Source organism: Microtus oregoni, unplaced genomic scaffold, assembly GCF_018167655.1.
Source record: "Microtus oregoni isolate MIOR12 unplaced genomic scaffold, Mior012 000000F_ref0000247, whole genome shotgun sequence".
NCBI classification, from domain to species: domain Eukaryota; kingdom Metazoa; phylum Chordata; class Mammalia; order Rodentia; family Cricetidae; genus Microtus; species Microtus oregoni.
The window spans coordinates 69,567,711-69,793,821 of record NW_024543059.1 but is presented as its reverse complement, the minus strand read 5'-3'; the positions used below and the strand labels follow the sequence as shown (position 1 = coordinate 69,793,821).

General features: G+C 43.7%; 1 protein-coding gene across 2 annotated transcripts; it reads right to left on the bottom strand.

The window, feature by feature from the left end:
- Positions 1–12,871: 12,871 nt before the first annotated feature.
- Nfkb1 (nuclear factor kappa B subunit 1) lies at positions 12,872–129,826 on the bottom strand. Of its 2 annotated transcripts, XM_041655084.1 has the most exons (26): positions 129,422–129,826; positions 102,643–102,713; positions 101,459–101,498; positions 97,282–97,360; positions 91,941–91,978; positions 89,141–89,239; positions 58,522–58,670; positions 49,986–50,149; positions 46,405–46,563; positions 45,135–45,239; positions 42,236–42,327; positions 40,794–40,932; positions 35,533–35,679; positions 33,976–34,065; positions 32,361–32,549; positions 31,831–31,884; positions 31,209–31,350; positions 29,045–29,159; positions 24,362–24,563; positions 23,533–23,702; positions 23,149–23,251; positions 20,916–21,040; positions 19,922–19,988; positions 19,431–19,603; positions 18,531–18,708; positions 12,872–13,708 (listed from the first exon to the last, which is right to left on the bottom strand). In XM_041655084.1, the coding sequence occupies exons 3-26, from the start codon at positions 101,489–101,491 to the stop codon at positions 13,548–13,550; spliced, it is 2,973 nt and encodes a 990-aa protein (XP_041511018.1). In that variant the 5' UTR covers positions 101,492–101,498; positions 102,643–102,713; positions 129,422–129,826; the 3' UTR covers positions 12,872–13,547. The 2 variants fall into 2 exon arrangements, with proteins under 2 accessions (XP_041511018.1, XP_041511026.1); XM_041655092.1 differs by lacking the exon at positions 31,831–31,884 and having other exon boundaries at positions 129,422–129,825.
- Between the last annotated feature and the right edge of the window lie 96,285 nt (positions 129,827–226,111).

The window sequence follows — 226,111 nt, the reverse complement described above, 5'->3', positions numbered from 1 at the left end:
CCTCAGTACTACAGGTTCTTCAATCCTTTTCTTCAGTACCCAAGACTTTTCTCATTTTACAGACACAGAAAAAAGAACACAGACTCTCTCTCTCTCTCTCTCTCTCTCTCTCTCTCTCTCTCTCTCACACACACAAACACACACACACACACACACACACACACACACACACGCTGCTCAGGGACTGCCCCTTGCTGAGGGCAGCAGAGACCCTTACTCTTCCATAACTGGGGGGCGGGGGTTCCTTGTGAGAAGCCTGTGAAGTGGGCTTGGAAGTTGATAGACTGATTAGCATCCATACCCAGTCTGCGTACCATAGGAGAACAAGTATGAAATGGCTTAATTTTAAATGTGTGGCACCAAATGTGGAGGTTCTGAGGCAATAGCATGGGAGATGCTACCTACCAAAGATGAAGTGTGTCACCCCAGGGGACTCGAGAGCTCCTGTTTCCTCTGACAATAATAACCAGGACTAGAGAGATGGCTTGAATGTTAAGAGCCCTTGCTGCTCTTCCAGAGGACCAGAGTTAAGTTCCCAGCACTCTTGCTAGACCTCGCTCGACTGTACCTTCAGGTCAAAGGGGTCTGATACCCTTTCTGGCCTCTGTAGACATCTGCACGCATATGGCATGCATGACCAAACATTCATGCACACATATACATGCACTTATTTTTAAAAAGTACGAGGCTTTTTCAGGGGAACTTATTGCATGATTCTCTAGTGTGAATTTTGCAGACGATAGCATCGTGTCACCATGTTGGCCACGCTTCGTAATGTTTACATTGGGTTGATACCCAGATGAATTCTGCAACCTGAATGAAATGACGTAACTTCCGTCTTCTCTATTCTTGTAGTAAAATGGGATCAGTAGTCCTTCTTATTTTTGCACAATAAGTGAATCAATTTCACTCAAAGCTGTGGCTTCAGAGACAGCAGGACTGCTAGCCACACTTCTCATGCTCAAATCCACATTCCAAGGCTTTTTAACTGGAGGACTGTGGGCAGTAGCTTTAGTTCTCTTTGGCTGAACACAGTATGGACGCTGTTAGGGGATGGCAGTAGCCAGCTATTCTTCCAGACAGCCTGGGCATGGCTTAGATAGGTTTTTTGTCACAGTTGCTGTAGTGGAGTCTAATATGGTCACTCTTGGGTTTGGGTTTCTGAGTTCGCTTGCTGTCCTTGGTCTTCATGGAAACAGTAGACAAAGGCAGAAAAGAGCAGGGTCAGGTCTCGCTGACCCAACCTCGCCAAGTCCATTCCAGGTCAGCCTGCGCAGGGGTGGCTCCTCCCATCCCCAGACACAGAACTATAAAGGAGTAACTTTCTCCTTTGCTTTCACTGTGGTTCTTTTTCCTCTCTGCCTTCCTGCTGGACTTTTTATTGTGGGACTTTGTTACACCAGGAAAGTCACTTACAAATCAAGCAGTATGATCTTCTCTATTGGAATGAAGGTGACCTGGAGGAACAAAGGGATGTTTTCCAAATTCTTAAAGTGATAAAGACCTGAAACAGGACAGTTGTCTCCCCCACCCCCCCACTCCCACATACCCCTGTTTAACTCTGCTATGCTGCCCAGGTGAAGGGCAGGATCCACTTTCCCAAGTGCTGCAGCTGGTGAGGGGGAGGGGCCAGTTCCCTCGCCCACAGGAGACAGGGCAATGGGGAGGCATTGTCCCCTGGTCCTCACCACCCCACCACTTGGCAGACGAGGGGTGTGGCCAGCTCTTCCACTCTCACACCCTCAGGGACAGCTCACTCACACCTTCACCAACAGAGTCAGCTCCACTGTGCTACCCAGGTGAGGTGCAAGGCCTGTTTTACTGATTGCTACAGCTGGTGAGGGGTGGGGCTGGCTCCCTTGGCTATCACAGGCAGCAAGGGGCAAGGGGTAAATTAATCAATATTCTAATAACTTTCTTACCCAAAAGGATAATCTGCCTCAGTGTCCCTTTTGAGTCCCATACTCAAAATCTTTCAGGAAGGCCATCTTAATCAGCTATTTAGGAAAGCTGCTTTTGGAAAACTCACGATAAAAGTGAAAACAATTCAAATGGGTCTCTAAAGTCTTTCTTTGTCATTAATGCGTAAGGAAGAACACGAGCTCATCTGGCCAGCTAGGCCAGGCTCTGCTGTAAAAACAGAGGGTTGACTAACCTGCCAAGACGTCTTTGAGACCTTGTACAGGAGCCAAACAAAAATTGGCTTTGCAGAAATAATGCCATTGGGTCGTTCGTTGTCTCATGTTTGAGAAATATCTGTCCTTGTGTTTGTAGACAAGGGCCACCAAATTATTATTGCCGTAAAGGGTGCAATAATAATGTAGTTGGATTCTTTAGCCCATTAGCAAGGTTTAGCATGCTCCCTTGTGCCGTCTCCTGCTGTGCAGTGGGCAAGATTCCGAGTGATCTTGCACACGTTACCCAGAGCTCTCAGGAACAGGGACATTTCTGTTTGAAAACTGGCATGCGTTGTTGCCTCTGACATATTGGGAAGCACCCTCGTATTATTCTGTTATCATTGCTTATCGTGGCCTTGGCAAAACTGGGTGCTGAGAAACACTGCATACATTCCTAGGGGTTGGAGCAGTTATTACTGACTGGCCAGCCAAGAGCCAGACAGTCTGCTCTGTGGAGGAGGCTGTGTCTAGCTCCGGGGAGTGAATCATACTTTGTTATAGCAAAGCTATTCCATTTTGTTAGTGGATGGTGTCTGGTCAAGCATGTGACATAGGTTGTATGATAGGAGCTTCCCTGTCTAGTAAGAGAGATACTGGAGGGGCTGGAGAGATGGCTCCATTGATTGAGAGCACTTGCTGCTCTTCCAGAAGACTTGGGTTTTGCTTCCCAGCACCCATGAGATGGCTCAAAGTCATCTGTCATGGTAACTGCCAAGGATCAGACACCCTCTTCTGACCTTGGGCACCAGGCATGCATGCAGGTGGTTCAGTCATACTGGCAGGTGAAACAGTCATACATATAAAATAGCTTTTTACAGAGAGGTACTGGAAGTGGATCTCGCTCCTGGGTGTAACTGAGAAGCATCTGTTTGAGAATTTGACACCTAAGAACTGTTGATGAAAGAGTATTGACAGGGACAGCAATGGTGTAGAGCTGCTAAATTAGCCCTCCATCCCTGAACTCAGGTCTTAGAGTACCAAAAGTTCTCATTTGTTTAATCGACTTGCAGGCAAGCCTTCTGATTTGACAACCACAATTGTATCCTAATTGATACAATTAAAGGGATGAGCTTTGACATTAGGCATACTTGGTACTTAAGTTTGAATACTGGTCCAATACTAGCAGGGTTTGTGTCCTTTTGTGCCTTAATTTCTATATTTTTTATTTGGGTGTGTGGTATATGTATATGTTTGCTACCATGCAGGTGTGTGGAGGCCAAAGGTCAATGTTGGATGTCTTCCTTGACTTCTCTCTACTTTATTTTTTTTTAAAAAATGTTTTCTTTATTATTTATTATCGATACAGTATTCCGCCTGCATGTACACCTGCAGACCAGAAGAGGGCATCAGATCTCATTACAGATGGTTGTGAGCCACTATGTGCTTGTTGGGAATTGAACTCAGGACCTTTGGAAGAACAGTCAGTGATCTTAACCTCTGAGCCATCTCTCCAGCCCTCTACCTAATTTTTTTTAAGACAGGGTCTGTCTCTGACCTGCAGCTCACTGATTCAGCAAAGCTGGCTGGCCAATGAGCTCTCAGATCTGCCTGCCTCTGCTCTTCCTGCTCTGAGGTTAAAGGTGTGTCCCGCCACCCTTTGCTTTTATGGGATGGCGGAGGGCCAAATGCAGATGCTCATGCTTCAGCAGCTGGCGCTTTACCAGCTGAGCCATCTTCCCAGCCCTTCTCTGCCTTTGCTTTATATATAGAATATATATGTATGACTTAACCCACCTCATACGTCAATTGTGAGAACTAAATGAGATGATGGGTAGATAACGATAGCACAGATGCAGCAAATGTGAGCTATTATGCTTATTGCCTCTATACGGAGGCAGCAGGACAGGTCTAGGGAGGTACGTATATTTGCATCTGGGCCGGAGTCTGTAGCTGGGAACAGTGCCCCCTGGAGACCCAGGGATAAGGAGTGGAGAGGAGCAGCAAGCACCCCATTATCCTACCCTGACTGGCTGTCCGAAGATGCACCTATAGGAAATTTGGATAAAGTCACAGAGCCCATTTGGCTGGCAGACGGGGGTCCAAAAGTGCTCTAGAAATTTGAATGACCTATTAACATTTAATAAGGGAAAGTTCATGCCAAATAATGGTTTTACCTGTCTCTATAAGAAAAAAAAAAAAACAAACGCAAAGCCTGTAATCGCTGAATTCGCTCATAGTCAGGCAATCTCATCTTATAATCAATCAAAATCACCTCCACAAAATTACCTAGGCTTTGAGGTCCCACACATAGGCTTTGGAGAGTGTAGGGTGGGCACATGGGCTTCCGCTCAACCCTGGGATGCTGGCTCACTCATTCCCGGTGCCTGGATGCAACTTTGTTTAACTCCACCACATGTTAATCTTGAATCAGTCACAGAACATCCAAGCTTTAATTTCCTTCTCTTGTAGACATGGTCAATAATAACAAGTATTTCATAGAATCACCGTGAATTAAATGGGATCAGTCTGTCCAGTGCCAGCAGGGATAAGCTCACGGTAAATTCTGCCTTATGGTTACCGTTCCACAAAAGATCGTGGGAGCCATCAGGCCTAGGGAGTCTCTTGACCAAAGTGAAAGAAATATTTAAAGCTTTAACACTATAGGTTGGGGGTGTGGATGGTCCCAGGCTCTATGACCTAATTTGAAGAAGCAGAAAGATGACTATATTTCAGATCCACCCTCCTCCTTTTTCAATATGGCTTGGTCCAGTTTTATCAAATCAAAAACAAAAGAGCTGTGAGAGGCGGGGCCCCTGCTGGGTGACTGTGCAGGGGGCTCTGCAGCTGCCACAGAGGCTACTTATCTCCTGTGCTGGGAGGCAGCTGGCCAATGTCTGGCCAAGCCTGACTTTTCAGCGAGCTCGTGTGTGTGTGTGTGTGTGTGTGTGTGTGTGTGTGTGTGTGTGTTCCTGCCCCTGTTACTCTAAGATAGGAGGGGAGGGTGAGGAAGAACCTGTGGGAGCTGACTGCCACTACCCTGGAGTGCATCTGTGGGCCACTGTTAGGGAGGAGGATGAGTGAAAGAAGGGGGCGGGGAGAGGGCAGTTGATAGGAAGGGAAAGAGTGAAAGAGAAAGGGAGGGAAAAGGAGAGAGAGAGAATGAGAGACAGGAAGAGGGAAGGAGAGAAAGGCAGAAAGAATGTGATAGAGAAAGGAAGAATGAGAAGGGGAAAGAAGGAAGGGATGGGGGAGAAGGTGGGGTTTGGGGAGGACGAAGTCAGGGGACTACAGCTCTTTTGGCTGAGCTCTGGCTTCTTTCCAGGCTCCTGGCAGAGACCAACAACAGCAACAACAGCAGGGCTGGGTCACCAGGTTCCATTCCAGGAGCCGCTTCCTGCTCTGCTTTTCATTCAACTTCATTTCTATCCATCCTGCTACCCTGGCAAAAAGTAGCTGCGGAGTCATTATTGAGAGAGAAAGAGAGAGAGAAAGAGAGAGAGAGAGAGAGAGAGAGAGAGAGAGTGTTTGTGTTTGCGTTTGTGCTTTTGTGTGTGTTGTAGTGTGTTTTGTGGAATCAGTCTCAGCTTCCACCTTTCCATGGCTTCTGGCGATCCGACTCAGGCTGCCAGACGCGTGCAGTGCTCACCTTTTACAAGCTGTGCCACCACTCCAGCCCTGAGTGGCTTCTCACTGAAATTTAATTACTGGGACTCTATGGAAACTTGACACTAAGCCTCTGGAATAGACGAGGGAGGAGTTAGAGGAGCTACAAAAGAAAGAAGAAAGGCTGTGGCCATCAGCCGCTGCATGGCAGGCAGCGTGCGTGCGACCTGGCCTGTGGAAAGGGATGGGCATCCCACTTCCCATCTCTGCAGCCTTCAGGAGACTCTGTGCCCTTCAGAGCCAGGAAGGCGGCTGGCTCGCAGGCTGTGCACATTAAGCTGCTTCCTAATCACTACAGGCTTTGGCTGGATGGCGTGGGAAGGCAGAGCCAAATGATGACTCTGACCTTCAAGGGGTCAACTGGGAGGGCTTGTAGAGATGCTTCTGCCTGCATAGGTCTGAGGGGTTCACACAAATACTTTGTGAGCCCACATTGTTCTCACTCCTGAGGAGACGGTGGTGCTACTGTGCCCCAGGCAGTGATGGATGGCAAGGTGCAGGGGCTGTAGAAAGGGCCATTAACTAGCTTCGGTGTCAAGACCTGAGTGGGAGGCTGCAGTACTTCACAGGTGTCCTGTCTCACAGATGTGTCCTTTTGGCCTCTCTGTGTCTGCCTGTGCTTCTGTTGGGAGGCAGAATTCTGTATTTGTGTGGGTGGAGCATGGGCGGAGTATGGGTGGGTTTTGGAGGGCTAGTTACTTGTTGAGGGAAGGGGATGTACCCCAGGAAGCAAGCAAGGCTAGACTGTGTTGAGAAACGAGCATCTGGGGGCTCCCAAGCCAGGGAAAGGGGCCGGAAGGAGAATGGGTAAAGGAAAAAAGACCTGCAAGCACATTTTTGTTATTGTTGTTTCTTTCTTTCTTTCTTTTCTTCCTTCCCTCCCTCCCTCCCTCCCTCCCTTCTTTCTTTCTTTCTTTTTTTTCTTGAGACAGGGTTTCTCTATGTAGCCCTGGCTGTCCTGGAACTCACCTTGTAGACCAGGCTGGCCTCAAGCTCACAGAGATTCACCTGCGTCTGACTCCCGAGTGCTGGGGTTAAAGGTGTGCCACCCTCACTTGGCCCAGCAAAGCACTCTTGAGGCCCGTCCTGTCCTGTCCTGGGAGTTCTCTCTGATTTTAGTGTTCTTAGCTGAGTTAATTTGGTGGATTGCTGTCTTCCAGCTGTTTGGCCAGCTGTAAGTAGTCCTTCAGTGCTCCTGACTGGCAGGCTGCTCCTTCTGGTATAACAATGTGGTTGATTTGTCCTTCAAGGCGCCATGCACTTTGTGACTGGCTAAAGAGTGAAGCTGAGAACCAAACAGTGTAGGCTGAAGACCAAGTGTTGGTCCAGCTCTTCTCTCTCTTCACAGACGGGCACGTATGTCCTGTGGGCCATGGCGTGAAGAGTAACCCCTCCATTTACCTCAGAGTGTTGCAGAAATAAATATTTGGAATTTTTTTTTTTGAGTGGAAGCACTCACACATAAAGATATTTGCTTAGTTTTTTTTTTTTAAAGAAAGTTGTTTCCAAATCACAAAAAGAAATTTATTTCAAATGCATAAGGAATATGCACATTTGGTCAGGAGATAAACAGGTGTCCGCAGGACAAAATCCCCCATGCTATGGAAGTGTCCCCTTCAAATCTTTGAGTTATACTGTCCCTTAGGTCGTACCCTGTTGCTTTGGGGAAAGGGAAGGTGAACTTCAAAATCATCATCATCATCGTCGTTTGCTTTGGAGACAGGGTCTCACGATACAGTCTAGGTTGGCCTCAGATAGTCATCCTCCTGTCTCAGTCTCCTGAACATTGGGAATACAGACATGCACCACAAGCCTGGCTATACAAAACAGCTTCGAAATGCAAAAAATGTCTCTTTCCCTGTAGTACAGAGCTAACAACCTTGGGACTTAGTATCCAACATCAAGGTCCAGGCTTTCCCAGTGGGAGGTGTTTCTTGCTATTTCGGGCTTTGTGTTTCCAGCCCTAACTCTGCTTCTGGGTACTGATGGAACCTGGAGAAGGGACTCCTGCTTTGTCTGCTAGGCTTCTGGCCTGGAGAGAATAAATAGACTCTCCGAGAAGCAATCACTGCTTCTCTCCCGTGGCCGTCAAGGTCGTGCCAACTGTCTGCAGAAAGCGTGTGATTGACTGACCAACTTGCCCCTCCCCTTTGGCTGGGATCCCAATGGACCATAGCTTCCTGAAGAAATCAGTCTATAAGGTCTGCCAGTCTGCCAGCCTGAGATCTTTCACACAGCATTGGAGGAACAGCTCTAAACTCGGCTACACCCCAGCGTCTGAATAGGTAACCTTCAAGATATCTCCCAGCCCTAAGTTCTGTGATAGTGAAAGAAATGTATATATATATGGTTTCACCCTGTTTTGACTCCTGTGTCTCTTCACATCCATTACCAGGGGAAGTATAAGTCAGAAAGAAAAATTTCCTGGAAAGCACAAAATAGGAAGAAGAAAGGCACAGCGACCTCTAGCCCATGAATAATTCATGTGTGCGCATCCTAGCTTGTTGGTGATGGTTTTAAGCAAGCAATATGTCTTTTTAGTGATATTCTCGGCTCACATTGCACATGGGTCGATCCATCATGGCTCCATCTTTGCACAGAGCTGCACACATTTTTATTAAAAACAAGCTAGTTTTTCATCAACGACTTCAGACATCCACAAAGATAGCCTTTGGAGTTGGTCCGACCGGGATTTGAATCTGGGATGGGCCCAAATTAGGCCTTGTTTCTGTATTGGAAACTGGGGGTGAATACCCACTCATCGCTGTCTGGAGAATTATTAGTGATCCTTGATTGAAAGGGGCTGGTGTGGCTCCTCCCCCTTCACTTTTCTCTGCTAAGACTTGGCAGGCTTTGGGTCTGACTCTGTGTTGCAGAGAGCTGCCGCAGGGGACCCCGTGGGTATATGAACAGCAGCAGGGCTCCTTCTGCTGAAGACGAAAGGCTGCGGAGCCTGGGAAGATCTGGGTTATGCCTGCAGAGTTCAGGAACCTCAAAAGATGACTGAAGTTCTGAGGAAGCTATTTTCGAGTGGCGGCCTGCTGGGAGACAGCTCTCAGGGCAAGCTTATGTCTGGCCCATTGTAGCTTCCCACCCAGCCACCTGCACTGCCTCTGCTGTTTGTCCCCATCTGCTGGTACAGAGGTGGATGGATGCTCCTTCCTTAGAGAGGCAGGCAGTGTTGCCACCTTCCTGTGGACTAGCATAGAGACCAGTCTAAGAAGGGGAAGTTTCTGGAACAAAGGAGAGCCTAGATTGCTTATTAAAGAGTAGACATGCTATTTTCTATATTGGCCCGTGGGTAGTCTGGTTGGCGTTCCTCATGTCAGTATTTTCTTATTTACTTTTGCTTTTTGAGACAGGGTTTCTCTGTGTAGCCCTGGCTGCATGGGATTCGCTTTGCTTACCAGGTTGGCCTCCAACTCAGAGATCTGCCTTCCTCTGCTACTGAGTGTTGGGATTAAGGCGCATACAACTATTGCCTGTTTTAAGTCAATATGTTTTTACGCGGAACTTCTGGCAGGGGAACTGTCTCACGTCTCATCAGAAACCTGGGCTTAAAACCCTCACTAACATTTCATTTGCTTTCAAATCTGTCATTTGAGCAGAACAGCAAAACAGCCTGTCTCTATTATGGGCCGCATCTGCTGAGGCAGCCCAAAGGCCAGGTGAGGTCACCAGCAGCTGGCAGGTTGGCTTGGCTGGCATTGGCTAGGATCTTGCTTAAGGCTGTTGGCTGACCACCGGAGCTGGGCTTCTCTACGTGGTTGCTCGACTCCCTCTGAACCTGGTAACTGAGTTCCAGGAGAATGCCCAGGAGGGCTGGCAGAAGTTAGGATCTAAGTTTGGAAGTCCCTTTGCATCTTTTCTGCCCTGCCGCAGGTGGCCTAGACTCAGCAAGACATTCGTCTCTCTCTCTCTCTCTCTCTCTCTCTCTCTCTCTCTCTCTCGGTAGGGTGGGTGTTAACATCATGTTGCAAGGCACAGCCACTGACAGCCATAGAGAGGACCGGGCTGAAGTTGTTCCAAGAAGTATTAAGGAACACCAGAAAATCACCTTTTCATTTTATAGGTTTCAAAACTCAGAATAACAAGGGCGTGTCAGGGCAGAGAAATGGTAATATAATAGAATATAGAACTTTTTTCTTTTTTAGCTTTCCCTTAATATTTAAAGAATTTTCTTTTTAACAATGTTCTATTTATTCGTGATACACTTCTAAGTTGGAGAACCCAGTCTGTTTTTACACTCCAGGATGACGTCTTCCTTAAAGGGCCTTTTGACTTCAAGATTATTTATCCATGATTGGTACTATGTCTAATATTCTTATGGTTTAAAATTTCATACATCTGGAAATTTTGATAGAGAAGGACTCAGACTAATTGACTTAATTGGTGATTAAGCCGCTTGGGATATCGGTTTATTAAATAGTCATCTTTTAGACTAGATATCAAGGAGGGCCCAAAGGAGGACACATGCATTTCCCTGGGAAGGGGAAACAGAAGAGATCTCCTGGGTAAACTGGGGGCAGGCGGGGATGGGAACATGAAGGATCAGGTTGAGGAATAGATGGCAGGGGAGAATAATGAAAGATATGACTTGAGGGGGAGGCAGTTCTGTAAGGAAGACCCCAGCTAAGACTCGTAGCAGTAGTGGCTAGGTAACCTGAATTGGCCATCTTTGTTGTCAGATTGGTGACAACCCCATTGTCATGAGAGAGCCTTCATCCAGTAAATGGTGGAAACAGACACAGAGATCCACAGTCAAGCACTGGAATTCTGTTGAGGAGAAGGAGGAAGGGGGTGGGGGAGTGGGGGGAGTCAGAGTCATCACAAGTGGACCCATAGAAACATCTGGTTTGCTCATGGAGCTCACAGACTATGGGCCAATGGCTAGGGAGCCCACATGATACCAGCCTAGTCCCTCTGCATATGTGTGATGGTGATGTGACTTGATCTACTTGTGGGACTCCTGGCAGTGGGAATGGGGCCTGTCCCTAATGCTTTGATTGGCTTTCAGGAACCTAGTTCTCATACTGGGTTGCATTGCCCAGCCTTACTATGAGGGGAGGCGCTTAGTCCTACCTCAACTTGACATGCCATGCTGTGTTGGCACCCATGGGAGACCTGCCCCTTTCTGAACAGAGGTGGAGGAGGTGTGGATTAGGAAGGGGTGACGGAGAGGAGGGGAGGGGAGGAAATAGGAGAAGGGGGAGAAAAGCTGTGGATGAGATGTAAAATAATTAAAAATTTTTAGTTAATAAAAAATTGAAAACAACAAAAAATAATCTCTTGATCACTGACATTTTATTTAATCTTATACCTAATCCCTATCGATAGGCTCAGTCATTCTACATCTTCTCGTACAATCATGCTCACCAGCCTAGGAGCTAAATATATGGTTAAAAACTCAGCAACATTTGAGCTACCACCAACTTGAGCTCTCTAGACCTCAACTTTCTTCTCGGTGAGTTGGGAATATTTTGTCTCCCTGCCCCCCAATTTGGGTTACTTTTACGACCAGCATCTGTGTAGCTGGTGTTCTCTGGGATACCAACCCTCATGTGGACACTGGCATACAAGGTATCTATTTGGGGAACCTAAAGCTTGAGATCTGTGAGAGGGTGAACAGAGGGAGACGGACCCAGTACCACCTTAGCCTGCCTCCCGGGGATCTGTATGTCACAGAGCTGGGACAGGCATTCCTGCGCCGCCGAGTGGTGGAGGCAGTTCCTAAAGGTGCCCACCAGTTCCAGCATCTTGAATGGCTCAGTGGTAGGACACTTGCTTAGCATGGGCAAGACTTTAGATTTTTTTTTTCTTTAATTTATGTGTGCATGGTGTTTTGCCTACATGTCTGTCAGTGCACCGTGTACATATCTGGTGTCCACAGAAGCCAAAAGAGGGCATCAGATCCCTTGGGATTCGAGTTACACATGGTTTTGAGCTTCCGTGCTGGTTCTGGGAATTGAATCCACTGGCTAGTCCTCTGGGAGACCATCTAGTGCTCTTAACAGCTGGGCCCAAAGGTGTTGGATCTGATTTCTACACCACAAGCCAAATGACCTTGTTTGCATACTGGCGCCCAGCACGGGGCCTGTTTAAAGCTATTCATTAATCTTTCTTTTTTCTAATTTCAACTGCAAGTGAAGAGTCACTAAGCTTCATTCCGGAAGGCCTTTTAGGTATGGTAAAATTTAGTTTTTAATTTATATATATATATATATCTTTACAATCTGTAACATGATTACAATGTAGTGCAATCAGCCACACACCCCCATGCCCTCTCTTATTTTCCTACTCCCACTGTAACCCCTTTGCTTTCATTCTTTTATGTTTAACTGGGTTTAATTAGGGCTATTTGCATGAGGATGGGTAGAGCGCTATTTACTGGAGCATGGGCAGTTTACCAGGGGCTACACCATTGAAGAAATGGTGCCTCACTTCCCTAGCAACCATGGCCAGTTGTGTGTGTGTGTGTATGTGTGTGTGACACACAAGTCCCTCCCCATATGGGTTTTTTTTCCCCATGGTTCATACTTTTATTGAGCTCATGTTGAATTTATAAGGCGACTCAAGGCTTGGCATGTTTATGAGAAGGGCCAGGTTTTGTGCAGTCAGCTGTAATTACTGTGTGTTCATGAAGGCAATGGCCATGACGTATCCTGAAGGTGGTATGTTTCAATATGTTAACATCACAGAGGCAGAAAGAATACACGGGGAAGGGATAATGTATAGAATGGAAAATGTTGGTGCCATGTATCCAGATGAGGTTTCCTGGGCCAGAATTTGCCAAACTCAACTTCAGTCTTGAACACTTTTCTTTCCATATTTGTCTTTTTGCACATTTCTACCTTTAAAAATGTGTCTAAAGGAGAATGAGAATGTGATACACAGGCTGTGGACTGACCCAGTTAGGGGAGAACGTGGATGTGTAAACAGGCTGTGGACTGACCCAGTTAGGGGAGAACGTGGATGTGTAAACAGGCTGTGGACTGGTCCAGTTAGGGGAGAACGTGGATGTGTAAACAGGCTGTGGATTGACCCAGTTACGGGGACTCCTCTGAAAAAGTATTTGCAGAGATCAGACAAGATGAGGTCAACAATGAGCTTGTCCTTTTATTATAAAAGTAAAATAAAAAATAGCATTTATAAATCCAACATTTTTTCTTTTAAAGTATTTGATTTAGAAAACATATTTACAATAGTAAAATGCAGAAAAGGGGGGAAAATACTATTTTCAGCATTGATTGTAGCAGGTTTTAAATATTGTTAAGTTCATGTTTTTTTTTTCAAATCACAGATAAACCACGTTAGAAAAAGCAATGTCTTTTTTTTATTACTCATCACGTTACTCATTTAAAAATATCTTTCCTTAATCTTAATTTGAATGCACAATTGTACTGTAGATGGCTAGAAAGGACACCAGGTGGAGACAGTGACACCTTTTAATGACAGCAGGAACCCAGCAGAGGGACAGCAGCAATGACACAAAGCGAGTGAAATCCAGTAGCAGCTGGAAAAGCTCAAGCCACCATACCCCAGCCACAGCCGAGTGCTGTGATCTCTAGATACCATCTGCTTGGGACAACTCAGTCATTTCAGAACCAAGAAAGGAAGCCGAATTCAGGAGGCCTTGGACGAAATCAGGAACGGCCCGGCAGGCCGGTCACCCTCCAGCACCTGTGGACTCACTCTGCCTTCCTCCTTTGGATGGATGCAATGGAATTTCAGGCTTTGGTTTACACAGTGTGGGAAACTGCCAGCAGGCTAAATTTTGCCTTCTATAGGTCCTTCCTGCCCGTAATTGTGGGGCATTTTGTTCAGAGATAGCACTGAGCTGTCTCCAGGTAAAGACTCTGTAAAGCTGAGTTTGTGGAAGGACGTCTCCACACCACTGTCACAGATACTGTCGTTGTCCCGGAGCTCATCTGTGGAGAAAGCACAAACTCATTAGGCTTTGGCTAGGCCAAGGCGATGCCTTTGTTCTGCCCCGCTGTCCTAGCCATCCTCAACCGCCAGCTTCGCATAGCTAGACTCACCGGAGAAGAGTCTCAACCTAGGGACTGCCCAGAAGGCATTGCTCTGTGGGCATGTCTGGCGGGGACTGTCTTCGCTGTTAACTGAGGTAGGATGGCCTGGCCCACTATAGACAGCATCGCTCCCTGAGAGGTAGTCCTGGGCTGTGTGAGACAGTCGCTAAGCATGGGCCTGCGAGGCAGCAGGCAGCAGTCCTCAAGGGTTTCTGATTTGGAGTTCCTGCCCTGACTTCCCTCAGTGACGGGTGGTAACCTGTAAGCTGACACAAACCCTTTCCTCCCCTAAGGTACTTTTGGTTAGGCATCATAGAAAAACAAAAACCCCACCTTTCACAGCAGCAGGCCTCCCTTCCCTGACCAGCCATGGACCACTGTATAGACCGATGTCCACCGGCCACCACATGCCACCTGGCCACCCATGCTCATCAGCTTTGCTCACAGTGGCGTGAAGACAGCAAATGACAGAATACTGCTGTGATTGGAGTTGGCCAAGAGTACATCTTTCTCTTGATATCTTGTCTCTGTTGGAATCCTTTCTGATTTCTCTTGAATTAGAATATACATATTTTCCCCTTAGGAATGAGGCATATTTTTCTAACTGCCCTATTACTTTTTACAGCCAGGAAAACTGCTGAACATATGACAAAATAAATTCATAACAGAAGTAGGAACTAAAAGAATGAGATCTCTCTTTGTGCTGTATGAGCTACTAAATAATACACATTGCCTAGAAAAATTTTTGGTGCACGAAAATGAGGATGTTTTGTAAAAATGTGTCTATACTAAAAACTTAAATTCTATTTGTTGGGAAGCATTCTTGGGGATCTAACCAGAGGAGATTATTCTCTGTACAGAGTGACTAAGAAAACAGAAGCCTAATATACACTAAACAAATGCTTGACTCTCCATGCTTTGGCTCCTGGGATGGCAGGAATTTCCCACCCCCTGGCTTTTCCAAAGACACAGGAGGAAACAGTCTGGCTCACAAAGTGCCATCTTTCTAGCTGCTGAGTACTGACTTTTTAATTATTATAGGAGACATGTGAACGCCTTGTGACAGCATTGTGGTGCAGAGAACAGACGTGGAGGTCAGCAAAGAAACAGTCCCTGTTGGAGTTCAGCAAGAAATGAGGCTGGCTGGACTGGACTGGAGTCAAGGAGAGAAGGCAATCTGCTAGGTTGAACATGAGGCGCTGAGTGCCAGAAAATGTTCATGACAGCTCTTAGAATATTGTCTTTGTCTGGAAGAGGGCTATACTTTTGATGGATGTAGCCAATATGAGTTTGTGGAAGGGTGAAGAGCTGTGTGCAGATAACAGGATTTATTCAGATACCAAGAAAGGTGAAATTTCAGGGGAATTGATGGAACTGAAAAATACTAGTCAAGACAATCCAGAGGGAAAAAGACTGCATGTCCTCTCTTCCGTGTGGATCCTAGCGTCCAATAGTCACATATGTGTGCTTATGTGGGGTACATGTGGGGAGCAGCCAGGAAACTAGAAAGGGGCACTGAGTGGGGGAGGAGGGGTTTTCAGAGGGGAAGGGTAGGGGGTGCAAGTGAGGATGCGGGGTGGGACTGGGGGTGAGAAGAAGAGGGAGTGGAGAGGAGGAAAAACCAGAACTAAGCTCACAGCAATGCCATAAGGAAACCAAGTGCACACACACGAACACACACACACCTCACACGTGCACGGACACACACACGCCGCAGAGAAGGGAGCTTAGGATTGGGCTAGCTATAGAAAACAGTGAGGAGGAGGGAGCAAGGTGGATGTGAGGCCCTGAGTATGGGCTACCAGCTATGACAGATGCATCAGGGACATGAGCAGGGAGGTGGCTGGTGAGGCCATGTGAGTGGAGCAGGCCTAGGAGCGGTGGGGACAGAAGCAGATGCAAAGGGCTGAGGTGACAGGACGGGCAACACGTTTAAAACTGTTCTTCCGAGAAGCCTGACCCAGCTAAGGAATGCCAGAGGAAGTCACGCATTGTTTTCTCTGAGTTTATGTTTTAAGGACGAGGAAATGACGGCCTGATAACTAGGTAGCTATCCACAGCAGGTGGGGAAGCAACCGATAAAACAGAACAGAGGCAAGAATCAGGCAGGGACCTGCTGAAGGTAAAAGGGATGTCCCCTAGGGGGAAGACTGCCCCAGGCAGAGGGCACACAACCTACCGAGCCCAGAGGGAAGACCTCCCACACAATACTGGCCTGGTCAAACACAAGAGACTGCTAATTGTTTCTGTTTTCAATGGGGTTTTGTGGCAAAGGTACAAGCTGAGCAAGAAGAAAAGGGTGTTTGTTGGGTTTAGAGAAAGCATGGCATGGTTTGAATAAGGCAGAATAACGAGACTGTAAGAAGTACAGTGTTCATGGTCTGTACTGAGATCCATTCCTACAATTGTATGCTTTAGGGGAATGACAGGTGAGACTGTTAATATGGGAAAACAAGGCAGGACACGAGTGTGGATGGGAGCTGAAGGGAGGGGGTGGCTGGTGGGGGGACGTGGAGGACCTGAGGGAGAAGGTGGAGGACCTGAGGGAGGAGGTGGAGGACCTGAGGGAGGAGGTGGAGGACCTGAGGGAGGAGGTGGAGGACCTGAGGGAGGAGGTGGAGGACCTGAGGGAGGAGGTGGAGGACCTGAGGGAGGAGGTAGAGGACCTGAGGGAGGAGGTGGAGAACTGAGGAAGGAGGTGGAGGACCTGAGGGAGGAGGTGGAGGACCTGAGGGAGGAGGTGGAGGACCTGAGGGAGGAGGTGGAGAACTGAGGAAGGAGGTGGAGAACTGAGGGAGGACGTGGAGGACCTGAGGGAGGAGGTGGAGGACCTGAGGGAGGAGGTGGAGGACCTGAAGGAGGAGGTGGAGAACTGAAGGAGGAGGTGGAGGACCTGAGGGAGGAGGTGGAGGACCTGAGGGAGGAGGTGGAGAACTGAGGGAGGAGGTGGAGGACCTGAGGGAGGAGGTGGAGGACCTGAGGGAGGAGGTGGAGGACCTGAGGGAGGAGGTGGAGGACCTGAGGGAGGAGGTGGAGGACCTGAGGGAGGAGGTGGAGAACTGAGGGAGGAGGTGGAGGACCTGAGGGAGGAGGTGGAGAACTGAGGGAGGAGGTGGAGGACCTGAGGGAGGAGGTGGAGAACTGAAGGAGGAGGTGGAGGACCTGAGGGAGGAGGTGGAGAACTGAGGGAGGACATGGAGGACCTGAGGGAGGAGGTGGAGAACTGAAGGAGGAGGTGGAGGACCTGAGGGAGGAGGTGGAGAACTGAGGGAGGAGGTGGAGAACTGAGGGAGGACATGGAGGACCTGAGGGAGGAGGTAGAGGACCTGAGGGAGGAGGTGGAGAACTGAAGGAGGAGGTGGAGGACCTGAGGGAGGAGGTGGAGGACCTGAGGGAGGAGGTGGAGAACTGAGGAAGGAGGTGGAGAACTGAGGGAGGACATGGAGGACCTGAGGGAGGAGGTGGAGAACTGAAGGAGGAGGTGGAGGACCTGAGAGAGGAGGTGGAGAACTGAGGAAGGAGGTGGAGAACTGAGGGAGGACATGGAGGACCTGAGGGAGGAGGTGGAGGACCTGAGGGAGGAGGTGGAGAACTGAGGGAGGAGGTGGAGGACCTGAGAGAGGAGGTGGAGAACTGAGGAAGGAGGTGGAGAACTGAGGGAGGACATGGAGGACCTGAGGGAGGAGGTGGAGAACTGAAGGAGGAGGTGGAGGACCTGAGAGAGGAGGTGGAGAACTGAGGAAGGAGGTGGAGAACTGAGGGAGGACATGGAGGACCTGAGGGAGGAGGTGGAGGACCTGAGGGAGGAGGTGGAGAACTGAGGAAGGAGGTGGAGAACTGAGGGAGGACATGGAGGACCTGAGGGAGGAGGTGGAGAACTGAAGGAGGAGGTGGAGGACCTGAGAGAGGAGGTGGAGAACTGAGGAAGGAGGTGGAGAACTGAGGGAGGACATGGAGGACCTGAGGGAGGAGGTGGAGGACCTGAGGGAGGAGGTGGAGGACCTGAGAGAGGAGGTGGAGAACTGAGGAAGGAGGTGGAGAACTGAGGGAGGACATGGAGGACCTGAGGGAGGAGGTGGAGAACTGAAGGAGGAGGTGGAGGACCTGAGAGAGGAGGTGGAGAACTGAGGAAGGAGGTGGAGAACTGAGGGAGGACATGGAGGACCTGAGGGAGGAGGTGGAGGACCTGAGGGAGGAGGTGGAGAACTGAGGGAGGAGGTGGAGGACCTGAGGGAGGAGGTGGAGAACTGAGGGAGGAGGTGGAGGACCTGAGAGAGGAGGTGGAGAACTGAGGGAGGACATGGAGGACCTGAGGAAGGAGGTGGAGAACTGAGGGAGGACATGGAGGACCTGAGAGAGGAGGTAGAGGACCTAAGGCAGGTGGCATGGAAGGAAGGGTCATACATTATGTCTGCTATTGTCTGGTTGCTGCTCCTTGTCTTGTGAACCCAGGGTTATTAATCTTTCTTAGAACCTCTCCTTAAATTGAACAAATATGTGAGATAGTGTTTCTTTAACCCCCGTAACCAATGTTTACTGAGAATGTAAGTGACCCATGTGCCAATGTGAGTGTCTGTAGGAATTGCCCCTTCATGTATATGGGAGCATGGTAGGGAGTGGGGAGTGTGTGCCATAGGAAGACATATCCTGTAGAAAAGACTGGGAAAGGGAACTGCAGTGCCGTATCACAGAGCAAAAGGAGATTTCTCAGCCTCTTTACCTAGGTGCTGCCTTGTAGAGGAAGATGAGAGAGGCGGTTCGGGGGCCCGAGCAGTGGTCACGGGGCTGGAGGCTGTGGTTTCCGGGGTGCAGAAGGCTGACTGGATCACTTCAATGGCCTCTGTGTAGCCCATCTGCCGCAGGGCCTCCATCAGCTCTTTGATGGTGCCCCCAGAGACCTGGTAGGAAAAGGGAGAGTGTGTTCCAGCCCCTGTGCAGACTGCAAACATCAACACCTATCCCTTCTTCCCTGTGTCTGCTCCAGAGAGCCGGGAGTCTGGGGAGGGCAGCGGGAGGAGTCCCTGAGGAAACAGGGATCAAACATCACTCAGGAAATCACAGGAGAGATGGAGAGGGAGAGGATGAGGGTGATGGAGAGGATGAGGGACAGGGAAAGAAAGCAGAGGGGAGGGAGAGAGAGAAGCTTGTGAGCTCACTGAGCAGGGAAGCTGCTGGCAGCGACATCTGTGCCCAGAGATGATCAGAATGAGAAAAGACAGCATCTAACAAGGACGGCCTCACACGCTACCATCTCCCCATGCTTCCTACTTTTTGGCTTGGAACTGTTCCAGCAGGAGTCACCTCACAGAACAGGGAACCCATGACCCTGGGTTCCTCTTGGAAACGGGTTGTGCAAACTGATCATAGCTTAGAGCAGCCCACCGGTGTGGTGAGCAGCACTTTTTGCAGGGAGACTCTGTGAGTCTGCAAACAGGAATGTCTAGAGGCAGGCAATGGGTCTTCTCAGGAAGACAGGCTTCCATCCTGCCTGGGTCCCTTAGCCTCTCAGTGCTCTAGGCAATGGCTAGTTTTCATCTACAAAATTATGACATATCGGAGGGGATTGTGCCCTGGCCAGTGGTGTTAACAGTCAACTACAAACAGCAAGGTGGCGCCTTACCTCATAGTTGTCCATGAAGGTTTTAGAAGGAGCAGGGCTCAGCCGGAAGGCACTGTTAAGTATCCCCAGACCTAACTTCTGTGCCAGAGTGGCCCAGTTTTTGTCTGGATCAGGGAGCTCCAGCAGCTTGTGGAGCTGTAGTCTGGTGTCTTCGGGAAGCTGTTTCATGTCTCCTGAGGAAGAAACACGGCTGCTTTAACTGTCCAGGGACAATCAATCTGAGAAGATCCATCATTATCATTTTGCTTCCCCAACTTCTGATGGAAGCAGTGAAGCTTCTAGAAAGTCCAGAGTCCCAGCTAAGCAGCAGTGGCCTATGCTTTTATCAATTGGATCAGGACCAAGCTTCCCCCTTTTCACAACCCCAGTGCTCTTTGTTTCTGAACTAAGAACTGGGCCTCTGGCAGCACAGCCTGAAGCAGGGCTTTCCTCTCCTCCCATAAACCACAGCAGGGGTTTACTCTGAGAGAATCAGCTCTGGCACAGCTCACCTTGTGGTAGAATATCATCTGATGTGAACACACGCTCATATGGCTTCCCATTTAGTATGTCAAACACCTGTTGGACAGAAAATCATAAGAGATACTCATGGAAACAAGCTTTTATTTTTTGTTTTTTGTTTTCGAGACAGAGTTTCTCTGTAGCTTTGGAGCCTGTCCTGGAACTAGCTCTTGTAGACCAGGCTGGCCTCAAACTCACAGAGATCCACCTGCCTCTGCCTCCTGAGTGCTGGGATTAAAGGCCTGCGCCACCACCACTGCCCAACTTGGAAATGGACTTTTAAAAGTCCTAACTACAGAGGTTTTCCTGGTGTTTTCTCTAGTTCCCTTGCTGACGGTGCACAGGTTATGAAGGTCAGGGGTCTCTGCAGTGGGTCAGTATTATGTGTACCCTGGAGGGACACCCAGCCCAGCAAACGGGCCCCCAGGAAGTGCCCAGATGGTGTAGATAAGGAGCTGCTGCATCCCTGCAAGCCTGACTGTCTCAGGTACTTACACTGCCCACTCTGCCCTCTGGCCCTTTCCCTTGGTTCACTTACCTAGTGACTGCCTCCCCCTTTAAGTCTAACTCAGCTGAGTTTTAAGAAAGGCTTTTAACATGTTTATAGAAATCCACAAGCGAATTCCTAGTTTATTGTTGTGTTCAGAAACCTGCACCTGAGTTCTGAGCAGACTAGCTTCTGACAAGAGCTGACAAGGTTCCGGTCACATGCACCGAAGGGTGACTCTTCTGTGGATTCTGGGCTCTTTGAACTTCTCACATCTCCACTGTGATCTGAGGAAGCAAGCAGCTTCACTCTCAGGGCTCAGCTGACCTAGATCTTTCAGGGATAGGCATCTCAAGATAAATACGCCTCTTGCTCAGCAGACTTCACACAAAGGCACGCTCTTCAGGGAGAAGAGTGCCAAGAAGGCCATCTGTTTTAACCATTCCCGAGCCACTGACTCCCCTCAAGCACCATGAGATGGACTGGGCAGGGCTCACCTGCCAGTTGGTAGCCACGTCTAGGGGTGTGATGCCTGGTACCACTCCCTCGTCTTCTCCATCCTTCTCCCAGGACTCGTCCAGGTCATAGAGAGGCTCAAAGTTCTCCACCAGGGGGTCTGCTCCTGCAGAGTCAGGCAGGACAGTGTTAGGTAAGCTGCAAAGCTCATCAACTTCTAACAGCACACAGGGGTCACGTGTCTAAGGGCAATTTCCTTATTAAAGGCTAATGTGTTTTTTTTTTGTTTTGTTTTGTTTTTTTGTTTTTCGAGACAGGGTTTCTCTGTGGTTTTGGAGCCTGTCCTGGAACTAGCTCTTGTAGACCAGGCTGGTCTCGAACTCACAGAGATCCGCCTGCCTCTGCCTCCCGAGTGCTGGGATTAAAGGCGTGTGCCACCACCGCCCGGCTTAAAGGCTAATGTTTATGACTAGGAAAATTTAAAACAACTTCTTTTACTGAAAAGCTATCAAAGGATGCCCTCTACAGCCAAGGACACTATTACAAACAAAAGACTTCAAACACTCCGACCTGCAACTCTGCAGGATGTATCTCACTGAATGATGCATTTTAATCTAAGACATCAGCGGCAATTTACAGGGACCAGCATGCACATTCAGGGGTGAGCCTTGAATCTTCGCTTTCCACCCACCAGTGCACACACCTCACTCTCTTTTCTTGCTTGCTCAAAACAGCCTGATGTCTACTGCAGCATGGCCAGTTTTATCCATGGCTGCAACACTTTCAGGCCCCTAACTCTTAAGCAACAGGAAAATAAACACCAAAAGAACCCTGTGCCAGGTAGGATGTATTGTTACAGAAAAAAATGTGCTAACAAATCTTGGGAATCTAGCCTGTTCTTCAGCTTCCAGCAAGGAAACACAAAAAGTAATTCAAATGTTAGTGCGGGCTACCTCTTGGAGTCTTCCTGGCTATTCTGCCAGTGTTCAGCTCGATATTTAACAAACAGAGGCTCAGGACAGCTTTTTGGGATGAAGACTTTGCCTCAGTTCTGCTGGCAGAACATCTGAACTGGGCCAGCACTGTGCTATCTCGCTGCCCTCTGCAGCCTGGCATGCTCTATTATGATGGCAGCACAGCATGGCCAGGAGCATGATGGAGAAACGGTTTGCAGCCCCGAGGGCTCCGCATGTCCTGAAGAGTCATGTGACCTTCCCGATGCTGAGGATGCCCTGCTAGGCTTTTTGTACGATTTTCTTTGTACCATGTACCACACAAGCTATTGTTTGCTACATTTTCAGGGCAAATTCAAATGAATAACTTTCACATTTCTCAATTATGTTTTTATTTCTGAGGCAGTATTTATCTTTGGTTGGCCCAGAACTATGCAGACCAAACTGGCCTAAACTTGAGGCAGTGCCCTTGCCTCAGTCTCCTGGGTGCTGGGATTACAGGTGTGCACCACTGCGTCTGGTCAGAGCCAACACTGTTTTTCAATATAATCAGTGGCTTCCAAAATGATTCCCGCATCGCAGCTGGGGCCTCTCAGAGAGAACACAGTTCACTTCAACTAAGGAGGAGAGAAAGGCTGTTGCTTCTTTTCTTCTGCTCTCCTACCCTTTCCACACAGTCCATACAGAATCCAGTCTGCTTGAGTCGATGGAGAATGTGCCTTCCACAGTTTTTTTCCGAAACAACTTCTGAAGTAAACTAAATGCCAATCTCATCAGCCACTGGAGACATGAGATGAGCTGGGATATTGTGCTTTGAGGGACTGGAGAACTGACTAGAACACTACCTGAGAATCCAAGAAAAGTAGGAAGACACATGGTGCAGAGGATAAGAGTCTGCAGGTCCCGGCTGTGGGGGTGACACACAGCTGTCTAGGACACTGGAGTGGGGCCTGCCTGTCTTTCTAGTCTGTCTGCTTGGTGATAAAACAAGGTTGATAACAACAGTGCTGATCTCCAGCAGCCCCCGTGGATTAAATACAGTAAAGGATAGTGGATGTGGGATGCCAGCACGGTGCCTGAACATAGCACAAGCAGTGGATGCCAGCGAGCTTTAGTGTTTCATGACATGACCATCAAGGTAAACACAGGATCACCAGGCCGAACAGAGCCTCTGTGTTAACTGAAGCATGACCAGCCATGTCTCCTTCCCTTACCCACTTCCCAGGAGCTGAACCGCAGCTTCAGGAGGAAGTTTTGCACTCCCAGGCAGAGTTTGCATGGCTGATGCCCAAGCCCATCAGTGACCGGCAGGCCATCTTACCTGCAGCTTTGAGAAGAGCTGCCAGTCTGGTGGACCCTCTTCCGGCTGCTATGTGTAGAGGTGTAGTCCCATCGTAGGTGGTGCTGTCCACATCGGCATCGCCCTAAATCCGCCCACAAAGAAAGTTAGCAGAGGCTCTTCCCCACTAGTCTCTATCCCCTCTCTGCATGGCCTCTCAGTTGCTGTATTAGGCTGGCCCTTTCACTGAGGAAGCCCCCAGTCGGAGAGCGGGGCTGGAGCTGGGGATGCAGGAAGTGTGTCCTGAACTCATGTGCAGATGCTATGCAGGGATGGATGCACAGCAGGCACTGGCATCATTCTTTGAAACGACTTCCCTAAAATTCCCTTGGGGATGTAATTCAAGAGCACAAGCATGTCCTTTACCTCCAGAAGCAGGCAGCCAGCCAGCGAGATGTTGTCGTATTCCATGGCCAGGTGCAGTGCCGTGCGCCCAGACTTCTGTTCCTGAGCATTGACTTCTGCCCCCGCAGCCACAAGCAGCAGCAGACATGGCAGGCTATTGCTCATCACAGCTATGTGGATGGCATTGAGACCTGAGACCAAGCAAAGACACAGATGTGGGCGGGACTGGCGAAACAGGGCTGTGGGAAGGAGGGAGGCCACTAGCTTGCAGCACTTCTGGTTTCTGCTCGGGACATGCTTCAAAGGCTCTGAAGGGCCACTGTTCTCCCTTTAGAAGCCACAAGCTCCTATTATGATCACGGGAGACACCAAGTTACTAAATAAACATTCTCCATATAACTGATGCTTTATGTAGTATAAGATCACTGTTTGCTAAGGCCTGCTTTTTCAAAAAACACTAAGTGACGCTCCCAAATTACTTTTTTTTTTTTAAATTTATTTATTTATTATGTATACAATATTCTGTCTGTGTGTATGCCTGAAGGCCAGAAGAGGGCACCACACCTCTTTACAGATGGTTGTGAACCACCATGTGGTTGCTGGGAATTGAACTCAGGACCTTTGGAAGAGCAGCCAATGCTCTTAGCCACTGAGCCATCTCTCCAGCCCCCCAAATTACTTTTAAAGGAGTTTGTTGTGGTAAACAGCTGAAATAACCACAAGACAACATAATCTCCAGTTGGCCGAGAGACCATCTGTGGGTCAAAGTCAAGGCACACACATTTATCAAGTGCCAAGCAATTCTGGAGAAGCTGAGAGAAGGTTCTGCGGCCGTGCGACTGCCCCTTACCTTCCCCGTTGGGGTGGTCAATAAGGGGCGCTGCTTTCTTGTTCTTCAGAAGGACACTGAGGATCTTATCGTGCCCTTCTCTGGCAGCCATGTGCAGAACGGAGTTGCCCCAGCGGTCCAGAAGGCTCAGGTCAGCCCCAACCCTCAGCAAGTCCTCCACCACATCTTCCTGCTTGGTGATTACGGCCAAGTGCAGAGGTGTCTAGGGAGAAGGGGGCAGGAGAGTCAGTGGTTGGTTGGGAACATCTGTAGCGCCTGGCTTCAGAGCCACCACTGCAGTATGGAGTCATACTCAGGGCCATTTGTCACGCCCAGAGTAACCCTCAACTCTGTCAGGAGCTTCCTGTCTCACATGGTATATACGCTCAAAGGCCTAATGCATGAACCAGCATGCAACAGTCAGGGTTATAGGATAAATTTAAAATGCTTTTGTCACAGTTCAACTGTTGACATTTTAACTCACCTAAATAAATGTTAGTGGTTTTTTTTTTTTTGAGTTTATGATAGGTAATTCTGTACATTAGCAAATCCAACCAAAGTTGTGGTTTTAATAAAGAAATGTAAATAGACTATCAAAAAAAAAACAACCAAAGACAAAACAAAAAACAATCAACAAAGGTACCATTCTTCTACAGTGGCATGGAAATACATTTGTTAAATTAGAACACACTGCTGCAGGCTGGCTTCAAGAGGTCTACTGTTACAAGCTAGACCCAATGTCATCAAAGGTGCTACTGGATTCTAATTGGCATAGTTAGGACAATACAACAGTCTCCAAAGAAAGCTTAGGCAAAAACCATCCCAGTTATTGTACATGATAGGTCATGAAAGGTCATTCTGACCACAAAGTTGTGCTTCCATGAATGCAAGGGGGATGCTTGGAAACCAGTTTTCAGAAATGAGCAAGACGAACACTCACACTCACGACAGTGTGTCGATAAGAACAGAGGTCACAGATAGAGCGCGGTACTTTCTTGGCACAAGTCCTCCTTCACAATGACATCAGCTGTGCAGTGAGAACTTGCCCAACCTCCCAGTCCAGGAAAAGCTCCTGGCTGCAGAAGCAGTGGCAGGTGGGCTACCAATACGCAGGTTGCCATGGTGATAACTTAGGCGTCTGGATCTTAACCCCTAGGATTATATCTTAAACAGCTGTAAAGCGTGGGGCTCTCATAATCCTTAGGATCTGTCTGTGGCGCTCAGTGCTCATGCCACCCTAATCGTCCAACTTCTGACACAAAGGGACAGTGGGAGTGATGCAGACACTGGAGTGCTGTGTACCAGGGGGCACTAGAGCACTCTCTTGGGATCGGTGGCAACAAACCAGCTGGACATGGAACTGTAGCACGGGTAAATGCTGTAAGGCCAAGACTAGGCTGCTTACACACTTACAAGTGTGCTCACAACTATTTATGTATGCATCCCCTCTTCTCAGAGACAGAGTCTTGTCACCAGGCTGCATCTGTGTATCTATGCACAAGGACTCCTCCTGCCTCAGCCTCCTGAACACTAGGAACCACCACACTTGGCTTGGGAAAAAACCTACAGAGTCATCCATATGTACATGCATGCAAAGTGAGTAAAATCTGTTCAGATATGTGCACTGTACCTGTTGCAATTCCCTAACTGTGATATTGTGTTAAGCAGGACATAGTTGCTGGGGGAAACTAAGTAAAAGATCTTCCAGCTTACTCTTGGAAAATATATAGGTCCTTAGTTTAATCTTTCAATAACTATGAATAATCTGTAAATTATTTTATTTTGAAAATAGAAAGGCTAGTGCAAGGTACGAAATATATGCATAAAATACTGTGGATTATATGTGAGTATACATGTATTCTTTAATACATGTCATTCAAGTACACATGGATGTAGCCAGCACCCAGGCAAGGACAACGTAATAGTTACATTTGGGAATAGGGACCTGCCAGATTCTAGGCAAAGTAATTCTGAGTTCTTAAAATATATCATTTTATGGTATTTAAAAAATTGTGCGTATATTGAATTTACAATAATTAAGAACATACGACAAAAATAAGTGCATGCAAAATGCCCCATAACAGTTTATGGGAACTTATGTAAATAAACAAACCCATGCCAAATACTGGGAGAATGCAAGAAGAGAAGATAGTTTAAACAACAATGATTGTGCCCAGAGAGTGGTGGGGATGGGGTTTGATCGTGAGAGGAATGCGCTGTGATTGGTGGAAGATTTGGAGCGAATGTTTAAGATAATTTACCAATAATCCAAATTACTTGGAGAACTGTACAGTTTTCTGTCGAGAATGGTTATTAACTGGGGTGTGGTAGCGCCTGTCTATAATTTCAGCTCTGGGGAGGTGGAGGCAGAAGGATTACCATGAGTGTGGGGCCATTCTGGACTATACAGTGCGTTCCAGTATCTTGTCTAAACAAATGAATAAACAAACAAACAACCCAAAATAACCAAAGAAAACAGTTAACAAGCTGGGTGTGGGGCACACATTTGTAACCCCAGAAGCCATGGAAAAGACTCAGGAGGACTGTCAGTTACATGCCAACCTAGGCTACCTATCAGGTTCCAGGCTAGCCCAGAACACAGGAATACCCTCTCTCAAAAACAAAACAAGTCCACAAAGCCAACAACATGCAACAGTTACCAGAGAAGTTACCCGTTAGTCAGTATGCACTCAAGGCTAAGAATCCCGGGGCACGGCAGGGAACACAGAGGTTTTGCTCACTAAGCAGTGCCAAAGTGGGAAAAATGGGGTGTGGGGCTCCAAATCTGAGAGGCTCCGCACATGCAAGCTGGAGCAGAGCCCAGCTTCTAACCTCACTGTGCCTGCTTATGCAGATCCTATCTGCCAACAAGGGCTTCCTGGAACCCAGACTCCAGGGAGCAGAGGGAGCGGCCCTTGAAAGGAGGGCTGGGGAGCCACAACATCCTCTTCCTAGGTTTATTCTTATCCTTGTGACGCATAACAATGCAACCAGTCAAAAGTTTGGAAAATTAAACTTTCGGGGCCAAATGGCTTTACCCCCAGATGCTGTGGAAGATGGAGGAACACAGTTCTTGATGTACACATCTGAAATCACGCTTTATCCCAGCTATTTCATGGTGCAGTGAAAAGCCTTGCGCTCTCCCGGATAACAGTCACGGTCACAGGAAGTGTGGTGCACTGTGTGTAAAGTGGTTCTGCTCCTCTAAGAGGAAACACTGCTCAGAGAAAGACCCCTGACAGCTACAGGCTGGTGTTTAGTTAAAAACTGTATCACAAATCTTCTCCCAGCCTCCAATTTAGAATCCACAAAGTAATTTTAAAATGATGAATTAAAAATAAGTAAGTTAATGATTTCTTTTTAGAAGAAAATACATTTTTAGACTTTTTGGTGTGTGTGTGCGTGTGCACACAGTTAATTTTGTGTGTGTGTGGGGGGGTGCAGGCACAGGTGTGCCACAGGGTGCATGTGGAGGTCAGAGAATAACTGTGGGGATTGGTCCTTGTCTTCCACCTTGCTTTGAGGTCTCTAGTTCCTTGTTGCATAGACTCTTCCTTCCTGCCATAACAGGGGAGTGCTACTGAACCTGGCTCTGTGAGATTCAGGGGAACTGAACGCTGGTCCTCACACCTGCATACACTAAGACAGCTCCCCAATTCTTTTACAGTAATGAATGGGTTTTTTGTTTGTTTTGTTTTTTTTCTTTAAAATGAAATCAGATGACAGGAACTTTGGTCCATGCCTGCTCATCCTACCTGAGGGAGGATACTGATAGTTCAGTGCTATCCTGGACTACAAGCTGTGGCAGGGCAGAGGTGGGGGAGAGGGAGGGAGACAGGAAGAGACAGACAGAGAAAAACAGAAAGAGGAAGGAGGGACAGAGTGAGACACACACACACACACAGACAGAGAGAGAGAAGGGGGATATGAAGAAATGAAAATAATTTCTTTTAAAAACAGAGTGCCGTGGTTGTGGTTTGGCAGCAGGGTAAGCAGGGTACGCTCTCAGCTCTGGGGGTGATTGCCCAGCCATGGGTGTTCAGAAAGACATTCTGGTCAAGCGAGTGCAAAGAAAACTGTCAAAGCTAACGAGAGGGCAAGAGCGGCAGATCCAGAGATATGAGACCTGCTGGGTAGAAAAGGGCATGGGCTGGAGACAATGAAGAGAGTGAGGAGCAGGGGGTGAGGGGGGTCCTTGGCTCTGGCCTGGGCTCCTAGCATCCCATACCTACACTGTGGTTCTCCCTGTGGGGTTTCTAAATTTTGCTTAACCCAAACTTTCTTCCTGGCCTCAGCTGCTAATGCTGTCTCCAGCAGTCCTCCTAAGTCTCCTCAAACCCAAGCTGGACAGAATGCTGGTTCTCAAAGAACTCCTTACTGAGGGCCATCTTTCTCCATTGCTTTGTGCTCTGGTTTCAAAACTTTTACTTGATACACACTTGATATAATTGTTCAAGCACCTCTCAGCAGGCTCTGAATTCTTATAAAGTACTGGTTTTTCAACTTGATTTTCTTCATAGTTATGACCTTTTTGCTAGGTTCTCCCTCCAAACAGTATCAGCTCTGAGTTTTAGAGCTTAGAGTTTGTCTTGTCTAGAGGGGTGCTGAATTTCAGCGTGGGGTTGTGGCTCTCAAACCCATGATCCAAAACTTCGCATGTATAAATTACATTCCCAACTAAAGACACTTTCAATTTCTGCCTACCTGATACAGATCATTTCTCATGTTGATGATGTCATTGGAGATCAAACCGGATGTGACTTCCAGTAGATCCTTCACAAGCTGAGCATGAAGGTGGATGATGGCTAAGTGTAAGACACTGGAATGAAACACAGCGGCGTAGATAATTAGGGGTTAGTAAATGACAAAAATTTCAAGGAATGATTAGAACTGAGGACTGAGTCAGTTATTATGCAGGGCTTCCTTTGGCCCCACTATGTTTTAAATCTGCAAAATGTGCTGATCTAGGCTTTCTCACTGCTTATCCCAGGCTCTGACACTCACTGATGGTGCCCACCTGACTCTGGGAATGTTGATGTCTGATGAAACACACAAGGTGCAAAGGCACCCACTCTGGCTGGAGATCAAATGGCCCTAGCTCCAGGCCAGCTCTCTCTGTGCCCCTAACCCAGGCAATTCTCCCCTATCTCTCCCTCATGTACAGACATTGAGCAAAAGTCAATGCCCAGGCTTAGGAACAGCTCAGAAAATTCAGCTGCCCAGATCTCTTCCTCCAAAACAATGTGAAGTGATTTTTATTTTTAAACAAGGTCTTGTCATTTTGCCCCGAAGTCATTCATTTAGAAATACCTCTTTGTGAAGACCACAACGTACTTTTTAGACTCCCCTATGCCAACATTAACCCCAAGAGATTCATGCACACTTTGATGAGAAATAACCCAGCCTGATGGAATGCTGGTAGAAAGCTTTTAAGACGTGACATAGACATGACATTCACACAGTAGAGGGCATGCTTCAGAAGAGGCCTAAACATTTCCATGTGCAGCTCAGCATTTCAGCAAAGTGCACCCCCCTGGGAATTCCCCCCAGACCAGAGGGTTCTATATATTTTCTTTATTGCATTTTCTGTGATGATTAATAGCTACGGGGCTCAGCTACCAGGCAAACAGGACAAGCTGAGAGACAATGAGAGTCCAGAGTGTTCCCCTGTCTATTCTCCTAAGTGGGCTCCTCTGTGTCTTCCAGGTCTTGCTCCCCCAGTCTCTTCAGGAGCCTGCTTGTGTAAGTCTTGCGGGGGCTCTGTGTCTGTACCCTGCATGGACAAGGGAGGCCACTGTCTCAGCTGCTCCATGAATGTCCAGGGTCCACACCCTTGCTTTCTTCTCCACACGCCTGCTGGATCGCTTGTGCCTGGCACCCTTCCCACGATCCTTCCTTTACAACAGCAGCATCCCCCTTCTTCACAGGCAGGTGCTCATCAAACTCACTGATTCGGTGGGTCCTTAAAGATGTCACTTGGGGCACCCGTGTCCTGCCTTGGTTAGCTGCCCTGCTCTGTGGTTATTAGCTATCGAATGGTAATTGGATGCTTTTCCCCTAAAGACACCTTCTGCTAGTCAAGGCTGTACACAGGGAAGATAGTCTGGGTTCTTCTTGTACTGCAGAACAAGGCCAGTGGTTATACCACATCCTTGGTTACGCCACAAGCTACGAGGACAAAGGTCTCTGTATGAAACTCCTGAGGTTGGCACTCTCCTAACGCCTTTTGTTTTTAAACTGAGACTTAACCCACAGCACTCCGGAACGTTTCCACAGAAAAGGACTTTCAGTGTTGATGCTATTTTAGGATCATTTGATAAAGCACTTGAGTCTCAAGACTGCTGTCTCTGGCTATTTTTATAGGCCTTCAAGTCATTTCAAAAGTCTCAATGAAAGGATTAGAGAACTGCTTTAAAGGGAGCCAGGTGGCTCTGCAAACAGAACTCAGGGACAGACAGCAGGCGTGGTGTGAGGTGAGGCAGGCAGGGCCTGGTCCACTCTCATACTAGTGAACATGGACAGAGACCACAGAGGAGTGAGGAACTAGGAAGGAGTGGCATTTCCTCTTAAATATTGGACTGATACTGTTGCCATTACCTGGCACTTCCTTGCGTACATCAGACAATGCTTTAGGGACTTGGCAGAACTATCAATAATGCTCTCAATTACTTAAATAAGGAAAGCAAGGGTTTAGAACTTAACACGCCATCCACACATCTGAACCATCTTGCAGAGGGAGGTGCCACACTGCAGGGCTCTCGGAGGAATCCCCCCAGAGCCATCCCTGTCTGGCCAGTGTGCATCAGGCCTGTTCCTCTTCCTCATACCCAGACAGTGCTCGCTATGCAGCAGTCCGCACTGAACCCACCTGTCTCCGTTCTCATCCTGCACCACGGTGAGATGGCGCTGCACAGCCAGCAACATCTTCACGTCTCCCGTCACCGCGTAGTCGAAAAGGGCATTGGCATGCCGCTTGGCCAGCTGCAGAGCCTTCTCAAGAAAGAGGTTATCTGCAAGGCAATGTCCACAACCACAGCTGAGTCTCGCTCGCCTCCCCTACACGCATGGCAGGGCACATCATTTTAGTTGAAAATGCTCCTTTTGGTGCTTCTGGATTGGGGAGACTAGAAAAAGCACAATTGGGCATTGTCTCACTGACAGATAATACAGCCAAGAGATTGATTTTAGAGTGTCTGTGGGCCATGAGGAACAACTGAAAAATATCTGTTATTTTAAGGAGAATAGTCAGTGTCTCTGATTTAAGGGGAGTAATCAATCTCAGGGAAATTGGATTTTGCCATGATTTTAAATAATCAATTGTTTATTATAATAAGCTAATCACTTCTGGAATCCAGTCTGAGTCACACTGAAGAAACATGCCCTCTGATCCAGACATCATCTCGGAGAGTCACCAGAATCTTTGGAAAATTCATTCTCTTAAGGTCAAAGGACAACAATCTGTGACCTCAACACAAAAGGGCACATCTCACCGGTTTTGTAGACATACACAATACATAGATACATGGAGCATCTCAAAGAGGCAACTGAAAAACGGAAAAAAGAAAATACTTGATGGTAACCATATGTGGCTCCCATGTCCTTCTGAGTGATGTCCAGAGTTAAGCACACACGCTAGTGTGCCTGTTCAAAAGGGACATTTCCTTTCAATTCGGCTGCTTCAGAGAACAGAAATAAAAGCCACATATTCAGGCAAACTTCTTCAATATAGCAGCTGAGCTGGCTGCTGGGAGGGATGAGTGATGGATGTGGAAACTTCTGTGTTACCTGGGCCAGGGACAAAGTGCATTGCCCCTTTATTACCCAGAACTGCACATGGCTGGGTGAACACACCCAAGTCTCTGCATAAAGATGATTCTTGGAAGGCACACGGCACCTTGCAGGGCACTCAAACAAGGTGCTGACCCATCATTTTGAGATGAACAGGAAGGAAACCTTCCTGTCCCTAGAACTGCACCCTCCCCAGCTGCCCGTGGAAACCCTTGTGGGCATGCTCACCTACCCTGAAACCCGGCACCCCATTCCTTGTCTTCCACGGTGGACGCCAGTGCGACTGCATCGGTCTTCACGCTGGACATGCCAGACTCCTTATCCTGTGCGGCTGGTTCCTTCTCAGAGAGATTCCCAATCTCTCGGTCACCACTCTCGTCACAGTCTTTAGGGTTATTTTTCAAATCTGTATTTGTAGTTCCTAGGATAAATGCAAAAATGCCATCTTTTTCTCAATAAAATCTATTAATGAAACTATAACTCACAACTTCAACATAGGGCAGACAGAAAAAAGAAAGAAGGCAGGTTAGTTGAAAATGGAAAAACATGAATCTTCATTACAAATAATAAGTTCTAGATTTAGTTTATATTTATTTCTTTATTTACTTTTGGAGACAGTGTCTTGCTGTGTAGGTCTGGTGCAGAACTCACTATGTAGACCAGGCTGGCCTCACACTCACAGACATCTGCCTGTCTCTGCCTCCCAAGTGCTGGGATTAAAGGTGCACACCACAATACCTGGCATGCTTTGGAAATATTTTAACTCACAAATATTTTATTCAGAAGCATTTAAAAACTCATCTCCCCAAAGCTCCCATCTCATTGGCATCGGCTGTGTCTACTCACAACCATACCCTTCTCACCTGCTCCTGGAAGGCAGAAGCAGGAGAAACACAAAGTCAAGGCTACACAGTGACATTCTCAAACACAACCCAACGCAAACAGCGAGTGAATCTCATCTTGTTTATTTGTGAAGGAGAGAAAGGAGATAAAGTTCTGCATGCTGAAAGTTAGCTGAAAAAATGTGAAGTTCTTGAAAGTAGTTATTTTGCTTTCCTAGCGTGAGTAACAAGGAAAAGTGTGCAGAGCTCATCTCTACCCACAGTCTGGCCAAGTGTGGCTCCAAGACTCCACGTCTGATCACGCTGTTGTTGGAACCACGTTATGTGACTCGTACAACAAGGGTACCTAAGATCCTTGGGCAGATCTGGTATGAAACCCGATTCTGCCACCACCAGCGCGGTGTCTTCAAAAGAGTAAATAAAAGTTTCTGAACTCCACGTTCTGTCCAGACTGTCAAGACTAGTGTTCTCCTTGCACAGGGATCATGAGGTCACGGTTAATGGAAAAGGTAGTTCTATTGTATTCGATGCACTGTTACCTGATTACACAATAAACTATAATGTCAGGTAAGATCTCCAAAAAAGGTTACAGTGATATATGCACCTGGCATGAACAGGTAGCATATATGAAGAGACTGTATAGAATAATTTTGCGCATGCCAAACTCTGAGCAGACTGTAGGCACAGCACTGAGAGGGTGCATGTGAGCGGAAAGGGCCAAGCCTACAAAATGAAAAATGATTTCAAAAGCAGAGCATTTGAGCGAAAAGGCAGAAAAGGTGATACTTTTGTGTCTCGGTAGTCAAGTCTATAATTTTTGCGTTGTGCCTCTGCCTTACTTTCATTCATGCAATGTAATGAGGAAATAGGTAAGTGTCAGGAATATTCCTTATGCTGGCCTAGAATGTTAAAACTATGAATTTACTGGGAAGTTATCTTCTAAAGCTTTGAAGATGACACTGTTGTCCATGCATTTTTCTTTCTTGGTATCCGAGCGGGACTTACCATGGGTGATCCCAGCGTTGGATTTAGTGACTCCAGGATGGAATGTAATCCCACTGTAAGTAGGAAATCCATAGTGCGGGAAGCCATACCCTGAGGCAGCAAGGAGACAAAGGGGACATGAGAAGACTGTTAGCCGACTGTGCACATGCTCAGGGCAGTACCAGTTTACAGGGCTTTGCCCGAGAGTCACCGAAGGAAAGACGGTTGAATTCCACTGTGGCAACACAGGACTGCCCAGGCTGAGAAGGGCCTTACTTCCCAGATGAAGGGGAAAAAGTACTTACACCAAGACTTAGAGGTCCATTAAAATAACTAAACAAGATGACCCCTGATGAGAAAAACCCAAATACAATAATATACTGATGGAAAAAAAGGCCTCCACTTTCTTTTTCATTATTTTTGGTGGAAGAACGGACTGATAAGGCTTTTCAGAGGAGCAGCCAGCACTCGGCACCACACACTCTGACGGGACAGTTGAAAGCAATTACAAGTTATCTGGAATAAAGGGAAAGCCATGCTGCACAGCTGAGCAGAAGCACAGCAGAGCTCAGCACAGCACATTACCCAGAAAACAGGAAGCAGCACTCAGGTCAGTTATGCTATAGGGTCGGTTTTCACTCCTCCAGTACGAGTCATTAAACTTGCTACTTGGTTATACTTCCACAAGAACTGCATCAGCACGAGGAAATGCTCGAGCTAACATCAGGAACAGAGCAGCCGCCATTCTACATTCACAATCATGGTGTAATGATAATAAAAATCTAGTATCAATAGATGGCTGGAGCTCATAGATATTTACTGGAATATGTGCAGGGCAAAGCTAGAGGCAGGGCATCCACATACCGTCACTGCGCCTTTCTGCTAACTCTCCAGTGGGGGCTTTTCTGACTCAATGTTTTACAATGTAGTGTCTACAGTCTGCAGTATCGTGTGGAGTTTATAATACACATCGTCCCGGTAATAGGTATGACAGACATCTTGATGTTTCCCACAACAGCAGAACAGCCCCTCTAAAAAAGGGGAAGGGGAAATACTCAAAACTTATTTGAGAAAGCTATCTTCTAGATGAATGCTTCAGCTGACTGACCCTTCTTACAGGTTTGGGGGCTATCCATGGATTGTGCTGAGATCCATGGTCCAAGACTCTAGAACTACAGATGCACACAGACCTATGGTAAAGCTTGCAGTGTAAAAGTCAGGAGACGACCGACAACAGCTCACAGTAACGGGGCAGTTAGAACAATAGGCTGTAGTAACAGTTTGGGGCATGTGGTCTTTCTTGTCAAGACAATGGTAATATTTTTAGACTAAAGCTGACCGCGGATAACTGAAACCACAAAAAGTGAAACTGGATGGGGGAGTAGCTACTGTACTGTAAGATAAACACCGATTTCTTTGTCAAAATTTTACATTTGTAGGAAAATCTCCATTAATTTGAAATCTCATAATTAGCAACATCACCATCACTCAAGCAGCAGACATGCTTGGAAACCTGGGAAAGAAAACTGTCGCTCACCAACATGAAAGAACTTTAGACAGAAGAGCCTTTTCTCGTACCTGGGCCGGGATTTCCGGTACTCCCTCCGCCACCACCACTGCCGAACATGCCACCACCGCCCGCTCCGGCTCCACTGCCACCACCGCCGAAACTGTCCGAGAAGTTGGGCATGAGCTTCTGGCGCTTCCTCTGCACTTCCTCTTTGTCTATATTTACAGGAAGGGAAACCAGAGGGGAAAGATGGATCAGGTTCCACCACCAGCCACAGAGAGACTATTGATTCTCATGATATTTTTAAATGCCTTACAGGGAAATGGAAGGCACCCAAGGAGGAAGCATGGTATTTACTCCAATGGGCATGAAGACCAAGAGCGAGCCTCGGCAACCGCAGCACAGCACACACCCAACCTCACTGTGCAACATCTCCCGAGTTCCCAGTGTTAGCAAGTGGGTGAAAGATCCAATTGATCTTCAAAATTTAGATAACCTGAAGATGCACACTCTTCAAAGAGTACTTTTATTTATTTATACTGAGACAGGATCTCACCATATAGCCCTAGCTGCCTGGATCTCACTATGTAGACCAGGCTGGCCTCAAACAAACAAAGACTCAACTGCCTCTGTCTCTTGAGTGCTAGGATTAGAGGTGTGCACCGCCATATGCAGCTGACATCCTCAACAGTTGTTCTTGCTCACCTAAGACAATGACGACCCAGCTAACGTGCATGATGGATTACACTGAATTAGGTGCTGGGATCAGGGGCACAGCAGGGCGTCTTTGCTGTCGAGGACCCTCTATCTCAATTTGAAGGCAGAGAGATTTAGTGGGCACTGTGATGGTATGCACGTAAAAACACAGTGGTCTGCCAAACGTCTGTAAAGACCAAGGACCTGATGTCAGAAGAACAGGGGGTATTCTTTCACAATAGTGAGAGAGAGATGGGGTAGAGCCCGAAACACAGAGAAGGGTACAGGTTCTGGAGGTGACTGATGGTTTGGGCCCTAGAGTCTCAGACTCAAACACAGAGATTGCCTCTGGAATAGAGGCCTGTCCAGGTCTAGATGCCTTGAGGCTTTGGTTTGCTGCTCTGCATGGGGTTCTCTATTTCTTGTTTCTCACTGCCTGTGCTCCTCATGAGCACAGACGTCCTCCATAATTCTGTTACTGCCATGTGACCACCATCTGCGATGCCCTCCGTTCCATCATGGCCTGTGTGGCCATCAGCGCTTCGCTTTCAGCCCTGCCACTGTGTGGGGTCTGCTGCCGTGTCACTGTGTGTGTGTGTGTGGGATCTGCCACGGTGTCACTGTGTGTGGGGTCTGCCGCCGTGTCACTGTGTGTGTGTGTGTGTGTGGGATCTGCCACGGTGTCACTGTGTGTGGAGGGGACCTGCCACGGTGTCACTGTGTGGGATCTGCCACGGTGTCACTGTGTGTGGGGTCTGCCGCCGTGTCACTGTGTGTGTGTGGGATCTGCCGTGGTGTCACTGTGTGTGGAGGGGACCTGCCACGGTGTCACTGTGTGTGGGACTGCTGCAGTGTCACTGTGTGTGGGATCTGCCGCCATGCCACTGTGCTCCTGTTCCTTTGCAGTCCGCCAGTTTCCTAGCAGACACTCCTTTGTTTCCTTTGTCTTGGGGGCTGAGAAGTGAAGGTGGCTTTTTGTTTACATTAAACAGTCCCTGTGGTTTTCTCTATCCAGTGAACAGGCCAATTGTAACAATTGTCCTGTGTCGGACTTTTCAATGCCAGTTTTCATGACGGTTTATGTTAAGAAAGATCTTCACTTTTCTAGTTCCATGGCTGTTTCCATCACCCATGATGAGGCACAAGGTTGGTGCTTCTGGACTATTAGGGGGAAAGCAGAGTAGCATGGTGGACTGCTAGTCCCTTTAAAGTCAGAGCTGGGCACACCAGGATGGTTATGAAGAAAACCATAGCTTTCTAGCTATGAAAGGAGTGAGCTTGAAGGAAGACACTCTGGCTACTTCCAAACTAAAGATTTGTAGAAAGATTCATAAAGTTTCCCCCCCAGTTACACCATAACTAACACCTAAATTCACTTAGCCTATAAACTGTTGCTCTTACATGGAATATTAGTCCACTGTAGGAACATGAAACACAATGGGTAACTTACTCATTTTTAGAAATGCTATTTTTAATAAGACACCCCAGCCCATGTGTGAGGGGGCGTGGTTCGCCCACAGCATGCATGTGGAGGTCAGCAGTGAACCTTGGGTGCTGGTCCTCGCCTCCCACCTTGCTTGAGACCAGCTCTCTTTGCTGCTGTGCATCCCAGACTAGCTAGCTGCTGAGCGTCTGAAGATTCTCCTGCATCCATTTTCCATCTTCCTGTGGGGACACTGGGGTTACTGTCACTCACGCTATGTGTCTGGCTTCTGAGCTCAGGTCCCAGTGCTTGTATGGCAAATGTTCTACCCATTGAGCTGTCTTCCCAGCCCAAATGTTGTTTGCTGATATGGTTCAAGCTAAGAGGTTTCACATTTACTGTGTACTCCCTTTTGAAGTAGAGATGCCTTACTTTTCACCATGAAATCAAAGTTTTTAAATGTTTGTTTTTGTTTATGTGTCCGTGAGTGTAAGCCGCAAGTAAGCAGGTACCTGTTTAAGCCAGAAGAGGGTGCTGTCTCCCACAGCTAGAGTTACAAGCAGCTGTGAACTGGTACATGTGGGTGCTGGAGACAGATTTCATGTCCTCTGAAAGCAATGAGCATTCTCAACTGCTCAACCATTTCTCTAGCCTCCAAATTCAAATTTTTAAGAGATAATTTTCAAAATATAAGCTATACCATTGCCAGGATTATTTCAGTGACAAGACCCTAATTTAGAAAATGCTGCAGGACGACCTTCACAAATGAGCCTTCACATCTTAGGTTTCAAATCCCCCCCCCCCCCCATGCTTCACTCAGTCTCTCGGCTGCTTTCCCGGGTGCTTCACAGGGCATACCGCTAGTGCACGCTCTAGAAGGAAGCTCAGGCCACGTCTGCAGAATCTTCTCCCACAGAGAAGGAAGCTGAAGCTGGGGTGGCTAAGTGACTTTCTCATCATAGGGCCGAGAGGTCAGACCCAGGGTCTGGTGACTTTTCATCACAGCAGACTCCTGCTTTGTGGGCAACACTTCAAAACAGTGTTGCTCATAACACCTCATTAAGACTGACTGTAGAGAAGAGCTGGTGATGTTGCAGTACAGAGAGAGAAGTCCAGCCTCTGCCAGCCTTTCCTGCACGTGCACCTTGAAATCACCCCAGTCTCAGTTTCCAGTGTCTCTGGAAAATGCCTGTATTTAGCTTGATCATGTCATTCATAGCTTTAAACGTGACTGTTCTCCATCCCAACTTCCAGTTTCTCCTACTGAACACTCAGTGCAGAAGGTCCTTGAGCATCTTCTCACCCCATAATCACCTCTCGCTTGGTTATTTTGTCTCCCTGATCTCGCTGTCCCCAAGAAGTGTTTGTAAGATGAGGTATCAATAAATGACTCCAAAGGACACAGAGTTCAGGGTGGCAACGGGAGGGCAATGTTTCGTATACTTCTAATGCCTTAATTCATGGATCTAATGTATTGTTAGCCTTCTTCGTTATATTTGTACCCACATGGTAACTCTGAAACCTCAATTCCAGGGTTCTGAAACCCCTTTCTAGCTTCCTCAGGCCCCAGGCATGGGTGTGGTGCACAGATACACAAACAGGCAATGGTGCCTATACATCAGAAAGAAAAAATATTAAAAAAACAAAACAAGGAAATCTATAATCTCCAATTAAGAGTTCTAATATAATAACTTGATCGTAATACATGCACGGCAGCCATTCTCTCTTTGGAGTTGTGACCACTTCTATTTCTCCAGATAATTCTTATATTGTTTGCTTCCTATGGAGCTGTATCTGTATTCGTGAGGGCCTAGATGGTGTGTGTTGGAAGTCTGTCGATGACACTGGATCTTCAGAGAACCCCGTCCTCTAAGCCAGGCAGTAGAGAGCCCCTGCTCTGCTGAGGTGGAGTGCTGAGGAAGCTGGGCCTCCGCTAGTGCACTCTGCTGATGCAGACACTGCCAGAAAAGGCAGTCCGGGAGTCAAGCCTGGGACATCCCTAGGCTCACGTCCTGTGTGGCTAACCCGTGCTTTCTTTTCTTGTTCTCATCATTCTGCATCAGCAAAGATAACATTATTTTGAAGGCATATTTCACAAGGTGAATTCTACTTTTTTCTCCTATTTTCAGAGGGCAGGGCCTCAGGTACAGCATGGGTTTTCATATTGCCTTGTGTGGGCAGAAGGATCTAGAAGACTTCAGACCAGGAAGGAAGTAGGCCAGCCACGGAATGTACCATACATCTGACCCAGCAGCAGCCGGTCATACCTCAGAAAGAAATATGAACTTCACAAATGCTTTCGAAATGGTTCTGCCACAGAGGTTCTTGAATACCACCATGCTTTGCCCTCAGGGAAGCAACTCCGGGGGTCCCCAGTGTGGCTGCCCCTCTGGACCCAATCTCAGCCAGAACCCTGCATCTGGGGACAGTCATGTTGCTGACCTAACCGACACTGGGATCTGGCCTCTGATTGGCCTCCCTACACTTGGCCTGAACTGAAACATGTTTACACAGAGCTTCTCTTTCACCCTCACATTTTTCTCTCTTGATCCTCCTATCCACTTAGCCACACTGTAAGTTCCCACCTGAGACTCTGAGCCTCTCTTTCACTTCCTGCACCCGAGGTCCGGGTCTCCAGAGCACCTTCACGGCAGTGTCTGCTGGATGCTCACTCCCAGGCACTGGGACCTGTCTGAACACTTCCGAAGCACCACTGGATTCTTGCATCCTTCTGCCTGTGCCATCCCAGACAGCACGCGGGCAGGCCTAGCCATCACTCTAGTGTCCATGTAGAACCCTTCAGACTACACACACTCCAGCGCCGGGGGCTGACCTCCCTCACCTGCCTCAGCTTCCTTCATCTCAGCACTCAGATCATCTCTCCCAGGACAAACAAGGTGCCACACTCCTGCTCTGATCATCTATTTTATAAAGCCAGGGAGCCTTGATTTTATTCATCCTCAATAATATCCCAAATGCTTCTGACTGAAGAAGACGATTTTGGAGGTGCCTTTAGACCATGGGATCCAGGGCTGTCTCCACAACATCATATGGTTTGTGGATGCTTCTGCTTTGGGCACTTACTATAAATGGAGAACTGGGGTTACAGCTCAATGGTAGAGGTCATTCCATGACCTCAGTACATTATCCTCTGGTCTCTAAAAATAAACCCTTCACCCCCATACAGCAGAGTCTAAACAACCCAGGTACCTTTGATTTCAGGGTAGTAGAGGAAGGGTTTTGGTTCACTCGTTTCCAAGTCCGATTTCCTCCGAAGCTGAACAAATACAGAAGCTGGTTTTGTAATGTTGACATCCTTATACTTTGGAGTTTTGAAGACAATGGCAAACTGTAGAGTACAAAAAAACCCAAACATTGGTGTAGGGTATTTGTTATCTGGTGGTGGTGAGCACCAGGCACGTTCTGTATGCATACATTTATACTCTAGGCTTAAATAAAGTGTGATGAAATCCAGCACCTGGACAAAGTTCCAGCCAGTATGCTATACCCATCCTTCCTATCTATCTATCTATCTATCTATCTATCATTTATTTATTTGAGATAATGTTTTTCTGTGTAACAGTCCTGGCTGTCCTAGAACTTGTTCTGTAAACCAGGTAGTCCTTGAACTCACAGAGATCTGCTTGCCTCTGCCTCCCAAGTGTTGGGATTAAAGGCCTGCACTACCACAGCCCAGCATACGTTTTTATTATATTGCCCCCGTGAAAGTAAAACCCAACAGTATGCTGGTTAATTATCCTAATTACTTCATCTTAGTTATTTCTCTTTCAAATTGCATTAAACACCTCCAAGACCATACAGGGCAGCACTGAAGGACTGGGTGTGGAAGCAGATGGAATCAGGGCCGCCACTGTCAGCCTGCGGCCAGACACGCCACGGGAAGTAACGCTGGGCTGGAGGCGTCATGTGCTAATCTGAGGTCGTACTCAAACAGTCAGGCACTGGACATACTCAGTTTCGTCTTTTCTATGTTTATATTCACAACAGCAAGGTCTCATAAAATATAGGAGAAGCACAGTGGCACACACAGATAACTCTCACATTCAGGCACCTCTTCAGTGCAGATTCCTGGAGGGAGCTGCTGTCATTTTCTCAGGCTTCCTGGGCATGTGAACACTGAACTGTTTTTATATACAGCATGTCCTCAATCAATGACCTCATAAGTCTTAGCACTGTTTCAGGTCTCTGTTTGGGCACAGACTCCCCTTTTCTAGTAACTGCATGATATTCCATCACATCGACAGAGGTCATTCTTCACCATGGTCATCTAAGCAGCTGGAGACCCCGGCTCCTCAGGATGGCATCCGTCTCAGCCTCCTTCCCTCAGGCTTTGCCGTAATGGTGAATATTGAGACATTTTCAAGGGAGGAGCTGAGGGCCACTGCCTTCAGCACCTGGACAGCAGACACCCACGAGGCGCCATGCCAGGCTCTCTGAGCCAATGTTCTAGCAGCACCTTGCCCATAGCTCTATGTTTGGGCACTTCTCTGAAAGAGCCATAAAAATAGCCCGCTGTATGGATGCTAAAGAGACTTATGACGGTCTCTTTTTCAGTATGTAGAAACAGAGCACTGAATTTCACCGAGGCAGAACATGTATTAAAATAAAACCCGCAGTATCGACCCACCTACCTGCCTATGAACATCCGTGGGGGAAAAGTCTCCAAATCCTTCCCAAATTCCACCATTTTCTTCCTCTTCATAAAACCGAATCTGGATGTCATCTGCAAATGGTCACATGCAGGCATATGACTGCAATGGGTGTAGCAATGTTGACGAGCATGCTAACAAATGCAGCTGGCACATAACTCTACCTCACGCAAATGTAAATGCTTTGAAAAGAATGAGTAGCAGGAGATTTGCACCATTTAAAGTCTTCACAGATCACTGACTCCACTAAATACACACTATTTACTCTGGGAATGGGATCTACTATTTATTCACAGTGGCAGAGTATTAGATTTGCCCAATCCATTAAGCTCTGTCTTAGTCAACATATGAACCTTCTATTTCTCCACCCTTAAACTATCTCATTTCTGGGAAACTTGAAGGATGGAAGATTATCAGAACCCATAGGTGTGACTCAGCCCGGTATGGAGATGTACGCTGTAACACTTGACATAAATGAAGCTTCCCATGTGGCAGACGCTGTCCTCAGTGCTTTACATGTAAATATGAACTCACCTAGTCCTCAAATCAGTCCTGGGATGTAGGTGTACTAGTGCTGTCCTCATTTGCAGAAAGAATCTGTGGTCTATTGGTGTGTGCATATGCGTGGGAGTACACGTGTATGTTACAAGCACATCCAGAGCTCAGGGGGTAACTTATGGAAGGTGGTCCACTCCTTCCACCATGGCGATCCCAGGGGTTGCACTCAGGTTGTCAGGCCTGACAGCAAGTGCCCTTACTTCTGTGCTACCTTGCCAGCCTCAGATCGTGTCTTAAGTTACCCAAGAAGGAATGGCTGAGAAGTGAGGGAGTCAGGATGTAAGCATCACAGAGGCAGGGCCCCAGCTCTTACAGTCTCTGCTGTCCTACCGCCACATACGACTTCCTGACTCCCTACTAAGCAACTGGTTTAAATACCACGATGGCCATGTCCTCTTGTGAGGAAACCAGGATTTGTTTTTAACCCTCTAGTCACAGACTCTAGTTCAACAGAACCAGGACATGCAATTCAGGCTGGCAACTCTCTGACTATACTTCTCAGTTCTTATGCAGGACCACACTACTGACTGGTGAAAATTGGTATGTCTATGTTAATATAATTTTAGATATATTAGGATTGAATAAACCATCTCACTGTTTTCTGATCCAGTTCTTTGCCTTTGAATAGGTCTATCCCAGACTTAGTAGAGTAGGACATCTGTCATTTTCATAGTCTGTCTGTCTGTCTGTCTCTGTTTATCCTACCTCCAACCCTTTGTTTTCCATTTTACGTATGTATGTGATAGGGAACTGCACCTGTATTACAATACTAACATTCAATTTGTCATGTTTTTATTCTAGTTGTTCAGTGCACAGCGAGCTCTCTTCTGTCCTTTGGAGGCACCTCTGCACAGCTGAACCCCTCCGTGGCTTAGCTGCCTCCTTTAGACAGAGGGACCTAACACACTGAGACCTTAGAGCCAGGACCATGGTTTGGTGACAAGACCGGCCCTGGGAATGCCACATCATATCTCTTCAAGGCGTGGTTTGTTGTTTCTAGTGGTTTCTCCCAGGGCAGGGTTGGCAGAGCAGGGACTGGTACCCAAGAGTAGGTTCTGAGCCCACCTTCTTAACTAGGCCACACACTTGCTAGCATGGGTCCCCAGACCCTCAGGTACCCCCATCTCCAGGTGCATTATGGGCAGTATTGAGAATAGTATGGTCAAGCCATTGTATCAATATGATATAGATGGTCTTCTAAGGCCTCTGATGATGAGACATTTCAGTTTAATAATAAATATTAAGAATTAAATATAAACAATTTTGCCCATGGCACATACAGCCAAGGGTCTGGAAATGAACATGACTTTGGTTCAGTGGGTTGGGTGTAGACTGATACCAGCCATGCTGGGATTAGTTTCATTGGCAACTTGATACAAGCCAGAGTCGTTTGGGAAGAGGGAACTTCAGCTGAGGAAAATGTCCCCACCAGACTGGCCTGTGGTGTACTTGGTTTTGGCTGATAATGTGGGAAGGCCCGGCTCACTGTGGACAGTGCCATCCCTGGGCAGGTGGGTCTGGGTTTTAAAGCAGGCAGAGCAAGCTATGAGGACCAATCCAGGGGCGGTGTCCCTCCATAGCCTCTGCATCAGATCCTGCCTCCAGGCTCCACTTCTGAGCTCTGCCTTGTCTTCCCTGGATGATGGACTACGAACTGAGAGCTAAAATAGATTCTCTCCACCCTCAAGCTGGTTTTGATCATGACATGAGGTTTGACACAGCAGTAGAAACCCTGAGACACCAGGCTAAACAAACTTGTTTTACAATAGAACATTTATTTGTAATTTTATTTAAAATGAAGTTTGGGAAAGTAACTACCCCTTCAGCTTTTACTAATTTCCCAATCTTGCTATAGCTAATGACAGCAAACATCAGGAACTTCTCAGAATGCACACCGAGGGAAATGTGCTGAGGAACCTGTGTGCGTCACCCTTCTCTTTCCCCACTGGCATCAGAGGGACACGTGGAAGGGACTGGGGAGCTCCCCCAAATTACAACACAGCACAGAAATAGAAGCAGGGTCTGTAATTTTATGTTATGTAAAACTCAGATAATAACAGTTACTTTAGTTTAACTGAGTACCAGGAACAAAGTTTATTAAGTGTTAGCATGCTGAGCGGCTCTATGTATAATCACTATCCTTTTACTTCGGTGGGAAATTGAACTATAAACTCAGGTTTTACAAAAACAACACATTATACATTTGAAAATGTTTCTGAGAGATCCCACAGGAAAAGGGAGAACACCCCTGGTCTACTGTGAGCAGCTCCCAGAGGAACCTGACAACTACATTTCACGTCTGGAGCCTGGGGTGTACACATACCTTTCTGAACCTTGTCACAGAGAAGGTAGATTTCTTCTCCTCCTGTTACACACCCTGCTGTTCTGTCCATCCTTACGATTTTCAGGTTAGATGCATTGGGGGCCTCTGTCCGCAGGGAGAAAACAATGCACACCCTAGGTTAGCCCTGGTTTCACAAAGTTCGACAGATGAGCTCACTCCTACTGCTTTTACAAAGACACAAACAGAGCAGGAAGAGCTGCCAGTGTCCTTGAAGCACTTCCTGGGCCTGGGCCACTCACTATCCCCAAGCAGGTGAGGAGTGGATGGTGGCATTTGCTTCCCTGGATGATGGTGTTTGGTTCCCCTAACACACAGGCTGATATGGAAGGAAGGTTTCCTGAGGTTTTCAGAACTGCCAGGCCAGTGGCTTGCTTCATGCTAATTTTATGCCACTTACAAAAGTCCTAAAAGTTTTAAGAAAAGTACAGTTTTTAGGCTACCTTATTTTTTATTCTACAAAGAAAAATGAAGATGTTCTGTTTCCTTTCCCCATACTAAATTAGCATTCTGTGTGGTTTGGGGCAAAGCTGTGTGTACTAGCAAGCAATATGAAGCTTCCCCTTTAAAAACTCCAACAGCTGCGTTTTAAGGTTCTCCGTTGAGTAAGAATCTTTTTTATTTGATAAACTTTTCACTTCCCGTTACACTTGTTTAAATCAGACAAATCATCTAGCTGATGCATGTGGAACACGAGCTTTTCTTGTACATCATATTCTATAACCTATATTCTATGAGACTTCTGAGCTTGCAGGCTTCCTGAGGCAGCTGCTTATCAAGCCCAATGCATGGCAAACAACAGTTACATAGTAAGTGCTAAAGGCATGGAAAGCCCTCCATGTTCTAGTATCTACAGACCAGAAGAAATGAGTTACCTCGAAGTTCTTGTCTTAATGAATGTATTACCAAGTGGGGACAAGGGCAGATAAAAATAATAATTGTCTTTTATTAATTTCTCTTTATAGCTGCCAGGGGCAAAAAAAAAAAAATAAGGTTACTTTAAAGAGCACCAGCCATCTATCTTACAGTCTCGTGTCCAGAAGTAAGAAATCGGTGTTACACATCAAGACATAATGCACTTTCAGAAGAAAGAACATTACAGTGGGTGTGGCCTAAGATGGACACCAACCCTCTTCCCTAGACTGCAGTGGTCACACTTTGTAGACAATAAACTAGCACTCAAGGTGACTGTAGGCCTCACGCTTTAGTAAGCAGTGAGGTGACGCTGCCCTGCCTCAGGACGGCTACTCACTGCTGTCGTAGATGGCGTCCGACACCACGGGCTCCAGCCTCCGGGTGAAGCTGCCGGTGCTGTCGGGAAGGAAGGCTGTGAACATGAGGCGCACCACACTCAGGTCCATCTCCTTGGTTTGCTGCAGAGCCGCCTGGCGGATGATTTCTTTCTCCCTGTCTAGGGTCACACAGTACAGTCTGTTCAGGCCCGGGCAGGTGAGAGTGGGAACATTTAACACAGTGTATTTTCAGAAGCCCACACAAAGACCATCTGAAACACCAACTATTTTCCTCTAGAATCACTTCCTTAAAGGTTTTTACTGGCATAGTGACAGGCTTCAGAGAGATGTCTTCATCCCAGCAGACCAAGCCCTCAGTCCCACAGCCTCCTGGCTCCCCTCCCATACCCACTATTTCCCTTCTACGAACAGAATACCTTCCTCTCACTTTCACGTCCTACACACGTATGTGCAAATAATCTTAACACATTTATATGAAAGGGGAGAGACAGCATGTGATGTTTTGAGTCTGGCTTATTGCAGTTGACATGGTCAGTTCCAGCTGCATAGACTACCCTGGGTATGCCTGTTTTAGTGGCTGAATAAAACTCCATTATGCATATATATCATACTTCCTTTATCCATCACCTGTTGATGGAGAGCTAGGACTCTTTAACTTGACTCATGAATATGGCTGCAACAAACATGTATGTGCAAGTCGACATGTCTGTGTAGTATGTTGACTTAGAGTTTTGCAAGTATACACATGGCAGCTCTACTTTTGAGAACTCTCCATGCTGATTTTCTCATTTATTTATCTATTGTCGTTTGCTGGCCGCAGTGCCTATGTGTAGGTCAGAGGGCAACCCGAGGAAAGTGGTTCTCTCCTTCCGCCAAGTGCTCACAGGGACCGAGTTCAGGCCCGCAGAGTTTGTGAAAAGAACCTGCTGAACGACAGCAATATACAGCCGAGGGTGACCGTGCAGTTCAGCTCCTCCTGACGCCATCTCCCAAGCGCTGGGATCGTGTGCTACCCTATCTGTTTCCATACAGTGCTGGGAATCAAACCCAGAACTGCCTACACTAGGCAAGCCCTAGGCCGCTGGGGCCCATGCCAGGCTGCAGCTGCTTGTTATCTTAATGACTGCCGTTCTAATTGGGGTGAGATGGAATTCTGAAGCAACTTTACTGGTGAGGGGTGTAAAGCATTTCCTCACACTTGCTGGCTGTTTGCACTTCATCATTTGAGAGCCCTGCCCTTGTTACTTAGCCCACTCATTGACCGCATTGCTTGCTTTCCTGGAATTTAATTTTTTCAGTTTTTGATATAACCAGATATTAATATGTCAGATACATGGCCACCAGAAACTCTTTCCCATATTGGAGGCAATTTCCTTTGTTTCACAGAAGCTTTCTAATTTCATTTGTTAGTGGTTGATTTTATTTCCTGAGTAGCTGGAATGCCTTCCAGAAAGCCCTTGCCTACCCGCCTCACGGAGCACTTTCTGTATGTTTCGGACGATCGACTCTTATGCTGAGACCTCTGATCCATGCTGAATGGATTTGGTACTGGATGAGGCGGGATCTAGTTCCCTTCTTTATGTGTGGCTATCCATTTCCCCGGCGTCACTTGTTGAACAGGCTCTTTTCTCTAATGCATATTTTGGCATCTTTCTCAAGTATCAGGTGGCTATAATTGTATTTATTGCTTAATTTTCTATTCCACTGATTTATATGTCTGTTTTGATGCCAGTTCCATGTTGTTTTTGTTACCATGGGTCTACAGTGTAACTTGAAAGCAGCAATTGTGATACCTCTAGCAATACCCTTTTTACTTCCCTATGGCTTTGGCTACCTGAGGCCTTTTGCTTCTATATGAATTTTAGGATACTTGTCCTCTATTTCCATGAAGGATGCCATTGAGATTTTGATGTAGATTGCATTCAATCTATAGACCACCCTTGGTAACATTTTTGTGATATTAATTATGTAGACTCTGGAGCATGGCGGTCTTCCCATCTATGGTTCCCTGTTTCTTTCTTCAGTGTCTTAAAGTTTTCATTGCAAAGGCCTTTTCATATGTTAGCTTATTGCCAGGAATCTGGTTTGCTTATTTTGAAGCTATTGGCATGGCTATCACTAGACACGGTTGATATGTCTGCTGATTTCTTCTTGGCATGTTTAATACTGGTATATAGGAAAGTCACTGAGTTTTGCATGTTGAATCTGTACCCTGACACTTCATCAGACCTAAGCTTTTCCAGTGGACTCTTGAGGCTTTCTTGTATATAGGATTATATTGTCTGCAAATAGAGATATTTTGACCTCTTCCTTCCCCGTTTGTATCCTTTTATTTAATTCTCTTTCCTTATTGCTGCTTTTAAGCACTATGTTGAGTGAGAGTGGAGAAAGGTGATACCTTATCTTATTCCTGCTTTCAAGGGAACTGCATTCATTTTCCCTTCAGTACAAATACTATTGGCTATATGTCTATTGTATATAGCCTTTAGTATGCTGAAGTATAGTTCTCTTATTACTATTCTTTTGAAGATCATAAAGGAATGTTGTGCTTTGTCCAAAGTTTTCAGCATCTATTTAGATGACCTGCAGTTTCTGTTCTCAAGTCCATTTATGCCTTACATTGATTAGTCTTCATATGCCGAACCATTCTCTGTTCTAAGAATGAAGCCAACTTGATCATGGTCAATAATCTTTATAGTGTGTTGATGAATTGGGTTTGTATCATTTTATTAAGAACTTAATAATCCATGTTCATAATTGGATTCTTTTCTCTTTTTTCTGTTATGCTTTTATCTGGGTCTGGTATAAAGATTATACTGGCTTCAGAAGATTAATTCAGTAATGTTCCTTCCCTTTCTATTTTATGAAACAGTTTAAGGATAATTTATGTTAATTCTTCTTCAAAGATCTGGTAGAGTTTCGCTGTGATTCCATCTGGGACTGGGCCTTTTTTAGTTGGAAGGCATTTTTATTACTGTTTCAATTTCATTGCTTGTTTTAGGTCTGTTTAAGTTATTTATATCTTCTTAGTTTAATATTGACATACCAAATATATCTGAATTTGCCAGTTTTTGTAAGATTTTCTAGTTTTTGGAATATATGTTTTCAAGGCATGCCATAATGATCCTATGAATGTCACCTGAATCTCTGGTAATGATTCCCCATTTTTCATCTTTAATTTAATCATTTAGGTCTTCTTTTTCCTTTTGGTTAATTTGGCTTGAAATTCTGACCGTTAGAAAAATTTTATATAACAGCCCCCATTAAATTGTTCAAAATTAAAGCCATCAACGGAAACCTGCATTTTCTCTGAGTACTGTAACAACTGTCTTATGCCATCCACTCCCTGTCCTGCCTTTCTACTTTGGTTCAGAGTTTAAGGCACACACAGTATGTGAGAGAGTAGAGTGAAAAATGCCGGCTACAGCACCGGCTGCACGGAGAAGGGAAATCAGTGTGTAAAGGCTTTGTGCATGAGGGAGGTGTCTAGTGCAGAACAACTCAATTGCACTAGCCCCTTGCCCTCATGGGCTGACAGGCTGATGGACAGAGTCATTCTTTTGAGACATAGTAGCCTTACCTGTGAGCTGCCGGTCTCCTCCACCTTCTGCTTGTAGATAGGCAAGGTCAGAATGCACCAAGAGTCCAGGATTATAGCCCCTTATACACGCCTCTGTCATCCGTGCTTCTAGGGTTTCAAACACCTTTTTCTTGGTTACATGAAGTATGCCCAGGTTTGCAAAGCTGGAGAAATGCACGAAGATGATCAGCAAAAAGAACCAAAAGTTAAGTAGGCTGTGAGAGGAGTGGGCTTTAGTTCAGCAAAGCACACTCTGAAAAAACATAGAAGCCCTCAGGTCTTACGCCACTCTGAGTTAGGCGAACATCGGAATTTGGGATTTTTACATTATGAAGGTAATATATGGCATATACCGTATAACACACTAAACTGTTGCCAGGGCTGGGGTGTACAGTGTAATCTCTGCAGAGGGCACTATAACCAGTCTCACCACATGTGAGTCAGGCCAGGGCAAACTGGGTGACTGATGAGCTAGTGGACTTCACATTTTCTCCACGGTGCATGCCTACGTGTAACCTGACTTCACATCTGAAGACGGCCATCACCCTTACTTACTATGTCAGCCACGAAGGAAGGATTTAGCCTAGTAAACAATACACACATTGATGTTTTGCCACAGTCCACAGTGGGGTGAGGAACTGGGAACAGGGGACACAGAACAGCGATCCTCAAGAAAAGAGATAAATAAAGTGTCTCTTACAATTACCTGGCTTAATAAGCAGGCTGCAGGATGGGAGCCCAGTGCTTTGCAGTTGCAGACAGGTAGACTTAAGGCAAACAGAGACTAGGATTGATACAGTAACACTGGGGATACCTTTAGCTGCCAGTGATGTTGGAGAAAGAGCCCTCAAAGGCTGGGGAAAGCTGCCATTCTCCTAGACCCATAGGGCTGGACCACTTCAAGAAGCCTCAAAATACATTAAGCATCAGATTGAATATTTAGAGGGTACTTTAGTAATGGTGCCAACTTGTCCCTAGTCTGAGAGAGATGGGAGAGAAAACAGAAGAGGAAGTGGGGAGGTCACAGACAGAGAAGCAGTGAACAGAAAATTTAACAGTTGGAAAGTTTATAGATTTAATAAAAAATCCAGAGATCTAGGAATCCTAAGAAGCTCAAGTTTATGAAGAAAACTATACCTCAGTCCTTCAAAGCTGTCATGGCTCACAACTACGGATAGAGAGGAGTCAGAAACACCGTTAGACAGATTTCATACAGCAGACCCGGGCAAGATGCACAGAGCAGCTCTTGTTGGAAACAGGTCAAGCCCTCAGATGGTGAATCAACATAAAACCAGGACATGAAAGAACACATTGTCAACCTAGGATCCTCTGCTCTTCAAAAAACACCTTTGAACAGCAGAGATGAAGAGAAGACTTTAGGCAGCAGACCGAAACGAGCCCATCAGCACCAGGTCAGCAGTAACGAGGAAAGGTAAAGGAAGTGATGCTGGCGGGGGATGGCCAGCCAGAAACCCTGACCTATAAAGCAGGATGAAGAGCAATGGAGATGCGAATGTGTGTCAGTTAATACAAGCTCATGGCCCTCATTTATTCAACTAACTGAAAAATTACTATTCTGTTTATGGCAAACAAACAGACAAACCGCACAAAACAAATGTATTGTGGAACTTATAACGCATGTCTACATACGTAAAATACATGACATGACAGCCCAAGGCCCAGAGCAAGAAGTCAAAGTGTGCTGCCCTTAGGTTCACATACATACAACATGCAGTGAGATCATGCTAAGTATAGTCTTATCAGTCAAGGTGGATATTTAGAGCAAATGACATTACCAAGGATGAAAGGAGATGAAAATATCAACTAACCAAGAGAGAGTAAGAATCCTAAATATTTATACATCTGATATAAGGAAGAGCCACATTAAGGGAGGTAAAAATCTTATAACAACAAAAGGAAGACAGACATATCTATAAATGTGATTTCAACATTCCTCTCTTGGTAACTGATAGAACTAATAGACAAAAAGCCATTAGGATACAAGGCTAGAATAACACTTGAACATCCGGACCCAACTGATGTAGTGATATTTCATTTGTATTTTAATAAATAAAGCTTGCCTGAAGATCAGAAAAGCAAAATAGCCAGCCATGGGCTACCTCAGTCCAAAATGGTGATCCTGCTTCCTGAATCCTCAGAATGAGACTGTGTCTGAGAGCTGTCTCCTCACGTCTTATACTCCTCTCTAGGACTGGAATTTAAAGTGTGCACCACTACTGCCCAGTTACTTTAATCCCTAGAGTGGCTACTGGGATTAAAGGTGTGTATCATCACTGCCTGGTCTGTAAGGCTGAGCAGTGGGCTGTTTTAAAAACTCACTATAATCTGATATTTATAGAGCATCTCCTAGACAAGAGTGAGCACGTTTTTGAAGTAACAGTGGTTGTTATCTTAGCCATAACATAGGCAGCAGTACATTTAAAATGATACAAATTATATAAAATATCCTCCTACCACAGTAAAATTAGGTATTAATAGCCAGAAGATATTCAAGTAAGAATGTATTTAATCAAGTTTGGGAGTGCAATAATTAATTGTTGATGCTGGTAAGGGCACAATAGGTGCTTATTACAATAACTTTTACTTCAAAAATGCTTGAAAAACTTTACAATAAAATGTCAAAGAAAACAAGAATAGACTTTATTAGTATATCACAAATATGAGCACCTAAGGAATAATACAAGGAAGGCTTCAGCCACTTTAGAAAACGACTTGGCCCTTTCTTGTGAACATCGCTCTAGTAGCCTGTGTCCTTGTCATTCTGTCCCCGAATATTTACCCAAGAGAAAGGAAAACTATGCTCACACACAGAGACCCTTATCTCAAAGCCCTGGGAAAAAAACAAGTGTGCTTGGTCGTAGGCCCCAGTCCCTAAATGCATTACCACAGAGTAACTGAAAGGAAGCAAGGGCAGACACATGGAGCAGCATGGAGGGCTTCAGTGCACGGCGCCAAGTGAAAGGAGGCAGGCTTTGGAAGGCTGTGTGCTGTATGACTCTGCGGCATGTAATTCTGAAAAGGCAAACTGTATATAAAGGAAACTTGTCAGTATTTTCAAGGCCTCTAGTGGAGGAAGGGTTGACTGCTGAGAGGTGTGCGGAGATTCTGGGGTTGGCAGCAGTGCACACTTGATGTTCGTAGCCATGTGGTTATCAAAATCCACAGAAATGAACACTTGAAAGGGTTTCTACTGCAGCAATGACATTTTAAAAACAGAAAGGCCACACCTGCTAATAAAAGGGCTGGCAGCACAACCTTGCTTCTTACTCTTGTTTTCATAACACGGGAGTCTTTAGACCAGCAACATCAACATTATTTTAGAACATACTGAAAATTTGGGGGTTTGATCTAAACCTATTGAACAAACAAAGTGTTTTAACCAACCCTTCAGTTAATTCTGAGCAATGCTGAGGCTGGAGAACCTTTACAGTGGCTTTACACTGCTCTGCGAAATCACTCTCCTGGATGGAGGCTGGCATCAGTCTTAAAAAGAAGACCCAGGCTGACGCGACCCTGTAGCCACCAATAACCACGAAGCAGTAAGACAGATGTTTTCATCTTCGTTGTCATCTGTTTCTGAAGTCGTGATGTGTCTGAATCCTTTGGGATTCAGTTTGGGGCTCACATGTGGCCCCTCTTTGGCATTTGTTGTTTCAAGACTTAGTCCTTGATTTCACAGGCTTCAAACGCAGTCCCTGACCACAGTGCACACCCCAACTTGGAATGGCACACTTCGAGCCTAGGTCCACATTTGGCCAATCTTCTCCAGTCAGGGCCTCTTCTGTCTGGTCACACAGAATGACCAACCTCAATTAGTTTGGATCTCTAAAATAGGGATTTAATAACGCAGCAGTTCCACTGAGTGAGGCCAAAGGTTCACCTTTGTGCTTTATATTTATACAGCCCGCAGAGCAGTGATTCTTAACCTTCCTAATGCTGAGACCTGTTAATACGTTTCTCATGTTGCCGTGACCCCCAATCATACAATTATTTTTGTTGCTACTAATAACTGTAATTTTGTTATGAACTGTAACGTAAATATCTGAGTTTTCAGATAGTCCTAGGGGTCACGACCTACAGGCTGAGAACCACTGCTTTAGTGATATATGCTCTATAAATTAGTTGTGAAAAATAAAGAACTGCACAACTCTTTCAACCCAGGTTGCCAGGAAACAAACAGGGTGTGGTGGCTGTTGGTGAATGTGGCCTACACAAAGCAGAAAAGCACAGACATTTTCCACTGAATGAAAAGTTTCAAAGAACTAGAATGTTGGCGAAAAATTAACATTCTAGGTCAAAATAAAATACCAAACAGGATTTTTTTAATCAAGAAAGGTGGTAAAATTTAAATAAATGAATAAGAAATGAGAGGACTTATGAAAGCTAACTAAAATTTTAAAAGAATAACCCTATATTAAAATCATTAAATCCATAATCAAAACTTAAAGAGATGAATGTTTTAATATTGATAAAATAATCTTGAAAACAGTAATTAAACTTATTGAAAACTCAAACTGAGAAGGTGTGGGAGACACCGTAAATAAAGTGTGTGGGATCCTTCTGGTTTTGATGCCTGCAAAGCTGCGAGTCTTCTTGGTGTCTTTTTACATATCTTAATGTTTTGGACTGGTGCCTTGCTTGTGAATCTATACTCAGTGTAATATGTATTATTGAAAACAGGTTATCTGCGTTCTATTTCCAGTATTGACAAGCCTAAGAAATGACTTTGGCTGCCTTCCCAAATTTCTTGCCTACAAGTCAGAACTAAATAAACTAATCGATGTCATACCATAGAAAGACAGTGGCAAGTTTGCTCTTGCTATTTTATAGCATTAGCTAACATTGGCTTGGTCTAAAATGTTGAAGATACAAAGTGCTCGGAGATAGTATGTCTTCCTGGTTTTGTAAAAAAAGAAATTCAAGTCTCCAAAGTCATGCAACTTGCCCTCATTTCTGTTCTGGCTCCCAGGCAACTAGCATGCTGTTTTAACATCCACAAAAAAAAAAAAAAAAAAAAAAATAAGATACAGGTCACAGAGATGAATGAATCATGAAAGAAATGGTGTCTTTTGGGAAATACTGTGGGCAGAATTTTCTCTGTTAAATACCAGATGTAAAGTGAGTACAGCCACTCTAAGGACCCCAGTGAGAAAAGCTGCTGTGGCTAGCTACTATAACTCAGGTGGCATCTCCTTGATGACATCTCTCGAAGCTTTCTAACATTAGAAAGTCCCACTCAGCAAAAACTAAATCAAACCCCAGGGAGCAAACTCGGGAATTAGATGGTGAAATGCTTACTAAATGAACGGTGAGCACTCTCAACTCCAGAACCACACCCTCCACTGCACTACAAGACACTGAAGACCTCCTCCCTCTGCTTACAGATGCACAATCTATTGCATTATTGCTACGTGCAGGTTAGAGTAAATAACCATTGGTTCTTTTTATTGATGCTGCTGCTGGGGATCATCCCAGGGCCTGTGCACGCCACGCAGGCCCCTCCCACTGAGCTACAGAGACAGCCACCAGTAGTTTCTTCTAAAATCACTGAAGATTATTAAACCAACACAGAGAAACAACAGTATGCATACTACATACTGGAAGTTTTATAATAATAAATATTACTAATAGAGAATTCCATGTATAATTTCCTCAAAAGTATGCAATTGGAAGATGGATTAAACAAGACCAAAAGACTACAAATGCTTTAAAGGGATGGGCACTGCTGTGGTAAAATCAGCAGAAACCATAACGGATCAACTGTCTGAAAGTGACGAGAACCCTGCATTCGCCTCTCACAAGCCAGGCAGGAGCTGGAAGGGACCCAAATGTGACAGACCAAGAAGAGGACCGCCCTTTCAGGAGACGCTGAGACAAGTTAAAAGTACACAAGAATCACCTTAAGCTTCTTCCTTCCATTTAGATACATTCCTTCAACATCAAAAGCATCAGATTTTAGAGTCTTAAAGAAAAGCTCCTCTCTCTAGGCTTTTCCCACTTGAACATCTTCATAGTCAAACAAAGAAATGCCCAGGAACACGAAAGCTGTCTGTGCCTCCCAAGAACAAGGGACTCGAGACAACGGAATCCAGACTTCACCACAGGTGATTAAGCAGTTTCTTTCTTTGCATAAAAAGCCCACATTTGCTGGGATTTTAGCAGACACCACTTAAACTAAGAATGATGTTAGAAACTTAGGAAACTCTGAATGATGTTATACATAATTAATCAAATTAACAAAAAGTCTATCCACAAGCACAGACGCCACAGGGTGATGGCAGGAAAATTTCCTCAGTCACTTCTCCACCTCATTTTTGGAGCAGGGTTACTCCCTGGGCCTAGTGCTCACTAACTGGCTAGACTAGCTGGCTGTCTTCGGTCCCCCGCCACACTACAACAGGGCCCCAGGTGCACCACCACCACATCTGGCTTTTTTTTTGGAGTGGGTGTGTGAGACAGAGTCTCTCTGTGTAGTCCTGGCTGTTCTGGAACTTGCTTTGTAGACCAGGCTAGCCTCAAACTCAGAGATCCTGCCTCTATCTCTTGAGTGCTGGGACTAAAGGCATGTGCCACCATGCCCAGTCTTTCCCTATTTTTACTTTATTTATTTTCTTGGTTTTCTACACCTGACTTTTTATGTGGATGCTAGAGATCTAAACTTAGGTCCTGAAGTTTGTACAGCAAAAACTTAACACATGGATCCATCTCCCTAGCTCTTATCTTTTGTTTTTAAAACTTATTTTAATTAGCTATTGTGGTGATTTGATAAAAAAAAAAATGGGTCCCAAAGGGAGTTTCACTATTAAAAGGTGTAGCTTTGTTGGAATATGTACGGCCTTGTTGGGGGAAGTGTGTCACTGTGGGGGTGGGCTTTGAGGTCTCCTATGCTCAAGCTAAGTCCAGTGACATAGTTCACTTCCTTGTCTATAAGTCAAGATGTAGAACTCTCAGCTCCTTCTTCAGCACCATGTCTGCCTGTGTGTCACCACACTTCCTGCCATGATAATAGACTAAACATCTCAAACTGTAAGCCACGCAAATTACATGTTTTCCTTTATAACAGTTGCTGTGGTGGTGGTGTTTCTTCAAAGCAATTAAAAGCCTAAGACAACTACTATTTTTATTTTAAAATTTTATTCCGTTTTACTTATTTTTGTGTGTGCTGCATGCATAACCCTTTGCTACATGTGGAAGTCAGAGTCGGTTCTCCATTCACGTGGGATATAGGAGTTAAATTCAGGTTTCAGACTTGGTGGAAAGTGTGCTTTCTGAGCTACTGGATTGGCCCTCATATGTGGTTTTTAAGGATCCCCAAAGTAAGAGTAATCTGTTTCTGAAATGAATGAATGCTTACATCAATTTTCACTCTGGGTTAAGTTACTACATTGTCTGCTAGTTTACTGTTTCAGGATAATGAAACAAACAAACAAAAACCTTAGAATAACGAATATCTATTTTATGTGTGCACACATTTGTGTGTGTATGCAGAGGTCATAGGACAACTTCAGGTTTGACACTGAGTCCACTGTTTGTCTGCTACATGGGATTCCAGAGAGTCTCCCATTTCTGCCTCCCATCATCCCCACGGGAGCTGGGATTACACATCCCCATGCTCTGCAATGGGCTTTTCTGTGCAGCCAGGGGATCTGAACCTGGGTCATCACACTTGCTTAACAAGCATTTTTACCTTCAGGGCATAATTATATCTATTATTTTTTGATTCTTTAGAAATGAAATAATTTTCATAAAGTTTCATTCATTAAAAATTGTTTTATTTGACTGACTTTGAATGAATACACTAATCTCTATCTACTGTTAAGATCGAATGCATGCTCAAACCAACTTGCATTTCTTGGTTACTTAGTCTGCATACTTCTTAAGTAGCATCGAGTTGGAACAATATATATTTATCTCCTTCATGTCTCAAATGTTCCCACTAGGAATCTATTAAGGGAATCACAAATAGATAAACTCAGAGCTGGCTGTGGTGGTGCGTGACTCCAATCTCAGCACCTAAACACTCAGGAGGCAGAAGGACAGTTGTTAGTTCATGTTAACCTTAGACTACAAGTGAAGACCCTGCTCCAAAGAAGCAAAAAGCATCTATAAGGTAACCATTTCTGTATAGTTAAGGAGGTGGCATTTTGTTTTTGCTTTTGTCTTTATCTTTATGTCCAGGAGACAAAAAACACCATTGAAAATGGCACAAAGATAAATTGAAAATGGCTCTTAGGTCAGGTCCTATAAATATAACGTCACTCAACTGAACCGCACACCTGTGGGAGGCCAAGAGTATAAACGCTAGGATTGTCTCAGGCAGTCACATATCTGATCACTGTTTTTTTCCTTAGGGTTCAAAGGCAATCACACACATTCCCTAGGTTTGTATGTGTGGGTGTTTTCAGACCCTCTCAGGCCTCGCACAGGTCGGTGATGAAGGGCTTATTGATTTCCCACCCATGCGCTTCATGTGCTACCGTTCCCATCTCCCGCCGCACCGTGTGCCCCCACTTACCCAACCACCATGTCCTTGGGGCCGGCTACCACAGTGCAGATCCCGTCTTCACAGTGTTTGCCCACCAGGCTGTGGGCATGCAGGTGGATATTTTTCCCATTTGTGACCAACTGAACAATAACCTTTGCAGGTCCCACATAGTTGCAAATCTATATGAGAAGCACATTGTTAACAGTTAGTATATTTGACCTTATTGTAAAGTGGAATCAGTGAGCATAAACACAATATAAAAATTTGCAAATGTATACATGTGACTATAGCTTAACTTAAAAATGTATGATGAACACATGACAGGATGGGAATAAATCGAAATGTTAGTGGGGATTGCTTTATGTGGTGAGCCTGAATATCCTGGAAGCAAGACAGTAAAACAGAGTACGCATCGTTAGTGTGAACTAACACTCGCGTCCCTAAGTAATCCTCCTTACTAACGAAACTGTTTTATTCTCTGTATCCTTGTCACAGTTTTGGGAGACAAAAACTGGGAAAACCATGCATGAGGAGAGAATGGATGACTGATGTAGTAAAGGCACGAAAAAAAGAATGTACCCTAATGCCGTGCCCTGTAACTTGGCTCCGAATGCTGGTTTCAACAGTGCAAGCCCATGGCGTGGCCCACTGTCACTTACTACGACACCCGCCTATTTTCAGTAGTTTCCTCCGCCTTGGACTCTGACACTTACAATGCACATGTCAGGCGCCTCTTAAGTTTCTTAAATAACAGAGCAAACTCCCTGAATGGAAATTCTTAGGTTTCACCTCTGGTTATTTGGCTCTTCTTTTATGCAGTTAAGTTTCCATGTGAGGTAATTTTTATGTGTATATCACTAACACGATGGGAGCAGCAATAAAGAGGAAAAAACAGAAGAGACCAGGTTTTCTTTCTTGTCTAGTTGACCATCCTGACTTCTACAGCATAGGACCTGTCCCCCATGAAGACCAAAAATCACACCAAAAGCTCAGTGCCATCATTTTCCCCTTTGAATCTCTTAAGTCAGAACCTGTCATAGATCTCACCTATTGCTGAAATGCATTGCATCTCTGGAAGCCCTTCTGATAATAAACACGAAGCACCTGCATTTGCTAATAAAGCGTCTTGTGAAGACACGGCCTTCCTCAGCCAGCTTGCTTCTAATACCATCCCCTTCAACTGTCAAGACTCCACTGAGGCAGGGCTCTGTAGAATTTTTCTTAATATGGATTTCCCAAAATGGAACCTTTGTCAGAGCTTGATCACTTCTGGTACTACTCCCTAGAGGCTATGGAGAAGAGCTACTGTGGCCATGAACACTGGCCTGTCCTCCAACCAGCTGGGTAGACTCCTCAAGGGCCTCCCTGACTGAGCCCCGATGCAGCATTGTAACGGTTTGCTTCTGAACCCTGCCAAAAACTCATGAAATGTTTTCAGCCTGTACTGGAAGTGGATCTGTAGGAGGTAAAGTCAAATATGCCATAAGGGTCAGTCCCTTATCCAATGGAGCTGTGCCTTTACACAAAGAGGAAGAGATACTTAAGCCAGGATGGCCTATCTTGTTATGTAATTTCCTGTCTTGTCCTCAGACTGCAGAGTTCCCACCAGATGTGGCTGCCGAATCTGAAGCCTCCCAGCCTTTGAACTGCTGGCCAAATGAACTTTAACTCTGTGTAAACTACTCATCAGCTATCATAACAGAAAATGGACCAAGACTTACTCCTTACTGCCTTCCCACAGTGGGGAACAAGCCAATGCAAAGGAAGGCTTTGCATTAACTTTAACCCTTACTATCCCAAAGCATGAATATTTCTTAGACACAGCACTTCAAGCTCTCTCTGGTATTAAAATGAAGTGACTTTAGCAAGCGGCCTTTCCATTTAAGTGTAGGACAAAGAATAAAAAGTTCTTGAATGACTGATGCCCCAGCTCTGGGTGATGAGATCTGAGATCAGTCTGTCAAGGATCAGCAGGGGCACCAAGCCAAACAAGTGATGCCCTTGTAACTGATAGGGTGCACAGGAACGCAGCAGAGTAAGTGCGAGGAAGCGCTTCACTTGGGTGAAATCAGGCTAGCTTTCCACTTAAGCAGAAAGAACTCAGTGAGGAAGGCCAGTCACTCTGGAATCTGAGCCCTCTGACGCTCCTGTTAGTCACTGGTGCTGGAGAAGAGAGGTGGGAGGTGTGTTCACTTGTTTTTCTTACTACTAACTTCATGGTTGACGGGTGGCAAGAATGAGGAACTGGGACGACTCTGAGGTAAAGAACCTGAAAGATTTGCCAGTGACTAATGCGCTGTTTGATCCCTCTGAGAGTCCAAGTCAGGATGGCATCATCTGGTTTTTACACAGACCACAGAATAAAAACTGGGAGGGCCCTGGACTTTCTGTACTTTCCAAGATACCGTCAGAAAGAGAGAGGGGTGGGGAGGAGAGAGGGGGTGAGAACCTGAGTGTGAGGGCAGCTGTATGGCACAGGCAACCCTTGACAGAGAGAGAGGGAGGGGGAGGTGGAGGGGGAGGTGGAAAGGGAGGGGGAGGGAGAGGGAGAGAAGGAGAGGGAGAGAGGGAGAGGGAGAGGGAGAGGGAGAGAGAGGAGACACAGCTGTATGTCACAGGCAACCCTTGACAGAGAGAGAGGGAGGGGGAGGGGGAGAGAGAGAGAGAGAGAGAGAGAGGGAGAGGGAGAGAGGGAGAGGGAGAGGGAGAGAGAGAGGGAGAGGGAGAGAGAGAGAGGAGACACAGCTGTATGTCACAGGCAACCCTTGACAGAGAGAGAGGGAGGGAGAGGGAGAGGGAGGGGAGGGGGAGAGGGACAGGGAGAGAGAGAGAGAGGAGACACAGCTGTATGGCACAGGCAACCCTTGACAGAGAGAGAGGGAGAGGGAGGGGGAGGGGGAGGGGGAGGAGGAGAGAGGGAGAGGGAGAGGGAGAGGGAGAGGGAGAGGGAGAGGGAGAGGGAGAGAGAGGGAGGAGACACAGCTATATGTCACAGGCAACCCTTGACAGAGAGAGAGGGAGGGAGAGGGAGAGGGAGGGGGAGAGAGGGAGAGGGAGGGGGAGGGGGAGAGAGGGAGAGGGAGGGGGAGGGGGAGGAGGAGGGGGAGAGGGAGAGAGAGAGAGGAGACACAGCTGTATGGCACAGGCAAACCTTGACATGATAACTTGGGGAACCATCATCTAGGATGCCACGGAAACCAAAGGGTATTTGCTACCAATTTAGAAATTTATTCTATGAAGTTAATGGAAATATTAACTTCTCCACAGAACAGTCTCTTGAAAACAAAGTTTACGGAGGGCAACTGTGTCTGTTAGTAAGGTCTTTCTAAGAGTCTGACCATATTCTTGAGTACATGATGGGTGTCCAGCCACAGGCGGGGAGACAAGGTGCTACCCTGTGTAGTCAGCTGCTCAGGAGAGGGAAAGAGCATGGACAGCAAGGACAGTCCACACTCGAGGCTGGTGACTTGGTCTCCGTAACTGTTCAATGACTAGTAATGCTCAAGGGGTTGTGGTGAGAGCACACATTAGAGCTTGTAAGTCCTCACGGAGGGCACAGCAGACCACAGAACATTACGTCAGCTATGCCTCCCACTCACGGGGCCTGCAGTATCACAGCTGCCCGGGTGATCTTTCAAACGTCTGTGAGGCGACTGGCTGGAAGACACTTGGCCCACTTCTATTCCTAGGAGAAGTCATTTTCCACATTGCTGTGTTTTACTTTTCTTGAAAATACTATGTTATTCTAGTGGCAGCTGCCATTCCTGGGGACAACCAGACTTTGCTGGCCTCCCAGACAAAACGCAAGACTCTTCTAGAAGTTCTGTGTCCACAAGCCAGAACTGCTTTTGGAACTAGAAGCCCATCTTAGTCAACCATATACTTCTACCTAAAAAACCCGCCCCACCGTGGAAAGCACATGCTGCTTCTTCAATGGGGTTAGAAGAGGCAAGTGGTCTAGAATCTTCTTAGAATCAGAGTTTTAAAAGTCCAGGTTGCTGTCTGGATAAATTTGGCTAAGTACTTTGACAGGAAGTAGAAGCAGCAGAAATGTACGACATCAGACATAAAACCATACTTTTTGGCTTACGTTTTCTTTCGGAGTGATGGATACGAAGGGAACAGAAATGTTCCCAGTGTCCAAATAGAACCTAAGACAAGCTCTGCTTGGGAGCCCACTCTGCTTGGAAGCCTGACTCCACTCTACCACACGAAGCAGCATGGCTAGGTTCAGAGCTCTCCCAGTCAGGTTCAAATCCCCCAGCTGCTAGGGAGGGACACTTAATAGTCCCACATGCCAGCTTCTCCACCTTGAAAATCCAACCAGTAACACATGATCACAGGACTGCTTTAAGATTAAATGAGATAACACAACACTTGCTCCCTGAGGGGAATCGATAATCCCAGATATTAACTGTCTCCTGTCTAGTCTATCACCTCACCGAGAATGTTTGTAAAGCCCCTAATATCAGGGAGTGCGGGCTGCACTTTGCTCAGAACAAGCCCCATCTGCTCTCACAGGAATTAAACACTGGGACAGATACTAATCAGATAATTTCAACAATACATGTAAAACCTAACTGGAGAACTTGTCAGAAGGACTTATTATTAGGGTATAGACATGGCCAGGAAGCTTCCAGTAAAACTAACGAAGACTGAGATTTGAAGGGAGAGGGTAGTAGGAGGGGCAGGTGGAGAGCATGCAGAGTGCTCTCGCAGTCCTCCTGACCCCTGCCTGGCCTTGCTCAGGAACACCCCACAGGCATTTCTCCACAGTTCCACCAACAGCCATGGTCTCTTCTCTTCCCCACTGAGAATGGTACCCATTCTTCAAGAGAAGACCTAAACCCGAGTCTTCCATGACACCTTCCTCATGAGGCCAGCCTATGAAGGTTCCACTACTGTCCTTGTATGGACAATGACTGGGGGAATTATATGTAGCTGACCAGCAAGGGTTAACAACGTCTTACTTGGCTTGTTTGCTCATTTCTCAGAGCATGTGTCTACTTCTTAACCGCTACCTATGGAAGGCGAGGGAGCAATCCCCACAACAGCCATGTGGGGTCAGTAGTGGTTCCCCATTCCCCTGGGGAAGAAGCCAAAGTGCACTGCCTGGTTCCTGTGACTGCAGTGACTTGGCAGGTCCCTGGAACTCCGGTCTCCCCCACCCCAAAGCCCAGTCATGATTTCACTGCACCATGTCACCACTTGGCTCAGCCCTTTTTCTCCGTGCCAAGCTCGCTCCAGAGCTCTATGGCTCTGCTCTGCCCATCTGAGCACAGGAACACGGTGGTCACAGAAACGCCTGCTCGTTGGCACTGATGTGTATTGTGAGAAAGGCCTCAGAGCCAGGTGTGAGAAGGATCCAAGTTCTCTTGTCTCCCTGAGTCTCTTCCATTTAAAGAAAAAAAAAATACTACAGCTAATCTTAAACCATGACACTTACTCTTCTCCATGGAAGTCAAATTACAAAGAGGGAGAGCAGGAAGGAGAAGGGGAATGAGGGGCAGGAGAGAGACTAGGAGATTATTTTAATAATATATACCCTCTCAAGGAGGACAGGCAGTCACTTTACTGTTCTCAATTATTTATTTGTGCAACCAGGAAGCAGAGATCAAAGCTTGCTACACGAGATCACCCCTACTGGCATAGAAAGTGCTGAATTGGTCTCTTCTCACTGAGACAGGGGATTCTGAGTGGATCTAAGCCAGAATCAAAGCCCCAACTCTGCCTTCACCCAGCTCTGCAATCTTACGTGAGTGGGTAACTTCTGAACCTCACGCTTTGTGTCTACATTGGTTGTAGCTTCTTGTGAGGCCTGCATAGTGTCTGGCACCAAGCAGCTTCTTTCTTTCCTTCCTTCTTATCTGTGGAGATCATCTGGGCCTTCTGATGACCCTGAGATAGGCAGGGTTGGCACTAGTACCCCCATCTTGCAGATAAAAAAAAACCAAGTTTAGACAGACTGAGCAACAAGTGATGTAACCTTCTGAGGACAGCCAAGATGCAGAACACTGTGGAATTCACTCCTCATCCTCTGAGCACTGCTGCGCTATTGCAAGCAGGGGATGGGACACATGGAAACCCCTTCAAGTCATTCACTACTAATGGCACACTTGTTTTCCCAGCAGGGTTCATGGATTTGCAGTATTCCTGGCACTCCCTACTAGAGTGGCCAACAGCACATGGAGCTCGAGACTCAGGCTGGGACTATAGTGCAAACCACCTCTCAGATAGGAGGGTCTGCCCAGAGCAGGCAAAAACCCTCTACCTGCACACAGCCCTGCTGTGAGGGTGGGGGACCCCTCTACCTGCACACAGCCCTGCTGTGAGGGTGGGGGACCCCTCTACCTGCACACAGCCCTGCTGTGAGGGTGGGGGACCCCTCTACCTGCACACAGCCCTGCTGTGAGGGTGGGGGACCCCTCTACCTGCACACAGCGCTGCTCTGAAAGTTTCATATCATCATACCTTGACCTGGGCCTTCTGTTTTTCTTTGTGCTTTTCCCTTTAATTTTTAATTTTATCACATAAAACATAAATGTCTAGAGGTGAGGCTTCCCTGAGAACCTCAGGTGCAGGGAAGTCCTGAGCTTTGCTAACGTGACAAATCCCCACCTTTTGTGGCTTTAATAATCCACGACCGTAAAAGAATGTACGGATGCAGTGTGTAATTGGTGGACAAACAATGTCAGAAGCACTCACCTCAGCCAGCCTCTTGCCAGAGGGAGCATTTTAAATAGAAAATTAAGTGTATAATAGTGTTCTCTGGCATTGTTTCTTTTTATTGTTTTACTCTTTTTACTCTACTACATGCTTTGTCAAGAAATTAGAAAATAATATCAAGTGAGACGGTCAAAAGCAGCCCAGGATCCAATCACCCTCAGCATCTCTGGGGCCACTCTGGCTGGGAGCCGATCCCCTCGGGATCTGTGCCGAGGGATTTTGTTCAAGTCAGGTCCTGCTAAGTCTCATCATTCCTCTGCTCAAAATTCCAAAAGTGAAGATGGTTGAAATTGAGTGATTAGCACAGGGGCTCATTATGTAATTCCATGTACGCATGCTTACAATTCTCACGTAAAACCAAGACAAACAAAAGCAGCTGGATGTCTCTCTATTCTCAAAAAGCCTTTACAACAGTTGAAGAGGCCCCAGGGCTGGGGAATCTGATCCCCACTTCCTCTTGGACCCTGTTTCTTCTATTTCCAATGCAGCCACACCAGACTCTGCTGTTCTGGAACTTTCCAGGTGAGCTCTCAGTAGAGAGCTTCTGGCCTCATGTGGTCTGCTGAGACACTCTGCTACCTCCTGCTACCTGCAGACTTTGAGCACTCTTTCCTTGGGCGAGTGTTCCTTGGGACTTCCTCTACCTAAACTCTTCTCACTCCACCTGCTGCTCTTCTCCCTACTTCACCCTCTGTCTGTTTACTCATGTATACGGATGTTTTGTCTTCATATACACCTGCACACCAGAAAAGGGCATCAGATCCATGGGACTATAGTTCAGGTTGTGAACTACCTGAGCTGAACTCTGGACCTCTGGAAGAGCAGCAATGCTCTTAACTGCTGAGTCATCTCTCCTAAATACCATCATGTTTCCTATATTAATAATGTCCTGTCTTCTCCATTAGAAAGACAGTGGTGCTGCTAGGCATTGGTAGCACACGCCTGTAATCCTAGCACTCAGGAGGCAGAGGCAGGTGGATCTCTGAGTCTGCAGCCACTCTGGTCTACAGAGAGAGTTCCAGGTCAGGCAGGGACTACAGAGGGAAATCTGTCTTGAAATCCCTTCACCCCTTCAAAAGAATGGTAAACTACAGGAACGGAAGCATTTTTTTTTCTTTTATCCTTTCTACTCCCTAGTGTCTGGAATAATTCCTATTATATTATCTTGTTACTATGTATATAACTAACAATTGAGATAGTATTAAAATGCTATTTAGCGAAGAGAAATTACTAAAATATTAAGACTTGTATTAGGTGGGAAGAAATTAAAGTGCTAATTTTTCTTTTGCCTTTAACAATGCCTGGACCCTAATACACGCTCTCAAGAAGCTTCTTGAGCTAGAATGTGATCATTACATACCAGAGTACAACATTAGCCTGGGTCTAGCCAGGGACTCTGGTCTTGTTACTAGACTGGAAGTTGGTACTGAAACCTCTAGGAATCCCAGCAGCAGTGGGAAATTGACTGTTCAGTCATCATCACTGGGAAAATCAAGGCAGGGCGAGTGCTTCCCTTAAGACCAGGCTAGCCCTTTGCTCCCCAACCCCCGTCAGCAGCCTGCTGCAGGCCCGAGGCCTCCTCTCCCCTGCACCTGCCTCATATGTCTCCTTCTGCTGATTTTCTTATTTCCCTCACACTTGCAGGGTCCCCATTGTTGTTCCACCCCAATTCCTCAGCCTCACAACTCCTCAGACTAGAGGATCCTTCTCTGGTGGATGGATGAACCTCCCCCAAAAGATCTCATCCTGATGTGACACAGGGCTGTACCGCCAAGACCTCAAACTAGTGGGATCTCATGCAGCAAAAACACAGGCATTGGGGGCAGACTGGCTGGCTCGGAATCGTAGACCCTCCATTACCAGCTGATACCAGACCCTGGGAAAGTTAGTAACTTTTGACTTCTTTTCATATGAAAAACGCGAACATGAGAACATAGTCTCTGGGTTTTCACAAGTATTAAAAGGAGACAGATCACTTAAGTTGCTTGGTATAGTTCTTGAGGCAGAATAATCGTCCTTTATCTCCCCTTGCCCTCACAGATAGCTGCTGCTGGGGTTTCCTGGGCTCTAATGCGAAGTCTCTGCATGTAAGCTTTCCCACAAATGCCTTTTCCTTTCTGTCACTGACGCTCAGGGCTCTTGTCACCAATTCAGAGAACTGTGTCTGTTCCTTTTTCCAGGAACAGTGATCTTGTTTTTACGCTCAATGTTTATTCTAGATCTCTCTGAAATACTCCCTACCCCAGGAAGGATCTGAAGGACCTTTCCCTTAGTTACAGACACACGCCCTCTTCTTCCTTATTCTAAAGACAGCAGCCCTTTCTTGATGACGTTAAGTACAAAGACCATCACTTATTCAAATACATGGGGTCTTGTGCTACTCCAAGAAAACAGAACCATTTTTTTTCATTTGATGTTTTCTATAAGCCAGCGAGAAAGGTTAAGGCACTTCTCACACTAGCTCATATCCCATTCTCTACCAACCATTCAAGAACATCTCTAGTTATCAAGAAGAACCTCAAATTGAAGCTGTCTGAAACCTAACTAATTCTATTAGTCTTCAAATGAAACCTGCTTAAAGGCTGTGACTGACTTCAAGTTTCCAGACCTATTAGTCACTTATTATTACCCCACTGACGACCTTGGAAGCTCAGCCCCTCTTCTGACCTGACCTCTCTTCTCCTACACCACTGGCTGCTTGCCCTTCCCACCCACTCACCCCCCACCCCAGGAGCAGTCTTAACAAGCACTGGTTCTTGGTTCTTAGTCTCTGGTCTCTTTTTGATATTCATCCACTATGGTTTGAATTATCGACTCCATATGATACTAAATTAATATCTATGGGTTGGAGAGATGGCTCAGTGGTTAAGAGCACAGACTACTCTTGCAAAAGATCTGAATTTGGTTCTTAGTGCCATGTTGGTTTGAGAGGCTCACAACCACCTGTAATTCTGGCCCCAGTGTGATCTGGTCTCCTTGGACCCCTGTATTCATGCACAAGTGTGCAGAGGCACGCACACACACCCTAAACAAAAAACACCCCCATAAAGCCAAAACCAAAACCAATGTTCTCACCACCCTCATGAGCATGTCTGACATTTCCAGCTATCAGCAGGTTTACCAACCAACGTGCCCCAGGCTGGACCTTTCTTCCCAAACCTACTTTGCCTCCTGTTAAACAGAGCGGCTGTACCAAAACCTTCTTACCATGTGGGAGTGCTCTGCTTCTCATTTCGTCTCCTATGATATCTTAACTGCCAAATTTCAGAGCAAGGGCACCGCCCCCTCCCCCTGCACTCCCCCCTTTCCTCTGTTCTCACTGCCTTAGTTTACCCATCTTAGCTTAAAACCTAAGTCTAACTCATGAGGAAGCACAAAATTCTTCTAACTGCCATCCCTGGGCCTTTCCATCCTGGGACCCTTTTGCAACAGTGACTAGGTTTATGCACCTGAAACACAAGACATAATAGTATGTGTTTCTATTTTCTTAAATAAAATACAGTCTAGCTTCTTACACAACTTGTCTCTATTGTTTCATTCTAAAAATATTTTTACTTGTCCTTAAAAAATATTTTAAGGACACTTTGCTGTAGTGAATTGCTCACTATTCCTGTCCAACCTGTGAGATTTCTGTTTCTGAGCCTGTTGATTTTTTGGCAGGTTCTGTTTTCTTGAGCTAGATGGATGCTTTCAAATGCCTACCGTTCTTTAAGATAGCACCCCAATCCTGGACAGGAATCCTCCTGTAGATACTCTGAATGGCAGCTCACATGGACCTACCTTACTTTAGAGCCATAAGATCACGTCTGCATTTAGTAAAAACCAAAACAAAATGGTTGCACTGAGGCCTTTCTCATGCAGCAGCCAGCCAGCACAGAGCAGCAAGGACAACACTCGGGAGATGCAGCACCAGTGGCTTCTGGAAATGTTGTTAAAAGATCTGAGGGATGAGTAAGGCAGGAGGGAGTGGATGCTGACAGCGGTTCCTAGGATCCCTGACTATGGCTGCTGGAAGGGGCCCTCTAGGCAGCCTCATCTCATTAATCTGATTCGCAGGATCTGAAAAGTGCTAGCAAAGGTGAGAGCACAAAGCCAACAGCTTGGGAAACCGTTCTCACTCTTTGGCTGGAAACTGAAATTAAGAACACCAACTTGGCACTGAAATTCCAAAGAGGATTTTTTTTTAAACTCTTGTACTCCCTTAGGGCGTTCTACTTGCAGATGTAACTCATTTATGGGGAGACTAGCAGCAGAGATGCTCAAGCATCTTCAAGTCTCACAAATTCACCCCTGGGAAACAACATCCTGATTGTGCTAGGGCCTGGTCAAAGTGGCATCTGGGTGGGACGTGATTAGAGCAGGTTCCAGATAAAACAGAAGTGAGACTGGGTGGAGGGCCACAGGCCTGTCACTTGGAGGCAGCTCACAGTCAGCACAGGAGGCAGGCTTCCCTTGCTCCGGACGCAGGAGCCATCCTCCCACCCGAGGCCACCCCAGCTTCACACGATCCTTTGTTTCCAACTCAAAGAAAAACATCTAGGAGTACAAAATTAGGAAGCTTTGCCCTGCTTTAAACTGTGATTTCAGGACTGAAGAAAACAACAGGGGTGTTTATAAAAAGTCTGAACTGTCGTTCTCAAACTTACAGAATGCTATAAAATCTCCATTTGGTACAAAGGGAGAACTAGTCTGTCTACGGCAGATGCACTTTGTGTTTCCTGCCAGGAGAAGCTTACCAAAGCTTACCTGCCTCAAAAATATTTAACTCTCCACTCTGACCACACACACACACACACACACACACACACACACACACACAATTAGGAAGCTTTACTTAGTTTTAAGTAAAAAATATATACACATACACATGTATATGTATAGATATATGTACATATATACACTATATACATATATGTCTATATAAATACACACACATATAGTTTTTTTTAAAGGTCTGGCTAGGAATCTGCAAATTTTCAGGTAAGAACATTTAGATTAATTCAGTGACTTGTGGAGGTCTACATCCCTAGTTACTGCTGTAATTTTGTTTGAATCACCAATCACTTTGGTCTCTGAACGCTTCCTTTGTAAAATTTCTAGGCCACAGTCAACACAGCTTTAGCTTTAAAATGCTATGGCTCCCTAAACTATATATGTAAGACATATAGGACAATGGTCACCAGTCACAAATCTAAAACAGAAGGGAAAAAAAAGGTCTGACAACACAGAATTTGAGTTGGAAAAAACCCTGACCACGCAAACAGCTTTAAAACTGACTGTTTTAAATACATTTAACCACAATTACAAACCGAAAAAACAAACAATCAACACTCAAATTACCTGTGTCAAGGGGGCCTCTGATAGCATGGAAAATCAAAATTTAGAGACAAAGAAAAACCTTTATGTTAGGCAATGATTTCAACGTTTTCCATCAAGGCTGAGACTAGGTACTCAATGTGTTTATTCTCCATGACTCTGCTGAAGGTTCTCCCTTGGGTAGCTCAGAACTGACAATACTGGGGATGTCACCAATGTGATCATAGGGGTGGGGAACACAACAAGCAAATAAAATAATATAAAGCTATTTTAAACAAATTTTTTAAAAAATCTGTATAAACTTAAAAATTAAGCAGTCTAAAACACATTGGGTAAAGTAAGTCCAAAACAAAAATTTAATTCACTGACCTGTTTATTTCCTGAAAACAGAGATGATTCATGAAAAATTTCTAGCATTATCTTAAAATGATAGTTTAAAATTTATTTTAGTTTTATGTATATAAGTATTTCCCCTGGATATATGTGTACCATACATGTGCCTGGTGCTCGCAGAGGCCAGAAGAGGGTATCAGATCTCCTGGAGTTACAAATGGTTGTGAGCCGTCATGTCAGTTCTGGGAGCTGAACTTGGGTCCTCTGCAAGAGCAGTCAAGAGCTCTTAGCCACTGAACCATCTCTCCAGACATCCCTTAAAATGATTTTGATCCCAACTTAAATTGAGATAATTAGGAATATTTTTGATTCTATAATGTCCAAATTTATTTGTTATTAAATATCACTGATTTATTTATTTTTTCTTAGAGGCATATAATCACTCTCTGGGTATATATCTCTTAATATATTAAGATTTTATTTTAAATTATGTATATACGTGTGACTGTGGTGAGTATGTGCACAATTGTGCAACTACCCACAGAGGCCAGAAGAGTATGTTGGATCCCTTGGTGCTGGAGTTACAGGTAGTTGTGAGCTGCCTGATGTGGGTGCTGGGAACTGAACCTGGGCCCTCAAGAGCAGTGTGTACTCTTAACTGTGGAGCCATCTCTCTAGCCCCTGTCTGGATGTTTTCTTAGTTAGAAAACCAACCCTACCACCACCATAGAAGTCCACTATAGAGAAGCAACCAGGCTTTAACTGACAGCCAGAAGTCAGGGCCCAGATCTGAGTAGAATTTGGTTTGTTCCATGGTAAATAGGGCCGCAATATGAGGGACAGGAGGGCACTGGGGAAGAAGAAAAGTGGGAGGAAAGTACACAAGACAAAGCGCACTGCAATACTTGGCCACTTCCTGTGGAAAACCCCTACGAAAGAAGGAGAATTACAAGCAAGTAGACCTGGGAAATTTTGCTTTGTTTCTTGGCGACACTCCATGGGCCGTGTTACGCCCCCAGACGGGAGCGTGGCAAAAGAGAAATGACAACCAGTGTCAGACTGAGGTTAACCAAAGCAGTGCGTGCTCTGCACAGCATGATGTAAACAAAACAGGAGGGGAAACACCAAACTTCTATTGATTTCGAGGAGAATGTCAGCAGGTGATTCACAAAAACGGCATCACGCTATACCTGGTCTTTCTGGACCAAACCAAACCAAGCCCGTTCATGTTGTACCTAAACTGTTCAGCAGTTGTTAATAAACTGACACACAGTGTAAGAAGTAAGCCATGCCCTTTGAGCCTTGGAGACAATGGCCAACAAGATACCAGCATCTATGGTTTTTGCTTATCTATCAGAAAAGTATAACTTCCTGTAATCTTGATTAGCCAAATCTTGCTTTAAAGTTATGATTTATTAAGGAAAAATCTTTCTAGAGGTATATATATATTTTCCAACTGTAGAGCTCAGGTCCGCCCAGCCTTCCTTCCTTCTGTAGTCTTTCAGGACAGTTCTGAGCCACTGCGGTGACAGCAAGTTCACTCTGTCCTGGGTGAGCTGTGACTCCCATGAAACCCGTGTCTTCTGGGACTTCAGCTCATCGTGGCGACAGGGCACGTCCTATCTTCTCCCATGACAACTATTCAAGTACTTGAGGGCAACAAGACTATCCTGTAAGCCGGAAATACCCCAGGCTCTGCAATTGCTTCTCACACGAGGAAGGCTCGAGCGCAGCCTGACCTGAATCCACTCAGCTGATGGCTACGCTCTGCTCAGCACGTTACACGCATATCAGATCTTTCACCAGCGTAGGTGGGAGACCACCACGTCTTGGGGCTTATACACTATGTTTCCACTAATGTCGCCTGATGAGGAGTGACTTGTTTGGCAGCTGCAGCCCTTGCAGGAACATGCTGAGTGTATCAACAACATGCTCTCTGCATGTTCTGCTGCTGATCCACCCTTCTGCTCTGTGTGTCTCTGTTCAACATCAAGGCTTAAGAATTTGGCAGTTTGCTCCAGCTTTCAAAATTAATTTGAATCTAAAGAATTTGTTATCTATCACTTCTTATCAAAAAATTGATAAGAACCTTAAAGACATCGAGGCTAAGCATATATTGAAATGGTTAGGAACAATGCCTGGGGCTGATCTCTCCACAATGACATCACCAGCTCAGAAGATGCTGCTAGCCTCTGAAGGGCCAAAGCAGGCACCGCCAGTCTCTTTCCATCATCTCAGCATGCTAGGCGTCTTATGCAGAGGCAGTGAGGCAGACACGGTGTGATGAGCCTACCTCTCTGACATCCAACATGAAAAGCACACCATTCGGTGTGCCTCTGGCATTCCATCATTAGAGATGCAGAATGACTATAGAGCTGAGTGCATTCCAGTAAGGGGACCTCCATCCACCCCAGGCACACACATACACATATGCACCGACTACAGAGCATCCTCCGAAAATTCCCAGGAAACACCCCAATACCATCTCATACATATCTGCTGCTTGTCTATTCCCTGTGATCCTAGGACAGAGGAATAATCTCATTCATGTGTGTGACAGCAGAGCCAGCACCACACCTAGCAAGTGATTTATGTATGTACTTCATGAATGTGAGGAAGAACATGGGGGTCACTGAAACGGAGCACAGTGAGTTTACTGGGTTAGGATTCTAAAATAACCAATTAGTCAAGACTCTGATTAAAGGATAACAAAACCAACTGATTTTACAATAATTTTTAAAGGGTCCAGTTTGTCTTCTGCACATGAAATGGTATGAGAGGCTAATAAATACCACCATTCAAAAATAAAGTCAGTAGGAATAGGAAGGTTCCTAAAATTCAACATAAACAAAAGAATCTAACCCTACAACTTAAGGGAAAAATGTAACCACAGAAAGTACTATTCCAGTTGATGATTCTAGACCATGCCTGGAACGTTCACAGTGGATAGAGCCATGTCTAAAGGACATGAGAGCGGGCATTCAAGACTTCCACTGGTGGTGACTAGTACAATTTTAATATCACAATAAATAATGGCAGAAATGGTACATGGTGCCCGGAATGACACAAAAAGCCAGAACTGTATTTATCTGATGTGCTTAGATCAAACACGCTTCAGATTTTGAAACTTTTCAATTTTGAAATATTTGTATCAACTTTATAGTTTGGGTGTTTCTAAAAATCTGAACTCCCATCTTTTTTGACACAGGTCTGTCTGTCTGTTTCTGTCTTTCTCTCCTCCCAACCCCTACATGGGCTAGCTGGCCTATGAGTTCCCAGGGACTCTCCTGTGCCCACCTCCCATCTCTCTGTAGGAGCACTGGAATGATAGCCACGCACTACTGTTCTGCATCCAGCTGTAAAGTGGGATCTGGGGATTTGAACTTGGGTCTTCAGGCCTGTATGATGAGTGCTTTACCCCATTGAGCCATTTCTCTCTGGCCCTTTCAGAGCATTTTTGATTTTGTATTTTCGAATTAGGAATGTTTAAACTGTATTAAAAATATTGAGTATGAAGAGAAAACTAATTTGAAAACTGGAAAAGTTAAGTGCCAACTAACAAAAAATATAAAATAATCGGCAGAAATAGAAAACCCCAAATTTGTAATCAATTAGTAATATTTGATTGAGAAAAGACTCACCCATGGATACTGAAACCATTAGAAGGCAGATGGTGGTTGGTTTATGCCAGGGCTTAAGGAGTGGAGGTGGAAACAAGTGGATTCAAAACAGTTTGAAGGTATAGCCAGTAGGACAGATTTTAAATGGAGCTCAGGAGAGAAGGGTTAAGAACAACTCCAAGACCTTTTGGTCTGAGAAACTGGGGGAATTCCACTTCTAAGAATGGAAGACTTCAAGTGGGGAATTAAGAATTCACCTTTGAACCTGGTAAATCTACCAGATATCCAAATGATGAAGTCAACCAAGTAGCTGAACCTGAAGTCTAGGGTGGAGAAAGTAATCAGAAGATACAGAAAGCCAGGAGAGGCGAGGCAGAAAGACAAGCTGGTTTTGTCCAAGTGTTCATCAAACCCGACGAAAAACTGGGATAATAACACTTTCCTGGCAGAGCTCAAAAAGGTTTTGCAACAGGAGCTCAGTAAGACTGTGTGTCTTCTTACATCCATTACCAATCGAGTATTTCGATTACTAACTGGAGCAATAACTGAGTATTCAAAGAATGAAAAGAAATTTAATTTAGCAAAATATTTCCTGTAGGAAAACTAGTAAGACATGGGTCTTGTCCTCAAGAAGTAAGGCCTAGAGACGAGGAGATGAGGAAGTGAATCAGTATGGCAGACATGCCACCGGGCAGGCGCCCATGAGGAAGGAACCTAAGAACTCACCCAAGTGAGCTGGTGGACGGGAACAATCAGGGAAGACTTCCTGAAGGCGTCACCACATTGAAAACTATATCATCAAACAGGCAAGAAATAAATGACCCAACAGAGAGTGAAAATAAAGCCATGTTAAAAAAAAATCAGAATTCAGGGCCGCAGTGAGGCTCACCGGTAAAAAGCACTATCTGTGCACACCTGGTAACGTGGGTGTGGTCCCTGGAACCCAGGTAGAAACTCTGAGCGGTGGTGCACATCTGCAATGCAGCACACCTGCAGAGAGAGGCAGGCAGAGGGCTGGCGAGGCTGGAGTACTCACCACAGTGGTAACCAAGAGAGACTCTGCAAAGCCATCCTCTGACCTCCCAATGCATGGAATGCCAGTTATGAAAAAAATATGTGAATGACATCCATGAGTACTTGGGCTGCTCGAATTGGACATGCTGGGTCAAAATAGAGAAAGAAAAGAAAATGGGAGGGGGTGAGGAGGTGGAGGGTGGATCTGGGGAAGTTAGGGAGTATGAAGGAGTGAATATAATCACAATATACTTTATGAATTTCTAAGGAATACAAATAGTATAATAGAAAAGGACTGAGCATGGTGGCACATACAATTTAATCTCATTTAAATCTCAGCACTTGGGAGGCAGAAGAAGGCAAACACCTGTGAGTTCAAGTTCACCATTATCTATATAGTGAGTTCACGGCCAGTTAGGGCTACATAGTAAGACCCTGTCTCAAAAAAATATGCATTTTTTTTTAAATCTTATATCTGGGCTGAAGAAATGGCTCAGTGGTTAAAAACATTCACTGGTGTTATAACAAACCTACGTGGCTGCTCACAGCCAACTGTTTCAACTCCAGTTTCAGGGGTCCCAACACTCTCTTCTGGCCTCCATGGGCACTGCACACATATGAGGCACATACATGTAGGCAAAACACTCATACACATAAATAAGGATACATAAATCTTTTTTCAAACACTATCCCAATGATGTAACATTTCAAAGCAGCAGAGACCTTAGGATAAGTCAGAACTTACTGTCAGTCAGGATTACTGAGAAGGCAGACTGGGACATAAAAAAGACGGCATGTCCCAAACGGCTAGGAGAAGCTGCCTGTGAGCCACGGAAAGCCACACAGCCTTGACGGAGTAGAATGATATGAAAACCCATCAGAGCACTTCCCTGGGCAGACACGGCCCTTCACAACACTAATTCATTTAATATTCCCAACAGCATTCTGAGGTATGGAGCGGTTCTTATGCTAGTCCTACAGGGGCACAGAGAAGGCAGCTCACGGTTACACAGTTAAGAGGACGGGTCTGCATCTGCATCTGGCTGTGCTGCTATTCGTGCAGTCTTACTTTCTGAGAGGTCTTTGGGGGATACTGCAGAATGTTTAAGATCAGCAATGGATGTTTTTATAGACGAGCAGAACACGTGTGCACGCATGAGCTTTGTGCTCACGCCTACATGCATTGGATGTGCAGTGAAAGTGCTGCCAGCCATAAGGACACAGGGTGAACTGTAAATGCAGGGGAGGTTTGGGGGCGCACTCAAGAAGTTCCTAACAGTCTTCTCCCCAGGGAAGAAAGGAATCTTGGACAGAGGGGCACTTACTCTTCATTGCACATTTGTTTTGTGAGATTTTATTAAATGCAAGTGATATTTGTAAATAACAATTAATTTTTTGGTTTATTTTTAAACAAAAGTTTCACACTGGGAGTGACATGGAGCAGCCATTCTTCAAAAGAACAACCCAGGATTGCACAACTTTAGGAATTAAGAGTTGAGAGATTTTAGGCTGATCATAGACTAGAATAGAAGTGTCCATTAACAGAAGAGTTAATTGACACTGTGTCTTTGGATTCTCTATACTTTACTAGTACACAGATCTTTGCTTGGTGATCCACAAATTCAATTTCTTCCACATGGTCATTGTCAGCGGCTGACCCCACCTCCGGGATCAGGGCCGGAGTGTGGCAATGGCTGTAGCACCCCACTCTCAGTCACAGTCACTGCTACCTGTAGGACAGGTGGTTCTAAACTCAGTCAGCAGTGGCCTAGGGATGGCCAGGTGGGGAACGTAAGCGTTGATGTCAGCTTTTGGGGAAACTCGGGCTCCTCTCAGTGAGCCTTGGCTGTGCTGGTCTTTAGAGGAGAGCTGGGCGATGCAGAAAAGCCCAATGGGAGCTTTTCTACGAGTACAGTAGAGTTTGGTGCTTACTAATTCTTCCCTTAGAATTAAGAGTTTTTAAAATAATGACCATTTTGCTTAAACCTTTCTAGTATTCTTTTTTAAATTGTATCTTGCAATTGGAAGATTCAAATGGGCTTAGAAACTGAGGCAGAAAAGCCAGTTTTAACCAGTAAAAGGTTGGTGCCATGCCTAAGATTGGGTGTCTAGCCAAGACTAGGGGTGGCTGTCCTGGCTGCAGAGGAGTAGGCTGGGGAGGAGCAAGCAGGAGTGGACACGCGTGCAGTCCAGTGCAGTCCAGTGCCTCCGTTAGCTCCACCATGGAGGAACAGTGCTCCCTTAGACGATTCTCCCTGCACACTGACCACTTGGTCGCTGTACACGTAACCGCTGGCAGCCGGTTACAAGCCTTTAATCCCAGCACTTGGGAGACAAAGGCAGGCGGAACTCTGTGAGTTCAGGGCCAGCCTGGTCTACAAGAGCTAGTTCCAGGACAGGCTCCAAGGCTACAGAGAAACCCAGTCTCGAAAAACGAAAAACAAACAAACAAAAAAAAAAAAAAAACCTGCTGGCTACCTTCTACACACGGAAATCATTCTAGTGTTAACTTCTCTTAAGGAAATAACAGGCACCTTCATAGCTTTTTATTAAGCCTACACACTTGTCCCAAATGAGGATTTAAAGCCACACATGTGCCAGGGACAATGCCAGCTTGTTGGTTTTTCATTTAATTGCACACAACTCCTGCAAAGTAGTTGTTTCTATTTTCATCTCATAAACAAAGTCTGAAGAGCTTCAGCAACTGCCCCACTGCAAGTGGCACAACAGGGAATAAGGTGGAGGCTTTGCTTTCAAACACGGCCTTCCTCCACTAAACCACAGCCCTCCTCAGCTGTCATAAGACGAAGTCGCCACTGTAGCACATAGCGGGTTTACTCAGATCCTGCAAATCTTTGGGAACGACATTGTGTAACACATGCATATAGAACCCACTTCCTATGGGAAAAAAAATGTATCACCTTCTCTGCATCCAACTATTGTTCACTGGATTCACACCCAAGATGTAATTTTGTAAATTAGAATGGTTTAATGAAATCTTGAAGTAGTATGTTGGGAATGGGTTGACTAGCTCACAGAGTTGATGGTTAAATTCTTACTTTTGCAAGCCAGTTGACTTCATACTAGTACCTTGAAATTTACTGTGGGAAGAAAACTGACAGATGAGCTACAACCAAGGGCCTGCTGCCAAACATTTATTACATACCCTTCATCCACTCAATAAAGAAATGCCGCAGGAATTCAGATATGCCTAGAAAACAATATTTAAAACACCAGTACGTGGGCAAATCCCTCAGACCCGAAAGGTTTTCCAGCACAACCTAACTATGTAACAAAGGGGCACGTGAGTTGCTTTCTCAATGCTGCATGGAATGGCATGGCCTCTAGCAATACCCTCAGAAGCATAGCTTCACCAGTGCGATGGTGCTTACAGCCAATGAGAGGAAGAACGCCTCCCGAATCCATGCCCACTCCGGAGCTCACAACATGATGTCACTTAATATAGACGCTCTACTGAAGTCAAGAGGAGGTCCCTTATACAATATGGCGGTCTCTAACCACACTGGCTGGTGTCTTGATGAGAGACAGGAGGGGGAAGTTTAGGTACAAAGTCAGGAAGAACAGCCGTGTGAAGAGAAGCCGAGATCAGAGAGGCAGCTGTACGCTGGGGCGTGCTAAGGACAGCCAGCAGCCACCCAGAACTCAGAACAGGCATGAACTGATTCTTCCCTGAAACCTCCGGAGGGAATATGACCCCACTGGCAGCTTCACTGTAGATCTGGAGCCTCCAGAACTTTGGAAGAATAAACTCGTGTTGTTTAAAATGACCCAGATTGCAGTTACTTGTTATGTAGCCTAGGAATGAATCTAATAGTTGTACAAATGAGATGTACAGGGCCTGCCAGGATGCAGGGAGGGGGCCTAAGAAACTAACAATTCCTTCTGCCCTCTTGTTTCCTGTGAGCTTCCTACAACATCAGGTGTTACCTCTAGACACAAGCTTTTGGAATAGTTGTCAATTTCATGAATTTTTAAACTAAACAGAAGTAATTACGTTTTAATGCTGACTGAAAATGAAATTTACCCACATATTCTATAGATTTGGTTCTCTATGCCAGTTTCATAGATGAAGAAGTTGAGGCTTAGCTACGCTGAATAACACCGCTAATAAACGCAAATCTAGAGAGCAACCTTACACACCTGGCGCTGGAGGCCACATCTCAGCTGGTGCTAAAAACCCTGACTAGGCTGTCACAAAACTGAGCACTGCACGCCAAGCCTGGACCCAGGGAGGAGAAGCACACATTTGCTGCAGAGCTCCCTCAGATACACGCCTGCTGCTCTTCACCCCAGCCACCATGTCTCTCTCTTCCACCTTGAGAAACCTCACTATCCACTTCCCATCCGATAACTATTTTTCCAATGTCTAGACTATTTCAGTGATAGATGATTTGAAAAACATGTACTTGGCCTTCATTCTTCCTGGCCTGGTTACAATTCCCAAATCTTCTCAAGTATAAGCTAACTTATTTTGTACTTACGTATCAAACAGCTGATAACGCAGGTATCTAAAGATCCTGGGGATTTATTCCTACTTTTCACTGGTCTGCAGATGAAAATACTGACTTGCTTGCATATAGTTTTTATTTGTGATCTAGTCCACACTCAGTTATATGTTGTCTCTCCCTGCCCGGGATGGAGGGCATCCCCAGACCTGGACTCACTCTATTCATTTCTAGACTTGGGGTTTCTAGAGCATAAACTTGAGCTCTGTGTCTGCAGGAGCCAGAACTGACTCTCTAGAGACATCACACCTTTCGATTCGTCAGGGTCCAGGCTGGAACCTGCCCCTTCACTATCGCTCTGAAGGTCACCGGCTAACAGAAACTGAAACTCCTGACTTCAGGGGGGACTCAGTTCCAGTACCTCAGACAGGAAAGGCCCAAACCTTATCTTTTATTTCTGTGAGGCAATTAGAAACCACGCCTCTGAATGACTCGGGTCGGTAGTTAGTTCTAGGGCAGGGAGACTCCAGAGTGCACGAAGAGCTCCCATGCCTTCTACACCCCCACCGTTTCAATGGCATCTGAGTCCTCTCTCCTTCTGTCTCCCCATGTATGTGTCTGTGTGTGCACTCTGAAAACTGCACACAAAAACATGTTTCATTGTGACATATTCATATACGCTCCCTGCTGATCTTTCTCCCCTACCTCTCCCTTCCTCAAGTAACCTACATCTTCATACTTTTTTTTTAAATGTTTATTTATTTTTTATGTATACAATATTCTGTCTATGTGTATGTCTGCAGGCCAGAAGAGGACACCAGACCTCATTACATATGGTTGTGAGCCACCATGTGGTTGCTGGGAATTGAACTTAGAACCTTTGGAAGAGCAGGCAATGCTCTTAACCACTGAGCCATCTCTCCAGCCCCATCTTCATACTTTTTTACAAGTCTAATTATACATTATGGAAAAGGTTTGCTGTGTCTCTGGTACAGGGGAGGGATTTCTGTAGGAGGCACATCTCTTGGTGTTTTATTCTGTTAGAATTACCCGCTCCACTCGCAAGGCTTTGGGAACTGAACAAGGCCAACACTTTCAAGAAGTTGAGAGGAACGCTTTCTGTCGAGTGAAGCCTGGGAGCCATCCTGGCTTGTCCCCATGGGCTTATGAGGAAATCAGTGTGTGCGCTGTGTGTCTTTATGCTTCCTGCCTGCAGCTAACACCTGCTGGAGCTGCTAGCTGAGTCTGACTCAGTACTGCACGTACTGGCTTTGTGGGAGCCTAGGCAGTTTGGATGCTCACCTTACAACACCTGGATGGAGGTGGGTGGTCCTTGGACTTCCCACAGGGCAGGGAACCCTGATTGCTCTTTGGGCTGACGAGGAAGGGGGACTTGACGGGGGGGGGGGGGGGGGGAATGGGAGGCGGTGGCGGGAGGAGGCAGAAATCTTTAATAAATAACTAATAAATTAATAAATTAAAAAAAACAAAAAAAAACAAAGTCCAGCCGCTCAAGCAGGAGTCCAGACTCAACCAGTTCAGTTTCTTTCATGGGTAAATAAAGCTGAAGCGTGCACACTTGCCTCAGTCTAGGCTGCACAGAGGCTAACAGCTGAATTATTGGAAGGGGTAATTTAGAATTCTGTTTGTCTTTCTTATTCCATTTATTTATTACTTAGTGTTGGCTTTGGGGGTAGCACACACTGTACAAGTGGGGATTTGAGGGCGACTCTCAGAGTCCGTTTTCCCTTCACCACGTGGATCGTTGGTATCAGTGGCAAACGCCTTTCCGGCTGAGCCACCTCACAGGTCTTAATACCCTATCGTAAGCAGTTTTTCAGGTCACACAGATTTTCAATTATCATTTAAAAACACAGTGATATAATATTCTGTTCCTTGAAGATACAGGACTTCTTTTCAGCCATGCTAGCATGTATCATCATTATAAAATACAGACATCCTCAGGAAATGACCACAGAAACCCGGCCCATTAGATAGCACGCCGTGTTTTACATATGCGAGCTGGGCCCTACATATCACTGTAGTTGGACATTTTTGAATAGGCACACCTATGGTTCAGAACTACAGGTCTAAGGACACTCTAAGTAGAGAGAAATACTGAGTATTGTAATTAGCAGTATTCTATGTGCTGAAGAGTTCTAGCCATCTGTGTGGTAGATTCAAATTATAATAGCTGAGTGACTTTTGAGCTTTTAACAATAAATCATTGAAATTTTTCATTGTTTTATAGCGAATCATTTACTTATATAATGTATATAGAAGTACAATCTTTACCAACTGTTATTGAGAAATAATAGTAACAACACATTTAAACCCGAGGAAATGGCAATTTTTATCTTGTTTGTACAACTGCTAGTTAGGCCGATGGCAACCCTAGTTTGGTGATATGTTTAATAAGAGCCTTCTTATTTAAGAAGCGTGGGATTACACATTACACTGCTCACACAAGAATCCTGGGCCTCATCCCTGAAAGGCAGGGTGTCTCAGCTTTTTCTACACTTCCCCTTCGTCATGGACAATGAGAGGATTGGAGACCTTACTTCTGTTGCTGTGATAACCGAAGAAGTATAAATGAGCACAGCCAGCTACCCTGCTGTCCTGAGCACAGCCAGCTACCCTGAGATCCCTCTGTTCAGCGCACCAGAGTCAAAGGTGACAGTGAAATTCTGCATGTGTCCTCCAGCCAACTTCCACTAGACCTCAAGAACACGTTCCAAACGTTCACGGACATCATTTGGAAGCCTCTGACCTGGAGTCCACCTAGGGGAAGGATGGGGACTCTGGGAGAGTCAGCAGCATCCCTGCCAAAGACTGAGGGCTCTCTGACTATGGAGAAGGTACTTAGAGGCATCTGAGGACCACGAGGCTTCCAGTTGTTCACTTTGCCTCATCATGTGGCTTCCTGAAATGAATGGTGGATACACTAATCTTCTTCAAGCAGAGACCACTTCAATCAAAGATGACTCTAAGAATAGTCATGCTGAGAACACATATGTATGCAGAGAAACATGGGATGGGAGAGGAAAGGCCTCCATGCCAGGCCTAGAAATTCAGACAACCTGCAAACCCAAGAAGCCTGACCTAGCTAATTCTCAGGATTAATTTTCACTGCTCTGATTTATGTCAAAAGGTTCCTTCAACCATTCTCCAACTTCTAATGTAATACTGATTTAAAGGCTATTTTTAAAAATCCCCTAAGTCAATATTATTCTGGGAGTCAAATGTAAAACTTCTAGGTGACTTAGAAAAAAAAATTATATAGATGGTTATACAGAGGACACCACCTGTTTGTAGTGCAGGATCTGCCATGATGCTAAGAGAATATTACTGAAATAATTTTCTTTTCTTTTCTGGTTTTAACCACAAATGGCTTCATATTTAATCAGTATCAAAGAAAGGTGTGAGTTGGGGGAGAGGGGAAGGGAGGAGCGGGAAGGAAGACGGGGAGAGAGACAGACAGAGAGACAGACAGACTGGTGGAGACAGATGACTAACTGAGACTTCCCCTTTTCTGGCAGTTGGCACTAAATCTCACATCTTTTCCATTGACTGGAAAACTGACGGGCACCTGCCTTAAATTACGTGTTGAGAAACACAGAGTGCTTCAATTTATCTAAAGTGGGCAAAAATGTAAATATATAGTTTAGAAATGAAAGAAGAAAGAAGGAAGACAGTCAAGGTTACTGCACACCTGGGATTCCTCAGTACTCTGGAGGCAGAGGTGGGGTGGTGAGTTCAAGGCCAGCCTACACTACGTGGTAAGATCCTAGAGAAAGAGAAAGAGAAAGAGAGAGAGAGAAAGAAATCAGTGACCAGTTTAATTAGCTGCTGTCAAAAAGTCAGTACCTGTGGTGATATTTTGTTTATGCTTTAACAAATAAAGCTTTCCTGAAGATCAAAGTGCAGAGCCAGCCACAGTAGTTAGGCCATGGTGGCAATGGTGGCTCACACCTTTAATCCCAGCCCTAGGGAGGTAGAGATGGGAAGTGATGTGGCTGGTTGGAGAAAGGAACATAAGGTGGGAAGAGACAGGAATTCAGGATTCAGTCTGAGGATTCGTGGAGCCAGAATCTTGCCCATTTTGGTCTGAGGATTTGGTAGACGGAAAAGATCTTTCTAGTAGCTGGCTGCTTTACTTCTCTGATTTTTCAGCATTTACCCCTATATCTGACTCAGGGCTTTTATGATTAAAACCAATTAGAATTCGTGCTACAAATACCTTCAGCATTATTCTTATACATATCCAAGGTTTTAAAAATCTACATGAATTTACATAAAATTCTATGTGTAAACTCACAAGTCCCAAACCTTTCCAAAACCATGAAAGGATCCATGGACCTTGAGTTATAAAGAAAGCCCTTGTTTCAATAAAGTTTGTGTGTGTGTGTTACAAAGCACAGGGTGCATATCTCTAGGAATGTGACTCTTTTCTTTGAGCACAGCAAACAAATCAGGAGTGCCAATGGACACCCTAAAAAAATGCTACGACCTAGGTTCTGAATGCATGCCCATCGGTTATAGTGATCTTTCCCCCTGGCAGGTTAGGTAACTGTATCAGACTAAATTATTCAAAATTAGTATTCCAGCTAGATCTTTAGGATGGCAAGCCTCCGGATTCAGACATGCCTGTGCAAAGAAAAGGAGCTTATGCAAAGACATGTGATATCCTAAAGCACACTGCAGATCCCCAGGCTGTATTAATCTTGACAGAAACTTAACATTAAGGATTCTGAAGTGAGAGGCACTTAAGAGAGCAGACTTTACAGTGGGGGGAGGAAGGGGCCAAAGCTGTTGTTAACCGAAACATTCCTGGACACCCTTTCCCTGCACAGAAAACCCCAGAAGGAAGGGCAGTGGAGTAGCTGCCCAAAAGGGGATGGCAACAGTCATACTGGCACCGCGATGTTTCAAGCTCTGGTGTTTGATGATTACAAATAGATCGTAGTCTACAAAGGAAGGACACTGATGCCGATGTGCAATCTGCACAGGGTGGCCAGCGCAGAAGGACCCAGAGCCACTGCTGGTGGGCCGCAGCAGCGCTCCCGAGGCCGCCTGTAGCTGCTTCTCTTGGCCTTGTTCCATCTGCTCGAGGAAGGCACTTTGATTTAAAATTTTTCTGCAGCACTTTCGGGAAAAGGATGGCAGTGAGCCTTCCCTGGCACTCCTTGCTGAGTCAGGAACAGGCAGTGACAGGCTTGGTCCAGAAGAAGCTCTGCTGCCTCCCCTGCTCTGCTGCCTCTCAGGAGCCGCCAATGAAATCAGAGCCCAGCAAACTCCCAAGGCAGGGCTTTAGGACAGACAATGGATTACTCAGTCTTTAAAAAGCAGAAAACTTCCTTAAACTTTGCATATTTATTTTCCCTAGCTTTCCCCCTGAATATGATTTTTTTCTTTTCTTTTCTTTTTTGCTTTGAGGCTCAGTGTAAATTCTGTACTGTTTTTGAAGACATTTTTATTCAGACTTTGGTAAAAAGGAACAGACAGGATCAAAGTGATCAGTGTTAATCTTCAGGCAGGTCAGTCTTAACCCTTGTTTAGTTTGAAAAGGAGGAGCCATCATATATAATAAAAACTTTGGGTTAAAGCTAGTAAAAAGTAGTTTTCTTGAAAGTGATTTTAGTTATGAATGTATACCTATGTGGTAAAATATAAAGCCGTCTCAGAGAAAGGCCATGCGGAAGAATGGTTTCTCTATGTGGACGGCAGGAGGACAAAGCAGTGACTGGGCGGGGCTTCTACCATAGCTACGCTGCAGTTCACAGAGAGAGGGAGAAAGAGACCCAGAGAAAGGCATACGCAAACAGCAAATAGGCAAAATAGTACTATCTTTTACATTTATGTTTTGGTATATGGTATTTGCTACATAACATTTTAAATTTTGTATGCTTGAAACATTTTGTAACGTGAAGTAATTGGCTTAAAAAAAAAAAGAATATTCCCCAATCCAACCCAGCGCTACCACAGGTGGTGAAAGGAATGCTTCAGTCTGGAGAGAAAGCTAACCACAGCCATGAGGACGCAGGAGTAAGTAATCCCAGAGCAGCTCATCAAGAGCGGAAAAGGCACGTGAAGACTGCGCCACAGTGAGAGGCGTCTGAGCCCAGCTTGCACCCCAGTCATCTGCCACAGTTCTAAGCTCTTCTAACAGGACGCGCTTTGGGAGCGCCCTCGAGTTAGTGTGAAAGCCAACGGGAGGCTCCAATCTGAACAGTCAACAAGATGGGCCTTTACAAGCTCCATAAGAACAGCCGGATTCCCGGAGTCCCAAGTCATGACCAGTCCCCAAAGCTTTCAATAGCCCTTAAACCCTCACTGCCATCTTCACAGCACATCAACCGCCAGCCTTCCAGGGACAGCAGGGTGGGGGTGCTGGAAGAGGCAGGGCAACAGGGCCTGAGTTCAGAGACAGAGGCTGGGGATGAGGGTGAGGAAAGAGCTGAGCCCAGCCACCTTACTCGTAAGCCTGAACAAATGTACGTCCTACAGATCACAGACCTTGCACTGCAAGGCTACGGAAGCGTCATTTCTCTCAGTGAGTGCAGGCGTCCACCTCGGGGGACGGATGATGGGAGGGATGTGAGGTAACAGTATGATCCTACCCGGCAGCGTTCTACAGATGCTCCCGTTTTCACGATAGTGGGCCCCAAAATTCCAGCCCCACTCAAGTAAAGAGTACACGAGAGGATCACAACTTACACTTCTTTCATAGGGCCCACACAGAACCCCTAAAGTTTCTTCTAACCTTAGTTCTTTAGTGGTCATCATCAGCGTCAGTGCTGACAAGTGACGCTCAGTTACCTGTCGCAAACACGGACACATAAATGTGTACAATATTCACATATGACACACAGAGACAGGTGGAAAGTCCAAGATCTGACTTCAGATTCCCTCTGCCTGTTTCTTCTTTGCTGTCCAGAATTCTCATCCTCCCTGACTTAGTTTACCACACTTCTCTAGGTCTTGTCGGTAAGCTCCTGCCCCCCCCCCCCCCCCCGCAACGCATACTCGCTGCAGGGAAAGAGGCCCTAGCCCTAACTCTGAGCTCCAGTTTTTCAGCGCTAATAAATATCACAAGAGTATGTAATAGATGAAAACACATGCTAAATCACTAATGTTGAAGAAAGCATTGATTCTCTTTCCTGGTGATCTGTTCTGCTTTCCTCGCCCAGCTCCTAAAGGACTGGAAGCCACAGACTGTCCTCAGGGATAACTGTAGATGTGAGTCAACTACAGAGGACAATGTAGAAGCTGGAAAAGCATTTTCCTGCCCTGGCGTCTGCACATTTCCAGAGGAGACTGGCAAGTGTGCTGGACTGAGGAAGGAAGATCTACCCTCTCTGTGGACAGACGCATCCAGTCAGGGAGAAACCCCTTAAAAGGAAAAGCCAGGGAGAATAGTTTCTCCATTCCTCTTCCTCCTCCTTCCTCTGCCCCAGTAGAATGTGGGGCACTCCCCATTTTTGCCCCCTGCACTCCCAGGGTATCAGAACTCCAGGCTTCCCTACACTGCCAGGCTTACCCTAGCATTAGCACTCCCAGGATCTTAGGCCGCTGGTCCTACACTCAGAGTCCCAGCAGCCACCTGGTGCTCAGACTTCTGTGCTTGAAATATTACCAGCATTCTGGGGTACATATTAGAGGCACCCCACAGTAGGACTTCTTATCTTTCATGATAGAACAGCCGATTCTATCATCTATCTACCTTCCTATCAATCAATCAATCAATCAATCATCTATCCACTCACCTCTATCCTATTGGTTCTATTTCTCTAAAAAAAAAAAACACTGTCTAATATAACTGTGGCCTTTGCAAACTAAAAACATTGCACTTCTATATCCAATTACCTTTACTAAGAAAAATACCTTTCATTCCCCAACTACAGCCAAGAGTCTTAAAATGAAAACGTGACTCATAGAATCCAGGCTAGGAGTTGAGCTTCAAAGGAAAGATAAAAAATGAGGTGGCTCTTTATTTTAGACACACAGTAAGAGACTAGGAAAGTCTGGGCTGGGAAGCAGGGTATGAAAAGGAGGAACAAACTATTAGGGTGGCAAAATCAAAGATCAATTTCCCAGTGTCAGAAACTGAGTTTACAAATGCTAGCAGGTAGCCAGAGGCTGAAGTGGCAACTCTTACTTCTGGTAACTGTGAGTCTAAGCTTGAATTACTGAATAAATGACTAATTGACTCAATTGCAATTTTTTGTTTCCCCGCAAAAGCATTACCAGTCTCTGAAATATGGCAATGAATTAGTAAAATAAAAAACTCATCCAAAGCTACACAGAGAAACCCTGTCTCGAAAAACAAAACAATTCAGAACTAGAGAAAAATATTCTCAATTATATCACCAATGTAAGAAGCTAAAGACTGAGAAATTGCATCTAACCTCACCCCCATTCCACATGCTACAGAACTCCTTCTGAGTGGCTGCACAGGGTCCCTGTCAGGATCTCTATGGTGTACCTAAGCATAGTTCCTCATTTAAACTCTAAAACACCTCATGAGCTCTATACTAGCAGTATTCAGGCATTTATGTCGGGCAGTTGGAAGTTTGTTTGAAACCCATTCAGCTCATCACTTAGGGTCTGGATTTATGACCTAAAATAATATACTCTATGACTATATAGTCTGTCAACTGTTTTGTCATGAAATCTTTATAAACCCAGCATTTGGAACTTGTTGTGAAGACATTTTGTTTGTTTGGTTTTCTTAAAGACACGGTCTCACATAGGCCAGGTTGACCTCAAACTTTCTAGCTGAGATTGGCCTTGAACACCTGCTACTCCAGCCCCTTCCATCCCAGGTCCTAGGACTGACTACTGGTACACACCATGGCACCTGGCTCAAAGTTTTACTAAAGCATCACAGAGGGTATAGAATTTAAAGACTTCAAGATTTGAAAAGGCAGCTTTAAGATCGCTGGAGAGGCAGTGAGTTTTCCTTAGTTGATGTTGGCGCCATTTCAATTAAATGGAGATGTTAATGGTGATTGAAAGTTTGTCATTTCCATGAGATGAATTTCTATTTAAAAATTCTAATAACCACGTAAACACTTCTGCTTAGGGCAAACGAGCATCCTATTCATTCACACTTATTTGCAGCATTCCCTGGCTCTGCCCCTAGGCAGTCAGAGTGGTGGACTCCAGACTTACTTTGACCTGAGGGTAGGATTTCTTGTTCTTCTCACTAGAGGCACCAGGGAGCCCGCCATGTGATGGGCCTTCACACACATAGCGGAATCGAAATCCCCTCTGTGGAGGTGAACACAAGCAGGAATTACTAAAAACAACGACAACATTACACACACGATTCTAAACATGTAATTATAGAAGACCACTATGAAGATGAAAGCTACTCTCCAGAAGCTATTATGAACATGATGCCAGCTGGTGTTTGTGTACTAAGCTGGGTTGGAGAAGCCAGGCACCCATCTTCAGCACCATCTTCTGCGGAGACGGGGTGATGGAGAGTTTAAGGCTGTGGACACAATGTGCTGCTACTCTTGTCTCAAAGCAGCCTTCTCAGCTCAAACTGCCACTGCCAAGCTCTCCACTCCACCTTTAGTCAGTAACAGCTATGCTAATTACTTGAAGTAGTTCCTTTATCTGCTCAATTACAGCAGAACTGGGGCAGGCTGCAGGCGTGGCTTTTAAAACAAAGTGCTTCGGAGTAACACATGGCCCGTGGGCTACAACATTGTCAATGGGACAGTCTTCTCAGACTTGGAAGAAAAAGATGATTAGTTTTGTGAATATTAATGTCATTGGGATCCAGCATGGATAACACTTGAACTTAATGACTCTAAACTAGACAGGGGCGTGTGTAACTGCTGGCTCCTGGCTACTGCAAACTGGCCAACCCTAAGATGGAGACCCACTAACTGAGAGAATCCAAACACACCTCCAGTTTAAAATTCTACTAGGTAGTACACATCTTTAAGCCACCACTTGGGAGACAGAGGCATGTGTGTGGAGGTCTGTGAGTCTGAGGCCACAAGGCTACAAGACCCAGCCTCAAAAGCACAGTGAGATACAAAACAACATGATTAGACAGTTAGCACCAAGAACTGTACAAACTGGATAGTCTGAAGAATACCAATCATGCTTTGATCCATTTCCATCCAACCTAGGAAAAAACTCTGTGTCCAAAAGGCCCCCAAGAAAAAGGGCATTTCTAACTCAAAAAGTTAACACAGCAGCTCCTTATCTTGAATCACAAAATTCCTTTGTGGCCCTGAAAAAGTACGTGCATGGACACTGCCATACCTTAGAGAGCGTGACGCCTGACACGGCAATCAGCGTGGTTCAGTCGTGATGTGAACCGTCAGCTCGTGAAACTATGTAGCATTCCTAGATGCACACAAAGTGGCACTTATTCTAAAGACGGAACTTTATATTGCTCTGTTAGGTTGGTAAGATGATTTTGAGTTGGGTGTGGTGGCTCACATCTGTAATCTTAACAGCTGCAAGGTCGAGGCAGGGGAATTGCCACCAATTTGAAGTCAGCAAAGACTACAGTGTTGTTGTCTCAAAAATAAATTAATTTTTAAAATTGAACAAAAAACTAAAAATAAGATGTCTTAAAATATGTAATATGAATGAATTTCTAGTTAAAATTAAATGTTTACTATCAACCCATATTGATCTTAGGAACCCCATTTACTTAAGATGAGGCATTAACCTCAGAGAGGATACATCCATGTAGTCAAAAGTCTGACTGAGATACAACCTCCTAACTTCCACTGAAGCTAGATCTCAAGACAAAACCAAAAACAAAAACCAGGGTGGCAAACAGATACAATGTTTACTCACATTTTATATATTCACACATAATGAATTAAAATTTGAATTCTGGAACTATATTAGCTCTTCAAACAAATCATAAATACCAATTCCTTTGGGGTTCATGGTAACAAAATGCACATTAAAAGTCTTATCATTGGGCTATGCTCAGAAAAGTAAGGTTCTGGGGTTGGCAAGATTGCTCAGTGGGTAAGGTGCTTGCCACCAAGCTTTGTGTGAGTTTGATCTCCAGAACCCACATAGTAGGAGGGCACCAACTCCCAAAAGTTTTCATCTCCATAGACATGCTTATGCACACACACGTGCACGCGTACACACACACACACACACACGTACCACACACACATACACACACACACGTACCACACACACATACACACACCACATACACACACACAACATACACACACCACATACACACACACACACACCACATACACACACATACCACACACACACCACATATACACACACCACACACACACCACATACACGCACGCACACACACACACACACCACATACACACACATACCACACACACACACACCACATACACACACACACACCACATACACACACATCACACACACCACACACACACACACACCACATACACACACACACACCACATACACACACACACACACACACACACACACGCAGTCCTCTCCTTGCTCCAGACTCAATGGGATGTGTGGTGGGGACTCCGTAGTCCATTCTAATCGTCTCCCACTAGTGCTTTTCGTGCCTTGGGTTACACATTCCACACACAAAGAGTCTGGAGCTTATGAAGGCAGGAGAAGCATCCTGTGGGCATGGACATGAGCAGTAAAGGTGAGATGTGACCAGTGAGAGTTGTTTCCTTAGGAATGAAAACCACCGGTGCTTTCCATGGAAGTTACTGATAAGCTAGGTGAAAGAGATACAGACTACCAAGACCCATGATTAACTGGAGTTTCAAGGCCTTTTGGAGATTACGTAAGAAAAATGTGAAGTAGACATAGGAAGTTATTATATAACATGGCCATCTGTTGCTCATCCAGATAAACCACCTCTGTTACCAGATTAGTAACTGTTATTCAATGCCCGAGCCTTAATATTAGATGTAGAGACCTAACATTATCAAACAGCCTACCCCTTTATTCTTACCTGTTTTGGTTGCTCTAATATTTGAAGGTATGGGCCATCTGTTAAAAACAAACACAACAAGGGAAAACCAAAAGAAACTGTGAGACTTCTAGAACCTGGTATGAAATACAAAGCAAGTCAAAAGCTGAAATTATGTTTCAAATCATTTTTATCAGTGAGATCCTACATTTGATATATTAAATATATTCTCATCTTTAAAGGTATTTATTTGCTTTATTTTTTGTATCTGAGTGTTTTGCTTGGTGCTCAAGTAAGCCAGAAGAATGTCTGATGCCCTGGAGCTGGAGTTACAGATGACTGTTAGCTGCCATGTGGTGCTGGGAGCCAAGCTTGGGTCCTCAGGAAGAGCAATGAACACTGTAAACTGTTGACAATTGCTCCAGAATTCAGGTTCAGTTTATTTTAACAGGAGTTTAAGTGAAAAACAATAAATATGGCTTTTTGGTGAGGGGGTGGTGACGGTACGCAGCTGGACGGCTGGCAAATTTCAGTCGCAGCAGCTCCAGCCTCATCTGTCGGCACGCGTGCTAGAACACTAACATCGCATGCTAGAACACTAACGCATCGTGTGCTAGAACACTAACGCATCGCGTGCTAGAACACTAACGCCTCACGTGCTAGAACACTAACATCGCGTGCTAGAACACTAACATCGCGTGCTAGAACACTAACGCATCGCGTGCTAGAACACTAACGCCTCACGTGCTAGAACACTAACGCATCGCGCGCTAGAACACTAACGCATCGCGCGCTAGAACACTAACATCGCGTGCTAGAACACTAACATCGCGTGCTAGAACACTAACGCATCGCACGCTAGAACACTAACCATCGCGCGCTAGAACACTAACCATCGCGCGCTAGAACACTAACGCATCGCGCGCTAGAACACTAACATCGCGTGCTAGAACACTAACATCGCGTGCTAGAACACTAACATCGCGTGCTAGAACACTAACGCATCGCGTGCTAGAACACTAACATCGCGTGCTAGAACACTAACATTGCGTGCTAGAACACTAACGCATCGCGCGCTAGAACACTAACATTGCGTGCTAGAACACTAACGCATCGCGCGCTAGAACACTAACATCGCGTGCTAGAACACTAACGCATCGCGTGCTAGAACACTAATGCATCGCGTGCCAGAACACTAGCATCGCGTGCTAGAACACTAACGCACTGCGTGCTAGAACACTAACGCACTGCATGCTAGAACACTAACGCATCGCGTGCTAGAACACTAACACATCGCGTGCTAGAACACTAACGCATCGCGTGCTAGAACACTAACGCATCGCGTGCTAGAACACTAACATCGCGTGCTAGAACACTAGAGCATCGCGTGCTAGAGCACTAACGCGCTGTGTGCTAGAACACTAACACATCGTGTGCTAGAACACTAACACATCGCGTGCTAGAACACTAACTCATCGCGTTCTAGAACACTAACATCGCGTGCTAGAACACTAACGCATCGCGTGCTAGAACACTAATGCACTGCGTGCTAGAACACTAACACATCGCGTGCTAGAACACTAACTCATCGCGTTCTAGAACACTAACATCGCGTGCTAGAACACTAACGCACTGCGTGCTAGAACACTAACACATCGCGTGCTAGAACACTAACTCATCGCGTTCTAGAACACTAACATTGCGTGCTAGAACACTAACGCATTGCGTGCTAGAACACTAACCATCGCGTGCTAGAATACTAACGCATTGCGTGCTAGAACACTAACGCATCGCGTGCTAGAACACTAACCATCGCGTGCTAGAACACTAACATCGCGTGCTAGAACACTACCATCGCGTGCTAGAACACTAACACACTGCGTGCTAGAACACTAACACATCGTGTGCTAGAACACTAACACATCGCGTGCTAGAACACTAACTCATCGCGTTCTAGAACACTAACATCGCGTGCTAGAACACTAATGCATCGCGTGCTAGAACACTAACCATTGCGTGCTAGAACACTAACCATCGCGTGCTAGAACACTAACATCACGTGCTAGAACACTAACGCATCGCGTGCTAGAACACTAACGCATCAAGTACACCACCCCTCTGAGTGCCACAGCATTTCCAGCTGCCTTTCATCAGTGGATGACAACCCTCCTTCCTCAAAGCACCTGCGCAGTGTGAAGCAAAGAGCTGGAAACAGCAACCTACAGGAGGAGTCCAGGGTGTTTCTGGGTCACCGGCCTTTCCTAACACTGCTACCGACTTTCCGTTCGTTCCCTAACCTGAACTGAGGTGCTGTCTCCATTGCTTAACTGGCTTACTCTGGGCCTCTGTGAAACCCAGAGAACTTTTCTTTCTTATCCATGACTTTTTTTTTTTGTTTTGTTTGAGACAGAGTCTCACCATGTAGCCTTGACAGGCCTGAAGCTTGTTATGTAGACCAAGCTAGCCCCAAGCTCACAGAGATCTTCCTGCCAAGTGCCAGGATTAAAAATATGCACCATGATGCCTGGCATCTTATCCATACCTTTCGATACTGATATAAAAAAACCTGACCACTGTGCTCTCATATGGACTGTTATAAAACAGCCCAGGCATACGGTAAAATACCAAAAGTAATGTCATTAAAGATAAATTCATGCAATTACTATGAAAAAGACTAAAGGCTTAATCCCTATCCCAGTGATATATGACTTGAAATGTCAAAGAAAAACCACATCTTCTATATAAATATAAATGCTATGATGAGAAATTCCCTCAGGACCTCAGCTGGCTTTTATGTCACAGTATGAGAACCCATAGCTGTGCAACCTGCAAATAAATTGAATGTTTTTGTATGCGCTTGAATGAAAATTAAGACTTTGGAGGTTGAAGATATTCTAGAAGAATGCTTCTGTGCTCATTTGAGAACTCACACTCTCAGCTGAAGCTTACGGCATATTTTGCATAAATAAATTGGGGAAGAGATAAAACTTGAAGTTGTAATCTTAAATAAACGGTAACTTCAAAGATAATATATACTATCTTCTCAATATTATGATGGATCAGATGACACAAGACTAAAACTGCACAAGGAAGGCAGTCAGGACCAAATTTGAAGAAAACAAGAAAGGCAAATGGGTATCACTGGCCAATACAGTAAAATAGCAAATTACATTTTTCTGTCTGATGAGATACATTCCTTGACATTTTAAACTTTTAGAAAAGTAACTGTAATTTTAACTATCAAAAAGAAAATGGCTAGAATTTAACTTTCTCTAAGGAAATAAAACTGATTAGAAAGATTTCATGCTATAAATGACATATAGCTTGTATAACAATATTAAAAATATACATTTCCTCTAGACATCTGAAAGAGCTTACCAAGAAGCTAGACCATGAAGAAAGCCCTATTTGGACAGGATGCTGAGAAGTATGGATGTGTAGGGAGCACCCTCATAATGGGCGTCAAGCCCTTCCTTCCATTGTTTCTAGGACTTGCCTTACATATGTGGAAGTCCACGTGGAGTGTACCGTTCTTACCCTAAGAGCACATTCAAGTTAAGTCAAGTAGAATGTTAGATTGGCTACATCAATGTTTGTGTTATGTTTGTGTTTGTGTTAAGGCTAACTTTTTATTGGTTACATTTCTGGGCCAGGAAAATGATCTCCTGTTTTACAGAGAAAGTTTAAATCACAGAAAAAGACACAGACCTAACAGCTGTCCCTTGCTCCAGAGTTTCCCACACAGTTGGAAAGACTGTTTGAGATTTTAAGAATTTGAGAAGATTGAAAAAAATACACATGAAAATACAATCAAATATTGATTAGATAAACTTCCTACTCCTTTAAAATCTGAAGAGAATGCCCTATCCCTCTTGGACTATAGAACCTGGACAGCACACTGAGAGGGAGAGGGGAAATGCCAGTGGAAACAGAGGAGCTGGTGACAGCAGAAAGAATGCGTTTTTAAAGACAATTATAAAGGTTTGTCTAACACTATGGAAAAGGGTTCCCACAACATGATAGGAACATTTACTGAGGTAATTCTTTTACTAATTTTACTTCTGAGCCCATAAACCTAAGGAAAAGGAAAACACATTTGAAAAATCATCTGCCTCAGGTTACTGTTTAGAACTCATGAGGCATTTTATAGAAATGTGTGTTTTTCCTGAGAACAAAACCACGTCCTTAACATTTTCAATCAAACAGCCATACTAAAGCAGACACTTCAGATCTCCGAGCCTAGACATTCACAGGAAACCCAGAAGCCTCTGCTGCATTCACTGTTCACAGGAAGTGACCCAGAGGGCACACTGGACAGCTCACCATCTCACATAAAGGACGGTGGCTTAGGAAATAGGTTTTGTGGGGTAAAGACAGACAGGCCTCTGTGTTGTAACTTCTGCTGGAGAGGGTTAGGAAGGTCGGGCATATGAGCTCTTCTTCCTCCCATGTGTCTGGAGAGGGAAAAGGAGAAACTTTCTGATTTGGACAGTGAGAGGCAAGTGCTGACACAACCATGGTGTCTTAAAGGAGAACGATTAAAAAAAAAAAAAAAGGACATATGGTCTCCATAGAAGACATGGAAATCCAGACTATACGAAGCACCTGCTGTCTGCTTCAGTGATCTCAGCTCTTTTAAACACAATCTCCACTGACAAACACGCTGCTTTGGGAGACAGGTTAACTCCGACATGTGATGTGAGGGCGGAAACAAAGCAGAAAGAAGAGCCATCACACCAAGGTTACACAGCCAATCAGCAAGGAGTCTAAATGAAGAGCATGCGCTATTGCGCATAGGACATTAAACAACGTGTGGGTCCATTAACTGACAGTCATGTTGGGGTATAAAGGTGACTTTCGGATTATTTCCCCAGTGCCTGGCATCCTGGCTGACCACAACAGCTGTTCCCTAGACACAGACTGAGGGGCTGAGACTGGTCCTGTGGTAGCTGCAGCAAAGCAAAGAGGACACAAACGGGGAATCAAATGTGGAGAAAGCCAGTGCTCTGGAGTATCTAGCCTATGCCAGAACCACACCTGCGAAGACAATGTGTGAGTGCCCTGAAACACTTTTGTGAAATGCATTTCCAGGAAGCATACTGAAAGGCTGGTTTGAAGACACAAATCACCACTTCCTTCCTGTGAACATCACTGGATTTGAAGAGAGCATTGTGGCTGCGGAGACGGTTCAGTGGTTAAGAGCATTTGTGGCTCTTCCCGAGGAACTGGGTTTGATCCCCAGCATCCACAGCGTGACAGGCTTCCTTATGGTATTTTCATATGTACTGAGTTTGGGTTGGTCCACATCTCTTTGATTCCTGACCCCAAATATTATTTTTAAGGGAAAAGCAAAACAACAGGAGAAGGATGCCACTTGTCTTACCCGTTGACAGGGGCATTTCTGGTGCATATAATTCTGTGTTAAATATTGGATGAGACAACGCAGAATTCAAATGAAACATCTGTAAAGAAGAAAATACAAAGATTTTAATTCCTCTTCTAATTTACAGGAAGAACTAATTACAAGAATGAAAACTAGAAACGAAAGCCTAAAAACGGGATTCCTAAGATCAGGATTCTAAAATGGCTTTCTGAGACCCGGTTAGGCTGCTGCATGCAGAACTTACGTATGTAAAAAAGGAATTCAAGAAGAGTAAGAGCTCTGAGGTCTCCGAAGGCAGGGACCTCGTGGATCCTTCTAGCTAGTGCATCTTCAGAGCCAAGTGAGCTCCAGGCATGGTGGGTACTTCATCAGTATTTGTTGAATGAGTGATCTGAATCTTGCACCCTCTTAGGAATAAGAGTCTAACCCCAGAGGGTGGAGAGGACCCAGGGGATAAAGTGCTTCCTGTACAAGAATTAGGAAGAGAGGTCAGAGCCCCAGTTCCTATGTGAATAGCTGGGTATGGCAGTTTGTCTACATCACCACTTCTGGGAAGTGTGGACAAGAGGATCGGGTTTGCTGGCTGAGATATCTAGCGGAATCCATGAGCTGAATCCACACACAAGATGAGAAGCGATTGGGAAAGACAGCCAGCATTGACCTTCAGTCTCCACACACATGTGAACACACATGTACACTCACAGGAACATGTGGGTGCATACAGGCAGACACATACACACATGCATATAATCTTAGATCTGTGTTTCTGTTTTGATGAAAAATATATTCTTTCTTGAGCTACAGAATTTCAAGGCCTGAAAGAGTCACAGACAGCAGCTACATAACTTACAAAACTGACTGTGCAGCTGAGCAAAGGATGGGAGAGTGCACGCTCCCCTCCCCCACCTCTGCTCTTCCACTACAACACAGACTCCCTGGAATTCAGTAGAGGGTGGTGCACTGAACAATGGCTCCAAGACATCTACCTGCTACTCCCCAGAACTAATCTACTTCCCAGGACCTATGTTTCATATGGCAAAAGATAGACTGCATGTGACAATGATGTAAAACTATTAAACAACAGGATTATCCTGGAACATCCAGGTTTGCTACCTAGGACAGTTGGAAATCAAAGGGATGTGTGACTGTAGAGGCAAGAGTCTGGAGCGCTGGGAAAACTCATCCAGGGAACACAGGCAGCCTTAGGAGCTCGGAGGGAAAGAAACAGCAGTTGCTGGGAACGTAGACCTGTTAGTTCCTTGCCTTTGGAATTCTTATTCTACGCTACAGGAGAAGGTATTTCTGTTGTTTCAAATTGTAAGATTATGGTAACTTGTTACAGGAAGAACACACAACTAACACAACTGAAAGAATGGACATACAATATGTTTTGATAGTATTAAGCTCTATCTTGTTAGGTCACTACTAACCATTGTTCCAAAAGGCATTTCCCCAGTCACGTCATTAGAAATTCACATGTTTATTCATGAGCTTATGGTCTTTCTCACTCTCAAAAGTCACTTGGGAAATGCTTGTGCACCACACACAAAGCAAATGTATTTATTTCACCTTCTCTGGTCAGCTGGCAAGCTGGAAGTATTTTTATCCTTATTAGTAAATCTGGATATAGTTGGGTACCTCAGATCCTAGTATATCTATTTAAATCAGGAGTAAGAAAATAATGCTTAACTTTTTTTTTGTTACATTCATTTCTGTGTGTGTTTGGGGGATGTCAAACTCAGGTTGTCAGTAAGTACTTTATTCTCTGAAAAATCTCACTGGCTCCTAAAATGTGACATTTTAATAAAAATCACTTCAAATTCGGTTTTGAGGGACGCAAATTTTCAATGGAGGAGCAAACATGGGCTACTCTTCAATGCTTAGCAAAGCTCTTCCACGTTCTTGACTGTCAGTAAAGAAATACAGAATGGGAAACTACGTCCTGCAAAATTAAGTTTCAGGCCACGCAGGGTATCCATCATCTCTGAGCAAAAAGGATGACCTCAAAAGGAACTCCTGTGCTATGGTCCTGCAGGTGTCCGCAATGCCTGAACTGAGGGAAAATTCCCAGTAAGACATGCTGTACTGCATGCAGCCCACGGAGCTTATTTGGTGAAGGGTGGAGAACCAACTCCAGTGTATGCTCAGACACTGAGGACACTTCCCTGAAGAAGGCAAACTTTAGAAACTACCATCTTAAAGCTCAAGACAGGAAAACAAACAAAAAACCTTCAAGGACCTCTCACCGCACCCGGTTGAAATGCTAGAATGTGCCCACCCCTGCTGCTGATCAGCTCAAAACTGCCACATAAGAAACTTTCAAAATGACTGTCCTCAGCAGGTTTTACTATTTTGTGGCATAAAAGACCATCTCTGGTTGATAAGATTTTCCTGTGCATAGACAGGAAAGCATGGTTTGAAACCAAGCAGAAGCAGCCCTCGTGCTGGTGAGATCTGGGCTTCGTTAGAAGCAGCAATTAAAAGTGAAAGGTAAAACAAAGGGTGCTGATGACAGGAGCCACCAGGAGTCATCTATGCTGCAAAAGGGAAAATGTTCTAGAGCTATCCAATGTCGCCATTTTCACAACAGAATCAGGAAGGAACGGTGACATGAAACCTAATACAAGCTCACTCTACCTGGCCTGGTGAGAACGGGATGCCCATCTTGTTCTCACAACTACTCTAGGGCTGTTTGATTGTAAAAACACCAGATCCCCGAGAAATATTTCACTTTCAGTTTTATTTTTGGCTGATTCTTTGCACGCATAAATTTGGGAAACGGTAGTCTCAGAAGTTTACCACCAAAATTTAAATGTGTAATAATATCAAATGTTGTGCCAGGGTTCTCTTCTAAGTAGGTTCCCTGTACTGGTTGTAGCTTTTAAAACTCAGCTTAGACTTCCTTTGGAAAGTGATCCTTAACCTGCACTTTCTCCAAAGAAGCAAAAGGAGATCCCTCTTAATGCTTCTGTGCCTCAGGGAACCAGGGCAGCATCCACTGACTATGCAAAGTGTGGTTCTGTTCCTCCAATTAGAAGGCAGCTCCTGAAGTCAGTCCATATACCACTGGTCTCTCCATCTCTAGGATGCTAATGTCTGTACATAATCAAGTCTCAATGAACAGTCTAAAAAACAAGCAGACACCAGCTTTAAATAATTTAAAAGATCATTAGAGTCCACATTTACTATTGCCACTGCAATCACATCAGTGTCTAGAAACTGCTTCCAAGGCTCATTTCTATGCTCTCTATATGGAGGGTAGAGAAAGAAACGGAATATCAATAACCAAGATGGATTCATTTCTATGGGTTTAGAGCTTTTCACATGAGAAAGCGAGGGGGGACAAGGGGACACAGATACCCTAGAGCTGGCCTGTGTCCTAACTGCTAACACTGATGATGAGCCCGGTGATGGCAGGAAGACAGCGTGACGCTCTCAGAGTGCCTGCCTTCTCACAGACTGCGATGAGTCTAACTACACCTTGGAAAAAAATGCACTTTAAATTTCTAAGTGCTCCTGCTACATGGGACCTTATTTGGAAATGCAGCCTTTGCCTTTATATAAGCTAGGTGAATTCACACTAGAAGGAGATGGGCCCTCAATCCAAAGAGTGGAGGAAAGTCAGCAACAACAGACTCTACAGTTGGTGTGATGGTGATGCTATCAGCCGAGGGGTACCAAGGATCTCTAAGCACCCACAGAAGCTGTATGGGGCAGGAACCGCCCTGCCAGCCCCCAATTTTGAGTTCTTGCCTCCAGACCTATAAAAAGATGTATTCCTATTGTTTCAAGTCACCAGGTTTGTAGCAATGTTAATAGCAACCCCAAAAAATCTCACTCACTGGCTATCTTTTTTAAAAAAAAAAAAAAAAAAGATTATTTACAGGGTCATCATATTGAATACTGGAATCAGACAGGTGCCAGCACAGCTGGCTCAGTGGCTATCTCCTGGCCATTGTATATAATGTACATTGTATACACAGTGTACATGCAATTTTATGCAAAAATATATATATGAAACTACCCTCTCCTATCCTGGAAGAACAGAAAAACTGGAAAAAAATCAAGTAAAGTTTACTAATTTAGAGTCTGCCCTCCACTGAGTCGTTAGTGCTGCCTCTGTGTATCTGGAACACAAGCACACTTGCACAGAGTCGTTAGAGAAATGATGACTTACCTGCCCGGTTCCATATGGGTCATCGTCCGCCATGTTGAAGCTGCCACAATGAAACAAAAGAAGTCAAAACTGTAATACTGGAATGGACCTTAAAAGTCCCACAACCTTGGCATATATTCAGGTATATGCTGAATTACTGCAGAGATGACAGACACAAATGTGTCCAAAAGACCTTATAAGGAGGTCATGGTGCAATGCAGCCCCTCCCTGGCATCTAACTCTCACAGCGGGGAGTTTGCAGGACCCAACCCCCTCGCTAAGCTGATGTTCTTACCTGGACACAGCTGGCCTTATTTCTGTGTAAAAATCACCCACAGATGGAGTCTTGTGGCCATTTCTACCTCTTACAGTCTGATCCCTTATGTGTATTGTTTTCTCAGGAACTCTGAAATGGCTTTGAATTGCCTAGACTTGGTTGAGGAGCCCAGGAGGCACTGAAACTATTTTGCATAACACTGGGGAGGAAAGCCCTAGAATGCTCCACCCTCTGCCCTCCTGTGAGGACCAGCGAAAGTCACTCTGCCTTTGTCAAGGTGCAAGGAAACTCTAAAGAGAACAATAAAAAATACCAGGGACAGCGTGAAACCTGTACATCCCAAATTTTCTGAATTCTGGCCAGCTATGAATATGCACAGGCCCAGCACACTCCAGTGAGCCAGGGGCCACGATAAGCATGGAGAACCAGTGGCTGCACCTGGAATTCACATTTCATGCAGGATGAAGCCCACGTGCACCACATGAATGGACGGACTCTGGACCCGTGACAACAGGGAACAGAGCTGCTGTGCCCACCCTGTAGCATGGACCCTGCTGACTTGTGAAAGGAGTCACTACGTCCTTCTGAAACCCAACAGACTGCCGGATCTCAGACGGAAGTCTAGGCCTTACACCAAGGAAAACACCTCACTATGTCCCCAAAAGTACAAGGCTTCGTTTCCAGTGAAATGCTCTTGTGTTACAGAACCCAGTGACTAACGGGAGGCAGGGAAGCCTCCCGAGCACTCCCAGGGGCCCGCGGGGCAATGCCAGCTGCCACTGGAAGCAGAGTAGTGGCTGTGAGTCCTGTGCAACCACTCCACACAGGTTTGCAAGGGGTATCTGCTTAAAGTAAGAAACCAACGCACGAGAACATTCAAATGCCAGCTGGAGAGATGGCTCAACAGTTAAGAGTGCTTAGTACTTACATGGGGAAGCTCACGACCGTCCACCTCCAGTTACAAGGAATCTGACACCCTCTTCTGACCTCTGAAGGTACCTGCACACATATAGTACACATAAATTTATGCAGGCACACACACAAGCACATAATTTAAATATATTTATGCATACATAAATATATACATATTTAAAAAGAAAACAATTGTTAGGTATAGTGGCACATGCCTTTAGTCTCAGCATTTGGGAGGCAGAGGCAAGTAGATCTTTCTATGGTAGAGTTTTTGTTTTTGTTTTTATTTTTTTAATTTTGTGTGTGTGTGTGTGTGTGTGTGTGTGTGTGTGTGTGTGTGTGTGTTTTGAGACAGGGTTTCTCTGTAGCTTTGGAGCCTGGCCTGGAACTAGCTCTTGTAGATCGAATGGCCTCAAACTCATGGAGATCCACCTGCCACAGCCACCTGAGTACTGGGATTAAAGGCGTGCACCACCACCACCCGGCTCAAGACTCTGTCTTAAAAAATAAAGTCCAAGCAGCTGCAACTAAATATATATCTATTCAAGTAAGTAGTTAAAACAAAGGGATATTAAGTCATTCAAAATACCAGGGTTCTGCCGCTTTGGATACTAAATAAATTCACCGTGGCCTCTGTTTTTGCATTTTGGATGGGGTGGACTTTTGAAAGGGTAAAACACTGAGCACTGAATAATTTAGCTAATGAGAACCCATTTGTAGAACAAAGCCTCCAGGATAAAATGTGTTGGTAAACCTGGACTTTATGTGTGTGTGAGCATATATCTACGCCATACCATTCTACATGTGCTTTTGTAAGCGGATATCTGCATTACAAATACAGTACACGGTCTAATTACTGGAACACTAGTAAGAACAAGTCACTCTGAATACAATACAGGGCTCATACCACTGACTCTAAATGCCCAGAGTTTTACATCATCCTTCTAACCCCAGGCTTTCCATCAACCTGGGTGTTCTTTCCTGACAATCCATGGTGGAGCTGACACTACTGCCTTAATAAACTGTCAAGCCCATCCAGTACCTTCATGGCACTGATTATGTGCATATCTGAACAAGGATGACACCAATAGACAAGCTAGCATGAAGGTGAGGTCACTTGGGAGGCCTCAGCCCGAGAGTAAGAACTACAGGCAGAATGCCGAGGGCAGGAGACATGGGCTTGCCCAGGAAAGTGCACGCTGACTGGTTATTCAATACCAATGAAAACATACATCTAAGAACCATTATACAGATGGAGCAGATGGTATTTATGGACTTAGGAGAAAATATATATATTTAACAACAATTAAGAAAGAGGTCATGGGGGCTGGAGAGATGGCTCAGAGGTTAAGAGCATTGTCTGCTCTTCCAAAGGTCCTGAGTTCAATTCCCAGCAACCACATAGTGGCTCATAACCATCTGTAATGGGGTCTTGTGCCCTCTTCTGGCCTGCAGGCATACACACAGACAGAATATTGTATACATAATAAATAAATATTTTTTTTTTAAAAAGAAAGAGGTCATGAATTTTTGAAAGAGACCAAGGGAGGTACATGGAAGAACTCTGAGGAAAGTGAAGAGGGGTTGTTGTAATTTTACTATAATCTTAAAAATTATAAAGATTATTTTTTAAAACTTGGATGGTTTTGTATACCTTTGAGTATGGGGACTTAAAGCAGGTCTCACTCCAACTTGGAAGACAACTTCACTTGACTTAACAGACAGAAGGGTATCCTCCTGGTCCACAGTGCAGACAAAGCCCTGATGAAGATCCTGCCACTACACACTCCACAAGCCGCCAGTTTGCCTTCAGTAACATCCCTCTCCTGAGACTTCTAGAATATGTGTGCCTAAAGACGCAATTCTATAAACCACCCTGGAAGCCCAAGAACACTTGGATGGTTTAGAGTCTTGATTTATAAAGCCTTGGCGATTACTGAAGCATTGAGAGGTAATAGCAACTCTAGGGTGATGTCAATGCTAATTCATACTTTTAAAATAAAATGTCAAAAGAACCCGAGAGTCATTTGGAAAGGATGAATCACTGGGCAATATTTGCATTGATTGCAAAAGCAAGTTTTATATCTAAAATGTTGAAATATTGACAGGCCTTTGGAGCTGAGGATTAGAAAAGCGGTGGGAAAGTCCCTTCTGTACCCCTGCTTCCCCAGCCTTCCCCCACTTTTCTTTTGCTCGCTCCTGTGCTTTTGAGGAAGGACCCTGAGACGCAGAGGGTGACAAGCCCGGGTCTCATTTCTGCATCCATCTACCCCAACCGTGAGGCTTTAGGAAGATCTTCACCTCGTATAAGGAGACACAGAAAACATGGCTAAGGTCTCAGGAAATATCCAGGGAGTTGTGGTTTTCACACGAAGCATAATGTAACAAGACCAGCCAAGCCCCAAGTGTGACACAGTCTGGGAGCGCTGAGTAGACTGCTGCATTCCCGTGGCCATCTCCCTAGTCACTAAGCCTCACATGGGGCCATCTTGGTGAAGTGGCTGGGCAGAGCGGAGAAACTCTAAAGCCATGGGAGTGGGAACGGGTGAGCCTTCAAGGAAGGGGTTGGGAGCACCCCTCAGTAAATGCATAGCATCTAGGATCAGAGATATTGGTAGCTTGAGATCTAACTCAAGGTAAACAACAACAACAACAGCAGCAGCAGCAGCAGCAGCAGCAGCAGCATAACTCTTTCTATTCTGTTAGATTTCATTGGAGGAAAAGACCCTCTAATTTTCCAAACCAAAATGAATCACAATTTGCATAGTATGGATACCAACTTGGGAAGCGGTTAGTGGGGTGGTTCAAAATTGTATTAGCCATAGCAGGTACCAAGTAGGTTAAGTTTAATGCCCCCTCCCTTTTTTTGTTTACCAATAAGGGTAAAGTTACAGAGAAAAGAGACTTTCACAACATTTCTGTATTGTATTCTATGTGGATAATACGTTGTTAAAAACAAAATTATAAAGTATATTGAAATGTCTTTTCCATAGAAAAATTGTTGAGGAAAGCATGACGTAAGGGCTATGGCTGTCTACAATGCATATCACATAAAACATTCAGAACAGGTAATTCCAGTTTCTGTAAATCCATTTTGAGGAGTTTGTGATGTGCTTTGAAATAGTTGTTTATATTATTAATCTGCAATTCTAAATATTATGGAATTGCTACAATAATTTAGAGAGATAAGTACAGAGACATGGAACTTTATCTAATATAAATTAGAGATATATTGTAATAGAGAAAGAGACTGTCTTGAATTTAAAATTTAAAATGTCTGACACTGTTAAATAAGATATGCAGTATGAATGTGTCAAAATTCCTCATCACTTCTGAGCCCTCTTCAGAAGAGGTACACTAGGAAAGAACTGGTGTTCAAATGGTCGTGCCCCCTTTCTGACATCAGACTGTACCAGTGGTGAGATTGTGTCCCCCTTTCTGACATCAGACTGTACCAGTGGTGAGATTGTGTCCCCCTTTCTGACATCAGACTGTACCAGTGATGAGATTGTGTCCCCCTTTCTGACAGCAGACTGTATCAGTGATGAGATTGTGTCCCCCTTTCTGACATCAGACTGAATCAGTGATGAGATTGTGTCCCCCTTTCTGACATCAGACTGTATCAGTGATGAGATTGTGTCCCCCTTTCTGACATCAGACTGTACCAGTGATGAGATTGTGTCCCCCTTTCTGACATCAGACTGTACCAGTGATGAGATTGTGTCCCCCTTTCTGACATCAGACTGTACTAGTGATGAAGGCTGTCCCCCCTTTTCTGACATCAGGCTGTACAGTGATAAAGGTTGGCAGTGGGCTCACTTTCTTCAGACATACTGATTTCTGAAAGTTTCCTTAAAAAAAAAAAAAGAATCAATGTTTCTGTGTATGCTACCACACTAAGAGTTGTGCAAACTAATTTTCTACTTCTTCCCTTTTCAATAATGACTTCAGCAGGAGCATCATGACAATTATATCAAATAGCCACCTGCTGAATGCAAATATTGAGAACTGGCAGAGGTATCCATCCACAATGGAATGTCAATCTAACAAAACAGCAGACCCACAGAAAACATTCAGTTATTAATTCATGTGAAAACTTATTAATGAGCAAGAGATATAGAACATGTGTTAACAGATCAGATAGTCTAATAAATACCTGCTCGTGATAAAGGAGAGAGAGAGACAGACAGACAGACAGACAGACAGTGTTTTCATTATCCTGAGAAAGATATGGGGTGGTTTGATTAATAATGGCCCCCTTGGCTCATATATTTGAATGCTGAGTCACCAGGGAGTGGCACTGGTGTTGCGGGAGGTCCATCCGCTCCTCCAGCCTATAGCCGCTGAGATACCAGCCCATTGGGGCGTGGTCTCTCTCCCTTTAAAAAAGCGGCCACTTCCCTCTCCTCTCTCTCTTCACTTCCTGCTCCGCCTGTGACTAGACTCCCTTCCTGGTTGCACAGAGGGCTGTTGTTTGGGACGGTGATCTGTAAGATTTTTCCCCTTTAAATAAATACCACTCTATTAATCATAATTCCAAACTGGTGTGGCATTGTTTGTGACTTATGCCTTCACACTACTTGAAAGGATTAGAAGGATTAGGAGATAGAGCCTTGTTGAAGGAAGTGTATCATTTGGGGTGAGTTTTTTTTTAATTAATTAATTTATTTATTTATTTATTAAAGATTTCTGCCTCTTCCCCACCACCGCATCCCATTTCCCTCCCCCTCCCCTGATCAAGTCCCCCTCCCTCATCAGCTCGAAGAGCAATCAGGGTTCCCTGACCTGTGGGAAGTCCAAGGACCACCCACCTCCATCCAGGTCTAGTAAGGTGAGCATCCAAACTGCCTAGGCTCCCACAAAGCCAGTACATGCAGTAGGATCAAAAACCCATTGCCATTGTTCTTGAGTTCTCAGTAGTCCTCATTGTCCTCTATGTTCAGCGAGTCCGGTTTTATCCCATGCTTTTTCAGACCCAGGCCAGCTGGCCTTAGTGGGTTGCCGATAGAACATCCCCATTGTCTCAGTGTGTGGGTGCACCCCTCACGGTCCTGAGTTCCTTGCTCGTGCTCTCTCTCCTTCTGCTCCTGGTTTGGACCTTGAGATTTCAGTCCGGTGCTCCAATGTGGGTCTCTGTCTCTGTCTCCTTTCATCGCCTGATGAAGGTTTATATTCAGGAGGATGCCTATATGTTTGTCTTTGGATTCACCTTCTTATTTAGCTTCTCTAGGATCACGAATTATAAGCTCAATGTCCTTTATTTATGGCTAGAAACCAAATATGAGTGAGTACATCCCATGTTTCTCTTTTTGGGTCTGGCTTACCTCACTCAGGATAGTGTTTTCTATTTCCATCCATTTCTATGCAAAATTCAAGAAGTCCTTGTTTTTTACTGCTGAGTAGTACTCTAGTATGTATATATTCCATACTTTCTTCATCCATTCTTCCATTGAAGGGCATCTAGGTTGTTTCCAGGTTCTGGCTATTACAAACAATGCTGCTATGAACATAGTTAAGCATATACTTTTGTTGTATGATAGGGCCTCTCTTGGGTATATTCCCAAGAGTGGTATTGCTCGGTCCAGGGGTAGGTTGATCCCGAATTTCCTGAGTGGTTGCACAAGTTTGCATTCCCACCAGCAATGGATGAGTGTACCCCTTTCTCCACAACCTCTCCAGCAAAGGCTATCATTGGTGTTTTTTATTTTAGCCATTCTGACAGGTGTAAGATGGTATCTTAAAGTTGTCTTGATTTGCATGACCTTAAGTGTCTTTTGGCCATTTGAACTTCTGTTGAGAATTCTCTGTTCAGCTCAGTGCCCCATTTTATAATTGTGTTGATTAGCCTTTTATGGTCTAGTTTCTTGAGTTCTTTATATATTTTGGAGATCAGACCTTTGTCAGTTGCGGGATTGGTGAAGATCTTCTCCCAGTAAGTGGGTTGCCTTTTTGTCTTAGTGACAGTGTCCTTTGCTTTACAGAAGCTTCTCAGTCTCAGGAGGTCCCATTTATTCAATGAGGCCTTTAATGTCTGTGCTGCTGGGGTTATATGTAGGAAGTAGTCTCCTGTGCCCATGTATTGTAGAGTACTTCCCACTTTCTCGTCTATCAGGTTCAGTGTGTTCGGACTGATATTGAGGTCTTTAATCCATTTGGACTTGAGTTTTGTGCATGGTGAAAGATATGGATCTATTTTCATTCTTCTACAGATTGACATCCAGTTTTGCCAGCACAATTTGTTGAAGATGCTTTCTTTTTTCCATTGTATACTTTTAGCTCCTTTATCGAAAATCAGGTGTTCATAGGTTTGTGGGTTAAAGTCAGGGTCTTCTATTCGATTCCATTGGTCGACTTCTGTTTTTATGCCAATACCAAGCTATTTTCAAAACTGTAGCTCTGTAATAGAGTTTGAAGTCAGGGATGGTAATGCCTCCAGACAATCTTTTATTGTATAAGATTGCTTTGGCTATCCTGGGTTTTTTGTTTTTCCATATAAAGTTGATTATTGTCTTCTCCAGATCTGTGAAGAATTTTGATGGGATTTTGATGGGGATTGCATTGAATCTATAGATTGCTTTTGGTAGAATTGCCATTTTTACTATGTTGATCCTCCCAATCCAAGAGCAAGGGAGGTCCTTCCATTTTCTGGTGTCCTCTTCAATTTCTTTCTTCAAAGACTTAAAGTTCTTGTCAAATAGATCTTTCACTTCCTTGGTCAGAGTTACCCCAAGATATTTTATGCTATTTGTGGCTATTGTGAAAGGTGATGCTTCTCTGATTTCCCTCTCTGCTTCCTTATCCTTAGTGTATAGGAAGGCAACTGATTTTTTGGAGTTGATCTTGTATCCTGCCACATTACTAAAGGTGCTTATCAGCTGTAGGAGTTCTTTGGTAGAGTTTTTGGGGTCGCTTATGTATACTATCATATCATCTGCAAATAACTAAAGCTTAACTTCTTCCTTTCCAATACGAATCTCCTTGATCCCCTTATGTTGTCTTATTGCTTCAAGCACTATATTGAAGAGGTATGGAGAGAGTGGACATCCTTGTCGTGTTCCTGATTTTAGTGGGATGGCTTTGAGTTTTTCTCCGTTTAATTTAATGTTAGCTGTTGGCTTGCTGTAAATAGCTTTTATTACATTTAGGTATGACCCTTGTATCCCTAATCTCTCCAAGACCTTTATCATAAAGGGGTGTTGAATTTTGTCGAATGCTTTTTCAGCATCTAATGAAATGATCATATGGTTTTTTTCTTTCAATTTATTTATATGGTGGATTACATTGATAGATTTTCGTATGTTGAACCAGCCCTGCATCTCTGGGATGAAGCCTACTTGATCATAATGGATAATTTTTCTAATGTGTTCTTGGATTTGGTTTGCCAGTATTTTATTGAGAATTTTTGCGTCGATATTCATGAGTGAGATAGGCCTGTAATTCTCTTTCTTGGTTGGGTCTTTGTGTGGCTTTGGTATCAGGGTAACTGTAGCTTCATAAAAGGAATTTGGCAATGACTCTTCTGTTTCTATATTGTGAAATACATTAAGGAGTATAGGTATTAGCTCTTCTTGGAAGTTCTGGTAGAATTCTGCATAGAAACCACCTGGTCCTGGGTTTTTTTTCAAAGGGAGATTTTTGATAACCGTTTCTAATTCTTCGCGACTAACAGGTCTATTTAGATTATTCACCTGGTCTTGGTTTAGCTTTGGTTGAGTTTTGAATTTTCAAAAAGTTCATTCCAAGTCCAAAGTCTCTGTCTTACTCTGCTTATGGATCATGATGTAGAACTCTCAGCTACTGCCTGCCTGCCTTCCCCCATGTTCTCTGTTATGATGACAATGGATGAAACCTCTGCAACTGTTAAGCCAGCCCCCAGTTAAATGTTTTCTTTTCTAAGAACTGCCTTGGTCATGGTGTCTCTTCCCAGCAACAGTGACTAAGGCAGATAGAACATTTAATTTCCCATCCATATTTATGGGCATTCAATCATATGAGAGTCTGAAGTGGTTGCCTGCCACTGTCCTATAAAATGTTTGTAAGTTATTCTCTAGAGTGTTCTAGACTGACAGAACTGTACAGCTGGTCTTATCAGCTTCTAGAGGTAACCTGAACATCCTGGAAGGCACCATATTGCCCCAACAAAGAATGAACTAATCCCAGGTGCCAGTCATGTTGAGGAGAAGAAACCACAGTGAGGGTTACGGCATCAGGACAAGTGCTTTGGCTCATATGGAGGAAGAGCCAAGCTTGGCAGGCTGCTTCCCAGAAGCAGGAACTGTAGGTAGCACCACACATGCCACTTATTATATGGAACCCAGAAAACACAGTCCATGTGAAGAACTGAGCTCTAGAGGGACTGAGTCATTTGCTCAGGCTGACAGACTACAGCCAGCTTATCGGACTGCACAGTCTATGGCCCTTGCACCCGTGTAATGGGCAATGGGATTTTCCTCTTGACATGAGTATTATTCTCTTCAATGCACCTTTGCTCCCAGCCTCTCAAATGTTCTGACTGGAACTAGTGTACTCATAATGTTAGCTGCTATATGGGATCTTCTTTTCCTTAAGGTTTTATTTATTTTTATTTAATGTGGCTTGAGTGTTTTGTCTGCAAGCATGTATTTGCACCACAAGTGTGAGGGTGCCGGCGGGGGCAAGAAGCAGGTAACACCATGTGGGTGTTAGAAACTGATCCTGGGTCCTCTGCAAGAGTAGTAGGCACTCTTAACATGTTAAGGAGGATCTTAAAGGGTTAAGCACCCGTGCTAGTGGCCAGGGTTAAGTGGGGTGTTGAAGGAGGCTGCTTGTTGGTTCCTGGCAGCTTGGTAGCTCAGACCCAAAAGAATCATACAGAAACCATATTATTTAAATCACTGCTTGGCCCATTAGCTCTAGCTTCTTATTGGCTAACTCTTACATATTAATTTAACCCATCTGCATTAATCTGTGCATCACCACAAGGTCGTGGCCTGCCAGCAAAGTTTCAGCACATTTGTCTCAAGCAGCGGCTCCATGGCTTCTCTCTGACTCTGCCTCCTTTCTCTCAGCATTCAGTTTAGTTCCCCCTCCCCCACTATCTCTGTTCCCCTATAGCTCTGCTATAGGCCCAAAGCAGTTCTTTTATTAACCAATGATATTCACAGCATACAGAGGGGAATCCCACATCAGTAAGGGTAGGACGCCACCTGCCATGATGACCATTGAAGTTCCTGCTCTTACCAGTAGTTTTTGCTTGTTTCCAGCTAAGATCCTCCAGAGAAGATGGCAAGGAGTTGGTTTAAATCAGCCACATTTGCCAAGTCCCTCTTCTAGGTGACCTAGAGTGATCTTTGCTTACTATAATCTTATTATAATGCTAAATTCTCCACAGTAGAGGCATTCTGCCTTGTCTGCCAATTGTGAGCATGCCAGCACATGAAGAAGCAAGCTGTCACGGGGACTGGAGCAGGAAAAGGCTCCCTGTGCATTCACTGAGGAATCTCCCCAGCCTTCGCACACATTGCCCAGTCAAATTTCTTTGTCTCCATCGGGGAGACACATGTTAGGAGTCTCAGAATTTTCTTCCTCACTGCAGATAACACACCTTCTTTCACTCTTTAATCTCCTGGGTGTGCTTTCTGTCCCAACATTTATTACCTGGTGGATTCACCTAACGCTTTCACAGAGTGTAGTGTGAGGACCAGAATAGGATCCTGACAGTGCATAAATTTCAAATGAGCTCCTCCCAAGGCATCCAAATGTGAAGGTAAAAACAATACTAAGACAAGTGAGACTTTCAAAAAATCCTATGCTAAGTTTCAAAGGATAGGAAATAGAATGATTATCTCAGAAACCACAGTTACTAAATTAAAATTAAAATGTGTTTGAACTTCACCTATAGTGCTGTCAGGAGCAGACCCACGGTACCCGTGTATGCCATGCTCTGTGTCACAGGTAGACCGTGTTTGAAATGTTGCCTGGATATTTTCCACCCTTCATTAACTCATCAGAAAGCAATTATCTGACCATGTCAGTTTCCAAAGAAACAAAACTGCACAAGCGAGGCATCGTCTGCACTCAAGAGTTTATAGCTGTGGTAGACTGAAAACAAGGCCACAACTGTTCACACTTCTCATAACACGGGGAATATAAAATCGATATCTCTGCTCCTTGAATCTTATCAGCCTATGCCAGGCACTGAACAGTCAGGGGGCAGGGGGTTCAGAAGCAGGTCATGAACATGGGTTTCAACAGGCAGCTCAATGACCAGTTTTTCTTTCCCGGAAGGGGAAGGCCTGGGCCAGTCCAATGGAGGATGAAAGCCCATGTGGAGCTGGAAAAGGGGGGCTAGCCAAGACTTCCTAGGCTGGGCTCACAGCAGCAGAACAACTGAACAGCTTCACGGAGCAGCCTGACAAATCACCACACATAATCACAGGCTTATAAGAAATAAGGCATGACTGCGTTCCTATTTGCTTGTGATTTCTCTGGCAGCAAACGCTAACCAATCCAAACGGTTAGTAACTAGAAAGACAATCACCTAAACAATGCCGCCTGGTAAGCACCATGGGAATAGAGGGCATGTGGGGCATGGGGTAATTATCCTGGCAGTCCAGTACTGTAACTTTAATTACATTCTTAGTCACAGTGCTGTACTTTGCACTGGCGTTTGCTCGGCTGGCTACTGAATTCCCAACTGAAGAACAACAACGAAAAGCACATGACGAGAACTGTTAAAACTGTCAAGGGATAGGCACCAACGAGCCACCGTCAGCTTGAAGCAAGGATGCCATTATAAAATGAGCTGACTTACATTAAATCCCATCAGCCCTCACATCTTCAGTCAGTTTATCACCTGACAACAAGACCACTTTCTGGCTTTCAAATCTTTGCAAATACATCAATCTCAAGCAAACCCAGCTAACAATTTTGTTGTTGCTCATGGCTTCCTTCATGCTGTTTCTTGCACATGCACTTCCTCTCTCTTTCCACTGCCACACCTTAGGGCAGACCTTGTTACCTCACTCTGACAGAAACAGCTTTCCTATTGCTTCCTCCACGGCAGAGTTTCTTTCTGCCTAAGTGTCTTTAGATCACTGCCAGGTGATTTACACACTGAAGTCCAAAGACCAAGTGCTCAGCTTATGCTAATATTATATTATACACATAAGTATCATAATTATCACCATGTCCCAACCCAAACACTTTCCTATAGTGAAATTAGTCATTTAAAGATGTCTTGCTGGGCCAGTACAAAGGCTCTGCAGCTAAGGACCTGAGTTTAACCCATGAAACGCACATGCTGGAAGGAAGTAACCAATGTCGAGAGTTGTTCTTTGACTGCTACATATGTAAATGCTTACTGCGTGTGCACACACATGTATGCATGTGTGCACACAAAATATAAACAAATATAATAATGACTTGCTATTTCCACCATGTATATCTATTCACATCCTGAGATACCAGCCTGTTTAAATATTATATACTCTGCAAACTAGTACTTAAAATCAATCTCTACCATAAAACCTGTGTTTTCTCTTGCCATGCTATCTATCTCTATAGTCCATATAAGGTCTACAACACATGTCCTGGAGATTCTGCACTCAAGTCCACTGTTCTGCCGCAACTTAATTTCACCTATATATTTATAGTCTCCTTTTGACAGCAACGAGAGTTTTGATTTTTGTATTTCAAAACTGGTTGACTACATAAATTATACTGAAATCAGGTAGAAAGGATCCCTCACCTGTAACATGATTCCCTTCACACTGGGGAGGGGAGTGATCAGTTACCAAGTGCAGGATCTTCTGGGAAGATGAGACCATTACAGTCACAGAGATATGCTAGCCAACACGAAGAATACATAAATGCCCTCCAATAACAAATTCTGAAATGGCTAATAGCACATCAACTAAAAAAATTCTTTAAAAATTGCCACAAATACAATTTCAGTCATTGTAGATTGACTGCTATTTGATCTTGCCTTGGGCCACATTCATGTGTAGATATAAAACACAACAAAAGCCTAAGACTGAACAAGAAATACAGGCTGTGCAGCTGCAGTGAGCTCTGAGTTCACGTTCTGAATGAGGGCACTTCCTAATAGATTTAGGCCACAGGAAGCAGAGCCAAATGAAGAACAGCATTCGTTTTGGTCAGGGTGTCAGATATACACGCAGAAGCCTCAGACATCTGCAGCCAGATCACCTCTACTCTCTGGTGAAATAGTAACAAAGACCCAAAAGCTCAGTGGAAAGACGCTGGGCTGTCAAGGCTCTCGTAAGATTACAGGACACATGGAGCAGAGAGACACTGGGTGCAAGCATCTGGGTAAGGAGACACGAGTAAACACGCCGAACATGTGGTTACAGCAGTCTATGGACAAACCATGCTGTAAGAGTCAGGAGCACACCTTAAAATAAGGGCGACTCTAAATCCATCTTAAGAAGGCCAGAGATTCCTAATTTGACAGAAGTGAAGCCTGTGTAAAAGAGAAACATGCAAATCCTGCACATGATGGTATCTGTAATGAACAACAAAAATACTGAACCTGCAGAGAAGCAGGCACCCGTGTCCCAGAAGAAAGAAAAACGACACAGTGATGAAACTGATAGTCAGCGGCTGTAAAACAGCCAACATCAAAAGCATGTTCAATAACATACAGGGAAAGACAGACAGACACTGTCAGCAGCAGATGACAAAGGCTGTTTTGTTTGTTTGGTTTTTGTTTTTTTTCAAGACCGGTTTCTCTGTAGCTTTGGAACCTGTCCTGGAACTAGCTCTTGTCGATCAGGCTGGCCTCAAACTCACAGAGATCCGCCTGCCTCTGCCTCCTGAGTGCTGGGATTAAAAGTGTGTGCCACCACTGCCCAGCCTACAAAGGCTTTTTAACAAAGAGATCAATCCTAGAACTGAAAGGAAATTTCACCAGATGGATTTCCTAGTATGTTGGGCATTATAGAAGAAAGGATCAGTAAACTAAAACAAACATCAGTAAAAACTACTCAAAAACTAAAACACAGAGGAAAGGTGGAAAGGAAGTGGACATCACCTCTGATTTAGGGGACAGTACCAGGCAGTTTATGTATTTGTAATTTAAAGAGCTGGAAAAAAAGGACAGAGAAAATATTTGTAGAACCAAGGTTAAAAAAAAAATCAAAAGTTGGTTTATATAACTCAACCCATATATCCAAGAAATTAAATCCCCATGTTAGTAGAAAAGTACAAAGTTTTGGTTATATAGTGAGATTCTGTCTCAAAAAACAAAGAAACAAAAAAACACAAACAGTTAGGAACTAGCCCTAAATAAAAAGTTCCCCCCAAAACCCAGGGGCAAGGACATGACATCTCTATGTTTACATACACATACATGGGAGAGTGGAAGACAGGAGCAATGGGCAGGCGGCTGAGTTACCATCACAACAGAAGCTGAGAGACAAAGCAAAGACAACTCAGGGTGCTACAGGAAATCACTGGCCCAGAATGTACTATAATTTATAATTGCTTATGTTCTTTGACAATAAAGATGGACTGAAACTTTCCAATAAAGAAGAGCAGATGAAATTCATAACTAGAACTGACAAAAGACATGCTGAAAATTGATCTTCCTGTTGAGAAGAAATGAAATAGACTTAGCTGGGTGGTGGTGGCACAAATCTTTAATCCCAGCACTTGGGAGGCAGAGGCAGGCGGATCTCTGTGAGTTCAAGGCCAGTCTGGTCTACAAAAGTAGTTCCAGGACAGGGTCCAAATCTACAGAGAAACCCTGTCTCGAAAAAACAAAAAAACAAACAAAAAGAAAGAAAGAAAGAAAGAAAGAAAGAAAAAGAAATAGAAATAGACTTGAACTCACAAGAAGCAATGAAAACACTAACAATGGTAAAACTGCAGGTACATAAAACTTTTGCTTTTTGTTTCTTGGTTTTTAGAATACATCACTGCATTTTAATACAGTATAGTCAAAACAAAACAGCATCATATATTCTGAAGTCTAGAGTGCTCTTGGAGGTAAAAGGCCTAACAACAACACCAACACGGAGGAGAGAACCAGCCAAAGCTCTGCACTGGCTCCAGAGCGCTGCTGCATTCACTGGCGACTCAGGATGCATGTCCTAATGCAGAGAGCCATTGTGTAACTATCAGACAGGAGATGCAATGGAACGCTCGAAATCCCACACTTGCCTCATGTAGTTGATGACAATGGAAGATGAAATATGGATAAACAAGAGAGGACACATATGAGATAATAAACACCAGGCTTAGAGATTTAAACTCAGCGTAAGGATAACCATATTAAATGCAAATGCAGAGATGTCAAACAGTGCAGAAAAAAGCAAGACCCAAGAAAATGTTTTTTTCTCTTAAGAATTACACTTTAATATGGGAGACACAAAGTGTTTAAAAGCATAAGCCTGAGATTCTGTGCTAATAACATGCAGATATTAAACACTGGAAAGCAACTATATCATAAATAACACAGGAAAGCAGCCTACATCATCCTTACCAATAAAGAAGACTTGAGGGGATGAAATACTGCCAAGGACAAGAATGGATATATATATATATATATATATACATATATATATATATATATATATATATATGAATAAAGGGGTCATTTCATCAAGGAGCAGTAACAATTCTGTCTTGTTGACAGGGTCTCCATGTGTAGCTCTGGCTGGCCTCAAACTCAGTGACTTCTCTACCTCTAGATCTTGAGTGCTGGAACTATATAGGGAGGGCCAACGAGGCCTAGCTAAAAATAACAGCCTAAATGTGTGTGCACTTGTTAATAGTTTGCCAAAATAAGTGAGGCAAAAGGCAAGAGAGCTAAAGGAAAAAGCAGAGATCCACAACGTTGGAAGTTTTCAACACTCCCCCCTTCAATACTGCATACAGACAGGCAAAGTGACAGCCATGAAAAACCACCTCAATGTACGTGTGCTATTGTAACACAACATCCGAGACTGGGTAATTTCACAAACAGAAATTGATCTCCCCGTCTCTGAGCCAGGAAGACCAAGACTTAAGTATCTAAGTGAGAAATGTATCCTGCAGAGTAAACAAACACTGAATTCTCACATGGTGGAAGGTGGAAGAGCAAGAGGGGATGCACTCCTTCCTCAAGCCCCGTGATCAATCTCTCTATGGCAGGGGGAGGGGCATGTGTGCTATGACCTCATCAACCCTTAAAGGCCCACTACCCTTAATGCCACACTGGCCATTTGCACTTTGTAGGGCTGCAAACAGAACATTCCCAAAGACAGAGACCATAAATCCCATCTCAACACATCTCAAAAACACCAGGCCATCAATCACATGGCAACAAATGTCAGGGGAGGTATGCAGAGTATGTGCTGCTATCTGAACAGGAGTCCCTAGACAGGTCATGTTTTAAAGATGTGGTCAACAGGCTGGTGCTACTGGGAAGAGATGGTCTACTAGGGCATGACCTTGAAGGATGTTGTGGGACCCGAGGAGTAGATCTTGAGTTACTGCCAAGTGCTCTGGCCATGACACACTGCCACGTGGATGTTTACAGTAGCAGGCCACCTGGTAGTAGACTGGAACCTCCCAAACCATCAACAAACCAGGAATTGCATTATAGGGACAGAAATCCAGTGAATACTTACGTAACCTAAACATGATATTCAGTAAAATACTAGTAACAGAAAGACAGCGCCAAAATTCTCAAATGTATGCAATTAGTTAAGCCATCATGGTAAAGGGGAGTGCCTAAAATAGATGTAAACAAATAAACATGAAAGAAGCATCTAAGTCCTGCTGTGTCACAGTCCCTGTCATGGAGGGACACTGATTAGAGTGTATGCCAACATGGTCCATAAGAAACAAATCTTTGCTGTGGTTGTCTTTTAATCATAACTGACTAACATCCATGGGATCAAAAAGATGTTTGGGACACTTTTAAATCATATTGTAATTAAGTGTCATTTATACATATTCCATTCTAAGTAAAATCTATTTTTAGTAGTATCAGAGAGGATAAGTTTGTAGAGCTATGGGTGTTCTCTAAGGATTATAGTAAATCAGATAAAAACTTACATGTTATAATTAAAGTCAGCCATGCCTGGTTTTCCTCATAAATACTAAATCAAGGCTCTTGCTCATCTGTCTACTGGACTGTGCTCTGGAGCTCTGCTTCCCATTCCTAGATGTACAGAGTTCCTACTCCCTAAAAACACACAGAACAGGATTTAATTGTGATGTCTGGCCTGCCGCTCAGTGCCCTAATAGAATGATCACATCTCCAGAATAAAGGAGACGATGATGTCATAGTTGTTAATTAGAAACTGAGCCAGTTGTATGAGTTGACATACTCTGAATATTTATTTTATAAATCCCCAAAACACCAGGAAATATGTCTTTTCTGATTTTTTTCTTTTTGGCCTAATTGTATGGTATCAGAGGTTGAATTACTGGCCTTGAGCACACCTGGCGAGTGTTCTACCAATGAGTTACATCCCAAGCCCTACGTTTTAAAAGAAAAGGATTTAGTGTGTGAACCAGCAACTTTGGTTCTGCCAATGCAGGTACAGCCAGGATCAGGTGAGAAATGGTATTCTCGGGAAACAACCCAGGTGAAGACTTCCCAGGCATATCCAGCAAAGCACAACGATGTGCGAACACCAAAGTCGGGCTTCACACACAGCTCTTTTGGTCCTTGGGTCTAATTTAGAACCATCAGTACTGGGTACTGCTTACTGCACAGATGCCAATGTGCAGTGCATGGCCAAAGAGGAAGAGGTCACCTGTGCTGATGCCAGAAGTGAAGAGGTTCCCTCTCCCATGTGCCCTTGGCCTCGATAACCCTATTTCAATAAGCAAAATTTTCCTTTACCCTACAAATGATGAGTTAATATGAGTATGTGATCTGTCTTGTGGTTTTCCTCACATCTTAAGTTTAAAAACAAACCAAACAACATTGTGTTTAGTGAGGAAAATCTGAAATAAACTTACAGACATTATGGCCAATAGCCACTCAGGAGTATCAACTTAGTGTTTTGTGGGGATATTGGGGTTGGTTTGGTTTAGTTATAGTTTTTATTGTGTTTTACATGGTTTTATCATATAGCCTAGGCTGGCCTTGAAGTAACAAACCTGTTGCTGCCTCCTCCAGAATGCTGGGATTTCTGACGCGTGCTGCCATGCCTTGATTCTTGATTGTCAGATGAGGATGAATGTGAGTGACAATCTATATTTACACAGCCCAAGAGCTCTTAATGGAGCCCTTTAGGGAGAGTTGTGGGCAGAGGTCCTTACAGGGGCAATAGGGGTCTTGAGAGGTCAGCAATACTCTACTTTTTGACTTCCAACAGGGCTAAGCATACTCATTCTAAGACAAATCATGAATGATGCCCCTTCATTATCCATGAACTTTCTTAGCTATTTGGTTCTTTAGGCTTTAGAAAGGTTAATATCAAAAAAGGATCATAATCTAAACCCCACTTAGATCTGTACTTCTCTTTTCGGTCAGTATTGTATTTCTAATTACCTGGGGCACAAGAAGGATTTGATGGCTTCTCAAATGAATTGCTACTGTATAACTAAAACTCTACATATGTTAGTTGTATTTAATCATTTCCTGAAGTCTGAACAGGATTACCTTGTACACCATAAACATATGCTTCATAATCTGTCAATTCTACCATATGAAAGCTGAGAGGGAGGAAGAAAAATAACGTTAAAATGATTGCTAAGATAAGCAAACGCTGGCTCCCTCTCCTCCCTGCCTCTAGTCCTACTAATTCCAAAGACTCCCTTATTTATCTTCTACTCATATTCGGAGTTATGTGCTTATATTTTTGCCAGCAACTAATCAGGTTTAGAACTGCCTCCTTCTATGACAGATGAAGGCTCAGCTTCCACCACCACCACTGTGTCCTCTCCCTTTTCCACACTGGAATCGACTTAGAATTCAAATACTGAATTTTATAATCAATGTCTGCCTCCAATTTGCCATAGTTTTCTTTGGGTAAATTAAATGTAAGAAACTAGTTAATAACTGCAAGATAAAATCCCCAAAACATCTCATGTCAGGACCAAAAAAGTAACCCACTATCCAACTATAAGACCAACTGTTCTGTGTATAATCACTGAAAACCAAGAACTGGCTTCATGCACACCCACGCCTTTTCTTTCTATTGACCCATCAAGATGGCAAGAAAATCTGAGTCTTCTAACCAAGGCAACGTCACAAACAAAGCCCAATTATGCTAGAGGTAGATATCCACACAGTCTATCTCTAACTTGCTCTCCCTTTTAACAAGAAACAGAACAGGACTAAGAAATTAGTTGGCTGACTGAGAACTACACGGCTTAATGAGGATCGCAACTTCCTAATCATTTTGTTTGGTTACTTTGCAAACATGAAGAGCACTATGCAAATAGAAACTAAATAAAATAATCTCTGCCTGATGATGCTTCATTAAAAAATATGGAAGAAGTCAAGAGAACACAGGATGGTCAATATAATTCCTTATGGGGAGGCCAACATAACAGAGAAATGATGGGGGAAGGTGATGCTGAGCCATGCCTCAAGGTTGGGCAGCCAGCTGGGTGGGCACAGAAGAGAATCCCCTCATGCAAATGTATTAAAGAGAGAAAGCAGGGGGCGGATGACTGAAAGTGGGTATAGAATTAGGAGGTGAGGATTTAGGGAGGTGAGGCATGGTGAGATCGACTATAAGACAAGTGTGACTCACTTCAGAATAGGAAAGAACAGGGGAGCACATTATAATGCCAGGGCTAAAGGGGCCAAATCAAGAGACTGCATTGGGAGAAAGGGGAGAAAAGAAAGCCAGAGATCCATCCTGGAAGGGAAGGGCAGCAGCCAAGAGACTCTGGAGCAACTGAAGGAGAAAGTGAGGGTTAGGAAGGAAGGGCCGTTAGACAGCCAAAGTGGGGAGTCTGTGGAATGGCATAGGGAGCTAGCAACGGCGTCCCCTTATGTGTGAAGTCTGTAACAGTGTGAGTGGGGTGATGAGAGATTGAAATTGGCATATTGATGGGGGAATCTCTGTAGAGATGTCCAGGCGTCTCAGCAATCACACCCTGCTTTCTACGACTTGTAAAAAAATGGCTATTCCCCTTCTGTCTAGCAGATATGTAGTAAGTACAGAGACATTACCTAAAACATCACCCATGTATTGCAACACAGGACTAAACTACCTCAACAGCAACTTGGACTAACTCCTATTTGGCTATCACAGTACACTTTCTAAGAGAAGCAGGGTGTTTCCCCCACTCCTCGGAAGAAAGAACCATAATTGTAGGGTAAATGACCAACCATGCTATACTCTTAAATAACCAGGAACTCTTTTAATGGTTCTGTGTGCTTGTTAAAATTGAGTTAAATGTTTTCAGTTTGCAACTGGGAAAATACATGGAAAGAAATTATATTCTACCAAATGAGTACTATACTTGTCATGAGAACAATGGAAGATAGTTAATGACTGTCAGACACCACGCTTTTGATTTTAATTTCCCAAGCGCACCAACGTTTACTTATAATAGGGGAAATGACTTTTTTTGGGGGGCGGGGGGTATGTGGTGCATGAACTAATCCTGTGCATGATAGGTGAACACCTGGCCCATAGGCAAGCTCATCTCCATTTCTAAACAGGAGGAGGCACGAGATGCCTACTCACAGACAACTGCTCTCATGACCTCTTCCCTTTTCAACCATGAAGCTCAGAACTTATCCATTTCTCTGGAACGCTGATGCACCTTCAAGACTCTTTTCACACTCAAGTTTTAACATTAAACATTAGAGAACTCTCCCTACACCTTTATTTATGCTTTCATTGTCATTGTTTTGGACAAATCTTTCAAGGCTCTGAGGTTTTATGATACCTACACAGACATACTAGTTACCACGCTCCATGGATTCAGAGCATTAGAAATGAATCAACTAAATAAATAGAGTATTCAACTGTCGATATTTTAGGTTCATTTTAGTCCCATTTCCTGCAGAAAGTCCTTCCCAGGACTCCTACTCAGTTTAGAAATAGTTTGAGTGCATTTAAAAATATATTTTCTACTTCCTAGATTTTATATTTGTTTTCAGTTTTGATTTTCTACAAACTAGTGGTATTATACATTCTCCTAAGTAATTTTATAAATATCCAAGGGCAAAATTAGGTTTAACTTAACTTAGCTTCACCTGTGTGTTTCTTTCTTACTACCTAAATTTTCCCCGTGTGAATGGCCACCCATATTTCTTCAATACTGTCTTCCTTTTAAATTTCTAAGTCATAACAGTACAGTGGTTACAGAGAGAAACCCTGTCTTGGAAAAATAAAAGTACAGCATATGGCGCTGGTGAGAGGGCTCCGCAGGCAAAGGCACTGGCACCAAGCCTTACGACCTGAGTTCAGTCCTCAAGATCCACGTGGGGAAAGCACCAAACTGACTTCTGCAAATTGTCTCTGACCTCCACAAACTAAAGAAACATGTAATTTTTGTAAGTGCACCATATGCAGAGCTTTATACTAGATGCTGTAGTCTTCTGTACCATGCCCGTACTCAACAACAACAGAGACACGCCAAACACCAATAAATGGTTGACCCTACAAAGAAACCCATGTTAAAGAACCACTAGCTAGGAAACATCTTGAAGAGTCATTAAGACATGAGGTAGAGATTTATGCTAACATATGCGGAATAGTCACTACCTCATTCCTAAAATTCTTGTCTTTGAAGGCATGTTTTCTAAGATAATTAAGCAAATTATTTTTCTATTCATCTGAGCTGTGGATTTAGAGAGAGAGAGCCAATACATAGACCATAGGGGAGAACTGGAGATACAGTACGGGGTGGACTCTCACACTGATAAACAGCATAAAAGGGCTAGATCAAATCACAGGATACATAATAAAATAAACCTTTGGGAAGTTTTTGTTTATCTGAATGAGTAAAATTCATTCAAACAATCTAGTCCCTTAAATGTCAAGCTCTTTCTCAGAAGGAATTCTCAACTTGATGTGGACCTTTCGCTCCTTCAGTCCAGCTTTATAAATAGCAGGCCACAGAAACTCTACCGAGCCTTATCTATCAAGAGCTTAACGTGGAAGAAAACAAACATCTGTCCAGTCTAATATGAAATGCACGGCTGCCCACACACGTCTGACCATCCAGCGGCGAGGATGGAGTCACAGCTTTGTTTATTCTAGATACAGCCAGAAGTTGCAGGATGAGTTAGTTCTTCATGCCAGGGAGCCCAGCTAAACATACTGCTTGCAGTAGCTGTCTCCTGGGGAGGACACAGGCAGTATGCTTGCATTGTCTAGGATCTGAACTGACAAACGTCACTGCCAGTCACTTTCACTGTCCTTTTCAGCCAAGACCGCTTTCCATGTCCCAGGTGCATAGGCACACACTTAACTCTATGAGTTTGTCAGTAACAAAGAAAAAGATTAGATATATATGCACACACACAGTATCTTTGTCTCATAACCATGCACCTATGTATGTTACATCTATGTATGCTTATGAGTGTAATGAAGAGAAGTGAGGCTCAGAACGGTAATCGAGGACAGCAAAGAAAGCTGTCCTCGGGCCTCCCAGGACACGTGACATCAGGATGGAGATGGCATCCTGTCTCTTCCTAGCCTGGGTGGTGGGTGCGTGGACTACATTGAGTCTGTCAAAAGCAAGCGGTCAGATGCAGGGTTTCAAGCTCTGTTGTCTGAAAGTGCTACCACCGTGGGGTGTACCAATGTGCTTGTGGGAGCCCAGGGGCCACAAGGTCATCACAAGGTGAAAGTGGAAACACGGTAAACCGGGTGAGCAAGGCGGTTCCCAGGGGTTTCCATCTAGTTCCCTGGAACAGGCTCATGAATGAGAAGCATTTACATCTAGAGGCCGTATTTTATTTCAGACCTTTTGGGTAGGTGTTAGCAATGGTTCCTTTTCTAGAAGAGGTTAGCAACGAAATTATGGTTTCTTTGGAATTTAGAGAAGTTCTAACTTTGCAAAAAAAAAAGTTTTAAACATACATACAGAGACACGGACACACACACATACACACACACACACACACACACACACTTTATTTGTGTCTGCGTTTTGGTTACATTATTACCTCGCTTGGCTAGTCTCTCGAAAACTTTAAAATTAAAAAGATACTTTTCCATTTCATAAATTTCCCTCTAGAATGAAAGGCTTCCTTTTTCAGAGAGCAGTAGTTTAAGAGTTTATTCACCGTAAAAAAACATGAAAGTATTTCACATAAAATACAGCGTCTAGGAAGCAAAAGCTGGGTTTGGGGCTTCTTCTTTCTTACCAGAAAGAAAGATAAAACAGGGTACTTTTGTGTGTGTGTGTGTGTGTGTGTGTGTGTGTATGTGTGTGCATGCGCGCACGCGTGCGCGCGTACGTGGTTTTTCCAGACAGGGTTTCTCCCTATCTGTCCTGGAACTCAAGAGATCCGCCCGCCTCTGCCTCCCATGTGCAGGGATTAAAGTCACGTGCAGTACTACCAGCCAGCAAACAGGGTCCTTTTTATTGCCCACAGCAGTGGTCCTCAAACTCCCCACTGCTGAGACCCTTTTACAGTTGCTCATGTTGTTGTGACCCCCAACCATAAAATTATTTCCATTGCTATTTCATAACTATAATTTTGCTACTATTATGAATTATAATGTAAATATCGGATATGTCTGATGTCGACCCCCTTTGAAATGGTTGTTCTAACCCACAAAAGGGTTGCACCCCACTGATTGAGAACCACTGGCCATTAGTAAAAGGCTGTCTGTGAAACAATTTAATGTTACTCATACAGTTATTAGGTATCATATAAATACCAACGAACTCAACATAGGGTTAGAGATTCCTTTCAGCATAGATTAGATGTTTGTTATTTGCTCTTAGCTAGAACTATAGGACTAGACTCTTTTAAATAACCTTTTATTCTTTTTAAAATAACGTTAGGCTCTTCTAAATATGCCTTGTAGAATATTTATATACTTCTTGAAAGTTCAGGATTTTTTTCATAGTTGAAGAAGGATCATAAATATTTAAATCTGTTAGAAGCAGGGATCAGAATAAAAACTGGTTGAGTGGTTTGGGCCTAATGGTAAAAGGCAAAAAGTTAGAAGGCAACCTGAACTAGATAATTAGAACATAAATATCATTATTCCCACTTTACAAATAAACAACAAATCAAAGCCTATCAAATGTACATTACTCATAATTAAATCTGTTAGTTACTACACCATGTATATAAGTGCTTTATAATAATAGATTTAAAATTTTGATATATAGTACTTAGGATTAATACTCCAACAAAAGTTTTATCTATGTTTTCTTCTCTTAGATGTCACAGGTTTTACCAAATCCTGTCTTACACTAGGCTTTGAACTCTGTGGGTTGAAGTACAGCAGTCTTATCTCATTTTTAAACTATTTGTTAGTCTTCCAATCTCATCTGAAAATATTAACTAGCATCCAGGAACATCCTCTAAGAAGTACAGAAGCAAGAGGGGTAAAGCCATCTCATCCGCAGGAAAAGAATGCCTTCCCTCCTCCCTCCTTCTCTCCACCCCTCCTTTTTCACTCTCCCGTCCTTCCTTCTTTCCTCCCTTCTTTCCTTCTCTCTCCCTCCTCTCCCCTCCCCCTTCCCTCCTTGTCTTCTCGCTGGCTCTCTCCCTCCCTCCCTTCCCTTCTTCCTTTCCGACAAGACAATGTATACTCATTAAGGCAACATCACAAAGATAAGAACTCTTAACTCTACCAACCCTGTGGTTTGCAAACCTCTCCCAGGTTCTACTCTTGTAAGACTATGCCCATCTTCCAAACATTCCTCCCCGGGGCCTCAAATCTCCCTCGCTTCCACAGAATGCATCGGCTCTCACTCTTCCACCTGCTCCCCTCTAACACAACAACCAGGTTCAGTACTGAGGAGGGGGCAAAGGCGCAAATCTCAGTTCCCAGAAGCAGAATCGGGTGCCCAAGGTATCAACCAGCTTTAATCAGACTGAAATGCAGGGGCAAGGCATGTCAGTCCCAAGCACAATTCTATTCCACCTTCTCCTGGCTCACCTCTTCTAACACAACAACCTCACTACCTTATATAAGCCATCCATGTTGTAAGCAGAAAGCTGGTAAGCTATCCAAACAAAACAACTTCCTCCCAGAAGACAAACTCCTGAGAACCTCTGCACTGATTCCCATACATCCCGTCTCGTGGACAGAACTCCCGTCCAATTGGTCACAGCAGAAGAGCACAAGGCAGGGGTTTACTCCTTTGGTTCCATTAGTGCACTCCTGGTACACTTCCTAACATGGCATCTCTGGGCCCAGAACAGAACATCTATCAGGAAATTCTGGAGGGGTGGGGGAAAGATGGCGTCTTGAGAACATTATCCAAAAACCCTGTCAGTAGGGCTGCAGGTATATGGAGGTATAGTTTCATAGCAGAAAACTCCTAAGGCCCCAGGTTTAGCCCAGTATGGCTAAACAATGAATCCACGTGGCAATACAGGAACAATTATTTTAGCTTATTGTTTTAAAATGGCAGTTACTTTTCCTTCTTTGCCCAAGCTCAAATTGACTGAAGGTTGTAAGTGGTCACTTCCCCCTAGAAGCCAGAACCCTCACCTTTTCTGAGCAGGGGAATACCTTATAAAGAAATTAGGTGAAACCCTGGGCTTGCTGATTGAATGATAATCCACAATCCACATGGCTGCCAAGTTTTTATCTAGATCCATCTACCACAATGAGCAATCCCTGAACATCAAGACAGTGGCTTACTTCATCAGTTATCTGGAAGTCTGAAAGCAGCAGTGAAAACAGCCTGCAGAAACACTCGCTTCTCCACCTAGCTTCGATTCCTCTGAGGGGACCAAGGCACGGGGAATGCGACCACTAAACCTAAAACGCTGCCCCCTTCCAACCAGCCGGGCATTACCCCACTGCGACTCAGTCAGCCCGGCTGATCTAGTTTTAGAGGCAGAAGTAAAAAAGGAAACACAAAGATCAAAGCAGTGCTGACAAAGGGGAAGGACTATTTTTGTATGTATACTCCAGTATTTACGAACTGCCTTTGAAACACAGGGACATTGACTACCTGCTCAGCTCAAGTAACTGCCATGTGTAGCCCACGAGACACAACTGAATTTCTGAACAAAGATCACAGATTGTCACGTCGCCACCAGCCTTTAACAGGATTAAACAACTTTCTTTAAAAGTCTTTTGGTTTTGAAGTGGTTAGCATTTCCCAGCAAGTATAGTATCTTAGTGGCAGCATTAAGTCTACGTAGCAGCCGCCTTTTGTGTTGAAGTTTGTTGAGGCTGGTAAGCCAAGGAGACATTTGCTAGCTAGCAAGAGACTCCCAGAGGTGTCAGCATGGACAAGAGCTGCAGATTCCTCGTTCCCATTGCTAGATGTGTTCTGTTACTCATCCAATTGGCTGACAAATGTTAACTGCAATAGAAAGTAAACCTTTTAATTCCCGTCTTCTCAAGTTCATGTGCAAAGCAAAGCACTTTGCTGTAAATAATTTACATAATTTTTAGTTCATCAGACACTAAGTGGCTCCATCTCTAGAAAGCACAATATTAAAATCAGGGAAAGACACACTGCAGGTAGGGGCTTACTTTAATCGAGTTTCCCTTTTTAATGTCTTACAAATACTCATGCATTTTATGCCTACCCAAGAATACTCAGCTGAGGATTCCACTAGAATCCTCCTGAAGTCTGTCTTGATCTCCAGCTTTTGTCTTTACCAACAGCCATCAGGCTATACCCCATTATTTGATGCCACAGCTATCAAATGTTAATAAACACCGCAAGCATTTCTCAGTTATGAGCCCTACAGCAAAATCATTTTAGTTAAATATGGTTAGTGGCAATGTCAACCTTTACCTTAAAAACTCCATAAACACCAGTTAAATCTAGATGATGAAATCTTTTCTCATTAGTTCCACTTAAGTTTCAGAATAGACTAATAAACACAGCCAAGATCGGTGTCTAAAAGCTTACATGGAGGAAAGGCTTTGTTTGTATCTTTTTTTTTTGTTTTGTTTTAGAGGTCACGCACGGTACACGGTGTCATTATCCTAGAGTTTCCTGCAATCAAGTGTCTAAGAGGTGTTATTAGTAGGTAATTTCTCTTTCAAATGCCAGGCCTAAAGAATCGGTGTGAGGCCCTCCTTATATTTTGAAAACCAATATTGAGATTTGGCAGCTGAATGCACTATGTGTGTGTGTGTGTGTGTGTGTGTGTGTGTGTGTGGCCAAGGGTGTGTGTGTGTGCCGCGGTGGGGGGGGGGGTGTCTATCACAGATCGGAAAGTGGGCCCCAAGTTCTCCTGCTGGATTCTGAGGAGCTGGGTAGGGGGTCCCCAGCAGGCAGGACTGACAGGCACTTCTGCTTTCATTTCACCGACCTCCCTTTGGTGAAATCTGGCTGTGCACTGCACCAAGCACCTTCCTGGCTCTCCTCCCCCGCGGAGGACCTCAGCCCGGCTGCCACCCCTCACGGCAGGGGCTTGGGTCGCTATTTCTAAAACTTTGCTAGAGTTCCCCTCCGGCTCCCCTTCCCGCCCGCGGAGACTCGGAGGGCCCGACCGACCGGGGAGGCCTCGGGCCGCCCAGTGCGGATGTGCCCTGTCCCCCGCAGCCGGGGCCGCGCGTCCCGCAACTCCTGCCCCGGCTGCCCCCTCCCCGCGGGCCCGCCCGGAGCCCCGCGCAGCGCTGAGCCGCAGGGACAGCCGCAAGCCTGAGGCGGAGAGGCGGCGGCTCCGTGTCCCCGATTGTCCCCTACCCCGCCCGCCCCAGTCCCCCGAGACTTACCCCGGAGGTGCGGCGCGGCCTCTCCGCGCCTGCGGGCTCCCGCTGCGGGGCGGGGCGGCGCGGACCGGCGGGAGCCCGAGAGGGGTCGGGGTGGCGGGCCGGGGTCGGCGGCTCAGCGGCGCGCCATGGCCGCGGCGCGGGCGGAGAAGCGCGAGGCGGGCCGGGCGCGGCGGGGCCCTAAGCTCCGGCCTGCGCTGCTGGAGCCGGCCCTTGAGCAGGCCGAGGCCGAGGGCGGCGGCGGCGGCAGGCCGGGGGCGCGCAGGGCACGGGAAGCCGTCAGCGCGCAGCCGGGCCGCTCGGGTGGCGAAACCTCCTCTTCCTGCCCGGCTCGCCGCGCCTCGGTACTTCTCTCTCGTCCTCTCTCACTCACTCTCTCACTTCCTGGCTGGAAATTCCCACTGACGTCGAGAGAGCAGACAGACGGACGGACCCACGCGCGCGCGCGCAGCGGGGGCGGGAGGTGGTGTCGCTGCCGCCGGGGGTGGGGGAAGCCCGCGCGCCCCGACCCGGCGCCCCGAGCCCCGAGCCCCGCGGCTGCCGTGACGCCCCCGGGAGGCACCCAGCGGCCCAAGGGCAGGCCCGAACAGCTGGAGGCCACCTGAGACCGGCTCGGTCCCCACAAGCCCTGGCACAAAAGTCAATCCCGTCTGCATGGTCCCTCCTCTGGGGGTCTCGGTTACACTCAGATCTCTTAGCAGATAGAACAGGAATTTCGAGATCGTAGCTGATGTCTCTCCAGAGAACTATGAATTTATGTTGGGTTCGGGTGAAGTCTTCAATCTGGTCAGTTCTTCCACCCACAGAATGTTGTCCGGCCAGTGAGATCCCTGCTGTGGCTGGAATTATAGCGACAGTGGGACCCGTAGTGTTGGTTTACAGCTCATAAATCCTTATCCGGCTCAAGGGAGGTTATTTTTCTGGAGAGGCCTCCCACTGATGACCTTTTCGAGCATTTGAACTTCTTTATTCTTTGGGCACAGTGCCTCCATGGGCAGGGGATGACAGCCTGGGGCGAGGTAGCTCCCAAGTGTAGAGTTCAGGGTCTCACTACTGAGTTCAAGACAACTTTGAAACTCAGGTCGTCAGCAGGTACTAATATTGCTTTAATCATTAGCCCTCCGAGCAGCTTTCGAAACATCAAGCAAACCGTGAGGTTCTCAAAACCTTCTTGGTTCGATGGTGAAGGGAACACAGGGCTTCCACTGGGTACTGGGGAGTCTTTAAGTGACCTTAAGAGGCCAATAATCTACCTTAAAGCTAATTCATTTAAATCCCAGAGGCCGTTTGGACACTGGGAGTTTTAGAGGCTTCGAACAGACAGAAGACAAAGACTTTATGGGACATTATCAGAAATTGTGCCCCTAGGGGCTTGGGAAATGGTTCAGTCAGCATAGTGCATTAATCCTGAGGTCTGACTTGGGATCCTTAGCATGCACGCGTGTAAAAGCCGTTGTAGGTGGAGGCATCTGTGTCCTCCCGCAGTGACACCATCAGCTGGATCCCTGGAACTCATTGGCCAACCAATGTAGCCAACTGGCCAGCTTCAGGTTCAGTGACATAAAGTGACACACACACAGTAGAGGAGAGAGACAGAGACAGAGAGAGAGACAGACACGGAGAGAGACACAGAGACAGAGAGAGAGAACTGTGTTCTTAGCATGATTTAGTACTCTGATATACAGAGCGTATATAAAATGATTTTCTTTTCTTGCTGACATGGATACAAAGCCTGCGAGCTCTTGTAAAACAGTGAAGTGTAAGGTGGTTTGTTTGTTTCCCCTGTGGGGACTAGGTGGGAACAGGAAGGCCCTACAGTGGTGCTAGGTGTTGGCACCACTGTCAGAGGCAGGTAGAAGGGGTTGTTACAAGGGTACAGGTGGTGAGATATACCATGAGATGCCCCCCAAACCCTGGAATATACTTAAAACAGAAGGTGGCATGGGAAGCGGGTAGGCTGGATTCCTAGATCTGAGGCAACAGATCCCCGCAACGTCAAGGATGTGTTCCTTCACAGCCTGGAGGTCTGACATTAAGGTGTGGCTGTCAAGGCCACGCTCCCTAGAAATCCCTTGCCTTGTCCTATCCTCTGGTGGCTGGGGCAATGCCTGGCACTCACAGGCTTGGCCACGCCATTCCAGGCCAAGTCTACTTCATTGCTGGGTCAACTCCTTCCCCGTGCCTCCTCTGATCCGGGTCTAAAGACACTTGCCTTTCTTCTATTGAAAAGATTAATTTTTAACTCTGTGTATTGTGTGTGTGTGTGTGGGTATGAGTATGTGTGCATGATGGCGTTTTAACTCTGTGTACATGTGTGCGTAGGAATGTGTATGTGTGCGTGCAGATGTCTGCAGAGTCCAGACTAAACATCAGACCGCGTGGCACTGGGATTACAGGTGGCTGTGAGACACCCAGCCTAAGTGCTGGCAACTCAGTGTGAGGCCTCTACAAGAGCAGGAGGTCTTCCTAACTCCTGAGCCATCCCCAGTTCCTACTCCTCTCTTTGACTAAGAAACCAGCCATTACGGCATCCTCTTAGTTTCAGGTTGTTGCGCAAAGATCCATTTCCAAATAAGATCATGTATTGGTATGTGTAAGCTATGTATTGGTAATCGTGTGTAGAGTGAGTTCCGAGGCCGAAATCCACATCGTACATAAATAGCAAGAAATCATACAGTGTGAAGAGGGGTCACAAAATAGACCCATACGCTGAGTGCTGGAAGCTCCAAACATACTGAAAATGGAACAAGACTGTTCCGTGTGTATTTCTAGAAAGAATACAACTTGCTTAGAATGGCCACAGCTCCTAGCTTCAAAAGTCAAGGTTAAATGGAAGATCTTCACATGGCTTGAAATCAGCCTTGAACTGGAGTCCTAGGTTTCTCTTGAATTATCTCTGTAATTTATAAAGTAATATTTGAGCCCCAGTTTCTTCACCTGTACAGTAAACATGCATTATAGCTCAAAACTATAGGATAGATTTATATAATGCTTTACAATATCTATCTCAACACAAAGGTTGGATTATGTACATATATATTATATACACAATGTATGTTTCATAAAACAATCCTAACTCGCAGTTTTATACACTAGAAGGAGCTACTGGCTGCACAGGAAATGTTTACAAGAATAAACAGTTGTTATGGGAACTTAAAATAATTTCTTCATAGTCTTAGGGGCTATAAATATTAATTAATATTAATGCTTGCACTGCTGACCACTACAGCATGTACACATGGTGATACATCACCTCATATTGATACAGTATCTGTTTTACCTCCGTGAAGATGCCAGCACTAAGCCAATCTTACTGAGCATGCTCTCTGCCTCTAAAAAAGGAAGAAGATAGAATTTCTACTCCTAACATAATGCTTGGAAGAATGATCCTTTATCTAGTAGCCAGGATAAAAGTGATCTGTATTAGTTATTATCACTAAGAGTGACTCCCCCCTCAAAAGAGATCAAGAATGTCTTTCCCATCCAGAAAAATTCAAAATAGTCTCCCTTGCTGACGAAGAGACACTGCAATGGGGACGGACATCAGGGAAATTTAGAAGGAGGCTGTCACTGATTCCGCAGATACTGACACCTCCTGTGTCAGTTTAAATGAGTTATACACTACTGTCACTGTCTCTAAAAGGTCACAGAAGCCAAAGGAGTGTGTGGTAGCACACAAGGCAGAGTACAGGAAATGCTTCCATGAAATTATAATTACACACTTGGGAAGAGATACCGCAGTGGAAAGGAGTCCCTGGAAGTTGAGCCCTTAGGCTATGAAATCCAGAGTTACCTTCCAATTTGAACCCAGTGCCTGATTATACCCTCAAGAGAGCCATCCATTCCTGCTCCGCCCCAGGATCCTCCATGAGCTCCATCAAGCTACAGAACCACTCCAGGCTTCCTCTCATTCATCTGTGAGGTGGGATGAAGGTAACCCCTGCCTCCCAGCACTCAAGTGAGTAGTGAAGTCCCCGCCAAGGCTCCCAGAGTCTCCGAAAACTCTCCTTTCTAGTTGCTATTATTCGTTGCACTGTGGTTTCTCAGAGGAGAAACTGAGTATCGAGGCTAACATTTAGTGGATGTTGGAATTATGGATCAAGAGGTAAAGTCGAAATAATTAAGAGGAAAAAAAAGATGGGTGAGCGAGAATGATTCTTTAACACATGAAATTAGGTTCAAAGCATAGTTTGTAATATAATATTCTTGGAACACCTAGAATGTGTTCCATAAATAATAAAGAGATGTTTGAAAAAGATTATATTCTTTTCTTTAAATAACAGTTGGAATAGCTGAGTGGAAGGACACATGTCTAACATACAAGAGTCCCGGGTTCAATCCCCAGCACCTGAGTGCCCGCTATATGACCATAAAACAAGCATTTAGGCAGGCAGCGTGGGGTGACAGAGAAGCCTCATTCTGAGGCTAATTCCCTCTGCCTGGACAGAAAGGCTACGATGGACTGGAGTCGTGCCTGGAGGTGCCACTGCTCAGTGAAAGTGGTCCTCTTCACAGAGAGTAATCCCAAACTGTTAGACGAGAAATAACTGCAAGGACCCGGCGGTTCTCTTGGTTCCCTCTTAGATTCTATTCTTACAGCTAACTTATCCGCAGACGATTACAAAGGCACCAGATTGTTTTAGTACACAGATTTCCTGTGATCGGAACCTAGGCTATTTGGACATATCTCACCCACTCCTCCAGAGTCCCTTACCAGATGCTCCTTTAATGCTTCCTGGGTGGACCAGATAACTGATATAAAAGGTGCTAGGTGAGCCGGCTGCCAACCCAGAGTTCATTCCCTACCTGGTCCTGGTCTCTTGGATGCTCTGATGCTTGCCTGGCAAGTACTTGGTTAACTGAGCCATCTCTTCAGCCCTGTATGGTGGGTGCTTCATCTCTTCACCGACTATTTTGTGCACCAGCCATTCTCGATTGTTACTCCCCCCATTAGAGTTTAGTTCGCTCTGTAGTTGTCTTTGTTTTTAGTGTTTTTGTTTGTCTGTTTTGTTTGCTTGTTTCAGGGGGAATCCATGGTCTCGTATTCATAATCAAGTCCTCTACCACTGAGTTGCAGTCTTAGCCCCCAAGTGTCTAAACTTCATTGTTGCCAGTTTGGGCCTGCTATGGTGGTGTATACCTTTAACCCCAGCACTCCAGAGGCAGGTGAATCATGGTGAGTTTGAAGATAGCCTGGCCTATGTAGCAAGTTTCAGGACAGCCAGGGCCTCACAGGGAGACCCCGTCTACAAACAAACAAACCAATTCAAACTAAAATCAGTCGGTTGGGGGATCCGGCTGGAGCTCCTTGGTGGAACACGCGCATGAGGTTCAGTTCCCTGCACCCTCTCTGAGGCAGTCTGGATTGACTTAATTGCTGCTCTCCTGATTTTTATTTATAGCTTCCTTGTGATGAATCCAGGCATGTTCCACTTTTATACCCCTATTTAGATTTTATTGGGCTTTAAATGGCTCCCTGGATCTCCCGAGTTGGTATCTTTCAACAGTTCTGAAAAACTGCTACTCCATTTTCCCTCCTACAATTATTGCCTTTTTTTTTTTTCCTAGTCGCTCCTTTTGGAATGTTGATGGATATAGGCTAGACCTTCCTGATAGTTTTTAGATCCCCCAAATACCTCTTACATCATATCTCATTGCATTGATTCTGGATCATTTCCTTGGCTTATTGACTTGCTTTTCAACTCCATTTCACCTGCTTGGTAACTGAGTCATTGAAAGGATATGCTAATATGTTTGAAGACTGAAGCTGGACCTTGGAAAGTCTTTGACGGCTGTCTGGGTTGAAACTGCCTGCTCTGTAGTGTTCTCTGGGGCGTCATCCACTGGGGAATGCGGTCAGGTCTTTCCAGGGACACTTTTGCTCTCCACTTAGAGTGAAAACGGTAGGTGAGCACAGGTGAGACTTTCCTTCCCATCCAGGGACAAGGACTAGACAGGCTCCTCCCTCTACTCGCCACTCTGGGAAATAGGTGAATTCTTGATGTGCTGGCTAAGCAGTATTTCAATTTTTAAAATTATGTTATCTAGTGGTTTTGTTTTTCCAGCTGCTGCTTCATTGTAGTTCATTTTATTTCATCCCACCAGGAGGGGCTTGCTATCAGGAACACAGAGACCGTGCATACTTCTTAAACTGTTTGGAAAGTTCCGGCGCCCATCATATATTTAACTGTTAATCTTTAATTATATCTCCTTGAGTGAATTCATTATTTTTTTAAAGCTTTTATCTACTTCTTCCAATGGTTTCATTTCAGTGAAACACTTGTTTGAACAGTCTGCCTTGGTTCTGCTCTCTGGCTTGCTGGTGCCACAAGGCAAGGTGTTATTTTCCATTTCCTGCCTTGTATACACTGACCTGTAATTACAAACCAAGTACTTAGGGTCGACTAGGCAGCAGCAAACGGGCCTGGGGAAAGTTTCTGCGCCTGTGGGCTGGCACTGAACCAGCTGGCAGTCCGTCAACACCCAGCTGAGGCTTTGGAAGCATCTTCTCCCGACTCTTCTTGGGTGCAAGTGGGGACTGGCGATCAGGGCCTCAGGGGTAGGACTAGGCATTTGGCGAGTGCAGCTCCCTCCGCCTTACCTGCCTTGGCTGCAGTAGGGCAGCCTTCAGGAGCACATGGTAGCTTGAAAAGCTCTTTCTGCCCAAGTACAGAGCTTCCTCCAGCTAGATTTTCCTGGGAACCATGACGCTGAAGCCTTTGTGGTAGATCTCTCTGTGGTAAGATTCTCTAGTCCATGTAAAACCAAGACCCCGAAGCCTACCGCCTAAGTGCGCTCTGCACGTGAGCCCGCCCTACCCTCACTGCCTCTTTTCCTGTATGGGGAAGCTGTTGAGAGAGGTTTTCCTGGGGAATATTGGTGGATCTCTATTGGCACGGCACACTTTCAGTTCCATGGAGTCTTGATTGCAGGGGTCTTCCTCGTCTGAAAGGCATGCATCAAGAGTCCATGTTAATGAATTGCTCAGAGGAAACTTTAGGACTGCTATAGGAAAAGCAAGAAATGAAGATTATAGAGCTCCTGGTTGCTTGGATTAGCACTTATACTGTAGACATTCACAGATAGCCATGTCAACTTTACTAATATAAGTATCATCACCAGTAGATGAATAAACTCATTTTTAACTGCATAAAGAGTTTTTACTTTTTTAAACAAATGATTTAAATACAAAGCTCTTTTTCTGATGACATGTTACACACCGTGGATGTCATTCTCAGAGAGAAATGTCCCTGTCCTGTCTCAGATGCCTCGACACTCAGAATGATACAGCCAGGATAGAATAGTATTACATCCTACAGCTCCTCGGATGAAGGGAATTCCTGATTCACGGCAAGCAGCACTCTGGGTCCGCTGCTTCTGAGGGTTTTGTGTCCGCTTGCCTTTGCAGGGTTAGTAGTTGCTCCATGCTGGTCAGAAGAAAACTCCAGCTGTCCTGTGGACAGAGAGAAACAGAGAAGCACACCCTGAAAGCTTGTGAGAGGAAAGGATTTTCCCACAAGCCTGCAAGGCTTTTGGTTTCTATTGGCCAGGGTTGGCTCGGGCACACCTCCTTTTTTAGGCATTTTTTACTGCATTAGAATCGACACCCTGAAGTATTTTAAGATTACAACTTGGGTTTGACACATGTACACCCATGAAACCATCACTGCGATAAGGTCAAGTTTCCGACTGGCTTTCTGTGGCCACTCATTCCTGCTCCTGCACCTCCGAGCATCGCTGACCAGCTGCGTCTCACTTTACACTAGTTTGCACTCTCTAGTGTCCTGTGAATGTGTTGAAGTTTGTGTCCCTCCCCCCCTTTTCGGAGACAGTTTTCCATTTGATGAAGTGTAACGGGTGACTACTCTTCCCGCTTTGTGGCTTCTTCAGTAAGTCTGAGGACTCTGCCTGACTCAGACACGCCCACAGAAGATCTTCTCCCGTATTTCCTTTAGTTTTTATCATGTGAGTGTGTAAGTGTGCTGCACATTTGTTATAGTGCACATGTAGAAGACATCTTGGTAGATTCTCTCTTCCCACCTTTACATGGGTTCTGGACTAAAACTCAGGTCCTCGGCATTTACCCACTGACCCATCTTGCTGGACCTTTTGTCTATGTTTCCTTCTAGAATGTTTATAATTTGAAGAATTAATTTGAGATACAAAATACAATAGGAGTTCTGTGTGTAGCAGTTGACAACACCTGCCGAAGTTCTTTTTAAAATATTGCCTTGTGTTGTTCTAAGATCAGATGTCAAGGCTGCCTGTTGCCTACTTCAGTTGTCAAAACCAGTTGCTCCGTTTGTCTGGACTCGATTTTGTTTTATTGATCTGTTTCGTATTGATGTAGTAATACCACATTTTAAAAATTACTATAGCTTAGCAGGGTAGTGGTGGTGCTCACTTTTGATCCCAGCACTTGGGAGGCAGAGGCAGGTGAATCTCTGTGAGTTCGAGGCCAATGTAGTCTACAGAGTGAGTTTCAGAACAGCCAGGACTACACAGAGAAACCCTCTCCCATCCCCCAGCCCCAAATTACTATAACCTTATTGTGTGTGCTGAAATAAAAGTTGGTTTTTCCATCCCAAGTCCTTAGTCCTTCCATATAAATTTTAAAACCAATTTCTTAACTTCTATAAGTGTGTTAGGGATTTGATTTGGATTGTATTAAATTTATACCTAAGTTTTGGAACATGTTAATAAAGGGTATTATCTCATGAGCAAGTTACATGTCTTTATTTATTTATGCATTCTTTAATTTATTTTAGCAATGTTTATTAGTTTGGGTGTTTAAAACTTTCTCATTTTTGTCAAGTTTAATCACTAAATATTTATATTTTTTATTATTTAAATATTTAAAACCTTAGATATTTTTGTCAATGTTTTGTAGCCAGTATACAAACTCCTTGACTTATAATCAAGTTTCATGCTGACCAATCCTCATGAGCTGAGTGTGTCATGTTAAAAAAAAATGCATCAAAACATGCAGAGTACCCAGCATCACAGCTCAGAGACACGGTATGTCATAGGACCGGCTTTTATCTAGGTCTCGTGAAAGACTGTGAGCTGCAGCTTGCGGCTACTGCCTGACATTGCTAGAGTATCGTACTGCCGCATCTTACAGGCATGGAACAAGGAAAACTAAAAATCAGAATGTTGTCCTTGAGAAGCAGGAAGATTGCGAGTTTCAGGTCAGTGTGGTCTATATAATGAAGAACTATTAATAAAAACTCAGAGAAAGAGAAATTGGGGTTGACCTTGAAGGTTAGAGAAGTAAAACAGCCAGCCACTAGCTCTTACCTCTACCTCTGATCAAAATGGCGATCCTGCCTCCAGGAACCTCAGAATGAGAATGCGCCTGAGAGCTGTCTTCTCCAATCTTACATCCCTCTCTCGTGCTGAAATCAAAGGCGTGCACCACTACTGCCTGGTCTCTATGGCAACGAGTGTGGCTACTGGGACTAAAGGTGTGTTATTGCTGCCTGTCTGTAAGACTAGCTGGTGTGGCTGTTTTATTTTTCTGATCCTCAGGCAAGTTTTATTTATTAAAATACAAATTAAAATAGCGCTACATTATGATGAGACCTTTCTCCAACTCAACACAGCAAACAAGAATCAGTTTCTATTGAGCATGCGCTGCTCACAAGCTGTGATGACATAAAATGTAAGTCAGAGACCGTAAGGAGAATGAAGCAGATTTTATTGATCTTGCATGATGCTACTTTGACAAGTTTTAGAAATATTCCATTAGATTTTCAACATTTATGCTCATGGCATCTGCGAATATTAATTTCACTTATTTTTAAATCATATGCTTTTTTTCTCCTTTACTTGCTTTATTGCCCTGGTTGAAATCCCTGCCACAGTGCTGAACCTGAGTGCCAAGAAGGGACAGACATCTTTATCTTGATCTTAGTTTTAATGGAAAGCCATCAAACCACACCGATCTTTTATGTGCTTTGCAGATTGTTTATGCCGGCTCAAGGAGACGACCTTCTGTTTTTAACTCTGTTGAGAATTTTTTAAATGCTCTCAACATTCACAATTTATCAAATTTGTTTTCTCTATCCTCAGTTGAAATGGCTATTCAGCATTCCACATTTAATTTATCTACATATTGAAATACGTTGTTTTTTTCTTCAATTTTTCATCCTCCCTATCTTTCTGTGGTAAGTCTTGCCTGAAAAACAAGCAGTCTTTTACATACACTGTTGTATTAAATTCGCTAATGTTTTGTGAGATTCCACCTTACAGCGTTTTGTATCTCTGCTTGTGAGACGCACTCGACCATGACATCCTTGTCTAGTCCAGAGTTCGCAGGAATGTCAGCATCTTCGAGTAGGCTGTAAAATGTCCTCTTCACTGTCAACTTGGCAGATTTAGAATCACCATGGAAGCACGCCTCAGGGTCTGTCCCCAGAAAGGTTTTACCAAGGGGAGAAAAGACCCATCCCATGGGCTGAAGCCCCAGACTGCATGAAAGAGAGATGGCAAAATGCACACCATGGTTCCTCCAGGCACGCTCAGCTCCTGCTGTCATACCACCAATGCTGTAGTGAACTGTATTCCTCTGAACTGTGAGCCAAAAAAAAAGTCATTCCTCCCTAAAGTTGCTTTCTGTCAGGTATTTTAACAGTGAACATCTTTCAAAGAATTTGCTTCTTTTTCTAAGTTGTTGAATTTCTAGTCATACAATTGCTTATAATATTTCCTTATTACCTATGTAAAAAAAATCCTAGCTTGGGTTTGGACATAACCACAGTTTCACGCGCAATTGTGGAAAAGACCATGGAGAGCATCTCCGTGCCCTCACCTAGTTTCCCTTAAGGTAGTTGTATCAAGCAGAACCGGGCATGGGATCCCAGCCGGGGTTTCTGTATTGAGAGCTAAGATGCAGAACATTTCCGCTATCACTGAAATGCCTCCTGCCGCTCTTCCATGGCTGTGCCCACTTCTCACCCTCAACAGCCCTCCAGGGTGTTACATACAGGATCAGGCAGAAGGTGGCCCTTTTTGCTAAATGCAATATTCTGACATTCAGCCAGGTGGCTGTGTGCATCAACAATTTGCCCGTGTTCCAATGCACGTATGTGTTGCTGTACATGGCATATGTACTTGTTAGGGTAGGTATGTGCAGGTATGTATGCACATGTGTGTACATATATGTGCATGTGGAGGGCAGAGGCAGATATCAGGGATTGTTCTTCAGCACTTCGCAATGGCTGGTCATTTAACTTTTGGGGATCTGCTTGTCTCCCCCCATCCCACCCCCACTCCACCCCTGCCAGCCAGTGCTGAAAGTACAGACACACAGAACAACACCTAGCTTCTTGTAGACCAGGCTGGTCTCGAACTCACAGAGATCCTCCTGCCTCTGCCTCCCGAGTCTTACACGTTCTGGGGAACTCTGCTCCTCACACGTGTACGGTAGGCACTTTATGCCCCGAGCCACCTTCCCAGCCCAGTTTACATGTATTTCTGTGTCTGAAGCACTCCACGGTCTAGTTGCTTTACGGTTTGTTTTCCCTATTCACGTGCTGAAAGACATCTGGTTATTGCTTTCTGGTTTTTACAAACATTCTTCTCGAAACATTCTTGTTCAGGTATTCGTGAACATAAAAATTTCATTTCTCTGGGATAATTGCCAAAAGTGTAATTGCTAGCTTATTTAGTAGTTGCATGCTTAATTTTTTTCTCGACTTTTGTATTAATTAGACCTGTTCTTTGACAATTTCATCCACGTATATAATGCATTCTAATTGCTTTAACCCCACACTCTGTTATCTCCCTCCTGATCGTATCAACTTCCCCACCCCCATAACAAATCCCCTTCCCACCTTCATATCTTTTTCTTTTATTTTGCTTTGCGAGCCACTGAGCCTAACCAGTGCCTTCTGTGTGGACAAAGATTGGGAATTACCCATTGGAGACAAGTGGCTTGCCAATTCAGTTTGGGTACACAAACCGAAGCCAACAGTTCCCCGTCCCCCAGAATCTAGCAGGAGGCTAATAATAGTTCAGTAAGTAGTGTCCCACGAGCCCTCCCCATCCAGGAGGGACGCTTGACAGGCCCAGTCTTGTGAAGGCTCAGCGTAGGCAAATTTAGTTGCGTGAAATTCGTGATTAGAGCAGATGCATCAGGCCCGGAAGACGGCATTTTGAAGTCCTCCTTCCTGTCTTTCGGGTCTTCCACTCCTTCCACTCCCGCTCCCATGTATTCCAGAGCTTTGCCGTCGTTGCTATGAATTTCTTGTTTCGGGCTGCGTGAGTACTCTGCTGTCCCTGCACGCGCAGTTCTTCATGGCGAAGAGATGCTTCCCTCATTAAGGCTGAGAATAATACTTGGCTTCGGGTGTCTCTGCATAGATGTTTAGAGAGAGGTTTGTCACTACGTCAACTTATTTAAGTAACAGTAGCAGCTTTCCCTTAAGGCCTACGACTTCCGCTACCCACGCATTTTTTATTGGGTTTATGATAGTAGACGTAGAAGTTGGAACCCTGAGAACCCATGGGTGCATCTGCAATCTCTGTGGTACTATGGCGAGACGGGAGGCATAGACAAATCCAAGGGGAAGCAGCCTGTTGTAAGTGGCGGATGACAGTGAAGAGTCCCTGTCTAAAAACATGGTGGAGGGTGAGGACTGACACTCAAGCTTCTCTTTTGACCTCTGTGGGCACACATACACACACACACACACACACACACACACACACGGGGTTAGGAAATACATTGCCCACCTTCTTTGTGGAAAGAAAAGTAATTTTACTTCAAGACATTGTTCAGATGACAAGAAGTCAATCTAACACTTTAAATAGATGATCTGTCGTGACAGATCTTGCGGGAGTCTTTGATCTCACTTGAGCATAAAACTAGGTGGCTGAGGGCTTTCTATATTAGCAAAAGCATCAGCTGGCATGATATGCATATTTACACACTCTCCATGCGAACTACTTCTAAAAATGATATTAATGTTCCTCTTCTTTACCTTTAACATTGAAGAATTTGGCTAAGTTATGGCTCTCTCTCCCCTAGTTTTGTCTGTAGCATGGTAAGTCTAATTAACTAATTAAACTAATACTCTTAGGTTTCCCTTTTCCGACTCAGTGTTCCTCTGTTTTTATCAGCATTGCTCTTGACCTTTGATGCTTCTTTCTCTCCTAAACATCTGTGATTCTACAACAACCCCTTAGGGCAGTCTGCCATGGCATTAATTAAATTGTTACAAGGACTTATGCCACATCATTAATTAAATTGTTACAAGGGTTTGTCTTATGCTGTTATGAAGGCAGAGTGGTCACAATAGTTGCAATTGGACAGCTGCACAAAGAACCCTGGTACCCCCCCCAGTCTGTGTCTAAATCCTAAAACAGGAAGATTAGCCAGTGACATTCTGGTGAGGGAGAAACTCCTTCTACCTAAGCCTCCGGTTGGTTTTAGGCCTTCAGTGGGCTGGATGAAACCCACCTACAAATGGCCATCTGCTTCCCTTAGTGTGTAGATTCAAATGCTAATTCAATACTTTTTCAGACACACTAAATATTGGGAGTCCCCTGGTCCAGTCAAATGGACCCATAAATTTAACTTGGTTCAAATAATTGTTGCGCATTTGGCCATAAAAGTGGAAGCCAAGGTCAGGCATCATTTTAGAAGAGAATAGTGCAGAACAAAGTCAATGCAAGAGGAAATAACGGAAAATAGAGGCAGCAGCATAGAAAACTATGGAGGAGAGGAGAAAGAGTTAAAGGGAGGCACAGAAGGAGAGATGGAGAAAAATGGAAGCTAGCATAGTAAAACAGCAAAGGAACTTAGGAAAGATGGGTGAAAGAATTGGAGGGAGGGACAGGGGGAGAAAAACTTAAGCTAGCAGAGTAAGACAACAAACACCAGTGGAAATTTTAATGGGCTATGTGTCTGAATTAAAATCAAATTTTTCCAAATAAGACAAAAAACACGATCAATACCCTGACCAGGAGCACACTTAAAACATGGGACTAAGGGGACCCCAATTTGTAAGGTGAATTTTATGGAAATGGGATTAGTGATTTCAGAAAGCATAGGGGTCAATGATTTTCATGCACTGGCTAGCAGGACTACTTAGGAGGTACCACTGCTTCAATAGAAGGTACGAGAGTATCTCAGGCTTGACAGAGTTTAGTTTCCACATGCTCTAGGTTGGAAAGACCCTCCCTCTAATGCCACAGTGTTTTGTTGATGTTGATCAAGAGGCAGAATCTTCTCAGTACAGGCCCAGGAAACGGAGCAGACACTGAATATCCAGCTCCCGTTCCATGTCACCCGGTCTTCAGCAGTTATGGGGACCTATATCTGTCTGTCTTGCCTTGTCTAAATGTTAAATTAAATGTAACTGAGGACTTTCTCGTTCTCCAGTCTCTTCAAGCCTTGGGCTCCTTCGCCTGAGGACCCACAGGTTGGGAGGTATAATTTATGCTCCACAGCCCCACCAGTAGGCTGCAGTAATGGCCAGGCTTCCTTACCTTCCTGCATTTCTTATGATTGGTCCTGGAATCCTTGACTTACTGATTTGAATGAGAGAAACCCAACATGACCTGAACTGAACAATCAGAATGGCTTCTCTTTCTGACCTGAGCATTGGCCAGAGGTGAACCAAGGATCAAAGTTAGGTCAAAGTCTTCATTATTTTTATTGGAATGTTGGGAGGATAAAGAGTGGTTCTCACTTCCTGTGGTTGAAAATACCCAAGTACTCCAAGTCTAGACTATCTGTCGTTGTCTTGTTCCCAGGGACAGGAAGCCTCCTAAGGGAAAAAAAAAAAAAAAAAAAAGACAGAATCAAGCAAGACCAAGAACATTTCGGCATCATTTGAATCCCTAGATCCAACCTGGGTTGAATTTCATAATTTGGAGATCACAGTCCAATTAGCTAGTGTTAACTCTAGCTAACTAGTTCACTTAAGGTACAACGGTAATTAGAATTGGGTTTATGTTATTTACAGTAAAAAGATTTCTAGCAAATTATTCTTAAAGACTTCTGACAAGATAGTAATTCAGCAGGCAAAGAATAAAAATTCTCTTCAGGAATTTTAATAACATACAGCTGGTCCTCTTTATCCCCATTTTCTACATCCACGGATTTAGCTGACTGGAGCTAAAAAACCATTTTGTAAAAGGGGCATCTGTACCGAAAATACAGATTTTTTTTTCTTGTCATTGGTCTCTAAACAACACAGAATAACAAACATTCACATAGAATTTACATTGTTTTAGGGTTTTCAAGTAGTCTGGAGATTAACGTATCTGTGATGGGCTGGAATGTGGTTCAGTGGGTGGAGTGCTTGCCTAGCTTACAAAAAGCCCCAGTATGAACTAGGGGTGGTGATGCACACCCCAACACTGAGGAAGCAAAAATAGAAGGACCAGAAGTTCAAGGTCACCCTTGATGACTTAGTCAATCTCAAGCTGGAAAAAGAAAGACCAGAGGAAAGAGAGGAGCAAAGGAAGGATGTGTGAAGCCCCATGGAGATTTTGTGTGACTATTGATTTACTTAGTAGAGTCTAGAGTACCTGACTACTTTTGTTGTCTATGGGATCTCAGAACAATTGCCTGAGTCTACAAGGGATAGTTGTAATTAATAATATGCTAATTGTGCGTAATCTTTGGAAAGCAATGTGAAGCATGATTAATAAAAACTCAGAAATTGGGGTTCAAGCTGAAGATCAGAAAAGCAAAACAACCAGTCACTGGCTCTTACCTCTACCTCACTCTGAAATAGTGAACCTGCCTCCAGGAATCTCAGAATGAGACCGAGACTGTGAGCTCTCTCCTCATTTTATAATCCTCTCTAGGGCTGGGATTAAAGGTTTGCATCACTGGAATTAAAGGCAATGCATTGCCCGGTGTCAATGGCAAACTAACATGGCCACTGGGATTAAAGGTGTGTGTTACCACTGCCTGGTCTGTAAGGCTGACTAGTGGGGCTGTTTCACTCTCCGATCTTCAGGAGAGCTTTATTTATTAAAATAAAATGATATACCACTACAGCAACAGGCTAGTAATATGGGCCAATAAACTGGCTGAGCAGGTGAAAGTTCTTGGTGTCAAGCTTGAGGAAGGGTCAGGGAAAAAGCGGTAGGAGGATCAGAAATTCAAGGTCATTCTAAACTCCAAGGCAAGTTAAAGACCATCCTGTGATATCTTAGTCAATTATCTAACAAAAAAGAAAAGAAAAAAGTGTTCTGTTCTCCTAGCCCACTCAGATGAGAAATGAAGTAGAGAGAGACATTACCCTGGTGTTCTGGGAAGAGCGCCTGGGCCCTGACCCATAAACACAGTTCTGAGGAATGGTCTCTGCCTAGAAAAGCAATGACTAACAAGCCCAGGCTGAATATGCTTGAAAGTTCCCAGAGGGCCTGCCTCTGGGTCGTGTGAAGATAGATTGGTTGACAGAGGTCTTCACACTTACCTATGAGAATGGCTAACAGATAACCAGCTTCTCATCATGAATAATATTATTTAAAATAGAGATGAGAGCCTTGAGTTCAATGGGAACTTGACATGGATATGTAGTTGACTGTATTTATAGAAAAACAAAGTGAACCGTATTTCTGCTATATTTGAATTTGTGACTAAAATTCAAACCATTTGTATATCTTATTAACACTATGGGATGCGTTTGAATCAGCCCCACCTTCCCAGTCCCCAATTCAGCCTTTCTCTGGGTAATGGAAACTCGTGAGCTTGTTTGATGCTAATTTATGCACTTTCAGAAACATATTAATGTCAGGGTTTTGAAATTTTGCGTCAACTCACTACAGTAGGACAGGGATGCTCTAACTCTACTGCCGCTCCTTTTGCTCTGGGTGTTTTTTTCTCACAGCCTGGAAGAACTTTCCTTTCCTAGTGTAAAACTCTCATTTACAAGACCGTTTATTACATCGCCACAATTTTGTTTGGGATGAACCGGAAGATGAATGCTCAGGATCATTTTTTTGTTGCTTTGGTAAACCAGGCAAGCAGCTGTATGGCAGGTAAGCCAGGCAACTCAGAAGAAAAAGGGAAAACTCACTGCCAAGTCAAAGAAGGGTAAGTGTCCTATTCACTAAACGTGTAATTTTTTTCTTATGCTTATGCGTTTTCATTCAAAGGGTCTGGGACCCCGTCTCACTCCTGGATGGAGCGTAGTGGGGAGAACCATACTCAGTTTCGTTGGCTTTGAGAAATGTGTACAAGTTTCCCTGTTCGAAACACAGACGAAGGCAGCTAAATTCGAAATGAAAGGTGAGCTGGAGGATCGCCACATCTTCAGTACCGTCTCTCTGACTCTGGGAGAGAGTGTGGAAAAGTTTGGCAAACAGTCCATCCATCTCTTCACACCATGTTTTGTGAAAGTTCAACCTCGGATTTGGCAAAAAGCATTCTGAGCTTACTGAATCAGTGCCAGTTTAATAAGGTGATTATATTCATAACAATTTTAATAATGAGTTGGGGAGAAATAGATTGGGTGAATCTAAACTGCTTTCTAAAGCACTTCCACCAGCGGGGGAGTCTCTCTGCAGTTCTCATGGTTACAAACACAGAGAGAGGCTCTTTATCCCCAAAACAATGTGCTTCGTGTTTTCATGAAAAATGTATTATTTTGTCTCATTTCTAACGGTCTTGCTCCTCCTAATATCTATACCACCATACCATTTTCTTTTCAAAGGATTCACATGTATGGATGTTGGAATCCCTGCTCACATTTATTCTGGAATGTGCCAGTCTGAGACGAATAGACTCTCATGCCACAGCTCTATCAAGTCATGAAACGCATGGCAGTGTGCAAGTCATAACTGATTCTCAGTTTTAGCAATATGGCATCTTTTTTTTAAAAAAAAAACAAAGGAAGACACCAAATACTTAATATTTTTATGTGTAATACATATGTCTGTAGACATAGGTATGAATACTTCAAAATAACCTTTTTAAAATTTAGAATCTAAATGACTGGTTGGATTATTAATATCTTTCCATTTGTCATGTAAAAATATTGAATTTTCTCATAGTGCTCTATTAACCTCTTCATTTTGCTTTTGAAATGTAAGTATAAATAGAGTTTGGTGGAGTTTTTTGAAAGCCACTAGGGCTGAAAGCTTGTATTATTTTCTGGGAAAAAAATATATAATAGCACATCTGTTCTTTAGAATTTTGAGTCATTCTGAACCATGCATGATTCATGACTTGCTCATTTTTAGTTCACTTTAGGGGAATTATTGGCAAGGTGCAGTGAAGGGAGATATTACTTTAGAACAAATTTTGGTTTCTAAGGTACTGAGGGTGTTTCCAATAATAATATTATTTTTATAGGAAAAGAGCAGTGAGGCTTTGGATCCAATATCTGCACGCTTTGAGCATGTATGTCCACATGCAAATGCTGGGCTTTTAACAAGAAATTTTTATTCTACTGATTCACAATTTTTATTTATTTGTTCATTCGTTTATTTATTGGTTATTCAAGACAGGTTTTCTCTGAGTAGCTCTGGAGTGTTCACAATTTTTATTTAGTGAAATGTGAATATCTTACTGCATAGGAGACCAATTCACAATAAGACGAAGGGTCTCCCCCTGGGGCTAGGGCACTAGAATCATCATCTCTGCTTTATTCTGTAACACATTGTCTTAGTTAGGGTTCCTATTGCTAGGATGAAACACCATGACTAAAAGTGAGGAGGAAGGGGATATGTTACTCACAGCTCTGTGTACAGTTCATCACCAAAAGCAGTGAGGGCAGGTACCTGGTGGCAGAAACTGAGGCAGAGGTCATGGAGGGAGGCTGCTTACGGCTAGCTCCTCACAGCTTGCTCAGCTTGCTTTGTTCTAGAACCCAGGACCACCAGCCCAAGGATGGCACCACCCAGATGAGTTGGACCCTCCCTCATCCATCACTAATGAAGGAAATGGCCTACAGGCTTACCTACATTCTGATCCTATGGAGGCATTGTCTCAACGGAGGCTCCCTTATACCCTATAGGCTCTAGCCTGTGTCAAGTTGACACAAAACCAGCCAATACAATGTTGTTCTATGATAGCTTGCCCAGAAAGAAATACTTTATCCCACACCCAATAAAAAAGATTCATTTATTTCATTATTTTATGAGTATGAGTCTTTTGCCTCCATATATATATATACATACATATATACATACACACACACACACACATATATATATATATATATATATATATATATATATCCACCACATGGGTGCATGGTGCCAGAGGAGATCAGAAGAGGATATCAAATCTATTTTTAATGGAGTGACAGATGATTGTGAGCTGCCATATGGGTGCTGGAAGTCCAACCCAGGTCCTCTGTGAGAACAACAAGTTCTTAACTGCTGAGTTAAGAGCTGTCTCTGGCCCAAGAGCCTCTATGTTCTTGATTACTTCACTGCCAGGTTCGTCTGCCATCGCTTCCCAGGTATTTATGGCCAGGGCAATGAAAATTTATTTTTCTAGGAGAAAAGTAAGGTAATAAACATGGAACTCTTTGGGGACGGCCAGGACACAGGTTTCTAGGCAGGGGGAGGGGCTAAGGAAGGAAGTCGTGTTCTCTGTGCTCCCACTCTGCCGATGGAGTCACGCCAAACCTCTGACAAATATGCGCGGAGCGAATTGTTTGTGAGCACATTTCCATGGTTACCCTTTAGTCATCCGTACCCCAGCCGAAGTCTAGGTTTCCTTTGGTGACTCTCTCTGCAGATGGCAGTGCCTACTATATATTCCTGTAAGTCGACACTCTACGACTTAAAAGAACATCAATAGCATCAGAGCTGTCTCACTTTCAGGAACAAAATTACGCTATGGTCTCCGTGACATTTCGAGCCAGACTTCTGCTGCTTTCCCTGCGTCTCCACCCTTCCTGCGCGGTATCTGACTTTTCCCTAAGAACCGGTGCGTTGGTGCAGTTCTTCTGCAAGCTATGATATGTGCTGCCACCTCCTGGCACCGTATGAAGAAGCGAGAGCTGATTCAGATGCTATTTGTGAATATGCTTTTCAGATATTCGCTCTCCATTCCTGCTTGTGGTCAGCCAGTGAAGGGGCCGTGGAAAGTACAGTCTGACAGAATTTGAAACTTGCTGGTGGTTGTGTTTTGCCGTTTATTATGCAGCGGGACACTAGCTCATGCGCACGGTCAAGAAAAAGGTCTATTCTTCGATGCATACCTGTTTTAGTCAAAAGCCCATTTTGTCTGTGGAACCACTGGGCATGCTACGTCAAAATCTGTTGAAAAGTTTACTTATCCATTATTATACATATTTGTTTCCATTTTAATTAAAACGATCCAACATTTTCAGAAGTGTAGTTATCCGCAAACTCTGCGGAAGCCTTACTCTCTCTCTGAGGAGTGGATGAGGGGTGGGGTGGGGGGAAGGTGGAGGAAGCGAGAGGAGGGGATGGACTAGAAACTGGGACTGGAATGTAAAATTAGAAAAGATAGTTTTTTTTAAAGAAAGTAAGAGAAGAATTTTAAAAGAAAAATTTTAAAAAGATCTGTGCTATAGACTCATACAACGGTACATCAAGAAAAAACGGGAATGTAGTTGATTCATTTTTGAATTGTAAATGGGGGAAATTTATTTTAACCCTTATGCCTGCTTCTCTCTTGGGAGGGAGAACAGTCAAAAGCAGAGTGGCCCAGAATGGGTACTTTGTGCCTTAGTTGTCACTGAGTGGTTTAGCACCTGCCGAAAGGCCTAGGCACGCAATGCACTTAATAACACCAATAGAATGGACGATTGATTTCTAGCCTTACTTAATGTCCGATTCTTCAGTTTAACATAGGAAATGGCATTTGAACTTAAGCATGGATACAGACGTTGCAGTAAGCCCACATGTACTTTGTCCATGGTATTGACTCAAAGACCAACCTCTGTAGCACCAGCAAGGAGTAAAAGGATCAGTATTGGCACAAGACACGTCAAGACCAAGTTCTCAGCACAAAGGATATTTATTTGCCCCAGAAAAACAAAAGGCAGAGAATAAGAGACAAAGACAGGAGACAGAGGATGAGGGAAAAGGGGAAAGAAGCAAGAGAGAGGAGAGGGATATTCGTCTCGGGATGGAGAGGAGACATACTTGGCCCGACTTGGCTTACAGGCAAATGCAGTTTATAAAGGTAAAAGGGGAAGCCCTGTGCTAGGATGAGGTGTTTGATTTTAATTGGGCATGTTAATTTGGTAAGCCAAAACGGGGCTTGTGATTGCTGGACTTCAATACTTTAATAGCTGGATCTTGGTAACCAGCCTCAGGAGGAGGAAGTGAGTCTATCAAGAGGATAGACCTTGATGACTAGCTTACGGACGTCATCCAGCAGTCTAGCAAAGAAGAGGGAGAGTGGGAAGGGTAAGGCCCTTCAGAGATAGGTTTGCCATGCTCAGGTCTGCTGGAGCCCCTTCAAGGGGGGTGTGACCAGTGCTGAAGTCACTGCTGTTGTTTGGCTAAAATGAGAGGGCACCAAACACTCCCTAAATATTTACGCTCGCCCCAGAGGCAAACACTACTTTTAGCCTTAACCGGAGAAGCTTTTCTTTGCCATGAGCCGCAGTGAACGCCGAAATTCACGGCTGTTGAAGGTGCTGAGAATAATGATGGTGAGTGCTCAGCCCTAAGAAGATGCTGAAGAGAAAGGAGGATGGTGGAAGATACTGAAAAGGGCAGCGAAGAGATGTTGTCTTTTGGCTGTGACCCAACCACCGCTCACAGTTGGTGTGTTTCCCTGCGTGAGGTCTACGAGACTGCACCTCTCTTCCGCCAGCTCTGTATGCAGCTCAGAGGCCCCGCCTCTCCCTGCTGAACTGCTGTTTACAGACTGATGCTGAGAGAGGGGAGGCCTGTTACACATTTGGATACCTGCTCACGAATCTAACCCAACTCTGATGGGTAGTTGTAAACCAGTGGTCACACAGAGGGCCCTCAACAAACTTAGTGGGCTTCAAAACAAACAAAAAGACAGGAATGTGGAACAGGGACTTATAGGGAGGAGGGTCTGTTGACAGAGACAAGTAAGAAGATAAGGGGGTATGTGGGGTGAGAATAATCAGATTCTATTATATACATGTACAACATTCTCAAGGAATACTAAAAGTATAACAATATATATGCATATATAACACATATATAATATATATGTGTTATTTTTCTAGAGAGGAATCTGCAGCTTAGCTGACCTGATATTCCTTCAAATTACATTCAAAATATCTGTGCTTATATCCGCTGATGAAGGCTTATCTCATATAAAAGATGCTGATTGGTGTGCACATGGATGCTGCCTTTAAGGAAGGATTCCTGCACTGAACGGACGTGAATGCACAGGCATATGGCTGCACATGATTCTCAGAATAAAGAACAGAAGAATGCTCAGTACACATTCCCCTAGAGTGCAGGAAGCATCATGGAAGAGGGGGTGTAAAGAATCTAAGAGCTGGAACGCAGGGGAAAGAGCTACAAAAAGCCACACACTAAGCCTGACCCGGCTGTGGCAGTCATGAACTCAAGCAGCCTTGCCCCGTGACACTGGGCCCACACAAGTTGGGAGCACTCAACAGTCAGCATAGAGGGGGAAGGATTTCATGGGTCATACCATTTCCTGCTGATTTATGGGCTACTCGTGGATTCTCGGAGAGGGGAAGGCATAATAGCATAATATCTATGTACCCACGGGTGAGCCCACAAGACTCTGGATGTTAGTTCCAAACTCAGGGTCATGGAGATGGCCCTAGTTAAACTCTTTAGGATATTAAACAAAGCAAAAAACTAGTAAACAAGAAAAAAAGTTTGTAAGGAAGAGAGGAATCTGGTTGGGATGGAATAGAATAGAGAGTTGGGGGAGGGGTAACCAAAATGCATTACACCTATGTATCAAGTTATCAAACAACAAAATGTACTGATTAAAAAAGAAAGAGAAAAATGCTGGATCTCAGGCTTCGCCCAGCCTCACCGGGTCAGACCCCACATTTTAGCTGGATCCCACGTGTGCACATCAGTGAGCGGAAGGGACAGTCTTAAGGAAACTTAGCCACCCCTGTCATTCCACACAGCTATGGGACCAGTTCTCAGAGAGTTCTGTTTCTCTAAGTAAAACTATTCCATGACCATCTGCACTTGGTGCTACTTTCTGATTGAGCCTATGCAAAATCAGGTTTTCACATCGTTGTTTCCCTCTTTCTATTCTAAGCATTGTTCAAGCTTAGCAACTGTGTGAATTCCTACTCCTGAGCTGTGAGTCAGGGGGCTTTTTATAAAGGAGGGCCATTTGATTGGGATTTAAAAAAGGTAATTGAACTATTGGTTAGCTACTCAAGCATTGCTTAAACAGCTTTCTCATATAAAAGAGTGCTGATTGGTGTGCACATGGATGCTGCCTTTAAGGAAGGCTTCCTGCAAGTCATAATTGCAAGTCACTTCTGTCTTTAAAGAAACAGTAGCAAATAAAATAAAATAAAATGAGACCATTAGTGAAATGTATGGAGGGGGCTGGTACATCCCTCTTCTTCCTTTCATCCTCCCTTCCTTCCTTTCCTCATCCCGCCCCCCCCTTTTGGAGAGAGTTTGATGTACCCCAGCACAATGGCTACAAACTCCATACATAGACAAAGATGATAGTTAACTTCTGCTCTTCCTCTCTCTGCTGCCCAAGTGCTGGGATCCCAGGTGTGTGGTGAGCATGCTGAGTTTCGTGTGGTGTTGGAGACAGAAACCAAGGCTTCAGGCATGATAGGCAAGTACTCTACCAATGAAGCTACAATCCCAACCACATTTGGGGTTTAGTTGCTTTTCAATTTTTATCCTTTTTTTTTTTTAGCATAAGAAGAGCACAGATAGTTTTTAAAATGTGCAAAGTTAAGTTTTTGTTTTTTTGGTTAGTTTTGCTTGTTTGTTTGGAAAGCACTTACAATCACTAATTATTCTACCTCTAAGTTGATCGAAGAGATCTAAAGTAGGTATCTTCAAGGTCACCTTCAGCACACAGTCACATTGTCAACATCTTCCCCTGGGGATGAGTCCAGCTCTACCTCCTAGAGAGCCTTGAAGCTGATGGTAAGAGAAAGAAAACACACTGGCAACCCCCAGGCAGGTGTTAGGATTGGTATTTACCACTGTTTATAGAAATTACCAGAAGGTTGTGAATGGTGGTGTAGACTTGGACTTTGGATATCACGAGTCTATAGATTCTTCCAATTTTTTTTTCTCAGTTAATCATGACAGTTTCCCATAGCTGTTTAACGAAGAGTCAGTTCTACTTTTTGATCTGAGAGCTCCCTAAGGACAAAGACTTATCTTGAATGCGTGCATCTGCCTGGCACAGCAGAGAGCCAGCACACAGTAGATAGTCAACAGATGCAAGCCATCATCTCTAGGATCTCTTATTTACTGTTTTATTGTTTCCTTTCTGGTGAGAATATATTTAGTGTGGTGATGACTCAATATTCCCAGTGTTGTGTATGCCTGTGCCTGGCGTATTGACTTGCAGGCAGTAAGGGCTTGAGGCAGGTGAGTGCCTGGATCAAATAGTGTCTGGCCAACAGTTCAGGCACGCCATGCTCTTGTTCCTCATTTCATCTTAAGAATACCATTGTAATGTAATAATAATACCAGTTTCTGTGCCAGACACTGCGCTGAGCTCTTTCATCCGTAAACTCATCCGATGGTTTTCACCTCCATTTGATGCTTGTTGTTGTTTTTATTGTAACACTGATTTCTGTGTGTACATAGCCGTGTGTGGGTGTGCATGAGGTGTGTATGCACATGGATGGAGGCCAGAGGTGGATGCCAAGTGTCTTTCTCCAGCCTGTCTCCACCTTAGTTTTGACACAGGCTTTCTCAATGAATCCAGAGCTCATCAAGGCAGCTCGTCTGGCTTGCCAACGAACTGTCTGTTACCGTCTCCCCAGCACTTGGGGGTTCCAGATACACATTGCCCGTGCTTGGATTTTTAAAGTTTTTATAATGTGGGTTCTGGGGACCCAAGCCCAGAATCTCATGTTTACATAGCAAGCAGTTTATCAACTGAGCTATCTCCCCAGAACCTTTGTTTTGTTTCTCTTCCACTTAGCTTACAAAGTAATGGGCTTTATTATAGCTTTTCATTATTATGTATTTTCTGTCCCCATTCACTCCCATCCTTATGCCTCCCTAACTTCTCCCTTCCTATGTTTTAATACTCTCCTTTCCCTCCTTAAAACCTCTTCTTGCCCTTTCCTAGACCCCTTCCTACTTTCATGACTTATGTTCACACTCATCCGTACCTACCAAAGCTAAAGTCCAGGATCTGCATCTGAGAGAGAATGGGCAATATTTGTCTTTCTGACTCTGTTACCTGGCTTAACATAGTACTTTTCAGATCCATCCACTTTACTGCCAATTTTGTATGTTTTTCTCTATGGATAAAATAAAAATCAGGCTGTGTACAAGCACCACATTTTCTATCATCCATTTGTGTGTGGATGGACAGAAAATCTAGGCTATTCTATTTCCTTGCTGTTGTACCAGAGGAGTAAACATGCATGTGTGAGTATCTCTGTGGCATGTTGAGTCAAAGTCTTCGACATACGCCTATGGGTGGTAGAACTGGCTCGTGCGGTGTTCTGTTAACTGTTTGAGAAACGGCCACACTGGTTTCCATAGTGACTGCACTAGTTCACACTGCCACCATCAGTGAACTTTTACCCAAAGCCTCACCAGCAACCACAGGAAGCTTGACAATTAGACCCTGCTGTTTGAATTTTCAGTTGTGGATGAGGCACGCAAGGCACATGAGGTGAAACTGTTTGAGGCACACCCACAGAATCGAGCAAAATTCTGAACTCCAGTAGGCAATAGGTTCCTCAGTACCATGGTGGAGTTGATCATCATTCTCCCACTTTGTGAGTGAGGGACTTAAGATGTAAGAGAATTCCCCATAATCATGGTTTACTACAGAGGCAAGGATGTAACTGGGCCAGAGACATTTGTCCACATGCTAGGGTTCTTTCCACTCTATGCCAGCTCTGACAGACAACATTATGACTCCAGAGACAGACCAAGAAAACCAATGTTGTGTCAGTTGTCCCAAAGGTCAAGAAGATTCATCATCAGAGACTTAAAAAATAAAATCAAGATGGAACTCCCTGCATTCCAACAAAATCCTTCTAGGTGCAAACCTATAACGTAGTTTGTGGCTTTGGTCAGTACATCTTAAGAAAAATGTGTGAAGATGTTGGGGAAGTGAATTTCTCTGACATCTAATAACTATAAAATGTAGACCTGACTTTTAAAACACCCCTAAGTGCCTGGTGTGGTGGTCCATGCCTATAATTCCAGCAGAGGAGGGCAGAGACAGGCAATTCTTTATGAGTTCTAGGCAAGCCTGTTTACATAGAGAATTACAGCTAAAGCTATATAGTAGACCCTGTCTTAAAAAATAATAATAATAAGCCAGGCGATGGTGGTGCATGCCTTTAATCCCAGCACTCGGGAGGCAGAGGCAGGTGGATCTCTGTGAGTTCGAGACCAGCCTGGTCTACAGAGTTAGTTCCAGGACAGGCTCCAAAGCCACAGAGAAACCCTGTCTTAAACCGCCCCCCCAAAATAATAATAATAATAAAAAAGGAGTCAGGTAGTGGTGGCAAACGTCTTTAATCCCAGCACTCAGGCAGAGGCAAGTGGATCTCTGTGAGTTTGAGACCAGCCTGGTCTACAGAGTGAGTTCCAGGACAGCCAGGGCTGTTACACAGAGAAACCCTGTCTCAGGAAACCAAATAAATAAAAATAAATAGATTAATTGATTAAAAAATATCAAAACCAAAACTAAAAAACAATAGCAACAACAAGAAGTCAAAACAAAATTAATCCCAAATTTTCACTGAACTTTACACATTTAAATTATAGAGCTAAGTATAAGTAATATTATAGACATTGAACTGTAAACTGGTGAAAGTTTCTAGACCAACTGAATGCATATATAAGTGTGATTTTTAAGAGCTTCCATAAATCACTGGACACACAACCCTAGTGTGTCATTAAGAAAATTGAACACAGTGTTCATGTTTTATCTTTGATGCAGAGACACAAGACATACCACGTTTTGAACATTATCTCTGTCCCTTACTCCACAATGTGACCTTGGGCAAAATTCTTATTTTCTTTATATATACAATGATGCTCATATTGTTGCTTAGAAAGACTTAATTGAATCAATTTTGAATGGAATTATTTTAATTACATTAGAGCACATGAAAAGGACTTAAACAGAGACTGTACTGGGAGAGGCAGGTCAGCATAACTGCCTGCCTGCCTTTTGTCCAGGTCAGGAGTTAGGTGTTGGAGAAAAAGAAGGCATGGTGTTTGAACAAAGGGGAGGGGACTTTTCTCCTACGCCACAGCAACTTTCCTGGAGAACTTCCTAATGAGACGCAAGATTTGTCTATTTGGTGTCGGCAGCGGTGCCAACTTTCCCCAAGCACTGGTACTTTCTAAGAGAGGACATTTGAAAATGGTGCATATGAGTAAGACAGTAAGGATGCTGTGATTCACCCTTTGTGTCCTGTGGTGCTCTGCTCTCAGTGGTCTTAAGGAAAGGGAAAGAAACTCTGGGAAGAAAATGACTAGCTAAATACCCTAGGGTTTAATGACTGGGGAGAAAACTCCCCCGAGCAATGACCTTGTTCCTCACTCAGGGAGTCAGAAAGAAATCAAGCCAAATATTCACCACTAGGGGGCCAACCGTAGCAGGATTTATACTTTAAGACAACATGTGGCTTGAGGGTAGAAGCCAATCTGTCTAAAATAAACTGCAAAGTGTCCTCGAGACTAACCTAAGGCCTGGTCAGTGTTTTAGAGATGCTGGGCTCGAACCTCGATCAGCTCAGTTCCACCAGCTGCTTCCTGAACAACCACACAGAGACTTATTATTAATTATAAATGCTTGGCTGATAGCTCAGGCTTATTACTAACTAGCTCTTACAATTTTAATTAATCCATTTCTGTTCATCCCTATGATGCCCCAAGGCTCGTAGCTTTTACCTCTCCTGCATGTCCAGCTTCCTTTCCATCTGGCTCTGCCCTCCTTCTTCTCAGCATTCTCTCTGCCCTGAAAGTCCTGCCTAGCCATCCGCCTATCAGCTCTTTGTTAACAATGAGAACAATTTACATATTTATAGTGTACAGAGATTGCTCCACAGCAAGGTTTACTACGTGAAGCAGTCAATTCTGTTCATAAAAAGGAAAGTTAGAGGAGTATAATTAGGTTTTTTTTTTCTTTTCCTTTTCATAATGACTTGAGACTTTTAGGCATTCATCTATATTAGGAACTGGTCAAAATGAAACTTAAAAATTAGGGAAGCTTATTTTTTTCTGTGTTTTATGCTATAAATTTACATCTATTAAAGGAGCAGTTTTGCATCACAGAACAGCAATAAATAAATAAATAAATAAATAAATAAATAAATAAAACCACAGACAAGCAGGCCTCAAACAAGGTAGAAGCTGAGGACCAGCAGCTAAGATTGTCCTCTGACTTCTACATGGGTGCTGTGGCATGCATGCACCTGCACTCACACACGGAAACATGTGTGCACACATACACATGCATAAACATAAATGAAAAAAGACTGGGTATTAGCTCTTTGGTAGAATGCTTGCCTAGTGTGTATGAGGCCCTGGTATCAATTCTAGTGTCCCAACAAACAAATGCCTTTGAAATAGCATGCTGGGATCGTGAGCTAAACAGTAGCTGGTATTTGTAGAATGCTAGATGCCTCAGGTGCCGGGCCTAAGAAGCTGGGGTAGCCATGGTCATCTCCTTAGGAGTGCTTCTGTCCTTTCATAGGCAGTGGTGGTGGCCTTTGCTCCTCAGACTTCACAGTAGGAAACATGGCAACTGGCAGCTGACCACAACATCATGGAAGTAGGGTATACTGGAGCACCCACACCCCTTCTCTAAAATGACCCACGTGACAGGTTTATGAAGGCTGGTTTATCTGGCAGGTGACAGTGAGCAATGATGTGGACACTTGGGCTTTGTTAAGCAGCGGCGAGGTCATGCTTTCAGAATGCTGGAGTGCGGTCCATGGCCTTTTCTCCACTGCTGCCTTGTGGACTGGTGCTGTCTCTTGGTCTTTGTCTCTGGGGAGTAACTAGACCAGGCCAATTGCCACTGCTACCCAAATGCAGCTAGTTCCCAAGTCAACTCTAGGCCATGATGTTCTTTCCAGGTAGTTTTTCATGCAATGAGGCCATAGCCCAAATCTTATTGCCCCCAATAAGTTACCTAGGTTCTTTGTTATGGACTGTGGGATGTTGACTTATCTCTGGCTTGGTCCATGCTTTACTCTGCAGCTGGATCCTTACGAGTATTTTATGGGCTTTAAAATGCAGAGGGAAGGAGGAAGTCCCCACACAGTAAACTTCCTGCAGGGAGCAGTGATTCATTTCAGTTGTGTTAGAATTATTATTATTATTTAAGTCCTCCCAACGGCCAACAGCTTGTTTCCAGATCTTAGTGTTTTAACAACAGCTCACTGACACAAGTCCTACTCACTTAGCCACAAGCCCCAGTTCACCATGGAGAGGAGGGGAGCCATTCAGTCTCCTTGTGTGAGTCTCAAGGAACAAGGCCAGCGAGGGGTCTGTTGCAATAGTTCATAGAGGAAGAGTTGGGTGTAGCCGACATTTCTCTCCCACCTGCCAGTTCTGGAATAACCACTCAGAGGCTTAATATAATTACAAGCTGCTTGGCCTAACAGCTCAGGCTTATAATTAACTAGCTCTTACAACTAAATTAGCCCATTTCTATTAGTCTACATTTTACCACAAGTCTCTTGCCTTGTTATCTCACATCTTGTTTCCCCAGGCGGCTGCTCATGTCCTTCTTCTCCCTGTACCTCTGCTTGTATTTCCCACCTAGCTCTATTCTGCCTGGCTATTGGCCAAATCAGCTTCTTTATTAACCAATCATAATAAAACATATTCACAGCACACAGAGGGATATCCCACACCAGTTGGGGGCCTTACAGGTGCTGGAATGACACCCCAGTATTAGTTTGGATTTCCTCAGTGCAGAGCTTGTAGCAAAGACATTGACAGGCCAGATGTAGTTAACTCCTGAGCTTGGCGTTGGGTCAATGAACGAGTCAGGGTACTTGCTCTTGTACAGGAATTTTGTCAGATTGTGGTCCTGGAATCAGGAGCAGACACCCAGTCAGAGGAAAGAATATAAAGCAAAGCAAGTGTGTTTAATTAAGTTCTACAAATCTGTTACCTTTCTGTCAATATTGGGAAATAAAAAAGGATTAAACTGAAATAGCTCACTAAGGAATAAAGCAAGCTTTGCCAGAGCCCTTCACTATGGCCTGGGAACAAATGCAGTACCAACGACCACGGAGTGTAGAGATGGCAGGCCAGCCTGGTGACCAGACATGAATTCTGGGCTGGAATGGGCAGACTCAGCTTTCCCGCTTCTCCAATATCAGCTGCCCGAGGCAGTGCAGTATTTATCGCCCCGGCTGATTTTAAGTCACATTCAATCATTTCAGCCAAAGAATTTTAGCTGTTATGCTATGACTGCCACAAAGATTGCCTCGTGTCTGTTCCTGAGAGTCCCCTCCAGTGAGTTCTCAACTTCTTGAGGTATGGACTCACGCTTCTTCCTAGTGATTGCCCCCAACACCGGAGAGAGCACCTGGCCCATTAGCGGAATCACACACACCGGATCAAAGGAATACGTTTCTACATTTATTTGATTTTCTTGATGTTTAGTATTGCCGACTAGACAAGGTCTGGAATCACCAGGCCATAGACGCCCAGGCATTGCCTGTATTAGATTAGTCTCTGGCCCATGCTTTCGAGGGAGGGCCATGCTTAGGTTTGGTGAGGTGTGGAGGCCCACTCTAAAAGTGGGTGGTCCTGTGCTTGGATCCTGAACTGTATAAAAAGGAGGAAGCCAGCTGGGCACCAGCATTCACTTCGGGCTGCTTCCCGGCTGCAGCTGCTTATGACCCGCTGCCCCAAGGTCCTGCTGTCATGGCTTCTTTCTCCACCACCATGGACTGCACCCTTGAACTGTGAGGCCGAATTAACCTTTTCTCCCTTCAGTTGATTTCATGAGAAAATTTTATCACAGCCAGAGGAAGAGCAACTGATAAAGACACCTTGATCGGAATCCTTTCTCGCCCCAGAATGATTTCTTGAATGCACGTGGGGTTCAGGTGTGGCTCAGCTTGGATGGGTTCACCTAGAAGGGAGTCGGTTGACCCAGGTGTGAGTCCTGGGGTTTGAACTCAGGTCGTCAGGCTTGCTTGGCAGCGAGTGCCTTTGCCAGCTGGGCCATCGCACCAGCCTCTGCTGCTTTTCATTCCCAAGAGCTGAATCTCTACGGAAACCGAAAACACGGCAAAGAGCAAGGGCCAGTGTGCTGATGTTTTGCCCGGTGCTGTTGAACGGGAGTGGACAGTGTTAATTCTATTGCTTAGGAATTGTCAGATGAACTATGCACGCACTCCACAGCGGCTTGGTCCTCTCATAGTAAGACTTTTCTATCCCTCCCCATCCATCGAGTTTTCCTGAAAGAGGATGAACCACGTGGGAGATTCAGGAGAGTCATGGCTTCACCTAAGCTTCCACCATCCTCCCGGTATTTCTTGCATGTGGCTTGTTGGATGAGCATTTAAAGCAAACGTGTAAACACTTCAAACATGTAGATAGCCTTCCAAACCTCCTGAGCTAACTACCGTTGTCAAGAAGCTTGTAGAAGTAGATATACTTCCCTAGGACCAGATATTCAGAAAAACAGAAGGAGAAACAAACTAACAGGAAAATATTATAGCAAACAACAGTGAGCTTTAAACAACAGAACTCTGGGACCCACAGTAAGATGGAAACAAACTCCAAACCATTGCATTCCTTTTCCAGAGCTCAACATCCTGATACTTTTACTGAAATATTAATAGATAATGAATTCCAAGAATTTCAATCCCTAAATAGACACCAGTACACAATTGGCAAGAAAACATTTTTTTTTAACAAAAAAAGAGATTTATTTATGTAGTGTTCTGTCTGCATGTACACCTGCAGGCCAGAAGAGGGCGCCAGATTTCCATTATGGATGGTTGTGAGCCCCCATGTGGTTGCAGGGAATTGAACTCAGGACCTCTGAAAGAGCAGCTAACAGTGCTCTTAACCTCTGCCACCTCTCCAGCCTTAACTTCCTTCCTTCCTTCCTTCCTTCCTTCCTTCCTTCCTCCCTCCCTCCCTCCCTTCCTTTCTTGTAGTGAACATGCCTAAAGAACTGAAAAAGAATTTACCCTCTTTGCCTTCTCTAGGACTCAGAAGTCAGAAGCAAACAGAGTGAGAGGAAGAGCACATCAGGAGCTCTTACCAGACAGGGAACCGGCATGTCAGCCCTGGCTTGGGGAAGCCCAGCTCTCACTGGGTGTGTGAACAGCTGTGTTTGCCTGGGCAGCCCAGTCCTAGGACATGGAGGAGAGGCTGCAGGTCTGTTTCAGATGCTACGAGAACAGAGCCCGCAACCCCCAGCTCTGGATTTCTGAAATCTGTACTCTTTAGTCTTAAACGTTTGCTGGGCTTCCCTCGCTGTAGAGTTTCGTCAATATATGGTTTCATCTTGACTCATTTCTCTTTACGATCATGTCTGTGAGCGGGGAAGACGATCACACCCTTTAATGCCTCTCTGCAGGCCAACGCAGTGCTGTTCTTTAGTACCGAGGTTAAAATACTTCAGTAATCTCTTGTCAAAGTACATCAGCTCTGTAACTAACAAAAGTTCATTACAGAATTGGGAGGTATCCGGTGATAATGATGAAAGAAAGGCAAACTCTCTGGTTTTACTAAGAATTCTCCTTTCTTTCCTCCCTCCTCCTTTACTGCCTCCTCCTTTCTTCTCCCTCTGAGCTCCCCCCCTCCGTTTCTGTCTCTTCCTTCCTTTCTTTTCTTTTTTTTCTTTTTCTTTTTAAAGATGATCTCAGCCTGGAATAAACATTCTTGCGAAACTGGCGAGGAATTCTGCCAAGCACAGGGCCGTGCGCGTCAGCTGTTTTCTGGAATATAATTGCCCCATGTGCCAATGTCTATTATTTTAATTAGTGCCCACGCCTCCAAGGCATTTCATCAGGTCCGGGCTTCTCGCAGCGGCAATGGCTTTTTATTTCCTGATAGGCCGATGCAGCAGGTGAATGACATCTGATATTTTTGTGTAGGTGAGCAAAACGATTGTTGTGATTATTCAGCCAGAACTTGAAGAAGTTAGAAGCTGCCCACAACACAGGCAGCTCTGGGACAAGCAGATGCAGTGTTTAACGTGCTCTAGTCACTCACAGAAAATGTTGACTGAACCCTTCCTTCTGGCTGTCTGGGGATTGCTTTGCCACCAGGTTCCCAGAGCTTCTTCTCACCTCGGGTATTTGTATTTCTGGGATATGTATGTGTTTCTGTGCTAAACTCCAGAGGCCTTGATTCCAGGATCTGAAAGACATTCCGTGAAACTATATTGAGAACAAACATTCAGCAATGTGTAAAAAAAATGTTTTTTACTAGCAGTAGACAGAGGAACAGAAACCTTTTCCCAGCCACCTACTGTGCCCTAGTGCCGCTGTAGGGTGACCTGAAGCCTGCAACAAGAGTGAGAAGGAAATGGTCTGGATCATTATGCTGTGTCTCCCAGAAACATTCTGATTCTGGAATCCAGCAAAACAAACACTTGAATTGTGTTCTCCATGTGGCTAAAGCTGGCTTGCCATTTTTATTGTAGAGGCTTTGTGGAGGCTGGAAATGTGGACAGGATTGTCTCTTAGGGTATGGCAGTAACTGAGGCCAATCATTCTGGGAAGCAGGATGTTGGGATTTTCTTGGTGAGAAGTCCTTCCTTTTTTCCTTCCTTCCTTCTTCCCTTCTTCCCTTTCTTCTTTCCTTCCTTTCTTCCTCCCTCCCTCCCTTCCCCCCTCCCTTCTTTTCTTGTCTAAATAAATCACAACACCAGCTAATGCTTGGACATCCTAAGATGGTCCTGGTCCACTGGGCACTGGACCCACTTTTAAGCCGACTCTGGAAATGGCCCATCATCAACTGTGAGCTGAAGGGACTAGGAAAATTTTGCTTACTTTAGTAACTTAAAATGCCGCTCCTTTGCTTTTCCTCAGAAACCTGGGTCTTACTCGCTCGGGATACAGTGGGGACACTCCCAGCGTTCAGCCTCTGCACGGCCGCTGCTGTCAGTCTTCCCTGCCTTCCAGCGCTCTGTAATTCGCTCTGAGTCGAGGCTCTGCTTATGATTCTTTGGTCTCGTCCTACACCCAGGAATGGGGACTTCCACTGAGCTTCTTAGAGGAAGAGTTCAGGCTGCTCTGCTTTTCTGGAAATTGTGACCTCCCCAACTCTACTGAGGTCCAGTCCGTGGTAATAGTTGGAGACTAGCGAAGCTGTTTTTGTAGCCTGTAACTGTTTCTGTCTTGAGCATGACTACGCAGAAGCCCCTGTGAGGTACTGACTTCATCTCAAGGCCGTGGTTCTAATTTAGTTACTTGTAGGCCCGCTGCACTGTTTTCTGTGACAGCTGTATCCATTTGCATGCCAATGAAAGGCTATCTATTGTAAAATATTACTTTAAGATGTGTTACATTTGTTTACGCTGGGGAACATTTGTTCAACGATACAAAGATGTGTTGCATTCTTCTAGGTTGCATTTAACTCTGTGAAGCGGTGTTACCTTGCCTGTTTGAAACGCCTGATGGTCTAATAAAGTGCTCAGCAGTCAACAGCTCAGCGGGAGAAAGGAGAGGCGGGGCTGGCAGGCAGAGAGGATAAGCAGCAGCAGAAGAAATCTGGGCAAAGAGGAAGGAGCAAGATGGAGCAGGAGAGATCAAGGAGTGAGAAAACCCAGCCAGCCCTGGAGTCAGAGCGAAAGTAGATGGCAGAAGTAAGAAAAGGAAAAAGCCCAGAGGCAAAAGATAGGTGTAGATGGGCTAATGTGAGAAACGCAGGCTAGAAGCAAGCCAAGCTAAGGCCTGACATTTATAAGAAAGAGTAAGACTCCACCTGGGATGAATTTGGGAGTGGGGTAGTGGGTCCCTCAAAAAGTCACAAGAGTAAAATAAAACAACCAGCGACAGTTATCTACTAGAGACTTCCATTCCCCCACACATCTGCCAACACTTATTATTGAATATTTTCCTGAAAGCCATTCCGAGCACTGGCTCACGGGGCTAGTTTGTTTGGTTTTTTGAGATAGTGTTTCTCTGTGTAACTCTGGCTTTCCTGGAATGAACTGTATAGATCAGGCTGGCCTCAAACTCAGAGATCTGCCTGCCTCTGCCTCCCAAGTCCTGGGATTAAAGGCATGCACCACCACAATGGTGACAAGAGGCATTTTTTTTTCTCATCCACTGGATGTCTTTGGAAAATTTCTATTCAGGCCCTGTGACTGTTTTAAAAAGGATTTATTTTAAAAATGGTGTGTGTGTGTGTGTGTGTGTGTGTGTGTGTGTGTTTGTGCATGGCGCACGTACATGTTTCGCAAAAGTGCACAAAGAACCTAGAAGGCATCGGGTTCCCTGGAGCTGGAGTTACCGGAGGCTTTGAGCCTCCCAGCATGGGCACTGGGAACTGAACTCTGGGCCTCCGTAAGGGCCACAGGATCTCTGAGCTGCGGACATTTCTATCCTTCCGCTCATTCTGAAATCCCTGGCTTGTTCAGATTTGCAGTTCCTGCCATTCTTTTTTTTTTTTTAAATATTTATTTATTTATTATGATACAATATTCTGTCTGTATGCCTGAAGGCCAGAAGAGGGCGCGCCAGACCTCTTTACAGATGGTTGTGAGCCACTATGTGGTTGCTGGGAATTGAACTCAGGACCTTTGGAAGAGCAGGCAATGCTCTTAACCACTGAGCCATCTCTCCTGCCATTCTTTATAAACTCTGGAAGATGACCTCTTTCCGGGTGCTGACTTTCGGACGGTGCTGCCACCCTTCGGTGGGCTGTCTCTTCACGCCGTGATGGTCCCCCCCCCTCTCCTACGCGGACACTTCTTAACTTGATAAACCCATCATCTGCTTTCCGTTTGGTTCTGTGGCTTTGAGGTCCATATACACCGCTGCTTGTACTAATGTCTTGGTGTTTTCTTCTGTTGTCTTCCAGTGGCTTCACAGTTTTAAGCGTATATGTAAATCTTTATCAGTTTAGAGGGTGTTCTGGATAGTGTTATGCCAGCTCGACATGAGCTAAAGTCATCCGAGAGGAGGGGACCTCAACTGAGAAGATGCCTTGGTGAGATCGTGTCGTAGGCAGGTCTGTAAAGCCTTTTCTTAAATAGTGAATGATGGGAGAGGAGCCGGCCCATTTCGAGTTGTGCCGCCTCTGGTTTTGTGGTCCTGGGTTCAATAAGAAAGCAGGCCGATCAAGCCATGGAGAGCAAATTGGAGTGAGAACCCACAAAAGTGTAATAACCTGCAAATCAGGTGCTGCCGCTGATCCAGCTGCCCTTGTCTGCCGTTCTGCACCAACTGTGCCGCTTCTACGCTGCTTGCTCCAGTAATGCATCTTCTCAGCATCCAGAGGGGCATCCCACACGAGCAAACCAAAAAGCAGCGGTCCCCTCCATGGCCTCTGCGTCAGCTCCTGTCTCCAGGTTCCTGCCCTCCTTGCTTTGGTGATGAACTATTATAAGGAACTGTAAGTGAAATTAGCCCTTTCCTTCTCAACTTGCTTTTTGTCATGGCGTTTCATCCCAGCAATAGTTACCCTAACTAAGGCAAGTTGGTACTAGGGTTGTGGGGTATTGCTGCAACAGACCTGACCCATTTGCTTTGGGGAGGACTATAGAAGGATTTTGGAACTTGGTCTGGGAAAAGTCATTGAGTGTTCAACGCGTGGAGCTGTTCTGTAGGAGCTCAGAAGATAAAGATGTTGAGGGCAGGGCCCATAGTGGAGGCCTGGCTTGTGAAGGTTCAGACTCTCTGGGGACCATTTGTTATTTTGAGTTAAGATTCTGTAGTTCTGATTAGCCGGGGCACAAGCACCAGCCGTGATTAACTAGATACAGAACTACTAGCGTGAAAAACCTTTGCTTTGCAGGGACACTCGGTGCGGGACATCTGGAGCTGAGAAATTATCGGGGACTAAGAAGAGACCAGCATCACCGAGATGAATCTTTTGGGAAGTTGTTTCCTGAGAGTCAGCACATGGAAGCTGTGCTCCAGAGGTGGCCAAGGCTATACGGTACTTCTCACTGGCAGCTGAACTTGGTAGTATAAGAGTCACTCAGAGGGTGCTGGTCCTGCAGAGAAACTGAGGGTGCACCAGAAGACCCCAGCATTCTGGAGAGGCCAATGGCAGTAGAGTGAAGCCAGCACATGTCTAGAAGGTAAGCTGTGCATGCCGCAGAGGGTGGCGCTGGAGAAGCAACTGAAGCCCCTTGCAGGGACTCAGTGAGTGAACCCCAGACATGGGATATTGAGATTTACACTTCTCAAACTTGATTTTGCTTTAATTCGATTGTGGCTATGCCCTGGTCAAAATAAATTTTATTTTTTACTTCACAGGAGAACATAGTTGAGGGAGTTTAAATTTCAAAAGACTGGATTTTTAAAAGAGATAGGTTATCTTAAAGAGATTGACCTTTTAATGTGTTTGGATTTGTAAAGACTTTTAAAAATTATTTATGTTTTTAGTTTGAGGCCTTGGGGGATGAACGAGAAAGGAAGGGGTGTGGCTTAACCATGAAGGGTTGTTTCTTTACTATTTTGCTCTTTACTATTTGAGAACAAAACCATGATCAGAGGTTTAATCGATCTAATTTGCAAAGCATTTTTTAAAAAAAAAGTAGTAATTTTTCACTACTTTAGGACAAGGTTATGATTTTTTCCAGGTTTCTTTCTTTTTAAAGAAATGGATGCTTTTGAATGTGAGTTTCCCATTTCCAGCATTATAAAGGGGCCCTTTTACGAAGAACTCTGTCGCCACCTCATGTCCGACTTAGAGAATGAAATGGATAACTGTGCTCAGAGATTTGTGTAAATTTGGTCTGGCCGCTAGGTGGCACTATGAACATGTACGTTGAAGAGCTCAGAAAGTAAGGTTAACATCTTGATTTGTTTTAAAATTTGTTTAACGTGGTGAAAACATTATTTTTTTTCCAGGTTAAGATTCTATATTTTAGCTACTGTGAGTCATGAGAGTCTTAAACGCTTGCTACTTAACTCTTGACTTTTGGAGATTTAAGGTTTTAAATAGTTCAGAGTAGATAGTTTCTTCATGTTCCCCAACTGTTCCATATACAGTTCAAACTATTTCAACATGAAGGAAAAGATTTGAAGCATTTGTACAATTATTCAATGTGAAGATTTACCACCTCCTCCACACAATCCAAAAGAAGAAAGGAAAACAACTGGGCCAAACTAGTGTTTGTTGTTTATAACGGGCTTTCACTGCGCTTAGAGAGCGCAGCGGTACATACAGCTTCAGATCTAGTGAGAAAATTTACCTCATCACAAGGAAATTCGGTTGAGATGATGACTAAAGGCAACGGGACTCACAATGGGTCCAAAAACAAAAGTGAAAAAGGAATTGGACTTACAGAAAAATGTGTGAATTATTCTATGAGCTGTTGTAGGTTTCATTTGATTTTAGTAATGTCAGAGTTGGTGCTATTAACGTTGAGAAATAAAGTTAATTCCATCTGCTCTCCTAAGCAGAGTCAGGAAGAAACTGAGGCTTATGTTCCTCACAAAGAAAAGGATAAAATAAACCAAGGGTTGAAAGCAATCACCAAGCCTGTCGTGAGTTCAGTGCCCAGGACACACTTGGTAGAAGGAAAGAAGTCACTTTTGCATGTCATGTTCCAATCTCTACCCGCCTGCTGTATTATGTGTGTACACACCTATCCACCCATCCACAAAACACAGATAATAAATAGATAAATGCAATAAAAATAAAAAAAATCAAATGTACACTAAGCATAGCTAAACATCAAATGAAAATTTGGAAGTTAGTAATATATAATGTTGACACAAACTTCTTGATATTAATCCTTATTGGTGATACTAATATATATTTTTGCATTTATATCTTTATCTATTAATTCTAAGGATGAAATACGTCTCACCTAGGATGCCTACTATAGTCTCTAAACCTTGTGTGTCTAATGTGTTTTTGGTGAAGATGTGGTTATAATGAGTCCATCTGGATACTGTTGGTGATGGGAATGGGAAGGCTAGTTGCTTTCTTTTTATTTTCTTATCAGCTCTTTGTGTTTTACTTCAAATGCTCATGGTTATCAATATTTAACTCTCAGTGTCCTTATCAGGCAGGGCCTGGAGTGTCTTCCTTAATTGGAAAACTGGTTATCTCTCAGTCCTTAGGCTGGTCTCCCCCACACCTCCCAAGGGGCAGGCTGTTTCCCACCTCCTTTCAGGTAGGAGAACCACTTGTTCCTTTTCACCCTCAAAGCCAAACTCTCCTGGAGCTCTCATTCTCTTCCTTCCCTGGCTCCATCCCAGAGTGTTGCTAGGCAGTTAGTTACCTCTCTTTGGTAAGTCTCACACACAGAACATGGGCTCTGTTCTTTCTCGTCTCTCTCGTACAGAAGCTAAACCAAACCAACCAACCAAGCAATCAATCCACCACCACCACTAACATCATCAAAACTAGTCTGTTCCGGCCCCAAAAAGAATCCAAAAACAAAGCAAAACCAAAAACAGCTCAATATTCTCATAACCACTTCTCCCCAACCCCTAATACACAGTGAACAATAATTCACTGCTTTTGGGCCTGGTTTCTCTACCTTCCATTTAATCCTTCATTTTTGTCTATGAGTATTTCCCTTTCTCACACCCCTCCCTCTGCTCCCGGTCTCCCTGTCTCCCTCCTTTCTCTCTTCAACTAATTAAATTTTCTGGTTGCTTCCTAGATTCTTCATTTTACCTCTAAACATTGGAAACTATAGGGGCTGGAAAGACGGCTCAGAGGTTAAGAGCACTGTCTGCTCTTCCAGAGGTCCTGAGTTCAATTCCCAGCAACCACAGGGTGGCTCACAACCATTTGTAATGAGATCTGGTGCCCTCCTCTGGCCTGCGGGCATACATGCAGACAGAACACTATATACATAATAAATAAATAAATCTTAAAAAAAAAAACTTTGGAAACTGTAAAACCTGGGGGCTGGAGAGATGACTCAGTGGTGAAAAACAACTTGTTGCCAAGGGCCTTGGCTCTGTTCTGATGCTCACGTGGTGGCTCACAGCCGTCCATAACCACAGTCCCCCGGAAATCTATGCCCTCTCCTGGCCTCTGAAGACACCTGGAATGTACACAGTGACAGGTCCTAAAGAAACCCAGATGGATGGCTAACTGTGGTGCCTCTTAGCATACCAGAGTGCATGCTGGCCTCCAGGCTTTCTCTGTGAGTATCTGGTACAGAGTCCCATGGTGGCATTCTGGCTTAGCTCAGCTCTTCTCACTCAGTCCTTTACCCTAAACTTCCCCAGCTTATGGGCTTCCCTTCCCCACAGCTTCTCATTCCTATAGAATCCCGCCATTTTGGCCCTTTTGCTGTCTTGGTTCCTTACCCTCTTTGTCTTCTTGTCCTCCCTCCTGTCTCTCCCCCCTCCTCCCCTCTCCCCTTTCCTCTCATGGTCCCGTTTAGTCTGCTGGCCATGTTCAGTCTATTCCTTTCTTTCCCTGCTCTGGACTCTCCCAGGTACCTCTGGCTGTCTTCTCCCTCATATCTATAATGAAAACCTTCTCCTTAAGTAGACCTTGGAGGGCTCATGCCCTCATTTCATCCACATGGTATACAGACATGCAGGAAAACCACTTAGACACATAAAATAAAACAATACATTAGAATTTTGAATGACCCTTTAAATCGGGTGTTTTTAGGCACCTGCAGACCTCCTGCGATGGTGTCCAGAGTTTGGGTGTTTGTTCCGTGTAATGTTCAGTGAGTAACTCCACAGTGGACAACTGTTCTCAGTCACCTAATTCTCTCTAAAAAGGTAATAACCACTATTCTCTGCTGTCTTCCCAAAGCAATCTTAGCGATAATTTAGCTATTTAAGCAAACGCTTACTAAGGAGAAGGGATAATGCTTTCAAGAGACTCTCAAATCCATTTGATAATCTCTACACAGGAGAAAATGAGGCAATGAGACTTATGTGACTCAACCACGGAGAAGCAGCGGGGAGCTGGGGTGTTCTCACGGCTTTCATTTCTAGCCCTTTGCTGCTCATTCTCAAGTTGTTTCTCTAGCCAGTATCTCCCAAGCTTTGGACTCATGGAGAACTCATTGTTTCCATGGTGACCCGTGCTTCGGGCTATTGAGCTCAGTGTTTGTAACATCCAGTTCTTTCCCAGCCTATTTCCCATGTATTCGCTGTGAAGGGTCCATGCCGGGGGAGCCATCATATGGCTTGCTTTTCTCTTCTGTCTTTAGCTAATTTTCAAGATTATTGCATTTAAACTATTTTATTGCACGGAATCACTATTTCACATCAAGAGCTAACCGCCCATCACCTGGTTTTAGGTACCTAAAGTTCTTTGATGATGCGTCATTTTCTGGTGCCAAAAGGGCTAGAAGACTTCCAGAATCCAAACCCTATCTAGAGCGGTCTATCCCTTCCTGAGAGGGGGATTTAATATTTCAGCAGCACCACATTTCCTGTTTACAGGGTTGAGTAGACTTCATACCCTTTAATTAGTCCCTCACAAATATAATTTCTTGTATTTTGACTTTTGATAAAAATCAGGGAGTGACTGATGCATATTTTGCTATCTGTCAGAAGCCCTGGAGCAATTTTTCTTGTTTTATAGTACGTATAGTTTAAAAAATTCATATGCTTTCAAAATAGATACTTAAAATTCAACTGAGCAGAGAGAAAACACATTGATATCTCCTGAGAGAAGTAAAAGTTCCCAACCAGCATATGTCTTGGGCAGACACTGACGCACCTCTACCTTGAGGCCTGAGGAGCACTGGAGAGAGTTTATAGATTTTTCTCAGAAACCAATTCTGGATCTGCTCCAGGATAAGGACAAACCAATCATCATGATTCCAAAGTTCAATGCTGCAGAAAACTTCAGCTTGGAAACGTTTTGAGACAGAGTTACCCGTAGAAAAATCTCAGGTATCCGAATGTGGAAAGTCAGCGGTTGAGGGTTCTTGGTGACCCTTTGGGGTAAAATTATTTGTGAAATGTCTCCCTGACTATACAAATTACTTGCGTGCTGCTGAGAGCTGTTAGATATCAGCCAATTAAAACTCGGAGGCTAATCTGCTAGAAACGTGAGTTTATTTAGCGATCCTGCGCCTCCTGCAAACTATCTTTCATTGGTTACATGGTAGCAAAGCTATGGGTGGAGTCTAGTACGACCACAGAATATTTCCTTTTAGGTTTTTGCAGGGGGATTTTTACTTGAGTTATAAAGTTGACTGCTGTCTTTCAGCTCCTGATAATCACAGTTTGTTGAGAGTTGTGTATTTGTTTATAAATTATTAACAACTACAAATGTTATACTTTACCATATGACCCTCCAAGAAAGGTGGATTTAATTGCAATATAGATTCCTGTGTCTTCTAGTCTCCTGCTTCCTAGTCACAAGCCCAGCAGCCGTGTGGAGAAGGAGCTCTTAGAGACTGAACACGTGTGCTTAGTCATACCTCACTCACTCACTTAGAAAACGGCTCTTTTCCTTTTCCAATGATCTCATACCATCTTTGTTGGAATTTCAAGCTCTATCCCATGAGCTGTAGCGTGGAGAATGCAAGGGATAGACACCAAGACATCACTCCGAGAGTGTGGGAGGAGTGGGAATGAGAAAGAAAACATGTGTGTTTTAATCACTTAAAAAAAAAATAAAGGCAGGACTGGCATAATAGTTCAAAGGGTAAAGATGCTTGCTATGAAGGCTGGCAACTTGGGGTTGATTCCTAGGACTCACGTGATAGAGGGAAAGAACTGGCTCCTACAAGTGACCTCTGACCTCCCAACCAGTGCCGGGACGTAGGTATACAGATATAAAGAAATTAATGTGTGATTAAAAATGAAATAGTAAGTTTCAAAAATCGCAAAAGTAATGTCAAACTGGAAATGATTAGAATTGCATTTGAGAAGCGGGGCGCCTTTTCCCACTTGGCTGCCCTTTGCTGTTCCTCACTGGTGTTTCCTCAAGGCAAGTGTTAACTTGGTGAGCATCCTTTTGTGCATTTCTCCATGCTATAGATGCTGCTGTCTTTCTTTTAAATTGCACTAGCCAACAGTTTACCTTTATTTTTATTCCTCTAAAAGATCCCTGTAGGTCAATGACTTGTTTTTTTCTTGTTGCTTAATAGTCTGTGTTATCCAGGTGCCATGGTTACATTGGATACACCTTGCCCTTCCGGGTTGTTTACATCAATCTGAAAAACAAAACACACCACTGTGTCACCCTTCCCACTCGTCTTTGTCCACTTGGGCTGGCAGAACAAACACCACAGATTGGGTGTGGCCTTAGTCAGGGTTGCTATTGCTGTGACGAGACACCATGACCATGGCAACCCTTATAAAGAAAGCATTTAATTGGGGTGGCTCACTTACAGTTTCAGAGGTTCAGTCCATTATCCTCATGGCCGGGAGCAGGGAGAGATGCAGGCACATGTGCTGGCCACATCCTGATCAGAAGGCAACAGGAGGGATTCAATGACATTGAGGAAAGCTTGAGCAAAAGAGACCTTAAAGCCCGCCCCCCCAGTAGCACACTTCCTCCAAGACCACATCTACTCCAACAAGGACACATCTCCTAAGAGTGCCACTCCCTATGAGATTGTGGGGGCCAAGTACATTGGAACTATCACAGGTGGCATATAAGAAACATTTATTTCTCGTGGTTCTGATAGAGGGGAACTCCAAGATCAAGGTGCTGGTGAAATCCAGTGTCTGTTCAGGGTCGATTTTCTGTTTCATAAATGGGGCCTTTTCAGTGAGTTCCTCACAAGGCGTGAGGTCGAGGGGAGAGCTCTGTTCCTTTTACAAGGGTGTGCTGTGCCCTTATGAACTGGGTAAATGAATGGATCAGCGAGGTGTGAATGACCTAACCACTTACCCAAACCCCCTGCATTAGCTACTGTCAGTACTATAATGTTGGGAATTAGGATTTCAAACCATGAAGTGACAGAGGGCCTACACCCCACAGTAGCAGTGTTTGGTCACAGAAAAGACAGGGCAGCATTTATCTGAGAGACATTTGCTTTAACTTTTAGTGAGCCAGCTAGTTAATTAACGAAGAATTGTCTTTACTACGTTTATGTATATACAGCTTGCTTTAATCCCTCTGACATTAAGATGGCTCAAAAAATTCCTTGCTATAACTTGATAAGGAAAGGAGAACAAAGAGAAATTAATATCAAAAACCAGAGGAAGGTAGAGATGGTATCAGTGTCTGAGGATGCTCAGATAAGTGTTCCTGGGGCAGATCCGGGGTCAAGTTTGTCCGTCTTAGTGTCTTGAAGACTCTGGGAAACTCAGGTCAAGGCCCGTGGGTCTTGCATTCAGAGCCTCCTCCTTTGTGATGCACCTGGACCTGGACTCCCTCTTTTTCCTACGGACACCAAACTATTGTTATCGCAAGTCTGTAGCGTGGAATGGTGAGGAACTTGAAAAAGCCCGAGCAGAGAAAGTTCTGTAGTACAACTGGGACAGCTCACTTGGTGGGTTGCCTTAAAGACTGAATGAAGTTGAGCAGGACGGTGGTGGCGCACGCCTTTAATCTCAGCACTCGGGAGGCAGAGGCAGGCGGGCAGATCTCTGTGAGTTTGAGGCCAGCCGGGTCTGCAAGACCTAGTTCTAGGACAGGCTCCAAAACTATACAGAAACCCTGTTTAGAAAAAACAAAAGGAAAAAAAAAAAAAGACTGCAGCTGGAATTCTTATTTTCAGAAGTCTTCTTCAGTAACCACACACTTCTGGGCTGAGATCCCTGGAACAGGGTAGCCAGGATGGTGCACGGAAGGCCTGCTTGTACCACTCCAGGACCGTGCTCTTGGAGAAGTCAGTCTTCCTTGCCGGCTTACGTGGCTCCAACAGAGACCAAAAGCCATGAATCATGGAGGTCGTGTGGTATCGCCTCCTCTGTTCCCATCCAGGAGAGGGAGGGAGGGAAGAAGGAAAGGAAGGAGCGAGGGAGGAGAGAGGCTTTATATCTCACTCAAAGTCTCAAACTGGGTCATGAAATTCAGGAGCATTGCTCTAAAAATAGGACTGAGAAAAGCAGTTGGAAACTTCTAGAGGTCACGTGTGATTGGGACTCCATCATAGCACTCAACACGCTGACGCTTGCGAACTTTCAGCCCGAAGCCAGCGCCACGGGTGTGATTCCGGTGAGGGTGGCCTTCTGCACAATCACTCACTTGTTAACACCGCATACACTCCAGGGTTTCGGTACCGTGAGGTAAGGTATTTATAGCAAAGCACTGTCAAGCTGTGGGCATGACGTCAGGTGCTGCGGCGGTGTGTGCAACAGGGACAAAAAAACAAAACAAACAAATAAAAACAAAAAACCAAGACTGCAGTTGGAGTTCTTATTTTCAGAAGCCGTCTTCAGTTACCACACTCTCTGGGCTGAGATGGCGAGATGACTGAACCAGGGTTAGCTAAAATGGTGCACAGAAGACTTTCTTTAAAAGGACAGGTGAATTGTAACCCAGGGTATTTCTTTAAAAGGACTTTTGTGACGGGGTGGGGTGGGGGCTCTTATCTACCAGCCTGGGTTCAGCCTGGCTTGGCGTTTTTTTAATCACTTCCTTTCTCCACCCTTGAGCGTTTTAACCTTATCTTCTATCTGGCCTTCCCCCACTGCTCCAGCACTTCAGACTCAATCATTCCCACTGCCTGCGCCTTAATTATTTTGTTTGTTTGTCCAACAACTGGAATTCCTTCCTCCTTGCCTCCTCCTTTCACACCTCTCTGAGATCCAATCTTGAGCTTGAGGCTGTTTCTTTGCAGAGAAGTTTGAGAGCAAGCGATTCCCTTATACAAGTATGTAAAAAGGATTAGAGCAAAGTCAGGTGCTGAGGATTAGGGGAGGAGCCAGGGAGCTTGGGATAACAGAATAGGAATTAGCAGCTGCAACAAGCTAGCCTTGACCACTCACTCCCAATATGCCAACTAAATTAAAGGGACAAGAGAAGGGGCAAGCAGAGAAAGGAGATATTATATATTCAACGTGACCACACTAGGAAGAGAAACAGATAAAGGAACTTAGTGACCCCCCTCCCCACGTCCATCTTCAAGGTATCTACATTTCTTTTTCTTTTTTCTTTTTAAAGATTTATTTATTTAGGGCTGGAGAGATGGTTCAGTGGTTAAGAGCACTGATTGTTCTTCCAGAGGTCCTGAGTTCAATTCCCAGCAACCACATGATGGCTCACAACCACCTGTAATAAGATCTGGTGCCAACTTCTGGCCTGCAGGGACACATACAGGCAGAACATTGCATACATAATAAATAAATAAATCTTAAAAAAAAGATTTATTTATTTATTATGTATACAACATTCTGCCTCCATGTATGCCCACACACCAGAAGAGGGCGCTAGATCTAATTACAGATGGTTGTGGACCTCCATGTGGTTGCTGGGAATTGAACTCAGGACCTCTGGAAGAGCAGCCAGTGCTCTTAACCTCTGTGCCATCTCTCCAGCCCGGTATTTACATTTCTTTAGGAAGAATTTGGACGGTGGAATAAGAGGTGTACAAAATTAAACGGACCCCCATCAAGGCATATTCTGGTTGATCTGGCTCTTCTAGATGCTCACACAAAGTCCTTGTCACTGTCATCTGTTACGGGGATCAATCACAAGACGGTTATGGTTTTAAGAGACCTTTGTCAAGGGGGAAGTCTGTCTTCAAGGATGGGGAGGTTTTTTCCTTCTGGGAATCCCAAGGTGAGTGCAGATTTAAGACCACGAGCACGCACGTGCACACACACACACACATACACACACACACACACACTAACTATAGCTGGGCACTCAGGAGGCAGAAGCAGGTAGGTCTCTGCGAGTTCAAGGCCAGCCTGGTCTACAGAGTGAGTTCCAGGATAGTCAGGGCAACAGAGAAACCCTGTACAAAAAAAAAAAAAAAAAAAAAAAAAGACCAGGGCATATCTGTGCCTTCAAACAAAGTAAAGGAGACCAATACAAAGCAAAGGTAGAACTATTATCTTAAATCTAGTCACTCTGTGCCTTAGGCAGAAGTTAGTGGTCTTTAGCAAAAGCATCATCTTCTATGGGTCTCTTTCATGGGGAGTCATTCAGAGAGTTTGTGTCAGTGGCTCACTTTCTGGAAGGATGCCTCTAAGCTCTGGAAGGATGCCTCTAGGCTCTTGGATTATTTAGTTGGCTTCCTAGAAACCCCAAGAGGATGGGTGGAAGAGTAGGGAGAAAATGAGTGGCAAAGATTGTCAGGAGACTCTTGGAGCAGCAGAGACTGGAGCCAGTGAGAGGCTGAGTGCGGAGTCTCCAAGAGTCCGGGATGCGAATACATTTTGAGGGGTGATCAAGAACACTTGGAAAGCCATTAGTGTGGACAGCTTGAGGCAAAGGAAGTCCAGGAAGCTGAGATGGGAAAGACAGAAGGGGGACATTTGGGAGAGTAAGATGGTACCAAATTTTTGCTTTAGAGACTTGGACACAGAAGAGGAAGTGGTTGGAGATGTCAAGAGAAACCTTCCTAAAAAGGATGAGAAGATGGGATGGTGTCTCACTAGCCGTGGAAGTGGCAGTCTCTGAAGAAAAGGAGAAGGTTAGGCTCCTTGGAGAGGAAGAAAGGCCAAATACCTGAGGATATTGTTTGGTGGCTGGTGAAATTCTGTGAGTGCTTAGGTCATATGTAATCATGCATTAGGCTGCGATCTAAAGAAGGTGGCTGTCAGCTCTGCTGCTTGGAAAGACATCGCGTGGTCTCTGGTTGGAGTTAGGACATCCCTGAGGTGAGCCCCACTCCTGAGAAGGAGAGAAAAAGCAGACTCTTGCATCTTGGGAAATGTCAGCTTTAACTTACACCAGCCTTTCAATTCCTGCTCTCACGTTCCATTTGTCCAGTGGGATGGTTTGACTGAGAATCACTTTTGATGTTGACAAGATGCTCCTATGTGGCTAGAGACGTGTTTGATTAGACACATCATGTCATTCTATAGTGGAAAGTATTCCAAAATTTTCTAATAGTTTTTCCTCCAAAGAAGTTACCAGAATTTTCTTCTTGCTCATTGGACAGATACACAGCAGCAGTTATAAAGAGAATTTTTGTTAAAATGTTGTGAGTTTCTACAATTTTCTTATTCATTGAACTGATAACAGAAGGTGTATTAACTCTGAATGCCCTGCTTGTGATGAGTTGCCTCGTTTGCACAGTGCCCTGTTAGAAGTGTCTGGTATAAAGTATCTAGTCTTGGTTTAGATGGTGAGTGACACTGGGGTGTGGTAGGGTTAAGTAACAGTGATCTTGGCTGAGGGCTGCAGATAGATCATTATCCATGAACTGGCTTAGTTAGCCAGATGAAAGCACCGATTGTGGATTAAAGGGGAGCGCAGTGGCAAGGAGGTCTGGAAATGTCAAGAGGAAAGTCACGATAAAACCCAAGCCGACCAAGCCCATAGTCTGCTCTAGGAAAGTTCCTGGGAAGGGCCAAAGGGAGTCTTGGAATTCACTCTCAAGATCCAATCTCCCCCGCTTTATTATTAATAGCATTTTCATTTCTTTCAAATGATAAGATCTCTGTAGTGACTCCTTGCTTCTCTTCTAAAATTAAGCGCTAATCAGCAAGTTAATTGAAGCCTTTCCTGTTTGGCTTATAAAGTAAAGTGCCTATTAGACATTTAAATAGATTGTCTTCCAGATTGTAATCTCCATTGTGAAATATACTGTGAATCATGCATCTGTGTACAAGTTGTACTTTAAAAAATTGATAGTAAGTACGTTGAGGCCAGGAAATGCTAGGTTTTCCATCCATCCATCCACCCATCCATCCACCCACCCACCATCTGGATATCCATCCAACCATCCATCCATCTATCCATCCATCCACCCAACCACCCAACCATCCATCCATCCATCCATCCATCCATCCATTCACCCACCCATCCACTCACCCACCCACCCACCATCTGGATATCCATCCATCCACCCATCCATCCATCCACCCATCCATCCACCCACCCACCCATCCACCCACCCACCATCTGGATATCCATCCAACTATCCATCCATCTATCCATCCATCCACCCATCCATCATCCATCCATCCATCCATTCACCCACCCATCCACTCACCCACCCACCAACCATCTGGATATCCATCCATCCATCCATCCATCCATCCCTTGAATACTAGAATCCCTGCATTTTCAGGCACTATTAGGCTTGGGATGGAAGGCATAGTCTTTGCCCCTACGACTCAGTTCAGTAAGGGCAACACCAATGCTATCCAAGAGAAGCACTTGGGAGACCTGTTCCACTTGTAGGAATTTTCTCTTCCCCATGATGGAGTCTGACCTAAACACTTGGCATGTGGTTTAAAAGTTTTCAAGGTTTATCTCGTGGCAAACTAAGAGTTATTGATTTAGGCTAGTGGGAATCTTCTATCTATTTTGCAAAGTTCAGATCAAAGTGTTGAGGTGATGACTCTATACTTCATTGAATATCTGTTATGAACCATACTCCTCAGATTTATTTTACATACTGGCGGTCACTAAATCTCATTATTGACTTTATAGTGTGTCTTAACTTCATGTTATAGATGAGGACGTCTGGACTTAGGAGATGGTTTCTCCCTAGTTCAAAAAGTTACAGAGAACAGTAGAACACAAAGTCAAAACAGCACAACCTGGTTCTAGCTCCATATCTTAGCTACTAAGCTTTTATCGTGACTCTGTATTTACCTTCTAACATGTACATTTTGTCCAGTTATGTGCTAAATTCTTCACATTCAGCTCACTGGGGCTGGTCTCTATAGATTCCTGTTGAATGAATGGGCTTCTTTCACTATCTACTTTTCAAGGTTATTGTGTAACTCTGGGGGAAAAAAAAACCCTGTGGAGACTTAAGACCAAGGATCCTATTTTGTGCTTTGATTTTTTTTTGCACATTACATATCTGTAATTGATTGAGTTATGTGTCGTTTAGGCCAACTTTTGTCTCTTCTAGGCCTGCCAAAACAAAACAGTAGAAAATAGATGACTTAAAAAAGAATGTGAGGCCAGCCTGGTCTACAAAGTGAGTTCCAGGATAGCCAAAGCAGTTACACAAAGAAAGCTTGTCTCAAAGAACTGAACATAAGTAGGTAAATAAATAAAAAATTAAAAAATGTGTTTACTCAACATTTAGAGGCTGGAAGTCTATGATCAAGGTAATAGCATGGCTGGTTTCTGGCCAGTCCTTTTTCTTGTCTTGTAAAGGGCTCGCTCACTTCTCATGGCAGCCCTACCTGAGTGGTTATCCCTATGATCTCTCTCTTAAAGAATGCTAATCTTATTAGAGTAGCCCCCATCCTATTTGACATTAAACTTTAATTACCACTTCAAATGCTCAGTTTGCACACCCAGTTATAGGAAAGGTTATAGTTCAACTTAGGAATGCAGGAAGGAGACACCCAGTGAAATAACTGACGGCACAATAGATATTCTGGAGGGAGCTGAATAGAGCTTAGAGTCAAATCAAGGCTCCGAAACAAAGAGGCAGAGTGTCTGATATTTGGTACTTATCAAAAGTCTTGAGGTGGACTCTTAGCTCTGGATCTCAACCAGTGAATCATGTGGCCAAGTAAGTCACTCATCCCTTTATCATCTACCAGAAAATGGAATATAGCAATAAACTGTTTATGAAACCATAAAGAGCAAAAATTGAAGCTTGTAATACATTAATGTTTGATTACAGTGAGGCCTAATAAGTTTTACTTTAGCAGCCTAACAAATATGTATTGCTTTTTTCTGTTCTATACCCTAACCCTTTAGCACCCATCAGTGTGTCTCAACGGTCCACTCTGCAAACTTCCTTCAGTCCCAACCCTTCCTGAACCTGACTCTGTGTTTGAGGTCCACCCTGCCCTGTGCCATTCTCCACCTCACGTATCTGTGGACTCTTCAGAAAAATTCCCCAAATAGCTGAACCTGTCTCAAGTGTCCTGTTTCAGGTGGTTCGCGTCGACGGCTGATGTGAACTCAAGGAGACAGGGTGGTTCCCAGAGACTCTCCTTTCAATTAACCCTGAACACAGAGCAGCCTGCCCTATGTTTTAAAGACGTTTTGCTTTCTTAGCCTTGTTCTGCAACTCTAGGAATTCAGCTCAAATATTTGCACTTGGCCCACCTGTCAGGCAACCCTTACTAAGTAAAAGAATTGGCAGGAGGAGTAGGTGAAAGGTGACTTTCATGCTGTGTCTGCCCCTGCCCTCTGCTGATGGGCTGACACATTCATACTCACATTTGGAGAGAGAATTTCTAACCTAGCAAACCTAAAATGTAAGATATTATAAGGAATAAAGGATATGATAAACTTTAAAACTTGATGCCTACAGAATTTTTCTATTGAGTCCGTTCCATGGCACTCATTACCCAGCTCCGTCATGAGAATCTTGAGATGTCAACTCAGATCGCCTGACCCTCGAATTCTAATGTTTCTGTTATTAAAATGGGTGTAAAGATGGTAGTTCATCTTTCTCCCCTTAAAAATAACTGTCAGCATAGTAACATGTAGAAAACTATAATACTTGAAGGTGTGTGTCTGTGATGTCATTTCCCTCAATGGCCTAGCGTCAACTCACTTTGGAGGGTTAGACTACAAATAATCTCTGTGGGCTCTCATTTCCTCTTATCATAATCACTGGCTGGAGGATGGGGAAAGATTTTCTACATTAGCCACCAAGACTCAAATGGATTGATATTGAAAGTTGAGATAATTTGCTCGTGTCTTACAGGTAACAGTAAACATGTGCTTTCCTAGTTGGGGGTTACCCACCCCCAGGTCCTTAGCACACAAATCAACCTTCTTTTTTCTTCATGCTAGCCACGCCTCCCTTCAGGGGATACGGAATGCACACAGTGTAGAATTTCAGTCTTGATTCTGTGGATATCTACCAACCGCACTTAACTTTGAAAAGCCTTTTCACCTCTAGAAATTGAGAATCCTGGAATCGGCTGCCCGTGGTCAGAAAGACCAGTGTTGCAGAGAGTCCCACAAGTTAAGAGTGCTCAGCGTGGGCCCGATGTTGTGACGCCTGTTATCACTACTGCTATTGTCATGTCTGCAGAGCGAATGATAAGGCCATGTGGGTTTGGGTCAGTGATCCTTCAGGGTTGTTTGTGGGTGTGGGCAACCTTGTTGGCACAAAATAAGACAAAGGGGGTGGAGGCTGCAGAAGGGGAAAGAGAAGAGGAGGAAGGAGAAGACATGGACATTTGTGTTTTTCCATGGTTGCTGATGTTGTTGTTTAAATTATATCTACCCTAAATTGAGCCCTATCCATCAAACTCACAAAGTTTTATATTATTTTCTAACTGGTGAAATCGGGATCCTGAAATGTCTTTTGTGCATGATCTTTGTTTCATGGGCGGACAACTTAAATGACACCTACCGAGTGTGTGTGGAGGTAGGAGATTGATTATCGTGTTCACTTGACCCAGAGAACAATTGTGCCCTGACTCTGGATTCCTTTGGTCTGCTCTTACGGGAGAGAACGAAGCCAGGTGCTGTCTGGATGGGGGCACTTTTGGGCAGCGTGACAGGGAGCAACTTTTGTTGAATTGGGTCTGGAAGGTTTTTTTTTTTTTTTTTTTTTTTAAAGAAAATCAATCACTTTGGCTTCTTTTTAAATATTATTTTTTTTTTTAAATCAGCTTACAAGGTAACATGTTTCCTTATGACTTTTTTTCATGTTTGTTTAGTTTTGGTTGGTCCTGCCCCGGTCCTCTTGTCCCCCATTTCCTGGCCCACTGAGGCCTTCCACCCCCAGTTTTCCCTTTTCACCACTGTATCCATGAGTTTATTCCATCCCTGCCCCTTTCCCTTGAAGTTTCTTTTCCCCTATCTTGCTGTGGGCCTCTTGACGGTTTCCTGACCTCTACCCACACTTATTCCCACGTAAGTACAAGCATGTAATAACTGGAACCCAGAATCCACGTATGAGAGGAAGCATGTGTTTTTCTACCTAAGCCTGAGTTGCCGTGCTTAACATCATAATATTCAGGTTCACTCATTGTCCTGCAATTGTCATAATTTCAGCTTTCTTGCAGCCGAACGAAGCTTTACTGTGTGAATACATCACATTTTTTATGACCCATTCATCTGTTGATGAGCGTGTAGGCTGTTTCCATTTCCTCGCTATTGTGTCTAGAGCAGAAATACACATGAATGTCCGAGGGTATCCGCGGCAGGTCATAGAGTCCTTTGAGCAATCGCCAAGGAGTTTTACAGCTGGGGCAAATGGCGGTGCTATTCTTGCCTTTCCTGAGAAGCCTTCCGACTGATTTCCAGAGGGGCTGCACCCGTTTGCTCTTCCCCAAGAGTGTGTAAAGCTCCATCCCCTCCACCATGCCCTCACCACATCAGTCACCACTTGTTCTGGGGATGGCGGCCATTCTAACTGGTGTGACACAGAACCTCTAGTTTTAATTTGCATTTTCCTGAGGAATGTTGAACAGTTCCCCCAATATTTACTGATCATTTGTATTTTGTCTTTTGAGTACTGTCTGTTTGTTGGCAGGTGTCCAGATTTAATTTTTTTTTTTTTTGATTTTTCGAGACAGGGTTTCTCCGTAGCTTTTTTGGTTCCTGTCCTGGATTAGCTCTTCTAGACCAGGCTGGCTTCGAACTCACAGAGATCCGCCTGCCTCTGCCTCCCGAGTGCTGGGATTAAAGGCGTGCGCCACCACTGCCTGGCTCAAGATTTAATTTTTACAGATCTTTATATGTTTTAGATATTACCTCCTTGTCTGGCAAAGGTTTTATCCCATTCTGTAGGCAGCGGAGAATTCCTTTTGCTGTCCAGATGCTTATTAATTTCAGGTGATCTCATTTGTCAATTTTGGGGGGCTTTTACCCGTGCTATTGAGAGATTCTCTTCAGAAACGCATTGCCTACACTTGTAACTTGAAGTATATTCCCTGCGCTTTTCTTTGGAAGTTTCAGGTTTTTGGCTGAGTTCTTTGACTCACTTTGAGTTGATTTTTATGCAGGGAGAGAAATGTAGTTCTAGTTTCATCCATCTGCAGGTAGATTCCAGTCTTCACTTGGCCTTTTCATTTCTGGTTTTCTTTTTCTGCCTTTGTCGCCTTCTCTCAGGTCTATTTTTCTGTGATTTTACTTTGGTTTACTCATCAAGACGAGTTTCCCTTTTCAGTTTATGTCATTATAAACAGTACACCAACGTTTTATTAGGTTTATATAGGTGATAGAGAGCCTCTCTGAGAGACTGGCCATGTGGTCAGGACATTGCTAAATTCTGATGGGATAAATTTACCCCTAGTTTGAAATGCTTTGCTTCCTGGGTTGCTCTTGGAAGCACCACAATTGCTGGGGAAGATGCCACCTGGGCTTTGATTTCATGATGCAAATGACGATATTTATGCACCACATCCACATTTGGCTCCATTAGAGAGGATCTCATAGCCTTAGATAAAGAGGATGCCCCCCACCCCATTTTGTTTCTTTCTGTCTCAGTGCTAGAGCGACGCGTCTTAGGCTGGCAGCCAGGCAATGGGAAGTTTCTGTAGCCTATTCCTGCTTGACCTTTGCCACACTTGGGTTTCAGCTCCAGAAACAATCACTTTCAGTTCTGTCCTCTCAGGACTTCTACTTCACTGCCCTTGCTGGTCTGGACTTAACATTACCATCACCTCTTTCTGCTCCTCTGTATCCCATGCCCACATGGCAAAGTCGTATTGATTCATAATTGATAACATATGTAATCAAGTGTCAATTGTGAGTCGAGTCACTTTTGGGCGATCTAGACAAGCACTCGATGATCATCACAATTGTGATGTGAAACTTAACCCCACCTCACAAATCCCCTGTAACCTTGCTGTGTCCCTCTTTCCTGGTGCTTCCCCTGTCCCTTGCCCCATCTCCTGACAACTGCTGACCTGCTTTCTGTCAGTATGATCTTGCCTTTTTCAGAATTTTATTTGGACAGAATAATTTTATTGTATGGTTTTCTGAAAGACTACAAGAATGATTGTGTGGCATCTTTTACTTAACACATTGCGTTTGCAATTTATCCATGTTGCTCCATTCAGTTTGTTCTGACTGCTGTGAAATATATAGCTGTGTAGATGTGCTATATATATATATATATATATGTTTTTATTAATATTTTATTAATCTATGCAATGGTTGATGGGTATTTAGTCTTTAAGGTTTTCCTAGTTCCTTTCCTGGGTCTCCAGTTCTGCTCCACAAAACCAGAAAAATGAAACATTTTACTTTACACCTCCAGAAGTGATCACTTCTTATTTTATACTGCTTATACTTACTCATCCCTGATTACTGTGACTCCTCTAATGGACCTTTATTGCCTTAAGAGCAAAAATAAGATTCAGTCACCCAGTTGTCTTCAACACCCCCTGCTTCTCAAACTCTCAGTGCAGTGGGTCAGATGTGACCAGGGACCAGACATAACTTTTCTACCTGGTCTTCAGGTGAAGCTAAAGCAGCAGGAAGGATGGGAATTAGCGGGCTCTCATCATGGAGTTGTGAATTTGGCTATGGTTTTATGAGACAGACAATGGCATAAGGCAGGTGACTGAAGAAAGAATTTAAATGTTCTAAGGCAAAAAAAAAAAAAGTGGCTGGCCTGGGACTGAATGTACTAAATAACCACCGCTACATAGTTTCAGGTTTACAGGTCTTGAAGGAATTCGAAAAGGGTGTGGGAATGAAGCAATAGTGGAAGTTCCTAGAACCAAATGGACCAAGTATTTTAAAATTTGCACAAGCTTTGAATATGGTCCAGTCATTTCCAGTAAACTTGTATGATATTTCTCAATTCTGGGATGACTGAAAATCAAAGACGGGAGGCAGGGGGAGAAGAGGCAATTTATGAAAAGACAGAAAATGCTTCTAGCATAAAACTGAGTAAATCCTATTTTGCTCATGATGTGCCTAAGAGTGACTGTGAGATATAGGCCAGTTTTAGCATCTCCCCCTTCTGTGGACAGCCTTACCCACAGATAGCGATGGATTTAAAACAGGCAGATGCAGAGTGGCTTCAGAGGAAATGAACTGACAAGTAGCTAGTCCTGTGCCAGTGCCTGGGCTGTGCATCTTGTCTCTGGGAATGTGTTTTGGGTTTAGGAGAGAGAAGAATGAACACACAGATTAAGAAGTGGGAGGCGTTCAAGTTTCCCTCCAGCTTATGGCCTGCCCCTTCATTTTGAAACACCTTTGAATACGCATAATTGAGAACACGGGCCTCAGTGAAAAGTTGACAGAATATTGAACACTACTTTTAAATCAGGAATGTGAGACCTTGGTCTCTTCTGTCTCCGTTTCTTTCTCTGAAAATGGAGCCGTTAGTAATTAGCTATGTCTTATTGCACATGTGTCAAGGGTCTCACGTTCAATGTCATCTCGAAAATCTTCTAAATGGTGAACTACGGAAGGAATAAGATACGAAGAGGTTACCAAAACACAGGGAACCATGCCAGTAGTTGAGCTGGTGCTGGACTGGAGTCCCTGGACTCTATAGCCTGCTCTGCTTCTGCACAACACAAGGCCTCAATAATGCTTCCTGTCTGGTGGCGCCTCTGCGAGGAATGAAGACTGAGCATGCTCTCTGGAAAGCTGATACACAGGAGGCAAGAGAAATGTTAGTCTCTTACCTAAAGTGACCAAATCCTCAAGTCCTGCCCTTATCAATATTGCATCTCTAGCTGTGTGCGCGTGTGTGTGAGAGAGTGAGTGTGTTTGTGTGTGTTTGTGAGAGAGAGAGACAGAGAGGGGCTATTAATGGTTAGGTGGTGGCGCTGTTGTAATTCATCACGAAACAGATGTTCAGCTGTGGATCATTTAAATTTCATTTCTTTAAAGGAGATGAGATTTTATTATTTGTTGCACATCAGGCATAGATAGAGGGGAGTAGGAAAATTTGAGATGTTCAGGATGATAGCTAGCTGAATGGAGAACTTTGACTCTGCTCAGCACATAAGGCGGCAATGGGGGACTCCTTCCACAGGGTCCTCTTTATGGGAGCTCAGAATACATTGTGTGCTGCCGGACAGGACTTGCTGGATCACTGGGCAGTGGGGGATAAACATTCCATTTTAAGGACTGTCAGCTTGTAGGTCAGAAACTTTCAGTGCATCAGGATTTTTAGTTTGAGAAAATGGAATACTTTGGAGAACTGGAATTAAGACTCCTGAGGGCCACTGGGGGAATTTATTTTCTGGAGGGCCTTCAACCAGATCCGCCTAATGTCCAACCTGATAATTCCGAAGTTGAATTTTGTCTGATTCTCTCATCCAAAAGAACTTTGAACTGCAGTTTTGAATTAGAAAAGGAAGGAAGGAAGAAAGAAAAGAAATAACAGCCAAAGAAAAGAAATGTTGGCAGTAAATCTGGCTTTAGGGTAGGCTAATGTATCGCAAAGGTATGCCAGGAGCTCACACTCGGGGCTGGACGAGAAGGCACGCTTTCCTGCAGACTTCAGTAAAGACTTTTGCCTCATCTTATGCTTTGTGTAGTAGAACACTTCTGTTCTTATTTTACCAAGCTAAAAAAGTGCTTCCTGGGCAGAGATGGCCTGCGTGACAGCTGAGCTTCCTGCTGTGCAACCTACCTTGCCGTCAGGCCTGCTAACTGCCAGCCCTTGGGCATTTCTCTACCAGCCTGACAGCCCCGACCATTGAGGGAAGAGAAATTGGTTTTAACAGCACCTTTTCTTCCCTGCATTGATTCACCACTGCAAAAACAATAACAAGTAAAACAAAAAACAGAAAAAACAAAACAAACAAACAAAAAAAAAACAGAATCCCACGGCAGAGAGCTGGTCACCTCGCCAGGGGAATACTCACTGAAGTGGGGAGTAATGCTGGCTGAGTAGCTACCATAGGGGGGCTGTTCCCACCTGCGAGTGTGGCCCAGACATGCCATTCGACTTAAAGAACTAAATCCAGGGGTTTGGCATGGGGATGAGTTGTGGGGCATAATCAGTGGGTGCAGACATTCCTGAAGCCAGAGTGACCTGTGTAGGTTAGGCGCCTGAGCTTTGACTTTGGCTTCAAGGTTTGCTGTGGTCCTCTTGTCTGAGTCTTCTCCAGACTTGTCTAGTCTTTTCCATTCAGGAAGGGAGGAAGGCTTGAGATTCTTGAGTAGCATTTTTTTTTTTAATGTTTATCCTTTTGCCTGTCTCTTAACTCAATTTTATATCTGATTTCTTTTGCACATTGAATCTCTAATTGCAGCCTTTGGTTGAACACTCTGGTGCGTGTGTGTGTGTGTGTGTGTGTGTGTGTGTGTGTATGTGAATGGAGGAGGGGCACAGATGATGACTATTTCTTCTTTATAATTCATCAAATTCTTAAAACAGTAATACTTTAATCTGGGTGTGGTGGCACACTCCAAACCCTCCTTTACCCCCTCCCCACGATCTCAGTGGAACTCTGAAACACAGCCTGCTGCTACGCAGAGAAGACCAAGAGGTGAGTGACCACCTACCCAGTGGGACACTTTAGGCCCTCCATATCAGGGCAAAAATCCTGGGCCCCCTTTCCACCTGCCTCGGCTTCTCTAGTCAGCCAGCAAGAGAGTTTCCTGCAGGTAGGTTGCTTCAGTGCCCCTATCCCATCCTTCAGACCCTGCAAGCTACTAGTTCCACTCTGCCTCCAAACCCTTCTGTCCCCCAACAATGCTGAAACACAAGCTACAACTACACAGAGAGGACCAAGAGAGACCTCAGTGGCTCCCTAAGACACACAGAGAGTAACAAACAGTACAGAACAGACCAAGCACAGTTCCCAAAGACACAGATAGCCTCTACAAGGGTTGGACCAAAAGGCAAAAACACTGCCAACACCAACTGAAGGAAGAGATGGGTAGGTGCCAATGCAAAACTTCGTCCAACAGCCTAAAACACAACATGGTACAACATCAGAACCCAGAGGTCATACAACGGGAAGACTGGATCATCCTAGCCTAGAAGAAGCAGAAGAAGACAATTTTAAATGTAACTTTATGAAGATGGTGGAGACCTTTAAAGATGAAATGAAAAATTCCCTTAAAGAAATAGAAGAAAAGACATACAAAAAAATTGGAAGAAATTAATAAATCTTTCTAATAAACCCAAGAAAACCAAGAAAAAACAATCAAACAGGTGAAGCAAACAGTTCAAGACTTGAGGACTGAAATAGAGGCAATAAATAAAACACAAACCAAGAAATTCTGGATATGGAATATCTGGATAAATGAACGGGAACTACAGAGGCAAGCATAACCAACAATACAAGAGATAGAAGAAGAATCTCAGGTGTTGAAGATACTAAAGAGGAACTAGATTCATTGGTCAAATAAACCATTAAATTCAACAAATTCTTAATACAAAGCATTGAGGAATCTGGGGACACCATAAAAAACCAACCTAAGAATAATAGGGATAGAATAAGGAGAAGAACTCCATCTCAAAGACACAGAAAATATATTCAAAAAATCATAAAAGAAAACTTTCCCAACCTAAAGAAGGATACTCCTATAAAGGTACAAAAAGCTTACAGAACACCAAATAGACCGGAGCAAAAATAAATAAATAAACCCTCGCCGTATAATAACCAAAATGCAAAACATACAGAATAAAGAAAGAACATTAAGAGCTGCAAAGGAAAAAGGTCAAGTAACATGTAAAGGCAGACCTATTAAAATTACACCCAACTTCTCAATGGAAACCATGAAAGCGGAAGGTACCTGGAAAGATGTGCTGCAGACACTAAGAGACCACAAATACAAGCTCAAACTACTATACCCAGCAAATATTTCAATCACCGTCAGTGGAGAAAACAAGATATTCCAAGACAAAACCAGATTTAAACAATATCTATTCACAAATCTTAGCCCTAAAGAAAGTGCTAGAAGGAAAACTCCAACCCAAGGAAGCTAACTGTATCCACAAAAACACAGGCAACAGATAACCTCACAGCAGCAAACCCCAAAGAAGGTAAATACACAAACACTACCACCAAAAAAAAAAAAATTAACAGGACTTAACAATCACTGGTCATTAATATATCTTAATATCAATGGATTCGATTCACCTATAAAAAGACACAGGCTAAGAGAATGGATATGAAAGCAGGATCCATCCTTCTGCTATATACAAGAAACACACCTCAACCTCAAAGACAGACACTACCTCAGAGTAAAGGGTTGGGAAAAGATTTGCCAATCAAATAGACCTAAGAAATAAGTGGGTGTAACTATCCTAATATCTAACAAAATAGAATTCAAACTAAAAATCAATCAGAAGAGATGGAGGAGGACACTTTATACTCATAACAGGAACAATCCATCAAGATGAAGTCTCAATCCTGAACATCTATGCCCCAAATACAAGAGCACCCACATATGTAAAAGAAACATTACTAAAGCTTAAATCAACACCCCACTCTCCACAATGGACAAGTCAACAAGACAGAAACTTAACAGAGAAATAAGAGAACAGATGTCATGCCTCAAATGAACTTAATAGACATCTACAGAACATTCCACCCAAATACAAAAGAATATTTCTTCTTCTCAGAACCTCATGGAACCTTCTCTAAAATTGACCACATACTCAGTAACAAAGTAAACCTCAACAGATACAAAAAAGTTGGAGTAACCCCCTGTATCTTGTCAGATCACCAAGGTTTACAGCTAGAATTCAACACCACCACTAATTGCAGAAAACCTACAAACTCATGGAAATTGAACAGTGCTCTATTGAACCACCTCTGGGTCAAGGAAGAAATAAAGAAATTAAAGACTTCCTAGAAATCAATCAAAATGAAGGCAAAATGTACCCAAACCTATGGGACACTACGAAAGCAGTGCTAAGAGGAAAGTTCATAGCACTAAATGCCCACATAAATAAAGCGGAAAACTAGTTCATAGCACTAGTGAGCACACTTGAAAGCTCTAGAACAAAAAGAAGCAGACTCACCCAGGAGGAGTAGAAGACAGGAGATAATCAAATTGAGGGCTAAAATCAACAAAAATAGAAACAAAGAAAACAATATGAAGAATCAACGAAACAAAGAGCTGGTTCAACAAGATAGGCAAACCATTATTCAAACTAATCAACAGGCTGAGAGAGAAAACATCCAAATTAACAAAATGAGAAATGAAAAGGGGGACAGCAGACATTGAAGAAATTTAGAGAATCAGTAGGTCATACCAAAAGAACCTGTACTCCACAAAGTTGGAAAAATGTAAAAGAAATGGTCAATCTTCTGGATAGGTACCACATACCAAAATTAAATCAAGACCAGGTGAACAATTTAAATAGACCTATAACCTGCAAGGAGATAGAAGAAGTCATCAAAAGCCTCATCCCCCCTCTAAAAAAAAAAAAAAACAAACCCCAGGGCCGAATGGTTTCAGTGAAAAATTCTAACAGAACTTCAAAGAAGAGCTAATATCTATCTATACTCCTCAAAGTATTCCAGGTAATAGAAACTTAAGGAACATTGCCAAACTCTTTTTATGAGGCTTCAGTTACCCTTATACAGAAACCCCACAAAGACTTAACCAAGAAAGAGAATTACAGACCAATCTAATGAAATAGACAGGATTGCATGACAAAATTAGGAGCATGGGGGTAGGGGAAGAAGGGAGGATGGAATGGGAAAGGAGGGGAGAAGGGGGAGGAGGGAGGGGAACTTAAGGGAACAGGATAGTTGAGATGGAGAAAGGACAGAGATAGGAGCAAGGAAAGAGATATTTTGATTGAGGGAGCCATTATGAGACTACCAAGAAAACTGGATCTAGAGAATTTCCCAGGAATCCACAAGAATGACTCCAGCTAAGACCCTAAGCAATAAAGGAAAGGGTGCCCGAACTGGCCTTGCCCTGTAGTCAGACTGATGATTATCTTAAATATCACCATAGAGCCTTTGTCCAACAGCAGATGGAAACAGAGGCAGAGACCCATATTGGAGCACTGGACTGAGCTCCCAAGGTCCAGTTGAAGAGTAGGAGGAATGAGAACATGAGTAAAGAGGTCAAGACCATGAAGGGTTCATCCACTGAAGCAGTTTACCTGAGCTCACCAACTCGAGCTGGACTGGGAAGAACAAGCATAGGACAAAGCTAGTCCCCTCTGAATGTGGTTGACAATAGTATGGCTGGGACAGACCAAGGGGCCACTGACAGTAGCATCTCTACTGCATGTACTGGCTTTTTGGAACCCATTCTCTTTGGAGGGATACTTTTCTCAGTCTAGATATAGTAGGGAGGGCCTTGGATCTTCCACAAAGCAAAGTGCCTTACGGTTTCTTAGGATTAGAGGGGGTGGGGTGGGAGGGTATGTGGAAGGAATGGGAGGAGGGGAGGGAGTGGGAATTTAGATTGGTATTTCTTTAAAAAACCTAATAAAAAAGAAAAAACTCAAAAAGAAATAATAATAACAATAATAATAATAATGCTTTTGCTTTGCAACAAGAAAAATTTATGTCTAAAAGAAATCAATTGTCAACTTATGAAAAGGTTCACTACATTATGATATTCCTTTTGATAAAATATTTTACAGAGTGTAGGTAACTACACTAAGACTATTTAAGGAGAAATACACGTACTTTACAATTCTTTTCTAAGTATCTTAATGGTAAAAAATATAGGAGTTAAGGAAAGTTCAATAAATTTTAGCTAAAACAATGATCAAGTATTATTTATAGAAAACCCACAGTGTATTAAATGCTATTAATTAATTTAATGTTCACAACAACTCCAGGAAGCAAAGCAAATTTTATTTCTTCCTTTGGTGGTTAAAGGAGTTTTGGGAAAACTATGTCCAAGGTCAGGTAGCTACGGGGGGTCGATTCCGGAGGAAGTTTCTCTGAAACCTGAGGTAAGCACTTCTGTTCCTCCAACAGTCTTAAAGTTTCCTGAATGTCATGTGGTAGCTATAAGGACTATTGTCTGCAGAGGATGATTCTATGCATCAGTGCAGGCAAGTCCACAGTGCTCAGGTGTTTCGTCAGATGTGGGATGTTTCCATCTGATGAAGTAGAAGGGCCGCATCCGATTAGCTGAGGATCTTAAATGAAAAGGATATAAGTTCTGTATCCCTAGACAGGAGAGAATTCTGGGAGCAGATAGACGTGACTCCTTTAGGTTTCTATCCTGCTAACTTAATCTGTAATATTGGCCTTCCTAGTGAGAGTTGATAACCACTCTCCTTTTTTTTTTTTTTTTTTTTACTGTTTCTTGGGAAAATGTTAGCATACTAGTAAATTTTTTTTTCTTGCAAAACTTTTATTTCCTCAAGTCGAATGGCTAAGGTTTCTGCTCTTTCCTATGCCTCTTAACTTCAGGAAAGAATTGCCTGATATATATAAGAGAGAAGGTCAAAGAAGTTTAGAAAAATCCAGCTATTTATATAGTTAGCTGTTTGAAAGTTAACACTTAAAAATCTAATTATTGGCATTTTCACATATGCATACAATGTACTGTGACTTCATCCACCCACTACCCTTTCTGAGCCCCGTCCACTCCTACAGACCAGGCCCTTCTTGACTTCTCTGTATCCTCCTTTCATTGCTCAGCCACAGCTACAGTGTGTGCATGATTCCATTAGCCACGCCCGATCCGGAAGGCAATGTGTCACAGGCCTGGTAGCATCTGGATATCTTTCAGGACTACTAGTGTCTAAATGACATGGGAACTAGGACTTCAATAAGACCAAGGGGGGGGGGGGGCGAAGAGCTATGCCAACTAGTCTTTTGTAGAAATTATACAGATGGCAAAGTCAAAAAACAAAAAGAAAAAAGAGTAAAACATGACTCTGCCTATTTAGCCGTGTTAAAAAAAACACAACAATTTGATTGTAAAAGATGCATGCATTGAAGGAGATCAAGACTTCTAGAACCCAAGGAGAATTAACCACGCAACATTCTACAAACTGGGCCAATTAGTTTTAGTGACTGTGAGAAACCCAGCTGTTTCTTTTCTTATACATGGGCTAAAAGGCTGTGTGTGTGTTCTCACGTCCCCTGTGTTAGTCCTTTGTTCGAGAAGCTTGTTTGACCAGGTGTAGAATTCCTGAGAAGAAGCTTCAAAGTCTAAACGCTGTCACTCATGCGTACTACCTCCCTTCTCTCCCTTTACTTGAGGCTTTCTAACTGTGGGTTGAGCTTAGTCAGAGAGGAGCCGCCAAGCTCCCTGTTGGTGAGGGTTAAACTAGAGAGATCTTCTTAGCCATGCTGCTACTCCGTGTTCTGCTCTGGGAATATGGCAAACCCTTTTTACGAGAAGACCGCACCTTGACAGGTTACATGCACTGTGTTCCTTTGCTAACATAACACCCGCTAAAGTAGAGATTACTATGTAGGGGGTTCTTATTTGCTATCAAAGTTTTCTTTAACAGAGGCCCTGAAGAAAGTTACAAATTGGTAATAAGGAAACCGAATTCCTTATGATGTGTGTAAACAGAAGCTTCTGGAAAGAAACTATGCCTTCCACCGAACCTCCCGGAAAGTTAAACAATTGGTTTGAATGTCACTGATTGTGGAGAGCTTGAATGTCACAGGCCCAAAGCCAAATTACCTTGGGCCATCTTTAGCATCTTAATAACCATATGTTGCCTTCCTCTGTGTCTCACTTAACAGCTTTGGGCCCATTAGGTAAATCCTTTGGGATATTCAGACAGACACTTAGCCCACCAGCTAAAAGGTTCAGAGTATCGTGAGGTAACATGGGAGGCTCATGACAGGTATTTCTCCTGCTTTGCTTTAACTCACCTAATGTTTCAACCAATATGCTTAAAAATGTCGTGATTTAGGGGATTTGAATTGGAAAGGAAGAAGTTAAACTTTTGTTACTTGCAGATGATATGATAGTGTACATAAGCGACCCCAAAAACTCTACCAAAGAACTCCTATAGCTGATAAATACCTTTAGTGATGTGGCAGGATACAAGATCAACTCCAAAAAATTAGTTGCCCTCCTATACACAAAGGATAAAGAAGCAGAGAGGGAAATCAGAGAAGCATTATCTTTCACGATAGCCACAAATAGCTTAAAATATCTTGGGGTAACTCTAACCAAGGAAGTGAAAGATCTATTTGACACGAACTTTAAGTCTTTGAAGAAAGAAATTGAAGAGGACACCAGAAAATGGAGGGATCTCCCTTGCTCTTGGATTGGGAGGATCAACATAGTAAAAATGGCAATTCTACCAAAAGCAATCTATAGATTCAATGCAGTTCCCATCAAAATCTTAACAAAATTCTTCACAGTCCTTGAGAGAACAATAATCAACTTTATATGGAAAAACAAAAAAACCCAGGATAGCCAAAACAATACTATACAATAAAAGTACTTCTGGAGGCATTAACATCCCTGACTTCAAACTTTATTACAGAGCTACAGTAATGAAAACAGCCTGATATTGGAATAAAAACAGAGATGTTGACCAATGGAATAGAATCGAAGACCCAGATATTAACCCACAAACCTGTGAACACCTGATTTTCAACAAAGGAGCTAATTTTTTTTTTTTTTTGAGACAGGGGTTCTCTGTGGCTTTGGAGCCTGTCCTGGAACTAGCTCTGTAGACCAGGCTGGTCTCGAACTCACTGAGATCCGCCTGCCTCTGCCTCCCGAGTGCTGGGATTAAAGGCGTGCGCCACTACCGCCCGGCCAAGGAGCTAAAATTATACAATGGAAGAAAGAAGGCATCTTTAACAAATGGTGCTGGCATAGCTGGATTTCAACATGTAGAAGAATGAAAATAGATCCATATCTATCATCATGCACAAAACTCAAGTCCTAATGGATTAAAGACCTCAATATAAATCTGACCACACTGAACCTGATAGAAGAGAAAGTGGGAAGTAGTCTGCAACACATGGGCACACTTTATGACACAGTCTCCTGTAGCCCAGACTGGCTATACCACAGACACTTTCCTCTGTCTTTGCTTCCCAAGAGTTATAGTTCCTGGTATGTGCCATCATATCTTGTCTGTGTTTTGGTTTGTAGCCCAGGTCTTGTTATATAACCCAGCCTGGCCTTGAACTCAGGCTGGTTTCCAACTCCGAATCCCACGATCCTCCTGCTCAGATAATATGTGTGTATCTGTCACGTGCCTCTCCTGAAGGCAGGTACTGGGAGGGACCATAGAGCTTTTGAAGTTCACAGGAAAGTAATCTTAGTGCAGATCAGTAGCATGCAAACAAGTCAGCAAGAATACAGGCAACCAGTCACAGCGATGTTTATTGGTTAGTTGATACGTCACTGCCTGTCTGGGTGATTGCGATGACCAAGAGAAGTAAGGAAGAAGACTAAGAAGCTAAGCGTAAAGTGTTCTGGAGAGAAGCAGTGCCTGTGTAGAGCTCTGATAACAAACTCTCTGGATTATCCATGGAGAACAGACCAAAGATGGAGACTCCTGAAAACAGTGACCCAGGGGGCCTGGGAGGCCTGTGCACCAGGCCTTGGTGCTTTGTTCTCAGTTGAATTCCACAGATTTCTAAATAAGGAATGAGATGAACTCATTTGCTATTTTTGATTATATTTTTTTATTAGGGTCACTTTATTTTTATTGTTTATTTTGTATGTATTTACGTGTGTGTGTGTGTGTGTGTGTGTGTGTGTGTGTGTGTGTACACTTGTGGTGGTTCAGGTCTGGAGGTCAGAGGGTAACGTTTTCTAGTCTATTGGTTCTTTCTACCTTGTGGATTCGAGAACTCTCACCCAGGTCATTTGGCTTGGCAGCAAGCGCCGCCTCCCTAGGCCATAATCATTTTAAACATACAATCAAGTTGACAGTTCACAATCTATGTGCTGTCCATCTTTGTGTTTGCATTTTACCCAATTTGTTTTTAGCATATTTTTACTGATTGGTCCAGCCCTCTAATCATCCATTAGTCTTTCAGATTTGTAGATGTTGTTTCGTAACAATCCATAGACTCCTTAATATTTATTCATATATGATTTAATATGTACGTTACTACCTAGAATTGTGGGCTCTTTTCATTTTGTGAAATTTTATGTAAAATACAATGCACTAATTGTACATCTTGACACATACTTGGACCTGTGCAATTAGGCTTCTTTCAAAATGTAGCCCATTGCCTGCACGGTGGTAGGGATTAGGGTAGGAGTGGGGAACTGATCATTGCTAAAGCTCTTGCCTGGTGTGTGCAGGTCTGCAGAGAAAGATAAGCAGATAAGTAGCAACCTTTCCCAGCAAACCTCCCTTGGCCACATACCAACTGCATACAGTACTCATAGTACTTGCTCCTGTGAATCTCTATACCACTGCCCAAATGACAGCTCCTATGCTGGTTTTCCCCTTTCAGTTATTGTATTTTGCTGTAAGTATCTCATAAGTATGTTCATAAGATATGTAGTCTTCCTTGAGTACAGCGCTTTTCAGTTAGCATAACCTTATTGAAATTTCTTCATGTTGTTCCATGTTTTGGTTATTTGCCCACCCCCATTTTTTGAAATTCCGGGTTAGCATCCAATGACATGAATACATTACACGTTCTCTTCTCTACTGATGCAAATTAAGACTGTCAAATTTTGGGCCACTTGAATAAAATTACAAAGAACATTCTTGTAGAATTTTTTTTTTTTTGCAAGCATATACTTTTTTTTCCTTGGCAAATGTATGGGAACGGAACTGGTGGGTCACAGAGTAGGCTTATGCTTTAGAAGCTGTAGGAGATCTTTCCAAAGTGCACACACCTTTTTCATTTGTTTAAAAAGAGCTTATTTTGGTTTAAATTGGAGAGGATAGTAGAATAAGGGCCAAGAAATCAGGATATTATCAGTGTAGCCAGAACATCTGTAAACTATTTGAGTAATTTTACTTGCAGGGAAAGCCGACTTCTGACTCAGAAGGAGATAAGCAACAGCGGTGTGTTGGCAGGTATGAGAAGCATCTAGCAAGTTCTACTTACAGGAAAGCACTTTTCAGCTTAGAGAAAGGTATTTCATAGTAATGCTCACAGGAAAAACACCCCTTTGGCCTTGGTGCTGCTTCTCAACTGGGTGAGGAACAGATTAGCTAACAGTTGTATTGTTTTTTATTATAAATTAAATATGTATCGAGAAAAATTACACAGAACAAATGGTATAGCTTTGAGCTACTATTAGTTAAATACTTTCTACATCCCAGGGCAGCACATAAAGATTCAGCGTCCTTCTAGAAGGCCCTTCTGTTGACCTGTCCAGCTTACACATGCCCTGCTCTGGAGAGAAAGATGGTTCATAGGTACCAAGGAGGCTGGAGGGTGGTACTGTTGAGAGCTGAGGGCAGCCTGGGCAATCTAATGAGTTTCAGGTTAGCTTAAGATAAAGAATGAGACTTTGTCTCTCTTTTTGGAGGGTTTTGTGTTTTATGTCATAGCATATGGCTTTATCTTCTATTTCATTTTTTAACCTTATAGTCCCTCTGTTGATATATCTTGCACATTTAATATAGGTGTACCACAGACTTGGGTGTTTTGAGAATCTTACGATAGAGTTTATCAACACAATCTTTTGTTCTCTGGCTTTTCCGAAAACAGGGACTTGACCAGTTTCTATTCTTCCCTAATGTCTGACTATTTGTCTCTTTATGACACAGGGAGACATTGATGTTTATTGTCTCAGCTTATTAATTCATTCAGACACTCAAAATGGTGATTTATGATGTAATCATTTGATTTTTCATTATGAATTGAAATACTGTTTAAAAGAAAACTCTCCAGGCGAGGGATAAAGCTTAGTGGTACAGCATTTGCCTAAAAACCCATGTTTTATCAGTAGTGTCACAAAAAGGGGTGTGTGGACTGAGCGAACAGATATTTGTTTTACCTATTGACTACCTAGTAGTAAACCTACATAGAACAAGCAAGATGGATATTTGAGTATAGTTGTTTGTTTTTTAAGTAATTAGTTAGTTACAAGGTAAAGTTATACAGATAGGTGAGAAAAAAAGGTATGCACACATATGTTGACATGTTTTAAAAAGAGACAACGAATTTAAAATATGCTTTTTTTAAATTTAATTTATTTATTTATTAAAGATTTCTGCCTCCTCCCCGCCACCGCCTCCCATTTCCCTCCCCCTCCCCCGATCAAGTCCCCCTCCCTCATCAGCTCGAAGAGCAATCAGGGTTCCCTGACCTGTGGGAAGTCCAAGGACCGCCCACCTCCATCCAGGTCTAGTAAGGTGAGCATCCAAACTGCCTAGGCTCCCCCAAAGCCAGTGTGGCGGTTTCTCAGGAAATTCGGGATCAACCTACCCCTGGACCCAGCAATACCACTCTTGGGAATATACCCAAGAGAGGCCCTATCATACAACAAAAGTATATGCTCAACTATGTTCATAGCAGCATTGTTTGTAATAGCCAGAACCTGGAAACAACCTAGATGCCCTTCAATGGAAGAATGGATGAAGAAAGTATGGAATATATACATACTAGAGTACTACTCAGCAGTAAAAAACAAGGACTTCTTGAATTTTGCATGCAAATGGATGAAAATAGAGTGAGGCAAGCCAGACCCAAAAAGAGGAACATGGGATGTACTCACTCATATTTGGTTTCTAGCCATAAACAAAGGACATTGAGCCTATAATTCGCGATCCTAGAGAAGCTAAATAAGAAGGTGAATCCAAAGACAAACATAAAATAAGCTTTAATCTGCTTGGAATGCTGGTAAGTACACTGTTGACTTCAAAGTTTGCGATAAAAGCCCAGCTCCAAGGGTCCCTACAGACTGTATTTAGCCACCAAATTCTGAGGGTCCTGATAAGCTGGGCCCAATCACCCATCCCCAAATGCCATTTTTGTTAAAAAAAAAAAAAGAAGAATGAGGAGATTGTAAAGGGGTTCAGTGTGCCCCACAAGACTGTCTTCAATGAACTGGCAGGAGAGTTGGGTTTAGATGGAGGAAGGATGTGGTCACAGGGCAAGAGGCTACATATAATTGAGCAGTTCTGTCCAAAGCGTGTCTTGATGACCATTATCTCAGTTCTGGTTCTGCTAGGCACTGGGAAGAAGTTCTTCTTGCTTCTAAGGAGCAATCTGGTTCCTTAAAACTCCTGTTTCTGGGTTCAATTCCATCATCATAGATAATTGCTCAAGTTCTTCTTGCTTCTGAGGAACAATCTGGTTCCTTAAAACTCCTGTTTCTGGGTTCAATTCCATCATCATAGATAATTGCTCTCATTTTGGCAGATGATCTGTGTACTTGCCCCTGTTTGTCTTTGTGTGTGTGACATCCTTCATCATAAAGGTGTGTATCGATCAGTCTAGTTCTGAAGACTCCTCAGTGACCGTAGAGTGAAGACAATGACTGGACACCACCTCGTTTTCTTGCTTTTAGTCACTTGCTGGACTCAAGTGAAAGAAGTCAATGCTTTGAAACAAAAGCAACTTCTAAATGATTGTTACACTTAACATTCCAAAGAAAATGGCTATATTGCCAAGTTATACACTGCATGTAAACTTGCGTGTGTCTATGCCAAAGGGGAAACACACTGACACAATAAAAACACTAACTAATAATTGATCTCATGAATAGTGAGCATGGCTGGTACTTTTGTTTCACATAAAGTCATTTTTCAGTAAATGAGACGAATTCCTGCTGCTTGTCTGTACAATGACATAATAGCCTGGATTAGACCATTATCTTCTTTCCTTTCTACTTGTCTCTGTGCTGGGGCTCAACACCAGGACCTTGCATGTGATAAGCAAGATCTCTACCCTTGAGCGCCTACACCGTTAGTTAATCTCACCTTCATGGAAGTTTCTGCATATATATATATATATATATATATATATATATATATATATATATATGTTTTCAAACTAGCTTTTTCCTTATGTTACCAATTCTGCAGCAATATGATTTTACAGTTGAATACACAATCTCAACTCACTTCTTGCACTCAGGAAGAATAACTTTCCTACAGTGAGAGAAGTAGCTGGGTTTCACAAAGTCATGGTTCTTCAGTGCCCCTGTGCTGAGGCAAGGAATCGTAGCTCTAATCTCGGCTAAGCCGCACCCAGTGGGTTAACTCCTTTGCCGGAGCTAAATATTACTTTACCTCTTAACACAGCACTCAGATTAAGGAATGTGGGTTTATTCTTCTCAGTGGCATCCTCAGGGCTTCAGGGCTCAAGTAAACAAACCATTTTTTTTTTCAAACCTTAAGTAGATTGGCCAACAACACAAAGCAACAGGGCAGTCTTGTCCCTAGGAGCTTTTTAGCTGAGTGTCTCCTTAGACTGACTCATGGGATTTATGGAGATTTAAAATAATTGCCCAACTTGGATTTATTCCCCCAAATAATAAAGCAGTTAGGGCATCTATTATAGTACCCAGCCCAGTGGGCTTTGTCAAATCCCTCTCATGCCTTTGTTCACAAAGACATCTAGTAGCGACATGCATAATTGCTAGCCTTTTACATAAGGGAGCTGTGGAAAAAACATTGTTTAAGTTCCTCTCCTGCTGTCCCTGAGAAACAAAACAAAATAAAAAGAAACCCCTTTATACTGGTGACATTTGGTGGCACTTTTGTAAATCTATGGATAGTGCATCAAAGTTCAACGCTGAAATTCTTTCCGATTCTAAAGTTAAAATTATTTCTGTCCCTACTTTTGGCTTTGTTTTAACTAAATGTTAATTATTTCCTAAGTGATATCTTCTATTTAATGGAGTTGAAGAATAAACACAGTGGACGCAATGTAATGTAAGAGAATACCAAATGTTTTCTGGTCTATGGATGAGGGTAACCTGATCTAGGCCAGTTTCTAAGGCCTGAATTCTCGATCTACTGAGTGATTTAGTGCTGAAATTGCTATTGAGAAAATAAGAAGCTAGAGCTAATAGGCCAAATAGTGATGTAATTAATACAGTTTCTTTGTGGTTATTTCGAATCTGGGCAGCCAGGAACAAACAAGCCTACTCTTACAACATTTAGGTTTTTGTTCCACCTGATAATAACTTTTTTATGTATTTTTAATTGTATTTTATGTTTTTATTGAGCCATGTATTTTTCTCTGCTCTGCTCCCTTCCTCTCCCCTTTCTTCCTTTCCTTCCCTTTCTACCCTCTCCCATGGTCTCCATGCTCCCAATTTTTAGGAGATCTTTTCTTTTTCTGCTTCCCATACAGATTAGATTCATGTATGTCTCTCTTAGAGTCCTCTTTGTTGTCTAGGTTCTTGGGGTTTGTGAATTGTAGACTGGTTTTTCTTTGATTTATATCTAAAAGCCACTTGTGAGTGAGTACATAGGATATTTATTGTTCTGGGTCTTGGTTACCTCACTCAATATGATGTCTCCTAGATCTATCCATTTGCTTGCAAATTTCAAGATGTCATTATTTTTTTTTCTGCTGTGTAGCACTCCATTGTGTAAATATACCACATTTTCCTTATCCATTCTCTAGTTGAGGGTATTTAGGTTGCTTCCAGGTTTTGGCTATGACAAGCAATGTTGCTAAGAACATAGCTGAGCACTTGTCCTTGTGGTATGATTGAGCATCCTTTGGGTCTATGCCCAAAAGTGGTATTGCTGAGTCTTGAGGTAGGTTGCTTCCTAATTTTCTGAGAAATTGCCATGCTGAAATCCAAAGCATCTGTACCAGTTTGCACTCCTACAGCAACGGAGGAGTCTTCCCTTTACCCCACATCCTCTCTAGCATAAGTTGTCATCAGTGTTTTTGATCTTGACCATTCTTACAGGTATAAGATGGAATTTCAGAGTTGTTTTAATTTGCATTTCTCTGATGGCTAAGGGTGTTGAGCATTTCCGTAAGTATCTTTCAGTCATTTTAGATTCATCTGTTGAGAGTTCCCTGTTTAGGTCTGTACCCCATTTTTTATTGGATTATTTGTTCTTTCGATGACCAATTTCTTGAGGTCTTTGTATATTTTGGAGATCATATCTCTGTCTGATGTGGGGTTGGTGAAGATCTTTTACCATTCTGTTGGCTGCTGTTTTGTCTTGTTGACCATGTCCTTTGCTTTACAGAAGCTTCCCAGATTCAGGAGGTCCCATTTATTAATTGTTTCTCTCAGTGTCTGTGCTACTGGGGTTATATTTAGGAAGTGGTCTCCTGTGCCACTGTGTTCAAGTGTACTTCCCACTTTCTCTTCTATAAGGTTCAGTGTGGCTGGTTTTATGTTGAGGTCTTTGATCCATTTGGACTTGAGTTTTGTGCATGGTGATAAATATGGATCTATTTTTATTTTTTTACTTGTTGATATCCAGTTATGCCAGCACCATTTGTTAAATATGCTTTCTTTTTTCCATTGTATAATTTTAGCTCCTTTCTCCAAAATCAAGTGTTTGTAGGTGTGTGGGTTGATATCCAGGTCTTTGATTTGGTTTCATTGGTCCTCTTGTCTGTTTTTATGACACCAGGCTGTTTTTAGTATTGTAGCTCTGTAGTAGGGTTTGAAGTCAGGAATGGTGATGTCTCCAGAAGTTTCTTTATTGTACAGGATTCTTCTGGCTATCCTGTTTGTTTTTTTTTTTTCATATGAAGTTGAGTATTGTTCTATCGAGGTCTCTGAAAAATTTTGCTGGGATTTTGATGGGTGTTGCATTGAATATTTTGGTAAAATTGCCACTTTTCCTATGATAGTTCTACCTACTCAAGAATATGGGAGATCTTTCCATTTTTTGATGTCTTCTTCAATTTCTTTCTTCAAAGGTTTAAAGTTCTTGTTATACAGGTGTTTTTCTTGTTTAGTTAGAGTTACTCCAAGATATTTTATGTTATTTGTGGCTATTGTGAAGGCTGGTCTGTGTGTATGGTGGTGTATATGTATGGTGGTGTGTATGTATGTCTGTGTGTGTGTGTGGTAGTGTGTATGTATGGTAGTGTGTATGTATGGTGGTGTGTATGTATGTCTGTGTGTGTGTGTGGTAGTGTGTATGTATGGTAGTGTGTATGTAAGTGGTGTGTATGCATGGCAGTGTGTGTGTAAGTGGTGTGTATTTAAGTGGTATGTATGTACGTCAGTGTGTGTGTGCATGTATGTAGGTGTGTCTGTATAATATGTCTATGGTGGTGTGTACAGAAGGATTTTTTTTTTTTAGCTTGTTAGTCACAGTTTGACTTGTCCAATAGTTTTCAAGGCACAACGTGGCTTGCTTATCCTTGACTTCACCTGGCCTGGAGGAGTCCCTTAAGAGCATAGCAGGATTATTTTGTATGCATCCATTTTGTTAGTATGTACAACGTGCAATCTTATCCTCAGGGCTGAGTGCCATTAAAACCATAGGCAGTCAGTGAGTCAAAGAAACGCAGCACAATAACATCAGATTTGGTTCAGTTCTGAGCTCTTGTTAGTTGAATTGTTCTGTCTTGTTCCTGACGACGCATATGTGGGGAGGAAAGATCAATCCCTCTTATTTAATCAGTGCGGCATTGAGCTCACATATGTGCAACCAAATCCTCAAAACATTCTCTCAAAACATTTTGTTGTCGATCCAGGGGAGCTTGCATAGCCATACAAGCTTGTTGACTTTTTTCTTTCTGCATTCGTGGAGGTGAGAGCCAGATGAAAGGAGGTGCCCTCGTTCTTGCCAGCTCCATTTTCTCCTCCCAGGAACAGCTGCTCTTGTGCTTGAGGCAAAGCCCAAGGCAGTGTTCAAAGTCCGAGTCTTTAAACTCTGGTGGGGACTTGAGAGAAGCTGTGAACTTGTCCTACCAGCTGGAAACAAAGAGGATGGGGTGGGATAATGTGGCCCACCTCCTCGCGTCCACCGACTTTGCTCATCGTCTGCCTTGCCCCAGGAGTTGCCTCTTGCTGTCCACAGGTAGGAGGAGAATTTAGCAGCATGGAAACCAGGCGTCCTTTCTAAAGATTGTGTGCAAAGAAAACAGTGTTTCCAGTCTTCAAGTACAACAATCCATAGGTACCAGGTGAATCTGAGTCTTGGGAAATCACACAAATGCCCTTCATTCCTACCCCCACAGAGATACAGGTGAATTCTATTTAATCTAAACTTTAGGATGCTGTTGGCCTGGGGGTTGGGGCACGCTCCTGCAGATGCTGAGGAAGCCTTAGATGAACCACAGGGCGGGATCGGGGAGTCCGGGGCTTCCTCCGCGGGAGATCACTGAGTACCTTTCTGGGGTTTTCAGTGCATAAGGCACCAGTCTACCCTGGCCGCACTCCTTCCTCACTTCGCTGACCCCATGGGGAAACAATCTCTAAAGGGCTTCGGGAGAGTCTGGCCTGTGAACCCAGGCTCTTAGGTCTGTCTCACAGGAGCAAGGAGGAGAGTTTCAAGGAACTAAATCACACGGCTACCTGGAAACAGATCTATCATCCAAACTCTATACTAAGTCCACTCACGTGTTTCGTTTCGCTTTACAACCACAGTGACAGACAGTAACAGGAAGTAATCAGTGACTCAACGGTGCTAGGTGCATGATAAGGGGTTGGAGCAAGGAGTCTTTCTTCAGTAACCCCCTTCTGTTCTTGGGCTGGACTGGAAACACACTAGGCAACCAGTGAGTTCCAGATCCTGGGCTACAGGTATCAGGTTGTACACTCACAAGGGTACCATAAGAAGCACCGCAACCTTGAATGAGATCAAACTCATTATATTTAAAGGAATTTCCCCTTTTTAAACCCTACGTAAGCTCTTGCTTTTTGAGAATAAAGTGTTCTTTCTTTATTTTTAGGAGATGGTAGAGAGTACGCTTGAGGCAAAACCCAAGGCGCTGTTCAAAGTCTGAGTCTTTAATCTCGGTTGACAGCTTGAGAAGAAGCATGTGGGCTCGTTTTACCAGCTTGAAACAAAGACAAAGGGGTGGGAGAGTGTGTCCCTTTGCCTCTCTCTCTCTCTCTCTCTCTCTCTCTCTCTCTCTCTCTCTGTAGCATGCTGACTCGACAGAGTAAAAGTAGACATTTCCCCTGAAGGATCTCGAGAAAGTATTTTTTTGTTGAAATTACAAGATCTGGGTAGCAGTGTTTGGGTGGTGTTTCTGGAACTGGAATCAAATCCATGTTATTTGTCCCTTACAGAACCCAAACAAACAGAGACAGCAAGCATGTCTTAAAATGGACAGCACACCGAGAAGACAGCAGATTTGTATCCTAGAGATCTGCCTTCTGTCTTGTGTAGCTAACACATTATATGGCAGGAAGAGAGGCTGTCAATCATTCTGGAGTTTAGTCCTGTCCTTGACCACTGGTCTCATGGTCAGCTACAGTGCTACAGTGTCATACTTGACATGTCTACTGGTACTTTCCGAACCATTGAATCATATCAATTTCTGCTGGTATCAACCCTGTACTCCTTAGGAGCGCTGAGGCAGGGAGTGGGGTTAACATAGAACAAATGAGACATTAATAGTGTATATATGTTCACCTTGTAGTGATATGTGGGTGCTGGTTCCTTTATGATATGGAGTATAAGTGTGCCTTTACAAATGTAACACACAGATGAAAGTGTTCCTAGTCATCCCTGCTGTCTGCTATTATTTAGGGTCCTATGTGTCAGAGCAATAAAATTAATCAGCCCTTTTCTGATACACACACACACACACACACACACACACACACACACACCCCAGGAAAGGAATATAGGGAATATGGAACACCATGAAAAGACCAAACGTTCAAATTATAGTCATAGATGAAAGGAAAAAAAAATCCCACGTCAATGATATAGACTAGATCTTCAACTAGACCATAGAGGGAAACTTCCTCAAGCTAAGGAAAGTGTTGTGTGATATTTTGTTTGCGTTCTGACAAATAAAGCTTGCTTGGAAATCAGAGGGTGGAACTAGCCATTAGTTAACCACAGAGGCCAGGCAGTTGTGGCACATGCCTTTAATCCCAGTCCTTGGGAAGTGGGGACAGGAAGTGATTAGGTAGGTAGGATTTCAACCCCTTTTGGATGCAGGAAGGAGACAGGTAGGAAACAGCTGGAAGCTGCTCCAGGGTCTCTGATTTCCCCCCTATATCTGACTCCCAGGTTTTTATTGATTAAGATTAATCAGATTAATACTTTAGGAAAGACATACCCATAACAGACATAAGAAACACACGGAACACCAAATAGACAAGACCAGAAAAGAAAACTCTATGGCATATCATAGTTAAACATTTAGTGTACAGAACAAGGAAAGTGTATTGAAAGATGCAGGAGGGGAAAACCCCCCACAAGTCACATGTGAGGGAAAATCCATTAGAATAATAGCTGATTTCTTTCTTTCTTTTTTTTAAGTTTAATTTTTTGGTTTTTCGAGACAGGGTTTCTTTGTGTAACAGCTCTGGTTTTCCTGGAACTCTTTTTGTAGACCAGACTGGCCTCTGTCTCCCGAGTGCTGGGATTAAAGGCTTGTGCCACCACCACCCAGCTAATTTAAGCTGATAGAAACTTTGAAAGTCAGAAAAACCTGGATTAATGCATTCCAAGTCCTAAAAAGCTATGATAGCCAAACTAGACAGATACACTCAGGAAAACTATCTACCATAGTTGAAACAAGATGAAAACTTTACCATGATATAAGCAGCCTAATTTTTTTTTAAAGGTAATCAGAAACGAAAGAAAATGCAAGAAGCAATATTTTGGGCTGAAGAGAAAAGTCAGCACAGTGAAGAGACTATGGAAACAAATAAGAAGCCATAGTTACTAAAACACAAAGTACCACTGAGAACACAAACACCAACACCAAAAATCAACATCATAATGACTGCAAATAGCGTACATATTTAAATAATACTTTAAATATTAATGACCTCAATTATTTTGTCAAAGGACAAAGGCTGGCTAAAAGTATCTAGTAGCAAAATCCATCTATCTGTTGTCCACAAAACCCAATTCTTATTTTTAAAGACAGGTACCACCTTAAAAGAAAAGGATGGACAAAATGACTGCAATCAAATGGGACCAGGAAGCAAGCAGGCATCTTTACCTTAATATCTGACAAAATAGACTTCAAGCTAAAACTAATTAGACAAGAAATAGAGTGATACTTCATTATAGTCAGAGGAATAGTTAACCAAGAGGTCACTACTATCCTAAACATGTATATATCCAACTTCGTAAAAAAAAAAGTATTACTGGATTTAAAGATAGAGATTAACATCAACCCATTAATAGTTGGTGATTTCAATACCCCAGTTTCTCCAATAGATAGGTAATCTGAACAAAGCAAGCTAAAGAAACAGCAGAAGTAAATGATACCAATTAAATGATTAAGTGGACTCAACAGATATCTATAAAATATTTCATCCAAACACCAAAGATTACACATTCAACTCAGTAGCCCATGGAAGATTTTCTAAAATAGATCATATCCTGTGCACAAAACAAATTTAAAGAGATTGAAACAGCTCCTTGTATCCTATTGAATCATAATGGAAAGAAAACTTAAAATTGATAGTCGTCTTAGGGTTTCTATTGCCATGAGGAGACACCATGACCACAGCAACTCTTATAAAGGAAAAATACTTCACCGGATGAATTACAGTTTTAGAGGTTTAGTCTATAATCACCATGGTACAACATGGTTGTGTGCAGACAGACGTGGTGTTGCTGAAGGAAATGAGAGTCCTATATTGTGACTCACAGGAAACAGGAAGTGGTCTGGGAAAATGGATGTGGCTCCAGCCTATATGGTACCAAAAGATCTGCTACTACAGCGACACACTTCCTCCAACAAGGCCACACCCATTGCAACAAAGTTGCACCTCCTAATAGTGCCACCCCCTATGAGTTTAGGGGTACCAATTGCATTTAAATTACCACAATAGTAAAGCAAATTTCTAGTAAACATACAAACTCATGCAGATTAAACAGTTAATCACTGAATGACATAGGGATCAAAGAAAAAAATAAGAAAGAAATAAACAATTTATTGAACTAAATGAAAATAGAAATACAACAGAACCAAACCTCTGGGACACATTGAAAGTACTTGGACAAGGGCAATCGACAGCTCTAAGTGCCTACGTCAAAAAATCAGAAAGAACACAAATAAATTACCTAATAATTGCACTAAAAAACTTTTGAAAAATAAAAAAACAAACCATCCAGACTCCACTGATGTCAAGAAATAATAAACATTTGAGCAGAAATTAATGAAATAGGAACAAAACAGTACAAAGAATTAATGAATCAAAGATGAGGTTCCTTGAGAAGGTAAAAAAGGTTGGCAGACCCTTGACCCAACTAACAAAAAGGAAGAAAGAGTGGACCTAAATTAGCAGAATTATAAAGGAACAAGAAAACAACTGAACATTGCAAACACCAAAGAAATTGAGAATGTTATAAAGGAATACTTTACAAATCTGTACTCCATTAAGCTGGAAAACATAAAAGAAGTGAATGGATTTCTAGATTCTGTCATCCACCAAAATTAAACCAAGAAGAAGTCAACAACCTAAACAGACTTATAACAAGTAAGATTGAAATAGTAATGAAAAGCTTCCTAGCTAAAAAAAAGAAAAAAATCTCAGGCCAAATAGAGTCACTGTGGAATTCTGAGACTTTCAAAGAAGATCTTCAGCTATTATTCCTTCTTAAACTATTAAAAAGCAAGCAAGCAAGCAAGCAAGCAAGCAAGCAAGCAAGCAAGCGAAGGAACACTCCCAAACTACATCTATGAAGCCAATATCACTCTAATACTATAAACAGGTAAAGACACACAACTGCAAAAAAGAGAAAACTATAGTACAATATCCATGATAAACAGAGATTCAAAATGCTTAAGAAAAATACTTGGAAACAGAATGCAGACGTACATCACAAAGATTATCTACCATGACCAAGTTGGGTTTATCCCTGTGACTCAGAGATGGTTCATCATATAATAAATCAATAAATGTAATAAACCACACAAATGGACTTGAAGACAAAGAACCCCACATAATCATCTCAATAGATACAGCAAAATTCTTTGTCAGAAACCTATATACCTTCATGATAAAAGTACTAGAGAATGTAGGACTAGAGGGAATGTACTTTAATATAATAAAAGCTATATATGAAAATGTCATTGCCAGCATCGTCTTAAACGAAGAGAAACTTGAAACAATCTCACTGAAGTCAGGAATGAGACGAAGCTGTCCCCTACCACCACTCCTTTTCAGTAGTTTGCCTGAAGCACTAGCTGGAGTGATAAGACAAGGGAAGGAAGTAAAAAGGTACAATTAGAAAAAGAAGCAGTCTTGATTTGCATTTCCCTGGTTGCTAAGGAAGTTGAGCATGACCTTAAGTGTCATAGCAGCATTGTTTGTAATAGCCAGAACATGGAAACAACCTAGATGTCCTTCAATGGAAGAATGGATGAAGAAAGTATGGAATATATACATATTAGAGTACTACTCAGCAGTAAAAATCAAGGACTTCTTGAATTTTGCATACAAATGGATGGAAATAGAAAACACTATCCTGAGTGAGGTAAGCCAGACCCAAAAAGAGGAACATGGGATATATTCACTCATATTTGGTTTCTAGCCATAAACAAAGGACATTGAGCCTATAATTAGTGAACCTGGAGAAGCTAAATAAGGAGAACCCAAAGAAAAACATATAGACATCCTCCTGAATATTAACCTTCATCAGGCGATGAAAGGAGATAGAGACAGAAACCCACATTGGAGCACTGGACTGAAATCTCAAGGTCCAAATCAGGAGCAGAAGGAGAGAGAGCACGAGCAAGGAACTCAGGACCGCGAGGGGTGCACCCACATATTGAGACAATGGGGATGTTCTATCGGGAACTCACCAAGGCCAGCTGGCCTGGATCTGAAAAAGCTTGGGATAAAACCGGACTCGCTGAACATAGAGGACAATGAGGACTACTGAGAACTCAAGAACAATGGCACTGGGTTTTTGATCCTACTGCACGTACTGGCTTTGTGGGAGCCTAGGCAGTTTGGATGCTCACCTTACTAGAGCTGGATGGAGGTGGGTGGTCCTTGGACTACCCACAGGGCAGGGAACCCTGATTGCTCTTTGGGCTGACAAGGGAGGGAGGGGGGACTTGATCGGGGGAGGGGGAGGGAAATGGGAGGCGGTGGTGGTGAAGAGACAGAAATCTTTAATAAATAAATAAATTAAAAAAAAGAAGCAGTCAACCTGTCTCAATTTTCAGAGGACATGATATTATACACGAGAGATCCTAAAAATTCTATCAGAAAATTTCTAGAAATGATAATCAAATTCATCAATGTGGTAGCGTATAAAATCAACTTATACAAATCCATACCTTTACCAGAAGAGAAAACATAGAGAAAAAGATCAAGTACCTACTTCTGTTCACAATAGCATCAAAGAAAATAAAACATTTGGAATAAACCTAACAAAGGAGTTGAAAGACCTTTATAATAAAAATTGTAAACTTCTGAAAAAGTATAGAAAGACACCAAAAAAATGGAAAGACATCCTTTGCTCATGGATTGGTAAAATTAACATTGTGAATGACTATTTTTCCATAAGCTATTTACAGATCCGATCAATCCCAATCAAAATTCCAATTTCACTCTCTACAGAAATAGAAAAAAAATACTAAAATTAATATGGAACCAGAAAAGACCCCAAAGAGCAAAAACAATTCCCAACAAAAGAACAAAGCTGAAGAATTAGCAATTCAGATTGCAAAATATATTACAGAAACGCAATAGTAAAAACAATGTGATACTGGCCCAAAAACCAACATGTAGACCAATATAACAAGGTCAAAGACCTCAACACAAATACATTTATCTTCAGCAAGAGAAACAGGCAATTTCCTTTGAGATTATGTTTCCTAGGAATGTCAGTAGCTACACCCATGGAGTCTCACCAACATGGCTCCCACACGTGAGCAAGATCAGCAATATACGTGCTAAAATGAATGGGAGAAAGCTTAACAGGCCTCACTCAGCCCTCCAGGCAACCAAGGAATGCCAAGAGTGGGAGAAATAGTTTTACCCAGGGAAGAGCACACCAACTGGCTACCCAATGTCAAATGGTCAGCTCTTAAAAATGGACTTACAAGTAACAGCATACAGATTCAGCAGGTTATATTTATATATTTAGGAACATGCAAACACACACACACACACACACACACACACACACACACACACACACACACTAACAGCTAAGAAAAAAAATTAGGCCCTGAATTTGAGAAAGAACAAGGAAGGGTATATGGGAGAGCTTGGAAGGAGGAAAGGGAAGGGAGAATGTATGTAATGTTATTAGTAAAAAAAAAAAAAAAGGAATTATAATAAGGAACTTGGTGCTTCCTGCCAAAAGCCAGCAATAGTTTACTAGCTGTGAGAAGAAGCCATGTTAGCAGCTCAGCACTTTCTCTACCCCCGTGAGCCTTCAGTGACTGTCAGTGTCCCCAGCATCTCGCTTAGCTTCCTGGAAGCATGACTCACAGTCATTCATGTGTGTGAAATGCAAAAAAACATGAACTGGTACACGCTACTCCTCTAAAAATATATGACTTACTGGTGTAATTGCTTCTGTAATAAAGAGCAAATGTACCCTTTACATTTTCTCCATCTGTCAGTTTTAGAAAATTATTTAAGGACAATTATCAACCGTTTAAATTTTACAAAACTGATCTTTTAGAGAAGCTTTTACTTGGTTTAGAAAAGGCAGAAAGTACAAAGATATAATTAACCTGATTTACTCCAGGTTTCTTTACTTTGACATATTTGTCACAACTTATGAGCCAATATTTGTGTGCTAAGTTTTGTTTTGTTATTACTACTACTAATACTATTATGTCAACATATCTATATTCCTCAGCCTGGCCTTGAACTGACTCCAATACCCCTCATTTGCCTCCTCCTAAGCACTCAGGTTACAGGTGTGTGTCATGGCAGTCAGCTAGATGTATTGCTAGTCATTCAAGTCTATAGTTTATATTAAAGATCATGTTTTACATTAAATATTGGGGTTTGTATGACCTATAATAGCAGTCTTCAGCAGTACAATATCATGTTGAATGATGTCTCAAAGCCTCTGTGCACTATTTACCCCTCCCAATTCCTCTCCCCCTTTCCTCCTCTTCTTTAGACTTCCCGATTTAGTTTTATCTTTCTTTCCCAGGATGAGAATTCTGCAGGAGTTAAGATACCATAGTTAGAACATCTACTAGTTAGAATTATGCAGTATGAAGGCTTTTCTTTTCTTTCTTCCCTCCCATATTTTGTGTGTGTATGTGTGTGTGTGTGTACGTGTGTGTGTGACTGTGTGTATATACTGCAGTGCACTTGTGGAGGTCAGAAGACAATCTATAGGAGTTGGTTCTCTCCACCATGTGGGATCTGAGAATGGAGCTCAGGTCATCTGGCTTGGGTGGCAAATTCATGTGCTGTTGAAGTATCCTGCTGGCCTGGTATGCAGCCTTTCCAAGTGGGCTTTTTTAAATTTGTTAACTAATATTTCTCAAATATCCTCAATGACATTTCTGTGACTTGCTAATCCATTTTTAATCTCCAAAGGAGAACATCTTGGTTGTGTCCAGGTTCCATCAATTATGAATAAAGCATCACCTCAGTAATTTTGTTTTATATTTAAAAAATACAGAGTAATATCTATCCGCTACTAATAAATACTACTAGTATCTCACCTTAAAGATAATACTGGTAATTGTTACTGTACATGTAGATGCTCTGTGTTCCTCATTTCCTTCTGTCTGTCCATTTATCTGTCCATCTGTCTGTGGCTATATCTGTGTAAGCTTCTATTATGTTTGCTTTTTACAAACTTGGGAATCATACGTATTTGTTGTTTTTGTCTTTTAGTTTTTCCATATTTAGCATTATATCTACATATTCCCAATTGCTTAAATTTTGATTTTTGAAGAACATGGTATTTAATAAGTAAATATAAGGGCTTTGAAAATGATCTGCAAATGCCGTTTCATTCTATTCTTGCTAAAATGTGAGTCTAGAAAGGTGAGATTTTTAGTATGTTTATGTTCACACACAATTTCCTAAGGATATGCAAGAGAGCATGCATAGCTGGGACCCCCCCAAATATTTGTTAAATAAAAGAAAAAAATCACATTTCTGAAACTATGATTTCATTAGCTACTTTTAGGATCAAACCAGAACTTCCTTATGGTAAAAATGCCTGCTTGTTTACTGGAGGTTCAGAACAACCATGGTCGAAGACACAATATTCAAGAGAATGACGACATGCGCTGTTATTCTCATGTAGTGAGCATTGCTCTTTTTCTCACGTAGTGAGCACGCGCTGTTTTTCTCATGTAGTGAGCATGCGCTGTCATTCTCACGTACTGAGCATTGCTGTCATTCTCATGTAGTGAGCATGCGCCGTCATTCTCATGTAGTGAGCATGCTCTGTCATTCTCATGTAGTGAGCATGTGCTGTCATTGTAATGTAGTGAGCATGCGCCGTCATTTTCATGTAGTGAGCATGTGCTGTCATTGTAATGTAGTGAGCATGCTCTGTCATTCTCATGTAGTGAGCATGTGCTGTCATTGTAATGTAGTGAGCATGCGCCGTCATTCTCATGTAGTGAGCATGTGCTGTCATTGTAATGTAGTGAGCATGCGCCGTCATTCTCATGTAGTGAGCAAGTGCTGTCATTGTAATGTAGTGAGAATGTGCTGTTATTCTCATCATATAAGAGGTGGAGGGACCTTCAAAGAGTGGGGCCATTTCATGAGGTGAGAGATTACAACAATCTCATTAAAATATTCATCAACATATGGGGTTGGATTAATTTATTTTTGTATTTGAAAACAACCGTTTTGTAGCATAACTTTAAAGACTGCTTTCTAAGAAGTAGCATCTTTTTAAGAACTCTGCGTAGGTTGTATCCATGGTTATGTTGACAATGGCAGGGAAGATTTCCTAAGATGGAATTATTTTGTCCCATATTTTTACATTAGCTTTGTTTTGGTGTGCTTGAACTCCTTGTGGGTTGAAAGACTGCCTTTTTTTGTCACTGAAAATAATGAACAACTCAATTTAAAGTTTTTTTCTTTTTTCGAGAATTTCTTGGACAAAATATATGAAATATTTTAGCTAGGATGTGAAACAGAGCCTTCAATTATAACCAACTGGTAACACACAAACATAAACATATTGTTAAAACTGCTTAATGTACCTGAAGAATACGTAAGGGAAGACCTAAGCAAAAGTTCATATCAAGGAAGGTTCTTAAGGACATGTTTCATCTAAACAAGAAGTGGCAAAGACGAGAGAGGTGGTGCTGGGCATTGGTGAATGCGCCTCAGGAGAAAGAAGTAATAGAGGTCCTGAGGCAGAGGCCACACAGCTGGCCTCATTCATCCATAAGTGACCTGCTCATCTGTAGGTGACTCGTGCATGCCATAAGATGTTGAGATGGGTGAGAGACGAGACTGGTGTGGGACAAGCTGGCCTTAGGGAAGACATTAACAATCCTGCTAACCACATCTTGTGGGCGATGGTAGGGAAAAATTGAAGGTTTTTATGAGTAAGTAGGATCAGACAGCCCATCTGGAAAGTACATGCTGCCTTTCCTGTGGAGAACAACTTGGTCAGGGGCAATTTGCAAGGCGTGGAGATCAGTGGAGGACAGCAAATTACCCAGCTGGGAGTTGGTTGTGACTTTTAGGCACTTGAATATCGCAGAATAACAGCGAGGATTTTTTTGTCCGTAATTTTTAAATCTCTAAAATGAAAATTTAGCATCACCATTTCATAATAAATAACACACACACACACATCAACAGTTAAAGTTTAAAGACTTTTCAGTTTACCTTGGGATAGAAATTTTTTGATGATATATAGAATATTTTTGACAGAAGCTTTTATTTAGCAGCCTTCATAGTTTTGAAAAGCTACAGTGAAATCCTTGCAAGACTTCTAGCATCCTTAATCAGAGTGTTCTTGAATCCATATGGAAATCAAATTTGCTGCTGTAACTAGAATTCTCAAAGAATTTTTTTTTTTTTGGTTAATTTCCATGGAGAATAAAATGAGTGCCAGATCCTGGAGCATGGTGAAGAAGCACCTGTCTTGCTGACCTTTTTTGGAAGTTAGTTTCTGGTGAGAAAAAGGCAGGGCCTACATTAAGAATGAAACATATAATGTCCTAAAGAAAATTCACATAAGGGGTGGAGAGATGGCTGCATACAAGAACACTTGTTGCTCTTGCCGAGGACCCAGTTTCAGGTCCCAGAAGCTGATGGCAGCTAAGAATCATCTGTAACTCCAGTTCCAGAAGATACAACGCTCTTTAGGCCTCTGAGGGCACTGCATATTCCTGTATACACACACCCACCCACCCACCCACCCACCCACACACACACACATACACATACACACACAAACAGAGGCAAAAAAAATCTGTACACACTGTAAAAAAAAATACCTTTAAAAAAAAAAAAGAAAATTGGCCTACAGTAGGCCCTTTGACAAAAGAGACTTTTGGAGAATGAGAAGAGGTGGGGTTCTGTACCGGGTGGAAGTGCGTGAGAGAGACTGGTAAGGGTGTGGGGTTGTGAAGATGATCCTGGGGCGACTCTTTAGCTGAGTTTGCTTTCAAAGAGAAACCAGGTGAAGAGCTTGAGAGCAATGTCAGGCCAAGGGGACTTTGAAGAGATAAAAGATTTCACCGTGGGCTCACAGAAATAGCCTGCTATTCAGCAGCAACTGGTGGTATTTCCGTCTTTAGGGTTGCTGCGGCAAGAAGACTTTAACCCCACAGTAGCAGTTTAGCACAGAGGTCATGCTGCTGTTCTATATGTGATCAGATACCTCACATCTAATAGTTGCTAAGACCCTGCTCCCTCTGGAAGCTCGCGGAGATCCTTTCTTGTCTCCTCATAGCTTGGGTTGGGCGACCTCAGCCCTTAGCATGTCTTGGCTTGCGTTGCCTTCCTCCATTCCTGCCTTCACCCTCACATAGTGTTCATCTTTTGTGTTCTCTCTGTCTTCTCTTCTCTTTTTACGACACCAATCAGATAGTGTCAGGATCCAGCCTATTCCACTATAACCTCTTCTTAATTGATTCCTTCTGCATTGACCATATTTCCAATTGAGGTCAATTGCAGTTTAACCTACAACACACAGCGTGGCAGCTTGAGGGAGAGAAGGGGTAAAAGCATTGGTAAGAGACGATGTTTTCTGCTTTTGAGAGTTATCGGCTACACAGATAAAAACGGGTGATGCAGTAAGAAGAAGAGGGATAACGCGATAAGGAGACCTTGAGTAGAAACCAGAGGATGGGGTTCATTGTATCAATACTCAGGGGTGGGGGGCTTAAAAAACTCGTTTGCTATTATAGGAGAGAAACTGGAATTCAGAGAAGAGTGGCCTGTATACTCGTTAATATGAAGAGAATATTTCTTTTCTTAGTATATATACAATTGAGTGCTGTAAAGTAGTTTTGACCGATTATGGACAACATATACGACATTTGAATGAGAGCGGCCTCCAGGCTCATATGTTTGAACGTTTGGTCCTCAGTTAGTGAAACTGTTTTGAGAAACATTAGGAGATGAGGACTTCTTGCAGGACGTGTGTGTCACTGGGGGTAGACTTTGATGTTTCAAAGGCCAACTCCAGTCTCAGTGTTTCTCTCTCTGCTTGCTGCCTGCAGTAGGATGTAGCTATCGGGTACTTCTCCTGCCTGCCACCATACTTCCTACCCTGATGATAACTGACTAACCTTCTGAATATTGAAGCAAGCCCCCCAGTTAAATGCTTTCTCCTAGAAATTACCTTGGTCATGGTGTCTCTTCATGGCAATAGAGCAGTACCTAAGACAAGTACCATAAACGTATCTCCACTGGTCGTCTGTAATACCTGCCTGGTTTGCATGTAGTGCTGGGTTCAATTACCAGTACTATATAACTGGGCACAGTGATGCATGCCTGCAGTCTCTGCACTTATGAGGTAGAGGCAAGAGGCTCCAGAGTTCAAGAAATGTGAGACCTGCATATACATGCATGCATACATACATACATACATACTACATATATACATTTTGAGCACATCAACTAGTAACTTGGTATCCATTTTAGTTTGTGCACAATGTGATGTTCAACTGATGGTTAACCTTTAATGAATTATGTCTTAGAATGTACCCTTGTCTATAAGGGACATAGAGTTTTATTTTCTCAATGAAAAGGAAACTTTTTTCCTTCCTTCCTTCCTTCCTTCCTTCCTTCCTTCCTTCCTTCCCCCTTCCTCTCTCTCTCTCTTTCCCTCCCTCCCTCCCTCTTTTCCTTCCTTCCCTCCTTTCTTTCTTTCTTTCTTTCTTTCTTTCTTTCTTTCTTCTTTCTCTGTTTTTGTTTTAGACAGGATCTCACTATGGAACCCAAAGTAGCCTTGACCTTACAATAATATTTCTGCTTTGGTCTCTGAGTGATATGTGTAGGTATGTACCATCATGACTGGACCAGAAAAAAAAGTTTAGAAATCAATAAATCCATGTCAAAAGTCATCACCGATACTGTTTTATGGCATTGTGGTTCTGGGAAGAGGAAGATAGCTGAGAGTACAGTATGGTGCTTGAGTTGCACACACACACACACACACACACACACACACACACACACACACAGACAGACAAACATATATGTTCATATATTTGTTGTACATTGAATAAGCTTATAAGTATACATTTATACTGAGTATTTTACATATAATCTATTGGAATCCTCACACTATTTTTTTTTAAATAGTTGCCTTTGTTAGAGTTTCTGTTGCTATGATAAGCATCATGACACAAATAACTCTAGAGGAGGAAAGGGTTTATTTTAGCCAACACATTACAGTCTACTGCTGAGGGAAGCCAGGGTATAAACTCAAATAGGGTAGGAACCGGGAAGTAGGAGCTGATACAGAGGCCCGAGAGGAATCTGCTCACTGGCCTGCTTCTCTTATCATGGTCAGTCTTGATACCATTCAGAGCCATCTGTCCAGGGTGGCACCGCCCATAACAATCATTCATCGAGACAATACCTCATAGATTTGTCTACAGGCCAATCTTATGAGGCATTACTCTTTCAAGTATGTCTAGGTTTGTGTCAAGCTGACAAAAACCAGCCAGTCCAATGGTACTTCCTGGTCAAAGTCCTGGTACTTCCTCTTTTGTTATGTGCTTATGTAGGCTAAGAGTCTGTGGTTGTAAACACATCTTTCTGTTTTCAAGTTTATTTTTTTTAATGTAGTTAATACAAAATCAAGAAGAATAGAATTTTAACATTTTAGCTAGGCTGCTCGAGGGGCTGAGAGAAGGGGATTCCAAGTTGGAGGCCTTTCTAACACGTGGTGAGGTCATGTGTCCAAAGAGACACATGAAAGAAGACATGCTCAGTGGTTAGGGCCTGGCCTGGCACATGCAAGGCCCTGGCCTCCATTCTAAGAAGCAAACAAACAAATGAAAAAAATCCAATGAGCCTTGAGGAGTGTGGTTCAGCTGTACAGTGAGTGTCAGGCAAGGAGGAAGCCCTGGAGGGGAGATTTGCAACATAACACACACACACACACACACACACACACACACACACACACACACACACGGGGGTGGGGGTGAGAAGGGCAAGAGATATTTTAAAAGGTCTTAAATATCAATAAAGAGAAGCAAGAATGCAGTGATTAAAAGGGTTTAAAATAGCAAAGGTAATAACGCAGTGAACAAGGACACTGAGTTGGTCACAGGAGCTTCACGGGCTGATCAAATACTGTGGCCTCTTTGTACTTTAACCTGGGCTTGTTGGCAAGAATCCTGGTCAGTGTCAGTGTGGACGGTCTTCCAGTTTGTTGGTTTCTCCAACATAGATCAATTTGTCAGTGGGTAGTGGTATTTACTATCCATATCAATATTTATATCTAAAGGGGGGACTACAAATTCAAAAATGGTATTGCTTATAATATTAAATTTTGGCCTGTGTTTTCAAAATGAGTCAACACTAAAACTAAAAAAATATTTTTTTTCTTAATTATGCCTAACTTTGACTTAAATTTACTGCTAAAACTTAAGAATATAGACTCAGTGCGAAGTATTCTTGTCTGGTTAAAGGAATAAGTTAATTTCCCCAATGTTTGCATACTAGGATTGGAATGTATGCTAGCAATTCACACGAGGTTGTTTGGGGGAAAAGAACATGTCAGATGTTGGTGGCAGTTGGCCAAGATTGCATTAATCTGAATGATATGGTGAGAATATTGTTTATTGTAGGTTTTGACCAGACCTGCCCTACAGGCAAATTCCCCCAGAGTTATGACATCACTATCCTCACTCTGGAGTCAGGAAAATAATTATAGAGAGGACTTTTGTTCATAGCATTGGTTTTATCTCCATAAACATTGAATTTTAAAGTGTTCGCAGAAAACAGATGAGTAAAAACCACGCTGATAATCAAGGTGCTTAGTTCTCTGAAAACCCAGATCCTGAGTGTGGTGGCATGTGGCTCTGTCCTTTGGTTCTATGGGCCCTCAGGCCCAGGTGCAATGCAGATTGGAATGCTCCACATTTCTCGTCCCTTCCTAATTGCTGTCACATTTCTGGTATTTTTTTTTCCAGGCTTGGTTAAGATGTAGGTATTGAAGATTGGACGATGTATGAATATATTCAATACCTGCATAATTAATTATATAATCATTATCTTACAAAAATCCCTCTGATAACAGAAAAGGCTGCATGGGTTCATCAGAACTGAAATCACACACATACATACATAAACGCTCAACTCTGTATATGATGAATTAATTTTGTCTCCCAGTTTTTCTCAAAAAGTTTTAGAGTCTTTCCAGAAGATTCAAATCCTAGAATCATAAAATCACAAAGAACAAAATAGAAATGGTTTTGTATTCTAAGGGCTGAAAACTTTGGCATAATGTCGGTAAAAGTTTGCTTTATAATTGTTTCTGTGGATTAAATAGCACGAAACAACTTGAAGAGACTTCCTTTTAGTTTTAGATAATTCTGATGAAAGGTTTCAGACAACTTTATTTTGCTTGAATACTTAGTATTTTGATTACATATTTTATATTATTTTGATAGTGATATTTTAGATTTTAACTGTCCAAGCTAGCAACACTTTCTTAGTGTTATTCTGCAGGATCGTGTCTTGCCAGAGTTCACTGAGTTGTTCATTACCTGGCACTCACTTAGATGTTAATGTTTTCATCTAGATTTTCCTTCTAAAGGTGGGAGGGTGCAATTGCAGTAGGAAAATTTTATGAAGCATAACAGTTCTGGCCTTGAGGAAATCTTGTTCCTTGATAAATAGAGGGCTTACTGACTCAGCCCTTCTTGCGATGAGTTGAGAGCTCAGATGGATAGCAAATCCTCAAGTCAGGTCAAAAACAAAAATTTGGAAGCTGCAATTTGATACATCATCACATTTTTAAGTTCAGGAATATGTCAAAGGAAATAAGAGCTTACTTCAGTGACTCAAACACGGTATTAAACTCGTATCGCCCTCTTCTGTTTTCTTCTCTTATCCCAAATTCACAAATGATAGGCATGAAATATTGAAGTAAATTGCATCTAAATGCCTGAATTTTCAGAAATGAATGTCACTAGAGCAGTTAATTTACCCTCTAGATGAGAGAAGTCAGGTAATAGACCATGGGGCTTTGGAACACAACACCCATGTTTTTCTACTTTTTGCTAAACTTGAGAATTATGTTTGTTTGTTTGCTTTTCTGAGTAAGCCTAAGGACAGTTTTGAAAGAACAGGAAGAATTCAGTATTCACCTGCTGCCTATTGGGTGGCATTCTTTAAAATCAGATGACTTTCAGCTATGAGTTAATGAAGAGGAAAAAGAAATCGTTTTCTTCTGTAACATTGCCTGGAATCAGGAAAACAATGGCCTGAAAATGGGTCCTGGAGACAGCAATTGGCATTATTGAATTCAGTCCAGTCAAGGAAAACTGCCTATACTGGCCAGGGTTCTCTAGAGTAACCAAACTTACAGAATGAATCTCTGTCTCTGAAAGGGATTTCTGGAATGACTTACAGACTGTGGTCCAGCTAATTCAACAATGCCTGGCTATTCAGAAATTCTCAGTCCACGAGGCTGATGTCTCAGCTGGTCTTCAGTACATACTGGGGTCCTGAAGAAGCAGACTCTAAGGCTAGTAAAGAGACAGGCCTATTTTGTCTACTTCCCATAGCCAAGAGGATAACTATATGTTTTTCCTTGGGTTCACCTTCTTATTTAGCTTCTTTAGGTTCACCAATTGTAGTCTCCATGACCCTTATTTATGGCTAGAAACCAATTATGAGTGAGTACATCCTATGTTCATCTTTTTGGGTCTGGGATACCTCACTCAGGATAGTGCTTTCTATTTCCATCCATTTGCATGCAAAATTCGAGAAGTCATTGTTTTTTACCGCAGCGTAGTACTCTAATGTGTATATATTCCATACTTTCTTCATCCATTCTTCCATTGAAGGGCATCTAGGTTGTTTCCGGGTTCTGGCTATTACAAATAATACTGCTATGAACAGAGTTGAACAAATGCTTTTGTCATATGATAGGGCATCTCTTGGGTATATTCCCAAGAGTGGAAGTAGACAAAATTGCCAGCGAGAAAATTGGGATCTTGGGGGTGGGGTGGGATGGGGGTAAGGGGAGATGGGGAGAGAAAAGTGAGAAGGGGAGGAGGGGGGAACTTGGGGAAACAGGAGGATTGGGATAAAGGAAGGTTGGATAGGGGAGCACGGAAGCACAATTCTTAGTTAAGGGAGCCACCTTAGGGTTGGCAAGAGACTTGACCCTAGAGTGACTCCCAGGAGCCCATGGTGATGTCCCCAGTTAGTCCCTTGGGCAGCTGAGGATAGGAAACCCGAAATGACCCTATCCTATAGCAATACTGACGAATATCTTGCATATCACCATAGAACCTTCATCTGGTGATGGATGGAGATAGAGACACAAACCCATACTGGAGCACGGGACTGAGCTCCCAAGGTCCCAATGAGGAGCGGAAGGAGGGAGAAGATGAGCAAGGAAGTCAGGACCACGAGGGGTGCACCCACCCACTGAGACAATGGGGCTGATCTATTGGGAGATCACCAAGGCCAGCTGGACTGTGACTGAAAAAACATGGGATAAAACCGGACTCTCTGAACATGGCGAACAATGAGGGCTGATGAGAAGCCAAGGACAATGGCACGGGGTTTTGACCCTACTTCATGTTCTGGCTTTGTGGGAGCCTAGCCAGTTTGGATGTTCACCTTCCTAGACATGGACGGAGGGGGGCGGACCTTGGACTTTCCACAGGGCAGGGAACCCTGACTGCTCTTTGGACTGGAGAGGGAGGGGGAGAGGAGTGGGGAGGAGGGGGAGAAGGGTGGGGGGAGAGGGAGGGAAATGGGAGGCTGGGAGGAGGCGGATACTTTTTTTTTCCTTTTCTCAATGAAAAAAAAAATAAAAAAATATTTAAAGGTAAAAAAAAAAGAGAGACAGGCCTAGTGAGGTGAGAACAAGCAGGCAGGCCAAGAGGAGCAGTGTTCTTTTTCCATGTCTTTATATAGACTTCCAGCAGAAGGCATGACTCAGATTAGGTCTGGTTTAAAGATCTGGAGCAAGGGTGTGTCTTCCTACCTCAAATATTGGCTTAGAAGTGGATCTCCCCATTTTGAATAAAGCGAAATCCCTCACGAGTGTACCTTCTATTTTTGAATTTTAGTTAATTCCAGATATAGTCAACTTGATAATCAAGAATTACAATTGCACTGCTACTGGCATTCTTAGGAATAGTTTGGCCATTACTTTTGTGTTTAGCAAGGGTTTATCCTACATTCTTTCACGCACTTAAGTTCATGGCAATATCTTGTAGCCTTTTAAATAATTCAATTTTGGTTCCCTCCCCCCAACTTTGCATGTTATTTAATCATAATGTCTAATTAAGGTGTCTGTGAACACCAATAGGATAACTTTTCAGCTCTATCGTCTTCGTTTTCTCCTCCTCTGTCTCTACCTCCTCCTATTCCTTCTTCTCTCTTCTGATGGCTATGGTTGCTCATATTAAGGTAACCTTTTCATTTCATGTTACTGGAAGTTTTAGGTGTAAATTCCTAGCTCATTTCATGAAAGAACCATATGTTCAAAGTGCAAATCCAGAGTTAAAGATTGCTTAGGGTTATTGATTTAGAAAGTGATGAATAGATCTGTAGTGGAGATAAAAAAAACCTTTGGGAAGCTGGCGAATGATGAATTTAGGTGAAATTACAACATCTTTCTTATCTGTCTATATGCATGCTTGTGTATGTGTGCTTACACTTGCATGTTGTCCACATGGTACCAAGCTGACTTAACAATTAAATGACCATCCATACATTAGCAAGGAAGCAAATACTTATCAATGTTCATGTGACTTGTTAAAATCTTCAGTAGGTAACTTGTTTAACAAGTTTGCTCTAATCACAAGCTGCTGATTATAATGCACCTGTGTGTTTAACTTGATAGAGATCTCGCTTAGATGAAGATTGTTCCACATCCACGTGTGAAAGCGTGTTTACAGAATAGCTGGCTACTTTTGTTTAGTATCTCCAAATTTTCATGATTAATTTGGACAAATGTTGAGAATAAGTAAATTAGATGATAAATCTTATCTATCTATCTATCTATCTATCATCTATCTATCTTTTTATCTTTCTATCTTTCTATCTTGCTTTTTTGAGACAAAAACTGGAACTAGCTGTCCTGGAACTCACTTTGTAGACCAGGCTGGCCTCGAACTCACAGAGATCTGCCTGCTTCCACTTCCTAAGTGTTGGGATTAAAGGTGTGTGCCACAACTGCACAGCAAATAAAAAACTATATATGCATTTATAAGTGACTTTTTCATGACTTCAAAGATCTCTTTCAGTAATTTGAAATCTTAAGGTTATGTTATACTAAACTAAACCATTCGTTAGATGTCTACTCAATTCTTTGTGTGTATGAATGGTGTATGTGTGGGTATATGTTTGTGTGTGTGTGAACATGAGTGTATGGGTGTTTGTGAATGTGTGCTTGTGAGTGTGGACTTCAGAAAACTGAAGTTTCATGTCTTTTTCAGTCATTCTGCCTCAGTTTTAAGATAAAGTCTTTTTGAGAACCTAGATCTCAGTAATTCAGCTAGAATGGCTGGTCAGCAAGCCCCAGGGATCCTCCTGTCTCTGCCTTCTCAGTACTGGGATTACAGACTTGTATCACTGCCTCTCCCCTTTTCATTGGTGCTAGGGATTCAAACTCAGGAACTCATGAGTGTGTAGCAAGCATCTTATTGACTGATCCACCTCCCCAGCCCCTAGGTTGTTTCTAAGTTAGTTAAAATACTTAATAAACACATGTCTAAAGTCTTTGGCATTTTTCTTTGCATACAAAATAAAGTGAAAATAAGAAGTTTATTTGGAGCTATTTCCACATGTCGATGTTTTTAATGAGCCAGTGCAGTGAGTGTGCCTGTAGTTACAGTGAGGAACTCTGGGAAATACAGGACGCATCCAGCTTTAAAACTATATTGTGAACAAGTACTTATTTCTAAACATTCTTAGTCCACTTATGGGTGGTGGCAGAGGTGCAGACATTGCTCCATACTGCTACCTGCAGTGTAAGGACTTAGATTGCCCTCTAGGAACCTTCACTCAGGTAAAGACCCTGACTCTGCTGCAAAAGAATTTCAGAAGGAGCCTGCATGAAAGAGAGTTGGAGTTAGAAGGAGACTCTAAGAACCTGTTTAACCACAGGGGTTGAGAGAAAGAGAGGCACTTGGAAAAGTGTAAGGAGTTCTGGGGAGTATGGTTGTGGGTTTCCCAAAGGACGGAGAGAGGAGCCTCGAAAAGGGCTCCGACAGTAGCTGGAAGTACTATTCCTGATGTTACATCTCAAAGGGTTGCTAAGGAACCTTTCTTGTTTTTTTTTTAAAAATGAGATCATAGAATGGTTCCTGATATGAATCAGATGTGATTACAGCATGTGAGGTAAGACCGCAGCTCACAAGCAGGACAGGGGAAGGTCAGGTGTTTTTACTGAAAACAAAAGTTTATTCTCTTGTGGGTGAGATTCCCAGGAACTGAGAGAGGAGTGAAATATCTATCTCGAACAGGATTGCCGTCTCTGTTTTAGCAACCCCCAAGGTAGTACTGTCAACTATGCTATAATTCTTGATTCTCAGCTGGCTTTTGCCAGATTTCATTTCTCTTCCCATTTCCCTTTAATTTTCTCTGCCTATTTAGTCTGCCTTACATACGTCTGCTAAGTACTGGTGAAAACCGCAACTAGGAAGCAGGCAACTTGGCCTGTGAGGAAGACGACATATGCATGCATAAGAGGGACGTTATCATGTATGAAAATGTCTTGAAGGAACATGAAAGTAAACTGTCACAGGAATGTTAGCCCACATCCTGGCACACAGGAAGTTGAGGCAGAAGGACTGTGAATTTGAGGCTAGCTTTGCCTATATAGCAAACCTCTCCCTCAACATGCACGTGCACACACTTGCACACATATATGCATTCACACATGTGCGCACACGCACACACTCAAGGAAGGAGAGGATATTCTTCTGTGTCCTAAAAATGATTATGATTCCA

Coding starts and splice junctions, on each gene's coding strand:
- Nfkb1 (XM_041655084.1), bottom strand. CDS start 101,491: ATGGCGGACGATGACCCATATGGAACCGGGCAG. Junction 40,933..42,235: donor CCACGGATGTTCATAGGCAG/GTAGGTGGGTCG, acceptor TGTACTCTACAG/TTTGCCATTGTCTTCAAAAC. Junction 31,885..32,360: donor ATGGGGTGCCGGGTTTCAGG/GTAGGTGAGCAT, acceptor TCCGTTTTTCAG/TTGCCTCTTTGAGATGCTCC.